The 257,457-nt window shown below is 36.7% G+C and overlaps 2 protein-coding genes and 4 long non-coding RNA genes across 12 annotated transcripts; 3 read left to right on the top strand and 3 right to left on the bottom strand.

The window, feature by feature from the left end:
• Positions 1-13,909: 13,909 nt before the first annotated feature.
• On the top strand, positions 13,910-32,097 carry raw (NDT-like domain-containing protein raw). 4 transcript variants are annotated; one of them, XM_089870104.1, is made up of 17 exons: positions 24,230-24,396; positions 24,429-24,488; positions 24,622-24,710; positions 25,344-25,453; positions 26,981-27,095; positions 28,007-28,092; positions 28,231-28,251; positions 28,344-28,435; positions 28,682-28,814; positions 28,899-28,989; positions 29,097-29,300; positions 29,371-29,434; positions 30,051-30,318; positions 30,408-30,567; positions 31,059-31,209; positions 31,795-31,878; positions 31,957-32,097. In XM_089870104.1, the coding sequence occupies exons 3-17, from the start codon at positions 24,679-24,681 to the stop codon at positions 32,095-32,097; spliced, it is 1,752 nt and encodes a 583-aa protein (XP_089726230.1). In that variant the 5' UTR covers positions 24,230-24,396; positions 24,429-24,488; positions 24,622-24,678. The 4 variants fall into 4 exon arrangements, with proteins under 4 accessions (XP_089726229.1, XP_089726230.1, XP_089726231.1 ...); XM_089870103.1 differs by lacking the exons at positions 24,230-24,396; positions 24,429-24,488 and adding an exon at positions 13,910-14,440; XM_089870105.1 differs by having other exon boundaries at positions 24,231-24,488; positions 28,911-28,989.
• On the bottom strand, positions 21,242-21,868 carry LOC149690559 (uncharacterized). 2 transcript variants are annotated; one of them, XR_016383889.1, is made up of 3 exons: positions 21,648-21,868; positions 21,523-21,589; positions 21,242-21,421 (listed from the first exon to the last, which is right to left on the bottom strand). It is a non-coding gene; the product is annotated as an uncharacterized LOC149690559 (long non-coding RNA). The 2 variants fall into 2 exon arrangements; XR_016383888.1 differs by having other exon boundaries at positions 21,523-21,868.
• A 9-nt stretch (positions 32,098-32,106) lies between the features above and the next one.
• LOC149690560 (uncharacterized) lies at positions 32,107-33,443 on the top strand. Its single transcript, XR_016383755.1, has 2 exons — positions 32,107-32,395; positions 32,690-33,443. It is a non-coding gene; the product is annotated as an uncharacterized LOC149690560 (long non-coding RNA).
• A 7,257-nt stretch (positions 33,444-40,700) lies between these two features.
• Positions 40,701-199,742, bottom strand: LOC149690561 (uncharacterized). The gene is made up of 9 exons (XR_016383757.1): positions 199,557-199,742; positions 199,324-199,471; positions 192,278-192,349; positions 146,622-146,822; positions 106,536-106,826; positions 44,621-48,448; positions 44,495-44,562; positions 43,100-44,420; positions 40,701-41,031 (listed from the first exon to the last, which is right to left on the bottom strand). It is a non-coding gene; the product is annotated as an uncharacterized LOC149690561 (long non-coding RNA).
• On the top strand, positions 47,356-126,236 carry LOC149690562 (uncharacterized). 3 transcript variants are annotated; one of them, XM_089870112.1, is made up of 4 exons: positions 51,937-52,116; positions 91,559-91,605; positions 92,522-92,632; positions 122,349-126,236. In XM_089870112.1, the coding sequence occupies exon 4, from the start codon at positions 122,415-122,417 to the stop codon at positions 124,737-124,739; it is 2,325 nt and encodes a 774-aa protein (XP_089726238.1). In that variant the 5' UTR covers positions 51,937-52,116; positions 91,559-91,605; positions 92,522-92,632; positions 122,349-122,414; the 3' UTR covers positions 124,740-126,236. The 3 variants fall into 3 exon arrangements, with proteins under 3 accessions (XP_089726236.1, XP_089726238.1, XP_089726237.1); XM_089870110.1 differs by lacking the exons at positions 51,937-52,116; positions 92,522-92,632 and adding an exon at positions 47,356-47,496; XM_089870111.1 differs by lacking the exon at positions 92,522-92,632.
• A 42,743-nt stretch (positions 199,743-242,485) lies between the features above and the next one.
• Positions 242,486-243,701, bottom strand: LOC149690563 (uncharacterized). The gene is made up of 2 exons (XR_016383758.1): positions 242,988-243,701; positions 242,486-242,879 (listed from the first exon to the last, which is right to left on the bottom strand). It is a non-coding gene; the product is annotated as an uncharacterized LOC149690563 (long non-coding RNA).
• Positions 243,702-257,457: the final 13,756 nt, after the last annotated feature.

Genomic DNA, 257,457 nt, shown 5'->3' on the forward strand with positions numbered 1-257,457 from the left:
AGGAAATTAAAAGAAGGGTTCCGTAACAATTAATCTAGTATCAATGTTTCAAGGTTCTTCTTTTTTTGCGTAATATGAATAATTTAAAGTTTATGGTAATATTACGATTAAATCCCGGGGTTTCTACGTATTTCTGGGAAAGTTCATTTCTTTATGGGTGCTTGGTAATTGGTACTTTGTCGTCTATAAACGGAAGTACTTGACCATTAAGGCAAGATTTAAATCTTTGCCCACTTTCGATGCGTATTTAGACACATTGGAGCCGATCAATCGCTCGAAACCAAGATATTATCTAGAATTTATTATACCTTAACTTTTTGTTATTGAAATTATCAAATTTCGAAGAGAACTAAAACTATTTCAATGTTTGTTTTAAAATATAAATTATAGGCCTACTAAGTTAACTCACTGTCTTTTATGAAACTAAAGCTAAACACACCAATCCCTAGTGTCTTACACAATCGTTTTCGAGCATATAGTTAAGTTCCTTCAATTGAAATTGGAAACCATGCACGTAGGTTTATTTACGTAATGATTATAGCAATTAGTAAATATTTCCTGGTTAATAATTTTTAATTAAAAATGTTTTAATATGTTCTCCTCTCTTCCGGCCAATCGTGTTCGTTAAACACGTGACGTAACTCCATCAGTTACTAAAGCACGAGGATTTTTGAATTGTTGAACATTAGGCTTAAGACATATTCAAATTTCTATGCTAGTAATATCGCCAGTTGTATTAGGCCTAACCGCAATGGGTTTTTCAAGTAGTTGAATATACTTCTACGCTTAACAAGTTTAAACATTACATAATCGAACCATATTTCCCCAACAACATAATTATCGTTTGCGGTTAGATTGCTTCCGTTCTTCCATGTAACAATTGAAGCGTATCGTGAACTTTTCTTCAGAAGCCTTAGTGTCTGGTCATGACCTCCTTCCGTCTGTTTAACCCTCCACAATCATTTCATTTCGTTGTATTAATGGTTGCACCAGAAAGTGAAATACTCTACTTAAGGCTTAAGCACGTGTCTTACTACACCCCTATTCGGTAAAACATCTGGTTGCGGTTTTTTTCGGTTCCTAAATCCATTTCCTTCCGCGCTGTGTATTAGAAAAATTCCACCTTCCATAAACCTTTCGTTTCTTCGATTGCAAAACGAATTTTAACTCGAAAATTCGGGCTTACAATATTTTTTTTTTTTGGTTTTCCGAACTTCGATATCCATAAATATGCTTTAAATCATAGATACAAGAAAATTAATAATTTAAATTTAAAATATTATTCAAAACGTTTCGTATTTCTCTTCACCTAGTATATGTTATTGCACGTAGCTCAGAAACATAACACATCGTAAAAAGGACACGTGTTGTTTCTGAAGCTCTGTTTACTTAAATTATGTTCCATAACTAAGTGCAATATCCCAATTCACGTTTAAACACTTAACTGTTAGCTTAGCTTTCAAACGCAATATAAGATTGCACGCGATATTAAAGTACTTAACAAACATCCACTTAAGTTTTATAAAGTATCTAAGATTATCTATTTGTATTTGCCAACATTCTCTATTATATTATTTCACAAAAAACTATCAGCTTTCGTATTTTAAATCTTAATGTGTTATGTTCATATTTAGGCGGAGCTATAGAATTATATAATTCTGAATTCCAATAGAAAATGACCTCCTGCCATGATTGGCGCATTATAACAGGCGGAAAAGCGTCAATGTAATTTAAGGAGCCTCGTATCCCACCCCAGACTAAATCCGTTCCCACAGGCTTGTCCATTGTTACATCTATAATCGCAACATACATTTTGCGACTATTTAAAGTCCTGTTATTGAAGGTTCGTTGAACAGTTGATAAGAAAGAATCTCGCATTGAATTAATTCAGTACTAAATCTCAGGCCATCGCAAATTCTCTTTGTGTTCGCTATGATCATCTTTGTGGTGAGTGTTTTGAATTCTATTTATGTTTAAACAAACCCTTTAAAGACGTTGAAAATCTAGTGCCCAAAGTACCCCGTAACAATCGACGTTCGACGTTCCCGTTTGTAGTATAACGCCAAAACGTGTCTTTAAAATGTGTCATTCAAGAACTCTCAACCGCACCCAAGCAAGCAGCTTGCGGTTTTAAACCCAGACGTCAAGCTGTCTGCTGATGTTTAACTTCTCGCTCTTTGAGCTTCGTTCCATCGACCTCTTACTTCCTGTCGTCGTTTTAATAAAACCGAGCTGAAAGAAATTGGTTAGAATATACCACGAGCTGACGTTTACACTTCCCGTTATAAAATGCATTCTAATTTAACTGTGAGCCATCGAGGCAAAACGTTTATTATATTTACGTAGCAAGAAAGCGATTCGTTCCGAATAATAACGCGAGTTTAACGGTTTAAACAGAAGCTACGATGTCGCGGGCAAGTTTCCCAACTTAGTTTTAATATGAAAAGGTTATTAGCAAAAAGATGCGCTGAGAAAATGGTTGGAAATTATGTCAACATGATTTTACCGAAAGATATCGATTCAGGTGCTAGATTAGGCTTATTTCTATCGCTTCTTGAGTACATGAAAGCGATTCAGGTTAGATGTGGCTTATTTCTATCGCTTCTTGAGTACATGAAAGCGATTCAGGCTAGCCAAGGGTTATTTAAAGGGCCGTCCACACTGAGCTGTTTCGCGTCGCTTTGCGTTGCTTTGCTCGGTTTTGCATTCGTAACGCTATCCACATTGGCAGCAAAAACATTTTTCTTCGCGTTGCACGTCGAACGCTACAGGGCGCGAAGGAATAGACTAGTAGCGAAAAACTTTCGCGTCGCGGTTAGCAAGCATCAAGTGACAACCAATCAGAGGAAAGGAATATTAAACGAGAAGGGAAAGCCAACCTGTAGACTTGTTCAGGCATTTAAAATATTATACTGTCTTGAGACTTCCGATTTTGAAGGATATTTAATTACTCTGGAAAAGAGACAATCCAAGGGTCTCTGAAATTTGAGGTGCACTTTTCAAGAAGAGGAGTAACCAATGGCAATAACGTTAAAAAACTCGAATTGAATACAGGCGCATATATTTCAGGAATAGAGTATCATGTTTGATTTCATAGGCCAAGTGCACTTTTGGGATCCAATTATGAAAATCTCCATCAACAAATCTATCCTTAAAACATCTCAAACCCAAATATTTCGTTTATGTTTCCTACGTCGTCTCCTAGTTAAAATTAATGCTGCACTAGCCAGTTTTACCAACCTACACGCGTTATCATCCGCCATGTTTGCTATGACGTCACAATCGCGCTTTGTGTTGGGTTGCATTCAGTCGGAACAGCGAAACAAATTGTTCGCGTTGCACTGAATCGCGGCGCGCTTGTCGGAAGCAACGCGAAGTAGCGCGTGGTAAAGCGAAGCTCAGTGTGGACGGCCCTTTAGGCATCTAGAATAACCAAATTTGACTTTTTGTCACTTCTTCGGATTATTGAAGTGATCCAGGTTGGACAAAGCTTATTTCTATCATTTTAAAGAGCAGTGAGTCCAACAGCGACATGGATATCTTTTGGCGTTGCAGTTTTAACAGATTTTGGCCAATTCACTTCAGCGTAATTTATTTCTCTGAAGTTCGATTTGTAATCAAGCAAAAACTTTTGATGATGCTAGTTTGTTCTACCCATCTTGTTAAAAAGCACGAAGCAAATCCCTCGCGGGTTGTTTGGTTGGGTGGGTCTGTCCCTTTTTAGCCATATCGTAGTATACGATAGGCTCTTAGTTTGACCCGAGCCGTAGTAGTAATAGTAGTCGTGGCCGGAGTTTTCGCTTTCGTTATCGTCAGATTTTAGCTTAAAAGGAACTTTATATTACCACAACCCACCCATAGGGGTTACTGGGCTCGGTTAGAGATTTAATTTTAATTAAAATTTTTTTGAGATCTCAGCCGGGATTCGAACCCGGGTCCCTCACGCAGAAGACGGACATTCTACCATTGAGCTATAGAGACTTGTTAGCTCTATAGATGTGGGGTGGGGTACCTCTTAATCTGTGGGGACGGATACTTTTGAATTTTTATCTGTGGCGTCGGATACTTATGAATTTGTATTTTTGGGGTTTTTATATTTATTTCCTTTTTATTTATGTGCTAATTAAATAGATAACGATTTTCCCCGTTTCCTGTTTCATGTGTTTCGTTCTCGTTCGGTAGCTATCGCCATCTATGTTATGTTTGACTGGAACGTTTTGCGGTTAATTCAAATGTGGGTTTAGATAGAGCTAACATAGTGTTAAAAGAGCGTTATGCGTTTGATCATTTTAGCATTGCTAAAGGTAATTCGAGGGGATAGTCACTAAAATGGGTAATCACTATAACTAAACTTTCTCTTTCAAAAGTTTCAGGGCATAAGTCCTTGTTAGAAATTTATAAGATGCGATAAGTGTGCATCGGCATAAGTCTATGTTGTAAACTCATCGAGGGGATTATCACTAAAAACTATCTGTTCTTCGATTCGCCGGAATATTAGAATTACAGCATAAGTAAATTTATACGGTTATAATTTAATCACTGTTTAGAGTAGGGAATCGAGGGGCTATTCACTCTGATTTTATGCACGGTAAATCATTTAAGCATTGACAAAGATAGCGCTATTCACTCATTAGGGTAAGGTATAGAGGGGTTATCCACTCATTAGGGTAGGGTATAGAGGGGCTATTCACTCGTACGATATGGCTACTATTACGAGCCCTTGGGCCGTCTTGTTTTTTTATAGTAGTCTAATTTTAGACTTCCGTAGTCAACTGTTTTTCTTAAAGTTTTTCTTTTGAAGTTTTCTTTTCGATATGAGATATGGTATTGCCTTCGGTGCCCCCTTTTTGCTTTCCGTTGTGTTTATTGTTAGAAGGTGGGCCTCTCACACCGCAGCCAGAACTTCAGATCGCATCTTACATCTTACGGTAGGACAGAATTCTAGTTCCAGATGTTTAAATTTCAAAGTTAACGGAAGACAGCTATGCATGTTTTATATATTATATTTTTAATTTTAGCCTCAATTTTCAAACTTGTAGCGAGATTACTAAGTAATAGTGTCATTTTAAATAACCAATCATAATTTGAAAAAGTAATCGGTTATTTTCTTGTCGAAGTGAAATACAAAATTTAGAGCAATTTTCCAGGATTTGTTGATAAACTTACTCGGAATACACTATTTCGTCTTTGAATTGAAATTTTTTACTATCTTTAAGTTAAGGTTGTCTGAAACAGTAATTTTGAGAAATTCAATGAAATAAAATTTCCCTATTAAATTGATTGGAAATCCTGAATATAAACTATAAAGCTTTTAAGTATGGTTAAAAGGATTATATAATTTTGTCGGTTTTTTTTATACCTTCACCTTGAAACCTCCTCTTTTTTGATGGTTAAATTAAATGTTTTGACCGCGTATTGATTTAAAAATGTAAAATTTCCCGATAGCTAGAAGAAAACCTGGGCTCGGTGTTTATTTATTGAGAAAATTCCTAAGTAGAAATTTAGGAAGATTGATTCGATTTTAGAATTCTGTGTTCAGTTTGATAAAAATTCGGAGAGACTTCGGTCTACTGAGATATTAGTTTGGAATTTTTAATACAAACAACGTAAGTTAAACCTTTTTCTGTTACAAAAGCCACCTTTTTGAGTCGAATTGTTGAGTCAGACGAATGGAATACTGATTTACATTTTGGGCCCGTTCTCTAACCTAGACTTTACTACTAGTCTAAAAGTTAGTTTTAACGTTAATTCTTAGTTATGTCCTTCCATTTTGCAATAAGTTGAAAGTAAATTAATATAATACGTAGATATACAAGTTTTTAATCCTCTTCATTAGCTGTAAAGGTTTTTTTCTAAAAAAACCTGATTCAAGTCTGTGAATAAACCCCACCCAATCACCACTCCAGTTCATAGAGTCTCAAAACCTGTTGATTTTCTTTTTATTTTGAACGAGTGCAATCAATCAATGCGTTCTAAAATTAGATCTTAACAAGAACCCAAAGAAAACTCGAGAACATATGAGTATAACTATGAAAAGCCACCTTTTCATACTTTGTTTCTGGGACTTTATACGCGACGATGCCTGAAGGAAACCCACCAGTTATAGTAGAACACGGTGTGCACTGCAGGTTGCAGCCCTTTAAACGTTCTCGGAGTTAATATGGGTTCTTTGTTTGACGTCAAGTAAACGTATCCTAAATATACCTTTATAAAAAACAAATAATGATACCTATTGTTTCTAACCGTCCCAATTATTAACTACAACTACACCGTACTGTATTTTCCTTATTAATATAATATACTCTCTTATCAATGTCACTTAAGACTAGAGGAGAGAAACAAAGACCTCGTACAGCCTTTAATAACATGGTCTTTCGTGACGGTTATAGCTAGAAACCTTTACGCGCCTAAACTTCGCGTGATCTATGTATAGTTGGACCCGTTTCAAAATAAATCTCGAGCAAATCGAGCGCGTGCGTTCGTCAGTATCTTTGTACAACGGTTACCGCATCTTCCAGAAAGAATCGTAGTATTCTTTAACCCGGCCGAGGCTTAGCTTAGCTCAGCTAGTGAACGGTTCTGTAACTTCTGTTCAGTCTTTTTTACTGGGTCGGAGACCCTAATTTTAATAAACCGCCAAATTACAAGCTGCTAAGAGTCGGGCAAACGATAAGACCTATAGTCAAGTGTACGCCCAAAAACCTCAAAAAAAAAACTACTTTCAAAACGCGACCCGCACAATTAGGGCTACGTCATCTACGTAATCATATATGGTAAAAAAGTGAAGGTGGTGATTTTTTTTTTATTCGGAAATTCTGCGTCAAGTTTTCAACCCTTTCTTTTCTGCGTGTGTGAGTCCAACACGTCGACCTCGGTCTTCAAATGCTTGGGGCTAAAGCCGGTTTAGTTCGCACAGTCTAAGAGAAAAGAAATAAACTAAAAGAAAACTGTTGAACGTGGGCGAACATCTTCTCAATTATAATGCCCTTTTCTCCACAGCAGCAGCTGCTGTTCCAAATTATTTTGTTAAGTAAGTTTTATTTTTCTGCATCGTTTTTTCCAAAGCCCGCCTTCCTCCTCCCTTGTAAACCGGTGTACACCGATGATTTGTAAAAGGAAAAACACCTAGGTGTATGTTATTTTATTTTATTTTTATATTCAAAAGATTAAAATTATAAACATTAAAAAGGGTTACGAGTAAAAGTAAAAATATCATCGAGGGTTGTAATGTATATATGGTAGTGATTGCGGAATTGATTTTTAACCTTGCCCTATCTTTCTATGGGATGTTTTTATACACAGTATTAACTTGGGAAAAAGGTAATTTTTCCAAGAAAAGATTTGAAAAAGAATAACTTAAATAGATAAAAGAACAGCACATCACGTTTTGTCTCACGTGAATTTTAGATTCAGGTTTTATGGCCATGCAGTTTCGATGTTTGTTTAGAGCTTGCAATGCAAGACTATTGGACTAAGGAGTAAACAGACGCTCTGAGGTCATACCGAAACATACCATTACAGATATTTAGTTTGAAGTTAAGCATATAATATGCACTTTTGTTAATGTATGTAAACTACGCAAACTGTCAATCATACCGTCTGTAACAGTATTGATGTTTATTTCCAAGTACTTCGCATTTCAAAGCATGGTACATAATTGAAAAACTTACTAACCCAAAACAATAAATTAGATCTAGTTGTCCAGCATGAAGCCTGAAATATTGGTTATGATCAGATCAGTCTTCTTCAATATAATACATCTATATGTCCCATACATCATCTACGATAGGTTAGGTGCATTAGCATTTGTAAGTTATTTGCAATGTGGGCAGATAAACGCGATCAGAATTGGGCCTCCATAATTACAAACCTTTCATCCAGATATGGATTGGACTGAACTCAGCAGCAGCCAAAAGCGTCCGTCCGTCCGTACGTCTCTTGTCTTGTGTTTATAAGATTTGTGTCTAAGAGGAACGCCTTAAACACCCACAGTTAACTAGAGTACATTATATAGGGATCAACACGTATATTATACCCATGGGGAATTATTGCCCGATGCGGAATGCCGTTTCTCACGTAATATATCGTAATTATTATAGATAACGTATCCTAAATTTTTGATTTTAGCTTTTTTGTGGATGTAAACACGCTATAGATACGATATAAAATATATAAGATCATGGGGCCCCACAAAAACGAAAACAGTTCTATTGCCTCTATAACGCGTGATCTAGTTTAGTTTTTTGATATTTCTACACTGAATTATGAAACTCGTGTTTACTTTTAATGTTACATACATTACTCCAAACCCTGTATGAATTGTACATATGAGAAAAACTAATTAACAACATCATCAAACTCGCTTTAGTTGACTAAAGTAAAATACCCTCTGATACTTGGTTTAGTTGCAATATATTGATCATTTTATTGCTAAATCTACATTTCCTTCTGAACTTCACATGATATCTAGTTGCCCAAGCGATATGCTATTTCTTGGGCATTGTGCTCCCAACTACCCAAGCGTCAATTGTAACTCAAAATTCGGATTAACCAGGAATTGAAATAGCAGGAAAAAAATTAGATGGAATGTTCTGAAAAAGTTCGAAGCCCTCATCACCGTTTGAAAAACCAACTCAAATATAGTGGGATGACAAGCACCAAGTTAAAAAAATTCTCTTCTGGGTTGTTATTAAATATATATTTCGCCAATATCACGCCTTCTTTAATATTTAAGTGAGAAAGCCTCTTAAATCGTTCAAAAATGTTAACTCGAGACTCGTGAAGGAAGCTTTTAACCAGCGTGGGTACGTTTAGTGTGTTTGGAACGGCTTATTACAGGCCTACTCAAGTTTAAATTTACGTAGCAAAATACTCCATCCGACCGACACAAGAGATTCCTTATATAGTCTGTGCAGAGGCATGAAAGTGTCCCGCGCTTCGTGCACTGTGTGGTAGTAGAGTGTGGCCTCCTTCGTTTAGATACACTTCACTTTATGTCTATTTGATTGTAGAAGTCGAGTACTTGAAGTAAACACCATGATTGTCTAATTTGTCTTTCTAATCTTGTACCTTGTTTACATGTGGGCCCCTCTGCAATGCATAGAGTGGGGTGGTATGTTGTCCCTATGCAACAGCTCACCGACAGCCCCCTATACTAACTATTACTCAGCAAGTTTTCATGCATAGGTGAAACTGCTTAACAAAAGTTGGGGTTAGTTAAGGTGTTTCTCCCGGGATCGAACCCGGGGCCCTCTTGCTGCATAGGAAAAGCCATAACATAAGACTTACAGATACTTCACTGCAGGTATCTAACTTCTATTCATTCTCATCCTACAAAGATGGTGCATTAATACCACCCGCTTTGAACCAACGGCCTCCTAGTTTATGTTTTAAGATTGGTGTTTAACTAAGGTCAAGAGACGATTTGAAATATTTTCTTTTTTGGCATCGTGATTGCATGGTCGCTGATGTACACTCTTTTAAAAAAAAAGATGTGGTCGTTTAACGATGCGTTGGATGGACCATTTCGAAATGTAATTCCCCGCAATGGCCTCCAAAAATTTGATAAAATAAAAGGTAAACATTAGATTGATGTAATGCCCGTTTTGCAATGTATGCTAATTTTTTAATGATACAATCAAATCCAAATCCGCTTTTGATACAATATTGAAGGACCGTTATAAAGTGTCGAGTAACCTATATGAAGGTGATTGTTTGAAATTACGTATTCAATGTGCACACTCAGCTTGATTTTTAATGATTCTAATATTACGTTTCTGTAAACTTTCATCAAATTCCCCAGTTTTCTTGAGGAAATTCGAGATTATTGCGTATTAATATGAAATACGTCCTTTTGATATGGGAGGTTTTGATAAAAGGTATAATTATAGAAATTATCGTTGTGCACGCACGTAAATATCAAACACGGAAAGTTGATAAGGGGATCGCGTTACAATTTTATTTCTAAATTGATCTTTTTTTCTTTTTGAAATTATTCGCGGGTGACTTGCAAAGCGTAAAATTGCTCGATCTTTACCTAATTTGCACGCAATTATTGCCGATTATTTGCACCACAAAGTCAGTTATAAATTGACATCCGCCTGTGAATGAACAAGCTATTTTAATTAAAATGACTGTATAAATATTGAAGATTTTGGTATATAAGTTAAATTTCATGAAGCTGCCTTTTAGCTCTGAAATTTATTTGAGAGGTCTAAACCTTCTTTGTCATATCAAGAGCTAATCTGAGGCGATGATCCTATCATAGTTTCATAAATTCCTAGATGAGGATTCGGGTTTTTATCTTAAGATGTCGAATAAATACATCGTTGTAAGAAAATGTTTCCTCCATGGTAACAAAACCAAAACATTTGAAGTCTTAGTGATGCATTTTGGGTGGTCTTTGACTAAACATCTCGTGATATTTGTCACTCATAAACAACGATAAAGTATTTGACCACCTAGTTCCTCTTTCTGATTTATGAAGAGTTAGAGTTTTAATGAGTAATTTCCTTAAATATTTAAAATACACTTCAACGGAATATAATTATTATATCATGAAACATCTAGATTTAGTCACGAGGCGACCTTGATTAAGTAATGCGCTTTTGTAGCTGATTAAGTAAATTTCTCTGATGCCTTAAGAATGGAGTAATTTTATTGGAATCAATGTATTTTTTCATAAAAATTCACATTAGATTGCAGCTAGATCTCTTGTAATATCACTCCATGGTGACAGATTTCTTGCAGTCGAAACAGGAGTCGATTTCTCGAAGTAAAGAACAGTTTTATGAAAAATAAATAATTTTATTAACGAAATTAAAACACAATCCACCAGTTTTTAACATTGCAGCTGGGAACTCCCACAATTCCTCTGGTTTTCTTTCACCATAACATAATCTAGCATATTTCTTTATATTCAAAACTACTCTTAAATGTAGTTGTGTAGGCCTATACCTAAGGTACCAATTACGCAAACAAGGGGCTGAGTTTTGTGTATACTTTTTAAATAAATTATTGCGTAGACACCCTGTGTAATATCCCATAATAATAACAATAATTGTGGTTTATACCTCTTCAAATTAACAAAAGGTTGAAAGAAGGTGTAGGGGCGTAACCATAAGCTTATAGGCGTGGATCATAAAACCCCATGGCACAGGTCCAAAACATATACGGAAGCTTAAATACTAAATTTCACCTTGACTATTATTTCTTAATCTATATTGTTAATAGAATACTCTAGGCTCGGTTCTACCCAACGTTGACCGGGTGTTATAACGGTCCAGAAACCGTATAGAGTTTCCTGTGTATGTAGACACAAACACCCAATGGTCTACTGGGTCCGTCCGTATACATCTGCATGATTTTTTTAACACTTTAAATTCAATTAATATAAAACTATGCGAAATTAGGGGTCAATCATAAAGGTATAAATTGTTACGGATTTAGAATAGGACGCTGTTAACTCAACCAAACCATTTGCAAAACCTTCCTCAAGCGTTACTGGTCTCAATCACGCAGTCTTGGTAATGAATTGTGACTTAATTTGTATCAAGAACAATAAGAAATAAGAAATAAACCCCTCTCAAATAGATATCAGATTCATTTAATGGGTTAAAGGGTTATTACCGTTTTATTTGAAGACAATATCCCTTCAGTTCTGAACAGGAAGCTTTGGAAAATGATTTGACCTCCTAACTTATCGAAGCCAACCATCGAGCGACATATTCAATTGTGCAATATATCGCTCTATTAAAATCCACCCCCTATAGACAGAAGTTTCGGTTCATTTACCCTTATCAAAGATTCGTATAAACACTATTTGTATTGTTCCCCATTAAATTTGTGGCCCTCAATATTATCTTTTGTATAGATTTAGAGGATTATTTCGTCTTTGTTCTACTTGATATCGACGTCATAACATCATATTGTTTTCACACAAAAAGGAAAATAAAATTGGTAAACAATATCAATGCCTAATTAAGGCTTGGTAACAACCCGACCAGAATATTGCACAAATTAAACTAATTAGTATGGCTTTTTCTCCAGCCCCTAATTAAGAATATGGTGTTAATTAACTAAATAATTTATCTACACTTATGGGGGGTTAGAAAATAACACCTTACTTGAAATAAGAATTAAGTTTTATTACAGGCGGCTTCAGGATTACAAGTATTGTGTTTTATGGATAGTGAATTCATTATCTCCTTTTAAATACCCACCTAGGCCTATATTTATTTAAAGTATATGAATTCTTGGTTTGAAATATATAGCCCAGTAAATTATGCATCATAATAAGAAGTAGTTATGAAATAATGGTGAGTTGACTGTTATAAAATAATTTTATTGTATGTACAAAACAAATAAATCAGAACGATAAGAATGGGTTTAGCCATTAAATTGTATATTTAATCTAGGGGAATTGATTAAATATTACAGAGTTTAGGTAAAAAAAAAATCTTATAAGTTTATTATCTCGTGCAGAGGTGAAAAGGTCAAACTCTCCACACAAATCATTTCTTGGCACCCGAGTTTTAATATTACAGCGCATGTCCATGTTAGAAACAAGGAAGAAACAAACTAATTTTGTTTAAAATATCACCCTAAATTTGATCGTATCTAGTATTCGATAATTAGTGCTAAGGGGCGAGAAGTAATAAAATATGGTTTAAAAAAAAATAATAAAATTCCTACGTAGGTAGTTCGTGAAAGCCTGGTACACATAAGGATTTTTTTTTATTTTTACTAAAAAAACGTCACGAGACCAAAAACGTACTTTTTCTAAAAAAGCCCACGCGGTACTTCAACTTGATATGGCGGGAAAAAAAAGCGCGCCAAAACTTACATACCGTGGGTGTGTAAAAAAAAATACTTGTACAAAAAAAAAAAAAATTCGACGGTTTTACGTTTTAATATAATTAGGTATAAAACTTAACTAGTTTTTCGTTTATTTTCCCGGGCTACGAAGGGAATTTAAAGGGATAGTTTAAACTCCATAAAAGCCTTGGCTAATACTAAAATTAAACTACTCACATTAATTAGGTTCATTCATACATTTATTAAACTAACTAAATAAATAAAGACTTGTATTTATTACAAATTAAAGAATTTAAACATAATTACTAATAATGCGCGATGAAGTCCAATTCCAGGGTCAAAGCCCACCGCTCGAGCATGCTACTACATCCTTGTAGTGGAGAGTGAGTGAGTGACTGACTTATTATCACAAGCAGTGGACCCTTTTATAGTTCGGGAAAGGTCAAAGGTAACGCAGGGTGTTAATCCTCTATATAACCGTACACCCCTGGAGTAGAAACTCGGGAGGTCCCTAAACTACTACGAGAGATTACAATATCATAAGTTAATAAGATACGTTCCTTAAGTGTGACACTTCATATACTTCGTAATGCTAGTTCGAGAACGACAAGTGAGAATTGAGATACTACAGTCAGTGAATTTTGCAGTTCATATTAACCTATTTAGTCTGTACTAAGCCCAAATTTGACAGCGCCAAGATCACCAGGCGTCGCTTTACCTCGAATGTATGACCTACCTCCCTCACCTCATAACAAGCTCCAGTTTTTAAGTTACCAGTGACAAACTTATGGAAGGAACATATTTTATGAACTTTTGCTTATATTGAAGTCCAATTTAGAAAATGAAATAAATTACAGCGATGGTACTATCCCTTGATCTTCATACCCCTTCTTAATGCCTTAAGAATTATCGCGGTTCTTTTAAAACCTGTTCAAGATACACACAATTGCTTATTTCATTCAAAGGGGGAGGCAACATTTTCACCATCGTCCTAAAACCAAACCCTCTTAATGTTAGTTAACTTATTCCCCGCTAGAGGCAGGCAGTGCGCTTCGTTTAGATTTGGCGGCTTAATACTGTTAAAGCCATAGTATACTTTTATCTGTTCTGTACAGACTGTATGTACTCCACCGCGAAACGGGAAGTTTAGTCTCGAGCTGAAAAAGCTGGCTTGAAAAAGTTTTTAAATTCGACGCCATTGCCGATGTAATGTCAGTTTAAGCTTAGCTCTTGTCTTGAGTAGTTCATTTTTAAAACTTTACAAGAATCAAAATGATTCAATAGATAATAATCAATCGTGTTTATCTAGTCACAGTCACAGACAACGTCTAAAATGGAATAACACCGATATTTTAAATTCATTTTTAATCAAATGACAGTTCATGTACATCAGTTTCATCTTAAAGAACACTATTTCTACTTCAAAATCGCGGAAAAACACGCTTTTAAAGATTGTGGATCCGCGCCAAATCGACTTAACCACGTGACACCGGTGTAACAGTTCATAAAAGCTTAAAATAATCATAAAAAAAACTATATTTAAAAATTTAAAAGGAAAAAAAACTACTTCTTCTTCCGACCGAGTTTATTTTGTAACGTTTGCAAAAATGGCTTCCTATCAGAGGTAAGAACCATCTACGATTATTTCACTGGGGTTCATTTTGGTAAATTATATTTTAGGGTATCGTTTATATTTAGAAGTTTGTTTAAAGATACGGTTTAATTATAAGATGGGCTGAGTAAGATGGGGACTTTAAAAATAAAGAAGAAAAAAAATCTGCTTAGCTGTTTTCAACCTTGCAGTGTAGTGCCACTTGCGTAACCAATTTTTTAGTTGAAGGACTAGTGTCAGTGTGAAATGTCTATACGGTATTTTTTTAACCAAAATATACAGAATACAAATAAGGCTTGTCACCTAAATTGCGTGAAAAATTAGGAAGTTGCGAGCTGCGCTGTCAAACGATCAAAATCGTAAATTCAAATTGAGTGTTAATCTAAAAGGGTTTGAAGCAACCTCATGCACGAAACTTACTATATTTTGACTGATTTGGTGCGAATTTGGATTATTTTAATGTTAAAATTTGGCTTCATATTGCACCTGAATGTGCTCACAAGTAACGTGAAAATCTAAGCAAAAATTTTAAAGTTACAGCACTGTCAAACAGTAAAAATGTAATAAAAAAAACCAATACTGTTTGAAACAATCACTCGCAACTTTCTTATATTTTGACCGATTTCGACCAAATTTGAATCGCATTTTAACGTTCTCATTCAGTTCTATATTCAACCTGAATACGCCTTTAACTTATAATTTATAACAGTGACAGTTTTCCTTTTTTAAAAAAGTTGTTTTTATCCCAAAGAGGCCAGTTTTGTTTTGTTTTTCTTGGTTTTTGTGGAAATAAGTAGCACTCAAAATTAGTTCTCAACACGTATGTATACTGGTTTTTTAAATGTGACTCTTAACGTACAGCCTTGTCTAGATTAGCCCTTCGCCTAGGCCTATGAATAGATTTTTTTTTCAATGCTCAAAAAGACTAGTAGTAAAATTGGCAAGGCACTTGAGAAACTTTTTGTCTTTCTGAATTTTGTTTCGCATTGACGGTTCGGTCGGTTTTTGTTCCATATGTCGAAGTTATATATATATATATGGTTAGTGAGGTATTAGTTACACTTATACATACATACAGACTTAGGAGCGTGGATAAACGCGCTGATGAATATATTTAGCTGGTTATCTACACTCTATAGGTGTTAATTTTTATACCTCTACGTCCCTGGTGGTCTCGCTTATCAGCTACTTCCTCGCTGTTAAAAAGTTGTGGGTGTAGAGAAATACTAAAGATTATGGTACGGTTCTAAACTGTTGCGGTACAGGCAGTATAAAGTTCACTTCCTGATGTATTTAAATTATTTTCTCAATCCCTATTTAATCTTTCCTAAGAAATTAATTATAAACTAACATTAAATTGACTTATAACTAATATTTAAATTCAAAAATTTCGTTTAAAACTCGGTTGAAATTAATATTTGGTAACATTAAATTGACTTAAAACTAATATTTAAATTAAAATATTATATCGCTTAAAATTAAAATTAAAATTAATATAAATTACTCCATATGAAATTAAAACAGTCCTTTAGAACTGCATTTTTGCATAACAATACACAAATTAATTATCATAGCAACCCAGTTTTCCCAACTAATAATATATATTTCAAAAATACAAACAAAGAGACTTACAACGCAAAATACGCCCCCTTTTATATACCATAACACTTCGACGTTGAAACACTCTACAATATTATAAACAACCATATACCGTTACACATATCGTTTCCTTGAAGTTTTTGACCTCAAAATACACCAGGCGTTTCATTATTGCTGAGGTTAGTTAATAATCGTATATCCCGTTAGAAAATATAACGTGTGTATAGTAAATTATTCCAACTTGTGTACGTGTACTCCGTTTTTTGTTTTTCAATGTCACAACAACCTCCTTTTATTTACTTCCTTTAACCGCGGTTATCTAAAGTCATCTTTTCTCAATGTTACATTAGGATTGGGAACTGTGTACGTGTTTCTGTAGACGTTATAATCCGTAGACTTTATAATTCATAGACCGTGTGCTATGGCTTTTTCATGGATATTATATACGCTATAGGACGGGAAACTGCGCTTCTCGAGACGCAAAATCGTGATATGAACGTAAATTAAGATATATTTTCAGGTATATTTTAAATTTCAAAACGCTGTTTAAAGGTATTGGCTGTAGACGTAGAGACAGTAAATTAGATGTATTACGGTATAAGCTGACTGTTCTGTGTTTTAGCAGAAAATTACTTATTTGTGCCGGTCCTTTATGGAATTAAAGTCCATGGATGTTTGTAATGGAATGCATTTTGTAACACTATATCCTTAAAATAAAGTTAGAGATACTTTTGACAATTAATTATTAATATCTTTTCATAGTTTCATATTACAGTCACATGCCTTAAAAATTACGCAACTGTCAATATGTCACATAAACCTGAGATGACAAAACTAAAGCTTAGACTATCTCGAATGGGTTCTTCTTTAAGTTTTTGAAATAATGTCATATTAAGCCTTTTACGTTCTATAATTAAGCATTTGCGTACTAAGGAAATAAGACTTGTAGTTAAATGAATTACTTGTCTAAATGTTTTTTACTTAATGCGTTTTTAATGTCGATAGACTCGTAACATCGCTTGCTTAAGTGTTTACGACGTAGTTTACGAAGCTTACCAGTTTTCAAAGTTTTGCCCTTGAATTATCTTAACCCCTTCGTGCCTTTGACTTTTTTTTTCATATATACTAAGTAGATAATTTGGATATAAATACGATGTGAGATCACCCAGCTGGAGTTACCAACCACTGCTTAATGTTTTTAACATAACTATTCATATACTACCCTTTATTATTCAGAGCCAAAAGAATAACTGTTTACTAATGATAGTGAGGAATAGTTTAGTATGGTTAAATGAATAATTAAATCCAATCTACGTCAGAATTTAAATCATGGAGCAAATACCCTTACCTTTGATTTCTAGGAAAACCTTTGACAATTGTAAACAAACTACGTAAGAGCCTTGAATGTTATTTTTTTTCTATATACAAGTGGAAGCTAAAAACTTTCCACTTACTTCTCTTCCTCAGCAGTTAGTTAGTCTATAGAAAAAGTGTTTCCCCTCTTAATCTAACGTCTTTGCAAAAACATTTCCTCAAAACTCCCAAAAGAATATCTATGGAACTTCATCATACATAGAGTGAAGTGAAGTTAACTCGTATATTTATTTTTGGAGGACGTACACCACCATGTGGGAGTTAAAAGACTAATAGCAGCTCTCTTCCTTTAACGACTTAAAATATAACACGTTGCGCCCCTTCTTTTCTTCATTTTCAATTTTCATCCTTTAAGAATTAGGCTAGGACTTTCGTGAAACTCTCTTTTTAAAGTTTTTAATTTTCGTAACCTCGGGTTTTTACGCAATATCTCCTTCAGAAAAGCACGTGGAGGATCTTTATAATTTTTCCATCAATGATAAGTCACGTGGTATATACTGTATCGGTAGTACATTATTACATCAGTAGCACGTGTTTTAACTCGTGATGTTTCTTTATTTGACGTGGTATTGTGGTATAGTTCGATAAACTAGGGTGTTAGAATTATAATTAGAACGGGATGTAATGTAGCATTTTGTTTATTCACTTCAAATGGTATTACGATTGATTTGCAAGTCAAATTTCCTCAAATATAAAGAATCAAATTATAGAAGTATTTAATTAAATCCCAATGCTGTAATTTCCTTAGTAATTTCTAACGAGATATATTGATAATAATCCATTTAATTACTAGATTCTGACGTAATAATTGCAACATTTTGTTTAGCTATATTTATTTATTATTTCATGTTAAACTTTCTTTCTTATTGAACCCAAACAACCAAACTTCCTTACTCGTTGACTACAAGAAACCTTTTCGGTATTAAATATAGCGAAGTCATTTTCAAAGTTACGTCCTTACGTTATTCCGTAGCTAGGCAACCATCACCTGTTTTCTCGATATTTCGTTATAGTTGTGAAAATGATTTAATCGTAGTAATTGCAATCTTACTGATAATTTATATCTAGGATCTTATATACGTAACCGTTCTGATAATGAAACGATAGGGATTTAAGTATAAAAGGAAAATGAAAGGAGTATCGACTTTAGTATTAAATTGTTTCACGATGAGATGACAGCGTTTTGTTGTAAGTAGAAAATTTCCAAAACCATTTTATAAAGTCATTTCAAAGTTCCTAAAATGGTATTGCGATGGTTAAGATTATTTCATTTTGAGTAATTAGTTTTGCAGTATAGTTGCAACTAAGTGAAAGAGGTCGCGGGTAAGAGGTTCCTCTTGAAGTTTTACGAGATTTAGTTTCTAAGGGAAGAAATTTAACTTTGATTCAACCCTTTTGAAAAACGTTAGCTCACTCGCATTGTACGTAAGATGTGAATCATTTTTCTTTAAAAGAAAGTTTTTTGGGGGCAACGGGCCAAGTTTGAATAAAAGGCTTTGGCAATTTGGCCTTTTACTCGCGTAGAGTATTAATCATTTTCCTTAGAACGAAGTAACGCAAATTTTAATACATTAATGAATGGTGTTGACTCTTTCTTATTTCTTAAAATATGTAAATTGTTAAAGAATTTATTAATTTTCCCGTTACTCGTTAAGACCTCGTTTGGGTCAGATTTTCTTGACCCGGCTGAAAAGTATTTGTAAATTAATTTGCAAGGGATATTTGCATGATTGAAACGATAGATTAGGAAGAGTTAAGTTATAGACAGTATATGCAAAAGAGCAATGACTTTCGTAGGCCTTGAGAAGTAATTGCTGGGTTGGTTTCAATTATAGTTTTGGCAGACGAAAGGGGGTTTATTTGTTGGGTTATTTACCATAAGAAAACGTGTGGAGATGTTGGATTAAGTTGGCCATTTGAGAATTTGAATTGCTTTTGTTGGTAGACAGCCGGACCTAAATTTTTAACGAAGTGAAACAACAAATTCAGCTTTGTACGGAACTTTGAATTCTGTCTTTGCTAAAAAGGTTGCAATATTGATTCTAATATTTATTTGATATTTTGTGAAATTGCTGTAGATATATAAATAATTTCCTAAATTAGATGAAAAATTGCAGTTTTCCTATATTTAGAACACAAAAATTAAATCATAAACGTTGAACTCGTAGTAGGAATTGAACTGATCCAGTTTTCCTAAATAATTTAAATAAATAGAAAAATATTAGCAGTTGAATAGTTAGGGAAACTTCAAAGGTAATACAGGGTGTTAATCCTCTTTTTAACCCTACAACCCTGGAGTAGAAACTCAGGAGGTCCCTAAACTATGGCGGAAGGTTACAAAATATTGCCATTAATTTTTGAACGTTAATTTTTTTAAATTTAGAGTAAATTATCAATCCCTCTTCAAATTATGCCTTTCCTCTATACTCAAGACCATTTTAGGCATCCTTGTATTTAGTATAAATTAACTCTACAGTTGTGTTTCTTTCAAAATATAGGAACTTTAGACTATCACGTTTTAGTTTTCAAGAATCGTTTCACCCACACACAAAAAAATATCGGGTATACCGGGTTATTATTCAGGTACTTGTTTCGTTTTCCTCAAACTGTAAAGAGATTCATTCGCTAAAGAGAGACGCTGATAATGTGGACTTAGTTGAATTTAAAATTCCTGACGCGATACCTTGTGTGGGTGTGACTAGCCTAAATAACTTCAAGCTTAGTTTAAATTCGACACCTATATCTCTTTAGGAAAATATTTAGTTATAAAGAAACCCGCTAACATGTATAAAAGAATTAAAAATAATTTTTAAAGATAGGGTGGAATCAAAAAGTGGTGGGTGACAAACAAGGATTATTTCATGAAAAATTACCCAACAATATTGAATTTTACTTAAATGTTTTTATTCATTCACTCTCCCTTTTTACTATTTTAATGAAACTTCGAACGTGTTCTTATATTTTTCTTTTTGGAACTATACATTTAGTAGAACAGTAATTTCTTTTAAGTGGCAAAGATTATAATTAAGTCTTCCTACGTAAAATGGCCATATAAGGAAATGAAAAAGTAAATTAATTACGTGAAACATTATTGAATACCACTTTCTAGAACTTGTATATTTTAAAAAGACATTTTCTCAAGTCTTAATTTTGTTTTATTTTTTTTTCTGGTAAATTGAAGGTCGAATGGAGTTAATTTTAAAAATACTTGAATAAACGTTGGAACGCTTCGTAATGAGCTCAAATTAGTTGAGAAAATGTTATAATTTGCCTCAGATTTCTTTGTTTAACACAATTTGAGTTTCAAAAATTCCATAGCACCAATTGAACCAATTTGAATTAGTTAATTACGCAATTTTAAACTTTTACCAACTTAATCCTTAACAGCAAACTAATTTGTATTTTATGCACTTCGAACCAATTATATTTAGGGATTTTTTGAATTTTGATAAATTTAAAATTATTCATTATTGCAATTTATTTCGAAACAATTTTATAAACTTAACTTCCTGCATATAAAATACCCGTCCCAAACTACGAAACTTTAGACCAAAAAAAAAAGAATTTCTAAATACGAAAGTTCAATCTGATATCTTTTAGAGTATAGAAACGACAACGTAATAGCAAGACGGAAAAGGGATATTCCAACCACGTTCGTTTCTTGGAATTAAATAAATTCCCTTCGTTTTTATTACGGATTGTTTAGAGCTGTCAAAATGCAAATCAAAAATTCGAGAAAACGACACTTTAACTTATAAAACGAATCATGTTAAATCGTTTCAGAGTTTTTCGTAACTCAAACAGACCGTATCTATCCATTATTGTATTAACCCGGTAACATTATTGTTAAATAATTATGTTTATTTTTAGTTATATGGTGCCTTATTACCACTTCTAAATTTTACTAGTAATACATTTCAAATTCGAACGTTTCGTTTCTACTTAGTGATCTGTTGTTGATGAACCTTCGACTATACCGTTTAGTAGGCCCCGGGTTCGATCCCAACCAGCATTTATCAACTAGTTTAAGAAAGACATCTTATTTTTCACTTCGTGTATGTCGTAATAGACGCACCCCCAAATTGTAATTTGAAAAATTGGCAATCACCCAAGGGTATTACCATCATAACCACTTCTTTTTCTTCTTTTCTTCAAGTCTATGTTCCTTTAACTGCAGTATATCTTTTCCTAGTTTAGGAATGTAAAATTCTTTTACTTTTTAAGAATTAGGTTACGATATACTAACCTCTAAAATTGTTGCGCATTTTAACAACCGACTGAAAACACCATTTACAATTAGATTGTTTTGACTAGAAACTTTGCGAATTTTTCTTTAAATGTTGACTATATCTATTTACAAAGTTAACAACGTCAAATTCTTACGAATCTCGACAAAAATAGCGTTTATTTTGACAGGAAAGAAATAGGCTTAGTATATACTTTAAATCGATGACTTTTGTTTTTTAGACTTTTCGAGATAATGCGACCTTCCTTAAGGGTGTATTTGTCTCAAGGCTAGTGTCTTTAACAAGCCTTGGCGTCGTTCGAAGCCAAATTCTTCTCTTTTTTTTTGTAAGGTGGATGAGATGCTGTGTAGAATACGGAGCGATTTACGCAATATTACGTTATAAGAAATTTTTTTAAATATTTTAATATGTATTAATGTTAATATTATCATAAGTTTATAAGATATGTTCCTTCCATAAGTATGACACTACCTATACTTCGTAATGCTAGAGACTTACAGCTCGAGATAACTAGTTCGAGAACGACAAGCCAGGATTTAAGTCCTACACTCTGTTGTAAATTTTGCAGTCCATCTTCCTCTATTTATTTTATACTAGGCCTTTGACAGCGCCTCACCAGGCGTCGCTTTACCTCGAATCTATGACCTACCTCCCTCACTTCATGACAAGCTCCAGTTTCTAAGTTACCAGTGACAAACTTATGGTGAACATATCTTATTAACTTATGATATTATTTTAAATTATGCATCGTCATGAATTATGGTGCGGTTTTAGAACAAGATAATCATACGTATTATATATCTAGGATATAGGAACAATCTTCTATAAATATTATAGCCAAATGAGTTCTTGTTTATGACTTTATTGACGGATATCTCTATTAGAAGTATTTTCATTGAAAACAACTGCCAAATTCACCACAGCGTTTCTTAAATCTTAATTTATTACTCCCCCTGTAACTCGGCGTTACCCGGGTCATGAATATTCTTAAACAAACAGTAATTCGATAGATAAATTTAATTTAAAAACCAAATATTAAACTAACAACTTGCGTGGGACTACGTAATCTCTTTATTTTTATTTTTTTGACTTAAGTTCGAGGGCGGTCGCGAAAATATCAACGTGGAACCATAAATTAAAATTTATCCAAAAACCCCGCCAAATCCAAAACCAGTCTTATATTAAAAAGGCACATTCCTAAGCCACCAGGGGCGCGCCGTCGCTAAACTAAATAATATACGCAAATATGTAACTTTGAAGCGGCCATAAGTGGGACCGTGCATGGCGCACGCGTTTTTCCCCAAAATTTAAATTATTTCTGTGGGTTGCTGATTGGTGTTGCGTAGGTTTTGACCGTAGGTGGGTAGCGTAGCCATGTGTAAAACTATTCATTTATACATATCTCATTTTTGAGATAGAAGGAAGAATATTTTTAAACGTTCAATTTAATTTATTTCAAAAAGTATCGTATTAATTATACCGCACAAACATTGCTCTGATATTTCAAAACCGCTATTCCAAGAAATTTACGCGGACTTAAGGATCATAACACACTGTTCTTATTAAACCTATCATTTAAGTCAAAACACTTACTGGAATAATGGTTCCTTTTGACGTCACGAGCTGTAATGCTTGTGTAAGCTACCATAGGTCTTGGGTTTTTTCAATGCCAATCTTCCTCTTTGCGTAGTTTCGTAGGCAAGCTGTCTCTCTTCCTAGGCATGTGACGTTATAGTAAATTATATCTTTAGATTGGAAATTATAAGAGAGAGTTATTTGTATAAAAGGATGAATGAGTTGTAGTTTAGAGCTCATTCAAAAAAAGTGAATCTATTTAAATAGTTTAATGGCTGTAGTTTTCGTCATTCTTATAAAATATTACGTAAATTGTGAATGTAAGTAAACTTTTAAATCCGAGCTCGTGCTAAAACGAGATTTGAATTTTCGCGCCTTTTTCTAATTTAGTCGAAGTGGGGAAATAAGAATTTTTTTTGAGTTGGTGAAAATGATTTCGACGTTATGAGAGTTGGTCTAACGGGCTTTTCGTGGTTTCGATGCAGTTGGTCTAACGGGATTTTCGAGGTTTCGATGCAGTTGGTCTAACGGGATTTTCGAGGTTTCGATGCAGTTGGTCTAACGGGATTTTCGAGGTTTCGATGCAGTTGGTCTAACGGGCTTTTCGAGGTTTCGATGCAGTTGGTCTAACGGGCTTTTCGAGGTTTCGATGCAGTTGGTCTAACGGGCTTTTCGAGGTTTCGATGCAGTTGGTCTAACGGGCTTTTCGAGGTTTCGATGCAGTTGGTCTAACGGGCTTTCGAGGTTTCGATGCAGTTGGTCTAACGGGCTTTCGAGGTTTCGATGCAGTTGGTCTAACGGGCTTTCGAGGTTTCGATGCAGTTGGTCTAATGGGCTTTCGAGGTTTCGATGCAGTTGGTCTAATGGGGTTTCGATGCAGTTGGTCTAATGGGCTTTCGAGGTTTCGATGCAGTTGGTCAAATAAGCCGTATGCGTTATGCTGCGATTGGTCGAAAGATGATTATGAGAATTGGGTAGTGCTCATTGCATCTATCGGTCAACTCGATTAACTTATCGTCTGCTTATACCTTGCGTAATGTTTGTTATTGTTGTTGTTGTCGGTCACGTATAAATGAAATGAAACAAACAAAAACATTATATAGCGATAAAAAGTGGTTGCCATGGCAGTAATAGGACTCTTTATTTATTATACGAATAATATAATGATTCACGATAACCTGCGGAGTAGTAGTAAGACCAGTGATATAAAATGTCCAAGGCTTAGTGACTGAAGTATTGAACAAACTGGGATTCTTTACCTTTTGGTAGGAAGTTTAATATTATTCTCAAGTCCTATTAATTATTATTAACTAGAAAATAAGATAACTCTTAAATTACGTTACTAGTATCAGTGTATAAAACAAAAATTGATGTGTGGTTTTAATTTTATCTTTTTAGGTTAAGGCTTCCTCGTTTTCGGAATTCAAGTTCATCTTCATCTTCTCAGGGTCAGAAATGTCTGTTCATCTGTATGGCAGCTTAACTAGGTAAGCTAATAGTAATTATTATTTATTAAAACTAGGTCATAGACCCACCCTTTTCCTGTTAAATTTCCCGTTTAAATAACTTTACAATCATTACCAAGAATGTAAAAGGTAAATGGCATTTTTTACCTACCTATTGATTTTTAGTTTACAGTATTAATTATACTAATCAAACCCCCAAAAATGAACGTAAATCCGGGGAAATATTTAAAAACGGCGTTTTAATTATGAATTCATATATTGCACAACAAATTTTAGTCAAAAATCCCTGATCCCCTATGGCTTTGAGGCTAAAACTGGTGGTGGTTTTGAATTTATTTACATAAAGTGCTTCATAATATAAATATTGCACTCTTATTTGAAATCCCGAGTTTGGAAATTGTTTATCAAAATTTTGAGTTGATATTATATTATTTTATTTTAATATCATGAGTTCACTGTGCCTAAAATAATCTCTTCACTTAAAATGTTTCTTGTTTTTCTTTTGAATTTCCGTTTGTTACCAAATGATATTATTTTTAGACAAATTTTCCATAGCTTTGATAATAGTTTACATCCTTCAAATTTGACTATAATAATCTCATTAATTATCTATTCAATTTATTTTAACCCTTTTTCTTTTTATTTCACTTTTAGGCAACTATTTTCTGTGTGGTCTTGCAGAGCTGAACGTACAAATACATTATCAGAAAACGCCATACCTTTTGCATTACACGACATGGAGATTTTTCCTTCTGCATCTCAAGGTATGTGCGCCTTTTATTCATTAAATACGTCAAATAAACCTTAAATTATCAAAAAATACATGAAAAATACGTGAAAAATAGCGGAATTATTTCCCTGAAATATATGTTTTTAACCTGAAAAAGGTTGCATTTGATAGAATGTGTCTTTTAGTGAGTTAAAATTTAATCTAATAGACATGGAATTATGCCACTTCCCTTATTTATTTAAAATGCTCTTAAATGTCCTATTAAAATTCAATATTTAAATCTTTTCCTTCCTAACTGTGAAATCAGTTTATATTCCCTTTAAATTCAATCACCGATAAGATATTTAAAATCATAGAAAAAGTTGATGACCTGTATCAATTACACACACCAATACATTGAAATTTGAGAATCATCAGACACTAAGACGCCAGCCAGGCCTCTATAATCTGAACTTTTATCACAATAAATAGTAAAAGTTGTTTAACAAGTGATAAAGATTTTTCTTTTAATTCTAAAAATATGTCGTCATGTTTCAATGTTCATCAGATAGTTTAATAAATTTTTAAGAATTGATAGTGTACGCTACATACACACCCTAATTTAAATATTGTTTATTTTAAATTATACTCTATAGATTAGCTTTAGAAAATAAAAATTATAGAAACTGCTAGTCTTGCGAATTTTTTTATAGTATTTGAGCGGCTTTGATTGCATGCCCAAAATTTCAAAACAAGCAGCTATAAGACTATATTATTATATTATTATATAATCACCATATATTTATATATATTTTTTTTCAATTGAAATTGCAAAATAATTTTGCAATGAAGTATATATATATATATAAACAAGAAGTGATATCTAGTTTATTAGGGAGAAGGTGTAAATTCGCGCCATATTTCCAGCTTTATCTCCAGTCCAAACCTATGTAGGTCCGGAGTTAATCCCCCCCCCCCGCCTCTAAATTACAACCAACATCTCATTGGTTCTTGAAAACTCGTGCACGTCAGAGCGACGACGTGAATGACGAAAATTACGTGTATTTTCCAACTGAGGAGAGACTATGAAATAGCGCGGCCTCCTTTTACGTCCCCCCTTGTATTTCGAAAGGGGGGGGACTGGGACTATGGCGCGCGAATTAATACTTAGGCATCTTATACCTTCTCCCTAATAAACTAGATATCACTTGCTTCTTCATATAAATATGTATTAAAATCTGGTGATATCTACGAGTTCATTGTGGACCCAGAATTTGGAAATCTTCCACGTACTTGTAATTGTAAATAGATTATTGATGAATTGGTTCATATTCTTGGTTTTTGTTGCAATGTTTAAAAGGTTTCAGTTTCCATGGGAAAATATTCTAGATTTTTTTGTTTTTCGGTTCTGATAAAAAACAATTGGCAAAATTGTCGATAGTTCAAGTTGCTTTATTATTTCACTACTGATTAAAAACAATTAAAAATAAAAATTGCCAAAATAATTAGGCACTTCAAGCCGCCGTTTTTTTTTATTATTGGTTTCGAATGGATTTAAAAGTGTTAAATATTTTAATTTCAGTGCACGAAATGCTGCACTGCGCTAGCGAATGTTCCAAAAGAAATACGAGGGAATACATTACATTCGGGGAATTTTGCGTATTTGCCTCGGAATTAAAAACATGTTATGAGAAAAAGTAAGTGTTTTTTCATATTTAAAGTGTGTACGTAAAACATTTAATCTTCATTTTATAAAGTGCTGTCTTTTTATTAAGAACGTGATACAAGCAACTAAACAGCTAGGCATATATTTTTTTTTTTTACGTTTTCATGTGCAATACTAGTGTTTATGATATTGTGATATTATCAACGTGAAATGTTATAAGAAATTTTCTGAATTTAGTGTCAGTTCGCTTGTAGAATTCTACCAAACGGGTCACAATATATTTTGATTTAAAGTCGGGCTAGTTTTTATTATAAATTAAATTAAATTGATTTGGATTTAAATACGATTGCAATTATAGTAGTAGAATGATTTTTATGATTAAGACGTTTCTGATGATAGTTTTTAAAGCTATTAATGAAAGAATACGGTATGAATTATTTTAATTAATTTATTAATTTGTAGTGTTTGTAAAAACCTCGAATAGTCCAGGGGGTTTTTGTAAGGAAAATTATGAAATTTGGAAATTTTTAAAAATAATAGATTAAAGAAACGAATCTTTGCACCTAATACCAAGAAGTTATATCAGTATCTCAGAGAGAAGGTATAAGATGCCTTTGTATTCGCGCGCCATAGTCCCAGTCCCCCTTTCAAAATACAAGGGGGGACGTAAAAGGAGGCCGGGCTATTTCGCCTCTCCTCAACCAGAAAATATGACTGTAATTTTCGTCACTCGCGTCGTCGCGCTGACGTGAGTTTTCAAGAACCAATTAGATGCTGGTTGTAATTTAGAGACGGGGATTGACTCCGGACCTACTATACGTTTGGACTGTAGATAAAGCTAGATTATAAATCTGGCGAATTTATACCTTCTCTCTGAGATACTAGATATAACTTCTTGCTAATACCTATGTTTATAACACGTCATCTAATTTTTTGTATTAGAATCCCCAAACCAACTCCACTTTCTCGCACAAGAAAAGAAGGCAGGAGAGCGCATTCTCGATTAAAAACTTTAAACGCAACAAACAGTACGTAACCCTTTAAAACTTAAATTAAATTTAAATACAAGTTAATTAATTAATTAATTAATTAATTAAGTTAAGTTCGAATTAGAAACTAATACAAACATTATTCCTCCGTTTTTCTTTTCTTTCCCATAATTACAGAACCAAATCCAAAATATGAAGGTATATAATTAATATTATAATTTCAAATTAATTAACCCTTTAGTTTTTGATTTGAAACGTTCATAATAACCCTTTTTATAACTTTTTTGTAGTTTTTTTGGGTGGATCTTGTAACCCAACAACATGGAGAAGAGACATAGCCATTCCGTTCTTAAAAAGCCAAGCCATTAGCTCTTACAATCCAGTAAGTATATCGTTACTATTTTAATTTAAATCTAATAAAAACCTCCGAAATATTTAAATTTTATTAAAAATTTCACGTAAAACTTAATTATTTTTATTAAAAATTTCACGTAAAACTTAATTATTTTTATTAAAAATTTCACGTAAAACTTAATTATTTTTATTAAAAATTTCACGTAAAACTTATTGTTATTATTTTAATAAAAATTTCACGTAAAACTTATTGTTATTACTTTTTTAAAAATAGCAAGTAGCACATTGGGGACCAGAACTTATTGAACTTGAAAACCTCGCGAAACAAAATGCGGAAGTTTTATTTTTCGTTATTGATAATCAAACCAGATCGATCGCGTCTATGATCGAGGCTTCCCATATCGCCGGTAAATGTATTATTTAAATTTTACTACTAACAAATCAAAATGATTAACACCTGGGATGGGAACCTAAGAAATTAACCTTTTTAGCAATATTTTCAGGGACAAAAAGGAAACTAATGCTAGTTATGTACAATATTGATGATGAAACGACAATATTTGGAGAAAAACTTACTCAAAAGTAAGATATTTGACCGTACCAAAACTCGCCGCCATTTTGAGCAAAATGGGAGGAGCCAACTCAACCCCATCTAACGGTCTTTCTTTCTTTCTTTCTTTTTTTTAAAGGGAAGTGAAAGATTTAAGAAAAGGTCACCGTTACTTAAGGGACATTGTTGAACGCGAAAATATCCCGGTGTTTAACAATATCAACGAAGCTCTTAAAGGAACCGTTCGAGTTGTCAAAGATGGTATTCGACCACAGGAATTAACAATGAATGATGCCCAACATCCGGTCAAAATGGCTCACATTCAATTGGCGGAAAAATTATTGTAAGTATCTCGTTAAATATTAAGGTTCTCCTTTGACCTTTCTTTAACCTTATTCTTATTATTAAAATAGTAAATTGCGAGAAGTCTTTGATGATTTGGATCTTAACAATAGTGGATTCATATCCTTAGAAGATGTAAGTAAAATATTATAATTGTTTGTTCTTGGTGACGCGTATGTAATTTACTTATAATTGTGTTTTTTTAAACGTAATTTACATATAATTGTGTTTTTTAGACGTAATTTACATATTATTGTGTTTTTTTAGACGTAATTTACGTATAATTGTGTTTTTTAGACGTAATTTACGTATAATTGTGTTTTTTAGACGTAATTTACGTATAATTGTGTTTTTTAGACGTAATTTACGTATAATTGTGTTTTTTAGACGTAATTTACGTATAATTGTGTTTTTTAGACGTAATTTACGTATAATTGTGTTTTTTAGACGTAATTTACGTATAATTGTGTTTTTTAGACGTAATTTACGTATAATTGTTTTTTTAGACGTAATTTACGTATAATTGTGTTTTTTAGACGTAATTTACGTATAATTGTGTTTTTTAGACGTAAGTTACATATAATTGTGTTTTTTAGACGTAATTTACATATAATTGTGTTTTTTTAGACGTAATTTACATATTGTGTTTTTTAGACGTAATTTACATATAATTGTGTTTTTTTAGACGTAATTTACGTATAATTGTGTTTTTTTTGACGTAATTTACGTATAATTGTGTTTTTTATCGTAGGTGTGCATGGCTTACAAAATCCTTACCTCTCAGGAATTAAGTACAACAAATTTAAAAAACATTATCGAAAGTACTTACGGTGAAAGTCGCGAGTTAAAAGTCAACTTGGACGATGTTAGAATAGACTTTGACCAGTTTTGCTGTATCATGACGGAGTTTTCCATTTGTGACGATGGGAATGGTAACACTTCCAATCTGATCAACTCCGTCGCGTCTAAAGTTGTTAAAGTAATTACCTCCGTGGCCTATCCATTCTCCAAACTTGTTGGTAAGTTGAAATAAACCAAACGTTTTTGATTCGCCTGATCAACTGTTAAAGTACGTATCTTTCTTTCTTTCTTTCTTTCTTATATTTAGATTGGTTCCTTCAACCTAACAACGAAGAGTCTCTATGTAATGGCAACTGCGAAACACCACCTCCGTTAATCAGTTTCACTTGCCAGTACAGGCATCTTTATCTCGGAGGTTCCGGTCGACCATCCCGGTGGAGAGACGAGATTGCCATGCCTATTTTGAAGTAAGTTAAAGATCTTAAGATTGTATATTACCAGAAGTATATAATACTTCTCTCCGAGAGAAGTGTACAAGCACAAAACGGGGTAAGTGTAACGTCACTCTTCCCAACATCGGATCATTTAGAGCAAGGTTACTAAAACGAATCACATACGCGATAAATAGTTCCCTCATCATTACTCTATTAGCGTTTAAATATTTCGCCAGACGCGCTTGCGCATTTTTGTCCCACGTCAAGACAATCAAGGTTTGTGGGGTGATTGTTGGGGATTTAGTGCCAAACAATTATAGAATTCACCTTACGGTGCGATGCCCATTTGTAGTTTGGTGAGCGGGAAAGCAAACTAAAAGGGTTCCTTCGCCAGGGAAGAATGACGTTACATAACTAAAGCATTAAGAGGATACAGAGTGTCATCCTTCTTCTATTATCCCCTTCTGATATTACTGTCCGAGTACAATATTAATTGGTTTTGAATTTATTTATTTATTTATTAGGAAGAAGGGATTGACGTGCTACACAAGCTCCTTCGATGATAGTCCTTGGCAAGATCGTCTCAGTCCCTTGGAAATTGCCACTGTTGACCGATGTAAGGTTTTGCTCTTCGTCATAACTGCGGATACAAGAGCTCTGTCCGAAATGATTTTGGTAAGTTACTTAACTGTTCCTTATTTCCGTTAGACGATCTAAATCTTCGGATCGCGTATTCTCGCGCACTGTAAGCGAACCCGGGTCGCTGACGCAATAGACAGACATTCTACCATTGAACCATAGAGACTTGATAGAAACCCCGGGCTTTTTTATTATTTATTTTTATCTCTAAAATGTCGGGGTGATGTGGGGTGGGGTGGGGTACCTCTTAATCTGTGGGGTCGGATACTTTTGAATTTTAATCTGTGGGGTCGGATACTTATGAATTTGTATGTTTGGGGTTTTTATATTTATTTTCTTTTTATTTATGTGCTAATTAAATAGATAACGATTTTCCCCATTTCCTACCGCGAACCCGGGTCGCTGACGCAATAGACAGACATTCTACCATTGAACCATAGAGACTTGATAGAAACCCCGAGGTTTTTTATTATTTATTTTTATCTCTAAAATGTCGGGGTGATGTGGGGTGGGGTACCTCTTAATCTGTGGGGTCGGATACTTTTGAATTTTAATCTGTGGGGTCGGATACTTATGAATTTGTATGTTTGGGGTTTTTATATTTATTTTCTTTTTATTTAGGCGGTTCACTACATTGGAAAGGAGTGTAATGTTGTGCTTTGCATTCAGTATCTTCCTGATGATGTAGTAATTGATGGCGAAAAGGTAAATTAATTTAGAAACGCGACAAAACTAAATCTTTCTTAGTAACAAATACAATTATTTTACGTAATATTTTATCAGTTATCGGAACAAGCCGTTAAAGACTATAATAGAGGGCGTGTCTACCTTTCGGACATTGCTACTCGCAATGGTGTACCGGTGTTTGATAAAATTGACGAAGCTGTTAAGTGCGCCGCGGAAAAAAGCACTTGTGACAATTAACTTAAGAAACGTAAATTAAACTAAACACTCTTCCCCGCACACTTCGAAATAAAAACTAACAAACAAACAACACTTCTTCTTCTTCTTCCTTTTATAAATATAAATATTACGCACCAAAACTATGATTTTAATTCTTTTAATTATAATTGTAATTTTATTTAAATAATTATAAAAAAAATCAATCAATCAATCAATCAATCAAAACACCGAACATTTTTAAAATTGCGAAGTTTGTTTTCGTTTTGTGAAAACTGGTTGTGAAATCGGGGGAAGATTAACTGTGAATTCCAGACAAAAGGTAATTGAAAGTTGGACAATTAAACGCTGCGACATAGGACCACATTCATTTCAAGAGTTAATTAAAATTTAATTCATAATTAAATAAACTAAAACCGGGATATAAATTAAGATTTCATGTTAGTTAATTAATATTAATTTGTAAGTGACGGAACCAAGGCTTATGATTCTTAATTATAAATCCATTTTCATCCTTTTCAAATATTACTTTTGTGTTAAAATATATCAATTAACAGACTAATTGAAACTAAATTTAATTAACTGGACATATTTTTATTTTTTATTATTTTAAAAGGTTTACTTTTAATCGTAATTTGGCCTTGAATTTTAATTCGAAGCGATGGATTGAAATTTGAAGGTAAGTGACGGAGCCAAGGCTTAACATTTTTTCAATTAAAATCCATTTGCATCCTTTTCAAAAATTAATTGGGTCTTAAAATATATCAATTAACAAACTAAATTATATAGAATTAAATTAAATAGACAATTATTTTTAATATTTTAAAATATTGTAGTGACGTTAATTTGCATAAAGAAAAATTTAATTTCAATATATCCCGGGGCGGTTTTATTTGGACCATTTTTGTTTGTTGCCGATACAGATCTCATAAAAAAAAGAGAGGATGAAATATCAAAGAGATCACGATCTGCGTAGTTCTGTATTTTTATTTATGTTTTTTTTTTATTTTCATCCTAAACAATATTAACAAACATTAATTTACTAATTTTTGTTATGACATAAGTAAGATTGTAATGTTAAAGTATAACACGACATTTAATCAGAATTTTAACTTAGTGCAATATTTATTGAATAAGTTATATAAAATCATTTGGTGTACATATAATAATTCCGCTGTAAATTTTCAACGCAAGAAATACGCCGTACATTTTCGCCAACGTAATTTGCGTTATTGCAAGCAACGCGCGTAAGACCACAAATCTTTACCATATTAACTATAGATTAACAATTATCTGATTACGTTTTGTTACTATAATGTTGTGAATAGTCATTTGAAATATAAAAGTTCGTCTTCATTCTTTAACAAAGAGTCGCGTGTCGTCATTTCATTTTCTCCGATTGACCTCTTCGTGGGGTCAAGCATTTCGTCGCGAGATTTGGAAGAAACTATCCAACCCCTTTTTTATAATGTAAGTAAATTTTCATCATATTTCGAACTCGTGAATTATTAACTTCTGTTAATGTTGTGTGTTTGTACGATTACTCAGGAATTGATACTTAAAAACTATGGTTTTATTTACAATGAATATTACATGACCGAGGTCCGAGATAGACTCGAGAGATTAGATAAAGAATAGACATTAAGCTAATACGGGCCTCTCAATGGGCGTCTTGAATGTTTTCAGCATTGCATGCATGATTGTCGTGGGCTGCCTCAGAAGTCAGGTTCCTCTCGATCAATGATGTTTGGTGGATCTGTGACGTCCTCTGGGCCGATACTTGATTCCGGAGAGCAAGACTTGATTCCGTGATTGTGATGATTGTCCGGTAGGGGAACTAGATGGAACCGGTTTCTTCGAATCCTTCCTTTGGACGTCTCGATTATATATGATCGGGGCTCCTCTGCTGTCTCGACAACTGTTCGGTCTCTCAGCAATTCGTCTTGGAGAGTTCCGTAGGCACATTTCTCAATCTGGGCTCGACACGCGGTGATAAACTCTTCTACCGGTTCGCCATCTTGCTGAACTCGTGAGTTTATTTATAACGCAATTGAAGTCAGACTTCTCTGCATCGGTGGCAAACGTAAACGACAAGAATACGTCATCAGCTTTGTCGCCCATCATGTATATTAACCCATTGTCTTGGAACTAAGACCGGACGCGGATCTGAATCTCTCGAACCTCCTCCTCCATCGGGGCCACTCGTTTGAATTCGCAAAGTTCAATTGGCAAGGCGGTTGCATTTGAAAGTCCGCGGCGTTCTGCATTTTCCATGTCGAAGTAGACCGCAAATCTAGTCGATTACTGATTAACGAATAAAAGCTAACCGTGATATCGCGTGACAAAATACTACGTTAATTTACTTCTGGCACCATGTTGTGTGTTTGTACGACTACACGGGAATTGATACTTTAAAACTATGGTTTATTTAAAATGAATATTACACGACCGAGGTCCGAGATAGACTGAGTGTTTAACACAGAGAGGGGGCCTTTTTATACACGCGAGATTAGATAAAGAATAGACATTGAGCTAATACGGGGGCTGTTCATAAACTGACCTACTAATAATAAAAAACATAATGTCACAGTTAACAGTAATGCTACGTAGAACAAGTTATTTAAGTTTTCTGGGGTTTCCAAAAACCAGTTTTCCACTTGTCTTGGTCATTTGCCCGTTTAGTTCTTGGAGGGTCAGGTCCAAGTTCGCGTTAGTAATTTCTCTCCTCTGATACGAAAGAAACTCTGAGAGCTTCAGAAAGGAAAGAGGTAGAGGAAGAGGGAAGTTAAGATAGCTAGAAAGAGGAAAAGTAGTAAAGAGAAATTTAATAACAATCGCAGCTGCGTTGAAAGACTAGTCACTATAGAGAGAGAGAGAAAGATGAGGACACGATAAAGCTCGGCAGGGATTATGTGGGCGGCCGCTTTTCTATTTCCGTTTCCTTTTATTGTCTCGGGGAACCGAATGTCAGCGAAACTGTCGTTTTTCATTTATCGTCAGCAAACCACCAATTGGATTTTGCGGCCCAGCATTTTTCTTTCCCGTCTAGCTCGAGCGCACCGTTGCGAAGCGAACTCAGCGGGCGCGTGCAAGACCATGTCCTATAAGAACCCATAAATGATCTGAGAACATTCGAAGTCAAATTTATAAATCTTGGCGTACATCGAAAGTGGTGGCGAGATAGGTAGCGCACTCGTCATCCACACTAACGACCCGGGTTCAAATCCCGGCGAGGGAAGTGGTGTTTATATTAAAATAGTGGCTCTTTTAAATGACACTTTGTGCTTTGATATTTAAGTTCCATTTATAGTTATTACAGTGCACCGAAAGAGGTGGCGCGAAAGGTAGCGCGCTTGTCACCCACACTGCCGACCCGGGTTCGAATCCCGGCGAGGGAAGTGGTATTTATATTAAAATAGTGGCTCTTTTAAATGGTACATCGCGCTTTTCTAAATTGAAGTTCAATTTATCACATTAGTTATTCCAGTGGTGTGGTGGCGCAGTTGGTAGCGTCGTCGATATACACACCACGGTCCCGGGTTCGAACCCCGGTAGAAACAAAAAAAAAATCTGACTGAGATGAGTTGGCGCCATCTCGTAATCCTGCCTAAACATGGGAAGTCAGAAAACGGGGGGGTGGGGCCCCCCCCGGCCTTTTTTTTCGATGAATATCTATTTTGTTTTTGTTTTACTAGCTTACTATGTTTAATTTAATAAGGGCGGTGCATAGGTACTACTACCCACCGCCCTATATACTAAACATAGTAAGCTAGTAAAACAAAAACAAAATTGATATTCATCGAAAAAAAAGGCCGGGGGGGGGCCCCACCCCCCCGTTTTCTGACTTCCCATGTTTAGGCAGGATTACGAGATGGCGCCAACTCATCTCAGTCAGATTTTGTTTTTGTTTCTACCGGGGTTCGAACCCGGGACCGTGGTGTGTATATCGACGACGCTACCAACTGCGCCACCACACCACTGGAATAACTAACGTGATAAATTGAACCTCAATATACCAAAGCGCGATGTACCATTTAAAAGAGCCACTATTTTAATATAAATACCACTTCCCTCGCCGGGAATCGAACCGGGGTTCGCGGCGTGGCTTACTGGTACGCTACCCACTGCGCCACCACATCATTGGTGAAACATAACTTCAATAGCAAACTTGCAAAGTACATAGTATCATTTCAACGTCTTCTGTAGCGTAACCCTTGTTATGAATCAAACCTCAATGTATCATTGAACAGAGGACAGTTTTTGTACAAATATCACATCCCCTCCACGTGTTTGAACCGGAGTCCTAGGTATGGTATACCAGACCAACAGCTGTTTTTATAAACGGAGATTCAGTAACAAAGTGATATGTCCCAAAATTTAATTGTAGTTTGGTGTCTAAGGAGAGAGGAGACCGGAACTTGAGATCTTAGATCAGGCAGGTCAAATCTCATTTACCTGTTATCCTACTAAATTGGTGGGTTTTGATAATGTATATATCGTTTCGGTGATCACAATGAAAGATATCAATGAGAAGGGTCTTGGTTGTTTTTTCTTCGACGTGTCTTGGATCAGACGTCCATAACTCTCTTTTTCGAGAGAAGATATTTATATTTAATTTCTTTTCATTCAACGCTATTTTACCAAGACAGACCCTTGGCGTTGACATTTTTCAGCGCAACCCAGATCCGAAAACCGATCGTCTGATCGAAGAGAAGTTTTCTCTTTGAAGGCCGACAGGGAAATGAATGATATTTTATGTACTTGAGCGCTTATAAGTTGCGTGCATGACGTAAACATTTCATTATCTTATTTACATAGTCTTATCTAAAGCCTATTTTTTGTCTACTGATTACACAAGTCACGTGGTCTGATGGTCCATTTTACCAAACGCCTGACGAGCGCGGACCATGGTTCAAATCTGAGCGAGTAAAGTTATTTTGCATAAGATTCAGGCTTCCTTGAAATGGCATATCCTATTACAATCACTTGGAAAACCAATCGGAATCAGTTGGAAAAGTAACTGAAATCTTTTGGATAATCGACTTTAAACACTTGGAAAACTCAGAACTATCAATTCTCTTAGCCCGTAATTTTAAATTTAAAAGTTTCCCGATTAAACACTATGAACATTTACGTATTTAGTCAATATATGTAGTTAGAGCGTATTTTGGGATTCAATTTGATAATATAAATCTCACACGAATTTTAAGAAAAATATCGTGATGGATGAATACTTATTTACTCTCCATTACTACAAACAGGGAGATAACACTGATGTATTGCGGGTACAGGTTCTACAGGGGTGTATTCGAAATGCATTATAAATGTTTCCCCTATTGTTCGGCTTTCGGGACCTTATTGAAATTTCGAAATTGCCCCCCTCCCCCCGCCTTTCACAAACGTTCGTACGCCGATTAAAATTTATTAATAATAGAAATTTTCTTATTATTTTCAGTACCTGGACTCAACACTCGGAAGTTACACGTTTATAAATATATTTTTATTATTTTCATTATTAATCTTTTGAATAAAATCTAATGTATCAATGGAATATATTTCAAAATAAAAACTTGCTTTAACATTTAAAAAATATTATTTCATACAATTCTTTCTATTTATAAGCTTACTAATTATAGTTATGGCTATGTTATAGAAACTTGATTGGTACCCTTAGAATACAAGTATAAATATATATTATTATTTTATTTCGAGAAAAGTGTTAAAGAATTCACCCCATCTGAAGTTTGATGTGCAGGAGAGCAAACACCGACGGGAAACACCGGTTGCCTTTGCAGCCAGTTAAAGTATAAGATCCACTACATTAAAGTGCTTTCTCAATATGACAGAACAGGTGAGTCGAATAATAAACAGAATAAATGGCTTGATTTCCGACTTAAAATTCCCACGGAAATTTGGGCAAAATTATTATATAGTTTCAAGTGATTTATAATTTATTTTTCTTCTGTGCTAGGCACTCTGTTTCAAAAGTGTATCTCTTTATTCTGTTTTCTGAAGGTCTAATACACTATTGCTATTATTATTATTATTATTATGACATAACTATTAACTTCCGGTATTAGTAATCACGTGACATGTGTAAATTGGCTATCAGTAGACCAAAAATAGGCTTTAGATAAGGCTATGTAAATAAGATAGTGAAAGGTTTACGTCACGCAACTTATAAGTCCTCAAGTACCTAATATATCATTCATTTCCCAGTCGGCCTTCAAGGAGAACACTTCGTATTTTAAGGGCTTCTCTTTGATCAGACGATCGGTTTTCGGATCTGGGTTGCGCTGAAAAATGTCAACGCCAAGGGTCTGTCTTGGTAAAATAGCGTTGAATGAAAAGAAATTAAATATAAATATCTTCTCTCGAAAAAGAGAGTTATGGACGTCTGATCCAAGACACGTCGAAGAGAAAACAACAAAGACCCTTCTCATTGATATCTTTCATTGTGATCACCGAAACGATATATACATTATCAAAACCCACCAATTTAGTAGGATAACAGGTAAATGAGATTTGACCTGCCTGATCTAAGATCTCAAGTTCCGGTCTCCTCTCTCCTTAGACACCAAACTACAATTAAATTTTGGGACATATCACTTTGTTACTGAATCTCCGTTTATAAAAACAGCTGTTGGTCTGGTATACCATACCTAGGACTCCGGTTCAAACACGTGGAGGGGATGTGATATTTGTACAAAAACTGTCCTCTGTTCAATGATACATTGAGGTTTGATTCATAACAAGGGTTACGCTACAGAAGACGTTGAAATGATACTATGTACTTTGCAAGTTTGCTATTGAAGTTATGTTTCACCAATGATGTGGTGGCGCAGTGGGTAGCGTACCAGTAAGCCACGCCGCGAACCCCGGTTCGATTCCCGGCGAGGGAAGTGGTATTTATATTAAAATAGTGGCTCTTTTAAATGGTACATCGCGCTTTGGTATATTGAGGTTCAATTTATCACGTTAGTTATTCCAGTGGTGTGGTGGCGCAGTTGGTAGCGTCGTCGATATACACACCACGGTCCCGGGTTCGAACCCCGGTAGAAACAAAAACAAAATCTGACTGAGATGAGTTGGCGCCATCTCGTAATCCTGCCTAAACATGGGAAGTCAGAAAACGGGGGGGTGGGGCCCCCCCCCGGCCTTTTTTTTCGATGAATATCTATTTTGTTTTTGTTTTACTAGCTTACTATGTTTAATTTAATAAGGTTTAATTTAATAAGGGCGGTGCATAGGTACTACTACCCACCGCCCTATATACTAAACATAGTAAGCTAGTAAAACAAAAACAAAATTGATATTCATCGAAAAAAAAGGCCGGGGGGGGCCCCACCCCCCCGTTTTCTGACTTCCCATGTTCAGGCAGGATTACGAGATGTCGCCAACTCATCTCAGTCAGATTTTGTTTTTGTTTCTACCGGGGTTCGAACCCGGGACCGTGGTGTGTATATCGACGACGCTACCAACTGCGCCACCACACCACTGGAATAACTAATGTGATAAATTGAACTTCAATTTAGAAAAGCGCGATGTACCATTTAAAAGAGCCACTATTTTAATATAAATACCACTTCCCTCGCCGGGATTCGAACCCGGGTCGGCAGTGTGGGCGACAAGTGCGCTACCTTTCGCGCCACCTCTTTCGGTGCACTGTGATAACTATAAATGGAACTTAAATATCAAAGCACAAAGTGTCATTTAAAAGAGCCACTATTTTAATATAAACACCACTTCCCTCGCCGGGATTCGAACCCGGGTCGTTAGTGTGGATGACGAGTGCGCTACCTTTCGCGCCACCCCGTTCAGTGCTGAGTAATAATTTTATATGGAACCTAAATATCAAAGCACAAAGTGTCATTTAAAAGAGCCACTATATAATATAAAAACCACTTCCCTCGCCGGGATACGAACCCGGGTTGGCAGTGTGGGTGACAAGTGCGCTACCTATCGCGCCACCACTTTCGATGTACGCCAAAATTTATAAGTGGGACTTAAATATCAAAGCACAAAGTATCATTTAAAATAGCTACCATTGTAATATAAATACCACTTCCCTCGCCGGTGGGTGACAAGTGTGCTTCTTATCGCGCCACCCATCACTTCTAAAGTATAACAAAGCGAAGTTGACCTTTTATGGTTGAGTTCTTGATTATATATATATGATACAAAATTTTACAAAGTTTACAAATTTTCTTGGCTGGTCATAACTTTGCACTATCTCGCTGAAAAAGGAATTACTGGTACCTGACCAATTTTTTTTTTTTTTTTGTAAAACATTGCTGTTTTAGATCAAATAATATTTACTAAAGAAACTTACCTCCTTACCTCTCACGAACCAGATCTTTCCAATAGCAGCACAGTTCGATATTAAATTTTTATAAACAGATGGTAAATTTTCCACGATGTAATTTGGGCTGAAAATTTAAAGTGTGCCTACGTGCTTCATGGGAATTCGGTGAACTAGAATTACAATCGAAACAAAGCGTTCGTTATAGAATATTATAATCTATTCTATAATTATATTAAAATTTTGTTAATGTTAAATAAGTAGGCCAAATTGTATATATTTCAAACTCATAGAAAAATAAAACAAAAAAATGTTTTATTGCTTAAGTATACAAGTTTTTTTCACATAATAAATATAAAACTTTGAACATAATTTAAGAAATTAACCGATCTTAAAAAGTAAGATCTTTCAATTATGGTAAATTTATTTATTTTTAAATTTTCGCATTTAAATTAGCACGCGAGTATCTCAAACTTGAAGGCAAATCTGAGTAGTAGAAATACCTCTCCTTTGTTCCAGACGGGACCTAAGCAAACTTAACCTAAGGTTAGGTATTGAGAAGGTTTATAATTGAAGTCCAATAAAGGCCAGAGAAGTCCGTTTTCTCGTCGTAAATGCTTTCCACCACCGTCACTCGTTGGCTCTACCGGACACTCCTAGGAGAGATGAAAAATACATTTTAGTCCACTAGTCATTATTTACTCCCGATTCTACCTCTATATGACCACTGCCGAACAAATAGTGGTTTGAGAGTCGGCCCAAACCTAGTACGGCAAGAGGATTTTTACCCCTTACATCCCCCCCCCCAAAAAAAAACACTTCCAGAAAAAATGTTTAACAAGACTAAAAAGGCAAAATGGAACCTAGAACTATTATAGATCTCATCCAACTTATTACGTTACTATTGGAGTCACGTGATGTTCTCAAACGACACAATAATTCTCACCTAGTCCCTCTGAAATTTATCGTAAAATTATTTCAAATTTCAAGTGAAAAAAACTAATATCCTGATATCCCTAAAAATCCTGAACTCGCGAAGGCTACAAAAGGTTTGGACCGTACGCTATGTATTCGATTTAGTCTCTCCTGGGTCGGAGTTTTCGCCGACATCCCGTAGTCATAGCAACGTCGGAACTCCTGAAAGGGGTTGGATGGAGGATTACTAGTAAACTCGGGGTTGGTTCCGTTGTCTTGGCAACCAGTGACGCCTATGGAGAGCTATGGAAGAGGGCGCCCGCGTTTGAGGATCTAGTTTCAAGAGTTGACGTGAAATTCGACTGATCAAAACGACCCGCGAAACCTTACTACGCTTAATAGATGACATGGTTTATTTTAATTAACACCTTTCATTAATAAATTAATAAACCCTTTTCAAAAGGATCGTCTGCTTAAGACGGAACTTCCTGTCAGTATGTGGACACAAAGACGTTAGATTTGACTTCACACGTCTGTCTTTGTGTCCACATACCAATCAATGTTCTGTCTTAAGACAAAAAGGGGCTCCAAAAACTAGATTTTGTTACCTCCCCCTCCCCGACTTTTGAAAAGGACAGGTCTATTTGCTATTACGAAAGAAATCTTCACATGTTTCTCAACAATCTCATCTATAAACCATGCCTGCCTGCCCTTAGCTGTCCCTAACTTTGCTGTCCAGATACGATTTCTACCCTCAATTTTTTTGTCGTTTTTCAAAAACCATTTTGGGTAACTCTTAGCTGGGTCCTAGGGCTGGGACGGAAAAAGGAAGTATTGAGGAAGGGCTGGACAGAAATAAAATATAGATTCGCTTCGTATCCCAAAAAGTAAAAAAAAAAAGATAGCAACCCAAAACCTTGTTCGCCTAAATTTATCTTTAAAAACAACAGATTTTTTCATCCTATTTCCTCTACGTTTATTACAAGGATGGGAAAATAGTTTGTGGACCCCTGGTGCTACTTGCTTGCGGGACACCGTTTCACCCGACCAAGACCAGACAGACAAGAGTTAACGATGGGAACAGTGACGCCTGCTACGACTTAAATTGGCCATTTGAAATTATAAACCAAGGCTTTTGGTTTTATTTTTTATTATTATGAATTGTTAAGCCTATCGTATACCGGTTTTACGTCTGGGATTTTACGGTTTTATGGTAATTTTTGAGAGATTGGGATTTAAATGGATGCTGAGTATTTAAATATTAATCGTTTTTGAAACAGTATGACGCGGTTATATTGTGTAACTGAATTTGTTTAAAAGTATAAAATAAAATTTCCATGGCATGGCCACGGACTTTGTTTCTAATTTGTCCGCGGTATTCTAGGAATGTCTTAATTTTCATAGTTTTAACTATTAACCGAGAGGGCTAACACTAATTAAACTCATACAGAAAAACTATCCAACAGATATTACAATCAACGATCCTCAAGAGAATTTCAATCGCAAATGGTTACAACTACGATGCTCAAATACAAATATCAATAAATTATTCCAATTAAAATCAAAAATATTCATCTGATTCGGTAAAAATAATTAAAATGTCCACCACCTCGCATTCAAACCCAAAAACTACTTAAACGTAAAGACCTCCAGCAACAAGTACTGTACACTATACTTTGAAACGCGTTTAATCAAAAAGTTTTCAATGTTTTCAAGAAATTTAAGTTATTAACTCGGAAAATTCCCTAGCTTATTTTAAAACCTAAGCCTAGAATTTAGAATGTTTTTATTTTAGATTAGTTAACTTACATTCTTCAGAAATGAATTCCGTATTCTTAGACAAAGAATTCGAAACAAACTTTGTTAATGGACATCAAAAAGGAACAATACCCGCGCCTGAATTGCGAGAAAGAACATTCGGAACCCTAGCTGACCTTCAAATTAATCTAAAAAGGTCATGTGAGTGGTTTGAACGTTGAAAAAAAAGGAAATTCAAGGGGATTTAAAATTTCAACCCCCCCCCCCATCACCGTGAATTCCCCCTAGAATCGATACTAATAAGGCATTCGATCCAGCCATGGGGCTTTGATTTCTTTTTCAACATTTTTTTCTCCTCTTATAACAAAGGTTTTTTTTAGAGAAAATCAACCCCTTAACCCTAGTATGGTGGTGGTATGCTATGAAAGGTGGTTAAGGTCAATCTAGACAAACGCTTCGTCACGCCGTTTTTTTTGCCAACTCGTAAAAAGCGTACGACGACACTTTGTTTTTTACTCAACGAGAATTCACCATATAAATAGCAAAGCAGTTGTTCTCTTAAGCATCACTTCTCGCTTGAATGTTTAAATACGAAGTCTTCCAAATGGTCACATCTAGTACCGCGTTGTTCAATTGTAAGTAATATTTTAGGAACATAATTGAGTGTTAAGTTTAACCCGAGCCTTTTTCACTGCCGCTTCACGATACGACAACTGGCGACGAAGATGGGATTGAGTCAAGATACAATGACGGACGCGAGCAACCTAACCACGACCACAAGTACCGCGGGCATGTCTACAGGCTACTTCCAACCTTTTGACCACACCACAGTGCATCGACCTATACCTTCTGCATGGACAACGGAGTTCAGACAACACTAAGAAAACTGCCGTGTACCTTATCTTACTCGGCGCAAGTACCTCCGCTCTGCTCGGGAGTCCATCAAGCCCTTCAAAACTTACAGACAAATTGTCACACCCAGTACCGCGTTGTGCAATAGTGAGTAATCTTTTATGAACATAATAAAGCAGTTTTACCTGCGCCTTTTTCACTGCAGCTTCACGGTACGACAACTGGCGACGAAGATGGCATTGAGTCAAGATACAATGACGGACGCGAGCAACCTAACCACGACCACAAGTACCGCGGGCATGCCTACAGACTACTTCGAATCTTTTGACCAGACCATAGCGCATCGACCTATACCTTCTGCATGGACAACGGAGTTTCAGACAACACTAAGAAAACTGCCGTGTTCCTTACCTTACTCGGCGCAAGTACCTACGCTCTGCTCGGGAGTCTATCAAGCCCTTCAAAACCTACAGACAAATTGTCACACCACCCAGTACCGCGTTGTTCAATTGTGTGTAATCTTTTATGAACATAATAAAGCCGTTTTACTTGAGCCTTTTTTCACTGCTGCTGCACGATACAACATATAATTACAGTTTAAGCTTCTGGGTGACGAAGTTTGAAGGACCCCAAATCCACCATCAGTACCAACCTATTGAATCCTGATTCCCATATTTCTTACACGATTCATCTTGATACCAAAGATAAAAAACAACTTACCACATGACTTAGTAATTAAAAATCCACCGACGTGTTTTTGACCTTAACCACCACACGTCCATTCCAAACACAACTGATTTAGCTAGTGATAACTCAGTGAGGAACTACAGTCTTACCTCCTTGAAAAAGGATTCCATTTCGATTTTGCTTTAGTTTTTTATTTTTTCTTCTGGGGTAGAGCGTGTTGGCACCCTGAAAGAAAAAAGAAAAGCCCAACCCCTTCCCACAGGTAATCAATACGTTTGTCAGCTAGGTAAAGGGATGAGATACGTAGCAGAGGACCTAGGTGTATGGGCCTAATTCGTTGCTTGGGCTAAGATACTTTACTCGCAGCTTGGGAATATACAGAAACTTGGGGAATACTTAATTACGTGTCAATAATGCATTTTTCTTTAACTCAATCAATCATTCAGTATATTTAAACCTGCAGATCAGGGCACAAAAATGCGTTACCCGCATAGTTAAGAACTGGGGCGCGTTAATATATAATGTTAAGACAGACTTTCAAAAACATGTTGGTTAAAATTTTAAAAGATAACTATAAGAATGCGCTTAGAGGGCTTGTAAGTCGTTCTCGTGAAAGCTTTGAAGGGATTATAGATTAAAAAACCATAACATTATGGGCATGGGACATCTTATATTTGTTGGTAACTTGGTCCCTCCAAATTTAGCACGTGTTATAGCGACAGTTAATTAATTTTAATTAAATGATAAACCCCAAAATTCATATCTTTAAAATCCCTTCTATTCCGTCTAAGAGGGATTGAAATTACGAAACACGTGCATGTGTTTGTGACTAGAAATTAAGGTTCTATTTTTGTTATGATCGTCTCGGGTCGTTCAGGTTTACGAAGGCACTTTTATAAATTTAAATAAAACAAATTAAATTCCAGGTAAGAGAAAATTACCTATCATTTTGAGATATTTTTTAACCTTCCCAGTATTCGCTAATCTTACAGAGAAATATTTGAGGAGAAAGATGAGGAGTACCGAGAAAAACCAAGAGCTTCTCCAAGAAGTAGGGAGTACATAGAAAGAAGGTAACGGGCAAAAATGTCACGCTGCATTGGTTCCCTCTTCTCCACTCTCTTATACCACATTCCTTTAAGCCTTGCCGACGTTTTTTGCGCCTTCACCCTTCGATGGAATCAACCGTACGTACGCATTGGCGTCTCCAAAGTTCTCTTCACTCTTCGATGAGAGAGAATCGAATAGAAGCCGAAGTTCGGGCCGAGAAAATGCCGAGAGAACTTCCATAACTGCATCATGGGACCCCTGAATCGAGGACGTCCAAGATACGGAAGGAAAAGTCCTAGGAATGAACGAGAGAGGGCGAGACACGCTATAGTCTCCTCTTTTAGCTCCGCGACGGCGTGATGCCTGCGAATAGAATGTTTCAGAGCAAAAGTGTCATTAAGTTAAATATTTATGGGAAAAGTCGCTGGGGTAATTAGGATGTGCCTTGAATAGGTCACCACCACCAAGTACAAGGGTCAAATAGTGACGAAATTCCCTCTTAAGGTCCGCCAGAGTAAAAATCTTACAATGCGATGTTGAGGGAAAGCCAACTTTACGCTGGTGCCCCTGTAGAACTGTTTACCTTACAATACATCACTCAAGGCGATTTATTATTTTTTTTTTTCTTAATTTAAATCAACGTTTTAGTATAAAATTGGGTTAAAGTTGTTAATTTAATTTAGATATAAGCTAATAGTCTTAGTTTATTAGTGCGTTAGGAAAAGAAAAGTTCTGAAAATTAAAATTAAAATTTAATTTAATAATAAAAATAATTAATTCACTTTAAAAGAGGTGTTAAAGGGTAGAAGGGGGACAGGGAAATATCATTCTTTCACCGGCTTCTTCTTCTATTACGTTAGATAAACGTTTTCAACAAAATATATGATTTAATTATCAGAAGTGCATAAAACGAAGTTACCATCTTCACGCAGTCACTCCTACCGCAAATAGGAGGGTCCCGGATCCAAGCCGGTGTATAGAGAGAGAGAGGGAAATTTAGTTTTCCCCTCTTTATGGGATAGAGGGCGTTGTAATATAAGGAAAAGAGGCATAGAGAGAAAAGGCGGATGAGAGAGAGAGAAGGGGGGAGAAAAGGGGAGAGAAAGAGAGAGAGAGAGAGTGCTTGTCGGCGCGAGCGGCCTTTGCGAAAACGGCAGTCCTGTCAGACCCGCTTGGATCGTGAGCGGTGGCGTTAGCTCTGTGAAAAATTTCTCCCAACGTTCTGTTTTTTTTTTTCTATTTCGCGCCAAAGTTAGGCCTAATCGCGGAAAAAAGATGGAATCCCAATCATCCAGACGACCCGACTGGTAACCTAAAGGATTATAATCTCGCGCGTGAATGACGTAGATGATTGAAAAGAAAAAAAGAGTACCTACGATGAACAACCCTGGATTGGAATTAAAAATATTGTTACTCTTATAAAGCAGTGATTTACCTCGACGACGTAAATTGATGAATTAAAATTAATTAATTGGTGATAAATTGTATCTCTGTGAAGTGCGCCGATGTGAAAAGAATATATCCCTATAAGAAACGGATTTTAAAATTTTTGTTTTATAAAATTGTGATCGTTAATATATTCAAATATAAATCGGGTGGATTTCGCACGGAATTTAATATAATTAATTAATCAATTTATAGTGCGTTTAAGATTAATACTTGAAAATCGGTTGGTTCTTCAAGATTTATTTTTAAAACCTATATAACGTTTTTTTAAACGCTGTTTAATTTATTTCACGTTCTGTCTCGGATCTTTTACGGCATTGCCGGCCTGCCGCAATCGTATTTGGTTCCGTGAATTTGAAAGTAGGCGTGACGAATTGTAAAAGTCTACGGCGGCCCCGTCACCTGCTCTCAAGGTAAGCAACATTCTCAAATACCTTTTTCTATTCTATACCTGTAGAAGAAAAATAACCACTCCGGGCATTCGTTTAAAAGATTTCAGGATGACTAACACGGTTCTCACGAATCTAGCTTTCTTAGAAGGCCATAATTTGAAGATTTTTATTTTAACAATGTAATATCGGTAACTAAATCAGTGGGAATGCAGCCGTTTTGTTGTAATTTGGACTATTTTGACCTAATTTGTTTACAAATAGATATTTATTAACGAAGTTACGTTAGATCCCGTTGTGAAACTTTTATTAATAACTTCAGAGAAAAGGGTTACTTTCAGGGACTTACTAAAAAGGGGAGTTCAGCCAGAAATTTTGTTGTAATTTGGACTATTTTGGCCTAATTTGTTTACAAATAGATATCGATCATTTTATTTACGAAGTTACTTTAGATAAAAAAGGGGAAAAGATGATTAATAACCCTTCCTGTTTATTATTTTTTTATAACAGACAAAAGGGTTACTTTCAGGGACTTACTAAAAAGGGGAGTTGAAAATTTAAAATCCTCCTAAATATCTCTCTATATAATTAATGTAGTAGTTCATGTTATACGATCTAAATTGAACTATGAACCATCCGTTACTTTCATGGACATTTATTAAATACGTTTCATACGCACCGATCGTATCAATTTGCCTTTTGACCTTCTAAAAATTTCTTTTTTCTCTATTTTACATACTAATATATTTAAAATTGAAACTTTAAAAGTTATACCAAATTAATATATTCTTTAAAATCTAACCCGAAGTAGAATTTAAAATAATATTACACTTACCACCACCAATGGGATTTGAACTATTCAAGGTATCGTATTCCACCAGTCCATCTTAATGCTTTTGCAAATTTGCCCGGAGAGGCAGGCAGGCTTCTCTTGGAATACACTTGGTTTCTCTCTCTTGCTCTCTCTCTCTCTCATCTGCGTATGAATATTCAAATTATTAAACCCATCTTCCATAACTTAAAACTCATAAATACAGAAGGACCCGGCCGTGTAGCAATTCCCAAAGACCAAGTATATCGACCTAGTTTTAGTGTTTACCAATATTAAATGTTACCTTTTACGGATTTACGGATTTTCAAGAGAGGACTACCTATTCAAATATAAACATTATTTGACATTCGCTACGTCGTAAATGAAGTACGCGAATTAACAACGTTATACAATATAATACAAGGGATGGAAAACATTAGAATTTCAATAAATGTATCGTAAATTTACCCAAGTTTTAAATATTGATTAATTTGTAAAAATATTTCAAAGAATAAGGTATTGTTCATAAAGAAGCTTTTCATTGTGTGATATATATAGTCTTTGAGAGGAGAGTAAGGCTACTGTTAAGGCCAAACCAAGCTGCTGAAAGGCTATAGTATAGTACTAAAATAATTTTACTTTTGTTCTGTATTTATGCAGAGACAAAATGCCTTTCCTAATTCTTCAACAAATCTGATATAATTAAATTTAAACTCATATGGTTATAGATGTTAATAGATGGCGCTTGTTGTATGTTATCCGCGAGCATCACGATAACAGCTCCAACGCACGCGAGTTAGGCCTAACTAAATCAGGCTTTAACTATACATAATCTCCAGCAACGCCATGTCGTCACCTCGCCGAATCTGAAATGACTATATTATCTATCCACCTCATCTTTCCGCAATTAAATTGCATCACCTGCTCCTTATTGAAGTTAATTTAAATTAAATAAGTATTTTTCTAATTACACAAATAGAATCTAGTACTTAATAAAAAATAAAACTGTTTAAATTTTCGAATCGTAAAATTTGAGTAAAACTATTGAACGCAATAGGGAGCTAACAACTGGCTAGGGGGAAGAGAGAGTCTGACGTCACGCAGCCCCTCTCTGGTTGGCATTTTTGCGCGTAGAATACTGTTTTCAACCGTTAGGGGGGATGAAACTCCAGTAAGAGATAGAAGGGTGTGACGTTTCAGGGTCAGAACTGTTAGCTCCCTATAAGGAGCTAACAACTGGCTTGGGGGAAGAGATAGTCTGACGTCATGCAGCCCCTCTCTGGTTGGCATTTTTCCGCGTAGAATACCGTTTCCAACCGTTAGGGGGGATGAAACTCCAGTAAGAGATAGAAGGGTGTGACGTTTCAGGGTCAGAACTGTTAGCTCCCTATTACGTGAAAATAAAACTTCGGTAATATACTTCACGTCATTCACTTCTGAAAATGACAACCCATCTTTTAAAACCTTTTTTTTTTCACTGCGCCGTCTAGAGCTTACCAAGCACAGAGAAGGTTATATTCCGCGAGTGTGAAATTACCCTGGAGAGGAATTTCAAATGGAAATTGATAGCTAGTTCCGGCGGACGATATCTGCAATGTAGGGGTTGCGCTTTGCCGATAACTTCTCCAATTGCTTCGCAGCCAGCAATATAGATTAATCGTTGACTAAGGGAATATTCTAGCCTTTCCCCCCTCCCCCCATTTCTCTCTCACTCTAATTAAGGTTTCTCTCTTACGTGATAAATAGTTAAATTCCTTCTCGCTGTTAAAACGTATATACGAAGATTCGATTTATTCGAATCTTATTGCTAAGTATTCGTCTTTCGACAAAAGGCGAGCCGCTGCCACCGCTGCTCGCTCGCTCGTCTCGGATATTACAACAACATAGTATACGTGTTAGGGAGTAATTTCAAAAGTTATTAATTCGATAAGGAAATATCGAAATATTATTGGTTAAATGATTATATACGTAATAAGTTCCGGTTTGCGAATTTGCGAAATTCCACACTCGCTTATGTATATAGTGACGAATTGAAAGATATAAAGTGTTTATCTTAATGAAGTTCTATCATTTCGATATATATGTATGTAGAAACTCGCCGCGGCCTAAGATGCTTGAGTAATATCATAAATATATATTGCTAATAGAAATCGTCATTCGATTAGCGCTTTAAATGTTAGATATTCTTAAGTTTTATAAGAAATTAATCTTAAGATTAAGATATACAGGGTGTTTCTGAAGGGTCTGTCAAAAGTTATGGTTTTAATTATTTTTTGGGGGGGAGGGGGGTCAATTTCGAGACAAAATTGTTCAATGGCATTTTGTGTTTTAGTTATGATCCCTTAAATTTAATAAACATTGTTAGTTTCTTTGTAAAATTTAAGGGGCCATCCGTAAAGAAACGCCCTGTTTTGAATTAAGAAAAGGGGTTTTTTAACCGCGAGTTATTTACTTCTGATAACTACAAACCATGAGAACCTTTTATGGTGACTTTTTCCATGATATTCTCATTTTCCCCCCAGAAAAACTCTTTAATAAAAATTCACATGAAGAAGCTGGAGCTTTTAACTCCTAGTTATTTACTTCTGACAATTGGGGCAAAGTTACATATTCCGCTTGAATCTTAAAAAAAAAAAAAATACATAAAATTAGACTTCTTCTTATTTACTTCTGTTAATTGGATTAGGCAAAGAATAGGGTGAGACTCGAGAGGAGAGAAAAAAGAAAGGTATATATGGCGATCAAAAATAAATTATCTTTTATCATACATAGGAAGGAGAGTTTGAGTGTTGTTAAGTATTTGAGTACTTATTATGCAGACCCGCTTGCGATGGAAAATTTTCTCGTGATGAGTGCCGCTGTTAATGTATCATTACAATGGTAGAAAAATTCCTTTTTCTACGTTCAAATTGGTCTCTCCCCATTGCATGGTCGCCTCTTAATAATGGTGCTAAATGGGAAAGGAAAACATCGCCACCATTTTAATAATAATAATGTTAGGAGAGAATATAAACGTGTACATTTTTCCGCTGCTTAAATTAGGTACTATACTAGTCTAGGATGTAAATAATTTATTTTTTAAAGGTAATTTAATATAACGTTGGTAGGCCTACACTCTGGCAGTCTGCGTGTTTTGTAATTGATTAATTAACTTAGGGCTAATTAGTAAATACTGCGGGTTTTATCTTGTTTTTTGGCTCGTTTATTGTATAGTGAATAAGCTAATGTAGTTGTTGAAACGTTAAAACTACCTATGCCAGTATTGCTATAAAAAAACTATATTTTTGAAGCTATATTATATCATAATTTCATGAAAGGTCTTATAATATAATATTTTTTGTCATAAACTGGCATTGTAATATCGTTTCTCAACGTTTGACTTACGTCAAAGCGTTAAATTAAAAAGAAATGCCTTTAAAATGACAATTTTTTGTGTCAGTGCACGTGTTTTCTAAAGTACGAGCTAAATTGTAAATTACAACGTTTTTGAATTAAGCCTTTGCGCTTACTAAAAAGCGCGCCAAATTACCGTTATCCCCATAGCGACTTACGTCCCCTTCGCTCTAAGAGCGCGAGTTCAAAAACGCAACTTCATATTTCTTCCCTCCCCCTTCTCTATCATCCCCCTTCTTCCCGAAGCTCCCCAGTCAAGACAGACATCCAGGCTTTGTCAGTTGAAGCGAGCTAATCGGTTTTGTCTATGAATTATTGTTAAATTTTTATGTCGGATTTAAATATTTAAAATTAGGCCGAAATGGATTAATTTTGTGATCAAAACTGTGCCAAGATCGAGGAACCTAGGATTCAAATCATTATGGGATGAAACATTCACTGTAAGTTCGTCTGGAAAAACTTTACTTTAGCTCGCGCATTCAAAATACAGTTTTTCCAATAAATATCATTTCTTGGAGGTTAATTATATGATAATTAATTACATTTAAGTCGCGGAAACTATTTTAATCAATATTTTCACGAACCTAACCTAACCTAACCAAACCTAACCTAACCTAACCAAACCAAACCTAACCTAACCTAACCTAACCTAACCTAACCTAACCTAACCTAACCAAACCTAACCTAACCTAACCTAACCTAACCTAACCAAACCTAACCTAACCTAACCAAACCAAACCAAACCAAACCTAACCTAACCTAACCTAACCTAACCTAACCTAACCTAACCTAACCAAACCAAACCAAACCTAACCAAACCTAACCTAACCTAACCTAACCTAACCTAACCTAATATTGATTATAATAGTTTCCGCAAACCTAACATTTCTTGGAGTTGACAATGTTTAGTAATATTTTGGAAAAGGTGATATTTATGCAGTTGATAAGCCTTGGCAATAACAAAAACAGGCGCACATTAGCCGCTCATGGAAGGGAATAAGAGGGAATAAATTACAAAAAACATGGAAAATATTGATGTAAGTTAGTTTCCGCACCTTAAATTTAACTAATTATCGTATAATTAACCTCCCAGAAAAGATATTTATTGAAAAAACTGTAATTTGAATGCGCGAGCTAAAGTAAAGTTTAGCCGTTCGTCTTTTTAGCAAATTTCTTTTTGTGAAGTCCCGTTAGGCTTAACGCGAGGTTGACTTGACTCCGGGGGAAATGGGGGGGTGTACGGAGGATCGGGATAATTGCGGCCGAAGGCGTTGTGTTCGTGAATCGTTCTGGGCCAGTTTGATCGTGCCCCGTATGTGACGGTAATGGGGGTATTTTTAACCTCTATTTTTCTAAATAGTTTAAGCCAAAATATAATTATATATAAGTATTTTTAGTACTATATTTCGCTATAAAAATTTTTTTCTCCTATAAAATTCTATAATTCCGGAAAAAAATTCCCATTTTTCCAATAAGGAATTTAAATTTTTGGCTGGGCTCTCTACTATGAATTATCAATATACGAAGCAACTACAATGCACCTCTACTATAAAACTCGTTTTTATTTTATTTATTGTTTTGAGTTTAGATTTTATTCAAACTTCCTTTAGTAAGACAGACCTTCTACGGTCTGAACTGGTAACACTGTAAACACTCTATAAATATTTCAATAACTTCCGTTGCCCTTATTTTAAACATCTGAAACTTTCAGGATGTGAAATATGATACCTTATACGCAATTTCCTCTGTTTTCAAGCAGTTATTTAACTTAGTTACATTTTAAATCCATTTTCCCAAACCATATATAGGAGCTAGGCACAATTATGGCAAGTTAAGTGTAACTGCAACTCATTTTAACACAGCAGAATACTGATCTTACGGGTAATAGATAGTTTAAACACATGGAGGATTCATACCATTTACACCAGGAGGCCGAGCGTATACCTGGACATCATACCATTTACATCAGGATGCTAGGGTACCTGGAGGACAAAAGCACAGACTAGTTTTGTCCTCCGTAGGTACCCTAGCCTCCTGGTGTAAATGGTATGAATTCTCCATGTACGCTTCTCAATTCAGAGTAGATTATACTTTATCTTTGTACAATAACGTTTTGATGAACACCATTAACACGTCTCTTTAACGTAATTAAAAAAAAAAACTCAGTTTTACAGCCCTTCTCCTTAGATCTTGCATACGATAGTGTTACGCCTTTCAACATCACGGAACATCTCAATCTATTTGCAACGCCTACACCCTTCCGCCCGCTAGACATCCAAGTCAAATTAGCGGCACACCCTTGAGGAATAATTAAAAAGAGGGGCAAGTAATCGCCTTCCAGATTAGTTAAGAGCCATGCTCCTCTCCTTCTCCTCAGTTCTTGATTTTTCCTCTTCTTCATATGCATCAATCGTGCCTGCATACCTTTGGCTATACATTAAATTCACGAGAATAACCTTATCCGACCGACCAAGGCTTACTTAACACCTCCTTTGTTGCGTTCGATAATATTTTGACAACCTTCAAGCCGCTCCGCTTAAAAGCTAAAAGCACACCAGAGGTGAAAGGGCAAGAAGGGAGGGAGAACTTACGCGTACGCGAGTTGCAAGATGCTTTCTGTCCAAAAGTCGGCTTCCTGCTGGATGGTTTTCTTTTAGAATATTCTGCCATGCGAGGTTCCTTCCTGGTAAATGATAATCCATATCCATACTGCTTGGCCCTATCCTCACCAATTTAGTGTTAAAAGTTTCTACCATCTGTGATATCAGGGATAGATTAAATTTAAAATGTAGGAATGGATCAGAACAGAGTAATGTGGGCGCGCGTCAGAGTCCAGGACCCCTTTCCACGGGAGGAGGGGGGGGTATGAAAGAAGAGGCGGGTTATAGCGACAGAGGTAAAAAGGAATTACCTATTTTTCGCCGTTCCCGTCAGCAACGTCATCAAAACGTAGTTTAAGTCAGCCAATAAAATAATTTAAACTTTTCGTTACGCGTTGGAGGGAGGGGCTCTTTACTGGGCTATGTAGTCGGACTGAAGTAAATACTAACCGTTCTCCATTCCTACTTCTAAAATTAAATCTTTCCCTGGTAATATTTAATATAAATCAACAAACCTCTGCGATGCTACCCATGCAGTTCTAGTTTTGGTTCTTGGTTTAGTACATCTTTAGATAGAGAAATGTATCCCAACTTGTCAAATACTTCAAGCTGTTGCTGAGGTTCAATTGCAAGATAATAATGGTTTTACTAAAATCTACTATATGACGTGTGGGTGGGTTGCGAGGACAAACACCAACAAAAATATTTTTCACCCAAAAACCAACGTCGAGTAATTTATTTTGCGGTGTCGACTATAAGAAAGCATTAAAGACGTAATCTTTACTTCTTTACGTAAACCCCCCAAAAGAAAAAGATTTTCCGCGGCCAGAACGAAGAAGTAGTGAGATAGCCTGTGTTCCCATCCATATAAAAAAAAAGAGTCGAACAGCAGCCTGACGTTGGATTGTACCGGTACACTAACGAAAGACGTTTGCCTTAGAGCCCGAAGGCAAGGACTGCAATGAAAACTCCTTGGTTGGTTATAAGTCTATTCCATTAAGCAATAGCAAAGGCCTAACTCTAACTGTAAACGCGCGCTAAGAAAGAGGGTCAGCTTGCAATGGGCAAGAAAAACTTGGCCATCGACCAAGATTATGTCGCGTTGAGAAGCCGCTTTGCGGACATTGGGACGGACGGCCCAAAGATTAACGAATAGGCCTTGGCTAGCCTTCCAGAAATGGACCGAACATTTATTGTTAATACGCCAATAGTTCTTCTTTTACCGCTTCTTAGTCCAGAAAAGGGGTCTTATCTTTAGCACGGTAATGGCTCCAAAGAGATCCTTAGTTTTTTTTTTGGGCAGATTTTTTTCTTTCCATGGGTAAAGGTTTTGGGTTTGGGTTTTCGCGGAGTTTTCTCGTATTGCCTGAAGGGCTCGGCGAGGACAGCAGACGGCTAGGGAAGGACCCCAGCTAAATGTTTATTGACCGTCCCCATTTTCTTAGGCGACGAGTTAGATGGGCTTGGCTGCTTTCTATGCGGTTAAACGCGGCTGTGATGGCGTATATATTAGCTAAGTTATTAGTTAATGGTGGTTTTTATAGGTCCACAACAGATCTTGAAGTAAAAGTATCTAAGAAACGTTATCCAATCATGTTATGTTAGTAGTAGATTTATTTGTGTAGTTTAATGTCCAGAATTAAATCAAGAAGTGATATCTATAGTTTATTATTGGGGAGAAGGTATAAGATGATTAAGTATTAATTCGCGCGCCATAGTCCCAGTCCCCCCCCCTTTCAAAATACAAGGGGGGGGCGTAAAAGGAGGCTGGGCTATTTCATAGCCTCTCCTCAGTCGGAAAATATGACTGTAATTTTCGTCATTCGCGTCGTGCTGGCTGACGTGATTTTCCAAGAACCAATTAGATGCTGCAGGTTGTAATTTAGAGGCAGGGATTAACACCGGACCTACGTTAATTTGGACTGGAGATAAAGCTGCTGGAAATGTGGCGATTTATACCTTCTCCCTAATTAACTAGATATCACTTCTTGATTAAATGTAGGATATTTAAGGATGTGTTCAATTAACGACATTGAACACACTCCTTAAATCTTACGTCAAATTGTGGGCTATGTATCTTCAACCGATGTATGATGATAAATTTAAAGACTTGTTAATAAACCACCGCGGTTGGTATATCTGATTGGGAGTGGACTTGTTTGGTTTAAAATTCTTCTTCTTCTAAAAAAACAACTTTGGGGCCCCTCTCTCTGTGTATATCTACATGCATTGTGATATCATGTCGGCACCCTGACGGCCTCATATTCTACTGTATTTACGGGTAAATGAACAATTCTTTAAAACGTTGGCGGCGCCAGAACCAATATATCGTTGCCATCCATTGCTTTTGTTGTGCTGAGAGAGAGCGCGCGCTGAGATATGCGTAAACGCCCAAAAAGAACTGATATCATCCCTGAACAAGTTGGCGTGTACCCGTATTAAGAACATGTTTCGCACTTTTGCTAATATTATACCGAGTTAAATGTACATACCTGATTTTTAAATTATAATTACTTTTTTCTGATTTGGCAACAGAAACAGGGCGCCCTCCCTTCTCTCTCTCTCTCTCTCTCTCTCTCTCTCTCTCTCTCTCTCTCTCTCTCTCTCTCTCTCTCTCTCTCTCTCTCTCTCTCTCTCTCTCTCTCTCTCTCTCTCTCTCTCTCAGAATAATCTTCAGTGCAGTGTTGTCAGGCCTTCTGAGAGCCAAGTTAGTCTAAAACTGATTCAAACTGAAGTTTATTCAAATGACCTGGTAACACTGAAGGAACTACCATCTATATAATAAGTAGAAGTACAGACTGACTTACTGATAATCAACGCCTAGCCCAAACTACTTGTCCTACAAAGATGAAAATTTGTGGTGACGTTACTCTTTAAGTTGTAGGCTGGCACTAAGAAAGATTTTAGCAATCTGCCGCCATCTTGAATGAAATGGTGGCCCGGACTGACTATAGCAACGCCGAGTGCCTTTGCTACTATAGTAGCTTGATAAGTTTCACTGAAAAATTTAATAATTTGGCGACTATGCAAGCTAAAAGAAGGGTATAAAAATGAATTATGATGGCATATACGCGCCGTACGTTTTTTAGCGCCCCCGTTTGGCCTCAAGCCACTCGAAAACACCCCGTCGTAAAAACCTTTTTTCACAGTATTTCTCTTCTCTATACAAAGTCTTTCTAACTGATGGGAGACCCAGTGCCAGTGCTAGTCTGCTATAGACCTAAGGGTGACTATCAGTGCATTTTTCTCCCCATCAGAACAAAGATGGAGATTTTTTTTTGAAGGAAAAAAGATCGGTGGGGGGGGGGGGTATAGAAGGGGGCGTTAAAAGGGCATCCCGCCCACCCCTAAAAGCTACACAAAGACCCTTTTTCGCCCTGCAGACGAACACAAGACAAGACTTACACCCAAAAAAAATATCGCGTTTCGTCTCCTTAGTGCCAGCAGGCATTTGGCGAAATTTCATATAAAATGGGTGAAACTGCGTAGATTTCAAGAAGAGATGGTTATTATTAAAATAAAAATATGCCCCTATTGTCTCTTATTGAAAATTTATATCAGGAGTAAATCAAACAAGGAGTAGGAAACGCAAAAACTGGATACTATGCGTAAAGAAAAACATCAGGGTTCGGTTAGGTAGACCCTTTTCAGAAGGTGGGTTCTTGATACAGGGTATGTGGACAAAGTCTTCAAAGTTACCAACCAGTCCACAATGCACCTAAGTCCGTTTGTTTATAGTTATTTCTACCGTCTTTGCATATTCATTAGGAAAACCATGATTGTGGTCAAACACCAGATTCTATTTTACCCCCTTTAAAGGCCGACTTCCATCGAAAAGGGTTCTTACGAACTGAAAACCGTGCATCGAGAGTAACAATGGAGCGACCGTGCCGATTTTCGAATCCCCGCTGGACAAAATTTTGAGGGGTTCTTACGAACTGAAAACCTTGATACGGGGGTTCTTACGAACTGAAGATAAACAATAGATATTTTCCTTCAGAGGGTCGAAAAAATCGGGAATAAAATATTTAAGAGACTTTCTATTGTTTATCTTCAGTTCGTAAGAACCCGCATAGCATGGTTTTCAGTTCGTAAGAACCCCTCCAAATTTTGCCCCAGTGGGGACTCGAAAATTGGCACGGTCGCTCTATTGTTAAGAATCGATGCACGGTCTTCAGTTCGTAAGAACCCTTTTCGGTGGAAGTCGGCCTTTAATAACGATATAATATTGACATTACTTAACCATTTCATCTACTAACCATGGGATGGGTGACGGATATATGGGTCGCCGGTCGGTAGCCATTTTATTTTTATAAAATTCTCTCCCGCCATATCTTCTTATTCATATAATAATAATTTTTCCGGGCCCTTTTGGCTATTTCACCCATATGTAAGTAAAAGGACCTTTTCGTTTGACCTCCCCGTTTTTGGGATAAAAAGAAGGAAGCCCTGGGTCTTTGTGTTGTTGTAGTACAGTAGGTTACCATGTAGAAAGAAATTGAAATTCTTCTCTTTCTTTAACATTTGATACTGGAATTTTCTTTTCCTTTTTTTTTTGAATAAAAGTATTTTTTGTATTCATTTCATTCCCCCCGATGTCTAGTAGACGCATACTTCGAAGGGGAGGGGGGGAGGAAGACTCGGATTTTTAACATTCAGGAATTTGCGAAAAGGAATTTATAACAATTGAGTTGTTACGTATGTACGTACGTACGTCGTTCGACGCAAGGTCAAAGTTAAAAACATTTAAAAGAAATTTGATATTGTCATTGTTTTAATTTTAATTTTAAACAAACGGATGTGTTATTTCCTTAAATAATAAGAAAAGGAAGTTAAGAGTTATATTTCATATTGAATATATTCCTAAGAATTTATTTAGGGATACATTCTAATGGGATTTCATGGAAATTCATGGAATTTTTGCCCTGAATGTTTTGAATTTCCATGGGAAAGTAATTTACGATATTTTAAGTGATTTTCAAGATTTTATGAGACTTTAGTGGAAATTTTTTTAATAATTTAGGGATATTTGGGTTGGGATAAGTTCTTGGAAATTCATTAACATTACGTTTTGAATTTCTGTGAGATCTTTTGGGTGAAATTTAGGGTTTTTTTTAGTGATATTATTGTAAATTTCGAAGTATTAGACGAATGTTCAAAAGCGTCACTTTAAAAGTGACTCATCACTAAATAATTTCAATTCTGATTAATATTAGATTAATTTAATTCACGATAATGGGCAGCGGCAATCAAATCAGGAGCTAAAGATAAACGGTGGTAATACATTCCATTCAAATCATTCACTATTGAAAAATGAATCAGATGCATCTAAGTATTTCAACCTACTCTACAAAGAATCAATTAATCTAATCGTAAATTATTTTAGGATTGCCTTTAAAGCAACTCTATCGAATCAGAGATAATGTTTCTAAATATCATTATTCATTTAGAGTGAGTGCAACGAGAGAGAAAGAGAGAGAATTAAAAAAAAAAAAAAAGAGATTGTCTTTGATCACCTCGAAAGGCGAACCGAACTCAATCGTATATCCTCACTCGTTTTTGCGTTTCATTATAAAGATAATTAATCAGTAGCAATTAAAGAGCACCCCCGATAATATTTCCATCAACGAAAAGCATTAGTCACGGCTATTGAGCTCGATTTTCTTCTTTGTTTTTTTATTATATCTATGGACTGTTTCAGAGCGTTGAATTTCAAACCAGTCAGTCAGTCAGTCGACACCTAAATTGCTTATTTCCATTATTATTACAAAACGGGAATTAAGTCTAAATTACTTTTTCAACACAGGGGGTGATATTTAATTAATATGCATGCGCCTTATTTGACGGGTGCATTTTAAATAAGAGTTTATTATGACAGTAGCGACGACCTACTGAGATTACCTACAGGTTTATTATTAGTTTTATTAGGAATAAATATAGCTACTAGGAATTATTGTGCCACCATGTTAATCTTTACGAGAACTTACGTGTCATAATTCTGATGGCGTCTTTTCAACTGTGATTTCATTGGTTTGGTAGCAACGCGAGGTCCTACAAACGCGCGTGCAAGGTTCAACCCTTCAACACGCTGCGAGATAGATTAATCGCGTGGTAAAATTCGTCATACGTAATTTTAGTCTAACTCCTCCCACAAAACCCGCCTAGATACGTTGAGTGAAAATGGTTGGCTACACAATGATTCCTAGTAGATGTATGTATTCTTGGTTGGACCCCTTCGAGATTCAGAGCTTGCTTTTAAAGGGTAAAGGAAGAAATCATTTCGAAATACCGTAATCAGATCTTTGGGGAAATACGTTGGGTTTGAGAACATACATGAGTTATTGATTACAAATTGACCTATGGCAGTTACCCACTTGTAAATAAATATCAGCATAAGTAAAATAACCATACAGTAAGTGCAAGGCTTAGTGAAGTTTGAAGCTAGGTTTAAAACGTTAGCTCAACCCAATCAAAACAATATTCTATGGGATTTTTTTCCTTCAATCATAATATTCAGGTTTTTCAAAATCTCTTTCGCTTGGTAAGCCCCAAGGATGATTGTTATAAACTTAAAGACCGATATTATTAACTTATGCTTTAGTTGAAAGTATTGCTCCCTGATGTTTCCCATGATTTTGAAATCATTTCAATACGTTTAAAAATTATCCGAGCTGAAATTCTGACCTTAATTTATTAATAACTTAATTTAATTCACTACCTCATCAGCTGAATAATTTTAACGCCGCCGTTGTCCCATTAGACATTTAATGGAATTACTCTCTCCGAAACATTATTATGGTAAAATGCGCGAGCTCTTGAAGATTTTTAGCATTATGTATAATTAAAATTCGCTTAAACCCATTCTGTTACGCAGAAAACATCACTGCAGGCAAAGTGTTTGTTACATTTTAAGAGAACATTTTTGAAATATGGGCGGGAATGAAAAGGATGGGTTTCGGAAAAAGAAAAATATAGCATCAGCAGCAGCGCAAGAGCTGGTCGAGATTATTCGTCAAAGATGGCGACGTACTGGCGGCGCCACTCCAAAATTGGTCATCCATTTAAAAAAAAAAATAATAAAACAACCTTTATTATATACCATAAGTTTATAAGATATGTTCCTTCCATAAGTATGAGTGCACTACATATACTTCGTAATTCTATCTAGAGACGAAGAGCTAGTTCGAGAACGACAAGCGAGAATTGAAGTCCTACACTCGGTTGTTATTTTACTGGGTTCATACAAACCTGGAAAACAGGGAAAACCTGGAAAAATCAGGGAAATAAATAGTTGACAAAAACCTCAGGGAAATTTCGAATTTTTAGTAAAATTTGCGTCAAACAGGGGCCGAGTAATTAAGCAAAATGTTCATAAACATACCCCCTCCATAGGATTAACATTACACTATAATACTTTGGAGGATCATAACTCTGGTTATATTAGAGATAGGGGGATGTCCTTTGATTATGTAGTAGTCATATTTGCCCCTACCCCCTCCTTCGTTAACATTTGCTCCATAGGATCCGGGAAAAACCTGGAAAATTCAGGGAAGTATATGGGGAAAAGCCTGGAAATGTCAGGATCAGGGAAATTTGTTTTCCAATAGTTGTATGAACCCTGCGTTAATCTTGCAGGACTTCCGTCTTCCTATTTAGTCTGATGTACTAAGTCTACCTTTGATAGTGTCTCACCAGGCGTCACTTTACCTCGAATCTATGACCTACGTCATGCACTTCATGATAAGCTCCAGTTTGTAACCAGTGACAAACTTATGGAACGAACGTATCTAATGAACTTATGATTATACGATAGCTGGCAATATTACAGTGTTTCCAAAGTTTATACTATAGACCCAAAGAATCCAAATATTTCACAATTCTTTGAAAAATTGACCCCGATTTAAATGATCCGGAACTTTTGAAGAGATTTTTTTCTCTCCGTCTCTCTCGAGTATAAACGGAAAATGACGAAGTCAATCCCAATGGATGATGACTCGACATCGAAAGAGAAATATATTTTATAAAATAAACTGTTTTGAATTGAAAATGTTACCCGTTTTACCATTTCCCTAATCGAGATCCAAATTTGGATATATATAGAGTTTTTAAGCCTAGTCCCACGCGATTTGGCGGGATGTTTTTGAGTCTCTTTTGACCGGTTTCTGACAAGGGGTAGATAAGTCATTCTCGTATCAAAATGAAGGGACAGTTACTACAATCTTTAAAAGTCCTACCTTTGGCTGTATTACGCGTATAGTGATCCCTAAAAATATTACAAGGTCAGCTTCCCTTTACAAACGCACGTGCAGCATTTTTGCTATATAATTATACAGGGTGTTACAAAATGGGAGAGTGGTAGGGTCACCCTAAACAATGGATAACCCCTTAAATTTAAATAACAAACTGAAAGACAGTGCTAATTTCGTCAAGGGGTCATGCGTAAAACACTCTAATCATAACATTTTTAGGGTGGCCCTTAGGGAAACATGTCAACAGAAAATTCTAGCTCTATAGAACCCACCAACACCCTGTATATGTGTTACCTTTTCTTGAATAAATTTTTTTTTTTTTTTTTTTTCATTTAAAGCTTGCATGTTTGTTATTTATGAGCAAACAGAAAGCACTCAAGCTAACCTTAATGGCCGAATCATTAACGTAGAGTAGGCTAACGTTTTAATGGTGAACCATAATGGTTAAGTGCAATTTAGAGACCCGTGGTACAAGACCATTATAAACAGGTTAAATTGTTATTAACTTGTCTACACATAATTTTTGAGATTAAAAATAAATAAACCTTAAATTAAACAAGGATTCGTCTACTCTTACAACACGCGTTAGAAATTAATTAAATGCTTTTTGTTTTTTTTTCTTACTTGAGGATTGTATTTAAAAACGTATCCGTGACGTTATGCACCTGCTAATTCATTTACTTACCTTTAAAGAGGAGCCAAATCCTTTAGGAATAATAAGCATCGCTTGTTTTCAATTTTTCGGTTGTGTTAGAAGGCTGTAACTTAAAATATATTCAAAATATTCCCTCAAAATTCTAGTAAGTTTTACACTTAAGTTTACCAAGACAGACTCAAAACGTTGTTATTTACAAAGGTTTATTCAAAAACCTTGACGTTACAAACCTATTTTACAATTATTTACTATAAACTTTGACATTAATTAGACAATTTACAAATATGTAGAATAAACTTTGACATAAATTAGACAATTTACAAATATGTAGAATAAACTTTGACATAAATTAGACAATTTACAAAAATCTCCTAAACACTTTGACATTAGTTAAACTATTTACAAAAATCTACTAAACACTTTGACATTAATTAAACAATTTAGAATAATCTACAGAAAATCTTGACATTAATTTAACAATTTACAAATATCTACTGAAAACCTTGACATTAATTAAACAATTTACAATAATCTACTGAAAATCTTGACATAAACTAGACAATTTACAATAATCTACTGAAAATCTTGACATAAACTAGACAATTTACAAAAATCGATTGAAAAACCTTGACATAAACTATACAATTTACAAAAATCGACTGAAAACCTTTCAAATTAATTAGACAATTTACAAAAACCTACCCAAAACCTTTCCATTAACTAGACAAACATGTTACCCTACTTCAATATATGGGTGTTATCAAGCCCTGCATAGACTATGCTATCCCTTCTACCAAATCATAACTCACGTTTAAATAAATCATTGGTTACGATATATTTTCTTAAAAGCTTAAGCTTGATTTAAACGATAAAACCGTAGAAACACTCATCCGTACTATTTCCACAGATTTTTTTTCTTTACTCAATGCACGATTTCTTGATGACGCATAAAACGAATCATTGCTGCTCTAAGTCCTTGATTATATTCATGTACGCATTCCAGACTGTATAACAAAGAAGAATTAATTGACTAAAGCTTGCCCCAAAGCTAAGCCTTTGCGTGTCTTTGCCCCTTAGCTACACGTATAACCTTCTTAACAAACTAAAGGGTCTAAAGCTAATTGAAAGGCAAAAATGTTAAGTACCCATCTAAAAATTATTATACCCAGGTTTTTTACGAGAGTACAGCATCAAGGGGATGGACACTTGTAAAATAATCTAACACAAATTAGGATATTGCCGGAATTTTAAGCATTTTTGGTGTTTTATTGAAAAATAAGTATAAAACCCCACTTCCATTGGTAATTTTTCACTTGCTACCTGGTTTAAACTTCATATAAACATTAGAAATCTTTGCGAGTATCCAACCCCTCGAGTAAAACACTACGTTGATTCTTTCAAGCTCAGAGTCACCTGCCTTTTACTTGCTATAAATGACACGTGTGTTTTGAATAAATCATCTACCTTAAGTTTATCATAGCTGTGTTTGAGATACATTGTACTTCACATAGCTCAATCATACTCAAATTCAAATCAACTTTGCACTGGATTTTAACTGGGGGTTAGTAAGACACTGTAGTACGGGGTTACCTTGATATAAAAAAAAAGAAATGTTCTGCTGCCAAACGGGGCTATTTTTACTTAGCAGGTGGAAATTTTGGCTTTTCTATAAGAGTGTAGATAAAAAACTGTTTTATATGAAATTTTTCCTCATTTGATATTCAGAAAGAGAAGCGAGATTGTAGCTAGAGAGATGAAACTACGTTTGTGTTAAAGTTGTTTAACATTCTATAGTAGGTACCAGGCAGATGTTTTCTTATTTCTAAATGTTTTAATGGTTATATCTTCTCCCCATTAAACCTGAGCGTTTATCAGATTAGGGAATATTATTGCTTAATTAGTCTATCACTAATTTATGGGCGTTTTTTTTTAAATTTATATACGTGTTTAGATTACCAAATTAATCTCATATTTTTTAATGCGAATTAGGTTCATATTAAGTCAAATTTATCTTGACTGTTAATTGACATAAAATGTCTGAAAACGTTTTAATGAAATATTTTATTTTTGGTTTAATTAACTAATTAGATTTTTCTCTAAGTTTAATGGAATCCTTAATTAAGAGTACATTAATTAAAATTAATACTTAATTTAACTCCTTTTACCTATATAGCTGAAACAATTTTTTTCTTTTTTTTTTTTTGCTAACTAGAAAAGCCCTTACTACTTCTTTTAAACAATATGGATTCTAAGAAATATTTTCTAATCCGCTTCCATCTTGAAAAATGGCGGTTATAAATGCATGAAAACCATCCTTACATTATAACACGAATACGTTTAAACTGATTTAACTGATATTTAGTATAATAGTTCACTATAAAGTCCAATTTGAAGCAAAAACCAAAATGATTCACGAAGACTATGAACTATCATTATGCAATAAAATAAAATTAAAAAAATGGCGTAAACTATAAAGCTTAAACAAAATTTTACGACTAGACGACTAGACTGGAGTTTTTTTAAGAGACAAATATAAATATGGACCAGGCTGATAAAATTCCAAAGTCTAAGAAAAGAGAGAATGTTTATACAAATTTAAAATAAAAACCAGATAGAAAAGATCGTATTACCTTTTCTAAACTTCCCCAAAACCGATAAATTTGCAGTTAAGGTTAAAATAACATAAAATCAAACCTTTACACAGCGCATGCGTGGTGTAATAAATGAATAAATTTTAACACTACGTTTACAAAAAAAAATTGGACTTTGGTTCAAAAAACTAAGCCTAATCGTTCCATTGCATCTAACGCGCTTAATTCCTACCTAAATCTAAAGTAGCCACCGCCATCTTAGGTTATCCAACACCCGGCTTGGTTGACCTATGACCCATCCCATCAAACACGTTACTTGCCCCGACGGAGTGAGTAACTTACCACCTACGTCGAACTAATCTGGTACGTTACTAATCCATCTCATATGAAAATTCCTAAAGTTGTAGCTTTTGAGCTTATCTACGGACGCCCATCTATAAACTGAATACTTCAGATTGGGATAGATTGCTTTATTTTGTTCCAGGATGTTTAGTTAATAAAGGAAGATACTGGGAAGGAGGGAATGTATAATATACTGGGGTATATGGTTTTTTACGGATTTTAGGTTTAAATTTATTCCCTCTTTCTTATAGAATAGACTAAACACAATTTATTGCTTTTAGGAATTTTTCACACAGTTCACGTTCTCTCTTCTTTCGTTTTTTTTTTAAGTCTACATCCTGTTTTTTACGGTAGAAATATAGCCCAACAAATCCAGAATAAAGTGTAAATCTAATCCATAATTCACAGTCAGGGCACAGACCGCCGGTTTCTGTTTTTTTTTTTAGAGGAAAAACATCTTATCTGGTGTCTGGAGTTACAAACATTAGTTTTTATTTTAGTCTAAAATAAGTTAGAAGTAATTCAATATTTAAACTAATTGTTCGTGTTAATGTAATTTAAATGGCTCATTTCCTAAGCCTGATTAAATTTAAAAGCACCTATTTTAATATTCTTTCAAAATATAAGATAGGATATTTTCGCTTTCAAGTCAAACGAAGTTATTCATTCCCAAAGTGGCAAAAGGGGAATTTTTAAAGTTTTATTTACCAAACTGTGGATTTATATTTCGAGATACAGCACCCAATTTAGTTTGCTATGGATTTTATCACTCACAAAAGGGGTATCCGTGCCATTACTATACGAATCCATTTCAGAATAAATTTACAATAGGGGTAAAGTCAAGCCACCTCTTAAGAAGAACAACCCCGCATGTTTCTTTGAATATTAATGCTGGGACGAACTATGTATTTCAGAGAAACAATAACTTTTCTTGGACCCTATCATAAATACAATTTTCTCGTATCTATACTGTTTACTTTACGTTTTAAAGCCAAACATATCATTGAAATTGCCGTATTTAAATTTTAAAAATTTAGACTTTAACTTTCATAGTAAAATATTGAGTCTAGCCAATATTTTCATGGATTATTCAAGTTCTATGACATGTTTTTCCCTAAAACATATGTTATGAAATCTTGGAGAATTTTAAATTAGAAATCAGCGTCTTTCAGTTTTTCATATTTAAATTTAAATGGTTATTAATCCCTAAAATATTCCAATTAATAACTTGTAAACTGTTACCCTTAGAGCAAAACGTGATTGAACATTTTCTACTCAAAATTACCTATAGAATCCACTGCTACATCGCTCTAACCCTAACACCCTTGTATAAACAAATACTTACAAAATTTATCCGGCAACAATTCATTACGAAACATTGATAGAAACACTTTCAAAACCAAACCGCAAAAATACTTAAAACCTAGGCCTAAATTGAAAAAAAAAAATAATAATAAAATCTTTAACAAGAATAGTAAATATAGATTTCCCATAATATAACTCCTCCCTTTTTTATAAGGGTTATTTAGGTCACCCTTTCGGTGTGTCACCCTTTGGAGCCATTTTTAACTGGCCATCATCCTTTGTGATATATAAAAATTGGAAGGCCACAATTTTGCTTTTAGAATAAGGCTAGATTTACGACGCCTCGATAAGAAAAGAAAGCCGATCCAACAGAAGAAAAAAAAATAAAGGATTTTATCGTTATCATAAAAAAATGTCAATAAAATTAAAAGTCCTTAAAAGGACCGTTCGCGAGTTGGTGCTGGTGCATGGTGGTGGTACTGGGTACAGAGGGTTACTATACTATAGGAGGTCGGGCAAAATCCAGGGCACTGTGAATCAATCAATTAAGGGTTCCCGTCAAAAGACCATCTAAATAACAAAAGATTCGCTTTCTTTTTTTTTTTCCTCTTCGTCCCCAAGTCAAAAGAGATTGGATAAAGTGGGGTGGGGGGAGAGAAGGGGGGTGATACTTGGTTAAAAGATGAAGGAAGGAAAGAAGGCTAAGGAATTCCATCATATTTAATAAAAATTGCAAGGGCTTCTATTCCATATCAAAGGGGTAGTGAGATCATGAAAGATTGCTGTTGCTGATATTTTATTGGGATTTTATTTGGCTTCATTTCAATGATTTTTTTCCTTCTCTATTACGAATTAGGCTTAGGTCTTTAATATCATTTGATATAATAGTAGAATAGGTCTTTTCATGAGTTAATAATATGTTTGGGAGCTGACATATTATTAACTCATGGTCTTTTATAGGCCTTTTTATTTTGATATTAAAAACACTGGAATAATGGTTAAGATTATGTTGCCACGTGTTTTGTTAGACGTTTAGTGTAATCGTTTATTAAAGTGTTAGTGACATAATTTTCGTCATCCTCAAACTTAAAATGCGAAAAAAATCCTTGAAAAATCTAGTTTATTATGATATGTTTACTTTTTTATTTGGTTTCGTAGCAATTTATTAAATTGCAATCAAAGTTTTGTGTTTGGAAAAGGCCTAGTTGAGATTTTCTTTCGTTTGATGACGTAGTAAGGAGAAATTTTCACTCTAGATGTCGCTCACGTGACGCGCCTGTTAGTGTCGCCGCGCAGCGTTAAGCCTAATTTATTCAGATTCGCGCGCGCGCCGCATTAGTAAACTCGGGAGTCTCGCGCTTGGCTTTTCCGCGAGATGCCGTGAATGACGTAGCAAGGTGAAAAACCCGCCAAAAATCTTCTCCGCAAATTTGCCTTTGTCCCCCAAATTTCAAGTTTTCAAAGTGTTTTTTCTGTGTTTTCCCTCATAATTAAATATTATTCAAGCATATTTTTGGAATCAGAAGAGTTTAAACTCTCAAAAAAGTAAGGTTTTCTTTAGATTTGAGATAATTTTTAAATCACGTCGCTATTCCTTTAATTAAATTTGAATTGTGTTGGTAATATCAGAAGTTTTTAATTATAATATATCTATAAATTATCTGTATTAATTTTAACTCGAACAATTCTGTATGTAGGCGTATGATTGGAGGGACGGGTAAAAGGTGAAAAAAGGGGTCATAGTTCATACTAATACCAAGAAGTGATATCTAGTTTATTAGGGAGAAGGTACAAGATGCCTAAGTATTCGCGCGCCATAGTCCCAGTCCCCCTTTCAAAATACAAGGGGGACATAAAAGGAGGCCGGGCTATTTCGCCTCTCCTCAGTCAGAAAATACGTAATTTTCGTCATTCGCGTCGCGCTGACTTGAATTTTCAAGAACCAGTGAGCTGCTGGTTGTAATTTAGAGGCGGGGATTAACTCCGGACACGTCTACGTTTGGACTGGAGATAAAGCTAGAAATGTGTCGAATTTTACCTTCTCCCTAATAAACTAGATATCACTTCTTGCTAATACCATAAAAACTAGAAGAAGTAGTGACAGAGTTGTGAACCCTAAATTTCGATATTTCAATCGAAATATTGGATGTTTTCGACCACTGGAAACTACTAATTACTAAAACACCTCAACTTCAGATTTAATGTCGATTAATCAGTCAATTACGAAATCACTCTAATTTTAAAAGAATTTCCCATATTACGTTTTTACTTTTCCTTGGAATAACCAACCCACACACCCATTTTATGGATCAATAACGAAAAATGTCATTTCTTAAAAAAAGGAAAAAGGATCTTTACTAACAACGTAAAGAGGATATCACATCTAAGGACAGTCAGTGTATGACGCGGAGTAACAAAAAAAATTATATTATTTCTTGATCCATGAAAGGAATTTTTGTCTTTAAATAGTAGGGGAGAATTTGGCGCCCGTCTTACAATTTTTTACGATGATAATTGACAAGAAGACAATGATGAAATAAACACAAGGGGTTCTTAGCCCCTTTTTCGCCTTCGAAAAATGAAAAACCAAGTCATCTTATATAAATTTTGGGAACAATTTTTTTATGGACGGGATGTTTTATCTTTTAAAAAACATACGGTTGGTTCTTTATTGTTGTTGTTGGTTCAAATGAAAGCCTGTCATCATTGAAAAACTGATGATAGATGATAGTAGTAGCAGCAAAACGGGGGAAGGTTTTAACGTAATTAGGCTTAACTATATACAGACGTTCACATTTGATAGTAATATTTATTTATTTATTTTGAAAGTGGTGAATTGACATTTTTTAAGGTGGTATATTTTTAACATATCTCTTTGACAGTTAAATAGTTCAAATTGTCATTTATATAAATAAATATCATAACAAAGGATTGGGTTGGGTCCAGAGAAAATGTGCTTTGATTGACATAAGTTACACCTTGACCAACTGTCAAAACTCTAAAACTTGTTTATCGTACAAGGAATGAATGATCTTTGGAAAAAATAAAATAAGAACAAGTACGAAAAATGTTCTTTCGTAGAGGATACGTGTTTCTGTTAAAACATAAACAAACGTATGTATAAAGATATCTTACTTCAAATAATGTACTTCTTTACGTAGATATCATAGTTCATTGATGTGTTCATTTAAAAATATTCACCCTATGGGGTAAATTTAAAAGAGTTTGCCGAGTTAATTTTAAACCCCAAAGATAATGTGGCGAGGTATCGCTACATAAGTTTTTTTTATCGCGGGAAATAAGGAGAGCGTTTTAAATATAACATCTTTATTCCATCCAAGCCAAAACTGAAGTGACCTTTTTTCTCTCTTTCGACCGATCACCCCTTTAATCCCCAAAAAAACCCCAAAATTTCCCCAAATACATCTCCGGTGGTCGAAAGCCCGGCGTCAGTCTTTTTACCGAAGGTTTACCAAATAAGGGCATAAAGTGCAAAGAGGGACTTTCACTAAAGTAAGAGGGACTTTCACTAAAGTCCCCGTTGCAACACCCCCCCACCAAAATTGGAGCACCACTGCGACAATAATAAACAAAATGCAACAGTATACAATAAAAAGAGTAATGGGCTGAACAAGCCAATAAAACAACAAATACAAATACAGTATACAAAAAAGTATTAAAAAAAAACAAAAAAACAAAAACGTAACGTATGGTAACAAATCGTGGTGTTTTTTTTTTCTTGAAATAGATTGAAAACAAGTTATACAAACAAAACAAACGCGTTACATTAGAACACTGATCATAACATTATAATATTTAAGGGAAGCCATATCTTTCGGGTGCCTTAACGTGCCGTTTTGGTCTAGAATAAAGTTCAGCATCAGTCTCACGGTTATTAACGTCATTAAGTTTTCCGTCAATCTGATCTTTTTCCCTCCCCTCATAATAGAGTTTTAAATTGGTCACGTGGAAGGTACCAATGCTAGAATTATCCGATACGTCTTGCAATTCGTAATTGACGTTTGATTTCTTTTTTGAGATTATAAATGGACCGTCCCATTTCGGTGCCAATTTCTTAGTGAAATGCTTGGCTTTATTTGATTGAGGATGCGTTCGAACTAACACTTTATCCCCCACATTATACAATACTTCCCGATGATTTTTATCATAATAGAACTTTTGTTTCGCGAAAGCGTCCTCTTTGAAAGCAACGGAATCTTTTATTTGGCGCGAAATCTTTTCCTTTAGATTTGTGACATATTCGTTCACATCAGAGGTTACCACAGGGTTTCTACCCAAACTTCGCTCGATTGGCGTTATCAATTCCCGACCAGTTATAATTTGGTTTGGGGTATATTTATTGGTTGCCTGGGGGGTACTGTTCATGGCCATAGCAACAAAATGTAAATTTTTATCCCAGTGTCGGTGTTCCTCACCGACGTAACATGCAATAATGGTCTTAATAGTTTTGTTTTCTCTTTCAACAAAGTTTGTTTGAGGGTGATACGCGGTCGTATAGGATACCTTTGATCCCCAATCATTTACTATACTCCTAAATTGATCCGAAATGAACTGTGGCCCGTTATCGCACAAGACAGCTCGCGGGACACCGTGACGTGCAAAGACTTGCTCTACTAGTTTGCTAACTATAGCTTTAGCCGTAGCCTTCCTAAGGGGAAACAACTCAACGTATTTTGAAAAGTGGTCTACTATCACTAAAAGATATTCATTCCTGTTATAACTCAGGGGAAATGGACCCTGTAGATCGAGAGCAACGAGTTCCCATGGCTCAGAGGGGGGTATGGTCTGCATTAACCCAGCGGGTTTCTGTGTAGGACTTTTATACCTTTGACAAACTTCGCACGACCTAATATAATCTTTGCAATCTGAAAACATGCCATCCCAGTAAGCGCTCTTTTGTAGCTTCCAATAAGTTTTTTCCACCCCCAGATGGCCAGAAATAGCAACGTCATGGCAAATTTCAAGCATCTTTAGCCTTAGTTTCTCGGGTATAACTGGACGGTAAACAATTTGACTTTCTGCCTTGCCTTCTCTACGACATGGTCTAGTTTCTATTAATCGGTATAAGACGTTCTCCGATAGTACATATCGATGGGCTTTTCGTTTAACTTTTCGCGCTAATTTATCAATTTTTGGTAGCTGGGAATTTGTCAGGTATCTTTTTAAATCGGAGATTTCTTGATCGTTATCTTGACACTGGACAAAAAAATCTCTATCGAAAGTGAGAGCCAAGTTCTCGAAACTTAACCCTCGGTTTGTGGCCCGAATACTTAAGACATATTGGGTTGATTCTACAAAATCGGGACTCATGACCTCTTCGAAATACGTTCTATTTGACGTATCATCGTCTTCTCCTTCTCCACTTAAGGGGTCCACAGGAGCCCTTGACAACGCGTCGGGAACCACATTATCCTTCCCTTTTCGATGCACCACCACGAAGTTAAATTCTTGAGTTTGGATAGCCCAACGAGTCAATCTAGACGACAAATCTTTCATTTTGTGCAGCCACTGCAAGGCGCTGTTGTCGGTTATAAGCGTGAACTCTACCCCCTCTATATATTGTCGTAACTTCGAGAGGGCCCACACTAATGCTAACAATTCTCTTTCCGTAGCGTGGTATCTTTGTTCGGCATCTTTCAATTTTCGGCTAACAAAAGCTACTACCCTCTCTTTCCCTTCCTTTGTAATTTGATATAAAACCGCAGCTATACCAATTAAACTCGCATCCGTTTGGACAAAAAATTGTGATCCTGGGATTGGGTACCCTAAAATCGGAGCCGTCACTAAACAGTTTTTTAAGTTCACGAAAGACTCCTCGCATTCCATAGTCCAGTCCCATTTTTGATTTGACTTTGTCAGCTCCGTTAGAGGTTGAGCAACCTCCGAGAAGGCCGGAACAAACTCTCGATACCAACCCGCTAGTCCTAGAAAAGCGCGAATTTCTTTGACCGTCTTTGGCCGGGGGTAATCTATTATTGCTCTTATCTTTTCTGGATCCGCGGCAATACCCTTCGCGCTGAGTACATGACCTAAATATTTGATTTCTTCTTTTAAAAAGTGGCACTTCGCTGCCTTACAGGTAAAACCCCCCTCTCCTAAAACTTCCAACACCACGCGCAGGTGGTTCATGTGATCCTCTAATGATTTTGAATAGACTAATATGTCGTCGATGTAAACTATTACAAATTTGCCCAACTGTTCCCTAAAAACATACGCCATACACCTTTGAAATGTAGCCGGACTATTCCTTAAGCCAAAAGGCAGCACATTAAATTCGTACAACCCTTTGTGCGTGACAAATGCTGTATACTGCTTTGACTCTTCCTCTAAACCTATTTGCCAAAACCCATCCTTGAGATCGAGTATCGAAAAATAACACGATCCAGCTAACGAGTTTAATTCTTCCCTAATATTGGGCATGGGATAAGCGTCTGGTACAGTTACCGAATTGATTTTTCTATAATCCCCGCAGAACCGGTGCGTGCCATCCTTTTTTGCCACGACAACTATGGGTGACGCGTATGGAGAATGACTGGGACTTATGATTCCCTTATCTAGCATTTGCTCAATTTGAACATTAACGATCTCCTTTTTGTAAGGAGACAAAGGGTAAGGTCTCGCCCGAATGGGAACATCGGTGTTCAATTTAATCTTGTGCTTTACTACGCTTGTATGGCCCGGTTGACCCGAAAAAACAACCTGAAATTCGTCTATCAATTCCTGAACACCAGAAGGAATATCTCTGTTTGCTATTTCCCTATCCAAATGTGCGGCTTCTAGTTCTACTGAAGCGACAGCGCTCCCCTCCCCATCTCTATTTTTCAGTGGATAAAGCGTTTCATCCGATCCAAAACAATAAGACGAAAGATGGGGTTTGACGTACAACCCGGTGTATAAACAAAAATCCCATCCTAGTATAAATTCACTCTCTAACATTGGCGTAACTATTACATCAAACCTCCATGATTTATCTTGTATCTTTACAATAACACTAGCTTTCCCAGAGATCTCCAAATTACCTTTATTTGCTACCTGCACTGTACCCCCATTCCAAGGTTTCAATTTGCAATTACCCTTCGCCTTGTCCCACACATCTTTGGGCATCACTGTTACGTCCGAACCACTATCAAGGACCGCAAATCCATCCCATGAACCCACTGACACGGGAATGTTTGGTCTACCCTGTTCTTTTATCAGTTTTCTCACTGCTAGAATATTCAAGTCAACGTCCTTTGAAAGGTTTAACGCCGGAAATGGCGTCATTTCATCCCATATTTGGTCACCCATTTCACCCATTTCTCTACATTCACTCATTTCACGCGGGGAAACCTCAACGACCCTTATCAGGCTAGAGTGAAATTGATGACCCTCGTATTCCACCTCCTCCGAAGCCATTTGGTTCTGAAAACGTTGCTCTTCATGGTCTACTTCTACCGCATTATCGGGTTGATTGTCATGGTCCCGCCCTTGACCGATGGAAGATACTTTGGGCATAGGTGGTCTTTGGATATTGTTAATCCTAACAGGGCAACTAAAAGATCTATGCCCGAACCTGTTACACTTATAACACTGTAAGCCCGAATCTGGTTTTCTCTGTGAATAATTATTCGCTTTAATTTGATTATTTCGATTAACAGGATTAGGTTTTCCATAATGTCCTGAGTTTTCGCTCCCCTGCAAATTTTGCCTATTTTCGTTATACCTTTGATTTGGTAGAGCATTAAGTCTAAAATTTTGACTGTTTCTATACGTTGAGCCACTTCCATTAGCAGACAAAGACGTAGGTCTAGGAGTGAAAATTCTATCATATTCTGAAACTTGTTCATTGAGCCTTTGTGCCCTTTGAGCTGCCTCCTGCACTTCCGAAATTGACGGGCTATGCGATAACCGCATTGTTTGCAATAAGTGCGGGTTCATCCCACTTAATATTTTACTAGCAATACTAGTTGAACTCATTTTCGGATCAATTTGGCGACATAAGCGCTCTTTTTCTAACATATACGTCAGAACGCATTCATTTGGCTTTTGCCTCCTACGCGCTAATTTATCTTCAAGTTGATATCGGTAGTCGATACCAACAAAAGCCCTGCAAAAACGGTCGCGAAATTCCTCCCACGTACCCAAATCGACGTTTGCCCTATCCCACCAAAGTACTAGATCCCCCTCTAACATGCATTCCATTTTTTGAAAAATTTCCTTATCACTAAATCGAGATAGTCTTCTATACCTTTCCACGTCGTTTAGAAAACCCAGAGCATCTTGTCCAATGGAGAACCTGGGCATCGTTACATTTGCACTTGCTGGAGTCAGAGTTGAAAAGTGTCCAGCTACATTCTCAGGATTAGGTCTCGCATGGTGAAATGGCTCGACGCTAGACCTCGCAGTGTTGAATGGTTCGGCACCAGCGTTCAATTCACTATTAAGTTCATAAATTTGGGTACCCGAAGTCGACGAGTTGTGGGCTTCGCGTAACGTCTCGAAGTTCGGTGGTTCTGAATCCGCGGTCCCGTCCTTTTGTATCGAGGTGGCTAAACTTTCCAGTGCCACGGTGTTTAGATCTACGAGCTTTCTTTGTTCGTTCATCACTTGCTTCATCATTTCACCCATTTGTTTGGTGACCTGGGTAGTTACGGCAGTTAATATGCTGGTCAAATCGTTTGGGGTAAAACTCGAATTTGTTGGGCTTCTAGCCGTACTAGTCTCTTCATTATTAGACTGACTACCGTCTTCGTCTGTCGCTCTAGGATCATCACCCACTTTTGAAGATTGATTTCGCGTCATCATTGTTAACCCTTTTTCTTTTACTTTTTTTTTTTTCGCACCGTCTCGTTCCAATTTTTTTTTCTTCCAACGCAACGTTCTTCCTATAGTCTTCGGTATTCAAGGTTTGAATTTCCCCAACTCTCGGCTCAGAGATCACCGCTTTTTGGCTATGAAATTCCTCTTGGCTTTCCTTTTGATGATTTCTTTGTATTGTTCCAACTATCGGCTCTGAAGAAACCTCGGTATCCTTCCCCGCTTTTTGGGTCGTGAAAATTTCCGCTTTCGCGACTTCAGTTGTTTATATCTTACTGGCTTATTACTGTTCTTCCTTTCTATCCTATTAATTTTTCTTCGGTACCGTCCTAATACAAATCTGCCCCGCGCCTCCACCAAGTTATGTGGCGAGGTATCGCTACATAAGTTTTTTTTATCGCGGGAAATAAGGAGAGCGTTTTAAATATAACATCTTTATTCCATCCAAGCCAAAACTGAAGTGACCTTTTTTCTCTCTTTCGACCGATCACCCCTTTAATCCCCAAAAAAACCCCAAAATTTCCCCAAATACATCTCCGGTGGTCGAAAGCCCGGCGTCAGTCTTTTTACCGAAGGTTTACCAAATAAGGGCATAAAGTGCAAAGAGGGACTTTCACTAAAGTAAGAGGGACTTTCACTAAAGTCCCCGTTGCAATAAATTGATAATAAACAAAAGAAGTTTCTTAGGGTTAGGTTTAATTCTTTAGCTCCCTCTCTCTCTCTCACTCTCCCATTCTTATTCCGATTCAGTGATTCTTCAGATTTTTAATTAAAATAACTTCTTAAAGGGGGGTGATACCGAACGATGTTGCTAATGGAAACCGTTAGTTTTATAAAACCTCCTTCCAACTTAACTTGGCAACTGAAATAAAATAAATCTGGAGGCTAAAAGAAAACGAATGCTCTTTCAAGTTAACCCGCGGTTGGGTGCCGGTATTTTTGGTTTTCCTAGGATATTTTGGTTCCTTTTTGGGTTCCTCTCTCGTACGCTTCCTCTTAACCCCTTTTCATCCATTCGGGTGCCGAAACGCTTGGCTAATTGGCATCCATCCTGCCACTAATTACCATAATTAAACGAAGGGGTGTGCCTCATTCACCGCCCCCTCTTTTCTACTATACTTACATAGCACCAATCCCTTCTTATACAGGGTGTTACCAAGAGTTCATTCACGCTAATAACTTAAGTATATAGGGATATAACTTTAACCTCTTGCGAAATTTTGTTTACTAATTTTGTTTCAAACATTGATAACTAAAGAACATGCATCCTCTGGCATTTTAATATTAAAATTTTATTGGTGGAAATGATTTGTTTACAAGAGAAAATATTATCATTAGGGGAATATTTCAGGAGATTTCGATTATCCAAGGCTTAGCTTCAGCACCCTGTACTTTCTTTATAAGAGGGCCAAGGCCTAAGATATATTAAAGGGATCCCTTGAACCCGGTGTATCTTCGATTTGACGGCGCCATAATTGATGCTCGGCGCCTCCTTATAAAGATTTGGGTAAAGAAGGAAGGGGAAAAGGCGCGTGGCTGTGGGATTTGACTTTCAAATTCGGCTGCTCAAGATGAAAAGCAAGCCGAGACTGACTACCCAAATGAAAAGGCGCTAAATTGCAATTTCATTCGTTACTGGGCGTTAAAGGGGATTCCCTACCTTCCTTTAACGTATCTCTTCTTAAGCCTTGGGAACAAATATACGCTAAGACTTGGTCTTCAGCCTTCGGGAACGGGAAGGGCGCCAACGTTTTCCGTTAATGAATCAAGAAACTGAAACTTTGTTTCTATACCTAGATAGCTAGCGTATGTATGTGAAAATTAAAGCAAAAGATCAATGGCTGGCCCACTGGTGCTGTTCGAACTCGTCGTAATTAAGTTAAGTACAGCCCCGGTGAAGGCACGATATTTGTTGTTATAAGCGAACCACTCCGCCTTTAAAACTTCTTTGGTTATTTACTTAAAAGGGCCGGAGAACAAAGGAAAGTCTAGAGAATAAAAAATAATACCCTTGCTCATAGTACAAAATTTCCTTACACCTTCCCTTTAAGAGCTATAATTTCATTATAGCACTATTCCCTAAACATCAAGGGTTGGGGTAAACTTGCAAGTACAAGTATATATTTAAGTACTAGGTAGGGAACGACTTTATAGGATCACAGAAGGTAAAGTACCTGGTATCCAAACTGTGAAAATTAGGTTGGTTATAAGGCCCCTGTTTCGTAGACAAAAAGGTAACAAAGGTCTGTCTGATACAAAGAGACCGTTGCGTTTTTGGCGCGGAAACTTCGTGGACGCACGTGGTCGAAACGCGCCAAAAAAATTAAACTAGTTGAGCCTTAGTGGGTTCAGTTTTTAAGTACTGTAGCAATACGCAATATAGATTCCAGATATTGGATTAGTTTCCACACTAACCATGGTTCTAATCTATTCATCACAACAGCCAGCAGACTGTAGCTCAAGCACCTTGGGACATTTCGTGACAAATTTAGGGCATTGGAATTAATTACATCTCTATATTCACTCACGTCCGTTCTAGTTGGAAATTGACATGGAATTATAACAGCTGAATCCCTGAGTTTATCAACCGTGAATTTGGCAAATGGGCACGTGCAGCAATGGTCCCCCCCTTTGGCGGAATTAACCAGACCTGAAGTGTTCGTCCAGCGCTAGACAATGTTGCAGACAACAATGCTACCGTTTCCGTTATTATAATGTATGTATCTGGCGAACAAAATGTTACGTTTAGATAATATAGTACGATAGTTGGGTTTCATTTAGATATACATTACAAAGCGAAATTATGCAAATTAAGTTTGTAACAGCTAGTCGTTGACTTTGAAAGAAAGCTTCAATATTTAGTTAATTACCATAAAAGGGAAACGCTTAATCCGGTTTACCCTTAACAGGATTCGGATGAAATTTTTATTTTTTGAAAATCCCTGATTTTTTCAGATTATCCCCTGACTAAATTTTGACAATACCCCTGACCATTTTAAGGTGTTTGCCAGAGCCCACTTCATAATTACACCTGGGCCCATATTTAGCATTGCTAGAAGCAATCATGGTTTGATATATCAAACGAAAACCCTGACCTATAACCCTGACTTTTTTAGGAAAAAACTCTAAATCCCTGGCTTTTCCCCCCATTTTCCAGATCCCTGACTTATCCAGGTTCCGAACGAACCCTGACCTTAATTCACGGTACATAAATTGTTCATTATAACTTTATAATTAGCAGTTAAATATTAATGAAAATATATAGAAATTTCCCAATAACTTATTTATTTAACACACAGAGTGGTTTAGCTATAAGAAGCCTATAGTCTATGGGGTAATTTATAATAGAAAATAATTCAGACCATTTTCTGTTTCAAACTGTATTTTACGTATGCACGAGAAATTAATATCTGTAGTCTATAGAAATTCCATTGATTGCCCACAAAATCCAAAGATACAAAAAAAAAAATTTACACCTCGAAGCTAAACACATTTATAAGTCTTTGGGGGAACCGCCTTCTCTATGGAATTCGTAAGCAATTTGAAACAATAACCGCCAGAAATTTATTTAATGTAACCTAACACAAACTAAAAACAGGCTCGGACCACTTATCTTTATGATTAATTACAAAAGGGGCACATAAATGGAACACGTATATGACATGAAACCTTAAAGGGGATTAAAATCATATTTATACTCGTTTTTATAATAAGCGAACAAAGCCCGCGTAAAATTTAGAAATTAAAAAAAAAAGATATTATAAATTGTTTTTATTTCCGCGATAATTATATACGGACGGAAAGAGTCATAATTTCCGAAAAAAACAGGTTTTTAGGACCCCCGGAAGCTAAATTCAAAAAGGGCTAATTACACAGACCGAAGTATTAATTGATACTTATCTTCGCGACTTAAATAATTAATCAAAAGTAAAAAGAAAAATATGGGTTGAGAATTAATTGTGTAAAAACCAAATTCGGAGTCCTTAAAGTCAGAAAGCTTTGAAATCAGAAGCTCATTAATTTGAAGTATATCACTACCAACGCTATTAAACACATCTCTCCTCTTTGAATGGAACGATATACGTTTGCTCCCCCCCGCGACTATTTGTGTTTCAACAAATGAAAACTAAAATTGAATAACTCTAGTTGACTAATGAGAACAACTTGAACATCGCATCTCATGTCAAACAAAAGGATAGTTAGGTACCTTAAGTGGGCGTGGACCTAGGAAAAGGAAAAAAGGGGATGAAAATTTTCCTTCAATCTCCATACCACCCCCCTCCCTCCCTGAAGGGATGGGGTTAAAGAAGCAATGAAATGTTAGCTTCATTACCTGCAATGGCAAACATTTATTTTTCCCCCCTTTGGTTCGCCCGCAAGAAACCTTCAATGCAAGCAAGCATCCCCTCCATCCTTCTCCTTGTTTTCTCTCTTCCTGGCCATACTTCAATCCGTACTTTGGACAGAGAGCAAAAGATGGAGAGCGCCGAGATGTGGGGTTACTAGAGAAGATGGCTGGGCGATGCAATCACGCAACCTAGAACCAGTGCTTCCTCCATAAAAAGGGGGGAGTCTCGCAGAGTGTCGCAGAGACCAAAATTCTGTCAGCCCTCCCCTTTCAAACGCGGTACGGAGCGCTGGCTGCCTCAGTCCTACAGCGCAACAGAGATAAATTGTTTACAATTTTACCTCCTTCGCGATTTCCCCCATCCCCATCACGTGACGTACTGCGGCTCCGTTTTGCCTCGAAGTGAAGCGCGTCAACCATCTTATCTAGCATAATGTACTTTACGGTTCCATTGCCCCTGTAAAATACTCTGCCTTCATTTTTCCCTACACACATTTCGATCGTAACTTGTCCCTAATCTTTACCAAGTAAGGATACCATCTTTTGAGTCCAACTTCACTGCCAAGTGAAACGAGGACTGAAGAGGAAAATGAAGCTGAACCTCGAGGGGCTTTTTCCCACTGGCAAACGTATATAACAGGGGCTTTCGCCCCCCTACCACCCAACTCTTACACGGTCAACAAGGAATATGGGAAGAGATGGGATATAAATATTTAGCTTGAAAGGATAACCCTATTCTCCTTTTTGGCGGGAATACATTACTACAGAGCGCGGGAACTGAGGCTGAGACGAAAGGGAGGGAAGAGAAAAGATTTGCTAGCTAGGGGAAACCATAAGTGAATCATATTACAGCTCCCTATAAGTACTGGACGTAGGTTATGCTTTTGTAAACAGCGTTTTCTTCCAAGACATCCAAGCCAGCCATCTATAGCCCAGTTTTACAAGTATAGTTTTCCCATTAACCCGGATCTTGAGTTAGGTTAACCTACGGAAGTTCCGGTTGATGATAATGTCTGTCAGACCACCGTCAGTGTCGTGATTAGTGTGAAGCTTGTTATCGCGTTATAATTTTGATTTAGAATGGCTTATGTTTCTTTGCTAATTAGAAAAAACGCGTAGGATCAATGTAACTAATTGCAATCGTTGCAAGCCCAAATTAAAGAGACATCTGAACACGATCTATGTGATATTAAAAGCACTAAACCGTAAGCAACTAAAACGTTTTGTAAAACAGAAAAATATTGACAGTAAACGTTAAATCATTGAAAAGATTTGCCACACTTTAAAAACGAAAACAAATTTCTATGTCTACTCACATAACCTATAATTAGTAATAAATCGGTCCAACTATCATCGCTAAAAACATTCAAATCGGTGGAAGCTCAGTGCTGTACTAGGGATACATTAAAAATATTCTAGCATTATGAAGGCTATTTTGATCATTTGAATTCATATTAATTTCCTTTTCAACACAAGCGTTCAAAAAATACCGCATTTAAAAAATAGACCGCCAATTATTTTTTAAAATCGGAAAAGTAAAGTGGACTTTTACCATTATATTCACAACCCAACACTTTGTATGGAACAACTTGTTTCCTTCCGCGCTCTTCTCTCTCAAACCTTTCCTCATTAGCTACCACTTACTTCCGTTTGCTTGCCCCGCTTATTAAAAATTTCTTTCGCGCCAAAATCATTCCTCTGGTTTAGTTCACAAATTCGCCGCTGCGTTTCGCATATACCGTTTTCTCTTCAGTGCTAGGAGACAATGCTGATGCACGGCGATGTTATATCGTCCAGTACTTCTAGGGAGCTGTAATATGATCCACTTCTGGGGAAACCTAATGGTCCTTTAACAAAGGATTACCATCTTCGGATAGATGGCGCCTAAGAAATACAAAAACTGCAAGCTCGGCCCTCCCCCCCCCCTTGATCTAAAAAAAGTACGCAAATCGTCTTGGGGGATAATGTATGGTAACTTCTTTGGATAAGGATTGTTATATTACGTTTGTACAATACCTCTAGGCCTAGGATGATATCGAAAGAATGTATAATACTGTATTGTACACCGTGGTTTGCTTTGCTATTTGACTGATCAAACATTTCAAATTTTGAATGATATTATTGTAATATTTCCGTGTATATATATATATATATATATATATACATTGACGTAACTAAATATTTGAAGATCGTACCTAGCAAGACGAATACAAATATTTGATCATATCAGTTCTGATTTTATAGTAGCTGCTTACGGAATTCTAAAGATGTTTCTTAACATATTTTTTGGTTCGAAAGAGCTTTTTTAAACGTTTTTGGACTATTTTTTAAAGCATATACAGGCTGTTTCTGTCATAAATTAAAAGGGTGGGTTCTTTGTGTCAAACTGAGTGAAAAGTGTTGGGGTCTACAATATTTAGATATGGAGATATTGGCTCCCAAACACTAGGAGTCCATGTGTAAATATATAGCTTTATAGGGTAGAAATGGAAATTGTGTTTTATACTCTTTGTCTTGGTGCATCTATCTATTTTGTTCTTCTATTCTATTGCTTATATTATTCATTCATCTAAATTCAAAGCCTTTTCTAGGCCTATATCTCTTTTAGCACATTTTCACGCATTCTAGTGGGATAATACGCGTAAAGCTCATCACCATTATATTTCTTTTTCGACCCCATGACAATTTGCTTCAGTTTTAAATCCTTAACTCGGATTTTCAATAGTTTTAACATTCCTAAGGGGATACACCAAGGCCCCGTAAAGGAAACTTTGAATCCGATTGAATTTCGTAAAGCCTTCAGTTGAATTTATTCCATCAGATTCAAAATCGATTTAAATGTTATAGCAGCAACTCGACAAATACGGATGTGGTGTACGTACGGCCTAGTTTCATAGTATTTGATATTTAAATTGTTTTCTATAGTTAACTGTTGTATCGAATTGTTTCAAAGCAAATTAGGGGAATTTTGGTTCTATAAGACTTATTGTTGCATTATGGATAAGGACAACCTCAAGGAGTACCATAATTTCATAAGATATGTTGGCCATAAGTTTGTCACTGGTTACAAACTCATGGAGCTTGTCATGAAGTCAGGGAGGTAGGTCATAGATTAGAGGAAAAGCGACGCATGGTGAGGCGCTGTCAAATTTGGGCTTAGTACAGACTAAATAGAGGGAGATGGACTGCCAAATTAACAACCGAGTGTAGCCAATCAATTCTGGCTTGTCGTTCTCGAAATAGCTCGAGCTGTAAGTCACTAGCATTACGAACTTATATAGATAGTGTCATACTTATGGAACATGTCTTACGGTAGTACTGATAAGTCCACAGGAGGAACAGTTCCACTGAGGTAAAGTGTTAGGCAATGGTTCTAAATTAGTTAGATTAGAAAATCATCTGCTGAGAAAATTAATACATTCACAATATAAGACATAGTTACAAGAGACGAAAATTATTATCCGATGTAAAAACGTTATAAATCTAAAACCCCTAGCTCTATTTTTCATCTTTTCTCTAAAACATTTTGATGGACTCCCCGTTTAAAAAAATGACGTAATTCGCGTAGGGGTAGCTGTACAACATTATAATGGATAAAGGGGTCAAACCTAGAGGTCAAACTTTTAAAATTCCTTTACTAAATTAGAAAAAAAAGGTCCCAAAAAAGTTGGCTGGTTTTCCTATAAAAGTTGGGTGGGAGGTTTGGTTGGTTGGGTTGGGTTGGGTTTGATGGCGGATGGCGAGGACCCCCGGTTTTTCTTAATGGAGTTTCTCGTCGAGTTTGATCGAAGAGTGGACGTGCTTTGAAGACGCAAAAAACGATCAACAAAAGACGAACTGCAGGCAGCGTGGAATAAAGCAGCCAAGGCTTAGTTTAGAACTTCCAACTATACTTACACAGTGGGCAGGGCAGGCAAGCTAGGTTTATTTTATTTATTTTTAAACAGGGCGCAAAAAGGGGACGGACGGAAAGGAGAAAAGATGAGCCTTTTAAAACACACATGCATATACGTGGCCTTATCGAACCCCATCCTTTTTCGTCTACCGTTGTCTTGAATAGCCCAAAAGTTTAATGCTTATAAAAGATTAATAGTGGGACCGGGAATGCATACAGCTACTGGGAATAATAGTGTAGCCATTTTTCTCAACGTATCTAGGCGGATTTTGTGGGAGGAGCTATAGAATATCATTATGTATGGTGGATATTACCAAATTCGCGCCTGACCTCGTGTTGCTACTAAACAAATGAAATCACAGTTAGAAAGGAAGTCAGAATAGGGACTTGGCAAAACTACGTCATGCAACGTCAAGCTACCTTCCACTAGCTCTGGGGCGGAGTTAAGTCCGAATTCAATTGCCAAGTAACTATTATGACGCGTGACGGATAGTAAGTCCTCAAAACTCGCAGAGAAATATGTAGGCACAATTATTCCTAGTAGATGTATGCATTCCTAGTGGGAGGTATAAGTACATAAGGCTTAGAGATCAATTTTTCAAACGCCCTGGAGTTCTTCCTTTCTTTCTTTTATCTAGAATATTTATAATGATTGTACGTAAAAGGTAACATTCAACGTAAAATAGGGGCTAAGTTCTAAATTGAAAAATTTTAGACCAAAATAGGCTAAATTAAATGAAAAAAAAAGAAAATAAATATTATATAATATGGTAAAGCATAAGTGCATTACTTATAAAGTTCCTATAGGTCGAGATAACTTATAAACAATTTGACGACACGAGACTCTGGCCCATAGTTTTGTGATCTAAAAGTTTTAGAAAACATTGGAGATTATTTTGGAGGGTTCTTTTAGATAGATCGGGACTCGCCTCTACTCTTTAAGCCAACAATTTATTATTTAAATAACAGGCAGGGAGATTATTTAGTATTATGCCACGGAGACTTATAAGAACAATGAACTTATGCGTGAGTCTGAATAAAAAAATAATAAAAGCAAAAATCGATGTCTTACGACACTGAAATTCAATTTAAATTTTAGATTTTTTTTATTGAAATATTAAGCAATTTCTAGAAAGCAATTACGTGTAATAAAAACGCATACCCACGTCATACCTTTAAATAAACAACAATTGTTACAACAGAGCTGCAATTTTAAATAATTTCCACGCGATTATGTTCTCGTGTTCAGACTCAAGTCGCGAGGCTTACAAACGACATTCATTAAATATTAATTTAAAAAATGAATAAAAATGAAAATGAACCGACACCCAAAGTCCTTGCTAATGATATAATCAGAGTTATAGCTTATATACTTTGTAGGCCTAAGCCTATATGGACATAAATTAAGTTTGTTCAAAATTAATTTTTACTATACGTCGCGTCCCTGCAGTCACGTATACAATTTAGAAATAATTATAAAGCAGACTAAACACGAAACTAAGTACTAGCTATACTACTAGTAATGTTATTACTCAAAGTGGGCCTCGTCCTCGCTTAGGGTCGGGTCGGGTCTTCGGGATTAATCAATAACATAACAAAAAGATCTTTTATTATTATTACATAAACAAAGAAATACATGTGAGAGAGAGCAATAGACAGAGACAGGCTAAATTAACCTTTATCACACAGAAGTGCCAGCTATAGAAATTGAAGCCACGCATGTACCGGTCTAGCTAGTTTCGCGCCTTTGGGATTGTCGCTACTCATTAAAAGAGGGTTATTTCATTGCGCTATACGCTAAGCCTTAGGCTGGAGTCAAGGTTCGCTCATTAGAACCTAATACTAATACCCTAGAGGTAAATCTTTAGAAGTAATCAATAAGTTACGACTGTGTTTGGTGGAATAAGATGCCAGCGCCATCTTCATTTTTAAATTAAAAATAAACCTGTTTTAATTGGATTAAAATATTCCACTGTATGCACGAGCAAAGGGGTCGTAGTTCATTGTACTGTTTAAAGCTAGGCCAGCGTGAAATGTAAATATAACCATAAGTTAATGAGATATGTTGGCCATAAGTTTGTCACTGGTTACAAACTGGAGCTTGTTATGAAGTGAGGGAGGTAGGGCATAGATTCGAGGTAAAGCGACGCCTGGTGAGGCTCTGTCAAATTTGGGCTTAGTGCAGACTAAATGGGAAGATGGACTGCAAAATTAACCACCGAGTCTAGGACTTCAATTCTCGCTTGTCGTTCTCAAATTAGCTCGAGCTGCAAGTCTCTAGCATTACGAAGTATAGGAAGTTTGACGTATTTTGCAAAGTTAAACCTTGCATTTGCTATACTGATAATTTCCAAAGTTTCACTTCACGTTTTGAACTTCTGGTATTTAATGCAACGATTTATTGGTACAAGTCTCTCAGTGACGATGGTATTTAATCCGCGAATGCTAGGGGCTACGTTCGGGCCCTCTCTACTAAATCTGCTCCTACGTTTAATAAGAGCTATCCGTTACGAATATCCGAATAGGATGTGGGTTAGGATTTCCTATCTGCATACGCGTCGTAATTAAGTATAATTAATGAGCTAATTATGTTTTGGGAATAATAGATAACACTATTTATGATCTAGACGGAAGAAAATCGTTGCCGAAAAAAAATAATAATTTGCAAGTCAAATTTCTTTTTCAGCTTAGCCAACTATATAGCTTCGCTTTGTTATGGGAGTGCAATTAAGATTGAGAGGTCATCGAAAGGGTTAATACATGGAGGTAGAATTACGTCAGCTTTGGAAGCCAATGGGGAAAAAAGTTTTGAGTAACTGTTTCCTTTGTTCAAGGGTAATTTTCAAGCATGCGCAATAGAATCTTTAACCCAAACTAATTGTAATTTAAAACGTTATCATGTATATGAATAATCAACATAGGACATGGTTTAAAATGACTCTAGAACTGATTATCTGCATGACAAGTTGTCCTGTGTCCAGCATACGCCATAAAAGTTTGCAATAACTGACCACTCCCATAGCTTTTTATCTATGGGCATACAAATCCGTTACTTCTTTTCTAGGTATTCTTCACTTCATTACACTGTAACCTTTCGAATTTATTAACCTACACTTTTAAAACGGTACAGCTAAGCCTAAACTATTACCACCCTAAACCAATTACCAAACCATACAATACAAAACACTTTCTTTCCCACCCATAAGGCTGCAGCATTGCATGGTTGGATGAATAACCGGCTGCAGGGTAGCTCCGGAACTTCGGATTACACAGCTTGGCTTTTTAAACCTAAACAAATTTGAACTTACTAAACCACTAAACCGTTAATCGCTCTGTTATATTAGCCATGAAGCCACACTGCAGCTAGGGGAGAGGCGAAAAGTACGTGGCAAGAACGCTTCTAGTCGAATTATAGACCTTAAACGACTTTTTAAATACTGGTTGAAAATGGAAAGCCATATTTTCAGGCTTAGCGAGTTAAGTGAACTATGCGCATCAGCGTGATGCTTGGTAGCTTGGCGAAAAAAAAAGGACTATACAGGGTGTTTGTGAAAAGTCCATCAATAATGAAAGGGCGTATTTATTGGGCCATTTTGAGTCGAAAATGTTCTATGACATTTTGCCGTCCGAGCCACGGTTTTCGAGTTATGATTTGAATATTTTAGGGATGACCCCTTCATTAAATTAGCGCTGTCTTTCAATTTCTTAATTAAATTTAAGGGGTCATCCGTAAATTACTCCAATCATAACTTGAAAACAGTGGCCCGAACGGAAAAATGTCATAGAACATTTTCGACTCAAAATGGCCCAATAAATACGCCCTTTCATTATTGATGGACCTTTCACAAACACCCTGTATACTCCCCTAAATATAATTTAGCGTCGCGAGGAGCAGCTAGGATCGTGCCCAATTATTATTCAGAGCATTTCGCGTGACACAGCCCCGGCGCACGTTCCAGTCATTATTTTAGCGATGGGCGTGCGGCGAGGGACAGACTTGCAGGGTGCCACCGTTTAGGGCCAAAAAGAAGGCAGTGGTGTGCAGGATGCTTTCTTCCGTTTTGAACGCGTCTAGGATGGCGCCGGTTTTACTTACAGTAAATGCGCCGGTAAAGCAGAAACTAATAAACGCTGGACTTTCTCTATAAGAGAAAGGCTCCATGAGACGCGGTCCTTCGAAAACATATCCATGGCTGTGATAATGACCATAGACCATTTCGATGTAAAGGGGTAAAATTCCGCCTTCCATCTCGCTTTTTGGCGATTGCGCTGTAGTTTTTTTTTTGTTTCGTGAGAGTCTTGTATGTAACTGTCAGCATACCACTCTCTTTTACGTATTTTGTTGTCCCAAACAGTTCGTGAAATTTTTTGGGCCCCCTCACTGGTTTAAGTCCCTGTTTTCATCACACGCGCGTTCAGTGCAACATACCAAAGAGATTGATTACGTGTGATCGGTTTTCCTCGCTGAATGCCGTGAACAACATGTCCTATTCTTTCCTTAGTTGGTCGTCAGTTTCCAGAAACACGATTTCTAGTTTCCAAAAGTACGTGGAAGGGTTTTACGAACTTTTTGCAGACTTGAGTCCATTACCAACTAGTCTCTGTCGATCTAGACTAAAACGGTAAACCTTAATTCTCTTGTCACTATAGTTTAGGCTATACCAGGCTTCCATTCCCTTAACTCCCGGTGTCAGGTATACTAAAGTATTAATTTTTCAAGAACGTGTCCGGCAGAGTTTTACAACCTTTCGTGGTTGGCGTGCAGCATGCCGCGGTTTTTTTACAGGTCAGCCTTAGGTGTGACCTTTATATAGTAGCGGGTCTAATTCCGTGACACAACTATCGAGGTAGTCACGTGATATATTGCCCTCGTCGAAGACCCTATTTCCTTTTTAGTTCTCTTCATTATTTTTGAGAGCGTGCATGCGCTTTTTGCCTTAATGAGCTATTCTTGTTGTTTTTAATTACATGCCCCTTTTGATATTAATGTTAGTTATTCCGGGGGTCGGTACATTTCGCTTTAATTAATGAAAGTTTAAAGATAAGTAAATGATTAAAGTAATTAAGTACTGATGGTTGTCGCTTTTGTTAGCTTTTTCGATCCTTTTGCTAACGTTTCAAAAATGATTTAATACTAGTTTAACTGGCTTAAGGGCCCCTCTAAATTCAGTGCAGTACTGCCGGGCCCCCTGTGAGAAAAGTTAGTCCTGTACTGATTCAACTGATAGGATCTTTTGGAAAATAGTATTAAATTCATCTTGAAGAAGAAAAACAGATGAAACTGCAAAACCAATTTAAATATCTCATGTTTTAGGATGTGCAGACCAAACTCAAATTTCCCCACGTAAACATTTTCAATTCATATTTCAACACCAAAGAAAAGATATTATCAACGCACGTTGCTTACTTAGCACAAGATATAACCCTTCTATGACGTCAAACTTACTATAAATTAAGCCTAATCTAAACCGAATCAACATGGCGTTAAGAGCCGCGTGGACTATGCGCGTCCTAAAGACTCAAACCGCGAATCCCAAGCGTAGAGAGGAACGGCCTCGTCCACTTATTTGACTAAGTAAGTCCGCTGCAGGCTGTCCAAGACGCGTAAGGCGCGAAGTAACCTTATGGTGGATTTAGACACTATAATTACATAGCGACCAAGGCTTATCAAGTCGCGGATGTAATGCCAATACGCGAGCGACGTAACAGACAGGGGAAACAGACGTTGAGCTTTAGAGCTCGTATACAGGAAAGGGGATATAATATCCACTATAAGCGTTAATTATTGGCGATAGTGAAAAATACGATGAAAGATTGGTTCATGGTGTTATACTACCAAGTTAATTGGTGGAGATGACGCGCTAGAGGTAAGTGAGGCAAAGGATCGAGGACCACCAATAAAATCTCGGGAAGGGAAATCTCTCTGGCGTATTTATTTGGCAGATTAGTTAATTATTGCCAATAATCCAATTACGAAGGGGAGCAGCGAAGAGCCGGGAATTTTGATAACGGGGTCTATTTGGGGAAGCCCACCGTGCCCCATCCTATAATCTGCCCAGCTATGTTCAGCCTCCTCCAAGATAGAGATAGCTCAATATGGAACCACGCAACTTAAGGTAATGATGAAGATATTTGGATGTGGCCAATTTGAAACGGTACGGGTTTGGGTTGTTGAAAATGTAACGTTTCAATTATTGGCAAGTTAACGATGGAAAAATTGATCATATTCAGTTTGGTAGAAGAACTGCATTGCACGGCTTTCAGGTTATAGCTTGAAACTCAAAAAGTTTAGTCTCGATGCTAGCTTTTCTGTTCCTTTAGAACTCTGCCAGCCCTTTAAAGAGAGTATGCCAAGGCTTGACTAATATTAATGTATTCACAAAGCATGTTGCATTATTCAAAATAAAATTATGAAGCACCCTTTGTATAAACCGAAACGTAAATTTTTAGCTTCAAACTGTAAAGCGTAACAGAAAGAACACCTTTGTTGCAAAAAATCGCCATATTTTCATTGCATTAATTGCGAAAGTTAAGCAATCTGCACAGCTAGCCACGTTGCTAAATACTTGCCAGTAGCACATCCTCGCCAATAAGCTCCGTTGTATTGCAGGGGACAAGGGACCAGTAGATAGCAAGGGGGATGGGGCCTAGTGTAGTTAAGAGCGCGCGGGGTTTTGAAATGGACAAGCAAAGTCCACCGATGTCCTGCTAGTGACGCGCTTCGTATTAATTTTAACCCCGGGGGGTCAGGGGTTGCCGTCCTAATTAATTAGGTTTTAAACAATGAGTGGGTGAAATAATAATAAGGGGGATGACCAAATTATACCAGTATTAAAGATTAATTTCATAACGGAATTGATATAAAATTATTCCTCTACCATACCAAAGACAATTAAACGTAACAGAAAGTAATTAGACATTAGTTACTGAATGTCTTCCGTAACTTCTTTGGTAACAAAAACTATTTCCTTTATTGAGGAATTCACACTTTGAAATATTTTTGAGTATTATTTAATTTGTGATCCCAAATTACTTTTTATTACAAAATTTGCTCTAAAAATTTTCTTCTGTATTTTACAGGCGGGAAGCGGAAGGTAGCCCTTTCAACCATCATCAAAACGAAAAGGGTAAGCCAAAACATTTTCTTTTCATATTAAATATGGACAGCAAACAAATTAGGCCAAAAACAGACAACCCCTTCTGAAATCAGCACCGAATCAAAGTTAAACTCAATCTTAAAACGTTATTGCACCTTTAAAGTGTGATTATAGCCTAATTGTTCAAGGGAAAAATCAATGTTTGGGGGCCCATATCATGGTGATTTTAATGTTGTAGGTCTCCCCATGTTCTTTGACATATTGCACTTAGTTTGACCAAAATTACACAGACACACCCTTTAATTTATTATCAGTTCTAACAACCTGTATAGAAAGAAACTTAAAACCACTTTTAAAATTCGAAAATTAGCATCGACTTACTTCCTGAATATTACCGAGAATAAAGCTTTAATTTTTGAGAGAGAAAAAAATTAAAATTAAAATAAAAAGAAAATGATAAGAAATTGTGAAAGAAAATTCTGGAAGCACTAGAAAAGATTTCGAGGATATTTTGCATAAAATCGAAACTCAAAGCTCAAAGAGAATAAATTTGTTTTTCTCTAAACTCCATCGCTAAAAACTCCCTCCCCCATCTTCTTAAGATTCCTTTTTACGCAATTTTTCCCGACGGTTTGTTAATTCCGCTGCGAATTTTTATTTTTCTCTCTCTCATCTTTTCTCATCCTTCTTATATATACTCGCTCCATCTCATTTCTTTTTAATACAAAACAGAAATAAATTAACCGGAAGTTAAATAGATTGGATAACAAACTGTATCTTGTATTAAATAAACTGAACTTCACAGAGAGGCGGGTTAAGAATGACCCCTGTGTCCCTCATCAGAAAGGGGGATGCTTAACCCTTCTTTGCCTCCCAATAAACGTATCATTTAACATTCATTATAAATTATAATTATTAACGTCCTATTAATTGATTTTTGTCAAAGATCTCGGAAGAGGGTGGTAAAATGGAAAGAAGGAAAATAATGGGACTCTGTACGTTTTATCCGAGAAGTAATAGTTAATAAGAATAAAGGCGGTGTAAAAGAGATAAATGGGTACGTGATGATTAAGAAAATGATACTATACCTAAGCTCTACAATATATTACCTGTAATTTCACAAATCATAATATTGGAATAAGGATTTGAAAAAAAAAGAAAAAAAAATTGGAAATGGAAGCTTTATATATCTAGAAAAAAATCATGGGTCATGACGTAATGGCGTGTGCATATATGTTTTGATCCACAAGTCCTTAGAGCTAATGAATCGTAACTCTTATAAAGATGTATAGGTAGTGTCCATTTTAAGCTAATGTATCTAAATATTGTAGACCAAATGTCGATGAAACTTCCAACTCTAGCTTGTTTTTTGTTTTTTTAATTGAATTCTCACTGTTTTGTTTGCATATATTAAGATACATAACATCTCATAGAAAGGATAAGTTCATTTAATAAATAATAACCGGTGACCTTTATAGCTATGACGAAGGAACACAGACATACTAACTATTAATTTCTATAAAAGATAAGCCAGTTGCAGTTTTCTTTCTCTTTTCGAGTAAATACGTCGTGTCATTAATCCTGGTTGGCATACAAGAAAGAAAATACTACGGAATATTTAAGTTGCTAAGCCTTGCCTCGTTTTAAGAAAGAGAATATATTAAGAAATAAAGATAATATATTTGATAGCCTTTAGGGGTTTTAAGGAGAAGTCTTGCGAAAATAAACCAAATTACGTATAAATATATCAGTTTAAATGTATTTTGCTTATAACTTACCCTTTAATATGGAATTACGTATTCTCTTTCTAACGATATCACCGAGTTTATAATATGCAGACATCTAAGAAAATTTAAAAGGTTTTACTTTTCAAAGGCAGATTGGTTTACACGAGATTTCAAACATGATAAAACCATTTTGTATCAAATTTAAACTATATACATCAGATTTAGAAGGGATTTCGAATGTTAAAATCGATTTTCAATAAGAGAAAATTTAATATATCTAAAAGTAATTTGATTTTTCCAATCCTGAATTTAATTGCATTTGATTAAATTCCAAATCAAGTCACGTGGACTTGCTGAATAAAATTCCGGTTTAATATAGAAACATAATTAACAATTTGTTTATGCATTAAGAGCCCGAAGAAATAATTTCAAATTATTTTATATTAAATCAGCAATCTAATAAACTGGTACTCGATCGTAAACATTTAAATTTTGCCCTTTGGACATTAATACAAAAGACATTAATTAAATTCGAGATAGTAATATCTTCGAGCACGAGTGAGTACGCTAGAAACGAAGATCAGAAACTATCATACTTAATAAAGGTGAAACACCTGGATGTTTTCTCACACTTAATGAAGCTATTTTTTAAGATAAGTTACTGCAGTATATCAAATAACATTAAAACGCGATGAAGTTCAAGATTAGGCTTAAGAAAAGGGTCGAGCCTAGTAGGCTTTAGGCTATAATGTGCAGCAGACGAAACAGGGGCCTCGAACAAAGGCCTAACGTGTAAGTTAAGTTCGTATATACTTCTAAATTGTAGATATAAAGTTTAGATAAACAAAGAAAATTTCTAGCGTGAACCTTTCCGTTTTAACAAAACCGTGTCAAAGGGTAAACACAATAAGCCTAACGTCAAGTCAAACCTGACTGAAAAAAGAAACAAAAACTTATCTGCAAAAACATATCGTGCGCACGATTCAGAGTGGAAGATAAAAGACAGCTTCTGTCACCACACGTCAACGCGAGGAAAAACTTTTTCCCAATTAAAAAGCAAAAATTGGGAAAATATCCTAGCAGTGCCAAAAAACCAATTAGCTCCAGAAGAGAGAGAAGGGCGAAAAAAGCAACTATACTAAGATTAATAATAATTAGAATGCGTTCGATTTGCGAGAGAGAAAGAGAGAAAGAAAACTAAAAACAAAGAAAAAATATTCCATGATAGTTCCAAGTCCCCTGTACTTTCCCCCTCCCCCTATGAACTTTTCCAATGCAGACTGTAGTTACAGTTCGTCCCAGACCTAAATGGCAATGGGATAATATTGGAAGGCATTGGTTTCAGAATATTAGACGTTAATAAGTTGAAGTAAAAGTTAAGAAACAGCCACGATTTGAGCCTTATCATACCAACATTTTAATCCAATATATTTTAGTGGGAGAAAAACGCTCTATTATAGTGGGGAAACACACAACTTTGGTCATAGAGCTCTATCTATTTTAGTGGTGAAACACACAACTTTGGTCATATCAGAGCTCTATTTTAGTGGGAAACACACAACTTTGGTCATATCAGAGCTCTATTTTAGTGGGAAACACACAACTTTGGTCATATCAGAGCTCTATTTTAGTGGGAAACACACAACTTTGGTCATAGCAGAGCTACTGAACTCTAATAACCGCTATACAGCTTTAATTTTAAACTCCCCTTCATCCAATATCTCTTGTACTTCAAATTATGGTCACCCTTTACCGAAATAGGGTCCCCAAAACGTAGAAGACGTCCTGAAACCAAATGCAAGCACAGAGAGAGCGAAAGGGGTTTTCTGTCATTGTTGTAAAAGGGACAAGCCTAGGATACTGGGGAAGGAATAGTCCGGGAAAAGCGAACTAGTAGGGGGATAACGATGTATTGGAAATCAATGCCTGGAATGTCCCAATTCTCAGGAGAGAGACAACACGCGAGAGTAAAGTCTGTACGCGTTCAACCCATATAACACTAATAAACAGGGGGAAACTGATTTAACCAGTAAACAGGTGTTGTTTAAAATCAAACCCAAGCAGTCTTGGGACGTATTAACGCTCTCCACTCGAACTACAACTTTGATAGGGCGCCCCCTCGTGGAAGACGCATAAACTTGCTCTATTCCAATTCCCAAAGACGGGCCCGGGATTCCGTCCGTTAAGAAAAAACGAGTTAAAAAAATAAAGTAAAAAACATTTCCAACAATTCCTCCTACAAAATAAAAAAAGAAAGCGAAACTAATAATACGTTGTTTGCCGCTATACTGCAGGAAACTAGGGGTTTCGCTTGGAGGTTTGTAAGGAGGGGTGAAAACGTTATTAAGATTTTTCTGGGTACCTTACGTTAGTTTTCCAAGACATGTAACCTTTGGTATGGTGCTATATCACGAATAGCAATTCCCCTTCCGTAATGCAGAAAAGAGAGAAAAGTTTGGGGTAATTTTTGGGGGTCTAAAAACAAATCTTACAAATTACCTACCTATACCTCCCACGCGTGGAAAGATTCTTTTTTTCTTTCTTGTTTTTATTGACAAAACAAACGCCAATATCTTGGTTTACGAATATCGAAGAATGCAATTTTTGAACGACTTTAATCAAAATAATCTATATGGTTTTATTTTGGAAAGATATTTCCATTTTGATTATTTTTATGGATTATATAAAATATTATTATTATTTATGGAGCCGAATTATATTTTGTCTATATTGTTTAAAATTTAGATTACCAAAGGTCATAATGCACTCACGATGTGGATGCAATGCAAAATATAGCAAAGACTTACGTAACATTTTGTAAACCACCAAAAAACATTAAGAGAAGGGTTCTCTCTATTGTTTTAGTTATTATCAAGGTGCTAATATACTATAAAAACGTCACGTGGGTTACTGTTTGTAAACTGGGGTACTATTTATCGCCGTCAAACACAAAATTAACTATTTTCTGAAAAAAAGTCTGGTCCCTAACTGGGAGTTGACAGTTTAAAAACCGAGTACAATTCCAAAAACCACAAAATTACGAAAACAGCCCCTGTAAGCTGGTTTCCCCCCGGAACTCGAGTGTTCAGCGGGTAGAGAACTTTACAGGCGCTCATAGAAACTACATTAAACTCTGCTCTACGCACAACTTGACCGAGCACTACATTTTTGCAAAAGCACTAAATATACGACGAAGCCCCACCATTAAATAAAAACAACCAGTTTAATAGATTACCTAAGCAGTCAATATTAAGAGCCTTACAGTATAGGAAAACACCCAAGGGGTGCATTCAGGTCCTAAGCCTTTGCATAAAGTTATTCCCCTTTAAACCCATCCCGCACCGAACAAAAAACACAGGACTATAAAATTTGTAATAGATTAATCTATCTACCTATTTTCCAAAATAGGCTAGAGACCTTAAATTTTAGAGCAAAGTTTTTTGGGTTTTTTTTTCGTGTTATTTTGTCGATAGCGAGCTCTAGTATATTGATCGTTACAAGGTTTCGGTTCAAAGAGAATGCTTTTGAAGTCCCAATGAAAAAAGAGATGTATGGTAGCTTAGAAAAATTCAAACAAAACGTATATATTCTCCAATAGATCCCCATATTGACGCGTTATCGCAACGTTTGTATTTTTAGGCGTTTTTAGTTTTTGCCTGTTAACTTTAAACGATCAGAGAATTATAGCTAAAGGAGTGGTAATTCATAAGGATAGGTATTACAAGTCAAGAGAATTATAATATATACCGATTCTCTAACTCAATTTTCAGTTAAGTTGAAGTGAAAAAACAACAAAAGTTTTATTAAGAATTGAAGTTAGAGCTTCCACTCCTCATATAGTGAATTCTCTATGCTCTAACCCTAGGCTGTCATCTCGTGATATACCGTAATATGTTCCATTGGAAACTCATTATTAAACATTACTTCATGGCGGCAGATATTTGTACCCAGTTTTAGAAGGTATTAAGGTACAATCAAGAAGCGATATCTAGTTTACTAGGGAGAAGGTATAAAATGCCTAAGTATTCGCGTCCCATAGCCCCAGTCCCCTCTTTAAAAATACAAGGGGGGGGGCGTAAAAGGAGGCCGGGCTATTTCATTGCCTCTCTTCAGTCGGAAAATACGTAATTTTCCTCATTCGCATCGCGCTGACGTGAGTTTTCAAGAACCAATGAGATGCTGGTTGTAATTTAGAGGCGGCGGGGATTAACTTCGGACCAACGTTTGGACTGGAGATAAAGCTAGAATTGTGCCGAATTTATACCTTCTTCCTAGTAAACTAGATATCACTTTTTGGTACAATAAAACATTCAGTTAAAATATCTCAAAATAAAATTGTACTGAGCTAAAAACAAAAGATAGAATCTATCACAATAAGTGAGTGAGTGCATCGATTGATTTCGACGCATCTACCCCTCTAACTCGAAATATTTCGTCTTTTCACTGCATCACAAATATCTTTATTTTCCATGGCTGAAAGAACCCAAAAGAAAGTGTAAAAATAAATAAGAAAAAGAAAAATCTCGAGTGTGTGCGAACACGCCAACAAACGAAACGAAACGTATTTGGGTCAAGAAGTCGGCAACGATTTCTCATTTTGAAAATTATGAATGGCGTCAGTAAATACATTTTACTCCTTCGAAAATAGGTGTCTGCACTTTTCCCATTTTCTTATTTTTGTTCCTTGAAAAGGGTCGGACTTGAGTAATCTGGTCTAGTCTAGCCTAATGTCCTTCCTTTTCTGTATTCCACTCAACTACTGGTTTCGTGTCTAAAATGCTATTTTCGTTTGCAACTTTCGCCAATTGGTCTCAGCGTTACTGAATTAGAGGGATTAAAATGTCCGAAGGTACTTAAGGGATTATAATTTAAATTAGAGTACAGACCGGTTAACTTAATTAAGGAAACTTATACGTATATATAAGGTATTTAAGGTCAATTTACCGAGTCTGTATATCACTAAAATTATATTGTTGAATATTTTCGAATAATTTGCATTAATTGTGATGGAATTGAAGTATCATGAGAAATACACAGCGTTAGAATGGAGGCCTATCATTGGTTGCATGTTCTTAAACAAGATTGTTACGCTAAGATACCTCTAACTAAATGGTGTAGACACCATGTTTTCGTTGAAAATTTCAACTCAATATGACACTCTAATTTAAAGGTTCTGATTGGATACATACTAATAGGTAGACAAACTATTTTTTTAAAAAAATGCACCAATAGCACTCAGTTAAAACGGCCTTGAACGTCAATGGTTCTGATTGGTACACGTAAATTATTGTCTAAAAAAAATGCGCCAATAGCGTCTCACTTAATACGACCTTGAACTTCAAGGCTACTCATTGGTTAAAAGTCCTTATACCTCCACCAATAAATACCCATTTACAACCCAAGAATATGAAACTGGCTTAGAAGTACCTGTGCAAAGTGACTATACTTTGTCTTCATAAAGAGTAAATTACAACCTTGAAAAAGAAAAGAAAAGCCATTCAAGACGATTCTCATTGGATAATTTGTACCCTCGATAAACCAATAAATAGACTACCTTACTTTAGATAAAATTGCATTCTAAAGCGAAGAATTTACTGTCAATGAAAAGAGGTTTTGGCGCGAGAGCGAGCTTTTTTTTCATTAACGATTTCAATGGGATTCGTTACTGCCTCATAAAGTTTTTAACCTATTAAAGTTTAACAACCGGGAAAAGAAATATATATATATTTAAGCTTTATATCTGGGAAACTTTTCTAAAAGGAGAAATTTAAAAAAAAATATTCTTTCCAGTTACGGAAGGGATGGGTTGATACTGTATCCGATTTTGTGGGATTATTACCGTTCGTTTTCTAGATGGAGGATAAAAAATTAAGCCCTCTTTTTATCTCCCCAAACTAAAACAAGGTAGAGAGAATGTAATAGCGATGGTGTAACAAGAGAAGCAAGCCAACTTCATATTTGAAACCTCATTGAACTAAAATAAATTTTTCAGCTGATATTTTTTCCTTTTTTTAAAATGGATAAGAGTACAAATTAATCACTAAATTTTCTATAGAAATAAAATGAATCAATTAAAGTATGAGTGGTACTAAAAGGTACTATAAATCGGGATACAGACTACCAAACCAATACAACCAAGAACCTAAAAACTAAACAAGGCTTAAATGCTCAAAAAAGAAAGAAAAAAAAGGTAGACACCGGTAAAAATATATTCTTTCTCCTGAGCAGATTTATCTCATCGTCCATTGCCTATTACGTCACGCTACATTGAAGCGCCGTTATTGGTCCCTTCTACCTAAACACCGGATCGTTACACCCATCCCCCCGTCTTTTTCTTTTACCATTCGAGCACTTTTTTAAATGGCTATTTTTCTATACGAGTATAGCGAGGCAGTGCCATCTAGTAAAGGGGTAGTAGGTACCCATAAAAATAACCGTCCCTATTCGTCCGTCACCCCCTTTTAGTTTCCCCTCCCTCCTCCCGGTTTCGTCTCAAGCTCTTCGGTTCTCTTTCGGACGCTGATCGGGTCGAAGGGGGTCATCCGTTGTAGTCCGAGCGTTTCCGAAATTACCAAACTGGCTAGAGGGAGGTAGGGAAAGGGGTAAAAGACGAACGAAGAAGAGCGTCGATGAACAAACTTAGGTTGACAGTGATGACACGTTAAAAGATTAAGGGACAGATAGGGTCTTTCACGCTGTCAATCGACGTTGTTTGAAGGTTTATATTGAGGGGAAAACGAGCAACGGAGAAGGGTCCGATCTCTTATATTAAAGAGGGATCGCGTCGAGTAAGAAGGACCCATTAATTTTCATTACAGTCCACCAGATGTCGCTAATGAGCCATATGCCACCGCCCCCTTCCTATGAACCCATCGAGTTCTTTCACGGCTCAGGCCATTCTACCCCTTTTAGCAATATCCCTTTAAAGGAAAAGCGCCATAAAAATTGAAACTTTAGATGGAGAAGACGCAATTCGGATGGAGAAGCTATTTTTTTTATTTAATTAGGGGTTTAATTAATTGACGTTATCTTTTTATCTTGGTGGGGGAAAAGCTAAGGGTAGACCTAATTGAGAGCTTTTAAACGTAAAAAAGTACATAAAAATCCGTCAGCAAATAAGAAAGTTACGAAGTTTGAAAGAAATTTCAAATTTAGAGTCACTCTATTTGATGACGTCAAGGATGCAACTGTGACGTCATCATAAAACTCCTCATCTTTTAGACGTTGATAACTTCGTTAATTATGAACCGATTTTGACGTAATTTGGCTCGTTTTAAAGCTTAGGTTGACCTCTATTTAAATATTTTACGACCCAAAAATTAATATATCGTTACACCTTCCCTTTATTCTCAGACCAGCATTCACTATAGTTTATACTTGAGCCCTTTCCAAAGGGAAAATCACCACCATCTACGTCGCATAAGGAAACCAAAGCTAGCAGCTCCTCATCAACCTATACCGATTTTTAATGGTGATTCCTTTTATAAGGTTTTAACAGACCGGTCCCCCAAATTTCCCTTATAAAAGGGGATGGGGAGTACTAGAATGTTAATTCGTGGAGTTAATTAAAACCAAGGCTTGATGGGGAGAGGGGAAACATTGTTTTGGATTTTCCTTCGCTACGCAAAATGGGGCTTCTAACAGAACCATCTGACAATGTATCCCAACCTTCTTTTATATCTCGATACATCCTTTTGATGCAGTTCAAACCCCCCGTTGACAATTTACGCGTGTGTGTCTATAGGTTCCATCTTGTTTTAATATGTACGTGTCAAAATAACGAATTATTTTAGGGAGTGTTCCAAGCTCACGTGGTACGAAGCGTGCAGCCAATTAAGTTACTGGGTTCTTCATTTAATTGACCATATATTGTTTTCAAGTCTAGTAATTACAGCTTGGTTTGATTGGGTGAATCAACGCTCGGTAGGATGCTTACGACGCGTAGTCTCGCTTTATCTCTAGCGTCATTGGTCGACCAATCTGTGCTCTATTTTAATATTTAGCCAATATATTCAGGAATACATAAAGATAATTGGAATCGTTGTTTCTAATTCTAATTTCTATGTGAGTTTTGTGGGCGGGTCTTGAGTAATATTCGCCTCATCATTCTGACGTCATTCTAACTGCGATTGCATTGGTTGGTAGCACGCGCAGCCAGATAAATTGTTCGTCAAGCATAATGATTAGACTATAGTTTCTCCCATAAAACCCGCCTAGATACGTTGAGAAAATGGCTACACAAGGATTCCAATTGTCTGTATGTATTCCTCATATATTTTGTAGTTCAAATCTGCATGCATGGTAAATGTAAGTCGGTTTGCCCGTGTAATTGGGCTATTCGAGATTTCCCCTTCACATCTGTTAACTCTGTTGAACTAAACCCAACATAGCTTAAGTAGAGTTCTCTTGGCACGAAACTGCATCTCCTACTCTCCTCCATGATGGAAAAACGATTCCCACTTACTGAATGCATAGCGATAACCAAATTATAGATAGAATAGGCCTAAATTAAATCTGTAATTTCAATGCCACTCAAGTAACGTTAAATACATTTCTCAATTAGACTTAACAGCCACCCTTTAACTGATTTAAATATAAATTTTAGTAGAAAATTAATCCACATTAGACTCGATCCCTGGCCGAATTCAAATGACCATTTTCATTTTAACTATAGGTGGTGGTGATGGTGGTATCCACTTATATCCGTTGGTAGTAGTTCAGACTTCAGAGTCCCGGGAGGAAGCAATGGTTGCAATGCATGATGGGGGGAGAGTAAAGCACTCTTGGACTATTACCTTAAAAGCGCACTAGACCATTTCGTAACTAAATCGTTCGTTCCTATAAATAGTAAGGGGGGGTGGGAAAGCGCGGGAAAATCTGCATGAGAGATTTCGCTGATTGCCTACACAGACGTCACTAACTAGGATATACAGGAGGCATGTGGCCACGCCCGCAGCCAAGGCTATTAAATGTAATTTCGATTTTCAGTCATAATAGAGCTCGGAATCGAGAAACGTGGTACGTATCGCGGCGCAATGGTATATATTTCTAATTAAACTATACGTGCTTCGCTGATTACGTTAAAGATTCTAACTGCTGGTTCGCTTTTCCAAATGGAAAACCAAATCGGCAATGACTTACGCCTTTATAAAACTCAATACGCCCAATTAACCAAAGTAAATCCAACTCCGAGGGAAAAAGATTCTTCTTTTTTGAGGTATAATCAAACCTAACCGCCCATCCACGATTAACTATATGCTTTGATGACTCTAACTCAAATTGACATTACTTAGTTTCAATTACAAAAAACTGCAGCTAAATTATTTTTTCCTATCTAGACAGTGCTACAATATATCTACTGCATTATAATACAGCACCATAATGCATAAGTATGGCTCTACCGTAAGGGCCTATAGGCATGTGTCCATGCGAGAAAAAATTAAAGAGCGCCATCTAGTTTTCTCCTATATACAACCTGGGATTGAATAGAGTCATAACTTTCTGTGATTTTCATCCTTGGCCAGGTCGAATCTACGGATAGCGATGAAGATCACAGTACCCCACCACGAGGCGCGCCCAACTCTGAGAAATACGCCTCCATGACACGCCCCTATTAAAGAACGCGTACTGTTAGAAAATATACCATTCAAACCACACTTACTGGGAGTATCATGGTCTTATGGTCTTACAATTACGCAAATGGCAAGGATCAAACGTTGCACCACGTGGAAAGGCATTAAGAAACCCAACCCACACAGGCACGCGGCATAACCCTAATGCGTACGTACGTCCCAATTTCGATTACATCATACATTCCACGAAAACAAAACCAATCCAGACATACCCACGCTCGAAAAAGACTCGGGGAAAAGAAACGCGACACGGGTCCCCAAAGAAATCGATCAGTTATCGAAAAAATATATTCCTCCTTTATGAAAGTAAAGGGGTGAACTCCCCGGTACTAGTTGGGGGCGTCAATTACGCCCTCGCGTGAGCAGAAAAGGGATGAAAAGACGTACGAGGCAAAAAAGGAGGGAGTTTATCCCCGCATAAACCAAACCGCCCTAGCTTGCAGCTAGTCTTCGGGGGAATACCTCCCTGAGCAACAAAACGCAACACTGGGGGGAACTAGTAAATGCAGAAGCGCAAAAACCTAAGCCGATTTAATGGCTTAATAAGGAGGGTGGTGCCCCTCAAAGTACAGGGCTGCCAAAACAACGGGGGTGAATAATAATAGCGTCACAGACACCGACAGGGGAATAGGCAAAAAAAAACCTTTTACGCCAGCCATCACCACCATGGATGCTACGTTAAGCCTTGGCTATGTTTGTCGGGGGGAAATTCCCCCATGCTTTTAATTATGAACGAAAACTCACCGGACTCTAATGGGGTATACACGAAGCTGGGAGAAGTAAAACGTCTTTCGATGCCTATCATTGATTGAGTTACCGTTTTTTTTATACGCTTTACCATAGAGAGAGAGTGTTGAGAGGAGGACCTGTTGTTTTGTGGTAGCTAAGGAAAAACCCTTCCCAAATTAGGGCGGCAAAGGACTCCCGCTCGTTTCCTAACCGATAATTGGAGAGAATTGCTTAATTATAGTGGATCTGAAACGTATAGGAGGCCGGTCTCCTCATCTTTTATACGTTAAGAGCAATTGGCCATACGAAGATCCATGGTGACCTGGTTTTACCATAGCTTTCCTATTCCTAATGCGAGGATGATGATACCAAACTTATAATGGGATTTGCTCGAATCAATTTCATAGTATTTGTTTTGGTATTAAATAGAAATTACTTCTTGGTATGGTATTAATTACTGTACGCGTGATTTTACGTCTCTCAAATGGACAACTGGGTAATTATAGAACGTTAATTGAAAATTGGTTAATTTTAACCTATTAAGAGGAATTTATTCCCTAAACTTGATAAACATTTATTAAAATCCAAAGGATTTGATTTTCTAATTTATGTTAGGTCGCAATTAAATTTTAAACAATGAGTTTAATTGATTATATTGAAGTGTATTCCGTAGCCTGGTGATTGCCCATGAGGGTTCAAAGTTCGAACGTCGTTGGTTATAAGGTAGTAGCTGAAATTGTTTGTTACTAGCTACTTGAAATCTATTTAGTCCATAAGATCTTAATGGTTTCACCTTAATTTTACACAAAGGTTTAAGGACTACGTTAAAATCTCGAGATTCTAAAGCCTTGCTCGTAAGAAATCATTGCCCTGGCCTTATCTTCCTGTCTTCAGAGTGTAAAGCACGGTCGTACCATGGATGAAAAAAAACTAACAGGGATAAATCAAACTCGTAGACTTTACATTACTAAGAGGGAAACACGTTTGTTACCAACAAGGCTGCCAGATTTGATTTCGATTTTATTTTTTTAGCTCATTTACCGATTCAAATTCGGAAGTAGATTTATAGAAATTTTGCCATCTCGTGGTAACCTCGGGAACTTTAATTTAAAAATGTCGATTCCAACTTTAGACGTTTGAGAATCTTCGTATGATTTGTTAGGGTTGGTAACTTGCATACGTTATATTCAACGTTTTAAAGCTAAAGTTTCGAAACTTTTCGAGTCATTTAAAGTCTTCAACTAAATATTATAAGTTTTTTTTAATTTCAACAGAAAAATAGCTCTGCGAATAATAGTAGACTTGAAAACTACACTAAGCCTTGACTAGGTATCAGCGGAATCCCGATTCCCGAGCCGCCGGCGGCTAAGCTCCCCGTAGCCGCGGGAATAGAAAACATTCCTCGTAAAAAACAGATACACGGCGTCTTAAATAGGCCAAGCAAAAGCTACCCATATTGATAAGATCTTCGTGCCTTACTCCCAAATAATCTTTCGTATTGTGAATAGTTTTAACTAAAGAATATTCCAGACACTATACTCAATATTTATCGTAGTTCCCTAATTCCAACAGAAAAATAGCTCTGCGAATTATAGTAGACTCGACGAAAACTACACTAAGCCTTGGCTAGGTATCAGCGGTATCCCGATTCCCGAGCCGCCGGCGGCTGAGCTCGCCGTAACCGCGAGAACAGCAAACATTCCCGGTTACGATTACGTGGGTACAAAAAGCAGACGAAAAAACAACCGACTTGACCCCGTGATTGAATCGGTAAATTGAATGTTTCCGGTTCTTATAATTTCGGCCGCGAGGGTGCGTTTCGAACAAACATTTTACCGCCGTGATTTATCCCTGTTAGTTTTTTTTCATCCATGGTCGTACTCGTACAAGGCCTATCAGATCCTTAGTTTAGAAACTACATACCTAGCTGACTGACTCTAAATCACTAACATCCCACTGGGGCTAAAGACCTCGGTCCCGATTTCCTGGAGCACTAAGTCATAACACCGACTAACCGAGTCCCAAATAAAAACTCTACTATACGGCATCAAATCTTTTTGGGCGAGAAAAGAACCAAGCCAAGGCCTAGTAGTATCCTTCCTTCAACTAGAAGGTAGTGATTTAGAAGATTTTTCGAAGTATAGGTATACACACACTACTACAACTTAGAGCGACGTTGTAAAAGGGGCAAACGGGTAGCAGAGGCCTAAACTAATCCCTTAATACGGTCAATTAATCTTTATTTCCGCGATGGTCTCTACAGCACCCTTTCCAAGAGCCTACCACCTTTTGCAGACGGTTAAGTCTTAGGGGTTTCCTCCTTGAATGGTTGTACATCTAGGACTTGTACAGTAACTAGTACGTTGCCTATAATCCTAGCCTCCGGTGTACTGTTTTTACCAACTCAATCCTCTGAATGAGATTTTTGCCAGTGCATTCTATAAGGAATGTTGAGCTGTATCTAAACTAAGATACTTGTAAGTAACTTTAAGTTTTTTGTTTACTGGTGGTTAAATATTTGATAATAATTCCAATGCAGAAAGAAACAACGTTGTTCTTCCCTGTATGCACTTAAAATTACCCTAAACCCATATACTAGTCATGACTACAAATATTTGAGCATTATTTAGCAAACACTTTCAAGTCACGTGTCATACTATAGTGCCTCGAAGGGAACGTGTAACTTCGTTACGTTTGTGTTTCGAAGAATGGGAGCAACGAAACACTGATTTTTGGGCTACTTTGACCTTAACCAAAATGGCCTACTTGTCGTAGGTGAGGACACCGTTCTTTTCTATTTCTCGTGTGTGAATTGAACCAATTCACGGTGCGATAAACCCCTTGGTATAGATAGAAAAAGGCTTTTACCTACCTTAGAGATGTTTCAGAAAATGGTAGTTGCACAGAGAGGGCCTTGGTCGTAGTCTTTTACCATCCTTCCTAAGGAGTTGAGCTCTTTGGTGTAGAAAGATCTTCTTCTGCCCAGTTCTCTTTTTCCAAATGACCGCTGGCCCACTCGCTATTTCCGGACGTCAGATTTCGAGATAGGGGATACGATGAAACTTCCTAGCTTTCGCTCTCTCACAACGATCCTCTGTTTTATAGGCACAATATCCATAAAAAAACGGATTCCGGGCATTTGGACCTAGTTCCCCCTTTTTTTCTAGTAAAGAGAAAGAAATAGAAACAGAAATGGTTAGAGTTCGCACTTTTCCAAGATAAAGGCGACTTAACTGCTGCAAAACAAACACAATTTTACGTCAGCGAAATCGAGCAATAAACTTCTAACTTCAACAAATGTTCGATCGAAGAGTTACAAAGTTATTGTTTCTAAATTTATTTTTAGTAACGCGTGGACTTAAAATATCCCTTCCATGCTGAAAATAAGTGATAAATGAAATGTCAAACGCTTAAAGCAGTAACAGAATATTGGTGGCAAGGCCTAATGCAATTATCTCGCAAAGGCTTAAAGGCCTAGGCAATTAAATCTGATCGAATGAGAAGTTCTGATTAATTAATTTAAATAAACTCGCGCGGACTCGAATATAGTATTGCCTGCACGGACGAGCGAATCGAACTAAATTAAAACTCTCTGCAGAGAGAGCGAGAGAGAGTAATTTCCATTTAAATTATGTTAAGTCAAGAGCCGTTTCTGTTCGTCTAACGGAAAGGGAATTATCGGCCGGGTACCAGACGGTATTTAGTAATAATTAGTACAAATTGGCTTACGTTTGGCGTTACGACGTATTATTCGAAATTAGAACAGCGCGTCCGCAAAAACTAAATAATAAACGAGAGGATATTTCGAATTTACGTGATTTACATTCAAATTAATATACGAGTAAACTAGGCCTAGAGAGGCACAAATAGTTTTGACAGCTCGGAAATGCATGGAGAGAGAGAGATTTGCGTAAATTCCAACATTACCTAAAACCTTATGTTCGACAAATCCATCGTGATTTTTACAGTTAGTTTATAAAAGCTACCTACATTTATAGTCGCGACAAACACGCGGTGTAAAATGAACAGACAGTTTCAAAATCTAGTTAACCTAAGCGTGAACTTTGCAGTTTGGCCTACTTTGTTGGCGAAAAGAGATACTTTGATAAATCGATAGACTATCACAACGATAACAGTGACGTCCCCTTCTTGAATAAAAATGAACACTATCGTTCATTGCCCTTAACGTGTTCCACGATGTTTCGAGTACAGTCACAATGTACACAAGGCCAAGGCCTAGTTCATTTAATCGTCAACTTATCCGAATAAGACTTCCTAAACAGGGACGGAGGGAGAGAGGTCAAACACCCCCAATGTTTTAATGAAGGCTTTCAAAGGCATCTAATCGAACATCACTATTTCCCCCGTCTACACTGCTTGGGTATCCACCGTGCACCACGATGGCATCCTCCGTTCTCACCCATTTCTTTCAAAAGCTCTCTTAAGATTTTTCCTTGACATGGCAGTATACACCCGTCACCCCTGCACTATCGAATTGGGAGGCAAGCTCGACGTATACACCACTGACCATCAATCAAACCACTGGCAACGCCAGAATCCTCAAGACCCCTAGAAAGTCCAGAGACTCTAGACGATGTTTGTCCCTTACCGACACCCTGATCCCTGCACTTCCGGGTTGAAGCTTTAGCCAGCGCACGGTGACAGGTTTTACTCTAGCATCCCCCAAAAAATAACTAAGAACTACGTGTACCCATCAAAGGGAAGGTCACAGTCGACTATCTCAAATTGAAATCGCTGAAAGACTGCGAGGATAATAGGGTAGTGTGTTCTCCATAAGGCTTAGGTTTGGTTATAGGAGATGGCTAGCCTTTGACAACGACAAGTCTTAAATGTATACTGGTTTTGAATAGGCTTAAGTACATACTAGAGAATGATTAACGAAATTAGGCTTAACTACGTACAAAATTAGTCTGACGTAATTATGTCTATGTTCTCTACAATAATCTCGATTTAGGCTTAACGGTTTTGAATTAGGCCTAACTACATTTTAAGTCACTACTACGAAACTTTTCCTGATTACTTTGCAATGATTGGTCGATATTTCCCGTTTTGACCATGGTTTGACTTTCCCTTTCAACATCAGTATCGAGGCTTAGCTTAGTAGTAGTAGGGGAGCGGGATGGTTGAAAATCGAAATTCATTGTTCGCTATACGAACCGTAGGAATTCTGGGTCAAAGACTCGAGTCATCCTTTTAGTAATCCTCTTTAGGCGGGCAAAATATCCCGTTTATTAGGCTTAACGGACCAGATGGTTTTCCAATATGATAAATTAAAGTTCCAGAGGGAGAGAGAGAAAAGCGAGAGAGGACTGGAAAACCCTCATCTTGTCAAATAGAGATTTACTTCTCTGGTTTCCCAAAATAAAAGGATTCCGCGGTAGTTTTTCTTTTAGTGATCTCGAACCGATTCTTTACATTAGTAGAAAAAAAGGGGTTTTAGTTACCGTACTTTTAAGGGGGCAAAATAAATAAAAAAATAAAATAGGAAAACGGAAAAAGTAAAACTTTAGTCTCTTTTTCTTCTTCCGAAGTGGATTTTATCGGAAATAGAAGTTTTTAAGAGACAGATAAGTAACAAAAGGGTGTAGAAGAAGAAACCAGTCTTATACTTAAGGGGTGGGAGGCTTTAAAAAACCATCTATCTTAATTTAAACTTTGATAAAGAGTTCCAGAAACCTTTCTGGACAATATAAGTAACTTAAATACACCTTGGAAAAAGTTTAAACTTGAGAGGGAGAGAGAGAGCAAAAGTTAACATTGTAAAACAAGAACCCCCTGCATGCACACTTTATCATTTGATCATACGATAAGAAATGTAATTCTGTTTTCCTTAAATCGTCTCTAAATTTGGCTTAAAAAAGGGTTATTTGAAGAAAATGACGGGAAATGAGTGGGGTATAAGAACAAAGCCATAGAGGTCAAAACATGTTTTTCATGTCTATGAACGAAGCTTCCTAAGACACGCTGGAAAGAGTATAGTGTACAGCTAGACAAAGCTTAAACTTTGGGTTGGATAAGTCAGGGAAATTGTGTCTTCAGAAGATACTTCTAGAGTTAGTAAAGAATACCAGTCTCCTTTAAGACGTATCCGTCTTTCTTTTAAGCGGTTTAACACACACGCCTTAATGTTGGTTGGCTTCGTCTAGAACGGTTAAACAAAACTGAAAGTCTATATAGTTTCTGGAAGTTGCAAACCAAGCCAGCCAGCAGCCAATTAACATCTTTATCGCCACGACAAGTCCGAAGTATTGCTACGCTACAACTTCAAGAAACATATAGTGATACAAGTCGACGCACCGGGTATGTATATATATAGCAACATAGAAATTTTCGATCGAAGTCTCCGCAACCGCTAAGCAGTTCAGGAACGTCGTCGACGCGCTCTCGCTATAGTGACACAGAAGAGTAAAGTTTCCCCAATTTCCAGCACTAGCAACCTTATACCGCCTACAACACCCAGGCTTTAACCTTTCCCCTTTTAAGAAAGAGGTGGACACCGCGCGTTCCCGTATCATTAAAACTAGGATCGATAAGAAGGAACGTGAATAAACCGTTCTTTGCAATAAGAAATACAAGGCTCAACTTCTGGGTCCACTTATACTCACTCACTCTCTCTCTCTCTCAAGTCTTCCCTTGGTCCCTTGGTCCGATAATCATAAAGAGAAAGAGAGAGAGAGAGAGAGAGAGAGAGAGAGAATTGAACACGCCCTGTAAAGTTGTACATACGTTTTCTTGTAATACACGCGATTTTTAAAGACATGTATGTACCATACCATAAGTTCATTAGATTCATGTTCCTTCCATAAGTTTGTCATTGGTTACAAACTGGAGATTGTCACGAAGTGAGTGAGGTAGGTCATAGATTCGAGGTGAAGTGACGCCTGGTGAGACGCTGTCAAAGACTAAATAGGGGGAGATGGAGGTCCTGCAAAATTAACCACCGAATGTAGGACTTCAACTCTCGCTTATCGTTCTCCTTCGAACTAGCTACCAGTAAATCTCTACTATTACGAACTTGTATAAGTAGAGTCATGCTTATGGAACATAGCTCATAAACTTATGATGGAAGTATGCGTGCAAGAAAGCAAGCTAGCTATGCCTTTTGGAAAAACCGCATATAGAAACAGTAGTTTTGGTCAAAACCTATGGTTATGTTTGTCTTCTTTTTTTGAAACGGAAATGAGAATCTATCGTTATTTTTTTTTCTTTTTGCAGTATATATATGCCATTAAGGTTATTAAGGAATAGTAAGTGATGTTTTGGGAAATTTTAGGGAGGGGGTATTGTATTATTCGGGGAATTTTGTAATACGTAATGCACTGTTTCCGTGTAAGTACTCACTTAAGTACCTACCGACCGGGTGCACGTGTTCACGTATGGTTATTAATATATAATATTTCTCTTGATGAAATTATATTAAATTGGAGTTTGATTTATGAATAATTGCGGCGTTTTAATGACACGTCATTAGTGAACTGTTTATTAATAGAGATGAGGTTGTAAGTTTCCCAGCATCCATGACCTTGACCTTTACGAAGGTTAAGTGAGTTGTAAAATATTTTGGGACCGAGTTAACAGTGTCGTTGATGAGGAGATAAAATGGAACTCGCGACTTTGGGCGATTTAGGTGCCAATCTTGGTCAATATTTTTCTTAACAACAAACACTCTACTCGCCTACGATGAATGAATGACCAGTTATATACGCTTGACCTGGTTGCTGTATCTGACTTACGTAATGACCTTAACGCACTGTATAAATTAAATTACCGCCTAATCACGCACGTTTAGTTTTAATACTTTTTATTTTGTTAGTACCACTATATAATAAAGATTCTTGGTACCACTATCTTAAGTATACCTTATAATCTGCAATTCAGATTCCTAATCGATTAAACTCAAACTACCAGGGTGATTTCATTATCCCTTCTCTATCATAATAAAAGAAGCCGAGGCGAGAGAACCAACTACCCCCCCCTCCATCCCCCAAATGCCAATTTTAGAAAGAGCCCATTTCTTGGAAATTACCCTTAGATACTGTTTTTTTTTCCTTCTGAAAAGGCTCAGGCTTTTGAAATTAGGCTTAGCTGCCAGGGTCCTTTACCCCTTAAAAAGATAAAAAGCGAATTCCCATGACAATAGCCCATTGCTAATTGAATACATTATAAAACAACAGTTTCAACTTTGCGAGAGAGAAAAGAAAGAATAAAAGTTTTTTCTTTCTCTCTCTCTCTTTCAGTGAAAAAAAGTTCATTTTGTGAACTTAGGAAAAAAGTGTAGGTTCTGGTTTGCAGGTTTTCTAAGGTTCTGTAGCTTTGGGCAGAAGGCTAAGGCACTTTTTTTGAAGGATATGTAGGATATGTAAGCCTATATATATATATATATATATATAGGAAATGGGAGAGCTCCCCAGCTGGTAAAGGATAGTAGCCAATCAGTGAAGGATGGATTGATGCGACTCGAGAGCCACCTAACGACACTTCTGGGAAACTACATTAGGCGCGAAAATTTCACCCTGGTTTTTTTTTCTATCAAAGTCTTTTTGTCCTTTCAGGAAGAAAAAAAGTACCCTATTTTAGTTTTTTTAAAGGTTTTTTTTCCGTCTTTCTCGGACCCCAGTAAGAAAAAACCCTTTTTTTTTTAAAAAAAAGAAAATTTGGAGAAAGGGCTAGAAAATAACAAAGCAAATTGTTCCGTAGGTCTAAATCAAATACTTCGAGAGAACTCTCGAATTCTTGTAGGTTATATATAACTGTAAGGATTTCAGCTGAGCGCCGTAACATTTGAGGAATTTTATATTGTCTCATCGTGTTGTGTTCTAAGACTTTGTGTAACTTGATGGGACAGAATGGATATCGCTTGTCTACCGTATATGTGTTTTGTAAAGTGCTTTGACAATCGAAGAAGATAATATACAAGTATACCTATCTGAACTATTTCAAGTACTGAAACCAAAGAAAGAGTAAGTCATTCTGAATCGATGTACTTGTACACCAAACAATTTCTTTCAATAGCTATACGCTTTAGCTTGCGCAATTGTTTTGACAAATGTTCTTGGGGTATTGTGAAACTCAACAGCATATAAAGTAATGAATTTTTCATGTTTATTTCTGATAAGTTTGCCATATTTAAAGGGTGGGTCGTCATGGGGTCAACCCGAGTTGAAAGTGTCACCAGATCATTGGATCTATACAACATTTAGTTTGGGGATATGGGCTCCCAAACATAGATTGTTAGTACCTAAAATAAAGAACTATAGTTACATGTGGACGAGTCTTCAATATAATCTTCAATCTAAGAATGTTATTGAACCCTTATCTAGTAAGTAGAAATATATAATTAACTGGGTAGAAGTGTTAAGTACTGTAAAGTTAATTACTTCACACATGTGTGACAATATCCTTGTTTTATTAAGAAAAATCAATGTTTGGAAGGTCATACCTCCGTAAACTAAATGTTGTAGGTCTCCCATGTATGCTCTTCGACACTAACCCAATGAACAGTGCACCCTTTAATTCGAGGGGCTAATCACTCCGAGATTTCCTGTTGACCAATTAAGTGAGCAGGTGAAATAATTTTAGCACTTGCAAGGGCAGGGCTTTTAAAGATTACAAGTATAATCCCTTCAGTCGAAGATACACCGAACCGAATGCGCTGAGTGACAGTCCCCTCGCTTTAATTTAAGGTGTAGACCTATCAGAAACACCCTGTATAGGATAGGGATCCATAGAAGGAGAAGGATATTGTCTTTGTTTCTGTTAATTCTTAGCTGTCTCGTTCTTTAAGCCCAGAGTGAGAAACGTGAAAAGTAAAATCCCAGAAAAGGATATTTCTTTCCTTTCCTTTTTTTTTCTTCAACTCCTTTCGGTTATTTTTTGTTTCGAAGCCGCTAGGGAAATAGTACAGATCTCTAGTTCCTACTTGGGAAGGGTCTAAGGACTCTCTTCGCCAAAGACTTGAAGATGAAACTTAAGGAAGGTAACAGAAAAAAAAAACGAGAGCGCCAACTATAGTTTTGGGTTCTTTTTTTCAAGAACCCTAGTCCTAAGAACCTCCTTTAAGAAAAAAAAGAAAACCCCCCTGGTCGGCTTGCTGCGAAGTGCTTATTGGAAAACGATATTTTTGGCTGGCAGGTGAAGTTCTAATCTAGTCTGGACACCCTGCTCCGTAACCCAGCCCTCCTTTACACCTATTAGTTCTTCCAGACTGATTCCCAAAACTCATTAATCCATTCCAGAAACGCTTACAAGAAGTACGGTACGGTGCCAGGTACTTAAGGGATATTTTCATCTAAAACTTTAAACTGTTTACGGTCCATCGATTTTAAGGGTTTGAGAGAAAGTAATATCTGTACCTTCCCTTCCTAGGTTTAATTTTTTTAACTGGTATTTTTAAAGGAAACTTACGTATCAATAGTTGAGGACATTTAATTATACCACTTGTAAATAGCAAACTTTATACATTGTGTTACAAAAGGGGCAATTATGGGATCGAAGAACAGTGAGATGGTTTTATGGACAGTAAAGTTTGAGTTGAAAATGTAACTTATAATGGCATTTTGGCACAAGGGCTACCGTTCACTAGTTATGACTAGATTGTTTTAGTGATGACCCCTTAAATAAATTAGAAATCATTTTCTTCCAGTTTATTATGTTATTTAAGGGGTCATACATAAAACATTAATTCCAATCATAACTGTGGCCCTTAGGGCAAAGTTACATTTTCGACTCAAAATTGATTGCCCATTTCCCACCCTTTTTTTTGGAAATTCAATTAAGGCACCACTAAGACGTCTTGTACACCAACTCCTAAGAAATCAGCTTCTATTTCTAGATTTCAAATTAGGCTTAAGGGGAAAGATATTTCTACCATAAATCCATCATCAGTAGCAGACGATCTCCCGGCCCTCCTCCCTAGCTTAACACCCATATCCTCATAAACTCCTCAGTATCAAGATGACGTAGGTAATATACGACGTGATCGGAAGATTTCCGTGGATCGTACGGAATACCGTTCCGTTCTCCTTGGATTAAACTATAATTTGAAACGAACACGGCTTGATTAACGCGGGAGAGACTTGTATATGGCAGCCTATCATATCCTCGAAGGAACCCTAACGAGATTCAACATTAACGACCATTCCATTTTCCACGTGTGACTTGTAGATGCATGGTATAGCGTTCTACGCGCCTAAGATTATGAAAGATATATAGGCCCTAGACCTACGAGTTGTAGCATAGACTAGAGGGCGCCAGTTGTAATAAAGTCAAAGACGCTTAATCTTAGCTCATTTTATCACTCCTGTATACCGTATACCGTCATTATTGATCCACGCTCTAGTGGTAGTAGGTCTGGATGAGCGAGTAGATATGTTTAAAGGCCCACTCACACCAAAATCGTAGGTTCCCGTCGACGAAGTGCCTTTGCTCTCTTAATTACATACACTGTTCACAAGTGATTTTATGAACTGAGAGGGGAGGAGCTACGGGGAAGTGACGTCAATATTGGTAATCTAAATTTTATGGTCAAAACCGAGGTAAGAGATAGGAGTGTGTGACGTCACGAAAGAGTTCGTAGTATCAGTACTTCTACTTTCGTACATTTGAACATTTACAATCCCTCAACCTACAGAGATATAGAGACCCAACTGAATAAGGCAGGATTTAGGAGAATTTTCGACACTGCATGGTACAAAATAGAAATGCTTCCAAAGGTGTCGAGTTGAGGGCGGTTAAAGTGTATGTGTGTGTGTGTGAGGAGGAGATTCACATTGTTGAAATGCCGCGAAAAAACAGACGTATAAACGCACATACCGCAAAAGCCGACAAGCGAAATTCAAAGCTGCCTTGTTTCGACATCACCAGAAAAGAGAGAATTTAGGTTTAACCATAGTAGTAGCAAAAGAGAACACTCGAAATTTTTCGCCCAAATTCTAAACTCAAGCCACTCGGAAAAACGTACGTTCTATTCGAAGTGAAAGTTTTAAAACACAAGGGGATAGCCAAGTTTTAAAAGCTTTTGTTTGTTAGACAAAAATTGGATAGATTTTCTGTTTTTTTTTCTTTCTTTTTGTATTTAACTGGTATTTTTCGACATTCTTACAAAGTTTAATACCTCCCCCTTTGCCCCCCCTTTTATTTCCCACGCCAATGGTTTTATTTTTAACCCTAGTAACTGATCGATAAAATCGTTAAATATCGATTTAAAATAAAATAATAAGGAAAGAAAGAAAAAAATGAGTTTGCTTGGGATGTTTGCCAAGAAAATTTCATAACGATACGCGATACTAATTACAAAAATGGCGGGAAGAATATTTGGCGGGACAATAACAAATCAACAAGCATGCGCAAAAAATTGTAATTAACGATAATAATTTTCTTCGAAATGCGATAAGTTGAAGTATGTGAGAGAAAAACAAATTTTTCGTTATCTAATACACAAAATGGCGCGAACATTTGGCGGGATAATAACAGATTAACAAGCATGCGCTGGGACTTGCCTAGGCATTTCTGGATTACTAAAAATGGAAAAATTATTTGATCCCACTGCAGCGTTGACCATCTCTTTTAAGGAAACCCGAAAAGAAAAAATAGAAAGAAATATTTCTAATCATTCAGTTTCCATTGAAAGATTGTTTTTGTACAGAAATTACGTTGATAAATGCGTTCATAGGATTGGGAGCATTTTTCATTGGAGTAGTTGTCACTAAAGGCAAGGGATTTCCGTTGTAAAATGAAATGACGAAGAGCTTTTTTCCCATTTTCTCTCCAAAGATTTTTGTTCCTTTTTTTATTTTTTCTTTCTTTGCCGCGTTTCGGAAATGGAACGAAACATTTTGGTTACCAGAGGAAGAAAATATCTCTAGAGTTTTCCTCGCGCTAGAGAGAGCTTTGAATGATGTAACTTAGAGTCGTAACTCCGTGTTTTGGCAAGCGAATCTTCTCTGCTAAATTAGTCGAATCGCGGGGCGCGACTCTGACTGACTGAGAAAACAGAGGCCGTCTTTCAACGATATCCAACCAAGTTCGCACCTCAAAACATCCCGCGCGCATGCAACACACTCGTAATCTATAGCTTACTTCCACTCCTCTTCCCCTACCCATCTCAATCCCAGGGATTCTCTACGCCAAAAACGCGTGTTCTCCTTAATCTTTAGAAGGTTTCATCACTATTTTACCCAACACAAAGTATTAGAAGCTCGTAACTCGAAGTAAATAACTAAGCTGTAGAAAAACAGATTTTTGGAAGTGTGTAAGATATGTTCCTCCATAAGTTTGTCACTGGTTACAAACTGAAGCTTGACATGAAGTGAGGGAGGTAGGTCATAGACTCGAGGTAAAGCGACGCCTAGTGAGGCGCTGTCAAAGGCTTAGTATGTCCTAAATAGGAAGATGGAAGTCCTGCAAAATTAACACAGAGTGTAGGACTTCAATTCTCGCAGGTCGTTCTCGAACTAGCTCGAGATTTAATTCTCTAGCATTACGAACTTGAATAGGTAGTCGCATACTTATGCAAAATATCTTATAAACTTTTGATACAATTCATTAAATAGACTCTGTTTAAAATTTGGGGGTAAAATAGTCGGGTGTTTGATTACAATCATTGTTTTCTTAAGTCCGAACATTGATGGGTATGTGAACAGCAAAGAGGTAAATTAAGATATGGCGGACTGGTAACTTCAAGCCCTAACGTCTTTGCATCTGCGTATCCATCAATGTTCAGTGTTAACCCTAAATCAAGCGTCTAATATGGCCACTATACATTTTTTCGTTTTACTTCAACTTATGAGCCTGCAAGAGAAATATTTACGATTATAAAAAAAAAGGAATATGAAATATGCCACTATGAAATACCTTGCTTAACATAACATCAGCTCCTTGTCTTAAACAATAAATCTGCGCATGTGCAACGGTCGATTTTTCACACTATAATTTTGGCCGAGTCCCACCGTAAGTTTTAATTAAATCCTATAGGCTAGAACGTTTAATTTTAAACTTCGCAAGAATGAGCTTTGTATCTATCTTAGTAAGTTTTGTGGTTACAAGGTTTCCCCAAAAGCTTATGCGCTAACTCGACAGATTATTTTTAGCGAGATAAGAACTATTAAAGAAAGACGCGAAAGGGGACCGCAAAATTAAAATCCTTTAATTTAATTTATAATTTATAATTTATGTCAGGGATTTTGAGAAGGAGACAAATTGGATTTTGAATCTGAAGATTTGATGATGAGATCTTAGATTTCGATCCGAGGTTAAGTGGTTAATTTTTATTAAAAAAAAAAAACTTAAGCTTCTTTACTGCATGAAATTAGTACGTACGAATCCTGTAGAAATTATTTTTTAGTTTTAATATTCAATTTCAAGGTCGTAATTAAGGTGATTATTTAATCATTTGATATTAATTAAATCGAATATATTATTTATTTCTTATAACGATTTTTAGTTTTATTCTTTCGTCTCATGTCCTATTTCCGGTGGAAGTTCAAATGAAAACATATCATAGTTAACATTTGCCCTTCTCTCTTCTATTCGAATTTGGGGAGCTTTTACTATTCCATAAATGGACAAACGAAACGAAAACAAATAAAACACAAGCGGCATGCGTTCAGTCATTTTCAACAAAACAAAAGACCGTAAAAGGTCCCCCATTTCTTTTTCAACGATGCCTAGCTCATTCCTCATGATAGAAATATGTCTTGCGCGCACCAAATTTTTCATATTTTTATTCTATTTATTTTAAGTCGAAAAACTTTTCCAGAAAACGGAAACGACATGACGCTTATAAAATAAAGAATGTACGGCTCTGAATATTGTCAATATCAGGGGCAAAATTCACTAGGGGAAAAAGGTACAACGGAGTTACTCGTAATGTAAATTGTTCGTAGAGAGAAACTAGTTCATTGTATTGCGGAGTTGGGATTGACTAAGAGGATGAGCGCGAAAGGAGAGTTTTTGAGAGTGAGAGAGAGGGGCCGCGTGCTCTGGTTTATCCACGGAACCGGATTTTGACGGGTGGGCGTGAAGAGCTAGGCGACAGATCCGAAACGCGCGACTGGCGTTTTGGCACGAGCCTTTCCCTCTCTCTCCACTAGATCTCTCTTCCTCGAGATTCTAGAATCCCTCCTCCTGGACCTCTTCTCTCCCTTCTCTCTTTCATATTCCAATCCTGTCGGATTTCTCTCATTCCCTACCACGACGAACTTGCGATGGAAACCCAGAACTACTCTATTGTAATCTTAGAGCAATAACGCGGTAACTTTACCGCTATGAAGGTTTTAAAAGCTATAACTGAGAGATAGGCTACGCGTCATGTAGATTAAGGTTAGTTCTGTCATGTTTTAGACAGAGAGTTTTTGGTTAGAGGGTCTCTGGACTGTAGATGGGATAAACGTTTAAGGTCACACAATTCTTCCCCAAAAAACGAAACCATTTTGGATTTTGAAAGAACCTTAACTACGAAAGGACTTAAACTGCTTCTGAATTAACCACGCGTGAAGTTCAAACCAGACTTTAAACAGTATACATGAAAGGATTTACTGATAAGACTATTTAGAGAGCATTTCCAAATGATGGAATCCTTACAAAATATTCAAACCATATGTACTAATCCCTTTGATCTTAAGTCATACACGCCAGATATAAATATTTCATAATGAGCTAAATTGAATTATCTATACGTTGTGTTTTTAATTAGTAGAATATCCTTGACAATGAACGTAACTTAAATATTAATGATACAATGTTTCGGTCTAACTTAAGTGGTCAAAGATACAACTTATTTGAAATAAACGAGAAAAACTTGTATCACCCAAGTCTATGGGCCCACCTATCAGGAAGGGTATAAAAAATAGACAGTTTTATATATAGCCTTGTAAAAAAAAAAGAAATATTGGTGTGAGGTCTTCCTTTTTACACCCATCCGCCCTATAGCGACACCCAAGACTTTTAAAACAACGCGGAGATCTGTCTGACATTTTCATTTCCCGACCAAAATAGAGCTTGCACTCTTCACTATTCCGTAGTGCTCTCTTTCCCTCCCTTCTCCATCCTCCATCCTATCTTTCTCACCTCACTAAACACGAGCGAGAACATTTTTACGCCGTGTAGCATAAACAGGATGGGGAGTCTCTAGTCGCCTTCTGAAATGGCTCGGTCGGTCCCTCCTATAGCTTCCAAACACACAACACACACATACACATACACGTGAGCGATTTCAGTAACAAATGTTTCCATCTAAAAGGCATTAGTATCAAAAAAATATGAGGGGCGTTTTATATATATAAGACAGGTTGGCCAACGTCAATTTAATGTCGTGTCATGCAAAAGTGAGTAAAGTTGAAGTTAAAACTTAATTTTTCCCGTCCTTTGCGAACCATTTAAAGTCGTTCCTTCACTATAACGATGGAGAACCATTACTTGATTGAATATAAACATAAGTTCATAAGATATGTTCCTTCAATAAGTTTGTCACTGCAGGATTGTCATGAAATGAGTGAGGTAGGTCATAAATTCGAGGTAAAGCGAAGACACCTGGTGAGGCGCTAGGACCTAGATGGACTGCAAAATTAACCGAGTGTAGTCAATTCTCGCTTCGTTCTCGAACTAGCTCGAGCTGTAAGTCTCTAGTATTACGAAAGAAAACTTACGGAACATATCTTACAAACTTTTGCACCGTCCATTGAAACTAAAACTAACCTAATTTAAACCCTAATTAAAGCTAAATTTCAAAATTTCATTATGGTATTTCGAATAAAAATTAAACTTTCAAGTGTGAACCACTGGACCTAGAACATCAAATATGCAATTGCTCACGAAGTTTATCTAAAAATAATTACACAAAAGTGATTTTATATAAATCTAGTTTCTCAAGCTATACTGAATATTTCACCATTTTTGAAAGAATATACACTGAATTTTAATTTATCTCCATCCATTATCAGTTCTTTTTTTAAAAAAAAATCGCGAGACTATTAAGCGTGAAATCTGCATAGTATTCCCTTTCCAATCATTATTTGGGTCATTCAACCAAGCATAGTTCCAGAATCATCAGCAAACTTGTAGGGTAGAACCTTGTTATACGTATATAGATACGTCACCCCCGTTACATTCTTTCTAAAAAGGAAAGGAAATGGCCTCTCGACTCGGGAAAGTAGTCCGCGATTCATTAGGGAGAAAGATTCTGACTATATGCGCGCATACGTAATAGAAGTGGAAGAAGGTTAGGAAGGTAGGAATAGAATCGGGCCTTGGTTAGCTCGGTTCTCTCGATTTTCCGTCTCTCTAAGCAGTCGCAGCGTTGACCAATTTAATTTCCAAGGCACGCGATTTTATTCGGGTTTCCTTCGTTTCTAGGTTCGTTGTCGTCAGAGGCAGCTGACCTCTTAGTACCGAACGAAACGAATTCTCTAATGGAGTTACGCTGCATTCCCGGTTCCCTTTCTCGGCAAAACTACACCGGGGGGGGGGACGAGATGGGGGGGCTACAATCTACCGAATAATCGCTTCTGATGCTCCAATGACGTCACGAAGCCTGGCTCGACCAGCATGGCCACGTCCTGATCCCACTTGTAAAATTCCATAGGGTTTGAAACTCCAACTCATCAGGGCCTTGGTTTCAAATTTTAGGCTTACGTTGAATACTGGGATGGACTTGGCGCGAGCTCTCCTTTCTTGGTTAGATGCTAGCGCCAAGATAATGATCTTAAAATGAAGCCCGGCCAGGGAAAACGGCGGAGCTCAAAAGCCGATAGACTCCAATCTCTCTTCATCCTTTCCTCTCTCTTTCTCTCATCTTGGGCCTCTTTAGAGCGCCTGGAGATATACGGAGAGGAAAGGTCCGAGAAAGAACCAGGGAGGCGAGAGGCAGAAGGAAAGGAAGGAAAAAAATATTCCAATTTACTTCCCCTTAATGCGATATTACGGGTTTTACAATGATTATACCAGGGATTTCTTTAAAGCTAAGCCTCGGCTAGCCTGCTTTGAACGACTTCGCGGAACAAGACACTTTAATAAATGGTTTTTACTACCTTCTTCTTTCGTACTTTCATATTTCAGCTTTAATCTTTGATATTTTTAGTATAAAATGGCTGTGCTTTATGAAATATTATATTTTTTATATATAAATATATTTAAAGTTAAGTATAATGTTTTCTAACTCAATTACTACTACGTTCCTGGTTGAATCGAGCAATTTTCAAAATAGGTCTAAATTGTCGTTAGGCCAACGTTTGCTTTTAACGGGTCAGTAACCTAAAATTGCATTTAGCAATTACGGTATAAACTTTGAATTAGGTTAGCGCCAAGCCCTTTATAAATGTCGAGTTATTTTCCCAAGTAAGTTCTTGAGATATATCCTTAACTAGGTACGTCCTTATGGAGTTGAAATTTAAGGTTAGACACCGAGGTACGTACTCTTTGGGGACTCATTCAATTAACTGCGAGTGTTTGTTTGCCTACAATTTAAGATTATTTCTACTTATTTTAAAAATGTTTCCATTTTCAAACTCGCCACACATCGGGTCTTCTCGAAGGTGATCCCGCGTCAAACTTTAGATTAAATTCCCAACTCTAATTTAAGCTCACCTTGTTTCTCGTGAAATTATCCATCTGGAAAAGTTAATCATTCTAAATTTTCTTTTGTTCTCTTTCTATCTTTGTTTTGGCACAGGAACGCGAGTTAATCTTGAGTCAACATCATCCTCCGGCTTCGTCAGATGAGATCTCTCCCGGAAGAATGTCCATCGTTTGCTGTTACATCTGCCATCACCGGCTACGCTCCAACGGGGACTTGTACGACGACAGGAACGAATCAGCCTCGACCGGAAATTGCGGTAGTTCGGTTCCGGCAACGGCAACGGCGGCGGCTTCGGTACAATGTCGTCGTCGGCGCCGGACGTGTCAACGCGTCGTTCGAAACGCGTCATCTCCGAGAACGTCAAACAGCGCGGCCTTCATGTGTTTGGCGGTCGTGGTCTTGGCACTCTTGGGTACCCACGGTGTCTCCGGGTTCGCGTGCCATCCCAAGTGCAGTTGTATTTGGAGAAACGGCAAGAAAACGGCAACGTGTCACGACTTGTCTTTGACCAAAGTACCCAATGATTTTGACCGCGAACTTCAGGTCTTGGATTTGAAGGGTAATCGATTTCCCTATTTGCCGCGTCAAACGTTCGTCGACGCCCATTTAACAAACTTGCAGAAGCTGTACATGCCCTCGTGTAGTCTCGAACAGGTGGATGAAATGGCTTTCGAGCGTTTAACCAATATGGTCGAGTTGGATTTCACGCAAAACTACTTAAACACGGTTCCGACGGCCTCGTTCCGTCATTTAAAATCGCTCAGGACTCTGATTCTGAGTCGAAACAAAATCACCTTCCTAGGTCAACAGGCGTTTGCGGATTTAAAAAATTTAGTGTCGTTGGAAGTGAGCTTTTGCCAGATTGACTCGGTGGCCATCGGGGCTTTCGAGGGTCTGGACAAACTGTCTGTTTTAAAAATTGAAGGCAACCGTTTGGAAACGCTGTCGGGCAAGGCCGTTCTCCCGCTCAAATCCCTTAACGGCATCGTCCTCGATCTCAATCCGTGGCGTTGCGATTGCGAACTCAGGCCCCTGAGACAATGGTTAGAAATTCGAAACATCCCTTACGTCTCCCCCACTTGCGAAAAACCGGCCAGGTTATCGCGAAGGTCGTGGAAGGACGTCATGCCCGAAGAGTTCGCGTGCCCGCCCGCGTTTCTGAACACCTCTAGCGCCTTTCACGTTTACGAGGGAACCAACGTCACGTTGGAATGCAAGACGACCGGAGATCCCTTACCGACCATACAGTGGTTTTGGAGGGATCGCGTACTGGGCAATTTATCCGAGGGGATATCGCCCCGTCAAATATTTACGGTGGTCGAACGAGGAGACCGGGACAAGTACTCGTCTCTGACAGTCACTTCGGTTCAGGAACCGAACGGAGGAACCTATTCCTGCAAAGCGGAAAACGTGGCGGCGAAAGTAGCCAAGAATTTTACCGTTCACGTTTCTCGAAAACCGGTAACGGAAACGGAGGTTAAACGACCCGGGAATCCAAGCGGAGTCCCTCACGACGAAAACGCCCAAGAAGTGAAAGAGTTCGAAGCGGGTGGAGTGTCCGGTGGAAGTTCGGACAGTAACAAAGATACGCTAATCGGCTTAATAGTCGGGGTGGTCGGAGGGGCTTTACTGGTATTAATCATTTTCGCCGTGGTTCTCTTCGTCTGTCGTCGACGGAGGCGAGACAGGCGTCAAAGGGCCGAAGCCACCGCGGTCGGAGGACCTTTAAACAAACTAGCCCCCTTGGAAAAGGTTCCGGATTGCGTCGACGAAGCCGATACCAAATTACTATCGCCCAGGCCCCAAAACGTTAGCGTTTTACCGCCAGCATACCTACACCAGCACGAAATGGAACCTTTAGAGCCCCTGATGGACACGCGGAATTCGTTATCGCCACACGTCTGGGTCGTCAAGGATCACGTGCCGCCGGAATGGCCACCGAGAAGGAGTCCTATTCCCGTACCCATGCCCGTGGCTCCTACCTCGAACGATCCGGAGGCCAACGCCAGGTTACATAACGAATTAGCGGACACTTTACGACGCAAAGGAGACCGGAGAGTGATAAACGATCAACGCGAACGCGGTGACGGCAGCTCCGAAATGGAGGCCACGGAAGACCCGGAAGGTTTGAAAGCTCCACCGGCCCCATTCGAAACGCTACGCGTACGCGAACTTCAAGATCGATCCGCTTCAGGCGACGAACCAGACTTACTACTCTTGGAACGTCCCAAGAGGACGCAGCCCATGGACCATCACCACCATCCTCAATATCAACCCTCGACCCTCGATCGACGAGGTCAATCGCCGGCCTTGTCGCAAGCCGGATCCGGGAGGCAGGATTGGGGTGACGCGTACGACCACCCTTCCGCCTATTTCCGACCGGTTCAGTCCACCCCCGTGCCCAATCCTATCTTACACGTTCCCGTTTTACAAACAGTCAAAGACGCGGATGACGGTGGCGGTTCCGACGGTACCGAAGTATGACCTCCTAATTTAAATTCCCAAACTTAACTATTTCGTAAAAGGTTTTTCTTTCCCCAAAGAAACTCGGTATTTGTATGGTATATCCGAGTTTTAATTGTTTTGGTATAAAAAAAATAGAATGAAACATAAAACCCAAGGCTTAAAAAATATTAATCGAAGACGGACTTCGTAAGTTAAATGCGAATAACATTTTCCTCACGCAAAAGAATAAAGTTAATTAAATTTAAACACAGGTAAACTAACTAACAAACAAACCAATCACGCGAGAGTAGATAATTTATCATCACTAACTAATGGAGATTTTTACTTAATTTGATATCCTAATGATTCCATAAACAAAAAAAAATTATTAAAAAAAAATAAAAGTGAAACAAATATAAACTGATAAATAAATTAAACAAAAACAAAAACAATTAACTGAATTTTCCAAATTAAAGATTCGGTTAGTTTAGAAAATAAAATGGTGGAAAACGCGATTTATATAAAAAAGAAGTGCGCGAGAATTTTGGAATAGTATCAGTTCGCGCGTCGCGAAAAATGCATCTGTTGACGAAAATTTAAATTGAAAAAGAAAATATATTGTTGATGTTGTTTGTTGTTTTCCCAGAAAAAAAAGCAAAAGAAAAAAAATATATATGAAAACGGATTTATAAACAAACAATGACGTTTCAGTTTGGACCATAATACCATTGGTGTTTATGTTTTTTTTAAAAAAACCAAATAAAATAAAAGATAAAAACTCATTAACAAAAATATAATTAATTATTCCATAAACTATTTTACGAAAGTGTTTGTTTGTTTGATTATTTGTTTTTCAGTGAAGCAGTTTCATAGTCCATTACGTTTCTTAAATAAATAATTTTTGTATGATTTTGATAAAGTTTGTTAGAAAAAGAAAACAAGTTCGGCGCTTCATTCGTGTTGTTTTGTGCCAAATGTTTTTTAGAATAATTTTGAATTAAAATAATTTCTTTCAAAAAAATTAAAACTAAGTATGACGAAAAAAAATACCTAAAAAAATATATATATATATGAATATATAATAGCGCCTAAATATTTGTTTGCTAAATGTCATAGTATTTATGGGAAAACATATTCCCCCACCCCCTAAATTTGTATAACACACGGTATACTGTTAAAAAAACCATAATTAAAATTAATTAACGAAAAAGAAAACAAAAAACATCCTAACCTCTTTCGCGTTTTCGTTAATTAACTTTGTCCTGTTCAACAAAAATGTTGTCACACAAATTATTAAAATCACGTGGGGTACTTTTATACCCCCTTCCTCCCCCCTTTTCAGAGACAAAGTTCCAGTCGCAAAAACAAAAACAAAAAAAATATTAAAATAAACAAGAACACACACACACAAAAAAAACTGTAAATATTATATATAATAGATTATAGGGGAAAAATTACCACGCGGGAATGAGAGAGAGAGAGATAATAATAAAATAAAAACCTATGGATACTTTGTATCCAATTTTTTATACAAAATATTTGTATCATTTTTATTTAAATTTGGCATACTTCACGAGGAGGTTGTGTTCATACCATACTTATGGTTTATTAATGTAACCCCATAATGCGTAAGTGTGGGTCTGCCGTAGGGGTTTAGATGCAATATTAAAGAGACTAGCGCGCCATCTTTCGCTTGGTCGAGAGTGACTAATTACGAATAGAGATAGAGATCACAGTAGGTTATGGTTTATTTTTCCGGAAAAATTTACCACCAGGCGGCGCTTTTTTAACAAGAGAAACATGTCCACCGCATTATACCTTTTTATAAAAGATACTTGCTCGTTAGCAGTAAACTTTGAACTATCCATTTAATAATCAAACACTTTAATTCACATTACAAACCACCCCAATTAATATCTTCTTTTAATAAGGACTTAAGAACCAACCGTAATTTTTTATTCACACTGAATTAAACGACCCATCCTTATAAATACCATTTCCTAATACGCCCTCAGTTCTTTAGATAAAGGTCACGACCCCTTTTTTAAATATAAAAATATTGTAATAACGTAATATATCTTTATATATTTCCGGAAACATAAATTTATAGGAGAACCCATCTTAAGAGTTAAGTCTATTTTTACTTTTATATCTAATTAGCATCCTTTAAGGCAAATTTGGTATAGAAGGTATAAATTCCTTTCGTTATTCTTATACAAGTATTATACAGAATGTGAATAATATAACATTAATTTTAATTCCTCTAAGGCGGTATAGTGACAAGAAGGAGGCAAATAAATTCTTCGAATAGCGCAGCCAAAACTTTCCTCAATAATTTAAATTATAGTGCAAACTGCAAAGGCCCGGCCGCTTACCATCGCACCGTTTTCTATATTTGATTAAAGACTTGTTACGAAAATTTTGCTATTATTTTTGGGGGCAAACTTTTCATTCGCGTTATGAATGTACATACGTTAGGTCTAAATCAATTATTTTTGAACCCCTTTGAATACAAATTCTTGGAAAATGTCTGTTACTGCAAGCCCTACATTTTGTATTTTTAGATCATGTCTAAAGATTTATCTAATTGGTAAATGATGAGGAGGTATAAACCTATATTTTGAGGTATTAGTGGTGATTTTCCATTCCTAGCTTTAGAATTAAAGGGGTAGTAGCAAATATTGACTTCTCTCCAACTTTTCAAACAAGGGGGGGGGGATGAAGGGTTGCGGTATCGTCTGCTAAAGAAGGAATATTATTGGTTATGTGGACGCAAAGACGTTGTTAAATTGGGCTTCAATGTTACGTCCCGACTGTTCTGTCTTAAGAAAGTCAAGGTGGGTTCAGAGGTCAAACAACCAAACTCCATTTTGAAAAAGGGGGTTGTTTATAAAGAATAAGCGCATTTTTTACTTCAACTGCATCTTTCCCTTTAAAGCTAAGCAAGTTAAGGGCCTCTGTTATGACGTATTTTTCTCTCCCCAAGATGCATTATTGGTAGGAGGTATTTTAGCATCCCTATGGGGGCAAGATTTCCTCTTTAGCCTTATATAAAAAAAAGAATATATAAAAATGTTGATTTACAAAGAATAAAAAGCGTTCTGCAGCAAACGAAGCCGAAAACTGCATACATTAGAAGGGGTAAGATGGGTGGGGAAGCTTTATTTCTCGGGTATATCCCTTCATTTATGCGAAAAAACAGACTTTGAGATACACAAAAGGGGTTATTGAAAAACCGTAGATGGCGGAAATAAAAAATGTCGAGGGAAGTGAAAGAGAAGGGGTTAGGGGGGGTTGTAACGCTCGCGGTCTCGCTTACATTAAGGGCTAAGCCTTGGCTATGGGTAGTTTTCAATAAAAGCTTTCACTGCCCAAGCTGCATGGCTCATCTTCTTTTTCTTCGATCGTGGTACATACAGGGCTCTCCTTTTTTTTCCCTCAACCTCACTCATTTCCTGGCAAACGCATCTTCCACCTTCAAACGATATCGTGGATGAAACCTATTCCTCAAAAAGCGATAAAAATAGAGCTCTATTTATGCGGAGGTTACCGCATAGGGGAGCAGTGAGAAAATCGACTTCGTTGAGTCGCCAAGCGAGAAAAGAAGATTTAAAAGGAGAGACTGCGTGCCTCTGAGGCCAGAGGATCTAAGGATGGTGGTCCTTCAATGGTAGGTTGTGATTTCGAATATCTATTCTTTAGAACTTCAAAAAAAGGATTTCCCACGTACTCCTCCTCCGCTCGGTCGAATGTATATATGAATTGATAAAAGAAGGGATTAGAATTAGAGCTTTTATACTAGTTCAAACAAGTTCATATTAGTTCATCAATACCCAATCACGGAATTTGAATCAACAAGTGAAAGATTCGAATTCTACTTAATGAGAGCTTTAAAATGAGTACAAACAACGCTGGGTTATTTTAAGTAGTTCATATTAGTTCAATTTCAGTTCTAATATGGGAATGTTTACTAAGACTAGTTCAATTTCAGTTAGCCTAAAGGCCTGACGCGGGAATCTTTACTATAGCGGATTAGAATTACTTCTTTTAACGTGGATCAATTTACAGTAAATTGAGCGGCACCCAAACAACATTATTAAATCTAGTTCAATCCACTCCACTCAAGGAGTATGGAACGTAGCAAGCGTACATTCAATTGATATTAACTACCTTCAGTTTCTTCTCCTCCCCCCCCAAAAGGCCCAGCTTATGTCAAAATTTTCGTGATATAAAAATCACCACAACAATAACAAAACCCTTTAGGTTCTGTTATTTTTTAGATAAACATAAAAATTTTATAGAAAGGACATTTTACAAACTGATGTTAGGCAGAGCCAGGCTCTCTCTATGTAGTTTGGTAATTTTGACATGCTACTCTTCCAACCAACCCTCTTATTTGGAAAAACCCCTGAAATTCAGTTGGGAATAGACCATGCCCAAAAAATCCATTACTAAAATGAAAAATGGTCTATTTGCCTGATCGAAGTGAAGTGAAGTTAGGACCACCACGGCCAAGAGACCCAGCACGAGTAAATAAAAGGCCTTATAAAACTCAGGCTTCGGATAACGATGCCGATGTGACCCAAAAATAAAGCTACGTAGGAATCATCCTATGGGATATTAGTTGAAGCATAAGTTTATAAGTGATATGTTCCATAAGTATGACACTAAATATACTTCGTAATGCTAGAGACTTACAGCTCGAGATAACTAGTTCAAGAAAGGCGGAAGCGAGAATTGAAGTACTACACTCGGTGGTTAATTTTGCAGGAAATTTTGAAGGACTTCCATACTACTGTACATACTAAGCAGTGCCTCACCAAGCGTCGCTTCACCTCGAATCTATGACCTACGTCACTCACTTCATGACAAGCTCCAGTTTGTAACCACTCATAAACTTATGGAAGGAACATATCTTATGAACTTATGATTTAAATTCATACTGGACCAAAGTTGAAAGCCACAACACATGACTTTTCTAACCTCAAGCCTTGGTCTAATCTTAGCTTGAAGTTTGCGTTTTATAAATTATATATAAAATGCATGGATTCTACCTTTAAACTACGGTACGCTTTCCCTCTGAAATTTTTAAAACATATACGTATATACTGTTTTGGGAACGCGGTATGAAATGGAATTTATTCAATAACAATGCAAAGGACCAGGGGAAATTCGTGTTCAGCCAAATTTGGGCTGTTTATTCATTATTTTTTACGAAATCTAAAACCTGCAAAACGCGAATATTAATTTTCTAGCTCATATCTATTTGTAGGCTAAATACTTAGCCGAGTTTTAATATAGTGCTGTAAAATTACTTATTTAATTGTTTACAAAGCCTAAATTTCCAAAGTTTAATTTATTTAACATACCTTTTTATTTTTGTATATCTGTAATGATGTTCGGTTCCCATTAGCGTAAGCCCTTCATTATAAATAGTTTAAAATAGAGGATAATGCGACATATTTAAAATTAATATTTTTCTAAATGGGGCTAATGTGTTTGTGCCTTGGTACATGCACGGATTAAATTTAATAATGATTTTAAATATAAAATAAAAATGGATCTGATAATAAAATATAGAGATTAAGCAGTTACATTAAAAAACGTGTCCCTCATGCAGCTTATGACTTCCGCTTTAATTCTACCGTTAAATGTGATACTAAAAACCCTGCTAAAAAGTATACTAGATTTTCTTATAAATATTTCGGTATTTACTATCTACGTTAGGTCACTTATATCACTTCAAATCTTAAATAAAACGTATCTATTCCTAAGATGAGACATTCCTACCCTTTTGCTCTTCAGCACAACAGCGATCCCCTTCTGAGCGATTGAAAATAACTATTTTAGGAATGTGCAGTAGACCCTTTTCCCTACCTAAAACGGCAATTTTAGATTATGGAGAAGATCTTGCATTGCATTGCAGAGGCCTTTACCGTTCAGTTTACAAGCCCGGGGCCGTTTTCTCGTACGGCCAAACTTTATTTCGCAAAGCTTAGCATGGTCGAAAGGGTAATTCAATTGATAGAAGATGGTGAAGGCGTGACCCTTGCCTCTTTCACGGAGCACCCAAAATATCTAACCATATAACGTCAAACCCCCATCGCTACTGGATTTTTGCAGCGATGCAGATGAACTATCTCCTCGGCCAAGCATCCTGCATGCAGGCTCTTTTGGTTTCCTCTCTTCGCCAACCCAAAAGCCTGAAAATTCTTATATATATAGCCTGATTCAAGTCAAAGTACATTAACAAGAAGTGTTCATTTTTAACGATAATACCATCCATGTCAGTCAGTGTTACGGACGGTTTCTTTGGCAGGTAAAGGCTTAATAGATTTTAAAACCCTTCTACGCATATCAGACGACGTTCCTGTGACTTAATTTACATTCATTAAGCCTTGTAAAGTGCATAGGGTATACATAGGAAGATTGATACCATTTACACCAGGAGGTCAGGCTACTAGGCGGATAAAGTGCACACCAAGTAGCCTGACCTCCTGGTGTAAATGGTATCAATTCTCCTTAGTCTGAAAACAATGACTAAGGTGCCATTCAAGGCGGGAGTATTATTGAACAAACGACGATCCCAAACCCAATGTTCGCGGAATTTTATAACTCATACGTAATTTCCTTCTAGTTAGGTAGGCATATAGAAAAGGCGCGTGAGGAAAGAGCTAGAATTTTGAAGGAGTCACCGTTGCTTGGCGACCACATAGTCCTTCTCTTGTTGACTCTCAGACAATGTATCGCTATCAGCCCGTTAGATCGTCCATGCAGGGCCCGAGATTGAGTTTCCCGGCTTTCCACGCCCGTTTTACGCCGTATATCAACTCCAATATTGTCTTTTTCCACTTCAGAATGTACCGCGGTTAAGCCTTAGTTACTTCATTTTCCAACCCAGAATTTAAACTCATACAACAAGCCTTTAAGGAATGGTAGCATTTCAAGTCGAATACCTTGAATGTTTAGATTCATCTGGAGTTTTCAACGAGCGCAAATATAACTAAAGAGTGAATTTGCCTTATCAAAAGTAGAAAAAGGACCATATTGTAAAGTAAAAACGGTTTACTACAAGAACTAGTCGTGTCATGTTCAAAAAGAAGTGCTTAACATCCACCAGAACTAACTCAGATCCTGATTTAAAACACTACGGATTTCAAACGCAAAAATGAACACACTTCAGTTTCGAAATGCAATACAATCAATTACGTACTTCCATATTAAAACCTTCTCATACGAAATACATCGAGTTTAGAATCAAACCATAAAGCAAACTTGGAGTGACTTTTAAAGAGAAGAAGTAGGCCTCACCAAAAAATAGCTAAATATTCAAATAGAACTGAAAAATAGCGATAAATCTTTCTAGATAGCTTTGTTCAGAGTTTAAGGAGAAAATATATACTGCAGGTTCCTTTTTCATCGAGGATAAGGAAAAAAAGGAGGGGGTGCAAGGCAGTGCAGTCCATGCAGGCAAACTTCGATTTTTAGCCAAGGGGTATTTACATTGCTATAAAGAGTTCACTGAGTAAAAAAATAAAATAGACCTTTTTTCTCCTTTTTTTTTTTTTGCCAATAGACGTTTGGCTTTTCATTTTTGCCTCTCAAAAGTTAACTTCAGAAAGTAAAAACCCGGAAGTTAACCAAACTAAAATTTAAAAGCTTCCGTTTTAAAGAATTTTGTTATTTTTTTTGGAAGAAAAAGAAGATACGAGAGGTTTTTGCGGTGTAGTCAAATATCACTTGACTTTGAAACTATTTGAAAAAAAAAAAAAAAAAATACTTTGAAGTACTAAAAAAAATGCAGAAATAAATTAACGAAACATGCGACTACGCCAAAAGTTTAAATTAATTATTTAAAACGAATCTTTGCACCAGAAATAATACCCTTTGAGCGGCTTAGAGAGCCAAGTTTTCTTATAGAAAGGAGTTCAGTTCATATTAAGATTATCATAATATTGGGTCTCATCTTTAAAAAGACGGTAGCTCATATTCCAAATTCATTATTACGAAAATTATGGGGTGAAAAAGGAACTCCTGTAAGTAAGAGGGGTTCCATAAGTTGGGCTCTGTTCGTGTACCACTCGTCACAGAGCATCGAAGGGCGCGTTAACTCGTATTGCATAATTCGTTCGGTGTCAAAAATAAGAATATAGAATTTCGCGAGAGGGGAAAGTTGTAGGTTGGAGAACTTGGAGTGGTTAGGTTTTTACGGTTAGGGTTTCTATTAGTGGTATAGGCCACCCTGAAGGGTACGTTCTCTGGTACTAAGCGAAGCGTAGAGCGTATGAACCCCCCATCCAGTGCATGCCTAGGACAAAATTACAATCTTTCCAGCGCGTTAACTTTCCGCTTTTCGATAAAACTACCAAGACACGTCAAATTTCATTTTTGTCGAGCCGAAAACTAGAGAGGAGAGAGAAGATAGCTAGGGATAAGCTATAGGAAGAGTCATTTTTAGTCCAGGGCCTAAAAGAAGCTCGGGAGAAAGATGAGCGAGCTTCTAGATGAGATGGCTTACGGATCATTATTCCATTTACTGCATGGCTCTCAGATGATTCGGTCGCGATTTGATCTGTTATGTCAATTAATATTAAGTTTTTTCCCACCAAAATGTCTCTACAAATTTAGCGAGCAATCCGTACACTGATCTGTCATTTTATGCGAATCAATCGCGAGCAGATCTCGATCGGAGCGCCCGGTAAATGGAAATCCGATCATTACAAATGGAACACGCCAAAGTTTACAGAGAAGGTCCCCAGAGCGGTAAATGGAAATAGTGATTAAGATAAATTTACAGAACTTTTTAATTAATGTTCGAGCTATAATACGCAATTTTGTATAAATTCTTCTCAGCCATCTTATCTAGAAAACCTTATAGGCACCGATGAGAGTCTCTCCGCGCTACTAGAATTACGTCGTATTTGGGGAGGGTAGCCCTTTAGTAAGCGACAACGACAGCCGCAATAACATGGCCCTATGTATAGACAAGGCAATAGTGGATAGTGCATTCTCTGCCCATATAGAATCATCAGTCTAGCCGCACGAAATTCGAGCTCGATAAGCAATTTTGCTGGAAGGTGTCCCATCCAACCACATACCCACTGTACAAACCCACGACGCGTCAAAAAGTGAAAACCAAACAGAATGACGCGTTGTTAAAACAACTATAAAACGACAAACCGTGGTTTACTTGTTTTGAGGGTTATAAGGTTAGAAATTGTTTTGCAAGCCGCGGTTGGTTCAATGTGAAATAACCATTTAGTTCAAAGTTATAATGGAGATAGAGACAGTGGCATTCTACGCAGCTTCATTGGCTTAGCAATGTTGGACAAACTCTAGGCCTATCAAAATTTAATCAAGGCAAAATAATAATTGAAAAATAACATATTTTTAGAGGCTCTAGCGAATTCACTCAACTTAAGCCTCGTATTCTAGAGAGATTAAGCGAATATTTCCATCGCAGGGAGCAGTAGAAAAGGAGACGCGACTTTTTAGACTGACAACCGTACATCTTAACTCCCTTAAAGGGGGAAAGGAAAAACTTGGTTATCACGTGGCACTAGAATTCTAGCAAACTTTCAATATTTCACCCCCTTTCTCCCACTATAGGAGGAGTCTAGGCTCGCCGTGGAGAATACTGGTTCACCCCACAATACGACTCCTTTTCAATACTCTTCCCTGATTCCACGCGCAACAAGTATTATTATCCGAGTCCAAATATGTTTGAATTCAATTTTGAGAAACTCCTTAATCTCTCGACTGTTTCGAGAAACTTTAGGAGAGAGAGTTTTCAAGCGAAGAATAAATGTTATGTTTTGCGATACATTTTAATTCGTTTGTGTTTGGAAACTTTTGAGGGGCAAAATTTTCAAATTTCCCAAGTGGCAACAACAGCTAGCAAACACGTCAGAAAACTAGAACTAAAACAACATTGAATAACAATTAAAATTTTAAATAAATCTCATACCCATTTTATAATTTCAGAACATGCCTAATCTTACTTAAATATTGGAGACGATATCTACTTGTAACTCAAGATCATTGATGTGTTAAAACTGAGAAGCTAAAACTATCCAAGTTTATAAGTAACAAACTAATTCTCAAAACTTCCAAAAAAATTAAATTTCAAATTTGTCCGTCTGTCACACACTGCTAAATATTTTTTATCAAAATTGGCATTTTCCAATTTTCTAAAGTAGCTTTAAAGTGGGGGCCCCCCAACCCAAAACCACATTTCTAATAGGATCGTCTCCCATTCGGCCCACTAGTCAAAATTCAAAACTTGGAGACGTATATACAGTTGAGGGACTTCCGTATGATGGGGTGAGGTCCAGGGCTCCCAGCAGCACGAACTATAAGCCAATTAGGGGGAAAGCGACTGAAGTTGACCTTTAAACTCTGTCTCCCTCTCAAGTAGAGCACGGGGTCGACCCAAATATCCCCACTAGGACCAAGAGGTAAGTGAGTTGCGAGGGGGGGGGGGCATGCGCCATAACCGTAATTTGATGGCGTTGGGATATTTTAAGTGAGTCACGCTTTCCATATATTTCCCGCCACTCCCGACTCTAAACCCCGCCACGTTACTATATGGCACTCCTATGGGATGTCGATTGCTTATTTTAACGTTTGGTGCTCTCACCAACGTGCTCTTAGAGTGTCCCGGTACATCCCCGTGCAGTTATACGTATAAATGTTATAGATGACATAATTGAGATGATAGTAACCATAAAACAATATACAGAGCTACTATAAGATATAATATGTCCAAGGCATGTCCTTCGCTATGCTATCTTGGAGGACGAAAGAAAACTCAATAGCGCAATAACAAGAGAGGATCTTGAGGATCTTCCCAGCAGTACCCCGGAATGTGTGTGGGCATAGCTTTAAGGTGACACCTAGTTATAGAAACAATAACGTCTATTTACACTAGGGTACTAAAGCAGTGAGCACATTTTTTTAAGAGGGAAGGTAACTATAACGGGACAGCCCGATCTATCTCTCACGCGCATCTACCTCGGCGCACAATTGAGGAGCCAGACATCACGTGAGATCCGCAGCCATCTTATCTAAACCCCAGTTGTTAAAAGAGTCGCAAAAGGCTCTCTCCCGCACCCTCCTGTTTTCTCTTCCCATTTTCTAAAGGGAATAGTACGTTCTCAGAATCTTAATAATAAGCTGTAGAAATATTTTCCATATTGACTTTCAGGGTCTATATTAGTCTACCCAATAGGGTGGAGTTGATTTTCTCCCGTGTCCAACCGACTCGCTATAGCTTAGCCAAACCCTGTGATATAATATTGGTTTTTGGGGTTAGGTATGTATATAGTCGACCCTCTTTAGGCCCGGGATCAAACGGAAAAGACCGCCACGTTTATATTAATTTATTAAGAATTAAGTTTGCTTCTCATATTTTCTCTGCCAAACTTCAAATAACTCGGCGCTACGCTATAGCTGGAAGATGAAACTTTTAAGACTTTATACACCGAATTTTTGTATTAAAACTTCTCATTTGGATTACGAAGCCTTGGCTAAGAGTGTACGCCCACTACTAGTAGGACGTTAAGCCTTTGTAACTAAATATGCGGAGAGAAAATTATTAATTTTCATTTCAGAAAGCTCAAGTGGAATATTTTTGAACATGGTATTTACATTAAATATATGGGGAATAATATTTATTAAAATATTGAATATGAGAATTTTAAGCCTAAATATAACAGTGTCAAGTGTGTTTAGGCCTGGAGGGAGATGAGCTTGAGATTTCCTAGTAAGGCTTGGGCCTCGATCTTTTCAAAATTAAAGATGGAGCCCGGTAGCACCAGCTCTACTGCGCATAATCCAAATTTAAAACCCCGAACGCGATAGACAGAGACGTAGAATTCTTTTCTCCGTGGTTTTTCATTATTTTTGTAAGCTTTTAATTAAGATAACACTTAACAAATAAATTTAAAAATCATTTTTCTCCTAAATTAATTTGAAAATCTCTTGAAAATAAATAACCATACTGAATAAACCAAAGCAAAAAAGAACTATCCTTACCTGCCTTAGAAAGAATAGAAAAATAAACCCAGAGTGGATTTTTCCACCTGGATATACTGAGAAAGAAATAACTAAGGTAGAAAGAACTTAGGTAAATCCGAATTAAAAACGGTAATGATGTGTAACGCCGGGTATAAGGCGTTTCGCATAATCACATTTAACCCTTTAACCTAACTGAGTCGTGCATTAACGTTCTTATCGCGAACTAAACTAGGATGAAAGGAGGCGTGAAAAACTGGTCTCATTTATCTTCCCATCCATCCTCTCTTCCTCTTTCTCTCTCTCATCTCTAGCCAGCAGCATCCGGCCAAGCGAACAGAGAAGCGCTGGGATGAGTTTAGTGTAAGTTGGGCCCTAGTCTATCCCAAGTGAGAGTTTCGCATGCTTAACTTCGGGGGCCGGTCGAGTCTGCCCCAGTACAATGCCCATGCACTTGCCCCAGTGTTCTGTTTTCTTATCTACCTAAATTCCAGGACGCCCTAGAACTTTCTTTTTTATTTATTTTACTATAGGTAAAGTATAGGCGAGATGGTTTTCCTATGCTCGATCATATGGGAAATTAAATACATTTCCTTTTCACACCTGAGAATTTAACACAGGGGTTCAACCATCCGATTTACCTGGTATGAAAGACGTAGTCAGAGTGACTACCTTTTTCAATTTTAAAGGTATATCCTATATAATATACACACCGTTGTGTTTCTTTTTTATATTTTATTTTTTTTAAAGTTGCATTAAAGGCTTTAACCCTGGCTTGAGTTTGGCCCACTCTCTCTCTCTAAAAACTTTTGAATAAAAAACAATTCCAGCTATACTTAAGTCCCGTATAAGTTTACATTGATGTCAAAGGTAGCAAGGTACGTATCAATCCTAATAAAAAATGTCAAGTAATGTTATAGTTATGCATGTAAGAAATAAAAGGATTTGAGTTAAGTTTTTCCTTTTTTTTTTTTCTTATTCAACAGATATAATTTAAGGTATATAATAATATATTTTGAAAACTGCAATGCCAAAGCGGGAGAAAGTTGTTGATATGCATAGTGGGCAACTACATTTTAAACTACAAATAAATATATATATATATATATACGAGTTACCTAACCAATAATAAATAATTTCAAAATAATCTAACATAAATTATAAAATAATTGCATTATTATCTCCAGGCTAAACTCATTAAAAATTAAGAAACAATTAAAAATTTGTTGCCTAATATAATATTTACCTTCGGAATGAAATAATAAATTGGGCTAATTAGTAAAAGTCCAAGATACATACATAAGTTAAAACACAAACACTTCAAAATTCATTTCCGTGTCCTTTCTTCCTATTCATTCTTATATGCAAACCAAACAATTTATGAGCACCTTTAAGTACTAATCAGACTAGATAACCCAGGCATTCTACATTTCAAAATTTAGAAGAAAAGTCAATGCAAATTCTAGGAAAATGGAATGGCCGCAAAGAGTGTCTGCAGGCTAAGCTAACTAACCTTTTATCCGATTAAAATGAAGCACGTGAAATATACCTTAATGCTATTCCTATCCAATATTTATTTTTCTATTTCTCCAAATCAAATTGATGCTTTAATCAACTTAAATTTGTACTGACCCTTCCAAGGTGGAAATAAAGAAATTCAAACGCAAATTCGTACATATCAAATATGCCTTTCTGTTCAGTCAACTCTTACTTTGAAAACTGTTCCGCATGAGCCAGGGTTGACGATAATACCGAATTATCTCAACCCTTACCCTCAAATCTCTCTCGAAAACTAATTACGCGTTTGAACATTTTCATTTTAAAAGCTATTTTGAGAGAGAGAGAGAGAGAGAGAGAGGAGGGAGTTAGATTGCGAGGAAATTCAGAGAGAAATCTTGATAAAATCTCAGAGGGCTAAGTATACATACGTGTACTCAGTATGGATTAAAATTTGTTTATTAAAAGTGGCAGAAGTATATTACTTCAACAAATAAAGTGACTAGCAGACGAATTTTTGTTAAAAAGAGTGCGAGGATGGTATCAGAGGCTACTCTTAGCATGACCTCAATCAACTCTTCCTTGAATGGAAATTATTTCAAAGAAGCCAGTGATTACCAAATCTTATAACCTTTATAATAATTAACTTCTAGCATGGTTAACAACATTTAAAAGTCTGGGAGAGGTCAAATTGCACATAATTGGAGAACTAAGATATATGATTTTAAGAGTGTAGTATATATGGAGGTTTGAAGTCCGTGGAGTCCTTCCTTTACGAGGATGGCGACCACAGCCTACTTCAAATTCAAGAATAGGAGAGACAGAGATAGTAATTTCGTACAGAAAACGGATAAATTTGCTTAAAATATGTCAAGAAACTAGCGTTGTACACCGCTTAAGTGTTTCGTATTGTGTCGCTTACAATTACGCTCTTTGTTACACTCATTTCAATACCTCTCCTATACGAAATGAATTTCATTTCAGATGAGATGGGAGTTGAATTAAACATATCAAAAATGAATAAAATCTGAAGTTCTCAAAAGGTATAATCTATATTTTTGGAATAATATATTTCTGGTGCCTTGTTAACGGAAGTGATTATGAATTTTAACTATATTGTACTCCTTTATTCATTTAGAGTTATGTCATTACGTTTGTAGCGGTTGAAATGTCAGTGTTTACGAGTTTAAAAACCCTTCAATTAAATTTGTGTTTGTTTACTTCCGTCTAATTAAAGCTTGTTTGCATCTGAGAAGGATAATTAATAGATAATTTGGAAAGGAAATTTAATATGTATTTGTGATGTAAACACGTAATTTAGAGTGTTGTTTTGGTAGATATTTTGTTCCAAAATCCCTTTGACACTCGCGGATAGAGATGCCAAATCATTATGTAGAGGTATCCGATATATCTATCTATAGAGCTCTATTCAAAAATATTTAGACAAAAAATAGAGCAAGGAAGAAAAAAAACACGCAATATTGCAAAACTCGTAAATCAAGAACCAAAAAAGTATACCAAGCTCCACTACAAAAATGACGTGAAAGTAATTCTTCGTCAAAATGATGTATTTCTATCATAAATCGTTCGGAAACTCGTTATTTGTAGACCGAAGAGTAAAAAAACCACCCCATCCACTTTACCCCAGCCGGAAAATGATGAATATGTAATATGAAAACTATACCCACAAAATGCATTCCCCTTCCCGTGTATGTGCATGTGGCCTTCGGATCGCATTCTCATCCAAAAACATATTATACCGTTATCCCAAACCAAAATTAACCAGAGTAAAAACCCTATACTGTATAAGTATTGGTGTACCGTAGAGGCTTATAATACCGGCAGTCAAAAAAAATCTATATGTTTCTAGTTCAAAATGAAACAGAATGGTCTCATCCTTGGATAGGCCAAGGTTAGAAAGAGTAGACTATAGTAAGGCCATGGTTTTTGACCAGTGACCACCGACAGGGGATGTCAACCACTAACAAAAGGCACATGCAGGTTATGGCAGCACTCACAGATAATACCTCTCGTAAATCCCGCATAAAGGATGTGTGCTTGAATCAAATATCCTTCGTAGTCAAACTTATGGAAAGTATGATAGCCTTATGCCATCTCCCTACTTTTAAATTTACATCACATGATGATGAATAGATCAGGATAACCCCTGGTCTATATTGTACGGGAGAATATTTTTGTACTTAATTTCATCCGCAAAGACTAATCTAAAATGTTCCCGATGCCATGATTTCTTCCCCATATGAGTAACGCACGTATGAAATCACTAATCACCCTGATGGACCGCAGCCAGGAGAAACTAATCTGAAATTGTATATGACGATCCCATGATGAGAAAATACTTGAAAGGAAAAAGCAAAATTGCGTTTTATAACGGTGAATTGAAACCGTTCGTGAAGGGGAGCGGGTTAATGAAGGAAAAGGTGGAGGTAATTGTGTCGCGTTCAGGGTTTTCTAAGTTAAACTTCATTCAATGGGTTAACAGGAACAGAAAAACCCTAATGGGGGAAAAAGTACGTGTTCATTAAATGGCGTATGTTTATTTAGGGAACGATAGATAAACAGGATATTAAACTAAATTAGCATTTTGATACCGACTTCATTATATTTCCATCTCAAATTTAAATTCTTTTCAATTTTCAACAACCAGAACTTGTCTTTCTTCAAACACCTGATCTTATCTACAAGTTGAACTAATTTTTCTTCAAACACCTGATCTTATCTACAAGTTGAACTAATTTTTCTTCAAACGCCTGACCTTATCTACAAGTTGAACTAATTTTTCTTCAAACACCTGACCTTATCTACAAGTTGAACTAATTTTTCTTCAAACACCTGATCTTATCTACAAGTAGAACTCATCTTTCTTCAAACACTTGATCTTGACGGGAAACCGTTTCTTCTATAAAAACCAAGATGGAAACCTCATCATAACTTCAAACCTTACTCACAACCGCATAACGTGCATGAATTTCTATTTCCGGACCAACATGCACGATTCGCAGTTTCGAAGCACGGAAACATTACCCCGCGACCCGGCAGCTTCCTACTTCCCAAGAGCTATATCGCACGCGGCACGAAGAGCCTCGTTTCTCTATGAATATCATAAGACGTCTCGAAACGATCAAAAAAGGTGTACACTATACACTATATCGTATCAAAAAAATAGTACGGAAAAATGCCACATGTTGAAATCGCATCCGTTTCTTTCTTCCCACACAACACATCACAATCCTCTTTTCGAAAAGCGCGAGACAGAAGAAGAACAAGAAATGAAAAACAAAAGAGTGGATATGGCCCACGAAACGGGTGAAGACTGAGCCTCCACACACACACAAAAAAACTCGTTATTGTAATGGACTCAGTGCCAGCTACATTTTCGTGCCTTTTGTGTGTCTATCGTATATACAAGCAATGATAGCCAAGGCTTACGAATAGGTGAATCGCGCACGTGATCATGTTGAATTGCGGTTACATAAAAATGACGAATTCCTTGCCATAAAAACAAGAGAACTTTCACGTAGTAGCAAAGAGGCTAGTAGTTGCGCCTTAAGATGTTCTGGCAATAAAATATGGCGAGATGTAGAAACCATAAGACATATAGGCTAATGTGAACAGGTATGAAACCACAATGTGAACAGGTATATTAAATGCCAGAGGATATTTTTACATTTCTGATCGCCATTTTCCAAATGAACGAAGATTACACGAAACAGTAACTTAATGAGTAACTTATCTGCGAGATTTTTGCTTTCAACAGGGCTTCAACGTTTGCAGATATAGATGAAAATGGATATAATTAACTATATAAGAAACGTACAATCGTGCGCAAATTGGCAACTGATAGCTTCTTTTATAAGGTAGAATACCGAGAACGAAAAATATACTATAACAATATAGTAGAAATTCCTCGCCACTTTGCCAAATCTAACACAATCACAGGTCCGCATACCGGAGAGTGCGGATGCAGCCTGATGCTGAAACTCATCTCTCTAGGTTCTTCAATAAGAACGTGGGATTATAGCCCATGGATCCTCTTTTTTGTCTATAAAAATACATCATACTCGAACATACCATAGAATCGGAACTAAGGAAAAAAACACACCCCACAATATCCTATAGCGACGTTTGCGGGAGACGGAGAAACAAAGGTGGATGGATACATTCATTATTAAACGAAGAAAGGCCATAGCAATAGCGGAAACCCATCGCTAAGTGAGAGTTAGTGGAAAAAAGGTATATAGGTAGGAAAGAAGAGCACCAAGTTCAGGAAGACCAAGGCTTACTAGACAGCGAGTAGGTTTTCTGGCGGAGCAATTTTTTCGATATTGAATAAGTAATAGAAGCGGCCCGGTGATAAAGCGATGGTTAAAGAGATCCAGCTATTAGGTGGATATAGCAGTGCGGCCCAAGAAAACGATTTTCGCTTTCCAAGAACAGCCAGCGCAAACCCATGAAGGGATAGAATTTATAGATACAGGTGCTTGCTTACTCTATACCCGCTAGGAACTCGAGGAACTGTATACAGATTACCTTGAGTAGCTTAGTTGATTTGTTTCTATTGTTTTTTCCTTCGTCGTCAATTAAAGCTAAAGGTCTTAAGATGTTTTTAAATAAATGATTTCAGGTGAGGATTCTTTTTCTTTTTGGGGGTAAACTAAATGGAATTAACCACTGATGGTCAGAATAAGGTTAGACGAGTGTTGTACGAAAAAAAAGGAAAGCAAAGAAATTGAGAGAGCTTAAATAGATTGGTTGGATTTAATCGTAGATTTCAAAATGGTGCACGTCGATAACAATTAATTGTTACAACAAAGAGAAATAAGTGAATATCTTGCGTTTGAATAGCAAATATTAATATATGGTTGCAATTGAGACGTTAATTAATACTTATACTGTATTTTAAGTATTCGTATGTATTTCTTTGTCGAAAAAAAACCGACAATTCTTCCAAAATTTCATACAATTTAAATCAATTAGAGAGCATCCTGACTCTTGCAATTACGCGATATATCTTCTACATCGAAACTTTCAAAGCGTTTTTCATTCGCAGCAACCAACCGCAGAATGAAATTGATAAAAAATAAACTAACCGAGTTCTCTGTCGTCGTCTGTCGGTTCTTCGCATGTCGCATCCCAATCAAAGAAAGTATATACCCGATAAATCATTGTATAAGAGGCCTACTTAGTAAGGGCAACGCGTCGTATCCTTCAATTCCTTTTTTTACACACCCTCTACTTCCCTATGACCCGCATGTTACTCTAGTTTTTCCAGAACTGAAGAAAACGGTTCCCCAAAATAAAACCAATGAATAGAATACGTGTCTCGCCGGATTCGCCAAGTTCCTCTCTACATCATGCAGTACTCAAAGAAATTCGACTCTATAGCTATACATCCCTTTATCCAATATTCCTTAACCCTCATCCCCTCCCCCTTTTTATAAATTGGGTGGAACCAGAAGTACATGACGTAATGTATGAATTACCTAATTTAAAGGGGCTGAAACACTTCGAACATGATGGAATCAATTGCACTCGGGCGGTTTGCAAATACATGTTAGATATTAATCTGCTAAGGACTGTTCTCAATTCATATTATTCCCGATGCAGGAGCCAAGGCTTATCGCACGTTCAAAATGATTCTTAAAAGCAGACCCATTTTGTTGTGTTATGTCTATATTTTACAAAGAAAACGGGATCTCATTACGAGCAGAAACAAATATAACCCAACGAACAGGAAAGTTTTAATCCTATTAGAATTTGATGAAACTTTTCGAAATGAAAAGATTTTGCGCCTCAATAAACCTTAGTCATCGTAAGGCCGAACTTTTGAAATTTAGGCTTAGCATGCAATCATTGTTTTTCTCTAATTACCGCGCGAGCGAGCACTGTCTGGAAATGAACAGAACAAATATAGCTCGTCATAATTTCTTTATCGTTGCCTCGTGCCCAGTACGTGTATACACTTCAACTTATACACTTTTACTAAAACTGTTAGCCGTGTTGGGTAGAACATTTCTTATAGAGCATTTAATTCGACTACAAGAATCCGTGTCACCGGGGTTCTTTCGGCTTCCTACTACACTAGAGGAGTTTTGAAAAGAGCCGGTGCGGTGTACTTGTAGTACCATGGGTACCGAAGGGAGATCCTGGTGTAAATAAAAGGGAGAAAATATCTAGGATTCTAGACGCGTCTCGACATTAGGAAGGCGCGTCGTTCCCCCTAGCTGTTTCGCGGAATTGTACCGGTACAAGACCCGACCGTTTTCTATTTATTACGCTTCAACAAGAACCAAAGAACGGTGGAACCTAGAGGGAATCGGATATGGGCCACAAAAAATAAGGTGTAAATTTGAACGAACAAGTCTGCAATGCAACGGGCGCGATCCTGCCTGGTATTGGTAAACTTTGATTTTTCTCGCGGAAAGGAGGTCATACAAGAAAAGGATTGATTGCTAATTTTCTGAGTGGGGATAAAAACTATGGGATAACCTTGAACTTTTCTTGTAGGGCATGATGGAACCTCTCGCGTTAAGTGAATACATGTACGGATTGTCCTCAATTGATGACATTAAATTCTATTTCACAGACCATCATGGGCATGACTTGTACCATTTATATATAGAGTGTACAGCACTATTCCGTCATCATGACCTTGAAGCATATTTTCATCAACTTAAGTACCTCAAGATTAAGATTTTCAACTACAATGTGACGACCAGAATTTACGATAGAGCTGTGTACCAAATAGTCTTTAATTCTCTCTCTGCCAACCCGAACATGACCCGGCTGTAACTGGAACCGAACCGAATATGACGCGAATACGTAGGAAGATAATAAAACAACTTTGGGAGTCCTGTACGTACGCCTCAATCAAACGAAATTGATATTCGCGACCCATACCATAGTTCAGCGACTTCAGCCACGACCGGAGTAAAGAATGGAATTTCTATTCCGAACGTCTCTTTGGGTTTTCCTTATTACGGTTCGGGAACTTGACGCGAAATTTGCTAAGGCACCCAAGAGCCTGAGTTTTCTCTCGTCGCCGTTTGGGCCCTGGCCCATCCCCCCTCCCCTCCTTGGCCATAGCTATCGATTGCCCAACCATTCCAAACAGAAATCGATCAGCATCAGAAATAAAAAAGGCACCCAAGAAGTATAGGGAAAATGGAGTCGATTTCAGTTTCAGTATGCAGTTAATTTGCTTCTAACTCAATGGTATCTTAAACAGATTGGATAAGCATTAATCATATTGAACTATTTTCTTGAGATGAACTATGGTTCATTTCAGTTCGAGTATGCCACATTGTCAAGCCTTAAAAGGACTCGAGTGGTAGGTAAAGCAACGTTGAATATTGTAATTGAAATAAACAGTAACCCCTATTTATTGGAAGGCAAAACACAGGCGTTGGAAAGAAGTTGTACTAAAAGAAAAAGGGGTAACATTCACCATACAAAATTACACTCTAAGTATGGATAGAAATTAAGGGTTTTACGCAGGGTATGGCGTCACATCCAAGGATGCGAGTAAACTACGATTATTGGAATTAGGTAGGAGTTTGGGGTATAACTTGGAGAGCGTCCAGGTGCTACCTTCACTGCGTGTTGGTGCAGGGGTATGGCTACTCATTTTCGACAACGCCTTACAAATAAGGCTTGCACAAATGCATCCAGGATCGAGTATAGAGTTAGCACCACACACGTCTATAAGAGGAAAGGCGGGAAAATACCGAAAAGACCGCGCCCCAATTCCCGCTATTTTGTCGATAATCAATTTATCGTATTCTACGAGAATGTACATACAAATTGCCCACTTTTTATTTTGAAGGCAATGGATTGTCTACTAGAGGAATTTTTCTATAGCGAATATTGAAAGGAAAACCTCCGAGTTATGAGTTTTTGTTTCATTTCGTTCGAACATAAGTTTATAAGATATATTCCATCCATAAGTATGACACTACCTATACTTCGTAATGCTAGAGACTTACAGCTCGAGCTAGTTCGAGAACGACAAGTGAGAATTGTACTAAGCCTTTGAAAGCGACTCACCAGACGTCGCTTTACCTCGAATCTATGACCTACCTCACTCACTTCATGACAAGCTCCAGTTTGCAACCAGTGACACACTTATATAACATATCTGATAAACTTATGGTTCGATTTATCCTACATTTGTCTAGACTGAACGTTGGAACGTTTCGGGTCAATGGTCATTTTGAGGTCAAACTTTTATATTAGCATAGAGGTTTATCAAATAAGTGTTTTGTATTGGTCAGTATAATGTAAATCTGAATTATTTTCGATTAAAGTTTCCATTAAAACGAAATTGGAACCAATTCATTCTTCATGTTCCAATACGAAAGTATTAATAAAATAAAACTTTTAACTTACCAAATTGAAGTATATTAAGCCAGAGATAAATATTTAACTGATGAAATGCATCTCCTTTCGTGTACACATACATCTCGATGATATTTGGTTAAGTATCTTTAACCCAAATCGGGCACGGTCCAAACGTTTTCCAATTTCCAAATTTTTCAAAATTTAAGGTCGACTGATCCATATTTTAATATCGTTCCAATATATAAGTTTCTGCATAAAAGATAAAGAAAAAAACAAACATGAAAATCAATAACCATTTAACATTCAAAAATCGGTAAAATATTCAATAAAAAATTTATAAATATATTTAAAAAGCGTACAAGAAAATATATATATATATATACGTAACAGATAAAAAAAATTGTCTATGGCTTCAGTTATATTACACAAACATATATCGAAGAAACTTTCTGTAAGCCTAAAACGCACGTTTAGGCTTATCAGAAGGATGTTAAGTAAAGTTATCTATGATTTGGTTAAAATATGCCACGTGACTCAAAGGAAACTAAGGTATTCAGGAAAGCTCGCGATAATATTGCATGTTTCCTTTAAAAGGAAGTATAAAGATCGGAAGTGATTTATATGTTTTACTCCTAAATACACACAAACACACACAGCTTCATTAACGTATTGCATGTTGTGATAGACTTATTAAGTTTACCTAACTTATGGTCTTACAAAACGGCGCATCTTTCAGATAGCTCTGAAAACAGTTCTGCGCATGCCCGAACCGTGTACCACCACCAATCCATCGCGATGCAACCGAGCCTTCTTAAACCGAAAACCCAAAGATCCATTAGGAATATTGATATCAGAATGTTATTCTAAGAAAAAGCGGGGAGCAAGGAAAGGGATAAGGCAAAAATAAAAAAAAAAACTTGGATAGAGGATGAAAAATAAAAAAAAGTCCAACTTTTTTTTACTTCCTATTTTTTGGAAACTGTATAGGAAGCTATAGAGGGAAGTGGAAGTGGTGGTTAGTGGGATGATGGGTAAAGGGGGGGGGGAGAGACGAAGCGTCGGTGTTTCTCATACATTATACACTAACTTTATCTGGCTGCCTCCAATGTTTCAATAAAAAAAATATATTTTCACCCCCAGTGGAATTTTTTTCCGCGAAGGTGAGAGAAAAACTAAAGATGAACAAGACGAATAAGTCTACTCTGAAACCGGAAGTAAACCACTTCCATATCAATAAGAATTTTTCTTTCATCAAAGTAAACCGAGAAGAAAATCATTTCAAAGAAAGCTCGTTCCGGGAATTTAATCAAAAATAATCAGTTTTCTGTGAAAGGAGAAATTATTTTCAAAACGAAATTAATCAATTGAATTAAGGGTATTTCAAATTTCAAAAATCAAAATAATCAGTTTGTTGTGAAATGAATATAAATAATTTTTACACGATTTGAATCAACAGAAGGATGTGGTTTCAAACATAAATTCCACGAGAAATCTGTTATCAAATTCAAAACCAATCAAAAGACTTCTTATTTCAAAACATCTACCCGACACAATCTCAGGATAAGATGTCTCGAAACCCCGGTAATTTCCGCAGGATTTAAAAAAATGGAAAGGACTTAAGTTAGCTTGAAAATGGATCGTTTTTAGAGGTAAAACTGGTAAAGCGAAAATAGCTTGGTGCGAAAACGAAAGAAGAAGAAACAAGACGGCCCAAGGGCTCGTAATAGTAGCCATATCGTACGAGTGAATAGCCCCTCTATACCTACCCTAATGAGTGGATAACCCCTCTATACCTTACTCTAATGAGTGGATAACCCCTCTATACCTTACCCTAATGAGTGAATAGCGCTATCTTTTTCAATGCTTAAATGATTTACCGTGCATAAAATCAGAGTGAATAGCCCCTCGATTCCCTACTCTAAACAGTGATTAAATTATAACCGTATAAATTTACTTATGCTGTAATTCTAATATTCCGGCGAATCGAAGAACAGATAGTTTTTAGTGATAATCCCCTCGATGAGTTTACAACATAGACTTATGCCGATGCACACTTATCGCATCTTATAAATTTCTAACAAGGACTTATGCCCAGAAACTTTTGAAAGAGAAAGTTTAGTTATAGTGATTACGCATTTTAGTGATTATCCCCTCGAATTACCTTTAGCAATGCTAAAATGATCAAACGCATAACGCTCATTTAACACTATGTTAGCTCTATCTAAACCCACATTTGAATTAACCGCCAAAACGTTCCAGTCAAACATAACATAGATGACGATAGCTACCGAACGAGAACGAAAAACGGGGAAAATCGTTATCTATTTAATTAGCACATACATAAAAAGAAAATAAATATAAAAACCCCAAACATACAAATTCATAAGTATCCGACTCCACAGATAAAAATTCAAAAGTTTCCGACCCCACAGATTAAGAGGTACCCCACCCCACATCACCCCGACATTTTAGAGATAAGAATAAATAATAAAAAACTCGGAGTTTCTATCAAGTCTCTATGGTTCAGTTGGTAGAGTGGCTGTTTACTACGCCAGCGGCCCGGGTTCGATTCCCGGGTCTGACCTGAAAAAATTTAAATTAAAATTAAATCTCTAACCGAGCCCAGTAACCCCTATGGGTGGGTTGTGGTAATATAAAGTTCCTTTTAAGCTAAAATCTGACGATAACGATAGCGAAAACTCCGGCCACTACTGTTACTACTACTACGGCTCGGGTCAAACTAAGAGCCTATCGTATACTACGATATGGCTAAAAACACAAAATTGTGTGTGGAAATTCTAGCGGAAGTAGATGAAAACAAGCAGCCCTTGCTGAGAAGCCCAAAAACCAATATCTATACCCTAGCACAAAAGATTCAATTTATATATATATACGTCGACTTATTCTATTTATTTTTATATAAACGAAATAAAAAATGCGCCTGAAAGAATTGATATTGGGATTTTATTTTTTTAATAAGATGGTGAATTATTATTATTTGCAGCCGATTCCGAGAAATAAACTTGTATTATTTGCCTTAAATATATTAAAACATCTCACCTCAAATTAGGAATTGTTTCACATATTTTCGAATTTCAGTATGAATTAACTTCAATTTTAAACTTAAATTGTCTTTCTAATCCCTTTCTTTGCCCGTACATCAACTTCACCTTAAAAAAAACCACACCTCAAGTCTCAATTAAGCTTTTTGCATAATTCCAGCCTATCCTGGATAAGTAGTACACAAATTTTCAAAATGAAAGTCTACCACACTACAAAGGTATTTCTCCTTGAAACTAAACGTTACATTAAAAACGCAGTCTCCTAGTTCTAACCCGGGGTGAACTCTCCAAACGAAAATTATCCGTAAGTGTGTAAGGCAACCCCTAATGAGGTTTTTTTGAAAGCGTTCAACTGTGAAATCGCTACCCTAATTGTTCTCAACTGGTCCGAGACAAACTTCAAAATCCTTAGACGTTTAGCTATAGGACATATCTTTGTACATATTTTGACCTCGTTAAAAACCATGGCTTTACGACCAATCATACTGTAAAGAGTTACAATTTGCGCTATACCATTTAGAAGATTTAAGAACAAGCTGAGTACTTAAAGAGCTTATCAGGAACACATTTAAAACACGAGAACGAATGAAGAAGCTCGCATGTGGTAACCGGGATTACTGTTTGGAAAAAAACCCTTATATCAAGGCGCATGTAGCTCTCAGTTTTAAATTCCGAGGTTCTTGGGTCTTATATGGGTTCTTTTCCAACTTCCATGTAGGCCTACCTACCATTAACAACCTCAAACCAGCCCAGGATAGGGCAGAGCATAAAAAACCCTCGTCGATAAAGGAAGATTAATTTATGGCCAAACTAAATTTGAATTTTCGATCCTTGCATGGTGCCCTTGTGAAAGAAAAAACAATAGACCATGCATCGAAGGCCTAGCTAACCTAGTCTCTCTTCTCTTACAAGCTTACCTATCCCTCAAGGGTAATAGTTTTTAAAGCTATCCAATCATTGATTGGGAAACAAAGTCTTTACATTATCCTTCTCTCCGTATTACAACCTTTAATCCAGTCCAGAAACCTTTAGGAGTATTTTTTTTTAGTTCTCTCTCACACCCAACCCAAGATATAGAATAGTCTCTCCCAGGCTACTATCTCCCTTAACCCTTTGCTGGAAAAATCTTCTTTAGTTCCGGAAACAATCGCTCTAGGACCGGGGAAAGACAATCGACCCAGGGTCCGCCCCCTCTGAAAACTATGGAAATAGAAAAAGACTAGGGCCTTGGTTGGTTCTAGGAAGGAAATGTAACCTGAAACCTCCATCCTAAAAAAAAAAGAAGTAGGAAAGGCGGAAAGAACAGAGAAACGGTGGGTATAGGCGGCCCTCACGCCCGCAACCCTACAAAACAAAACGAGTAGGACGTTCCCTCTAGAATGATTAAAAAGGCTACCAACGTTTTCTATTCGCGAAATTAGACCCAAAAGTAACGTTAGGTCGAATTAGGCTTAACAACTGAACAAAGGCTTAGTAAAATGTACGATAGCAAGCTCCGAAATACGTTGGTTCCAAGCAACTGTCCTACAGCCAACTTCGGGATGACCGTATTCAGCGTATATCTTCGTACAAACGAGGGCGAAAAAGAAAAGAGAAGAACGGAAGTAAAGGCGCGTAACCGGAAGTCAGAAACTAGTACTAGGGATAGCCTGGCTTTTTACTAACTCAGCGGCAGCTCTTGCCTTTGCCCTTTCACTATAGTTTTCGTGGGACCTATAGCGAGGATAATTCCTAACGAAAAGTTGGTTTTGTCGGAATATGAGACTGGAATGCTAGATCTGAGGTCATCCCCGCGCCATTCTCTCGCGTTTCTCTATACGTACACTCTTCCCCGCTGTCTTTTCATCCGAGCTAGCTAGCTAGCAAATTAGGTCAGCTACTTTTCGGATATGGGGGTGGGGGAGGTGATGGAGGAAGATGATGCCTTAGTAAAGGGTGAAAGGGTGTTTGATGCATGCGAAGGAAGGTGAGTGTGGGTACACAGGCTCTATTATTTTCGAGTTAGGACTCTAGCTCGCCAGTTTTTATCTTTTTCCCATACATCGTCTCGCCTATCCTTATCCTTACCACGCGTGGCTATTACTTGTACAGCGTCTTGCAATGCGTATTCTTTTTATATTTCCAAAAAATGTCTGGAATCTATTCAAAATATTATAGATATAAAGAATGAATTCTTATATATTTTCCAATATTTGAACCCATTAGGATAATGGAGTTTGTTTGAAAGATTTTATTCTGTTTAATCATATTAATATAACTCAGAATCGATGGAAAATATGATTAAAATGCTACATAAATTAACATAAAAAGATGGTGAAGTTACATTAAAAATTTATGTATTAAAACTTTGCGACTCAAATGAGGTGTCAAGCACATTGAAATTCAGCGCATTTACCTTAAAACCTTAAGGCAATAGAGAAATTATCGTATACTATACGAGTTTGAAGCTCTGGAGGAAATAAAGGTATTATGTTCAGCCCTAATCCCCTAGAAAGCCATAGGCACGGAAATGGGCTGATAAATGAAAGTTCGACAGGGCAGAAAATAAATCGTTAATCGCTTACTGAGAGAAAATCTAATAGAAAACGAAGCCGACCGGGCCCTTTATAATTCCTCAAGCTCTTATTTCTCCAACGAACGATTCCCCTACGATGCTACGGGGGCCTATACTGTCTCTAACGCGTCCCGAACTCAGCCTTTACGCCCTACTATAATGCTAATACCCCGAGCGAGCTCCTATCCAACGATAAACATGATGTAATAACAGGCTCTACCATTCCCACCAGCTATCTTCTGAGGTAACAACGTAGGGACCCATCCACGTCAGCCGAGGCTTCCCAACTATGTTTGCTCACGGGATATCTTCCCCCTGGAATGTTATGTTGCCTATGAAAAGGCGCCGCTGTACTTCCGTTTTCCACTGGAAAACAAGACCGTGAAAACAGTTCAGAAATATCTAATTGCAAAAACAAAGCAACGTAGGTCCAAACGATAACTAAGTATCATTCCTGGATCACTACATCCAATTGACAGGCGTTGTAATATTTCATGGTTTCAATATGTCCATAATATACGCCATCTTCATGAAATGTCTTCTATTGTAATGAAGGGCAACGTCGGGTTCATCACACCGCTAACTAAGTTTAAAAACGAAAATGGAGTTACATCGTTCTGGATCTGAATTGAATTGGGTTGGGTTGGGTTGGACGTTGGAGTTTTCAGCAGAGTGTATAGAGGATCCACCCCTCTCTAGCGAATCATAGGCACCAGTCTTCGTAATCAATCGCTTATAGCGCCACGTTCGCTCATTAATCCCGCTAACAAAACAAGCAATTTATATGTAGATTAAGCGAGGTCTACTATATATACGGCTCGACCCAATTTGCATACTGTTTCCAAAAGAGATTTAATATCTACTACCGTCAACGTGATACTTCTAACGATATCCCCTTGCCGTGTTAAAACGCGGTAACAGTAAGTGATAAATAAGTCAACTGGATACGTCCTTATGCCCGTAAATTATTTTGAACCGAGCTCCAATTATATTTCGTTTAATAAAGACTACTGTATGCTGGCGCTTTGCCTTTCACAAAGTCACATTTTCATTTCAAGCCCTCATTACTTAATTTTCTTTATTTTTATGACGGTTTCGTTAATTTTCTACGACTATTTTGCTCTTTTATGAATATTTAAATAAAGTTTCAATTTGTAGCCTGAAACTGTATTTAATTAAATTATATTTTTAATTAGAGTGTAATAAAAAAAGTCGTTTGTGAGAGCAGATATTTTCGGTTCAATGGTCAATTTCACTTTGATGCGTTTGGAAACATAATACCAATCCATTGCTGTTTCAGTCTGGTTATGTTTTCGGATGAAGTTGATATCTTGGAATATTCATGAACATAAAGCAAAGAAATTTGTTCAATACTGAATTTGACAGGCTCGGATCTACACCCTCTAAGTTAAGATTCAACACAACAACCACAAATAAAAATAATTCTCTTTTTAGCCAATCAGTTGTCTGTGTGCACCATCACACGCAATCCGCCCAAGAAGCAAATGATAGATGTACAAGAAGTATAGCAGACGATGCGATTTGGTCAATCCAATATACAACAAACAAGAACGGAACAGAACCGATCTTTCCAAAAACTATCCCATTCCCATCCAAAGCGAGCGACCTAACAATGTGATTGCCTTCAATCGATTATTTTTCTCCAAAAACAGACAAACCCAAGAACGGACCGAAGAACGCCTAACTTGCCAAAAAAACTAAAACACGAAATCCACCAGGAAAATCTCTTGTTCATTTCTCCCTCTAGTCACCCCGAATCCAATGTTAGACCAAATTGGAAATCACATTCTTATATGCCACAACAAAAGTATATTAACTTAAAAGAAGCAACCAGACTACAATGCCTTTATCATGAGTGTAAAAATAATGAAAATATCTAATTCGTTTCATCTAGCCATCTACAGTTTTAAAAACAATAAGAGTAATTAAGTTTTCTTGTTGGATCCTACATGTTTGGCCTCTCTGTGAAGCAGATCATGACGTAATGATGTGTGCCGACTGTAATTGGCCACACCAAAAATACGTCATCTACTTCACTGAGAGTCAATAAGCCTCTCCTACCAAATTAGTTCTATTTCTACAGCGTGCACTTTTCAGAACTGTTCTGAAGTTCGGGTTAATTTGCTTTCAACGTGGCTCCGATAGTTTTTTCTTCGATAAGATAAACTTTTAGCTCTTTGTCACATAATCTACGTTACGTTCCAGGAACCAAAGTCCTACTGGGTTAGGTAGGACCAAGTTATACGCCGTCCCATCGCGCAATGAAGAAAAACAGAGCTAAACCCAGAGTAAATCCTTGGAAAACGAAGTGTAACAGAAAAGATAAGCATGCGCGCCAATAAGCGGGGCACGTTTTCAAATCTGGGACCCTAAGACTATTACGTAAGATCATGCATCGCAGTTAGACACGTTCACAGTGGGCAGTCATCGTATTGTAAGAAGAACTCTTTACTTCAAGTTTGTGAGCTTCAATCAAAGTTGATGGACCCAACTAGACCGTCCCAGCCGGCCGCCAAACTCTTGAACTAAAATAGATGATATCCAAATAACAGTAGATATTCTAACACCACTGGACAACAGACACTAAGAAATAAAAGATGACGAAGCCATTCCTGAACACGACCCGGAAACAACACCCACCAATAGACGGTAAAAGAAAATTTCTTATTCTTCAGAGTGTGGATATGGTCTTCTACTTCTTGACCGGACAACTAAAGGGGAAAAAGTAACAAAACGAATGGATGGATTCGAACGTACCGAGTCCTAAAGAAGATGCCTGAAGCAAACAAGAACAACACAAGGGCGCCCAGGCAATAGTAATCAGCCCCAATCAATAACGGGCAAATTCCCCAAAGATCACCCTATCTTGCAAGAAACGAAAAACTTCCAACAATTCGCTCAGGTCCCAATTGAACCTATTCTTAGACATTGACAAGAGGAAAGCAGTGAAGTTATCACGGTATGCTACTTTATTTACCAATTTTATGACGTATTGCTACATAGAAAACGAAATTATGTTGACCTTAATTTTTCGAAGACCTATCTGGCTGAATGGGTACCATCTCTGACAAGATTTCAAGCTGGGTCTCTATTAGCTATCTTCTGGTTAGTTTATACAGCTAAAATGAACAACGCCTCCTCACGCTACCCCGAAACCTAACCTGATATTCGCAAGACCCAGCTTTTTCGTGATATATATGAAAAAAATCCAAGTTACAGCATGGTAAGACCCAGTCAGTCTCGAATCAAATTAAACTTTATACTTGAACTACACACAGTTCTTTCAAGTTATTTTTGAAGGGAGTGAAGGAAATATGAAAGCAAACCTTATACTATACCACTCTAAGCCTTGAACGAGAGAAACCCCCATATTTTTTTCCTTGAGGTCTCAGTGACCATCTGGGGAACTGGTGGAAAAAAGAGAGGAACGTTGGAAGAGAAAGAAAGAAAAAAGGAAGCCAAATCCAAGAAGAAAGAAGGGAAAAATCCTGCAAAACCATAGAAAACACGGTTTGCTAGTAGAGTCAGTGTAGGGGGAATCTACCAGCGTATCCCACTAACGGAATACACTGAAACCCACCAAGGCTTAAGGATGTATAACGTTACGGAGGTACGGTTAAAGCGTACTGAACATTGATGATGGACTAACCATACAGGACAAGCGTTCTTATACGGGTGCTGGTATTGAGGGGCATATCTTGGGCAATAAGGCCCCTTTGGTATCGTTGAAGGCAAAGGCAACCCTAGAGTATTTCCCGACATGGAGTATACTATAGAGAGGTATAGGGAAACTAGGGTGGTTTTCGTTGTAAGCTATTCAATACTTGGTGTGGGAGAATTTCTGACGGATAGAGATGGTGCAAGCTAGTGTATATATAGTGGGTGAGTAATATGGGCGCGAGGGTGCTACGAAGAATGTATATTCCCCATTCTTGGCCATATCCTTTCCCGCTTTTTTAACGCGAGGGGGCCCCTCCTCTGTTCATAGTCCCGTACTCATAGTTCGCGCCAAGAAAAAGAAAAAAACGCGGGAAGGGAAATAGCACTTGGTATGAATACATGGACGCCTACATTCGTGTATACAGAGTGTACAGATTGGTATAGCTATTCGAGCTAGGCATAATCTGTTTTTGTTCTTTGGGGAAGCTAATGAAATTCAATTTCCATTTGAATCAAGAGATTTAGTAAGAAATTTTGGCCTACTATGATACGCTTCTGTTCAAGAGCAGTTTGTAACAGCTACTTTGAGGATAAAAGTCGTGAGCTCTAACGCGCCCCTGCTTTATCTATTTTGCAAACTGCGCTTGGACGCAGAAAAATCGGTTGACTTATAGAAAAAGTGCAGATTTTTCATCTATTTAGACGTGGTCTTAACATTAAAAAATAAAAATATTTTAGACCAAAATTCTATATATAGGTTATAAGTTCCTAACACCAGAAGTCCATTAAATTAGCCTAGGAAGTAACCAAAAGCGGGGTTTGGGACTCCCCTCTCTTGTGTAGTAATACTGAAGAAGGGCGACACATTCGGCACCTCGCGGTAATTTTTCTCAGATCTCCGATTTAGGTGCGACTCGTACGCCAAAATTTGCCGAGCCCTCTTTAGCATAGGAGAAGGAAAGGGGGTGTGAATTTTGGAACAGTCAAGGTCATTCAGTTTTTTATGACTCTTCATAAACCTATTGAAAAAAATATTTAAAGGGAGGGTGAAGTAGAAAATCAAGTGATTTTTTATCGATTCTTCTACTAATTTCAAGACCAGTCTGCATAGTCAAACATTCTGGAAATATTTCCGAATGATTTTAAAATTCAAATTAGGTTCAGATTTAAAGGATAATTTTAAATAAGGACGTCCGACCAATCGCGTAACCCCCTGCCTTTTTATAATTAGTAGAAGAATCGATAAAAAAACTACTTGATTTTCTACTTCACCCTCCCTTTAACAACCGTGGCCGTTCCTTTTTTTAATTTTTTATAAAGCAAACAATCTACCCTTTAGAGATCCAGCGTTCATGGGCTGAAGAAGTCACACCCCGCTCACGTCAAGAAAGACTTCCTAGAGAGGAGCTTGAGATTTCTAACTGTGTTAGAAAAGGGGGAAAAATTTAACCCCTTATCCATGGAGTTAGAAGGAGTTTTTATCCCAGCAGAGACGTACGCCATACCAGACATTGTAATTGTTCACTTCCTAGGCTAATTTAATGGACTTCTGCTAACACGTATAGCAAGTTTTGGATCACATTAAGGTACATTTCTAAGGTGTTATTTTTCTCTATAGACCCCCAACATGTAGAGATGTAGATGATATAGAAAGGGGCTGATGTACTTCATAAATCGAATATAGAAATATAGAAAGCGGTGTATAGGTTATGGGCCACCTTAAGCGCGTATAACGCCAGCTATATATAAGAAAGCGGAAAACTTGGTACGAGTTTAAAAAAAATATATGAACTCTGGAAAAGTGAGTTAAAAAAATATCGCCACCAGTTTTCAAGATAAGTTATTGATTCCACTTTAGAGCGGCGTTGGCCAGGGATCTCAGTGAGGTGTTGGATAGTTATTAAAAACTAGCAAAAATAAAACCCAACCACTGCAACAAATACAACCCCAAACTCTTAAAATATTGCAACAATCTTTTAAATAATTAAATGCAAGTCTGTCGCAAAATACTTAAGTTTTTTTGTATTTTCAAAACTGGTTAGTTTTCAATAAGTAACTGACCTCTTTGTCTCCCATGCTTGCCGTCTTGGGCGTAAAAACCATATGCTGAGGGTGGGTACCCCCTTCTAATAAATAGTTCCTAGTGCGCAGAGCTATATGGCTTTTTAGTCTTTTTAGTCCAAAGGTTTATAATGTTACGAAAAAAGCAAAAAAAAAAAAGCTAGAGAAACTAAAGCCATAGGTTTGGCAAAAGGGGAAGGTTTTTTTCTCAGTACGATATGACGTCGTAACTCATCGTTTAACCATTGGATGTGTCGCGAAATCTGGCACGGGCTTCGCTGCAAAAGGACCTTTTATTTTTTCTCTACTTTAATGTCCAACCCTAGTTTCTGTACAGTTATTCCTGGAAGGAAGTTATCACCACGATAACTGGTCTATAGGCTGGCAAGGCTTAACTATTAAATCGAACAAAGGTCAAATGGTCAAGGCTCATAGGTACTTCTTTGATCTTGCCTTGCTACGATCGTTGGAAGTGAAAAAGTTAGACTTTGAAGCTCAAACATTGATTGCCCCTAAACACAAGTAAATATTCACGATCGAAGCTGAGCTGCAGTTTTCAAAGGCCTTTTCAAACGATAAAACTTTTTGATTCATTTAGATGAGTCAACTTCAGTTGAGAAAAGATGTTGGACAAGATGAATCACCAAATTAAAAAAAAACATGATCATTGACCAAAGTTTTTGACTCAAATTAAAAGTTGTATCGTCTGAAGAGGCCTTTAGTTCACTTCTTCATTACACAGTCGTCTGCTTTTTTTTAAATTAATTAATGATTTGAATCACCTTCATTAGATCCATTCAAATGAAAGATCAGAGTATGATCTTTGTCTCTGAAATGTTGATGGTATTTTCGTGTTTTTCCCTTTTGCCTTATTCATTCTAATTTTATTTGAAACCCCTTTTTAACTGATTAAGACGTAAGTAGGTGCAAATGAAATCGACTAGTATAGCTAGTTCGGTTAAAGAAGATGTTAAAAGAAAGTATAAAAGTCAAAGAGCGTAGGATTTCAAAAGACTCCCAAGTATAACTTGGATCTCTCTGGCTAAAGAAGGAAGAAAAAAAAAAGCCACTTGATATTTCGGGTACGCAAATTCGTAATTTATTTTCGTTTTCCTTCCGAATCCTTTTCGACCATCAATCATCATTTAAAGTCCTTTTTCTCTCTCTCTCACTCTCACTCTCTTTTACGTAACCCTTTCTTATTCAGAGAGAGAGAAAGGAAGAGACTGAGAGAGAAAGACCGAGAGGAGAGAGAGAGAGAGATGTCGTGTTGAATTTTTTATCGTCTCTAGCGGAAGACGAGGTCGACTTGCTGCTACGAATCTTTTGATATTTTCCTCTTTTTTATTTTTTTTGCCCTACAGAATTCTTTTTTCATTTTATTCCACGGTTTCACCGGGTTTCGCGTGACGTAGTTAAGGTACTATTGGACACTATAACCCCGGAAATAGGTATTTTGAAGTAAAAAGGTCATGACCCTTAATAAGTCTATATGGGATTACCGTGGGACCTAAAGCGACAATTGGAAATTGTTGTGGCGAGGTGTATTTGCTACTCGAAATTATGGGCTTCTGACATCCCACTTAAACGACACATCATATAATCTCCGTGTTGTCCATGAGCGGCGACAAAAATTGAAATATAATTAATTGAAGTATCTACTTCTCAGGTTTGAACTCTGGATTATGGGCTTCTGACGTCACTGACAACCCTCTCCCCCCCCTACCTCCAAACATCATTGTAAGAAGTGAGCGTAATGGAAATAGCCATCGCTTCATTTATTTTGTTCAAGGATATAGCAAAGATTTCGACTCCAAACAATTTTATCTTTGTCCCATTCGGGATTTATACTACTGTATACTGTAACATACCAACGAATCGTATGGATATAACTTGGATACGCTTTTGAACTCTTATACTGTATACTTTATAAATATAAAGTTCAGATGATTTTTTTTAGTTGTTGTTATTTAAGGGGATATGGAAAGCTAAACTAGTAACAAGATTCCCCATTGGAATTTGTATTTCCCCTTATTTGAACAACTAATTCCGGTATCTACTAAACTTTGCTTTCCACATTGCACTGGGATTTCAATTCTTGAAATGACATGTTATTTTTAGTGCATATACGAAATGAAAGGACTTTACTTCTATTGATGGACTTTGTGTGATATATTTTAGCGTGTTAGATGCGTAAAATCATTCTGGTACGCGTTAACAGAAGCATTATTACTAAAGTAAAACATTTGGTGATTTCAAAAATTGTTTGAAACAGTATAAAGTGACTTTCATCATGATTTAAGGAATCATCTACTGGTATTTTAAGTGTCAAATGAGACAATACGATTTACTTCAAGTAATGGATATCCGTAGCAATATAGCCTTTAAGAAAAAATTAGCAGCAAGCGCAGCTTTTGTAAATTATAATCTTCAATCGTTACGGATGAGATATTACATCCAAACTTGATTGTTCACGGACTATTTTATTCTCTACGCGAGTTTACGTTACATATAGGTCCGCGTCACCTTTAACTCTTTGGCATTTTAAGAGTAAAATATAGAAAGTAGCAGCTTAGTACCAAAGGGTGGGGTTTGGTTGGCTACCTGCCAACTAAAAGGAAAAGAGAAAGCAATGAAGAGGGAGTGAGTCAATAATTAGTTACTAATCAATTATTTGGTCCCGCCCGTAATTAATTTCCATCGTTCAGGCTGTTCCTTTTTTTTATTTCTTGGCCCTTTCCTTTCTCTGGGGGTTGTTTTTAGGGTAGGGTAGGCGTTCCACCTTCCGCGGAAGATTAAAAACGAAACAGGCATTAATTACTTTACTTCCGCCGGTTATCTTCGCGGCAAATTTTCTACGAAAAAGGGGATCAAGAAATATATTTCTGTTTTTTCTTTTTTATTTCCAGAGGATTTTGAATCTTTTGCGTTTTTTTTTTTTTTTGGTGTTAGGCATGACATAAGAAACACGTCAGCAAAAAAAAATTGCGCTTAAAAAGCTGGTACAAAGATTTCATCCGTAAGCAGCGCGGTAGTACGTACGTCTTTTCTCCGAATATGCAATTTACATTTAAGCGATATAGTGTTTTCTTAGAATTATCTGTAGGATTTCAAATATTTAAATTTAAAGAAATGCTTTTCATTCAGCTTCAGCGTTTATTCGAACTTTTTAAAAAGCAATTGCCATGATATTTTAAGGTTTTATAAAGTACTCTAGATAAATTTCCTGCTTTAGAAGCCTCAGATCAAAGTTTTCAGGTATATATTTACTTCCGGTTTCTTATTATTATTATTAATAATAATATGTTCTTTCATTGCAAAAAAGCAATAGCAATCCATTACTAGGCTAAAATCACACGTTTATTTTAGAAAAAGGAGAGCAATAAATTATTAATTTATCTTAAAAGTAGGAATATGAATTTCTTTCCACTTAGAGCTCAAAACTTTCGAAATTAATCGAGAGAAATAAAAATCAACCTATATGTTACTCCAGAAGTCTATATGGATACAAAATTTTACACTTATCTGTTCAGCAGTTAAAGAGGGATTAAGTAACAAACACCTTGCAAACTCTCAAACAATCACAATTATAATATTAATATAGAATAAATCCTTAGAAAGATAAACATGGCCCAAAATATGACCTAGTCGAAAATGAAACAAGGTATCATTAAACACAATAGAATTGGCAAGGAACATTAAATACGTTGTCAATAGTAAATCCCGCGAAGGCCTAGGTATATGGTATTCTATATATTAACAAGTGTAACATCCATGGTTTTCAAAGGAGTCCTCACGTGTGCAACTTGGAATGAATAGAAATCACGTGGGCGGGATACGTATACGTACGTATACCTCCTAGCGTACATAGGTTCCATTTTCAATACCGTATACACCAGAATCATTAGCGCAAGCAGGCTCTCATCCTCAAAGTTCGAGAGCTCTAGTCGTGAACCCACGATAACATAAGGTACCACGATGGGAGAGCTACTAAATTAAATTTACGTCGGTTCTAAGTAGCTTCTAATGGGCTTCTAATTGAATGAGAACCGGAGCTCGCATCGTTCTCAACCATTTACAAGTTCAACTTCTATTATGTAGTCGGTCAAAAGACCAATCTTGCATATATTAAAGTAGATCTTAATATGCATATATTCTTTCTTTAAAATTAATGCAGGTATCAATACACTTGACCATAATTATGCTATAAAGTGGCTAGTATGTTGATTGGCCTTCGGGTCTATTTGATCTAAGTTTATTTGATCTGAAATGATCGAATTCTATAGTTTACTTTAGCTGATCGAAAGAACTTTCAACTAACGTAGCTCTTCATCTATCAAAACGTAAATAGAATTTGTCCAAAATATTGTACGAGAGATGAATAGCATTTCGTGACATCAGAGGTTACTGACCAATCAGAATCAACCAATTGGAATTAAGATAAGGTTTTCTACGAAAATTTTAATAGAGTATATTTTTGGGATAGCTGGAATAATCTTGAATTAATTGATACTTGAGAAAATTCCTCAATTAATTTAATTTGTAGATTTACCTCTGGGATCAGATTCCTTATAGAGGCCTAATTCAAACGAAGTCTGATTCTGATTATTTAAAGGTTTACAATTACATTTGAAATAAGTATTAACCCTAATTCTTCACTTAACAATATAGGTCTACAAAATAATTTAATTTGAACGACTTTGACCTGCAGATTTAAAATAGAGGCCTATCTCAAATTACAATTACATCAATTGGCAAATAAGTATTAAGTCTAATTGCGTGCGCACTTGAAATTACTAAGCCTAATTCCTAAGCCTATAATTTCGTCCTAATATTAAGGGGTTTCGGTTGACCATTAAAAACTTTTAAAATATTTAAAAAGTTAAAAGATACGGCGTGGCTAGTTAATACTTAACTGTGTTTTAAAATTTAAATTGGAAAAGCGTGCCCTTATTTGAAGGAATCGAGTAAAAGTCAGGGAAAGAAGTAAAGAGTAAAAAAAGGAAGAAAGACTAAACACAATTTCGTCTAAGTATACGCGAGGCTAAATAGGAAAAAGTCAAGCAAGCGAGCGGGAGTTGGAAGTTTCGAGTTTTAGGCGCGGAGTTTTAAAAGTTACTATTTTCTTCTCTTTTTTCTTTATTTTCTGTATGTTGGGAAAAAATGCTGCGGGCAATGGTATGTAATAAGAGATTGGGATTCTGGAAAGGCCCGGGCACCGAGAAATCCGATCTAGCAAAACGAATTCAAATAAATCCTACGAAAAACTTTTCTCAACCCGCCCGGGCTTACATTTTATTTATTTATTTATTTTTTTCCCTCTTTTATGTGGAATTTTTGACTAACGCTTTCGTTTTCATTCTGTTCCGATTATGTTAAGAGTTTCAAGAATTCCCGCACCGAGTTTATTGTTGTTGCTGTTGTTCAAGTATTATTTTTAAATTGAATTCGAAAAAGACAACGAAATGAATTAAAATTGTATTTTATCAAATGCTAGCTAGCATCAAAGGATCCGGCATTATTTTACTTTTAAAACCGCCATTTTAAGTCCCATTATGTAGATAGATTATGTTCCCTAATTTTTTTCTTGATCAATAAGAACTAGTTTTGACATTTTACATTTACGATAATGATCTCAAGAAACCGTGGACTTCATCATTTAATTTTATAAACACGTGCTTTCGTGCGCGCCATTTACGAAAATGCTCTGATTTGCAGTTTAGGCTAGTTAGATTCGATGTATATTATCTTCAGAAGTTCAATTCTACTGTAATTGGTAGGTGTCTTTAAACCTTAGAAACAATTCTACAAAGAAAGGATTAAATTTGACGTTCAATTGCAACTTATTTCTATCTCGTCTATTTCCTAGCAAAGGAAAAGAACGCTTCCTTCTTAAAATCGCCTTCGGGCGCTTTCCAGCGCTTGGAGGTTTTCATGTTTTTTTATATCCCCATCTTCCTTCTCTAGGAACTAGGCCTACATCTTTTCCTTCATCCCGTTTTCTCATCCCCCATCCCTGGCGTCCCTTCCTTCGGATCTTACTTTGGGAATTTTCCAACATCCTTCTTTTTCCCGCGAAAGGCCTGATCGATGTTATTAGAGAGAAGTCTCCAACGGGGCTGCCAGAACCTTTCCCATCTTACCCTTAACTCGCGCACGCGCAGAGTGATAATGATAAAATTTTAAGAAGTCTTAGTAGCTTAGTCTCAAACGTAGAATAAAATTGTTTCTGCACCTAATAGCTCGTTTTCAAATGGGTTAACTGTTTAGGTCGACGTCACACTGGGGCGTTCAGTGCAAAAACCAAAGATATTGATTACTATAATCGGTTTTCTCGTTGAACACCGCCATCAACACGTCCTACTCCTACTCTTTCCTTAGTTATTTGGCCATCAATTTTCGGAAACAAGATTGGAAGTAAATATTTACATTGAAGAACATATTTAACTCAGAATTATCTCGATATGGAAACCAATTAGCAAAGTTAAACCATTTAAAATTAAAATCCCTGGTAACTTCTAACATATCTACTGGCTCGATAACCCACCATCTCGGTTCCATAGAGGTCGCGTAGCACGAGGATAGAAAGGGTCATCGCGATCGTAGCGCCACCCAATGGGATAAAAAATTAAATATATCCATACATTATTTTTCATCGCAAAATGCTACCGCGATAAAATACGAGGCACACTGCGCTTCTCAAAGGAAATATTAAAGTTTATACTTTTGCTTCAAATTTCGGTGTCAATTCAGGGTGAGAAAAATTGGCGTCGAAAAAAAAAAAGAAGTTTACTCGGAATGGTAGAAAGGAAAAGGAAAAGAAATAAAAATAAGGGAGGAAAAATATAGGAGAGAGAAAAAAAAGGAAAAACTTTGTGTCCCAGTTTAGATCGTCGGTGGATTTTTGCATTTAGGCTTTTTATTCTGAGAACCACATTTCGTTCAGAAATCCTTCTTATTTTGATTTCTTTTTATCAAAGTGAGATTTTTCCTTGCTTTTATTTAAAGGGAAAGCGTCATGACATAATGTTACAAAATTGTTTCTAGAACTACATGGAAATCCGTCAATAAATCGAGATTAAAAAGAGGACTTAACTTAAAAATTTTGTATTTTAAATTGAAAATAAGGCAAATTTCGTCCAATTTTGAATCAATCGGTTTTAATTTCAGCTCCCGATCTTTGTAAATACTAGTACCCAGCAAACGCAAGGGTCATCCTATGGACAATGTCTCAGGATCTCGTCATATGACGAAGCTATATATTCTTAAAATCCCGCAATGTTCTTATTCTTAATTAACCTTCTCTTCAAATTTCATAACTATTAAACTCCAGGCTTAATCATCTTTAATGGCAGTGAATTAACAGTATAACTTCCTTAATTATAACTCGAGCCATGCTCTAATTAATACTCAAATCAGGATTCAATTAAAAATCAAACCATGATTTAATTAAAACTCAAATCAGGATTCAATTAAAAATCAAACCATGATTTAATTAAAACTCAAATCAGGATTCAATTAAAAATCAAACCATGATTTAATTAAAACTCAAATCAGGATTCAATTAAAAAACAAACCATGATTTAATTAAAACTCAAATCAGGACTCAATTAAAAATCAAACCATGATTTAATTAAAACTCAAATCAGGATTCAATTAAAAATCAAACCATGATTTAATTAAAACTCAAATCAGGATTCAATTAAAAATCAAACCATGATTTAATTAAAACTCAAATCAGGATTCAATTAAAAATCAAACCATGATTTAATTAAAACTCAAATCAGGATTCAATTAAAAATCAAACCAAGATTTAATTAAAACTCAAATCAGGATTCAATTAAAAATCAAACCATGATTTAATTAAAACTCAAATCAGGATTCAATTAAAAATCAAACCATGATTTAATTATAACTAAACCCACTCTCTAATTAACAACAACATTGCATGTAAAATATTTTTGACACTAGCCCTTTTTAAGTCCAAGGCTTAAAGATAACGATACGGTCTGCCGACATTACATATCCAAAAAAAGGAATATATATGTACGTTCCCCTGAATGATTCAATGGCGTGATACTTGGAATGTCATCTTTCCATATAGATATACGGGCACCCCATGTTTTTCTCGCGTAAATGGTAATATCGCCAAACAAAATGAACTGCCATTACTCAAACGACTACATCATAGTCATAGGTTATTCGGATTTGAATCAGCGTTACGCCCTTCGATTCGTGATAACACACAAACTAGCTGAATTGAAATTGAGTTATGTTACGTAGTAACGCTATCAGGATTCTATTTTTGGCCCTAGAAGCGATTTATTAGGGTCTAAATGGGTCATTACTGTATTTTATTTTAGGTAATAATGTCTGAAAGATGGTATGAAATCCCAGGTTTTTGTATAAAGGATTCATTGCCCCTATATGTTGGTTTTTCCCTGAGCACCGGTGTGCCGCTATGAAACATTTCTACAGGGGTTGTATTGAAAATACATGGGAAAATAAACCCCTAAATGTTGGCTATACCTAAACTCAAGCAAATATTAAAATTTTCATATCTTCTTTAATTTAAGATAGATACATGTAAAATATGAAAAAATGTAGGATCCTTTTCTTAAATCTTAGACTCGAAATCACTACCCCTGACCTATGACCTATTTCTTAAATTAAATTTAAACTTCAAATCTTGATTATTTTTTAAAAGTTTTTCAAGATCTCTGTAAAGTATAGAGATTACCTCCATAAGTACGATATTTTCCAAAGAAATCTAATTATCTTATTATAAAAATCTCAATTTCGTTCTCTAGGCACGAAGGCTACATTATTTAATACCTCATTTTGCTTTCGTTAAAATATGCATAAAGACGAGATAAAGTGGGAAGAAAACTTGTATGGGACAATATTTTGAAGCTTTTAAAATATTTAAAAGACCAGGCAAAGGTTTTCGACAAGGTTCTCTTAGAGAGCGAATGCAGTTACACGTTAAAAATAGACAATCTACGTAAAGTACTACAAAAATCTGAAAGCAGTTCCTCGTTATTTTCAAAGTAAAGGTGAAATGATTCGGAATATGATCGCGTTTTAATTAACCTAAGCCTAATTTAGGAGCGCTTATACCTTCCCTTGTAAGTAAACAAACGGGTCTAAGACGCAAGCACTTCAATATAAAACTTTCTTAAATTCTTAATATACAAGTCATAGAGATTGGATTGAGCTAAGCCTCGGTTTTGAAATCAAAAATTTTGTATGCTCTCGTTCTCTCTAACATGGATTCCTCTAATTAGGGCAATCAAAAACGGTACAGCAGCAGAGGAAAACTGGCCTTCTTCAACACAAATACAAATATTGAACTTAAAAGAGAGAGAGAGAGAGAGAGAGAGAGAGAGAGAGAGAGAGAGAGGGGGAAGAAAGAAAGAGAGAGAGAGAGAAAAGGAATCTCCGTTTAATTGCTCATCTCGTTAAGAAGAGAGCACTAGCTGTGCAGCAATGCTAAGCCTAACATGAACGCCGTCAGCCCCTTTTCATCTCTATAACTAATAAAAAGAGAACTGATTCTAGAAGAAACCCCGACCGAGGGGGGAAAAAAATAAAATCGAAATGAGAATACAGGTACCCGGTTGTACCTTTGGACGCGCATGCTTCAACGAAAAGTTCAATTTAAATAAGATGAAAGGTCAAAGAGATAGTTTCACATATTTCAGCAGACGAATTTATAAATCCATCTTATTCCCGATACCTGTGCCAAGGCTTAACTGAGAAATTAGGGTCAAAATAATGCGTCGTAGAAAATATTGAAACGTTTCTACTGAAGACGCATCATTTGACCCAGATTTCTTAGTTAAAATTAGCGGGTTAAGCCTTGGCACATGTATCGGGAATAAGCTGAATTAACAAATAAATATTGATCTCAACTCAATCTCAATGTCTGGCAAAAATATAAATAACATAGGTATTTATGTAAATTTTAGGGAACTGTGAAATAGACGGTTTTAAGCGAGGAGGAAGAGCATCGCGTTCACGATACTACCCCTTTAAAATTGAAAATTACAAGAAGACGGTTCTCGTATATATTCAAAGTGAAACTAAACAAGACGGCCCAAGGGCTCGTAATAGTAGCCATATCGTACGAGTGAATAGCCCCTCTATACCCTACCCTAATGAGTGGATAACCCCTCTATACCTTACCCTAATGAGTGAATAGCGCTATCTTTTACAATGCTTAAATGATTTACCGTGCATAAAATCAGAGTGAATAGCCCCTCGATTCCCCACTCTAAACAGTGATTAAATTATAACCGTATAAATTTACTTATGCTGTAATTCTAATATTCCGGCGAATCGAAGAACAGATAGTTTTTAGTGATAATCCCCTCGATGAGTTTACAACATAGACTTATGCCGATGCACACTTATCGCATCTTATAAATTTCTAACAAGGACTTATGCCCAGAAACTTTTGACAGAGAAAGTTTAGTTATAGTGATTACGCATTTTAGTGATTATCCCCTCGAATTACCTTTAGCAATGCTAAAATGATCAAACGCATAACGCTCATTTAACACTATGTTAGCTCTATCTAAACCCACATTTGAATTAACCGCCAAAAACGTTCCAGTCAAATATAGCATAGATGACGATAGCTACCGAACGAGAACGAAACACATGAGGAGCGCGGTAGAAAAATCGTTATCTATTAAATTAGCACATACATAAAAAGAAAATAAATATAAAAACCCCAAACATACAAATTCATAAGTATCCGACCCCACAGATAAAAATTCAAAAGTTTCCGACCCCACAGATTAAGAGGTACCCCACCCCATATCACCCCGACATTTTAGAGATAAAAATAAATAATAAAAAACTCGGAGTTTCTATCAAGTCTCTATGGTTTAGTGGTTAGAGCGTTTGTCTACTACGCCAGGAACCCGGGTTCGATTCCCGGGTCTGACCTGAAAAAATTTTAATTATAATTAAATCTCTAACCGAGCCCAGTAACCCCTATGGGTGGGTGGTAATATAAAGTTCCTTTTAAGCTAAAATCTGACGATAACGAAGCGACAACCCCGGCCACTACTACTACTACTACTACTACTACTACTACTACTACTACTACGACGGCTCGGGTCAAACTAAGAGCCTATCGTATACTACGATATGGCTAAAAAGGGTGACGACCAAAAATTTTTCTCTCTCTCATTCTCTTATCATGGCCCGGGCCGCAACGAGTTTCTCTGGCGCAATTATTGGTTCATTCTCCTATCCTCATCTCTCTCTACATTCACCACCACGACGATCTTTCTCCTCCTCCCTCATCCCATCAGCATCCTGCTCTTGAGCTTCTTTCCTCCATCCGTCGTTGCTGAGTAAATTCGGAAAAGATTAAGGGGATGGGGGGAATGGCTGGCGGGGTCATCTACCTTTTTTTTCGCTCTCTCCCTCTTCTCAAGCCTTATTTTACCCCCCCCCCCCCTTAGCTCTTCTTCCCATTGTCAAGAAAATATCTTCGAGAAACGTTGAAATGCAAATACACATTTTGGAATAAACTTTTCTTCGCTGTCTCTCTCTCACACACACTCACTCTCTGCCCGCAATCTATATTATTCCCCTCTTCTATTTTCACAGCATTTTTCTTTCGGATAGCTTTTGGGGATCGGTTTTTAGAACCAAAAGGGACTAAATTATATAAATTATGATTTGGTTTGATTTATTTAAAATTCTCCAAGAGGATTTTTAAATTATTTATGATTTGGCTGGATTTATTTCAAATTCTCCTCTTCAATTTTTAACTTCAGATTAACATAAGGTTGAGTTATATAATGAGTTAGGTATAGTACCTGTTGCTATCAAAATTGTAGTTAAAATTTCATTTTAACATATTTGTAAGTTTCCTAGAAATTATTTCTAGGTTTGTTGTTCGACAAATGAATTAAATCCGAAGGCTAAGTAATAACAGATGGCAGAATTTTCGTTTTAGGCTTAAATATAACTTATAAATTGGTCAAAATCAAACCAGTTAGAGTTCATTTGGTAGCTGGTAACCCTTCCGTCGTCTGCTATTTTGAGATAAATTGAACCGACACTGGCCTAACGCTATCAGGATTATATTTAAAGAATAAGGTAAAAATATGTTCTAAGTTTCAGATCAAATTTGACATACCACATTTTTTCCCCATATGACGTCACTCGCATCCCTCCCCCCTGCACCCAGTACTTCTCGCTCTTTAATTTCCTCCGGTCGCCCTTGGAGGTCGCGAACGCGCGGAGTTTGGATCGACTCTAATGACCTCAGACGTTACTCTCTCTCAATTTCTCTGGCGACCCCTCACTTACTCCATCCCTTACCCCAAAAAGGCTTACTCTGCCCCTATCCCGAACTGCACCGTATCTCACCCTAGGTTACGAAACCTTTCACTCCCCTCATTTTCCCTTCATGGTACGTATACAGAAACTCTGGGAGGAAAAAATATATATCCGTAGCGTTCCACAAAATGCGGGAAAAAGCAGAATCTGGATAAAGAAGGCGCAAAAAAAAGAAAAATACATCCCCTTCGTTCAAGGATCATACAAATCCTAAACGGGATAGAAAAATGATGATAACTAGGATCTTTGATATCGATACAAGAACAAGATATCTAGTACAAGGATTCTAGCATACCAAGGTCACGTAAATTACACACCATTGTTTACTTCAAAGGTAGGCATGCACGTGATAAAAGAAATTGCATTCCATTGGTCGCAAAAGTTAATTCAATTTCTTTTCTAGTCCTATTTGAAGGACAAAGTCCATGACTCCCTGGTTCGTTCGAGAGATGAAGGGAAAGTTTTATTTTCAGCAAAGGCTTAGCGACTGAGGGACTAGGATCCACGGAGGCCTTGGCAAATGGCCATAAGGGTATAAGGCCTACCCTGATATTCTTTTTGGGCAAGATTTTTTTGAATGTATATACGATGCTGCCTGGTCAAAAAACTTCTCTGTTTGGATTTTGGTTTTGGAGGGCGTTTCTTAGAGATTGTTGGTATGATTTAATGTAATGGAATTTAGAATTTCCTTTGAGGTTTATATTTTTATTTTTATTATTATTATTATTTTTCTATCTTTTGGGGATGAAGTTGGATTTGATTGAGATAGTCTTACTAATTGCGAGTGATTTACTAATGTCAATGAAGAAGTTGATTAATCTAAACATACCATAGACTAAAGATTAGACACTTTTGATACAGGATACGCATCAATGCGAGCTAGGGTGGAACGTAAGCTTGGAGAAAATGTGAAGCATTCAATTTAAGGGCTTCAAGATTACGGGTGCCGTCAAAATGTTTCGAAGTCACTTAACGAAGTTCCACTCTTATTTTCAACTTCTCTTAGCTGGATTTTTGGACAAAGACATCTCGTATATACCGTTCAAAGGGATACTGTATTGATAACATTGCCTTAATATAATTATCTTTCATTAATTTAATCTTAAGCTCAACTTCCGTCGCAAGTGGCCTTAAAATTTATAAAGGGTTTAAGACACACACTAAAACTCTCTCCATGCATCAACAGTAAATCAGAGTTACTCAAGATTTTAAGTTTGCCATGATGTTACTGTCTCTTTACGAAGACGATATACTGTTATTCGTTAGAGCACATTTTTGAAGGAAGACTCAATTACGCTTCAATCATCGCTTCTCTCCGCGTCCTCTCCTTTTTCTTTACTTTTTTTTTGAACGAAAAGAAATTACGTGACACAAGCTTAACGGGCAAGGACGCAATAACAAAAGACGTATTTTGCTTTCCTCGAAATTACAGCAACTTGGCGAGCTCTTACTTAACCCATCCCATCTCCCATCCCCTCTTTCTCTTCCCACGCTGCAGCTGCATCCTCCGTCTTCCTCTTAACTCGTCGGAAAACGAAGTTATACGACTCTTTAGCGCGACTTGAAAAAAAATAAAGTGATAACCATTCGTCTTACAGAAGAACCAGAAAGGAGCTCGAGAACTAAAAGAAGGTCAAGCCATGGTTATGGGTTTTCTTAAAATGTTTTCCAACTTAAGATGGAGACGAACGTTGTTTCCTTATTAATTACACGCCTCGCGTACGAGATTAATCTTGAATCAAATTTTCAAACTCAATTGATTAAACTAAAACCAGACTCAAACGTGAGCTATATACAAAAAGAAAGAAAATGGCCTGGTACAATATTCTTCAAAACCACAAAAATACAGCCTGATAAATGACATTATGACCCATCCCCCAACATATCCAGGACTTCTCTATCTTATCCAACGCACAAAAAAATATAAATTTTTGATTCAGAGTTTTTCCGCGGGACCCCTTTTCGGCCCCTCCCATTTAAATCTAAATCCTTAGCGCCCATCCTACACAAAATACATGGGGGGAAGGGGGTACAAAGAAGGCGCATTTTCTATTGAAATGGGTAAAATATACTCCAGGAAGGAGTACAATTTTTTTTTCGGGCTGAAATTGCACCGCAACTCGAGGTTAAACCGCAACAAGATCTAGGCTACATTCGTACGAGATATACCCAGGCCCTTTTTTTACGGAAGCAAGTTCAACTTGGAAAGGAAGTAAAAAACGGTATGATCCCAGTAACATAAACTTCGGCGGTTTTTCTACCAGATGAAAAATGATCTTTGAAATATTATACGGGATTTATTTGCATGTTTCCAAAAAACCATAGATATAGTACCAAAAGGGAAAAGATGTGATATACCAGCGCGTGGTTATTCTTTTTAGTTATGGTAGAAGTAAATAACACGAAGTTGGACATTCTTCCCCAAATTTAGGTTTCTTCTCAAGTCCAAATATATTTATAACATCAGTCTAATTATCCTTAAATATCTTTGATTTTAAATTATAATTAAATATTAATATTAGAAATGTCAGAGTGTTGTTAACAGATAATTATTTACTTCGTATAATTTACTTCTGTTATTGCACACGCCAGGATCCATGACTGGGGTTAAAGGTTAAAGAAAATGGCGGAGGCTATATCCGGCTTTATCCCTAAATGGCCTTACACGATATTCCAACCGTTTTTCGTTTGCTACACTTTTTCTCAGTTCGCGGGCTTTTCGCTTATTTCTTGATCTATGTTTTTAGGCCTCAGTTTTTCTCCTTTCATATATTTTTCAAACCCTAACCCTTTTCTCTATCTCTATCTCTCTCTCTCTCTCTCTCTACCCCCCCCCCCTCGAAAATCTTCCTCAGTTATAAGTTATGATCAAGTTTATTTTATAAAGATTTTCTTTATTTTTTTTCCCCAGGTATTTTATTTTGTTCTTTGGTTACGTATATACCGGGTGTTTGTAGCTTACGATTTTTGCAACATTGTTCAGCGGTAAAAATTAATAAATTGTGTGAAATAGAGCAAGGATTTCGAAACAAGACTTTTTCTGGCTTTTCCAGATATAACCTGACCAATTTTATAAATATTTTTATAGAAAAGTCTGAATGTTATGTTTAAAAATTATCTAGACCTAGTTTACTAAACTAAATATCTTTTGGGGTTCATGGGGTTAAATCTACGTAAACATTCACCCGCTTAAGGCGCAAATATGAAAAGTTCAGAGGTCATAAACCAAAACACAACGTACATTTTCACCAAATTTCAACTCAATCCAACACGCAGTTTCAAAGAAAACTGACAATATTGTGAATCCTTGGTATGACGTTCATAGAGGCAACTAAATTTTAACAAAAACACCCTGTTCAGACGTTAAGCCTTTCCGTTGTTTTTTGTTATACCTTTGAACATTTCTTCTCATTTCTGTACAGGCCCACCTGAGACTTTTTCAAGAAAATAAGTGGGAAAAAGCCCCAAACCTTCCTGCCAATGGTCGGGGCACAAACAAAAAAAGGAGAACATTTTGATCAATAATCCTTGGGTCTTGTTTTATCGGAGCAGCTTCGAAAAGCTGTATCCCATCAAATTTTGATGTTTCTGCTGGGAGGTTTTAAAGTTTTTATTACGCTACCACTACATAGCACTTCACTCCGTTAGCCCTTGGTCTAGTAATGCTTATAGTCTCCCATTTTCGATTTGAGTGTGCCGGGCGGGTAATGTTAAAGGGCGGATTTCGAGATCATCTTCACTAGGAGGGTTTTGTAGACTGTTTTATTTTTCTTTTATTCCTTCTTGAAAACAAAGTGGATGTTTTTTGTTTTTTATATAATATTAAATTGAAATTTTCGTAAATCCGAGAACCAAAGGTTTTAGTACCATATTTAATTCGGAAAATAATGCTTAAGTAGTGAAGTATAACGTCAGAAGCAAATGTACTTCACCAACGAAAACGCGAGACTTAAGTCAAGTCTGAAAAGGAGGCCTTAATACCCCAGTGTCTGCCGCGTCAAACTACAATTTTTACTGACGTGTTGTTCCAGGAATTTTCAATTCTTAAAACAAATTTTTTTCTGGGTCCATTATTGCAATTACTCTTTTATAAGCCTTGTAAAAAGCTTATCTCTTATCTTATCTCTATGTCTATGTTTATGTGGACATCGCGTCTCGGTTTCAACTCCGATAAAATATCTTTATTTCTTAGCCGGGGCTCGCGTTCTGGAGCTTTTTAAAGAAAGAAATCACCTTTGGAAGAAAAAGGTCAAAACAGAGACTTTAAGCCTTGGTCGCGTATTGCGTAACAATAGCAAAGCGGAGAGGCGAGGGGGTGGGAGGCGAACGGTGGTGAGCCGGAGGCAGGGCGGGAAAGAAACGTCTAAAATATATCCGGGCAATGAGAAACGTCGGGATTTGGAACCGTCCATTGTTTTTATACTATCATCTATTTGGTACCACCCTTCTCCTACGCTAGTTTTCTTTTCGCGTGTTCAAATCTTTTTCCTGCCCACTCCAAACCCCCCGCACCACCGGAAAAACCGGACATTTCTTCCCGCTGCCCCGGTGCTTTCAGAGGGGTCAAGTACTTGCAATTTACTTAATCCTAATTTTAAGATATCAAAAGAACTTCCGGTTTGGTTTAGAGTGAAACGGAGGATCATCCAGTATCGTTAGATAGGGTTTCAAATGTTACCAGTCCACTATCCATATCTAAAGTCTTTGTTTCCCATATACCAATCAGTGTTCTGATTTAATAAAACGAAGTGGTCAAACACAAGAATCTAATTTACCCCAGGGTCTTTTGGCATCACATTAAGGATATTAACGCATATAGTCGTTAGGACTGACTATACTTGAATATTTTAAAATATTGAGGTACAATTAAACTTTTTTAAAAGATTTTGTCCAGACCCTCGATGCATGCTCTCTCTTTTATTACGATGATTTTTTTACTCTTCCTTTGTTTTTCCTTGGTTTTCGGTCTACTATCCTAAAAAGTGAAGGGGGATTGGAGGTTTGGGGAGGGTGGTTTCGTATGGGAGGTATGGTTGGTGTCACCCCTGGCAGGAAGATGAAGTGTAGGCTCGTGTCAACCCTATATAACGTTACCGGGGCCCTAAATCGGGAGTGCCATTCGTCCTCCAGCATGGCTTTAACGCTCTACATGTTGCTCTTTTCTTTTCCTAAGCCTTGCAATTTTGTTTTCTTTTCTACTCTAGAAATACATTGTTTTCTTCAAATAAAATTGTCCCTTTCTTGCTTAACCTATCCCGAAATTGTCTTATCCGTATTTCGGTCGAGTTTTAAGAAATATGATATAAATAACGTAGCTAGCGAAATTAATATATTGTTTTCAGTATATGATGTTTAATAATAATAAAAAATAACGTTGAAGAAGAATTCCAATTAAATTTAAAGGGTTAGAGACAAACTTTGAGAGGTCAGAACTCCGGAAATTTAAAGGTTAAGTGAAAGAAATTCAAGGATATGATAGACTACATTCCTAACTATCCAACGGTACCAAGAACTTGAACCTACATTTCCCGGATCTCGAGTAATTAAACTATTTTTAAAAATAATTTAAAGTTTCGATATTAAACACTAGAATCCATTTTATAAACTAGTAGGCTATCCCAAATAAAACTGTAGTAGCAACAAAAACTCAATTCCAATTTTACAGAGAGCAAATACTCAAAATGATTGAATAGGCTAAAAACTTTTCCAGACTTTCAAAAAAATTCATGACAAGGGCTAAAAGAAAAAGTAGAAGATCCCCCAAATTCTTCCAATACCCAAATATACACACTCTAATCTCAGAATCTCAGGTGTGTATCGTTACGTAAAAACTAAAAAACTTTCTCCCCCTTATAGTGAAATGTATTCGCGGCGAAACATTGAATAGAAATACAACAGAGATTAGAGCTAAATCCGTCGTTAATGGGGCTTTCTACCATAGTAACCGTAAGATCACGTACAACATTCTTATATATAACTAAAAATTCCCCCCGGCAAGGTAATAAATCATGAGAGACCGAAGAGTGTTCAAAGAAGAGAAAAAAAGCCTTCAACAGACATGGTCGAAATCCTCTGATTCTAAAACCGATCGGTTTCCAAAGAAGGGCAGAAAATAATTCCACTTTCTGGATTCTTGGATCAATTAAACAAGAGAGACCAATATGCAACGATACAAGGTGTTTTCTACTCCTATCCTTCAATAATTCTCTTTGGATTTGACATAATTCAATATGAATAGCGTGGAAGCCAGCATTTAGGGGTTTGTTTACTAATGTATTTTCAATACAACCCCTGTAGAAATGTTTCACCCGCTGTACACCAATGCTCAGGGAGAAGCCAGCATCAAGGCTTGGCTAGGAAAACCTTATGGGCGTTAAAGATGTATACATAATATTAAACCTGGCAGGCTCTTAAGTTGTTAAGGTCGTCTAAACAATGGTTTGAAGAGTTTTATCACTTTTGGAAAACAGAGGAAACGCTTCATTTAATAGCTCCAAGATGAGATAATAGGTTCTTGGCGCGAAGGTAGTTAAGGTTTTTAGTTGGTATTGGAGCTGTCGTAGCTCGTCTCGCTCAAGAGGATCACGTGATGGAAAAAGAGAGCCTCTTTAATTACCGTAGCTGTCCTTTAACAGCTTGCCTGGCTCGCCAAACGTAATAGACTAGAAGCTCTCGCTCGGCCAAATTGAATTAGGAGTGGGCCAACGGACCCTTTCCTTTAGCTCTACCATTCAGGCTCTTAAAGGTTTCGGTACATCCGTATATATGTAGAGAGAATCGCCAAGGCCTAACTCTAGATTTGGAAGTACTGGCTAGTTCTTGGAAAGCGTTAGGCTTAACAATCGAGTACAAAAGTACTTATAACTTCCCCAGTTTATGATTGGTGCAATCAACCATATGTACACGTGCATTTAGATTGTATATTTAGCTTCCTTTCATAATTAAAATGGGCTTAATTTGTGGTGGCTAGATTGACCAAGGCTTAAACATTTCTTTGATCTATTTTAATGATAACTTTGTAGTTCTAATTAATTTTTATCTAGATTGAGCAAGACTTAAATATTTCTTTGATCTTAAAGTTTTCTCTACCAGAACTGAGGTTTTCCTACCACAATAACAACTAGGCCTAATAAACCAAAATAATCTAGAGTATAATACGACAACTACGACCCAATTAGCTAACCCATAATAAAAAAAATAAATTTTTAAAATTAAATTCTGAATTAAACAAGCTCTTCAAATAAACAGAAACAAAATTATTTCGTAATATATTTAAATTAATTAAATTTTGATAGTGAAAGGATAATATATCCCGGGGAAAACTTAATTTCAATTTGAAATTTTAATTTCGAGTCTAGAAATCTATTTCATTATTTTCATAAATTAAAATTATAACTTGAAGCGTATTTTACTTAATAAAAATAGAAAAAAAAACTGATCCTGTTAATCATGGTTGCCAGCTATAGTTCAGTGAAACAAGAGATAAAAAAGAATTGGGCCTCTCTCTCGCTCGCTCCTTCGCATTTTACGTCATGTGGGTTTTAACTCTCCAATTTTCGGGAGGTTCCTTTTAAAAAGGCGCCCCAATCCCCTTATTTCGAAGAAGCTTTTTATATTATAATAAGAGGATTAAGTGAGAACCAAACGTATTTAATGCCCATCTCCCTGCAGAGAGAGAGGTCTCGCTTTGCGAGATATAGGCCTAGCTAACCGGGCACCAGCACGTTCCATGCAACTGGAATCTCTTAGAGAAGATCGCCCAAGAAACTTACGGTCCGTGCAGCAGTGGAAAGAAAGAGACGAGATCATTTTGAGAGGGTATAAAAAAAATTCGAAAAAAGTTGGGAAAACTATATTTAAAAACCCTCTACGTAAATATTTTTTTTTTTTAAATAATTATAAACATGTGATTAGAGTGTAAAATTTCAATATCTGGGACTTCAGTCATTACATTTTGTTCCCTTATCTTTTACTTTTCCTAATCTTTGTCCACCAAGACAGTTTTTATGAATGAATTTTTGGCTTGAAAGTATGTATGATGCCAGTGATGCTCGTAATAAACAAACCCAAAAACATTTGACCGCCTAAGGTTAAAAAAACCCCTGGAAATTCGGTGTTGGTTGGAGTACAGAGCAGGGTTAGAAAGAAGGGGTCTTGGATTTTTGGGGGGTAAGATTGGCGCACTCCCAGCTAATTAATATTGGTTCCCGGAGCTACGATGCTTGAGAGCTCCATGTTTAATTGCGCTTTCAACGAGGCAAAGTCGAGGGGTAAGATATTTGAAAATATTCCAACGTGCAAAAACGCGAACCAACAAATTCCCATAAGCTTAGTTTCGTAGTATCGAATCCCTCGGACAAAGTTTTTTATTTCGCTTTAGGCAGCTTTCAAGGGTGGCCAAAAAACCCCTTTTTTACTTCATTCCTTATTCTACCGCATCTTGCCATTGCCATCATATGGATTTAATTTTTTTTCCCAGCACACACTAAAATCCCTTAAAAATTTCGAAGTACTCAAATCTTTTAAAGTGGCTTGAATAATAATAATAAAAAAGAAAACCGTCTCTGAATTAAGACAGGCCTGATAGATGAACATTTATATTTCCCCAATTTATTGAACAATTTTTATTTTCCAAAAAAAAAACTATGGAATATGCAGGGTGTTTTTTTAGTATTTCTTCTAATCTAAGTCATAACCTACATCTTCATCGAGGTTCAAAACGTACCCATTAAGGAGCTGTATTCTTTATACCGCTTTAATATCGTCATAACTCGAGCCCTTTAGAGTTTTAACAGCTATTCATACAACCAGAACAATTAACTGGATTATATTACAGGCTGGAAAACGAATTGTAAATTCGTTCAAGTGAATGAGAATCACAGTCTTCACAGACCACCACCACCAAAGTCTTGCAAATCATAGTCAAAAGCATACGAATGATAGAAATTATGAAATACCTTAAACATAACCACGTGCGTTTCCCAATTGCTATAATATTCATCTATTTTAGATGAAGTTGAAATTACTGTAAGTCTCGTTGGTCTGTTTTGGAACTGGAAGAGTTGGCCAGTTTTGAAATTTAAGAGAGTTGGCCAGTTTTGAAATTTAAGAGAGTTGGCCAGTTTTGAAATTTAAGAGAGTTGGCCAGTTTTGAAATTGATACTTCCAAACAAAACCCTTCAGATATAAACAACAGCTCCATATATATTTGAAAACTTCAACATTATTCCGCTTCTAACGAGGTATACTATACCGTATACCAAATAGAGATTGGGCCTTACTCTTGTATACAATACATTTACGGGCTAGTTTACAAAGGAAAATTATACTCCCCAAATTAAATTGCAATTTGCGCGAACAACCAAGTCCCGGAGCTTCGAGCTTACATATTAATATTAATATGTTATTGTTATTATAGTAAAAGGAGGTCATCACGTACAGGGACAGGGAAAGGACAGAAGCGAACAAGGGGGACATGGGACAGACATCCTTCAATCCCCCATCCCCCTCCCCTTTTACTAGAATCACAATTTCCATTCCTGACGATGACTTTGTTCTGATTAATAACACGCCTTTCAAAACGAGACATTTCTAATCATTCAAAATTTTCCAAATTATAATTCCTAGTTCCGTTTTCGAACTAGAATTTCTCTGTCTTTCTATAAAGGCGTCGCTTTACGAGATATAAAGTAAATAAATTTATGGTTATCAAAAGTTTAACTCTGGTAGATTATTTTTCCACTCGACATATCACAATTTGAACAAAATTCAAACATATTTAATGACTTCGAGTTAGCTTCCTTCTTGGAGGATACAATTTTAAAGTGATTTTTGCTCGTTTTTCCAAAAGTTTAGTTTCGAGCAATTAAGCTTCAATTAGAAGCAGCTGTATTTAAAAGCTATTTCGTTTCAGCATTCACCCTTGCTTTTCGTTTTGAAGTTTTAATTTAAGCGTTTCATTACAGGCAAAACACCGTATATAAACTGTTTAATTTTCACGACTCTGAATAGGCCTAAAAATTTTAAATATTTTTTATACCTAACGTCACTCGTAATGTACATAAACTAAAGATTTTAATTTAATTAATTTTATGGTACGGAGGCGACATTAACAGTTAAATTTAAATCCAAATATGAGTTATAAATTTTCTACAGTCAGTCAATTAAGCCTTGGTCTAAATAAATTTCACTTACAACACTTTCGCTCTAGATAAGGTCTATTCGACCAAAGGAGTGAATGGTGTATAGAATTTCGAGAAGGGGTTATATAGAAGAGTGCGTTCCTTGCTTAGTACTGATTACTAGTTGGTTGCATTCCCGATAGAGTAATTGTTATTATAGCAGCCGCAGTCGTCTAGCCACTGGGATCTAACTGGCCGGCTTATTGCTTCTCCAGAATCTACAATACACGCTGGGATCTTAAGGCTTCTAAAACTCCTTTAAAGTCTCCTTATTTGGGCGAGTAGGTTGGCCACACACCGACTATTTAATCGAGGCAAGGCCGTAAACTCCAAAATCCAAAACCCTATAACGCCCCTTTTCGACGAACGAAAACGTCTCGGAATTTTCAGCGAGCGATTATGTCCAAACTGACTCGAGAAGTGAATTCTAATTTACTTACAGAGGAGACCACCTCTATATCCACCCTCCTCTCTCTCTCTTTCTAAATAGGGTTCATCGATGAGATGGTTAAGGAATTATGTTGTTCCTGACCATACATTTTAACAGTATCTTTACTTACAACAAAGCCATCTAAACCATTGCACCAAATGGGCGTGGGATTGGCCAGTGACCCTATACTCGAACATAAGGGCCTATGATCCCCCTTAATTATGGCAGCTTATCAGAAACCCAGTCAACATCAGGCGGAACCCATCCCATCTCCTCTTTTACTATAGTGTCTCCATCCCTTATGCGGTCCATGCATGGGGGGGGGGCGGCGATGGGGGAAAGAACACTGTCTTCCCGATCAAGACTTATCTTTCCGAGACTTTGATTTTCTAATTTCAATCTCGGGTATTAACGGCGTGGCCGGCCGCTACATCTCCTCCTCTGCACCCTTTGCCGCTCTCTCTTTCTCTCAACTTTGATCCACAAGCGAATTATCTTTATTTAATATTAAGCCAGTGCAATGGTGTGGTGAGGATATTCGCTCTAATAGTTCAAGCAGAAGGTTAAAAGGTTATATATACGTATCGTGTGGAAGGAAAAGCCGCCAAGTCAGGCGTACCCGTAAAGGAGTTGACCGTTATAAAAGGATATAGAGTATTTTGGGGGGTTATTATTGAAATGTAACAACTAGTTTAGTTACTGCGGGCTTTCTAAGATGCATGAGTAACAAAAGATTCTTATAGGGTATAAAGGTACAGCTTGATTATGAGCGAGTTATTAGCATGACTTATTATTATTTATACCAGGATTTTATACAGTAAACTTTAGTATTATAACTTTTCCTAATTGCAACCTTTAATTATGTGACGTCAGAACTCTGGTAATATAAGAGATACGGTGAAGTCATTTGACTATGTTATAGGTCTATTTCTCCCCTTTCCAATGATATTAATACTTGGGGTTTTCAAGAATCAGGGTCCGAGTAATTACGCGAAATGTTCATAAACGTCCTCTCCGTAGGATTAACATGGACATATTTACACTACGCCTTTTAACTCTGATTCTATAAGAGATGCGGGGAAGTCCTCTGAGTATGTCATAGCCCCATTTCTAAAATTTCTAAAGATAATAAATAAATAAAGAGTTACAAAAATCAATCAGGGTTCGAGTAATGGTAATAGTTAGCTGTGGCATAGGGGCTTGCCACCACCCCTCTATGCATTGTAAAAGGCGTTAGATAAGTGGCAATAAGTCGCAAGATGACTTGGTCCAATTATATAGCTGAACTGAACTTTAAAATAAGGTAATTATTTTAAATAATCCTCGATCTCAAAATCCAAAAATAAAAATTAATTTAAAAAAAAATAAAACATCTCTTTAATTAGGGAAATATATTTAATTACCAAGATGCTTACTTAATAAATAAATAAATAAATAAATAATTAAATAGTATTAAAATTCAAGCTAGAACTCAAAAATTAAGTATAAAATTAGGTAAATTTGGGCGTAATTGTCTGGGACCTTATTATTTTGAAAGTAAGCTATATATGCAGATTACCCTTCTTTCATTCTTTCTTTTTTTATAAAATAGGCCCTAATTAGAAATCCGATCTTAATGACGACACTATACTCCGTTTCCCAATCTAGTGAAAACTCCCATGAGGCACGGACACTGTAGCCCGTTCAATTATCGAGTTTGGTTTTAGGCTTTGGAACTAATACCCGGAAAGTAAATTTTTTTTCTTTCTTCTCCATGCTAAATTCTGACTCCTCACACACCTCCTCTCCCCGTGGGCTATCTTTTCCCGCTTTTTCCAACTTTTAGGGGTTTTCCTGGCATGGATTCTTTTAAATTAAGCGATTTAAGCCTATAATACGTTCGAGGTGAAAGATTTAATTAAACGAACGCTGAAGATAGGGGAAATTAAGCGCGATTACTTTTAACTTTAATCGCATTGACGCAATTGTTACGAATAGACTTTAGCACGTTCGTAAATACCCCGGAAAAGGTTCCCGCCTGTTTTTCAAAAGAAAATCCAGAGAGGTCTAGTACTTGAAATTTGCGGTAGAAATTTCCAAGAAATCTTTTATCTCTAACCTATTAAATCTTACGGAAAATTCATCAATGGAACCGTTGAGGTGTAAAATCAAAGGAGCTAATTAAATTAAAATGAAACCTCTCAAATATTATTTAAACCTTTCCTCAAGAAACGTAACTGTAAAGGAATTTTAAACTGAGAAACTATCCAGCCCCTCGGTAGATTCTATCCTAAGTTGGCGCCATTATGTAAAGTTTCCAAGCGCGCGGGCCACTTAACCAAAAAGGGCAAAGGAGAAAGAGAAGAAGGTTTGAATCTCAAATCCCACGGCGAGTTTCTAATGGAAGTACCTTCAAACTGCAGTTAGTTCCGCTACAAGGGGCATCATTTTGTTTAAAGAAGAAATTAAAACACGGAACCTCCTTTTTTAACCCACACCCCACCCCCGGCTGTCGAAAAATTAGGGAGTCGTTTTTTAAAAATAAAAGGGGGCTTCAATTAAACCCATGCGCCAATCAGAGTTGCTAGCGTCAATCAAACATAAGTTTATACGATATGTTCCTTCCATAAGTATGACCCTACCTATACTTCGTAATGCTAGAGACTTACAGCTCGAGATAGTTCTAGAACGACGGAAGCGAGAATTGAAGTACTACCAAGAAGTGATATCTAGTTTATTAGGGAGAAGGTATAAGATGCCCAGTATAAGTTTTCGCGCGCCATAGTCCCAGTCCCCCTTTCAAAATACAAGGGGGGACGTAAAAGAGGGCCGGGCTATTTCGCCTCTCCTCAGTCGGAAAATACGTAATTTTCGTCATTCGCGTCACGAACCAATGAGATGCTGGTTGTAATTTAGAGGCGGGGATTAACTCCAGACCTACGTTTGGACTGGAGATAAAGCTGGAAATGTGCAGGCGAATTTATACCTTCTCCCTAATAACTAGATATCACTTCTTGGTACACTCTAGTCCTATTTATTCTGTGCTAAGCCATAAACAGCGCGTCACCAGGCGTCGCTATACCTCGAATCTCATGACCTACCTCCCTCACTTCATGACAAGCTCCAGTTTCTAAGTTACCAGTGACAAACTTATGGCCAACATACATATCTTACGAACTTATGGATCTAAGAAATTCAAATAAAATAAATTCCGGAGTCATTTGTGTGTATTGTTTCTCCATGGCAAATATTCAAATATTTACAAGAATAATTGGATCGTAAATTCATGCAGAATACCCAGAACCTAAACTGCGCCACCATCTTTAAGATTCGAGCTGCTATGCTAAGCCTTGGGTGGGTTTATGTTCAGGCACGTGCGGAACGCATTTATTTTTATTATATCAGTATTATAATATGATGGCTGGATTTTTGCATATCAATGTTCCTTTAAATTTAAACCCTACAATATTTCAGTCTTTGGGGTTTAAATATTTGAGGTTTGTTTCTAACATGAATTTATTTCATAATTTCAAGAGAATATCGAGTGATAAAAATTAATACTAACGAATTGCAGTAAAAAATTAAATATTAAGAGACTCAATCCACTCATTATCTCTGTCTGCCTCTGGCAAAGATCCAGTCTTATTAAAAATATTTCTTATTTCAATCCTTAATTAGAAGTAAAAGTAAGAAGAAATAAAGGTGCCTCGAGCACCGAAAAGGTTTTTATAAAGCTTCAAAGGATTTTTTTTTAAAAAAAATTATTAAAAAGAAAATACCGACGCCTCAAGAGGTTATAGTACTTTAAAAATAACTAATTAATGTATTACTATATATTTACTAAATTATTTGCAATTGAATATTTTATCCAGTAAAATTAATTTCGTTAAAAGCAAAAGTGAATTTAGATAATTTCGGAAACGAAACTTGATAAAAAAAAAGAAGAAAGAAATCCAAAGGAGAATTAAGGTAAATTCCCCCAAAGTTAATTTATTTAACCGTATATTTATAATTAATTTCCAATTAAATATTAACCTAACCAAATTGAAAAATTCGCGAAGGATTTGCTGAAACTGCAAATAATTTTCTTGGTAGTCTAGAATATCATATGATAAAAAAAACGTCGGATTAAGTAGAGCTTATCAAGGTTATTAGACACGGAAGATTGACATTAATGATCTATCAATGTCACTAAAAAGTACTAAGGATAGAGACGAAAGTGTCGCTCGCTACTAAAACGTAATATATTGGTGTATTTTTCATTATAAAATAAATCTGATATAGACCTATAACAATTTATTTTTGACGACCCATTTAGTTTAATATTTCTGTCTATCTATAAAAAAAATTCGCCAAGGCCTGATATTATTTTGGTATAAGACTAATAAGCTTCCCAGAAACCCCTAGACAACACCAACAACAACTAAAATAAAACCTAATACAAATCTAATGTATCGGAACCAATAAGTTATAAACAAGAAACGGTATAAGTTACAACACCTAACTCAAGTCTACTGCAGATAAAAGAGAAAAAAGATGGACTAAGAAAAATACCTCCAAGATCACACGAGTTTTAAAAAAAAAAAGTTCGACCCATAAGTAAGGTATAATGTACTTCTGTTATAAACAGTAAACAGCAGCGAAAAGCGACAGACAACAGAACAAAAATAAAACTCTAAAATAGAAGAAACAGTGCATGGGGAAGCCAAAATAAAAGAAAAAAAATCTTTGGTATTGACGTTTGGCCTTTCTACACTACATTACAAATGGCGTGTTGAAAAGCAGGGAGAATGAGTGAATGAGCTCGAAAAGAAATATCTAGAAAACTGAGGTTGTTCAGTTTCTTTCTGTATCGGTTAATAAAGTAGATACTGGGGAAAATGTGGAAGAAACCGGTATACCACACTTATTAGCCATTTCATTCAGATACATTCATAAAATTACGTTGAACAGATTCGAATTCTGTTCGTGACGATTGAAGGAATGAATTGAATTAAGTGATTGTGTACGTGTCGCTTTTTTACATCACTGTAAGGCAGAGAGAAAGAGACACAAAAACGTCATTTTCCAGTGTACCTCTTTGACCAAACGTTCCAACTCACAGCAGACGCCAAAGACAACGCATCAATTTCCGAATTGTTCAAATTAACTTGATGACATCTTTCTTTCCAAATTTCCAAAACATAGTAAGCTTTAGTTATACTTTGAACGTTTACAACCGTTCAGTTCAATTCACGCATTAACCACGAACAACTCGTATACAGGAAAGGCGGAGAGAAAAAAGAGTTGAAGCTAGGCGAGAGAAAAAAGAAGAAAAGAAAAAAATCCAGTCGAAAAAGTACAGAAAATTTGGTGGACCTCTTTTTGGGGTGTGAGAGAAGAGATGGAGGTAGAGTGGGAAGAAGATGGAAGGTAGAGAAGCAAGGTGGCAATTTTCCGCGCTGCCGAACCGCAAATCAGATCCACCGATGGAAACGCGAAGTCCTTCTAGAACTAAAGGAAGATAGCCAAGGCTTAACTTCGGCGGCTCTTCCCCGAGTGTACCAGTACCATCACCACTACCACCACCACTCCTATTTCCTCGCCAACATCTCCCCACCTTAACGGTACACTACCTTTTCCCCCCTAACCTTTCCACGTTACCGTACCGTTCTTCCTCTAACTTCTTTTCCCTTCGCCAATTTCGACTCCCTTTTTGTTCCTGGAAGTTAGAGAAGCAGCCGCGCACGAGAACGTTCAACGTAACTTAGTCAACAAGTACAAGACCTAAGCCTTCGGTTGATTATCCACTACGGGATTTATATTTTACCCCCCAATATGCTGGGATTAACCGGGATAAGTTGGACGTGGAAGGGGTTATCGCGCGGGCAAAGACAATATAAGAGAGACAGGAGAGAGTCAGCAAAGAAATCGCCCGCTAACAAGGTGACGGCTCTAAAGATAGAATCGGAAGAACGGCGAGTTGCCCTAGCTCTCCAAGAATGGGGATGCGGTGCAAGATGAAGCAAGAACACAGTCAGGCAAGATGCGGCAGTCACAGGAATGGAAGAGGTGACGGCAGTGGTATAAAGGTTTACCGGTACCGTTACGAGCTTTGGCCCCTAACTTTGGTTGTGTTGGTTTTTATTTGAAACGATAACGGGAGGTTTGTAGTAGTCAGCTCTTGCGTATGTCCAGTAACGAATTCTCAATTCACATTTCTTAACTAACGTTTGTATGTTGGCGACATTGTATTTTTTGCGTTATTTTGTTCAAAATTAAGAGTTATGGGAAGTTAAATTTAAGAAGGAATTCATAACTTTACTTGAACTGATTCAAATTGAACTAGTCGACACTTAGTCTGACAACAATGCAGAGAGAGTAGGGGGACGAATTTCTTTTGCCCATTTAGTGAAAATGTCCACGAAAATTCTTCAAACATAAAAAAACCAAAAACGTGACATCTTGTTCAGGCAAAAAGCCTCAGTTTGCCAAGTTGCCTGCCATACCTGAGGAGCTATAAGGAGGTGAGGCGAACCTAAGTTCCATATATATAGGGTGTTCTTAATAGGACACCATGCTTGAAGGAAGGCGGAGTTTTACTATAGGGAGCTGGCGTTAAAGGCTTTACCAGCTGTTGTAGATGCGAATGAAAAACAAGGCATTTTTACAGCTTTACCCCATATGCAGCCCTACACGTCCACACACACGTATATTAGGACTGTTCACGAGCCGAGCTGAGCGAGCTTTTTAAAAGCTCGGCTCGGCTCGAGTCAAAAAAACGGCGGCTCGGCTCGACTCGAGCCGAGCTGGGTCTTGGCTCGGCTCTAGCTCGGCTCGGCTCGAAAATGATCGAGCCGAGCCGAGCTGGCTCGATTAATATACGCATGTTTAAAAAAATTGCTACTATCAACGTCAAACTTGAGAACGACTATAAATGCCATCTCATGTTTAGTAATGTAGTGGTTCAGTAAAATCCACTCGGTAAAATATGCTCAAGGTTAGAGACGATAGATTTTTCCCACGCTTTGTTTTATGTAAAAATACATCGGAAAGCTATTGGAGGAGAGAATAAAGACAAAAAAGAAAGCACTATATTAGTGACCAAGCTCGCGAGCCGGCTCGGCTCGATGCCTGTCGGCTCGGCTCGGCTCGATGCCTGTCGGCTCGGCTCGGCTCGACCATAAAAAAGCTCGCTCGTTAATTAATCGAGCCGCAAAAGTGGCGGCTCGGCTCGGCTCGAACTCGGCTCGCTCGTCACGAGCCCGAGCTGGCTCGAGCTCGTGAACAGTCCTAACGTATATGCAACTGGCTCGCGCCAAGATGAAATCTCGCTTGCCAAAGTCCCCGAGTGCTATAACGGGGCCTTCCTCTTCCGAAAGAGGCTTACCCAAAAGTAAAGCGGAGGATTGTACATTGCCCAAGAGAGCACAGGAGACGAGAAAAAATTGGACACAGAAAAAAAAAACCAACGGATGTCAGAAGAAAATAAACTAGAAAATATTAAATTTCCCAAATAAGAGTTGCAGGCAGCCCACCCTAAGTCCCAACTTTCAGTCGCAATTTTATGAAAAACAAACCCTTTACTTTAAAATTTATCTACTTCTACCAATGCGGATATAAAAATAAAAACTTTAGGAGCACCTTTCGGTCGCGTTCTCGTTTCGTTTCGTTTTTATTTCGTCGATCGTGTTTCTTCGACATTGCTTCCCTGTTACCCTCTTTTTCTCTTTTTCTCTGCTCCCAAAAACGAGTGACATTAGGCGAGTGACACGGACTTCTAACTTGACACGTCTTCTAGTTTATAAAACCCGATAGGGGGTTATAGGCGTAAAAGCACCTTTTGCCGCCTTTTTTTGGCGCCCTTTACGAAGGAAACACATTTCTCCTATTTCTCGTATATATAAAAATCTACCAATAGCTATTTTTTCTTCTGGAGAGAGAGAGACGCGGTGCGTTCGTTCGTTCTAGGACTGTTCACGAGCCGAGCTGAGCGAGCTTTTTAAAAGCTCGGCTCGGCTCGAGTCAAAAAAACGGCGGCTCGGCTCGACTCGAGCCGAGCTGGGTCTTGGCTCGGCTCTAGCTCGGCTCGGCTCGAAAATGATCGAGCCGAGCCGAGCTGGCTCGATTAATATACGCATGTTTAAAAAAATTGCTACTATCAACGTCAAACTTGAGAACGACTATAAATGCCATCTCATGTTTAGTAATGTAGTGGTTCAGTAAAATCCACTCGGTAAAATATGCTCAAGGTTAGAGACGATAGATTTTTCCCACGCTTTGTTTTATGTAAAAATACATCGGAAAGCTATTGGAGGAGAGAATAAAGACAAAAAAGAAAGCACTATATTAGTGACCAAGCTCGCGAGCCGGCTCGCGAGTCGGCTCGGCTCGATGCCTGTCGGCTCGGCTCGGCTCGACCATAAAAAAGCTCGCTCGTTAATTAATCGAGCCGCAAAAGTGGCGGCTCGGCTCGGCTCGAACTCGGCTCGCTCGTCACGAGCCCGAGCTGGCTCGAGCTCGTGAACAGTCCTAGTTCGTTCACATCAAAATATGTTTGAGAGTGAGAGGAAGACCTGCACGGGCGTTCGAGAGGAGAGAAGAAAAGATATTTAGGGTCTGCATGCAGAGGTGATAATGTATTTTTCCCATATAGAACGCCTGTAAAAATGTTTACCCTTCTAGGCATTAATGAACACTCTGAGTGAAAGCATTTAGTACCATTATAACCGTATAACACGTAAGTATGAGCTTATTGTACCGGCATTGCGGTGCAAAAATACATGAACTACCGTGTCTCCATCTTTGTTTTGTTCCTACAAATCGGAGTAGGATAGAGAGATGCATAGCCTACTGTGATACCAGTTCTTAGTTGGGTTTGGTTACGGGTAGAGAGATAGATCATAGTTGGTAATAATTTCCGTTTCCGGCAAAGCAGAAACCTAATAAAAAGCCACGAAGCTAAGCTGCCCTTCCCCCTTTCGTTAACGGTTGGTTTGTCCTAGCAAATACCTTTTCCCCACCCAGACTTATGAGGAGTGTGATAGCCTTACGGTAACAACTTCGTTTTTGGTTCGAACGCGGCTCAGTTCTATAAACCTAAGGATCATATGAGCGAAAAATCAAACTTAAACTCATATTTTTTCTCCTTGAAAAGACTTCCTGTCTATTTCAAGAGAGAAAGAACTAGAGAGAGAGCTGGCAGAGAAAGTGAGTGAGAGTCTAGCAGAATTGCAAGTACTCGAGTTCCAGCGTCTCATCTCTCTTTTGGTGTATTGAAGAAGAGGATTCGGGTCGAAGAAGGCTTAAAAGAAAGAATTAGCCACGAGTGACAGTTATCGGGTTTAGGTCTTATCATCTTTTAAGAGTCGAACCGGTACCGGCTTCGACAGAGCTAAGCCTAACCTACAGCTATCTCCTGTCGCTCGAGTCTACCAGAAAAATAGATAGCCCCGAATAGACAAAAATATACCGCATCGAGGCATTTTACTCGCTATAGAAGATTTCTAAAGGTTTTAGACTACCCAACAGCTTGTTTTACGATGGGTTTACTGTCACAAAGGCGCGTTCAGTCGCACGTACCGATAAAACCGGACATGTCTTTATATCTGATCGGTTTTTCTCGATGAACACACCCAAAAACGTCACTATAAATTCCTTAAAATGTTATATTAATGATCACTAAAATTATCAGGCACCAATAATCATAATACGATGGATTAACTGTCACAAAGGTGCGTTCAGTCGCATGTACCGAAAAGACACGTCATCTGCTCGGTCTTTCTCTCTGAACGGCGCAAACACCCAACACCTTCATTAATATCCGTTTAATCCAATTAAAGAAAACTTCGTTCGTTGTTAAGGTCTCGTTGATAATTAATTTGTCTACAAGTTCTTAAACCATTCTTTCTTCATGTCACCATTTCAGACTCTTCGTAGGGTACTATTGTTTGCAACTCCTCTGTACTAAAGATAACAGCTTAAAGAGCGCGAAAGAGAGTTAGCTATAGTTCCCGCCAAAAATCTCTTAAAACTCAAGACTTTAGATAAACAAGACGAAAAAATCTTTTAAGATATGGTTAGTGGCAAAAGCCCGTGGAGAGTTAAGTTTCAGACGTAAATACGTCTTTGGGCTCGGAAGTAAATCTTCATTAAGATATTTTAGAGTTGTGGGGGGAAAAAGCGGAGCGGCTCCAAAGTGAAACGCGAGCGTTTTAGGCTTAAGTGACGCGTGGTAATACAGATGGTATAACCTAAGCCTTTTTGTTAAAGTTAGGCTTAAGTACAAGGGTATTTTTACAGAGAATATGGGTCAAACTAAAGAAAATATTGAACGTATCTTGGGGCAAAGTAAGTTAAGGGATGTTATTTTTTAAATAAACAAACGAGGAAAATAATTGACGTTAAGAAGTTCCATATAACCTAAACAATGAGTTATTAGCGTGGTTTATTTTTACAACACGTGAAAACTCCTAAATGTGTTGTAAGCTTACTTACTTAAAAAGGATCGAATTTGTTTCAATTAATTCAATAGGCTATATTTTGAGGTGGTTTAAAATTAATTTGAGATTAAGCAATCTCCTTGTCCTAAACACGTCATAATTTCCAGCCTTTCCCTGAGTGTTGAGTTCCATAAAACAGGGTTTCCTAACGACATCATCATAAAAACAATGACAATTTCAACTTCCGAAAGTGGTGTGTGTGTAACTAGCAACTTCTTCTGTAAGTTACTAAAACCCAAAATCATAATCCGCTTCTTGGAAAAAAAATTTTCCCTTTTTTCCCCCAGCTTTAGAATTGCCTTAAAAACGAGGGACGTTAAGAAAAAATTGGGTTGAAAGGGCGTAAAGATATTTTGTTGCAAAAGAAAAAAAAACAGTAAATCCGCAGCGAAGAAAGTGCAAAATTTATCTTTCACTTCAGATCCGTAATCCAAAGAATAAACCCTAGCGCCCCCCAAAGTGGAAGAGCTTCTCTCAAGCTATCAACTTATGAGAAGAGGTAAAAAGAAGAAACTTCTAGTTTCTTCCCATCTTCCCATACCCCTTAAAAACGGTATATTTGGTATTACCCTTTTTGAACCACGTTATTCCCCAGTACCACATTCCCTTTTAAATTAAGTAATTCCGCTAAGCATATCATTCCACCGAGCCCTCTTTAGCATAGCTATGAATGAAACCGTAAAAAGAAAACAAGCTTGTTGAATATCTCCCAAAATTATTACAGATTTTTCTGTATATGAATGAATTGAAGTTTCAATTAAGAGTAAGGCACTTAAAGTTAAATGTGTTTATAGAGCAATAACTCGGATGAGCACTTAGCCAACTGCATTAGCTCTAATACGATCTCGATTGTATTACCCAATTATATTAATTGGTCTGATTAAAATATAAATAAGAACAAAAACTTACCTGGATTCTCTTTGATTCGTAGGCTGATTGGATTAAACATCGTTGGAGATTATCAAATTAAACACCAGTTTCCTGTGGAATAATTAATAAGTAGATTCTAATTAGATTCGTTAATTAGCATTAAGGTTTCTTTTAACTATAATTCTAGGCCTATAATTAACCTACTCATAACTTAATGAGGGTATACACAGGGTGTTGGTGATAAGTCTACCATAAATTTAAGGGCGACACGTTCTTAGGGTCAAACTCAGTGGAAAGTAATGGTCGAAGAACACGGGGTCTACAATGTTTAGTCATGGAGATATGCGCTTCCAAACACTGATTGTCCCCCCCCCCTAAAACAAGGAAATATCCACGCAATGCATGTTGATCGTTATTGAACCTTTAACTAGACCCCAACATGTTCTTCGACACTTTCCACTTAGTTCGATCCAAAAAAAGCACCCAGACCCTTAAATTTAGGACCAACTTATCAGAGCCAACACCCTGTACAAAATCTCAGATTATGGTTTCACTAAGCATGTTATAAAGAACGTTAGGTACATTTCTTTAATACCATGCACTTCCTGTTCGTATTAAAATTTCTGAAATTGTCAAAAAACTAAAAAAAGAAAGAAAAAGCCCTGACAGTCGATAAATTTTAAAAGCGTCCCGGGAGAGAATTTGGCGCAACTAAACCAAATAGGTCTGGTTACACTCAACCGACTTTTGATAATATTCCTACTGACTAAGAATTAATGAAGCGATAAAAATGTTCACAAAGTAACGTTGAATAGATAAAAATGTTGAATAGGAAGCCAGGGGACTCGACTAGCTCGCGCACCATCGTTTATACCCGCGGACTCGCAAATAGAACTTCGGCGAGAAGGCAAAAGGTTACGTATAATCGGAATAACCCGTAAACTAAAGTAGAAACGTTACCCAAAAAACACCCCTCCAAAATTTAAACTAATACACCGAGTGTTCCAACTTCCAAGAAGTAGGGTCGAAGTACAGCGGATTCTATGGACAACATATTTTGGAACACATCCCTGTTTGATCCAAACTTGACGAAATTTCGAAAATTATAACCCATAAATGCTAAAAGATATGTTTACAATGGGTTCTAGGGGCCATTTCGCGTCGAAAATGTAACAAATATAACATTTTGCGTCAAATGGTGACATGCAGGGTCGAAGTACAGCGGGTTTTATGGACGATACATTTTGGAACAAGTCTCTGTATGATCCAAACTTGACGAAATCTCGAATATTACAACCCTTAAATTCTAAAAAATATATGGCGTTCTACAGGCCATTTTAAGTCTAAAATGTAACATCTATAACATTTTTCCTCATGCACTAGGGTCACGGTAAAGAAGTTACGATCACCATTTTTGGAATGAATACCCTGTATGATCCAAACTTCGAACATTACAGCCCTGATAAACTAAATGATATTAGGATAAAAAGAGAGATCATCTTTGCTAGAACGTCAATTAGAATCGTACGATGCAGACTTTCGAATTACGTACTTCTGAGAAACGGGAAAAGTAAAACGCGAGGGAAATTTGAAGTGCAGTCATTTGGGTTCTATTCGCAAACAGAGAAAGTCGAGGCAATCAGATAGTAAGAAATGAAGAAAAGAGAGGCACAGTGGAAGACGACGGCGTATATCTATGCTAGGACCTTAGGCTCGACAACGGGAAAAAATTCCAAAGCATCTAACCTAGCTAGGCTAAGTAAGGCATCATTCCCCTAAGGCTAAAAAGGTTCCTTTTCTCGGCGAAACTCATTGAGAAGACGTATTTCTTTTCTTTTTTTCTTACTTTCTTCTATTCGGAAAAACGAAACGAAGACTCTTGGAAAACCCTGAGCCGATATCAGGAGTCTAATGGATGATAGGGGTTCTTTTTTTGCTACTTCGCGCCTTAACACGATCTTTTCACGCGGAACGTACAAAAATAAGACTACAGAAAACACGCTACCCCAATCCACCGTGATGAAATAGGCTCAGTTCACACGGCGTCGATTATAATAAATTAAACGAGTTTCCCCCATAATTAGAACCCTTGAATTATACCTTACGAAGCAAAATGTTCAATAAAACAAAACTTTCCATAAGTTCTCGTGACCTTTCGAAACTAAACCTTGATTTAAACACCTGCACCAATTTTAAGCATACATAAATAACCTTTAACCCTATAGTTACCAGTAAGTTCTTAATAAGAAGTGCACCGAAGTATAATTAATCTTATACAAGATAATTTCTGAACGAATATGCGAACATAACTTAAGGAAAAAAGAAGAAAACGTAGCGATAAAAAGTTACGTTGCGTTACGATCCATGGAGGAGAGGGCGGATTTCCCATAATGCCCCACGAGAAAATGGATAAAGAGAGAGAGAGAGAGAAACGGGACTAGGGCTAGGGTTAGGCCTTGGTCGGGTGTCAAGATAGTGGTTAGGGTTAACGAGACTAGACCTACCACTATCCTATCCGAGAAAAATGAAGATTTCTCGCCTAGCTAGAGATACACACCCCCTTGGTAAAAAAAAAACTGCACCACCTATCCCTATTCGCTAAGAGGTGGGAAAAGAGAGATGACATACATATAGGGAAAAAGGAATACGGAGAGATGCAGAGAGTGAGAGAGAGAGGAAAAGAGCTAGTGGATTGATTTCTAGGCGAGCGTCAACTAGCTAAAAGGAACGATTTGGCGACACGGAGCGAGGCAACCTCTCACGCTCGTGCGGTCTATATAGGCCCATATATAGGTCCGAAGGGGGTTATCACTTTTAACAGAAGTATATCAGTTAAGGCTCAGAAAATTCCACACGAGAACGGCTACAAATAACTCATATAAGCCCTGACTGACTGACAGTTGTCATCTGCAACGCCCAGTCCAAATGGCATTTAGCTAGGAAGTCTTCTGAAACTTATTTAGTTGGTGTACACCAGAATGTTTTGTTGTCGCGTTCTACCCTCGCGTCCTAATCTTTTCCTTATTGACCGTCAATTTCCGTAAACCCGATTGCCAGCTCCCAAAAACGTACCAGAATAAGTAGAAATTGTCCTTCAATAGTTTTACGAACGATAGCGTGTGGTCAATTGTGGCCAATCACATGAGAATTGGGAGTGCAATTCCCAACCGCTATCTGGGCTAGTAGGCCAACTGAAAAGCTTGTAGAATTCTGTTCGATTCAGTGACCGGTCATTCAGTTCCAAACCCAGGATCTACGCTATAACAACAAATAACTGGCAACCCTGAAGCGCATGCGCCGTTAAAGTTAAGAAACGTGGACCAGGAAATTTCTACATTGACGTTAATAATACTTCTAGTGCAGGATTTCTGCACGTGATTATACCACAGTGGGCCATCCATAGTATAGGAACGAAGGGATGAGGGTAGGGTGCTTGGCTCGGCCACCTTGGAATATTTATTGCGCCCTGGTTTGTTTCTACGGTCGATTATTATTGGAGATTGATACGGCCGATGTTTCTGGCCCTTCTTCACCCAGGCTATCGTATAAGGAAAAGGGGTCTTTATGCTACCATAAGGATCGACGTTAGCCCTAGACGTAACCCTTCCATACAGTGTTGGGGATGGGGGATAAGGGGACACACAAAATCGCTTTTTGGAGAGCCTATCTGTTCCGATTCGCTAAGACAAATAGGACGGCCACTTTTGGCCCGCGCTTCGGTCATGCGGGGAAAGATATCTATTGGAAACTTTGTAACATTTTTTTTCCAAAAAAAAAAAAAAAAACCAAAAAAATTCTCGATTTTGTTGATTTTTATTTTCGGAATTTTGTTTTGCGACGACGTTGAAATAAAATTTAGAGAGAAAGTATTGAGGTATTTGAGTCTGCAAAATGTCTAACCGTTTCTTAGTAGAGAGGTTAAGATATAACACAAGTAAAACAATAAATAGAAAAAGCTGGAATGTCTCTCAAAGTGCGTCGTATCGAACAATTAGCATTTCAAAAGTAAGTAGTGTTTATCTACAATATTAAAGTAGATACCGACAATTAAGTTAAATTAATCTTACGCCTATCTGTAAAGCAGACTACGTTGGGGGTACGATATGATAGAGTGTACCAAAAAAAAAAATGGATATTAAAATAGATACCCGCAATTAAGTTGCCTATCTGTAAAGCAGACGACGTTTTGGTACGAATTGAAGGACTATACTATAGGGCGTACCAAAAAAGGGTGATGGTCCAAATTTCACTTGAGCAAAAGGAAAATTTAAAAAAAAAATACCGATTTCTTAACCACTCTAACAAAAAGATATCATTGTTTCTCAACTGATAACTCGTTAAAATCGATACAATATATAATATAAATTTTACAGCGCTATTTCTGTCAAATATTTTATATATATATTGGGGGGGGGGCTATAAATAGCTGTAGCCCAGGCAATCAAATATTTATCAGAGATAACAGAGAAAAGAAGAATACAAATGAATAAGTAAAGGTGTTTTTCCCTTAAGCTTTATCTTCGAACAAGGGAGAGAAGCCGATTCATTCGTCATTTGGCAAAGCAGACCAATAATTCTATATTATTTCTATATATTTTCCCTGGGCCTACCTTTTAAAGGAAAAGTTATATAGAATTGACCGTCAAGGGCGAGAAAAAGTCGAGGAAACACCCTGAACGTAAAGGGAAGGTAAACCACGAACCGTGTATTTTTTTAAAGAAGTCTAAGTATTTCGTTTATTGAAAAGTAGCATTAAAAAAGACCAGGCGTTTCCCGTCAACGCACATCATGAAAACTTTGTCAATTTTTCAGAAGCCATTTTGAAACATGTCGTAGGGAATATTGAACTAAAAAGCTCTCAATGTCCGTTTATAGGGTGCATATATCAACCAATATACTAATTTTTACACATTCTTGCCGCCATTTCATTCAAGATGGCCGCCGATTTGGAAAAACCTTACTTAACGCGTATAGACTACTCAAGACTTCTAAGCAAAACTATTTGACTTGGGGGTCAGAACTTTCAGATAGTTTAGATTTACCACCATGTCAACAAGAACAACTGGTCACTGTCCCTTTAAAGTCAGTTGGGCGGTCACGAGGCAAATCATAGCTTAGGGAGAGGGAGCGGGCGCGCTATCTGTTTTAAAGTTCATTTCATCTATAATTCAGAGTCGCGTTCCCATTTCTCATCGTCAAATATGACAAGCGTACCATTTTTGGTCGCCCACTATCTTATACGCTGCGGATAAAGCCCGCTATGGTTATTGTCCCCCCTAAAGCTTCTTTTCCAAAACGAGTAAAAGAGTCTCTAGAGCATATATTTATGATTATAGACAAAAATGGCGCGTAGGGGGGGTGAGGGGTTAGAGATTTTATTGTCGGGAATCACGCCATCGTGGCTGACTGTAAATTATTTATCCTGATATCATATATTATTCTTTACATATTTAGGGAAAGAACCCCCCAAATATCAGGACCCGGGACACGTCCAAACAGAAGTAAAGTAACACGCAAAAGTGTGATTACGTATTTTTGATTTGCCCGCAGTTGTTATTTAAGGCTGTTGTTGACATATGTTTGAATTCCCAGTGGGTGAGATGACACGTGATTTGTCATGTCACTGGGTTTGGGGTAATTTGGTTTTCAAGAGCTGTCCCGTGACTTCTGTTAATATTGTCAATAAATAGAAAGAGAGCTATCATTTGGATTGGGCGAGTATTACGTAGTAATATGTCTTAGGAGGCGGTTATGGCAGCCATATTGGTGGTTTTTAGGTGGGTTCCCCGCATTGAACCACCAATATTACGGTTTAAATCATCTCATCCAGTATCCTATCCTAACCCAAAGCCAACTATGGCAAAACACGTGACTAAATATCGCCATTGCAACTTCATTTTTCATCTATTTTTATTTGGCGGGGGGGGGGGGTGTGAATTATAACTTTAGCATATGACTAACACCATGCTCATCAGGAGGCCAGGCTACTTGACGGTCAAAGTGCAGTACCAAGTAGCCTCATCTCCTGGTGTAAATCATGGTATCAATCCTCCTAGTCAGAATTTAACTATGTATATAAGACAACAAATATTTTGGGCTTAGTTTATTAAATGCTCTTGTTTGGCTTATGAATTCTTCGCGACCATTCACGTTTATTGTGTACATTATTCGACCCGTCACACTCGGGGCTACTGTTTACTTTTGGAATAACAAAAAGGGGAGGGACTCTGAATTTAATCGACTCCCAGCTAGTCCAGAAAGAAAACTGAATAAAACACTAAAAATATACGATTCGAAACGTAAACGAGACACGCAATTCCCTTGTTTGTTTTTCTTTCAGCGGATTATTTTCGTAACCAATACCATTTTGTATAATCAAAAACTAAGGTTTGCGTAATGGATTCCAAAAGTTTGTTCAAGGACACTTACGCAAAGCAGAAAAAGCTATCGTGGACTAATACGCAACATTAAAACCTCGTACGAATTAAAATAGTCCAGCAATTGCCCATTGAACATTAGTGCTTCGCCTCACTGACACGGAGGTTAATAAATAGTAAATTGTATATTTTTTGTATATAAGAGTAACAAACCAAGACTTATTTTAATATTACCTAAATACTTCATGATTTTGTAATAGAATAAATTAGTAGCATTACCATGTCGAAGTCAGTATTTCTTTCGGTAAAGGCTTAACAGACACGCTTTTATTTTAATATATCTCTAGTGTTGTTGCTATGGTAACGCGCGCCCCCTTTTAGCACCTCTTATCCCTACCTATAGAGTAATTTCTTTCCCATATACGGCAACGTCATAACCCTCTATCTCTTACCTTAGTGATATCCCCCCCTCCCCTTCCCTTCCGGGGGCAAATAGTATTCTCTAGTACGAAGTTGCCCCTAACGTAGGGGGTACACAGTTCACTCCCCCTCTAAACCGAAATTACTCTATACGCTATTAACTAAAGATGTACCAAGGCTTAGGGCATAAATTCAATATACGACAATTATGTTGCTAAAAAATTATTATTTTTAACCATTGTACCCTAGCATCTATATATAACCGTACTAATGTTGAAAAATACTTACAATATTATCCACAATACAATAAGTTAGTTCATTTCCCAATGTCTCGGTTGACCAAACATATACCGGACATAGAGCAAAAAAAAAAAAAAAACGTGTTGAGGCCAAATGATTCAGTCCCCGTTTCACTTTACGCTAATTGATGTTAAACCTGTAAATATTAAGGCATATTTTATTAATTTAACTATAAAAAATAAAGCTAATAACTATTATCTTTAATATCTAATACTACTTACAAATAAATTCGATTTTAGAATCAAAATTTGTTGAATTTTTCATCAGCGTTGAAACGTGGCACTTCAAGAAATCGAGAGCTAGCGAATGACTCATCATGGCAGGGGAGGGGGGCAAGACAGAAAAAGGGGTCTGAAATATAAAGGAGTCGCTTAAAATTACAGACAACGGAAATTATTGCCTATTTTTAATGTAGTGGTAATATGGGGAGTTTTGAAGGAATTTGCAATATTTTTCTTCAAAATTATTAATAAATAAAGGCACAATTTACTTTAAAATTAAATAGGCTTATTTTTAAATTATGGGATGGGATTTATCAGTTCTCTTAGCGATTAAATTAATTTAATATGATTAAATATAACTAAGAGAAGAAGACACATTTGTGGTAGGCCTAGTAGGCCAATAATTTCGAAAGCATATAGGGGCGTTTCATAAAGTACAAGGTGGAATATGACGCCACTCAAATTGAATACAGCCTAGTAAATGCACAATTAATTATAAATTTACTTTAAAATTAAATAGGCTTATTTTTAAATTAAGGGACGGTTTTTGTCACTTCTCCTAGCGTAAAAATGAATTTAATATGATTAAATCTAACTAAGAGAAGAAGATGCATATGTGGTAGGCCTACTAGGCCTACCAAAGCATGTAGGGGCGTTTCATAAAGCACAAGGTGGAATATGACGCCACTCAAATTGAATACAGCCTTAAGTTTGCACATGGCATTGGCAAAAACCCTTACCCAAACTAAAAAAAAAGAAAAAAGGTAGGCATACATAGAACTTCTTAATCCAAAAGAGACTAAGGTTGAAGACTTAGTCCTTTAAACCCTGGATTGAACATATCAAAAGAAATGACAATAGTAGAAAGAGGGTCCCGGTAAAGAAATAAGAGCTTCCAAGGTACGCAATCTCAATTCAAGAAAGTCAAAGAGAAAAAGTATACCCTCCGACCGAAAGAAGACACGGATACATTCCAGTATATCTAGGAAACGTAACAATGGGAAACTATCACTATGGACCGACGGTGGTGCTGGTTCAACTGAACCTCAAAGTAAACCTATCAGTTCCATCAAACTCTCCCTAACAGTACTGATATATTGTACCCTGGTTGCCCTTGGGTACCACGGGATGTACCAGAGTATCTTTATAGCGTGGTTGAAGACTAGGGTTTGTCTTAGGGTCGAGTTGGCTGTTATTTTGTTGGGAGAAAGTTCGATCAAGATTCCAGCGACTCTTCGGAGTTATTCATCAATCCTTGCGAGACGGCATACGCTATCAAAGCCCAACTAAGATCGTAGGATCAGCCCAATCTAAGGGCGGGAAGTCTATACCGACTGTATACATGTACTCTACGAAGATCGGGCTCACAAACCCCAAGGGGTAAAGTGTCTTTGTTCACACTAAAGGAAATCTTTGTCCTCGAATACTACTCGAGTCTTCTTCTATTTTCAGTTAGGTCTACCAGACCTTGAGCAGTGTGTAAAGTGATTTTAGATCGACCCAAGAAGTAAGATCATGGAAGCAATGATCTTTGGCCAGTACAACCAGATCAACTTGAGGAATCGAATAATTTGAACTTGTAAATAGTGCTCTCAAGTTAAATAAATATAAAAGTAGGCTTAGCTTAAAGCCCATGACCATTAGCGTAAGTCCGAACGTACCTCAAAGAAGGGTGAATAGGTAATACCACAAGAGGGGACGAAACGTTATATAAGCTAACGCCATCTGTTAGGTGATAGGAAGGCAGTGCACCCAAGACTCCCGTCAACTTGGTACCCTCGCGGTAGGCGTGCGTAAGAGGTGACATGGAAGCCATCATAGTCGTAGCCTTTTCCGCAACCCCGGGTCAACCCCACCATGATAGAGTCTAGAGCGTCCAGGAGAGTTATTAAAGGAAACAACTCTAGGGTCCCCCGGAGGCGGGTACCGGGGGTCTTTAGCCCCTCATCTACTTGATTGAAGAGCCGTGGGTGTGTGAGGAACGAACCCAAAGCGTAACCCTTTCTCGTAATAGTTTCATTTCATTCTGCACCAAACTAGTCTATACCGCGTGCCACTCTGGTGCATGCAGGACTGACTGTCTTGGGTGTTCCATCTGACCTACTTTTTTACCGATTACATACCACAGTCACCATAGCCTTTCCCCCAAATCATTCTGTCAGTTTCTGGGGGTGCTAATAATTTTTAGATCTATTTTCCGAAGAATGTAGGTTTCTAAGAGAAAATACGCCGTTCTCAATCTATGTCAGAAAGTTCGGTTATAGGTCAACTCTGGCGCTTATTGATGGATTTCTCCGAAACCAATCTCATTTTGAAGCCACGATTTGACTTAACATATCATCATGGGGGCTTTACCAATATAATTAAAATTAAACTAACAAGTTAACCCTTGGGAAAAGGGTGAAAAAAATTACAAATTTAAAGAATGTAAATGATAAAAAGCAGACCAGACAAGTCTTCCACGGAAGCAACTACAAACACGCTCTTTTACCCTTTAAAATTTCCTTCCAGTGGCGTTTTTCCACCCAAGGAACGTTAACCGAATGGCTAGCTAGGAAGGGTGGTACCCGTAGCAATTTATTTCAAAAAACTGGCGAAGAAAACCCTGGCTGTTTAAATTAAGTCAGTTAACCAGAACGAAAATTTTATCGCCCGGAATCACTGGGCAATTTTTCTACTTTCTTTTTTTTTTCTCTAAACTTTATTTTCCCTCCACGACTAGAAATTCTGTAAAAATAACGTGTACAGTAACTCATCTTGAGATTACAATGCGTACGATACTAACCTTCCTTTATCCCTAAGAATCTTTAAGCTAGGGTTAAAGTTAAGACAAAAAATACGTCTCATTGGGACAAAGTTTTCGAACTTGAATTAGAATCTAAGCGTGCTGGACTTTTGGTTGATGTAACAACTTTGAAAGGATCTACTTTACCATTAAGGGTGTTCTCTATTAGGTAATAGGTCCCTAAGAACTAATCGAGCTGTTTGGAACACGTACTAAATAATTCTTTCCATTTTTAGCGGTTTCTCTAAGCAGTTTTAAACAATAGAGTATTAAAATACTCAAAATCTTTTTAGAAAAAGCACGAGGCATATTTGACGAGCAAACCATTCCGCGTAGTATTTATTTTGGTATAATTTAAGTTATTGGAAACTTTAGTGCTGCTTATCCAATAAATGCCCCCCCGTAAAGTGTCCATACGCGATACAATTCTTCTATGAGAGACCAAGGCTTAAGACAGTACATGCATTCTCCGTCTGGAATGAACTGTAGCAATGCGGTTGGTTCTCCGGACGAAGTTTTCGTGGGTATCGGAGGAAGAAGGAAAAGCTTGGCGCTTTCTCTCTCTCTTTCTCCTTCCGAATCCCTAGGAAGGGGCGAAAAGGGCTGAGAAGAGATGAAGCGGCCATCGATCTGTTATTCCATCCCAGTTTAAATCTACATTTACTAGAAAAATACAGCATGAACTATTCTTTACAGGGAAGATCTACCTTCACGGATATGGAAGCTCGAGTGTGATACGGTTTGTATCTCCGTAGCATTGGGACTGTGGCAATGACAGGGCACCGCCCTTACGGCGACGTTCAAGCTAAGGCTACGAGGATTCTACCAATTCCTAGCAATATTTCTTTTCTTTTTTTTTTCTACTGTATTTTTAAGGCATAAAAAAATTCTCTCCAAAATTCTCATTTTTTAGGATGAAAATACTCCTTTCTTTACTTTCCATCCGTTTGGATAGTAAATTTGCGGAGCAAGCTTTATAACCATTGAGCGCCTTGATTTCTTAAGAAATTTGCATTGAAAAACTGATATAATATTGCGGCAAACCCAAGATACTCAAAGACTATAGGATTCCCTAACAAAGTCTATGACAACGACCCTTCGTCGCTTGCAATAAGGATCGTCATACAGCACTAGATTCAAGCGCATTTAATAGATGTATTTTAATTTCATTCCGGATGAATTTCATTCTTTATTTTCATTTGGATGAAAGTTGTCAGCTTTCTGTGGTTTTAATATATCTCAACTCCTTTAATGAGTTTGAATCGTGGTCTTTCCTTCAATAATCTATTTCCGGTAATCCAAAATAATATTTTATGGAAAATTGAAGAGTAGGCTTATATATTCATTTTTAATGGCACCTTTAGAAAGACTTACTGGCATTGAATAGAATTTTTTAAGACGTTAATTAAGATATGGCTTATAACAATAATATGGACCAAATTTGGTGCAAGACTGGAAACTCAACTATGAAGCCCAATATGACGTCTTTGCGTCAAGCAGACGACACTGCGGTTCCCCTTTTGTAAATCGGTCTGTTAAGTGGCTGGGAGTTGACTTTTTCTTTTATATTAAAGATTATGTTTCGCAAGAACAAAATTTACTCTGGTGTCTTGTTACTTATATTGAAATTAATAAGGAAGTTCAGTTAACTATAAAAATAATCATCCACTTCAATTTAAGGATAAGTTTTCTAAAGACCAAGTACTTCCTATTTATGAACAAAAAAAAAAATTCTTTCAAAAGATTCGTTCTTCGTGACGTGTCCATTAAGAATAAGTACTTAACTTAGCTTGACAAGTTGGTATTTCTAAATTAAGTTACCCAAAAACATCAAAACTAATTCATCAGATGCCCAAACAATTTTAATTAGCAGCCATATTGGAAAATGGCGCCCATAAATGTAAAAAAAACCAATAAATAATTTCAAAACAGGATGCTGGTTCACTATATTATATCGCTTTCTATCTCTCAAAAATGGAAGCACCCAATTAGGCGACTCCACAAATTGGTTTAATTGGACATCATTACATCGTAATTGATGATATAAAAAAACTTGAGTTAAGTTCAACTCTATTTTCAGTTATTATTTCTTGCTCAAAAACACTCAAAAAATATAAGGAAAAAGAAAGCATTTCTTTTCAAAAAGAAGATAGACCACACAGTCCAGTGGCTGTTATGTCCGCAAAAATACCAAACCCATCTTTTCCCATGGTATATTTCAATGACCAAATAAAAAAGCAAACCTAAGTGACCTTTCGATAGCCACTTGGAGACGAAGTAAACTCCCCCCCCCTAGAAACCCCTTTAAAAACCGTACTTTTCTGTGGGTTGCTAGGAGCATTTTTCTGTTGGAAGGGGTCCGAGATTTTTCTATCCAAGATAAACATCTTCTTATGCCCCTTCTACTCAGCTCAATGCTGCACCTCTCGCCCTACCATCTGCCCTAGCTACTAGGGCTAAAGATTTCTTTGGCTTAACACGAGTATAGCCAGCGCCGGAAGAAGAATCTTTCCTTTTTTTTTTTTAGTTTAAAGATGAAATCTTCTAGAGAAGATTGGGCACCACGGAGAGAAGAAAAACGAAACAAGGTGATCAAGATGGTATAGAAGCCCTTGAATTTTAGGTTAAAGAATACGAAATAAACTTGGTGAAGGACTAGTAACTTTGAAGGCAATATTGCCTTCGTCATTGTTGTTTACATATCCGGATGTTTCATCTTAACACTAAATAAAGCAGACGACAATGAATCCCGAATAATAATAATCTAGATTTATTTCGTGTCCATAACACCCAGTGGGCTATATTTCAATGGGTCACGATTTCAATGCATAGAGAGGTTTAAAACAAGGCTTAGTGCAACAAATCTATTAATCTAATAACCTTATAAACCCTTAATTCTTCTGCGGATTAAAAATTTCGGAACAAAATCTTGATCCGTTTTTTCGCTCGGACAAATTTTAAAAAATAAAGGGGGTGTATACTGAGGCTGTTTTTTTTTTTTTTTGGAGATGGTAGCCCGGGTGAACTGGCAATCTTTTGGACTTTCTCTTCACCCCCCCCCCATCCTCTTAAGTCCTTACAGTACTGCCTGTACTGGCCACGCAGTCTGCAGGGTTTAGTGGGATAAGCGGAGTTCAGCGAGAGATACCAAAGGAATAAAATAAAAAAGAGTATACATACAACATTCTGAAATATTGTGTCTTCCATCTAAACAAGATGGCTGGTTTTAAAGTCTCAAGTACCCGTCTTGTGTCACTATAGCGATGAAAATAGTGAAAAGGTGCTGTTTACCTTTTTTATATATATTATATAAGGTTATTTTCTTTTTAGTACTACATCAGTTGTTCCCCCCTCTCCCACCCCTTTTTCTTTGTTTTTCAGAACCTTTACGTTATCTTCAAACAATATAAGAAATGTACCTTTATTGTTGGGTATGGAAATGTCTGAAGATGTATGAATTCGTGTTTTTACAACTAAAAATTATCTTTAGGTTAAAATAACAGTGCAATCACCTGCAACCAATGCACAACTGAGTAGATAAATGAGAACCACTTTATTCACTTGTCACGTGACATGTTCTCGAGTCACCACGTGACATGATGTATCTACATCCTCGCGACACAATTTTTAAAACGCGCAAAATATAATTTGAAGTAATTTTATTTTTCAAACAGCACGATCTCAATTTAACCTAACCCAAGATTCAAGCGTCTTTAGATCATGCTAAACACGAATATCGACTTAATTTTCAATTTAAAAAAAATTGCACTTAAACCATTAAGGAATACGGATCCTTATATCAAACAGTTATATAATTACTCTGGCCGTAATCCCATCATTAAAAATTCAGGAGAGGCAAAAGAAAAAAAAGGAATCTGGGTCGCTAATGGGATATAAGAAGAAGGACGAGGAAAAGAAGAAACCCAGAAAACTGTCGGTTATCCTTTCATTTCACACCTATCTCTGCCTATCTCTCTTTGAATTACTAAATTACCCCAGAAAAGACTTAATGCTATTAAGAGTATAAGAACTATAAAAAAATATATCTTTCTTGCAGGGGTAGCGTGAGATCTCAAAGATACTTTTTTCCATCGAAATTGTCAGCGAAAAGCCATTGGGGTCCTTATATACCAAAGAGTAGTAATTCGCAGAATGAACGTGATGTAGATTAGATGGTTATAACCAGAAGTGAGATGAGACCAGAAGTACTGAGCTAACCAAATTCTTCACTCGGCGAAAGTGAATATTCTTGATAACACAAGAACGGTTGGCCCTCTAGTAGCGGTTTCTGAATTTTCCTTCCAAAACGTGAGACGCTCGCGGTGGTAGACGGCCGAACTAAATTCAAGGAGCCGCGTCCGTGTTCGGCCGCTTTAGGTTGAGGGGAAGGGGGTAGGAAATGTTTTTGGAACTCGACCAATTTTTTTCTCAGTAGTGTAGGCGCGTGGGAAGCGGCATAAAATCCTCAAATTTGTTCACTAGTGCCAGGATCTACTATCAATGCTAGAGCCCTTCACTTCTAGTCTCATCTCACTTCTGTTATAACTTAAATTTTATGATATTTGTAGTATGCTTAAGTTATTACAGTTCAAAGTTGGTCAGAAGCTGATATAGGCTAGTGCTACTATGGGTATAATGTTTACTGTTTGACATGAATTGAAGGGTGTGGTCTTTGGGTCAATCTGAGTTGAAAGCGTCCAAGAACAGCACCCTGTATACCCAATCTTTAAATATGCCACAATTAGAACTATCCAAAGCTTGGGGTATTAGACAACTTCTCAACCATCTCACAAAGTCCAACCCCACCTCCTTTCATACAGAGTAAGATTCCGCGAAGCCTTGGTTAGGTTTTTTATCTTTTCTATCCTGCCTGCATCTTCCATGGCGGGTCTCCTAATAGCGCTAAATGCTACTTAACAGTAGATAATTGACACGGAAGGGCCTAGTTGCTAAGAACGTGGGAAGAAACTGGGAAAGGGGGTCACCATATACTTATCGTATGAAAATAACCCTGCCAAATGCTGGAAGCCCAAAGTCAGTGTCAGTGGTTATTTGCAAAACCGAGTAGAGAGCGAGAGAGGGAGATAGAGAGTGAGAAAAAGTTCAGGGGTCCATCCTGGTATGGTATGGCCCCAAATGTATAATCTCATTAATCTGAGCAACAATGACTCGTTTTCTTTCTTCTTACGGCCGCTTGGTGCGCTGTTAATTTTTCCCTTTTTCTTTTGGTCTTGAAAGTATTTTTTTTTTACTTGGCGGTTTTCGTTAACTGTTTTTTTGCGCCTAGCCGGGGGGATCTTCTCTTAGCTTGAGGGATGCATTTTGCTAATTAATCCCAATTTTTACACGGTTTTGAATTTCTAAAGATAATAGCTGGGTTTAAAAGTTGGTTACAGGGATGGGGGACATAGTAGCATCCTTCTTCGTGTTTCTTCTTTTCTCTGATTTTTTTTATAATTGTTTCGTACAATCTTACGGACGGTGATGGTTCCAGGGAGATTTAATTAATTTTTTTTCTATGGAACAGAATAAGAACTTAGAGAGAAAACTGCAGGGTTAAAATTAAAATTAGTTTGTAAGAAACACATCCAGTTGTACTAGCTGTACCTATAGATTAGTTATAATATTACAATATCAAACGCAAACAGAAATATGAGATAGTGCCAAGTATGATGTTCAGACGCAAAGTCTAAGTTATCCCTAGGCTCTTTGGTCGACCAATCGTTAGGTTAAAACGAGGGTAAGTAAATTTACATACCCCAGTCTTCCTATTTGCTTTGGTACTTGGATTTGTTTACAATTTGGGGGAAATAAACTTACTCTCCCAATTCAATTTCTCCAATTAAGACCACAATTACGTACACGCCAAAAACAGTACGTAATTTAATAGCGTATAATAGTTTGAAAATAACCCAAAACAGACTTTTCCCGTCTTTTTATATTTGCAGGAACCCTCGCGTCCAGGGGCGCTATGACGTAAGACATAAAGATCAGTTGGTAATTAATCAGGAGGCGAGATGTTCTCCTTGTTCCGATATCAAAACAATCAATTAAAGTGGAGACCCCAGTCCGAGGCAGCTAACTAGCTATATAGGACAAAGCGCGCCCTAACTCTTAAGCGGGACAGGGTAAGGACCATGTAAGGGGGTATCGGATAGAAACATGTCCCCGAGACACAAAACCCTTTAATCAAAGTTTTACAAATTAATGACAACCTGCGGAGATAAACACGAGAGCGAACCGGCCAAACCCATGGCGTAATTCATTTTCCGCAAAGCTCCAAAGACGATCTGCTTTTGCAGCCCGAGACAGCTCATGCACCAGCCCAAAAATCTTTCCTTTCCATTTCTTCTTTTTATATCCCAAAAGAGAAAGAAAGGATTTTCCCTTTTTTTATGTTTTACTCCCTTCAAAACCCTTTTTTTTCTGGGATATTTCCAAGGGATGATGAAATATCCCATCATCAGTATCAAGAAATTATACGTTCTTATCTCCCTTAATATTATAGATAGTTCTTATATTCATTATATTATAAATATGCTCTTTGAAAGAAAACACGACATAAAAAACAAAATAATTTAACTGAGTGTTTACGTAATTTCTTTGTGTTTTGGTTTCAGTTGCAGTATACCTTTAGGGGAACCAAGGGCTACGTTTTAAGCCTTCCTCGGGGAAGGGTTGTATGTAGCTATGGATTTAGAGAGTTTTTAGAGTATGGGCTTACAAGGGCGCGAAAAACTACGTAGGTAACAACGTTGGGCCCCCAACATACGCTGAGAGAGAGAACGGAACAACAAGACAATCGCGGACGGACTCAATCTCTGATCCTTCTGTTTTATATCAATCTAACTCTGTGCTGAAGATAACGCCATCTTATATGTATATCAAATCTAATTCGTTTTAGGTTAGAAATAAGTTAAATCTACGGTATAGTTACGAACTGAAGTATTTCAACGAGCCATCCCATGTGGAGAGTACTTTCGTCTTGTTGGGTACCCATAATACGTATTAGGTTTAAATAAAGCGCGTGTCTCTCTGGGATGAACTTACGGAGACCTAAATCTGTGTCTACATATATAAAAGTATTGTTAGATAACGGGGAATACAGACAGATTGCTATGAAAAGCTAAGCCTTTGTTATATTGGTTCTGTGATCTTGGATAACAGATTTTTTTAGGCCTAAAGGATGGAAACGAAAGAGATTGCGAGCCTTACTAAGCCTTTTACCGACGCTCCAATCAAGGCAGGGCTTTTAATCTTAACTCTACCTACAATACAGGGTCAATCTTAATTTGCCACGCTTCAAGGGGATACTTATAATTCGCTGCAACTTTGGTATCAATGCAAACAAATATTGGAACGTAGAAGCAAACACTAAAGCTGTTGCAAATGTTATTTTTCATTTGGAACTTGCACCTACATACACCTTAAGTCGAATTCTCTTCTCTCTGTGTTTTTTGTTCGTATTTTTTCTCCTGCTGGGATTTTAGGTGAATTTTTCTCAATTTAGGTCAATTTTCTTGAAGTTAAGAGTTCCAATTAATATGTTTAATTACTATTTTAATAGTTAGGGATTTAAATAAACTGGGGAAATTACAGGATATTGCGAGAGGGAAACTTTATAAATGATTTTAAGTGTCGGAGTTTCAACTAAACTTTAGTCAATTTGGAGTTACTCAAGTTTTAGAGATAATCCTGTTAAATGTCAAATTTCTCTCAATTAAAATTTTGACCTCCCATTTGGGTTGACATTTTAAGACAGTAGTTTCAAAACGATGTGTTGTTATTACAGAATTTAAATGCTATCAGAAGTTGATCAGACTCTCGAAGTACGTATGGAAATGATTCGTATTATTTTTCCAATTCGGCATTTAAAAGCTCAATTTTAATTTTAAATTAAGTTGCTCGCATACTTCGAGGGATCTACTGGACTTCTAATAATTATTCTAATTCTAATGAAAATTACGTTATATTCATACAATATTTCAAGCAGCGAAGGTACACCTACACACGTTCTTAACAATTCTAAGAGGATTTACGAATAAGTATAGGTGGTTTGTTGGTAATTAGGGTTGACCATTTTTAAACCATATATTGGTATATACGTATAATTAGAAGCAAACTTGCCTTCTCCAAAGCGAGGATCTATTTATAGAACGCTTAAATTAAAAGTTAACCCTAGGCTGGCTTGAACGAGCGAACGAATGCGTGAATAATGTCAGAATATTCGACCAAAGTAAAACTTCACAACCAAGGCTTAAAAGCGCTTCATTATTCTCATTTATACTAGGCAGTAGAATTAAGAGAAGAGCTTCTAAAGTCCGAACAAATTATAAATTTTCGAGACTTCATTAAAATCCCTAAGCCTCTCAACGTGTATAGAAAATGGTGTCGTCATGCTATTACCTCTCGCTGGCTGCTGCTAGCTGCTTTTCAGTTGTTTTAGATCTCGTTTTTTGAAATTAAAACTCGGTCATGTTAATTAATACCCGCAGCTAGCCGAGTTACTCTACTCTTCCTTCCCGCCTTTTCTACAACGTCCGTCTTTTCCCATCGGTTTGTCTTTTCTAAGGCAAGGAGCATACATAATTGGAGTAGAATTCAAACGAAGACAAAGGTGGAAAATTTCCTATTGCAGTAAAATTTGAAATAATACGTCCATTATACCTCAAATAAAACAGTTACAGTTATGGGAAGAATTTAATTTAGAGAATTTTAACGAAAAATTAACTATAGTTCGACTTAAATAGTGATTAACTATGCTTATAAACGTAAAACGTTCAGGGCCGGGTATCGTTATATTTTATATGAAAACCAGCTGGCAGATATTTTAACATCTAGCTACTTTAAGTAATCAATTCCACTCCTTATATTTAATACTCCTTGTTTAGTCGGATGTGAGCGTACCACGAGGACCTAAAGCCCTTAAAAATTGAACTTTAAGACGTGTACCAAGGACAAAGGCTTAACAGGAGCTGTGGAGAGAATTTGAAAAGGGGTATAAGGCCGGGTAAGGGTATGGTATATACATACATTCGGGTCGAAATTTTGTACAAACTTCTAGTATAGTCGCATACATGCAAAGGGTGGATGAACTTAAGAGACGCTATACGTATCGTATCTCTTTCTGTTAAAATATTTTTAATTAGGTTGGGTTCTGGCGAATTCCAATTTGTAGTTGTATACAGCATGCATGCAGTGTGCATTTTTAAAAACAGCGGAACACATTCCATACTGCGTACCACGTAACTTACGTACGAATTTTGAAATTGAATCGGCAGTACTGAAGTATTTTACGCCTTGCTGACACGCGGCGGTTTTGGTTCATTAAGAGACATTTTAAAAATTTAATAATTAACTTCAGCTACAGAGTTTTAAATTAGATAAAATAAACTATACTGTACAGTTCATCAAGCAAAAATTATGCGGAGTAATTTTATTGTAGAAGTTTCTTTAAAGAGATGGATACTCCGGACTATGATGTTTTTTATTCTTTTTTTTTAAATCAAAAGAGCGTGTAAAATAATGACTGTATCAATTGGAACCAAGTTTCTATCTACAATAACAAAGAAGATACAAGCAGTTAAGTTTTGTTCATGGACACTACGCGTTAGACTTTCCCACGAAGCACTGGGGCGTGTTCCTATTGGACGATTAGTACCACCTGACAGATTCTTCCAGAGATTCTTCGCGGAGAAGCCTAACGCGTAGTGCCATCCATTACGGAAACTTAATGGCTTGTATCTTCCTTAATAATGTAGATAAAAACTTGATTCCAATTAATATATTCATTATTTTATATGTTCCCTCGATTGAGAAAGAAATAAAAACATACTGAGATCAATGTGTATAAACGTCATACGTCATAGATGAATTTAGTTAATCATAGGCAAACTCCCAAACAGACCAACTAAAAACCACTCTAAGAAAACTAGATCTAACCTAAAAAACATGTTTCTCCAACTCCAATAAAATAAAAAAAGAAATGGCGCGGGATGCGAGCTAGCTGCATGGTAGAGCGCGGCATTCCGTCATATCTTGACCCTTTTAAAAAAGAAATCCCTTCAGAAGGCGAATGAAGGGCCCTCTATTATATTTTTATAGAAGCGTCCGTCGGGGCTATAGCTAGGGTAAAAAAAGTAGGGCCTATAGTAGGAATAGGAAAGGGGCCGCGCAACCGAATGGTACAGCTGGTAAAAACCCTCTTTCCTTTTTTATAGCCCAAGACTTGCCAGAAATGCGGGCAAAGAATAATGACAGGCGCAAAAAACCGATGGAAACTACGACCTCTCGCTTGATGGCTCGCTAGGGCAAGGGCTCATTTCATAGATATGCTAAATAGCTATCGAGTAATGCCCGTCATCTCGTAGGAAGTTTCTGTTATACTTTTCGGGTCACCATTTAAAAATATGGCGGCATATTCAACCCAAAACCTCATGCTTCAATATACTAAATATTAGTGAAATCGCGAAAAAAAACGTTTGTTTTTATTTCCGGAGGCCTTTTTTCAAGATGGCCGCGAACTCGAAATGTTTTTCTTGGTGCGTACCCACTATTTCCCTGTAAAACTAGTTCCAGCCTTCTAGATGAAACGATTTGCACTGGGCTTTGATTATCTTACAGGACTTTAGCTTAAATGGATACTGATTTGTGAAATCCTAGACCACTACAGTAATAAGTGACCTACCACAGAAATAAATAAATATATGTTATATATTTTTTATATCTAAGAATAATACGGGTGAAAGGGTGGATGGGTGGGCAAGAGCCCAACAGTGATCAATGCTTGGGCATAAAAGAACTCTTCACAAATAGGAGGGAAATATATAGGATTCTAGCTAGCTAGCTAGCTCTTTTAATGCTATATCTAGAGTCTGATTCTATGGATATAGTCCAATCGCAGAAACCTATCAGATGGGTAAATAACGTGGAAATAACTAAGATAAAATTAATTTTCTTTCGTATGAGAACGGTTTCCTATAACAGTCCGTCCGGTCTTCGGACATCGCAATGTGATGAAGTTTCGAGTACATCGGACTAAATACGGGAAAGGGCCCTTATAGAAAGAAGATATACGCGTAGGAATCCGAGATACAGTAATTAGAAATACCATACTGTAGGTATAGTTTGTGAAAATCGGTGTACATGCAGTGCCCGGGTTACGTTTCGTGTTATTTTGGCTCAACCAACATCATAATCCGAAACAGATAAACAAACAGAAGTATATAAGCGTAATGGTATATGAAGTTATAAAATGCTAACTATATTTCAAGAAACTTCAATATATACTTTGGGGAAGCCAACATTCAGAATAAAATTCTAAATGTATTTTCCCATGAATGAATGAATGAATGTTTTATTGACCCTTGTGAAAAAATACACATCCCTTTTAGATCAGGGAGGAACCGCTTTTGGGGTTCACAGGTCCGAAAAAATGACTATGTACAATAACATTTACTTAGAAATACTTAACCCACAACACACCGGTGTTCAGAGTAAAGCCACCCAACAGGGGCATAAACAAATCGCAAATAAATATTTGTTTTCAAGTTGTTTCTGGTAAGTCTGACATAAATTAAAGGACGTGTTCTTATTGTAAAACTGGGTTAAAAGTGTCAAAAAACATGGGACCTACAACTATATGTTCTCCCAAACATCAATTGACCCCTATAACCAGGAATGGATAATTTCCACTCATGCAGTTTGAGTTTGACAAAAATAACAAACCCCTTGAAATTATTGAAAGACTTACCAGAAACACACTGTATAAATAAAAAAAACTACATAAAAACTGACGTCATCATAGTGTATAGCCACTCGTCCTCTATTTATTTCCCAGGTGGTGACTGGACAAAATCCCAAAACCAATGCAAATAATAGAAAAAAAAACAACTTAAAGATTGCCTTTTGCTAAAAGCATTCGTAATGCATATATATTACTAGCCATATATGTATACATTATTCTGTTAACTCTATACGTACGCGGTCGGTATACAAGTTGCCTTATTCGTGAAGGCAACGACCGCAAAGAACATATTTCCTTCGTTTAATACAATATCCGGAAGTATTTTTGTTTGATGAGGGTACGCGAAAGAAGTACTCGAGCGCCCGCGCCGCTAACCCTTGGCTTCCATAGCCAAAAACGAAAAGCAAAGAAAGGCTTAAGATGACGCAAAAACGACCCCATCTTCTTACCCCTTCGAACCAGCTCTCTTGGCAAAAATGGACCCGAGGGAAATTAACCACCAATCTGTCCGTGGGCAGTTTTGGGGAGCCGGAATAAGTAGAAGCGCCAGAACGAGGAAAGAGCTAGAAGACGGCCCGACCCAGACGCAAAAGCTCCACACTTTACGTCATAATGAAACTGCAACAGCCACGGAGGTTGTCCCGAGTTTGACTACATACTGTTGGCTTCTTAATGAGTTAGGATGCGTTGACATTTAGCTTCAACTCATCTCGAATTACTAAGCCTTGTACACGTTGAAGATTGGTCTTGAGTAAGACTTCATCACTTGACGAAAACGTTTTACCAATTCAATCTCCAAGTACTAAGGCTGCTAGAGTGTCCCAACATCATCCGGTTCAATCCCTTAGTATAGGGAAGTACTTGGTAATAAGAATTCAGTTATCTTAATCGCCAGAGTTCGAACGGTTAGGCCTAACTCTGCAATTGGATTGGATTAAAGAGATTTGGTTGGACCCTTTTTGATTTGCAGGACATATTCTTAATCACAGTTGGACTACTTACTAGTACAGTACCACCCACGAAATTATCAGTTACCACTTCCTATACACAAACTTAAATACGGTATCCCAAATAATTATCACTTATTTAAATGTTTACTTCCGCATTATGGTCTTTATTTTTACTGAACTTCCGCAGTAATATAATTTAAAACTTAAGTAAATTTAAACTGACGTTTCTTTCTCATTTTTAATATTGATAAATTTGATAAACAACTCCCCTTTCAAAATAATGACATGAAAATCCAATTTCTTTCCAATCTAGAGTAGTATTTCTAGAATAAATTACTTCATCATTTTACCCCCAAAATTTTATATTTTTAAGATTAACAGCCTACCCAGGTAAATCTTCTTTCATAAAGGTAAAATATAAATTAAATGAATATCTTCTTAAAATATATATAAAACTTCCCATGAAATTTTCTTGGAAATGAATTTAAAACTTAATAGCTTTGTAAAGTTTTGAAATGTCTTAGGGACCGTCCATAAACTACGTCACACTCTTATGGGGGGAGGGGGTTTCTAAATTTGTGACGGTCCGTGACAAGGGGGAGGGAGGGGTTCTTCGATGCGTGACGTCACACATTTAGCATTGATTTTGCTACGAAGTCAGTAAGAGGCCGATTGGCTCTCTTATGTTATAGAAGAAGAAAGACAACATTCCATAGTCCACGTTACAATAATTTACCAAAATTGTTATTCCATCGTCACTTAAATAGTAGAAAATTTAAGCAATTATCTACTATTTACACCTTTATATAGCCAATTTAAATAGCGCATTTAAAACTAACAGCGTAAACTCTCTTATGTCTCTGTTTATTCGTCCCTATTATTTGTGTGGATGAATCAAATCCCCCTGCCGATTGAAATGGTTTCGATTCTTGGCAAATTTTCTAAATCTCAAGCTCGATTAGTCTGTTTTCGGTGACAGTGTCGAAACCTAAAAATTGTGCCCCTTTAACTAAGCTTTATGGAACTTTTTTGAAGCTTATAAAAAGCACATCCAGAAATTAAAATTCTAAAGGTCAATCAGAAAAAGCTTAAAACGGAAGAGAACTTGAATTTTCAGCCGAGCAAAATATTTCTGAGAGGCGGCATATCACTCAAGAAATTAATCAAATTAAACTTGTAAATTAAGACAAATCATAGTGCGGAGGGGGGGGGTTAAAGAAATGTGACGTGGTTTTTAGGGGAGGGGTCTGAGAAAAGCGTGACGAAGCGTGATCTGGGGGGACGGGGGGGGTCAGAAAATGCTTTTTTTCGCGTGACGTAGTTTATGGACGGTCCCTTAAATTACATTATCTTTTAGAGGCAATTTATAAGCGTATACCCTATGGGTTTAGAGGAAATTTTCAAAGAATTATTATGTACAATATGAATGGATTCTTATTTATCTAAAACTAATTAATACAAAATTAAGTTGGAAAATTTTGCCCAATTAATTGTCTTCTACGTTTAATGTAGGTAGTGAAATGTATAATTAAATCCAACTTTGGAAAGAGTAGAAATTTATAAGGGAAAACAGGTTTTTTACGGTAATATTTGCAATTTCCAACATTGGATTTTACTATAGTACTCAGACGCTGTAAGATCTAAACTGCCTTAGAGCCAATTAGATTGACTGTGAGAAAACGGGAATGACGTCATAAGGCCTATTTCTTCTTCCACCACTATACTTTCCTCTATTGGCTCTAAACCAAGATAGCTTTCTTCGCGTCCAATAAAACCTGTACCTTTTTACTTCTCCACCATAGCTACAGTTATTGGCATTTTTTCTTCTTGTTCTATATCCTAAGCAAGCTAAGGGCCAGTACCTAAGCCTTGGACTCTAAAAACTAAAAAAACTAAAAAAGAACACAGAAAAAACAAGCTCTATAGATAAAAAAGAGATTCTTTTTATCCGTTTTTGGCGCGAGGCATGTATGACACCCATGGGATACTTCTCTTCGAATCTCAAGTTTAACGCCTAAGAAAAAATATGAGATAGAAAACGAAGCTGTATTCGCTAAGCCTTTCATACATTTTTATACGTATTTCTTGCCGAATAGTCTTTTGGAGAACGAAAGACTTGATTCTATTTTCAACATAGAAACGAGATCGACAAGTACGCCATCCAATTCACCCTCCTAAGAACCGACAATTCTTCGCGTTGAAACCTAACTTTACTATTGATATACTCATAAGTTTATAAGTGATATGTTCCTTCCATAAGTATGACACTACCTATACTTCGTAATGCTAGAGACTTACAGCTCGAGCTAGTTCGAGAACGACAATCGAGAATTGAAGTACTACACTCGGTTAATTAATTTTGCAGGACTTCCATCTTCCTATTTAGTCTATATACTAAGCCTTTGAATAGAGTCTCACCAGGCGACTGTAGCTTTACCTCGAATCTATGACCTACCTCCCTCACTTCATGACAAGCTCCAGTTTGTAACCAGTGAAAAACTTATGCAACATATCTTATGAACTTAAGTTATACTCTATTGTTTATAAGTTTGAAATCTACTATTGACCGTAAGAAAATATTTTTGTTATAGACAGTGCACGAGGAAGCAGTTTCGCGCCTTTTTTGTACAGGAAGATCATTGCTTATAGTTAAATGCAATCAATGTCCACACTTTGAAAACGAAGTGTAGATAAAAACGGTCCGTTTCAAGGTTTAAGTCAGTTTACAAGATTGAAGATTCGCATTCAATAAAATGTTTCGCCATCTTGAAGAAAAAAGGTCGGCCAAAAATTGGCTTAGATAGTTCAATAGGTCCTTTCTTTTCTTTTTAGCTTATATCTATTTAATATTAGGGTTAAATAAAAAAGATAGATCCACTAGACCTATCATATCGTTTATACAATATCCAAGAAATGGAAAAACAAAATTGCCAGTAGAGTAGACCCAATATATAACTTTACATATATATTAGTAGATGATATTGTTCATGGGATGGGTATAAGTGCGTAGAGGTCTTAAGAAAAGGTTCTACGGTTAATAAAAGAAAAGGAATTGACAACAATCTCATGTATTATATTCACATTTTAACCCTCCTTCAAGGCGCTAAAGTGTTAGCCCATAAAGTTATAAAAATTTATGAAGTTAAAATGGTTTCGGACTTTGAAAAGAGGTAATAAAATAAAAATTTAGAAAAGCTCCCAACTCCGACTCCGGCTCGGGCTATATTGCTTAAATGAGGTGTATATTCTCTAAAGGGAGCTATTATTTACAAATATATATATATTTATATACCGTGGAGTTTGTAATTTATGTCTTACAAAATTTTAAAAATAAATTTTAATCTTGGAAAAATTTCGGATTCAAGATTTTGTATTACCACGGCTCCATAGACTGCTCTAAATGTCATTCAACCCTTTTCTCTCGATAAAAGTCTAAAAGGAGTTTAGTTTCTATGGAATCCCACTCATTTTCTATTTGCTGTTGGCTATTTTTCCTCTAAAAACTTAAGCCAAGGCCTAACGCATTTCAGGGATTCTTACCTATCCTCACCAATCTTAGTGAGACTCAGTGTAGTGACGACGATTCTGGAAAGCTCACTTTATCTAATGGATGGTGTTGCGTAAAGTAACGTAGTGCAGCTCTGGAGTAAAGCTAGGGGAGAACCCGGGGGTAACCCTAGAGTACGTGAGGACTACTAACAAGAAGCCTTAAATGGAGGGAAGGCCTGCTCGGGGTACTCGTTCCCGAGATAAGTGACATCTTTAGCCGATTCGACGAAAAGGAAATAAAATATATATGTATAAAAAACTAAAGGGCGGAAAATGTTCGTATCAGGGTGAATGTGCCATATAGTTAAAGGTAATCACGTGGGTTTGTGGTAAAAAGAAAAAAAACTTGCCTTGAGATTCACTATAACAACAAACCGGGTGATTACTCAGCACAATTTAGGTTTGTTCGAAACAGCATTTGTTGATTGTTTTCAAATAATTATTTATTACATAACAAAACGTCATAGTTATTGTCAATGCCGAATTTTATCAAAATTATTATGACTATAACCTTTGAATGTATTCAAAGACTTCGAAATGGGCAAAGAATTTAAATTTTTGCTAGCAACTTCGAGATTAAAGCTATTATACCACGAGTTCTCCTTCGAGTATTTACTCTAATGAAAATTCAAACTGAAACTAAAACCAATCATTCATCGCGGATACAATATTCCACTATACGATACCAGCAACCTTTACATTCAATACTTCATTAATCATTAATAACTAAAATGAGTGAGACGTTTTAGCCACCGCACTGCAAACTGTCCCTGAAACCGAGCCAAGCTACATTACCGTGATATATATAAAAAACACCTAAATCCTCAGACTCGTTTTCTATAAGATGTTGAAAAACAGGTCACGTTTCTGACACTAGATGGCGATAGTGGATAGGGGTCAGGTCACACACACCCTTTCTCCACCCTTCCCTGGTTTCCCCTCTAACCTTTTCGCTCATAAAAACGAAACGGTTACACTCCCCCAACGGTAGTAAAGAAGGACCAAAGGGCCAAGGCTGATCAAAATCGGAGCCCTTACTAACTACTGCCCACATTTTCTTTATAACTCAAAATTTATTGGTCGTTAGTAGTCCGTACCAGACACCGTCAGGGTTTTGAAAAACGCTACTTTTCTAGAACAGTTTTAAGTCCCAGCACGCTGGCGCTACCGTCTCATCAAGGGACGTAACCAGGGTCAATAGACAACATGGTTATACCAAAGACTTTCTTTCCTCTAAATTCCCATACTTATTAAAAGTATTATTACTTTATGCTTCGTTTATTTCTGCAGCACGTAGTAGGCCCAAAGGAATTCAAAATTGACGTTCATTTGTTTGTTGTTCGTGAAATATTTATTTTAAAATGACAAACCATGTCTTCTAGTAACCATAGCACACCCATCCTATTTCCCACGTGATTTCTTACTCGTCCTAGAGTTATTTTTAAGCTGATATAAGAGAAGTATGAGGGAGAGGATCAAAATTAATGAGATAATATGAAACGGTGTTTTATGTTTTTCAAGATGGGAGCTTTGGGTTTAATTTTTGAAATATATTATTTAGTAATAGGTTTTTTTCTCTTTTAATTTTCTTTTCCTTCAGCTAAAAGGGTACGGTTCATTAATAATTTAATTAATAAGGTTTATAATAAATATTTACTGGAATAATATGCAAATATAAATTTTTTTTCATTAGAAAAAGTATTAGTGACGTCTCAAAGGAAAGCCAGCATATAGGGGCGAAACACATAATGCTATTTCTACCAGCGCCTGTAGAAATGTTTAACCCGCAACACACCAGTGTTCAGGGTGAAGCCACCCAACAGGGCCAAAGGAAAAATTAATAAATAAATAAAAATTTATATACTGAATATTATATTTAAATTTCTTTTTCATCTTCTGTTAATATATTACTTGAGTCTATTTTTTTTTGGAATATTTTAAGCCTAAAGTTACAAACAGATTTTAGGTCAATTCCCCCAAGCTACTTATAGTGTATCAAAAATTTATTTTTAACCTTATTTTTCTTTATATACTTAGAAATATCTAAAACATACTTTAAAATTCGTGGTATACTTTTTACTCCAAAACATAAACACGTTTTAACATAGTTTACAGAAATAGCCTCTAGCTAAGATAATAAAAGAAAATTAAAACATAAAAGCATTCGGAGTTTCAGACAGTCTAAAACATACATTAACGTTTTGTTTTCTCTTTTTTTCTGTATATTTATTGTTAGGCAAATCTCTCGCTTATAACCTGGGCTATAACACAATATGCCTATAACACAGAAATAAAACTCTGTTTACTGTGCATCTAAAACATTACGTTTAAGCGACTAACACAAAGGCTTATGCAGTGTTTTTATAAATTCTTAAATTCAGACTGAATTCCGTATTATCCTTTATGTTTTCTATACGTGAATTTTAAGAACCTAGAAGCACGCCAAATTCCGAGGGGATGGATACTTCCTTTCCTACATTATCAGGTTTAAATATTAATTTTGGGTAGAGTAGATTTACAATATTTTAGGGTATAAATTCGGAGCCTTTCAGCGAATCGGAATTAGCTCGGAAATTTAGTACCTTAGAAGCCGCTCAAACACTATATTTTTATGATCTCGGAAACGTATTCAAATAAATGATCCGCCATTCAGTAAAATCCAAAAAAGGGGCGTTTCTATATGTAGCATTTTCATAACAAGAAAATATAACAAAAATGTTACAAAACTATATTTTGTAACGGTTATTACGATATGGTTAAACTTGCATTCGAAAATTATGTTACTATACTGAAGAAAATTTTGATTTTGATTAACCTCAACCACTTCATCTAGTAAGACTGATTGTTCTAAATACAAAATACAATTTCAGGAGATAGGAACAAAAAAAGCTTTATATAAAAGGAAGGAAATAAATTTTTACAGCTTTCATCTAGAATTCACTGCAGAAATAACTCTTTGAGAAAACGATGGCTGGGGAGAAAAGAATAACAGGGCAACCAAGACGCGAAAGAGCAAAAGAGGAAATGCTTAAAGATAAAGTCTCGGAAAAATTATCTTTCGAGTTAAATGTAATACTTATGAGCAGAAAGACGATAATTTAAGCTTCAAAATGAATCCAAGAACGTTAAAATCGGCCCATAAATAAAGAAGTTATTATATTTAATCTGCAATTAATTTATTTAAAATGAGATTTTTTTCCGAGGCGATTTTTCCAAAATGGCCGCTGATTCTCAACGGTAACATCACCAAAACAATAATCTAAGCTTCAAAATGAAACCAAGTACGTTAAAATCGGCCCATAAATAAAGAAGTTATTATCTGCAATTTATTTATTTAAAATGAGATTTTTTATTCACGGCGCCATTTCCAAAATGGCCGCTGATTATCAGAAAGACGATAACGTGAGCTTTAAAATGAACCCTACAACGTTAAAATCGGATAATAAACATATTTAATCAATTAAAAATAAGACCTTTTAATTATAAGAACCATTTCCAATATGGTTGCCGATTTAAACCTGATCTGACTCATTTGGGGGAGGGGTTTAATGAAGCAGTATTTCAAATTAATTTCACTGGACTATTCCTTTAATGGGTGTAGGAATCAAGCGCATGCAATAGCGCATTGAAAAACGCCTTCAGAATATAAACTAATTTTATTCTGAATTTCAAAGGGATTGCCAAGCGACGTAGCTCCAGACGTCTCCCCCAAAATCATCTTCTTCTTTTTTCTCGGAGATAGATCCTTTGCCTCTTTATAAAGCAAAGCAAAGAAAAAAATGGAGAAAAAACCACGGACGGAGTGAAGGTTGCGGAGATTTCTCTAAATTTCATTGGAGTCAAAGAACGCTCGCATATACGTTTAAACTTTAAAGGGAGTCATCTTTTTTATCTTTGCTTATACAGACTTGAAACGTTTTAACTTTTCTCTATAGGTTTAGTTCCGGTGGAATAAAATTCAAATTACGAGAACGCCTCAATTTTCGAATTTTCATGAAATTCGAATTTGGAATCTACTAACGAAATTTAGAAATAATGAAGTTTGAAAAAATAAAAAGGCCTTTAGAATTTTTTTTTTTTTCTATAAACGATATATTTGGAAAATTAAATTGGGTTTGTTAGAAATATTTAGTCTTTGATCTTTAATAGAATTTATAATAAAGTCGTCCGATATAATTTTGTTCCAATTTTGGGTTAATTATGTACAGGGTGTTTATGATAAGTCTGCATGGCATAAATTAAGGGAGATGTTCTTTGGGAAATAAATTTTGAGTCGAAAATGTTCTATACTTCTCCATTTTTCCCGCCCTGGTCACTGATTGATTGATTGAAGTATTTTACGGATAACCCCTTAAATTTAAATTTTATTAGGAAACTGATTTAGACAATGATTACTAATTTAATTAAGGGGCCATCTAAAACACCCCATCAAATCATAACTGGAAAAGAGTGATTTGGAAGTATAAATGTCATGGATGTTATACATTTTCGCTCAAAGAACACCATTTTTAATAAGAAACACCCTGTAAATGTCAAATCGTAAACGTTTTATACCAAAACAATAACGCGTTTAATCATAAACAAGCGCCATGATTGGTCAATTAGCTTCATTCCAAATTTTTCTCATCAAAATTGATCCTCAAATAAATTATCCATCAATAATAAATAAATAAAGTATAAGCTATATAATATAATATTTCTAAAGTGAACCATAATGCAATATACTACGTACTAAACGATGCCTTTATCCACCGTTATTAGTCCAAAAATTGGCTTGAAATTTTTACTCAATATAAATCCCCCTTTAAGGCATAATCTCTCATCATCCTCTTCATAAATCAGATTATGTTTTCCATCCCACCGGTGGTACCAGTCACTAGTATATTTTGTAAATTTTAAAACCATAGAAGGCCTGAGCCCTAGCTCCCTTCGACGGTTCATGGATTTGATCCTACCGTATAGAAGAATATAGAGTGGCTCCGTATGTATATAGTCAGGGTCCGTTTTAATAACATTAAATGTGCATTAGAAATCCCTAATCAATTACGCGCGAAGTTTCGTATATACTGCGTATCGCGCCGTTTTACAATGGACTTATCCCCTACCGTCATTTTTAGTAGATAAGATGGTTAGAAGACACAGAAGAAATTTAATATGTACACGTTATCAGTCTTCAATTTAGTTTTCAATCTTAAGAATGTTATTGAGCCGCTATCTATAGCAGAAATGTACTATTAAATGGGTAAAAGTGTGCCACCTAATTACTATTTCCAGTTTGACCCTAAGAACATGTCTTTTAATTTATGTCAAGTTTATCAGAAACAACCTGAATAGAAATATTCATTTTTGAATTTGTTTGACCCTTTTGGGTGGCTTCACCCTGAACACCGATGTGCTGCGGGTTAAACATTTCTACAGGGGCTATGTAGTAACAGATTTCGTGTCCAGTGGGGTGGGTTTAAAACAGGGGTGTCCCCTGTCTCCTCTCCTCTTTGCACTATATCTGGAACCTCTCGACAGGGCCCTAAGGGCTTCAAACCTCGGTTTTACGCTTAGGTACCCTGGCGGCGCGACGCGGGAATCTCGGGTAGTGGGTGGATTTTTTGCGGATGATATTTTTGTTGTTGCTGAATCGCGGGTAGGGCTGCAAGCCATTTTGGATATTTGTGGGTCCTACGCAGCGGAATATGGGTTGGCTTTTAGCCCAGATAAATGTGTAGTCCTCGAAAATAGTTTGCCTTTTGAGAGGGGGTCCGACCCTGTTTTCCTGCAAGGTTGCGTATTAGCAGAAGTGACTGAGGTAACCTACCTAGGTGTAAAGGTATCGAATAGGGGGAAGTTTTTGGAACCGCAGGAAAGTATTGTGATGGCTAAGGCCAACCGTCTGGCTGGTGCCATAAAGCACAAGGGGTACCACTCGTACAATAAGTACAATGTTATGAGGACACTATGGAAGGCTGTCGCGGTTCCGGCGTTAACCTACGCGAATGAGGTTATGTGTTTCTCGTCTAATACGAGTCGTCGACTTAATCAGGCTCAATTTACCGTGGGTAAGGCCGCGTTGGGGGGTAACTTTATTACATCATATGCCGCTGTCAAGGGTGAAATGGCCTGGTCTGCCTTCGAGGAGAGGGAGGCTAAAAGTAAGCTCCGCTATCTGGGTCGGTTATTGTTTATGGACGACATGCGCATTGCACAGCGGGTTTTTTGCTATATTCGAGCAATGCCCAGGAAAACTACCTGGCTAAAGCGCGTTGAGTTTTTTCACGAAAACTATGGTGCCGGAGTGTCCCGGAGCTCGGTTCAATCGTTACATGAGTGGTATGCCAAGGTAGATAAGGCTGTTGCTGAGTATTCTCAAGCACAATGGCGGAGGGATGTTGCTGACCATCCGAGTCTGAACCTGTATTCGTTAAAGGAAACACCGGGCATAGAACCTTTCTATGATAATTCCCTTGCTAGTGGGTTGTTTTTCCTGGCCCGGACGGGGGCGTTAGCAACATCCGCTCGTCTTTCCCACATTTTTGATAAGGAGGTGGCCGGCTGTCCTCTCTGTGGGGAGGTCTTAGAGGACATCGAGCATGTAGTGCTGTTTTGTCCGGCCCTGGCACAAGCAAGAGCCCCGTACCTGAGGTTTGGGCCCATTACCCTGGCGGATAGCCTATCTCTCGGGGATAGGTCAAATATGGAAGTCATAACTATCACAAAAAGTATTTTAGCCAATTGGGCGAAATTGCGCCTTCTCTGCCCCATGCCCTATTAAAGGATTGAATCATATGTCGATCAGCTGTCATTGTACATAATTGTAAATAGTTTTCTTGTTGACTTTGTAACGTGTAAATATTAATTTAGTGTTTTTTATTGTACGACATTTAATGCTTTGTTTTAGTTTTTTTTTTTTTATTTTCGGACCTGTGAACCCACGTTAGAGGGTTCCTCCCTGTTCCAAAAGGGATTTGTAATCAAAAGGGTCAATAAACCATTCATTCATTCATTCATGAAATTGCTGGTATAACCAAATCTCTCTTCGAAAAATGGGCAAATGCTCGCCTCCAGCGCCCCCCTTAACCTGTTCTGTGATTTGGTGGTATATTGTCGTCATAAAGAGTTATTTTGTTTAGTATACTTTCATAATTTTGTTGTAGTTTATTTAAATTTTTTCCGGACCTGTGAACCCAAATAAGAGGGTTCCTCCCTGTTACAAAAGGGATTGTAATTTTTCAAGGGTCAATAAATCATTCATTCATTCATTCATGGGAAAATACATTAAGAGTTTCACCCTGGATGTTGGCTTTCCTTCTAAAACCCAAAAATTGTATAAATTATTCCAGTAGGGTTAATTACAACAACAAAATCTTTAATTTATGTCAAACACGATTCTAATTCTTTCCCCATTTATTTTGCACATACTTAGCACTTCCCACATGATATAATAAAGTTTCTTGAAAAAGTTCTAGTTAGCATTTTATAACTTCAGATACCATAACGCGTATATACTTCTCTTTGTTTGTTTGTCTATTTCGAACTACGACGCAGATTAAGATAAAATAACACGAAACAGAGGTAGAACTAAATGTTGTAGACTCAATTTTAGTTAACACTTCCCATTTGGTCTTGTAGTAAAAAGCCAGTATCTTAAAACCCAAATCCATCTCATCTACTATATGATTACGGTGCATCCTTGCTTAAAACTAAAAGTCCGGCAAGCAAAGCTCGCCTGGCATCGTTAGCCGCTCGGCGGTGTAGTTCCATCAAGCATCACCCCCCTCCCTTTTATATAAGAATTAAAGAGTAGAGAAGGGGATTTTGATAAAGAGTCACGTTATGAAAAGTGGGCGTATGGGGGTTTTAGGAAGGTTGCGCAGCGTACCCTCGTGTTCCGATCTATTCTCCTATAGCTCAGCATCTCTCTCTCTCTCTCTCTCTCTCGCTCTCTCTCGCTCTCTCTCACTCTCCTTTTCCGCGAAGCTCGGATGACTGATGACTTCATTAAAGGTGCTCTCATGCTCCCTAAAGACGCGGTGGCAGGGTGAGACCCCTCCTACTTGCCAAGCCCTGTAATAAAGGGGACCACCTTACCCCCCCCCCACCCTTGGCCCAGCACTCATTTTTATACTCCGCCAATTTTGACTATCCGCGTACTTTGCTTGCAAGGAGGATTAAAAATCTCGGAGTTGTATAACGAGTGCATGAGATTTCCTTAAAAGATACCTTGTATCATCACTAAACCTATAGAACTGTACACAAAGATTTAAGTATATTTGCTTAAACAGTTACAGTTCTAATTGAATCTACTTCAAAATTTGATACAATTTAATCAATAATCGTTTCAAATACGATCGTGTAAAATATTCTTATACAGGGTGATTCTAAAGGTCTCTCAGAAATTATGGGGAGTGTTCTTTGGGTTTAACAATACTTCGAAGTTCACACACCATGAAGTTCCTAAACATTAAACACCTAAAATTTATTACTCAACTAAAATTTAAACCCTTAGCTTAAAAATTACTCCTTAAAATTGAAAATTTATTAAATTATTCAATATTAGAGCGCATCTTATAAGCAAAAATCTCCATATCTAATACATCTCCAATTATTAATCCTCTATGACGGTTTAAGCCCTCCTTCATTGCGGGCATGGTAAATACTTTTAATATCAGTCTTTTGTTTGAAATATTGCTCTTCCTTTAATACGCGAGACTGTGTAATTTCCCGGCATGCATCTCGCGAACGCCCTGCTTCCTTTCGCTTTCTAGTCCTAATAATTAAATCTCTTACCCAATCTACTCCCATCATGCAATCTCAATTTTTTGACCGCATCGCGACGGGTGGTTTGATCGTAAGTAAAAAAAAAAACCCCTTCCATCCTTGCATTTTCACCAAAAGGTTAGTGGGCCGGTTAAGGTTAGAGACTTTTTTGTTGCGCCGCCTGGTTAATCTTTAGTCTTCTATTAATTTTTTTATTCTTTCTTTGCTCAACCTTTTATTATACTTTCTCGCTTGGCACGCAAATTTTCCAAGAGCTTAACGCTTGGATTATATAAGCCTGGACGTTTTTTTAAAAGGCCAAGTTATATAAGGAATATTCAATCCATTTACATGGTCGATTGGCATCCAGTTACTTTGTAAGTCTTATAATCTATGGGAGATCTGTACCAGGTGCTGTTTCATAATTTAGTACGTTAATTGCGAAAGTCTGTATATTTCATTTTAGCCTATAACGTGATGAATTAGTTAGTAAAATAAATTTAAGTTTGGATCTCAAATTTTCTTCGTTTTCATGTCTATCATTTTAATAATAAAACAAAGACTATAAAAAAGATAAGTGAACAAAATAGAATCACCGAAGTCCAGATATTAAAATGTTTCAGTTTAAAAACTTGACTATAAAACATTCCTTATCTTCATTATATTTTTTAAAAAAAGTGCGAAACATTAAGAAATGTAAATATGAATATTTCACAAATGATGAAATATTTTGGAAGCCAAATAAAAAGTTTCATATTTTCTACTTTTTAAGATGAAAAGTCAAAATACGGCTTTACATCGCGTAGACAAGTCACCAATTAAAATGTCCCCTAAATAAAAAGAATGAGTCGAGCGTCGAGATATGTATAGAGTGCGAGAGAAAGAGAGAGGGAGAGAGCAATTAAAGTTATAGGATACATGGGGAAAAAAAGGGGAAAAGCCCATTTTGATTAAGAGTTCTTTTTCCCTGGCAACCGGGGAAAATCTTCTGTCCCGTAAATAAACCAGAAGAGACTAGTGGAAGGGGGGAAAAAAGGGAAAATAAGGAAGGAATAAGGACCGACCTCATAAATCGAGGAAAAATACACGAGAGAGAGCTTTCCTTTTCAAAGACAACTTAGCCTAAGGCTATTTGATTAAAATGGTTGGGAAACTAGTTTTCCCACTTTCCTAATGCAGAGCACATACAAACCTGAAATGTGCTCTCAGGTGTGATAAGACGGCAACCTGACCTCCCCCGTAGTATTCATAGTGTGTTAGGCTTAGGATAGGTTTAGGTTAGGCTTAGGATATGTTTGACTTAGGTTAGGCTTAAGATGGTTTGGGTTATGTTTAGGTTAAGCTTGGGTTAAGTTGAGTTAAAGGTTAGGCTTATACTCGGTTGGGCTTAGAATAGGTTTAGGATAGCTTAAGGTGACGTTAGGCTTGGGATAGCTTAAGGTAACGTTAGGCTTAGGATAGCTTAAGGTTGCGTTAGATTTGGTTAGGCTTAGGATAGGCTTGTTTGGGTTACGTTAGGTACAATGGGTGTTCAGGTTGCCTTGTAAGGTCTTGTTTGGGTCTCGCTTGAACCATTTCTTCAAAGAACTATGTGGCAACCCAAAACGGAAGAGAGATGAAGGCGTACGATTCCTTTTTAGCCCTTAATACTCCGTTCTAGCAAATGCAACATCGCAAAACACGAGCTAAGGCTAATACATATACATGCACGTAGTAAAAGTGTCACCCGTATTTCAAACAAATTAATTTTTACCTTTTGATAAACGTCCTAACCCCCCATGTATACCTAATGTTGGGTGGGATACGTGCTCTTATTAAGAAAATGTAGGTTCGTGTAATCAAGCGTATTCTGAATACACACAAAAATTATTTTTGATACATATTAGTACAAAAAAAATGTTGATAATGAATAATTAAATTAATAATAATTAAATTATGTTTATTTAAGTTTAACTGAATATTCTAAAAGAGTTTAATCAATGTTTACTTAGAGTTAAAGGGCACGGTCTTTATATTTTAATGAGATAAATTAATTAGTATGTTAAAACCCCAAATTTTGACAAATTAATACGAAGAGTTGACAAAGTATGGTGGGATATACATCCAGTTGCAGAGTTATCTATTATTAAACCAGGTATAGGCTTTACAGAATGCTAAGTTTAAATTCAATAGACCGTAATGAATAGACATACAGACAGACAATTTTACCAAACCCTATAAGCCCCCCTTAACAATTAATAAATGAAATTAAACCACTTTACTACTCAAAACGCGCTAGGGAGAGAGAGAGACAAGCAAAATTGGGGGCAAATTTCAATCAAAAATTATAATTACGGGGTAAACAAGGAAATACCAATTAATATCAATAAACGCGGGGCCAAAAATGCCAAGCTAGGCTAGCAACTAGGGCTACCGGACTCAAGTTCGCTATAACCTCTCCAAAAGTTACAGTTGAGAGGTCAAAACGTCACAGCGACGCTGGGCAAATCGACACGCACACAGGGTGCACAGTATTCCAGTGAGTGTCAGTATTCTTCCGCGTGGATGAGGGGATATCAAAAGGGTGTATGGGAGATCACCAGCACAAAACGCTCGGCTAGCGAGCGTTCAATCATTTTTAATTAAATTCATCGAGGCTTCCAAAATTGGGGGTTATTCTCTCTTGGCAAGAGAGAGAGAGAGAGAGAGAGAGAGAGAGAGAGAGAGAGAGAGAGAGAGAGAGAGAGAGAGAGAGAGAGAGAGGAGGAACGTAAAACGGTCTTAAGATGTTTGTAGTTGACATTTTTGACACTTTTAAGCCGCCAGAAAAATAGCGATTAAAATTAAAACGCGCAGAGGCAAACGTCTGCTAATCCTCGCGTTCCTTTTCTAAATATGATAGGCTCATAGATACCTAAAATACTTCAATGGGAGGTTTAATATTCTGGGTGTTACAAAAAAGGTAAGTGCAAGAAGTGATATCTAGTTTATTAGGGAGAAGGTATAAGATGCCTAAGTATTTGCACGTCATAGTCCCAGTCCCCCTTTCAAAATACAATGGGGGACGTAAAAGAAGGCCGGGCTATTTCGCCTCAATGTGATGATATTTTGTTATATATTCTCCATGTCTATGGATAAAATTATCTAAGACCTTGGGCTTCTTTAGTAAAGACAGGAAAAATATTTTTGATCGCCGTTGTATCCATATCTCGCTTGCCATGGATATTTTTGTAAAAACTCAAGGCATATTTCGCTATATGGGCCACGTCATTGTTATTATCCCAAAAAGGAATTGGTTACTAAAAAAGAAGATCGGAACCTGTCAAAAGCAGGTATTTTCAGTGTATGAAGGAAAATAATATTAAGTTTATAAAGTTAAGTTGTACGCGCATATTTAAAATATATCTTTAGAAATATCAATGGGATAAACAACTTGCATATTTTGTTTTTTTAATATAATTTTCTTCAATGGAATTAGCTTATTCTAAATTATTAATTTGTTTAGCCTAATTTCCTTTATGAAAATAAGCCAATTTTAATCATTTCGATTAACCTAATCAAGTTAATCATGATCAAGATTAATAAAACATTAACTAATTTCTGGAATGAGCATCGGGAAAACTAATTCCTTTCAGACTTTTTCTGTTATTACAAAAATCGCGCCTTGTTTTGACATTATCAGCTGCCAATTAGGTATAGAAGAAAAAATAAAACACGGGTGTACTCCAGTAGCCGGAAGTTCGCCTGATTAAGAAGAAATACTACACAGGATAAGAGTTAGAGGGGGGATAATCACTTCCAAGATTCAATTTAGCGCATGAAATCCTTTTGTACAGGTGCAGTAGATAGATATTACTTAGAGTGACTAGCTCCTCGATAATAAGGTAAGGGAAAAATAGGCCTAATAACATTATCGAAATAATTACCCAGAAAACCCAATAAATAACAAAAATAACAATTTTTCGGTACCATAAACTCGAAAATAGCATTTTGATCCTGATGGTCGAAAACACCAGCTCTAATTCAAACGCCATATGAAACCATGGGATTTATAAAGTAAAACTGAGTCAGTGTCATTGAGATTTGTAATCCTGAACAGACAATTTTCCAGGAAAATCTGTAAAGGCTTAACCCAGACATCATTCCTTTGAAGTTAAATTTCAAACGAAAATATATTTCATCAAAGCTATAATTGAACTAAATTATAATACTATATAGTACTAAAGTGAATTCCAGAGAAAATATTCTATAGTGTTGATGGGTGGTTTATGTTTCTACGGTTAGAATTTTCTTACATTGTTTATCTGAAGAATTATAAGAAGAATATTGTACTATAAACAAATATAATAACTGTAATCTATTTATAGCATGACTTATAAATAGATACTAAATTACTGCGAAGGCACCAGTAATAATTCTAAAGCGTCCTGGTTTGATTCCGGGTTTCGGCACCATTTGTGTTTACAGATTTATATCCCAACAATGAAATCTGCTAAAATTTTGAAAATTTCTAAATCTCATATAGCTAAAAATATTTTCCCAGTGAATCTATCAACAAATGCTTCCTGCTTTGATCCCGGGTTCCGGCACCATTTTATGTTTGCAGATTTATATCCCAACAATGGGTGGGATCCGGTAATATTTGGAAAAGTACTAAATCTTAATATAGCTACAAATATTTTTCTAGTGAATCTATAAACAAATGTTTATCACCTTTATAGTTATGAACTTCTAAAGTGAGCGACATTAGATATCAAAGGGAATTCAAAAGTGATATTAAACTACCCATAAAGGCATAAAATACATTCCACTAAATTTCCATCGCAACGAATCGAAACGAAATAAAACAAAAGCGAGATGGTCCGTATCAGAATTACGGACGAGCTTGCCGTAATGACCGGCATCGGCCACCAAAACCCAAACCCCAAGTTAGTTTTATCTTGTTTAAAAATGAATCCCAAAACGGGACGACACGACGCTCAATAAGGCACGAGGGTATATATTCAAACATTACGCAATATAAATCAAAACAAACGAAGGGAGGTATTATTAGCCGTTATTATTTGCAAAGCGCCCTAATCGCCAAGGCCCACATTTAGGTCTACTGTATTTACCACCAAATAATACTGTGAGTGAAATTTGAAGATAAGGTAGTTGAAGAATTGGAAGTTTAACATAGTTGAAGTTACTCATAACTGCTGTCAATTTCAAACGATTCCATAGAAATTTTGAACAAGAGTTCATTATCCCTTCTAGTATATAAGTAGGTGGCCATCTTGGAAAATGGTGTGTTAAAGAGATAGAAAACGCGACAAGAGGCTTAAATTTCAACGGATTCGATTGAAACTTTGGGTACTATTTTGTTATACTCCATAGTGGAGATAAAACATTTTTCGTTGGAATTACTGACCATCCCTGGAAAATGGTGGACACAGGCAATTTTTAACTAATTTCACTGTACTTAATACGTACTTTAACTTCCTCTTAACCATTCCATCTAATTAAAACAATATTCTATTTATACTTTTATCCTATTAGAAAGGGTTTTAAACATGTCCACACTCTTTAGAATTTATGAAGGAAAACGGCCAGAGAGATATCTGCACCAATAAAGGAAGCGAGGAATTTTTGTTTGGCAGTAAGTAGACTTTTATCAACCGCAGTTCAAACCGCATTGAAAACCTGAAATCAGCGCTTATTAAGTCTAATTCAAAGTCGCTTACAATCAGCCTTAATCTACGGTATCATTTAAAATTGCGTTATAACTATAAACAGGCGCATCTCGATAAGCCTTGGCCAGGGATATAACTGCGAGCGGGGCTTTTCTCCGTTTGTTTAATTGCGACGGTTTCCTTTCCGGAGGGGGAGGGGGGTTTGGGTTTCGAGATGGGCCCATCATTTACGTAAACTAACGACATCACCTAAGCCTTTACTCTTTACGTGGGAATTAGCTAGGCTCCACTGTCACGCGCTGGAGTGCACCAGGGCATTCTAGAGTCAGGAGGGAACAGCTCGCAAACAACGACGGAGTGAGAGAGAGAGAGAGAAATATCTACCTATTCGATAAATCATCAGATTTTGTCGGAGAACCGCACCGCCTATACTCTTTCGTTTAAATTAGGTGTAAACTGTTAATCGGAGTTGCTACCTCCCCAGCAACCCCCCTTCCATTCTATTTAATAATCAGTTTTCGTCTAGTTATAATCCCATAGGGGGGATAGCCAAACAATACATACCATAGTACAGTCAAAATACAGGAGAATGAGTTCATAATATAGAGTATACATCAACTCCGATTGTTTCGTGAAATGATTGTAGTATTTCAATCAACCGCTTTATCTCCAGAGCCCCTTGGTCTACAATGCTGAAACTAGCTTTGTATAAGGAAATTGGTTTTACCAGGGATAGATTTAATTTTAGAAGTAAGAATGGAGAACAGAATAATCTGGGCGCGCGTCAAAGTCCCGGACCCCCTTCCACGGAACGGAGGGGTATGAAAAAGGAGGCGGGTCATAGCGACAGAGGTAAAAAGGAATTTGAAGTAAATACTAAACCTTCTCCATTCATACTTCTCACATTAAGTATATTCCTGGTTTTACTAAGAAAGTTTTTATTTAATAGGGGGCCATCTTGTAAAATGGAAACCAGGTAAATATCGAAAACTTGACTATACTATTTATAAAGCGATATAAAGGAGTGATTCAATGCTTTTGTCGTATCATCAGTCAAACCATGCATGCAAGAAGGAAGTTAACTTAGGAAAGCAATTTAAACCATTATCTTTCAAAGGATATCTAAACGACAATAAAAACCGCTAGACACCGACAAAAAATAATTTGAGAGTGCGGTTTCTTTGAACCGATTCTAATAGATAGATATATCTACTTTCTTTAGAAACGTTGCCGGAAGAGAGTCATTTTACTTCCAAAAATCTATCAGTATTCGTTTCCTAAACGAATTTAGATCTATTTTGACCTATTTCCGCAACGAAATTACTAGATTTATCGTCTGCTTTTACAAATTATACCATATCATTCTAATAATAAAGATAAAAGTTTATAAAGTCGGTAATATGGTTACTAATAGGTATAAATAAAATTGAGGTTATAGCCAAGCTGCTAAAGGCGTATATTCGCGACTGCAAAGAGCTAGCTCAAAGCGAGGATTTACGATAGAAAACCTTTGCAGAATTAGGCTTACGAAGTAAATATTATATTGACAGAAAACAAAGTTGGTTCACTTTGAAAAGACGAATTATGTCGAAAGGAATGAAAGAACATTTACAATTCGAGAGTTAATTCTATCGTAGCTGAACTGTATTCGGAAGTTCACAATGAACGTTTATCCCAAATAGACTTAGAAGACTTAGAAAACATAGCGACCCGGTTGCCTTATTAAAATTTCAAAATTGGAATATAATATGGCTGAAAATGCAAATATCTGTTCCCCATATAAGAGAGATTTAGAATATCAAAGTAGATAATTTTTTTGATACTTGGTCCTAAGGCCTAATTCAGCAAGAGAAATGTTTTACATTGCATACACAATGATTTGTGAAAAAAACATTAAGACTAAAATGGAAAATATCCACTTGCAATATAAATGATATAAATATATTGCTAAAAATAAATTATAACAATGTATCCTACCTCGCAAATCTTTTAAGATAATAGAAAACATACTGCAATATACATTTCTCCTCTCTCAAAAATAATTTAATTGGATCAAGCAACGCTTTCATGAACTGTTCAGAGTGGTTGAGCAATTCGATGAATTATATATATTTGTACACTGCGAGGGTGTACTCAAATGCAAAATTTTTAGGCATAAAATTTTCTAAAACAAACCTCGAATGGCTAACCAAGTTTGGTACATCGCATTATACGCCATTCTACATTATACCGAACAGGTTTTTCTGTTAGAATTATTTTAATTTTTCTGGATTTTCTTTTTTTTTCTTTTTCGAATTTGGTATTCAAATTGAGACTTATATAATATGATGATACCTGCAACAAAAGGTTTGGCTGCGCACGGAGATATAAAAGCTTTCAGTACAAAAGTGGATTGTGTATATATAATGGGGTACTCAGAGGGAGGGCGGATGGATGGAGAGGGCATTTCACTCACCACCGAATGCGGTATAAGTGTATCTATATATATATCTATATCTGTCTTCAAAATCGAATTTTTCGCTACACTAGCTTTGCCACCCTCGTACCCACACTCAAGCCACCCCTCTTCACTCGGAGATGGTTTATACCGTACTACTCTACTGAGAAATGGCTTGTTTGGAGCGAAAATGACGTAAGATAAGTTTTTGAAAGAAATATTCAATATTTTCCAGGAATATCAAAGAAATATTCAATATTTTCCAGGAATATCAAATAAATATTCAATATTTTCCAGGAATATCAAATAAATATTCAATATTTTCCAGGAATATCAAATAAATATTCAATATTCTCAAGGAATATCAAATAAATATTCAATATTCTCAAGGAATATCAAAAAAATCGAAATGATAACAAAGATAAAACGGATACATAAATGGTCAAAATGGAGTTAGAACATTTTAGCCCTATAATATCGAAAATATAAAAGTTATCTTGGGCCTCTCTCTCTCTCTCCTTTTTCCCTATCAGTTCTTTCCTTGGGGCCAAGGGATAAAAATCCGCAGGCCCAAACCTTTTTACGGATATTTCTCCAAACATTGATCAGATATGGGAATAGCGATTCGTTCGCATTTCACTTTTTATCCAACCTAAGTAAAAGGAAAGTCTACTTACTACCCGCCTTATCCGTTCGTACTTTTACAAAATATATAAGGGGAACATAATCTGGAAACTTTTGGTTGGTTGGTTAAAAACAAAACTTATAAGGGGAGGGTTATAAGCGCTTTATAATGAGCCGCCGAACGAAAGTTTATATATATATATCGAGATATATAAAGAAGTAGAAATTCAGAGTCGTGCTCTAATACGAATATCGCAATCATGAAAAGTATCGATTTCGGTTCAAGTAACGGTTACGTAAATGAGTAAACAACGCTGTATTATTCTTTAAAATATTCCAGATGCTATCAATTCTTGGTTTTTTTTATAATATTTGTTTCTATTTTCTAAAAAAGTTTAAATATTCTTGAAAATACTCGATTCTTTTTAATTTATAGTGTAGTACCCTTAATAATACTCGAATATTATAAATTCTAGTCTAGTATCCTTAATAATACTCAAATATTATAAATTCTAGTGCAGTATCCTTAATAATACTCAAATATTGTAAATTCTAGTGCAGTATCCTTTATAATACTCAAATGTTATAAATTCTAGTACAGTATCCTTAATAATACTCAAATATTATAAATTCTACTACAATATCCTCTTAGTGCAAAGAAGCAGTATACTTAAAATTGTCGAATACTTCATTCGTTAAACATAAACATACTTAACGTATAAGCTATTTAATTTAAAATATAATTTAAATCTATAATAATGGATTTTTCCTATAATTTAAAATGATAAGCCTCGCGCTTCGGAAGAACCCTTATAAATTACGTAATGAATCCCCAGTCCCTAACGACGAGGTAAATGTCAAAACACGCACACGCTGTCACTTCGAATTACTATCTTAATTAATAACTCACACAATTCCATTAAAAAAAAAAGAGAAAGAAAAAAATCCTTATTAGAAAAAGATTAAAGAAATTCCAAGAAATTCCTGGAATTCCACGAAAAGCGTCTGAGAGAGAGACGATTCTCGTTTAGACAGTACAGTACAGCTAGTAATGAATATTCAATTCCGGTGCTACGCAAAATACCAAAATAAATTGCTACGGACTGTTATTGGCGTAACAAATCACCCCGAGTCTTGCAAATCTCTCACTCGTTTCTCGAGCTTACAATCAATAACCTTAGCTATTCCTTTTATAAGTAAACAAGACGGCCCAAGGGCTCGTAATAGTAGCCACATCGTACGAGTGAATAGCCCCTCTATACCCTATACCCTAATGAGTGGATAACCCCTCTCTACCTTACCCCGTGAATAGCGCTATTTTTTACAATGCTTAAATGATTTACCGTACATAAAATCAGAGTGAATAGCCCCTCGATGCCCTCAGAAGTATCCGACCCCAAAGATACAAGTTCAGAAGCATCCGACCCCAAAGATACAAGTTCAGAAGTATCCGACCCCAAATATAACTTCCGAGCATAAAAAATTTCGCCAGACCCACGCGGTTTCGAACCCAAGGCCTTCCGGATGCGAAGCGGTTGCGACAACCACTACACCATTGATATGTATACCAATACCGATCGTTTGACTAAATCTTATTTGAAATAAATACTAACTCTAAAAAAATAACTTCGGTATCTGAGCACGAACTTCACTAGGTACTGACCCTATATATGAACCTTCTTTGAGCTAATTTAGTTGTGAATTTAAACAAACGAACATAAAAGAACTTCTCCGCACCCACGTGGTCTCGAACCCGAGGCCTTCCGTTTGTGAAGCGCGTGAGATAACCACTGCACAGCAGATACATTTACATGAAGGCATCGTTTGACTAAATCTTATGTGAATTAAAAACTAACTATAAAAAAATAACTTCAGCGTGTGAACACTTTCTTAATCAGACAAGACTTCATTGGGAACTGACCATCTTGGACGATTGAGCTTTCTGTCACTGTCATTCAATGGTGCTACCAACTGCGCCACGATACACGATGTCGAACTCTCTTTGAGCTAATTTAGTTGTCAATTTAAACAAACGAACATAAAAGAATTTCTCCGCACCCACGTGGTCTCGAACCTGGGGCCTTCGGAGTGTGAAACGGGTGAGACAACCACTACACAGCAGATACATATAAAAGTGAACATCGTTTGACTAAATCTTATTTGAATTAAAAACTAACTATAAAAAGTAACTTCGGTATCTGAGCACGAACCATTAGACACGACTTCACCGGGCACTGACCACTTCGAGCACTGATCCACTGTGGGATACTAACCACTTCGAGCACTGATCCACTGCGGGATACTGACCACTTTGAGTACTGATCCACTGAGGGATACTGACCACTTTGAGTACTGATCCACTGAGGGATACTAACCACTTCGGCCTCTGACCATCTTCGAAGATTGATCTGTTAGGTATTGGCATACAACGACTCTACCAACTGAGCCACGATACACGATGATGAACCCTCTTTAATCTAAATTAGTTGTGAATTTAAACTAACGAGCATAAAAGAATTTCTTCGCAGAAACGTGGTCTCGAACCCGGGGCCTTCCGTGTGTGAAGCGGGTGAGATAACCACTACACAGCACATACATATACACAAAGGAATCGTTCGACTAAATCTTATGTGTATTAAAAACTAACTATAAAAAAACTTCTGTATCTTAGTTTACAACATAGACTTATGCCGACGCATACTTTTCGTATCCTATAAATTTCTAACATGAACTTATGCCCATTTAAATTAAGGCAATAAAATAATGGTCTCTCTCGCTTTAAATATATGGAGCAAACGTAAAACTCAATTTACAATGCTTAACCACAATTAAATGCTATGCTTATACTTACTATTAAAATCCCCTTCCTCTTAAAATACACGAAAGGAAAATATCACCTCACCACAATAGTCCTGGTCCATGTTGAAGTAACGCCGCCGATACGGCGGTCGCTCATTTTCGGCGGCGAAACCTAGCGCCATTTTCGGAGGTGCAATGCTGCCAGACACATTTCCCTAGTATTTTTTGGACTGATTGTCGTCGGCTGCTATTCATTCCGTATTTGGACACAGAACATCCCTAAAGGTTAATTTTTGTTCACGGAAACTTTAATTGGCTTAATTTCAATACTATTTAATTAAATTGGAAACCTCAATTTCTAAATGTGGAACAAAATATAGTAAAAAATTAAAGAATAAGGCTAGGACGCTGCCATTTTATAATTGTGCCCTGCAGTTCTCTCAATTATGAAGCAGACGATAATCAGTTACCAAAACCACGGCCCACCCGCTCACGGACGTGATCGAGTTAGCTATGCGAATAAAAATCCCTCTCTCCGTAAATGGCGGCCGATCACGTGATTTTATTTTTTCCGCGGAAAACGCCGCGAGATTCTTGAGAACTATGCGGCGCTCAAATGGACCAATACTATTCTCTCCCATTCACTCTCCCTTCAATGACGAACGAAAAATTTTATACTGCCAAATGCGGTACTCTTTCACTACAACGACGCCGCCACCCACCTCCACCGACATCAACAGGGCAGGTCAAACTAAGACCCACATCGTAGATGTTCATCATACGATGTGGTTAAAAAATATCGTAGTCCTACGACCCGAAAACAAGTCTACCCACACCAAGACGCGAGAATATATTAACTAAAAGTTGTCAAAGCCAAAAGGTAATCAGTAAACATTCTCTTTCTGATGCCGCATGCAATAACTGCAACAAATATTAACCGATTTAAATGAAATTTAGTACACTGGTGTATTAAACTGTAAAGACAGTTCACGTAAATTTTTATTAAAATCGGTTGCCATCTTTCAAAATGGCGACCATATAAGAAAACCAGCCTTCCAGAAACGATTGATAACTTTGTACAGTAAAATTCAAGCAATTCGATCAATTGATATTTTTCGTAAAATTTTAAAGCATAATCGTAAAGCTTATATGATTTAAATCGGTGACATCTTGAAAAATGGCGGTTTATATTATTTTCTTAACTAATTTCGTGTTAATCTCTTTCCGATAGATGAAGTAGTGGTAAAAAAAATGAAGAAAGAAGAAAAGAAAGAAAAAAAAACAGAAAGTGTTAGCAAGCTTGTAGTTTATAGGTGGTATCGAATGGTTTTGGCGAAATTTCTCTAGAGGGGCAGCTTTAAAGTTGTCGCGCCCGTTTCTTAGCGAGTCCCTAGGTGACTGGTGGTGGTGGTCCCCCCATTTCACGAGATAAATTGGGAAAGAGAGAACCCTGAAGTAGTAAAATAGACCTCGGTATCGAGCAGGGACTCCTCAAGGACTAATAAACATCCCTTCTTTTAATGAAAGGCCAGATCGTAAAAGACAGGAGGAGACTATACCAAGGCCTACCTGCATGCCTCTCGATGCTTATTTCATTCCTATACCCAACTTAGGATGTCAGACCGTATAGATAAAACAATCGATTCTTTTATTTTAAAAAGAGGATACTCAGAACTAAGCCTAACTTGAAATAAAAGGATGAAAAGGATTATGGTATAAAAATTTATGACGTAATACCTCTTTTTCAGGTTAGTACAATACGGTAATGGCCACGTGGTCAAAATCGAGGGGCAAATCACTGATGAATAATTAATTTAAACCCATAAAATAGACCAATTTCGTAAGTCTAATTAGGCCTACAAATCAGCCACCGATTACAAAACCAAAATTTTGGTATCATGGGATATTAGATACGTAATATCAGCGATAGATTTAATTTTAGAAGTAGGAATGGAGAAAGTTTAGTATTTACTTCATTCCGACTCATAGCCCAGTATAGAGCCCCTCCCTCCAACACGAAACGAAAACTTTAAATTATCTTATTGGCTCAGTTTTAAACTACGTTTTGATGACGTTGCTGACGTGGACGGCGAAAAAATACGTAATTCCTTTTTACCTCTGTCGCTATGACGCGCCTCTTCTTTCATACCCCTCCGTCCCGTGGAAGGGGGTCCGGGACTTTGACGCGCGCCCAGATTACTCCGTTCTTCATTCCTACTTCTAAAATTAAACCTATCCCTGGTAATATAATAATAATTCTGACAGCATCTCATCTTATTTTAATTTGCATAGATCAACTTAAGGACGTATTTGTATATAAATATATACTGTATATACGTTTGCCACAAACAAGGAAAAGGAGGGTAAACACTGCAGTCTGACAGATTTAATTTCGATTAATAAGTACGAACGGTTGGTTGCCCTTATATATATACATCTTATTCCCAATGCGAGATGTTGCGAAGCTTCCCATCCAATACCTCGGTATTAAAAACCTTAAGTAAACGCGCTCTAGATTTAATACCAATACTCTTCAGTAAGTAAAAAGAAAAAAAAATTGAATATCCACCACGAAAATGGGGGTAATTTTCAAATTATAATAATATAACTAAAAAAAATCGTCCTAGGCCACCCTCCATTTTTTTCTTCTCTCTTACTTCATCTCTTCATACTCAAACCCTAATTCAAACATTGAGAGATTGATGTTGGAGAAATTAAATACGAAAGATTCACGTATATAATTAAAGAAAACTCGAGCCTTCTGTTAAATAGTAACAAGGTGAAAATACATGGTCTTCCAGGTACTTCCGGTGTGGTAGAACCGGACCGGAAGTGCAGTGGGATGGTACTAAGGGCAATCAAACAGCTTGAAAAATTAAGTGATTAACCATAATTCCAAGAGATTTATCAAAAATTCTGGCTAAAGGTGTTGGGGTTTTAAAAAAATCCTTTATTAACTACTCCAATATCCTAGAGTGTGGGTCTTCGATATGTCGGTAGATTAAACACATAGGAGAGGGTTTTGGAACGCGAGAAAAATATCCCCAAGGAATTTCAAGAGCGTATATGGGAGTAGAAGAAGAAGAACGGAGTGTGAGAGCTGAGAGAGGAAAGAGAAAAAAAAAAGATTTTTCGAAATGGTAAACCGATAAAGTCCTAATTACTAGCGAATTACTTTGGATGGTGCTGCTGCTCGGAGCTGCTGCATAGGGGGGGCTGGAAGATCCTTTTTTATTCGTTTTCCAACGTGAGATAGTTTACTGGGAAGATAGGGCTAGATCGTGAAATAGGCCTTTCCAATGTAAAGAACGAGCTAAAGTTCTTTGAATTGGTTTTAAAGAAAAATATTCCACGTGCAAAGTTGTACACGAGGCTTTGATCAAAATGGTTCGAAAAGGCGTCGTGGTTAAGGGGTGGAAACGCACTGAACTATCGCAGTTCTAGTGTTTTATGACAAGGGAAACCTAGCACGGAATTTTTGGCGAGGTAAAAAATCTATACCAGGGCGTAGAATAAAAAAAAGAATTTATAAAAAAATTCTGCTTTAGAAAATATTAGAATGGGGATCGTGCAGGATAAACAAGAGGTTACAAGTAAACCCTTACAATTTTGTCGCGCTTTCTAATGTATTTTAGCAATGTATAATGAACTCCATATTGATTTAATAGCAAAGGATAATTATTACAAAAACTATATTTAGGCACTGTATAATTAATGCCTTACTTATATACAGTAACATTGCTAATTAATATTGAAATCGTATAAAGAATATCTCCTCAACAAAAGCCGAGATACAACAAACCCCAAAAAATCCTTATTTCTCAGCCTGTTACGGCTACAATGACAGGGAGCCGAACATAAAGAGGTCACACAAAAGACACGTGTCCTTGGAATGACCCATATTAGTTTAAAACACGTTTCCGCACAATTTAAATGAGATCATAGTGTTTAGCAGACGGCATAATGAATTTTAAACTTTTTAGGACGGTCTGAGACAAGGACTAGGCAATATCCACGTCGGCGTTACAGCGTCACTTTCGGCGAAAATGAGCCAAATAACGATGAAACCGAATTAAAAAATTAAACACCGTTAGCGGAATGCAGTGAGCAACAAAAAATGTCGAGTCCGCACGTTTAATTACCGAAATTCAAAGAATAACAGCGAAAACATGATAGTGGAGGTATTTTTAGTAAGGTCTCAAACACAGTTATAGAAAAGCCCCGTCATGAGTCCCGAGGAACAAACAATACGAGCTTTTCCAAGACCTATGGCAAAACGCTGCCAGTAGATAAAACCAAAAGACGGCGATAACACGAAAAATAGTTTAAATCACTGAAAATTAAGTTTGATTACCGTTAACGGAAGGCTTTAGAAGTCGTTATGTGCAAAAATCAAACGAAGCCAACTCGATCACGCGCTCAGCAAAAAAAATCCTTATTTCTCAGCCTGTTACGGCTACAATGCGGCTCTGGAGCAATGAGTTAGATCTCTATGAGATAGATAGAGTTACAATTCAAATACTCGCGTATGCGTATTTTATTTAACACGTTTAAAAACTATCTTGACAGCTTGTTACACAGATTATAGCAGCAGACGTTAATAAAAAAGTTCTTAGGGTGGCGCCACCCGTATTTGATAAAGATTCATGCTCGATAAAAGGTGTATTGCGAAACGTCGATCTCGAGATCTCACGTTGTGACTCTAGGTTTCATATATATATTCTATCTCATTGCTCTGGAGTAGTTTAAAGAGAGCGAAGGCGAGACGACGACGAAGGCGGAGCTGACGACGAAGGCGGAGCTGACGACGAAGGCGGAGCTAATCTTCCGTTTTTATGTCTTTTATGTCTCCGTAATATTTTTTCTCCATCATAGATGGCGACAAAATAAAAATGGAGACGCGCATTTTATTCTGTTAAATAAATTGGCTTGTATTGTGAGATTGCGCGTATGTGTTTCTATATACTAGATCCAAGCAAGGAATAAGTAGTTTTCCCAATAGATAAGCGGTTATTTTTACCGTTTCTATGGTTGAATTCTATTTAAAAGTGTTTAATTTTAGGTTTGCAATATTAATGCGAATCCCCTATATCTATGCTAATGTTGAATCTGGGAAGGGTCTCCTGTATGGAATAGGACAGGCTTAATGGATAGGGAGGGGTTCGCGGACCCAACTTTGAGTATAACTCAAGTAAACCACTTCTAATTAACCTGATATCAATCTAAAAGTTTGGTCAAATTAAGTTTCGAATTATGACTGTGCCTAAAGATCAACAAACATTCTAATAGACAAAAAAATGCATTTAGCCTAACCAAGCGTCGCTTTACCTTGAATATATGACTTACGTCACTTCATAACAAGGTCCAGTTTGTAACCAGCAACAAACTTATGGAACATATCTTATGGTATTACTCATAAAAGGTAAGCGTTTGTACATTGATGCCAATGTCCTCGTGTGGCAGCTAATATAATTTAAAAGTTGACGCTAAACATTTTTGAGTGACACATGTCTACCCCCTCTGTAAAATATAACTTTCTTAATGCACTTTGGAGACCTTGCAGAGAGAGTGTCGCGCGAGTCTACGAATATATACGTTTCTACCTTGATGCACTTTTTTTATACATACATACATATATATGTTTGGCCTGAGGGCTGAAACTTTAGATTGACAGTGGCAAACCAGGGTTCGGGTGACTCTCAAGGCCCTGGCCCTATTTTTCCAAAAAGAGCTCGGCTATATGGTTATATATCCTTCCCCTATACACTCAAAGCCAGCCATCTCACTCCCTTTTCCAACTCATAGAAAATCTCCCAGACACGGAGTGATGCGGAAAAATGGCGCCTCTTTACGATACTGTTTTGTATCATATATTACCCGGTTATTCAGAAATGTACAGGGAGGGTTTTTACGTTCACCAAATACAAGACTCGAACCAAATAGATAGGTTAAATTTAATTGTTAATATGAAGTAAACAATTACAAAGTAACTTTAGGTTCATCTTGAAGGGCATGAAATACTTCAAGGTTGGAAACTTAGAACCGTACATTTTCTTTTTGTTCATTAAGAAAATTGGGAAATTGAAACAATTAAGATAACTTTACATGTACGCGTCGAAATTTCCAGTTTCGTCCTCATCAAGAAACACTACCACTAGGGGTAGATCGCAATCTAACCATGCCCATGTTCCAAGCAAAATCTAAGACCCTGTTTGTGTAAGATAACTAACATCGCATTGAAATCTTCAAGACCTAACACCATTTGAACTTATCACACTGCATCCTTACTATGACACCAACTATAAAACGAAGTATATCATTGCATTTTCCCGCTCTACACTACACGAAACGTACTCGCAAGTTATCTTGGTTTAAAATATGCAGTATAAAGTATAACCAACGTCAATATAAGATAAAACTTCAATAATACGTCATAGGTAAAGAGACTTTGCATCCGTAGCTTTTAGATTCCGAGCTCGGTGGAGTAACGTAAGTGTCGACCATCCATACCATACCATTTGCGATGCGGCAAAGCAGGCAGGCGTTGAAGGGCTTTTAGACTGGGCCATAAAAGTGCTGTGACGTCAAACCTTAATAGTCACGTGACTCTAGGGGTTGTGAAAATTACGTGTGCGGAAGTAACTAGAGGGAAGTAAAATCTTCGAGACAAAAGGTGAATTCGTGCAAGCTACCTCGGTATACGGTGATAAAATAAAACGCCTTATACCGGCAACCTTGATTTCGCATTCACCGAGCGATATTTTCCGTTGTTTTAAACCCGAAAACTGACCACCAGAGACCCATTAAACACGACTTGTTTTAAAAGGGAAATATAGCGCGTTGCGTTTAATGTTTATTCGTGCCTCTTAAGGTTAAATTAAGGCTTAACCGTTAAGATTACGTATCCAGATAAACGACAGAGTTGTTATTAATTTTGGGTAAAATTCAACTATCCTTAATCCTTCATTAATCAATTGTTAGCTTGGTTTCGACACTTTGATTTATGGAAGAGTTTTAGTAATTTTGAAATCCTAAGCCTTGCCTCGAGGAAAATAAGCTTAAAGTGGTACTGAGAGGGGAGGAGCTACAAGGACGTGACGTCAATATTGGTAGTCTAAATTGAATGTATGGCCTGAGCTGACGACTTCCAATATGGTTACCAAAAACCGAGGTAAGAGATATAGGAGGGTGTGATGTCATGAGAAAGTTCGTAGTAGTAGACTATAAAGGGTATTACCTTACTGATAAGTCTGAGTAGATAATAGATACAGGTATATTAAACTATAACATTAGAATCCTTTTTTATTTTAATGGCACGCTATGGAATAGTTTAAATTATTCGAAAAATAATCCGCCTGTTAAGCCTTTGCAGAAAATAAGGTTATGCTGAGCGGGGATGTATACTCGGCAGTAGGTATACTAGGGTACAGGTAGTCAACTAATATCAGAGTAATAAGCGAGATTAATTATGGTAAAATGAGTTTTGATGCAGCGCCGCAATCCCTCTAACGTCTAGTTATAAAAAAGAGACCCCCTAGAAGGCAATAACGCGCTTGATGCTTTAATATACTCAAGGGATAAAGAAAAAAACCTTGCCTTTAATATACAAATAGAAAGACAGCTTAATTTCTTTAATCCGAAAAAGGTCTATGGGGGATACAAACTCTTTCATCCCTCTAGTTCACGTAACAAACCGTAAATGATATGGTTGAGAAAAATCTTAATTTTATAACAGGAAATTCATTTCAAATTAGGTTGAAATAAAATGGGGAAAAACGAATTTTCCTTTAATTTAAATGAAATACCTTGAAAAATACCACGAAATACCGTGAAAAATACCACGAAATACCATGAAAAATACTACGAAATACCATGAAAAATACTACGAAATACCTTGAAAAATACCACGAAATACCATGAAAAATACTAAGAAATACTATGAAAAATACTAAGAAATACTATGAAAAATATAAAGAAATACTAGGAAAAATACTAAGAAATACCATGAAAAATACTAAGAAATACCATGAAAAATACTAAGAAATACCATGAAAAAACTAAGAAATACCATGAAAAATACTACGAAATACCATGAAAAATACTACGAAATACCATGAAAAATACTACGAAATACCATGAAAAATACTACGAAATACCATGAAAAATACCACGAAAAATAATATGAATTATATCTTGAACAGAACAGCATAATCTAACCTGAAATGAAGTAGAATTCCTAACTGAAAATAAAATGCTTTGAATTTTTAACAACATATTCCCGGATTTGCGATTTGCCTGTGCCCTGTTTATTTTCAAAACTTATTTTACTTTAAAATATTGTCTCTTAACCACGCCATCTTAGACTTTTACTTTTCCTAATAACATAACAGTAAGCGGCAAAAACGTTGCCCCCTCAAAATACATTAAAGTTAGCTGCGAGCGAAAATGGGCTTTTTCTATTTTCATTTTATTTTAATTTTTTTTTTTTGGTTTTTCAGTTTCCCTTTTTCTCTTTCAACTGACTCTAGAGTATAAGACAATTTTAAAATGAAGCCCGCGAGATTTGAGCCTTATTAATGGTCCAGGCTAATTAAGCCTCGCTAATACAAACAAGTACACATTTACAACGCATGCGCCATCGAGTATCGTCATCATAGAATCAAGAGAGAGAGCCTTAAACCTTTAATGACAGTGAAAAGTAAACTACTAAAATAAAAATAACAAAAATTCATTTTTTTAATCTGCTATTCATTATCGTTATGATGTAACCAAAAGAGTACTTAAGTTCTTTTATTTTTCTTTGGAATTTTGGGGTCAAATTTTAGACCTTAAATAATATAAAGCAATCGTTAAAAATTTGATATAATTTTTGGGAATAACTCCATTTAATAAATTTAAAACTATATATTATATCTTCAAATTCGGGTCAAGACCTTACTAAATTTGGAACTAACTGTGTGTACGACGAAGAAGAGAGGTTGAAATATGTTCCACAAATTTATTTTTAGTCAAAACCTTAGTTTTAAAAGCTTACAAAACTCCAGAAGCTGATTTTGTGGAGCGAAATGAAACTGCATGGGAGAAAGAACTAAACCGTGCTGGTTTCCGTAAAGGATAACAGTTCTTGTTTATTCATTTCGAAATCAAGCAAGCAAGCGAGGAAATGAACGTCAATATTTTTCTAAACTCCTTTTTATTTAGTTTGTAATCATAACCTCAAGTTCACGAACCTGTCTCTCCGAGGGGCTAATCACTCTCGGTTTAATTTAAAGTACACTAAATACGTTTTAGGCCTAATAATTTTAGTAAGCACCAAAGCGTAGGGCCTATCTCTTTACTACAATCAAAGGTTAAGTGTATTATGCTTAGTGAATGGCCCCTTGAGCTTTCTTTAAACAGTCTACACTTCAATAGGTATATCAACGAGGAGGGAAATATTTCCCTCCTCTTTGGGTATATTTTGCTGTTTAATAAGGTTAAATCTACCGGGAATGCTTCGGGGGTTTTCTATAAATAAGCTCCAACTAAGAGGTATATTTTATTGGTTTTAATAAATAAAATCATCAATACGAAACATAATTAAATAATTAAATAAACGTCTTTTTGAATGTAATATTTATAACAAACCATTTAAATAATATTCCCTAACCTCTTGATTTTGAAATGATATAAATGTTTAAATTTTGAAGACGTATACTAGCAAACATAATTTAATTTTCGTTTAAATACTCAAAATAAACTTATTTTTCAAAGCGATCTTAATAAAAAATTTTAAAATTATTTAAATATTCCCATTTTAAAGAAATGGCAAATATAATTTTCGTTTAAATACTCCACATATAGTCAATTGTTTAAAACCTCTATCGCCTTATATAAATAAATAAATTTACCTTCAATATGAATTTCGGTATAAATATGGTATTACGTTTCTAAATTACAATTGATTGTGTCCCGGTACTTATATTCGCAATTTTAAACGTTACAAAAGAGGAGAAATAATAAGTATTATAACCCGAGTTGGGTATAGAAGATAGTTTTCCCTCTTAAGAGGAGACTCAAAGAGCGAGAGAATTTCATCCCATTTAATTGATAAATTACTAAAAATGTATACTTTCTAAATCTCAAAATTTCCAGGGAAAAGTTGAAAATGTAAATTTTGGGTGGGGGGAAAAGCTGTCTGCGAGAGGCGTGATAATATTTGACAATTACACGAAAAATACCGATTGAATAGCCTTGCTTCTCGCTCGACACTGTTTTGTCCAGCGAGAACAATGACTAGCGACCCCTACTACAGCTGAAAAGAGTACTGTTAAAGGAGGGAGAGAGAGAGAGAGAAAAGGGAGACGCAAAACAAAGAGATTCAACTCCAAGATAAATGGCAAAAGGACTTTGCCTTTTAATTTCCTAGATTTTCAGCTACGAACCTCATTTTTCCAAAAGAGAGGGCGCGGGAGGATTTTGAGAAGGATGGCTTTAGTTTTCTAGATATAACACCAAAAAGAAAGAGAGGATGAAATACAATGGAGGAAATTATTTCAATTGCCAATATTAAACGAAAATTAGCTTTCACCCTCTCATGGCTTCATCCTCTCTTTAAAGAGCCTTTGGATACAAGGCCAGTTGAGATTTGTGAATTCCCTCAGTATTTTCACCCTACTTCTTAACCATTTGCAGCCTATCAATATTCTAGAATTCTCTCTTTCTGGCACTGCGGGCAGCGAAGCAACCCCCCCTTTTCTACTTCCAATTGCCGGACTCTGTAGTATTCTAGTTGAAATTTGTGGCCTAGAAGTTTTCGTTATTTAAAATCCCTTCGCTAGGATGAAATTCGGACCGCTGAGAGCGAAAAGAGAGAGGGAGAGAGAGAGAGAGGAACTTTTGGATGTACAGTTAGAACGAGCGAGAAAATCTTAGGGTTTTAAAGACGTCTCTTAAATTTAGTTTTAAGATCTCCGAAGCCATATAGATTAAATGTTCTTAATTAAAAGTGTTAAAATTGTTTAAGAGCCAAACTACAGTACGGTTTAATTTGTCCTTAAGGTTTGCGGTAATAAGGCCAAGGGGATAAGACAAAAAAATATTCATATTGTGTTAAGCTTAGGGATAGCAGGGTTAATATAGCTTTTTAAAAACAGATTTTGTTGATATTTCCATGTTTTCCCAAATATATTTCCCTGACATTTCCAGATTTTTTCCCCCATATAACTGCTTGACAATTCCAGGTGCAAGGCCACCAACTCTCAAGTACTGGCGCAAATTAAAAATTTCAATATTAAAATTTACCTAAATCTAGAATATCCATCCACAAAACAAAACTACTGTTTCATTTTTACGAAAAAAAAAAAAAAAAACTTAAGGGGGCATCATATAAGTGCGGGCCATATTTCAAACACTTGAATAATATCAAATCGGATATGGGGGGTAAAAACTTGGGACATTTGACTCCCAGGAACGATTTTGAAGGCTCCTCGGCCCTCCCGCACCGTATTCCTTATTTCTCTTTTGGGTTTTTGGCTCCGGTATAAGATGGAAGTAATGGAAGTTTGAGAAGAGGCAAGATGGCGTGGGATGGGGAGGGGGTCGGCATTGAGGTACTTAAAGTGGGAGGTAAGGAAATTCGATCGGAGCGCCACCTACAGCCAGCCAGCAAGCCGACGACGTAGACGACGCTTTGAATCGAATCTCGCTTCCTTTTCCTCAAGTCGCTTGGCGTTCAAGAGAGTGGGAAAGAAAAAAAAGGGTTTTTCTATATTCGAAGGGAAATGAAGTTTTTTGGATTCACCTCGTAGTGCCAAGGCTCAAAAAGAAGAAGCGTGAAGAAAAAAATGAATCCTCTTTTTTCGCGCCTATTTTCAATCTCGAGTTATTTTTGAATTTCTATCGTATCTGACCACTTCTCTTCCTCCCCCATTTTCCTGCCACTAGCTCTCAAATCCAGCAGAAACGAAATCTTCAATTTCTAGTTATAGCTTCAAGGCGCAAAAAAATGTCTCGGCCAAACTTCTTCGTGTTGATACCGAGGATATAAGTAATATAATAAAAATTAGTATGACTTGAAGGAATGTAGAATTTAAATCAGGAAGGTTTGATATTTGGATTATTTGTCAAAAAATAATAGGAAACTCTCTCATTGGTGGTTGTATCTATTGGTTTTATCACATAAGGGTCACTTATAAGAATAATTTTTATGAAACATACGTACTTAACATATTTCGTTAAAATGCTGGTTACTTATTGAAGATATGTCACTTATGATATTATGGAATTGAATTTCAACAGATATTTTAAACGAGTTATTGCTAGGTAAATCTTCAGAAATTGCCACAAAAAAATAAAAAAAAAAACTGAATCCATTTAGTTTAATGAAAAATTAACTTCCCGCAACACACTCTCCTAATTTTAAACTTAGCTAGCTTAAATGGATTAATAATTTACACTTAATTTATAATGTTACGAAATTATTACGTTAAAAACAAATATTTTACAGAAAAATAAAAGTCTTCCGTTAAAAGGTTTAAAATTAAAACTTCGCTCAAAATTATGTGTTTACAAAAAAAGCCGACATCCAGGCTGAAAGCTTCTAATGTATTTTCAATACAACCCCTGTAGAAATGTTTACCCCGCTGCACACTGGTGCTCAGGGAAAAGCAAACATACAGGGGCTAAGCAATTTTTATTTCAGTTATTAATTCTACCTTTACTCTATAATATTAACTTTGAAGATTACCTACAAGTACAAGTACAAGTACACGTCTAAAATAATTCGCGCTTAGACTAAACTCGTGGAAGTTTTACGAAATAAACTTAAAGAAATTAAAGTAAAAAACGTCTAGAACTCCATCCACATCCACAAGTTTTTCGGAATATTAAAAGTTCCTAAAGTTCTATAACAACATGGTGTAGACGAAAAAAACCTATTACTTTAAGTACCCATACCATTCATCAAGTGATAACCATCAAAATGGGGGGGAGTAGTCAATTTCAATAGATCAATAAAAACCTATTTTTAGAGCAAAAAAAGAACGTCACTAAACTTTTAGTCTTAAAACCTATACAGGGTGTTTGTGAAAGGTCCATCAATAATGAAAGGGCGTATTTATTGGGCCATTTTGAGTCGAAAATGTTCTATGACATTTTTCCGTTCGGGCCACTGTTTTCAAGTTATGATTGGAGTAATTTACGGATGACCCCTTAAATTTAATTAAGAAATTGAAAGACAGCGCTAATTTAATGAAGGGGTCATCCCTAAAATATTCAAATCATAACTCGAAAACGGTGGCTCGGACGGCAAAATGTCATAGAACATTTTCGACTCAAAATGGCCCAATAAATACGCCCTTTCATTATTGATGGACTTTTCACAAACACCCTGTATATACTCAACTTCCTCGAGCTTTTTACTTTTAAAACCAACCGCTTAGAGGTAATAAAAAAATAATAAAGCTTGATATCAAAAATATACCAGCTAGAGTGTTAAGCCTTGGCCGGCTATGCAGCGAGCCGATCTTTTCCACAGATGGCGTCATTTCCGGCCCCCATTGGACCAAATCTATCACTCTTTTTTATAGCGAGGAGGAGGAGAAGGTTGCGGAGTTTTTAAGCGACTAGAGGCGACCGGTAATGCGATGATGGCGTTTGATATCAACACCAAAGCCTCTCTCTCTCACACACACTAACTTTTGCGGAACCCCAAAAACCCCCAAATCAAAAAATAAAAGTATGACCGGAGCAGAAAAGAGCTAAGGGAGAAAAAAAGAGAGAGAGAGAGTCTTAAAAATATAGCGCGCTAAAAAGATAAAAAAGGTCATTAGAAGGTCAAGTGACACCCCACTTTACTTTCTCTTTCTCTATCACCCAAAACGGAATAGTTCTCTATATTTCTGGAAACGTTTATTTGTTCTAACTTCTTATAACCTGGCATTGAATAAAAGAAAGGACTTGGGTTTCTTAGGAAAATAACTGGCAGGCACCTTTATTGAAGGTAATAGAGGTTTTAAGGGTAATTATTGAATTCGCTGTCGTTTTTAAAGGATGTAGTCTATTTTAAAATTTATCCATAATGCTTTGTAGTTTTTTTCAGTGGTCATGTTAAAAAATATATTATACAGGGTGTAAAACAGCGTGTTGTTTGGGGGTAAAACTGAGTGAAAGGTGTTGGTCTACTACTTTTAGTTAGGGAGGCGTGGCTCCCAAACAATGATTAGCCCCTAAAACAAGGAAATGTGGAGTAATTGGCTTTACTTTACCAGCATATAAAACTATACACTTCTACCATAACTTATAGCCAGTAGACCATTAACCCTAAAGATTCAATAGCAACGAACCTTAACCTATTTTACGATGAAAACAATATAATATTTTCCCTACAGATAAAAAACACTCCGAAACTTTTTCAACACACTAAAAATATTTTTTTTTCAAAATCAGGAATAAAGAATAGGCACCTTCCAACCTTCGACAGTTATATATCCTAAGCAAATTTAACACGTAATGCTATATCCCTACGCCTTTCCTCACCCAAAAATAGCTCAGCCTCCCACGCACCTAAGTTTGTTTTATCTGGCATTTGCAAAATAGCAACAGGAACAGACTGGAATGATAAACAGATTTTATTTCAGGAGAGCTGCCCATATAGCCTGAAAACCTTATTTTTCAAAGTTTTTCAACCTAAAAAGGGACGTAATTCCAAACGGAAAAAATTGAGTTTGTATGCGAAACTTTGTATATTTTCAGGGTGAAATGATATATGTTTTTACTGGCCTATATTTTATATATATATATTTTCTGCCCACCTCCTACTCCCAATCCAGGTTGGATGTTGAGTCTGATGTGAAAAGAAAAGGGGAAACGCCATTTCTTATACGCGAAAGATTTTTCAGATCAGTTTTTACTTCGACTCAAAGGTGTGTGTATAGTTGGTTGTAGTTAAGTAAGTGAGGTTGTTGAGATAGCCCGCTCTTTGTTCAATTGTAATTTGTTGAAGTTATAAACATTTAAAAATAAGATTAGAGTATAATGATTAATATTAGATTAAACTGATAATGATTTCAAATCGTGGTGGTATACAGCGAGTACCGCGTCACGCTAACCCTTTCCCATTGGTCTGTTCTGTTGTCTTTAAAGGGATATTGTGGGGGTGGATTTTATTTCATTTTTAATCGAATGAGCGTATAAAATTTATCAATTGGAACCATGCATGTTCCTATCTAAAATATTAAAGAAAGATACAAGCAATTAAGTTTTGTTAATGGACACTACGCGTTAGGCTTCTCCGTGAAGCACTGGAGACTACCAATATTTGACGACTAGTATCACCTGACGGATTCACCCAATAAGGGTTGCTCCAAGTGCTTGGCGAGGAAGCCTAACGCGTAGTGTCCATTAACAAAACTTAATCGCTTGTATCTTCTATAATATTGTAGATAGAAACCTAGTTCCAATTGATATATTCATTATTTTATAGGCTCTTTTGATTAAAACGAAAACAAATCTAGCCCGGAATATCCCTTCTAAACAAATTTACGTAACTACACCCATCTCGTCTACATTATAGGAATGATTCCACGCCTTTAAACTGTAGCACCATTTCGTCTTGAAAAAGACCCCCCTAGCGTAATATAACGTCCTTTTCCACCTTTGGTGGCGTCGATCTGGAATATTCGCTCGGCCGATATTCCATTATTCTTGATAGAATCGAACTTTTTGTCGAGAGAGAGAGACAGAGGGAGAGAGAGAGAGAGAGGCAAGAAAAAAATATATATAAAAAAGCTTTTTATTCTAGAGAGATATTCGCTTCAAAAAATTTCAAATTCTAACCTTTTTTTTCCCCAGACCCTATAGCTGGGTTCGTTCACGTTTTATTTTACGATACCCAACTGAAATCTCCGAACCCCTCTTTGCGTTTTCTTTTTATTCTTAAATTCGTGATCTATGTATATCTGACAAGATGCGAGAGAGAATACTAAGGCTAGGGGGTATTCCCCCCACCCTAAGTTATGGGTAATAACATAAGGGGGATATGCTTTAATTTTAAATCCTTTTTAGACAAGTAGATAAATTATGATTATTCATTTCTACTCAATAATAACTTCAAGTTTAATAAACTTCTGATCATATCGAACTTTTCCATTCATCAGTCTTATTATTAACAATGCTCTTTAAAAGCTTCGATGCTTATTCTGTTTTTCTCATTTCATTAATTTGGTTTTTGGAGACTTTTGGGGAAATTCAATAGCGAAAACCCTCCAAAAGCCCCTCATCGTATTACAAGTGAATTTCAAAAATAAATTAAAAACCCCCAAAAAATTCGAACTCCAAAACTAAAAATACATTTATCTTCATCTCCTCCTTTTTCTCTGTTGTTATTTCAAGAAATTTTAACCCTAAAAATCACGTGGATCCTTTTAAAATTTCTCGAATAAAATACATCAAACTTATTATTTTGGATACAGAAAAAAAACGAACCCCTACCTTAAACCCTTAGGCTTTGTTCTCCAGAACATAATAATGGATATTTCAAAAAAAAAAAAAAAAAGGAAAAAATATTTGCTTTTGATACCCGGAAAATAAAAAGTGATATCCTGACTTAAAAAATACATAACAAGGTGTGAAAGACACAATACGAGGCTTATGACCGAATGTGAATGCGTTATTACACAGACTATACGTAGAGGTTTGGATTTATAAGTATTTAGAAATCAAAGTTGAATTAAATCCTAAATTTCTTTTAACGTTATTAAAAAATAGATATTTTTAATTTGAGCATGCGCAGAGTAAATAAAACCAGGGTACGCCTTCCCAAGAAACAACTTGAACCATTTTAAAGTATATTTAATCAATATAAATATAGTTATATTAAAATATAACACCCCAACTTGTAATGTTATTTTTTTAAATTTCCTGCCTAGCAGGTTCAAATTAATACCACTAGTGCACCCAAAATTACCGAAAAATGTATTGTTTGTATCCCCAACAAAAGGATAGCGGCTGAAACTTCATCCACGGGATCAAATTTTTTCTATCTTTCTCTCACTCTCTCTCTCTGTGTGTCCTACCCAACTCCTATTGCTACAATATCGCCGCTAGTCAGTTTGAGAAGGCTGCAACAAATAGGCCTAGTCTATTATGGGGTCTCTAACTCCAGGGTTATTTTTACTTTTCGAGAATCGATATAAAGTTTCGAAACCCCTTTATTCGACGTTGTCTTCGACTGTATTTGGCAGTATCAAAGATCAAAAGTGACAAAGGGTTCTAAATGATAATACCCTGAGACTCTTTGTTTACAGTTTCATCCCAAGTTTTACTTTTCTGTCAAAAGAGGATTTAAGTCCTAATGGAATTTCCTTGAAAAATGTTTAAAGATTAAAACCCAAAAATATATTTACTCATTTCTGCGTTGAATATTCATTCGATGTTTACGAAGAGTACTAACGTTTTACGAACACTTTTAATCTAAAGTTGAACATTCTTTGGTGAACTAAATTCTCGTGGGAGTTGTTTCTAAGAATTTTGGGAGTTGTTGTAAATATTGTCAAAATATTTTATTATTAACTATAAGACGTGGGTGTATTCTTATTTTATTTTATTTTATTTTATTTAATTCTATGAATTTTAGTTTAACTTTAGTCTAATTCAAGTAATTAATATTTATTTAAATAAGATTGTATTGTAAATTAATATAAAACAACATTTCCCATCCATTAATTTTCTGTTTCCAAATTTAAGGAAGTGTTTAGATCAGATTTAATTAAATTAGGAAGTTTACCAATTAAATTCCACGAAGCGAACTGAAATTTAGCAGTTTGAAATTTCAGTAAGTATAGGTTTCATCAAATTAACTTTACCAAGAACTACATTTGAGTCTTCCCAAGTAATGTAAACCCAATAACGCTAGCATAATATCCTTTTCCCTATATAATGCACCGCAGTTATTGCTAAGAAGCCAGAGAACGTCTCAGGTAAATACACGTGTTCTTGGAAAAACCCATAGTTCAGTTTAGATGAAACTAAATAACGAATAAGAAACTCAATATCAACTTCTTCAAATAACTATCCTGGATCGTTCAAACTATAAATAGGATCATTTAGAACCCAGCAATCGAAATGAACACCACTAATTCAAAATTGATAATTAGTTGAAGCTGGGGGGGGGGGGAAGGACAATTAGCCACAGGGAGAAATTTCAATAACCGTAGCTAGAATTTCAATTTTCCCATAACCTCAACGCGATTCTAAAATTTGTAAAAATGGAAAAATAAGGAAATCTATCCATACCATGATAGAGAGATACAAGAGAAACGAATTAACAAGGGGAAAGGTTCGCCGTTCAAATACAGGGACCTCTTCCGAAATACGAACGGTTATACGTATCAGAATTTGAATCCTCTAAAGCGCTGCATGGAAGAGAAGAAGGATGAGGATGCGGCTGCAGGAGCAAGAAGATGGGATTTTGGAAAACGAGCGAGCCTCGATCCGCGGAGGGGATAAAATTAAAGATTTCCATTTACCAATTTCGAATTGCATCGACGACGGTTTTGCCGTTTTCCCGCGTTTAAACGAATGAATTGCGGGGAACGTATATAAAGGTGTTAAGGTAAAAGATAAAGGGAGACT

This window comes from Phalangium opilio, unplaced genomic scaffold (genome assembly GCF_054372755.1).
Source record: "Phalangium opilio isolate 3A_F unplaced genomic scaffold, DU_Popi_V2 ptg000031l_1, whole genome shotgun sequence".
NCBI classification, from domain to species: domain Eukaryota; kingdom Metazoa; phylum Arthropoda; class Arachnida; order Opiliones; family Phalangiidae; genus Phalangium; species Phalangium opilio.

Bases quoted from the DNA above. Each gene is read 5' to 3' on its own strand.
- raw (XM_089870103.1), top strand. From the start codon at position 24,679: ATGTCTGTTCATCTGTATGGCAGCTTAACTAG. The intron at 30,319-30,407 runs GTAAGTTGAAAT...TCTTATATTTAG, and splicing joins TCCATTCTCCAAACTTGTTG to ATTGGTTCCTTCAACCTAAC. The intron at 31,210-31,794 runs GTAAGTTACTTA...CTTTTTATTTAG, and splicing joins CTCTGTCCGAAATGATTTTG to GCGGTTCACTACATTGGAAA.
- LOC149690562 (XM_089870110.1), top strand. From the start codon at position 122,415: ATGTCCATCGTTTGCTGTTACATCTGCCATCACCGGCTACGCTCCAAC.